The 215,985-nt window shown below is 36.9% G+C and overlaps 1 protein-coding gene across 2 annotated transcripts; it reads left to right on the top strand.

Moving 5' to 3' along the window:
- The first annotated feature begins 27,315 nt into the window (after positions 1-27,315).
- Positions 27,316-199,648, top strand: PREX2 (phosphatidylinositol-3,4,5-trisphosphate dependent Rac exchange factor 2). Of its 2 annotated transcripts, XM_068187119.1 has the most exons (41): positions 27,316-27,334; positions 32,174-32,357; positions 76,291-76,362; positions 76,438-76,560; positions 78,439-78,543; positions 81,256-81,357; positions 83,048-83,209; positions 89,347-89,480; positions 91,486-91,589; positions 98,528-98,677; positions 101,359-101,503; positions 103,026-103,126; positions 106,874-106,977; positions 108,284-108,333; positions 108,885-108,960; positions 109,745-109,817; positions 110,980-111,122; positions 111,272-111,364; positions 112,637-112,785; positions 117,368-117,453; positions 119,686-119,822; positions 124,714-124,831; positions 125,662-125,846; positions 126,717-126,878; positions 130,633-130,855; positions 131,203-131,410; positions 136,251-136,430; positions 139,185-139,279; positions 141,264-141,346; positions 141,682-141,772; positions 143,011-143,139; positions 148,028-148,069; positions 150,726-150,943; positions 153,586-153,688; positions 155,231-155,374; positions 159,384-159,498; positions 172,473-172,539; positions 174,540-174,730; positions 186,470-186,572; positions 195,145-195,212; positions 198,028-199,648. In XM_068187119.1, the coding sequence occupies exons 2-41, from the start codon at positions 32,217-32,219 to the stop codon at positions 198,071-198,073; spliced, it is 4,821 nt and encodes a 1,606-aa protein (XP_068043220.1). In that variant the 5' UTR covers positions 27,316-27,334; positions 32,174-32,216; the 3' UTR covers positions 198,074-199,648. The 2 variants fall into 2 exon arrangements, with proteins under 2 accessions (XP_068043220.1, XP_068043217.1); XM_068187116.1 differs by lacking the exon at positions 27,316-27,334 and having other exon boundaries at positions 32,070-32,357.
- The last annotated feature ends 16,337 nt before the right edge of the window (positions 199,649-215,985 follow it).

The raw sequence follows: 215,985 nt of genomic DNA, 5'->3' as shown, positions 1-215,985 counted from the left end.
TGCTCAATAAAACATACTTTGCTAGCTTCTTCACTGTCTTAGTGGTGTCTTGAGACACTCTGTTGTTGCAGCAGCCTGGATGAAGCTTTTGAAAGGCTTCCACATCAGCTCCTAGCAGAATGGCTTCCTCACTGAAAGACTGGCTTGCCAGAAAGAGAGGGAGGCAGGCAGGAAACTCCTGAAGCACTTCAGTGTGGCCACTGCTTCCTTTTAGTGCATCCTGTTAGAATTTCCCACCCCTCAGTGCATTCATTCACTCTAATTGTCCATTAGTTCTCAGGTCCTCTAGTTATCTATGACTACATGTCTTTATCCTCACTTTCTGCAGTGAGTGAATCCTTTGCAGATTCCTTTCAAGTTCCTCTCTCATTTATCCTAGCTGGCTTATCCAATTGCCTCCTGAACTCTCAACCTCAGGTGATTACATTCCATTCAACAGAGCAATTTCCAATGTCTCAGTGATAAATGGCAATTCAACTGTCTTACTCCTTTTCTTGGAGAGGAGGGGTTTGTTGTTCAGTTTAAGGTTCCATCCAAACCCATTAATGCCTGTGCAAAGAAGTTATTAACTGGGAATGTGTGTGGGGGTGTCAAATGTAAGATTGTAATGGAAAATGATGCAAAGATAATAATATAAGAATGATAATGTTTTCCACTCTTTTCCTTCCCTAGACTTTTTTTTTATTTTAACATTTGTTGATACAGTTGCTAGTGTGATGGGTATTCCTCAGGTCTGGGACCATTTGTGAAAGTAATGCATTAAGTTCAGCAAAGTGAGTAAGATGGAACACCGATGAATTGTATAAGGATTTGTAATTTTAATTGTATAAAAATGTACAGGTTATATTAAGAAAGTTGTTGGGAAAAAAGTTATCTGTCTGAATTATCCCCACTATATTTGTATGTAAAGTTACTGTCTTGCTATCATCTTCTTTTCAAACCTAATGTTTTCAAAACTCCTTATTTCCACTACCAACCCTGGCAGTTACAGGTTTGACCCCAGAGTGTGACTATTACCTGAAAAAGTTTGTTTAAATTACTGGTAGTATGTCTGTGCAGCACTAAAACTACTAAAACTCTAAAACTACTGTATGATCATTGCAGTTGTACCTGTGATAACATGTCCATATCCCTCAGTAAGGAAACTGATTAATGACATGAAATTTAGCAGCAAAAAAATGATGTCCTGATAAGAGCACACAGAGAATACTCAACTAGATTAATCTCCCTTCTCTTACAAGTGTTGGATTTCAGGAGGTTCCTAATCTAACCTTCTGCTCAAAAGAGGCATATATATGACCAGGGCTTTATCCAGTCGTATCTTGGAAACCTTTAAGAACAGATACTGTGCTTCCTCTCTGGGCAACCTCTTTCACTGTCACTGTTCCGAGAGTGAGAAAGATTTAACTTGTATCTTTGAACTTCTCTTGTGTCCATCTGTCTGTTGTTTCTTGTGTTCCCACCATGCACTGCTGTATTAGCCTGTCTCTGTCTTTTCAGTAATCTCCTCATAGTTACTGGCAGGGGATTATTCACTCTCCTCCAAATCTGTCCTTCTCAAGGCTGATGGTCCAGATTTCTCAGTCTCTTCTCATGGGAATGTTCCAGCCCATCAGCATTGTGCTGGCCCTCACTGGATATGCACTTAATTATTGCATAATTTAATTATTTATTAATGATTGCATTTTAATTGCAGTTTAATTATTGCATTTTCTGTATCAGGGCCCTAATACTGGACACAATATTCAAGATAACAAGTGCCAAGGGGAATAATGACTGCACTCAATCTACAACTACATGTCTGTTAACATAGTCCAGGATGTTCCTTCTTTGTGTGCTTACCAAACTCTGGATTGACAGTCCTTTCAAGTTTGTTGCCACTGCTTCACTCTTATTTCAGGTCAGAGAGTCCGAGGTCAAAACATGAAACAATATTGAAGAATATATTTTAATTCCGGGGCAAGGTGATCTGGCATAGTGGTGAGACAAACTCCCATAAAGTTTTGACAGACTCCCATTGACACAGTATTATTGCACTGATGAGCTCCTCTAACCCTAGATCTTTGGATATAATTTACTTCCCTTAAAAATTTATCTCCCTTTGGACTCTACTGGTTTATATGTACAAACAGATATATATCTATATTAAGACTAGGTTGTAACACTTATGCCAGTCATTAGGACTCTTGTGAAGCACATGTCAATGTGCTTTTGTGTCAAGGAGGCTTTGTGGGAAGGAAATTAGAGAATTAATAGAGTCACGAATCTTCCCAACACTTGTGATGGAAGGAACATATAACAGGCAAAGATCACCCACAACTTATTCCTTCCCCTTCAGCAAGAGGAAATTGGAAGAAGTTTGTGTCTAGACTGAGACACAGAGTCTTTTCCAGACTGCAGTTGGACAATGTATTTTACATTCATCTCATTTCTCAAGCCTGTCTAAAGACTGACTAGGAGCAGCACTGAAGAAAAAAACAAAATCACTGCTGAGTGATATTTCTAGCCTGTGACTTTTTAAACCACTCTTTGTTTTCCACTTGTTGCATGGATTTTCTTTGAACTGAGATGCAAAATGGATAAATGTTTGTGTTCAAACTAAATTTCAAAATCACAAAGTGCATTGAAAATGCAGGTAGGATGAGCTCTCCATTAGTACATTCCCTCAGGCTAGAAGCAGTCAGACTAATACCTTTTGCATGTTCTGCCCAACTTGTTTACTTGAACTAAAACTCGCAGTGCCTATTAGTTATGTAAATAATATTTGGCATTCAGAAACAGGATATGCCTCTTGGATTCCATGGAAAAGGCATAGTGAGCTTTTGACAAGGCACCACAGAATCTTTGGTTTATTTCCAAGCACATGCAGATAAACCTATTTCCCTTAAATTAAAATGATGGCAAATGAGAGTACTTAGCACTTCATTTAGCCTAGGTATAAATAAGTCCTTTGTTAATTTTAAGAAGACTGGTTTCAGTACTATATATGTATACATGCAATTTATTTGTGACATTCACATTTTAGCACAGGAGAAATAAGTTGGTAAAAAGTTTTTCTGGAACCTCAATAGCTGTCACTGGCAACCATTTTTTATTCAAGAGTATTTAGAAGTCCTGTGACACTTGAAGGAAAATCCTCAGAACTAAAAGAATCAAAATATCAAAACTGCTTTGGAGACATTATCAGCTGCTGTAGGAACCCAAAATTATGTGCTAAGGAGGGAGCAACGTCATGCTGCTTTTATACCTCACTGATATCTGTGAAATTAATTTTTTATCATCTTAAAATGCTTTGCCAAAGAATGGTTGCATTAATCCCAAATCTTTGGCTTATCTTTTTTATGGGAATTATAATTTATTATAACTAAACAGGCTATTTGGGTTACTTGAGTAAGATTTCTACAGGAATTGTGGGCCTTGAAATTCTAACTTAAGAAATATCAGTGATATTTGAACAGGACCTACCTGATGCTTTTGAAATGGCATAGTGTTTCTCAGAATCACTATAGTCTGTATAATTGGTTGCTTTTTTTTCAGAAGAAATTGCACTAGCACTGAAGTTAAGGCATTTGTAGAGAAATGTAATAGCAGAGAAAGTAGAAATGATAAGAGATTTTTCCGGGGTCACTAATGTGTTGACTCCTTTGTAATCTTATCTTCTTTGATTGAAAGCGATGGAGCAGGTTTCAGCTTTGAACATGATGAAAAATCTGTTTGCTAAGCTGTTTAATCAGTTCGAGGGATCTTAAAAAGAGAACAAGGTAACAAACAGGCAGATCTTATCACATGCTGAAAGCTAGTCAGAAAGAAAAAAAATTAGCAATCAATGTATTAAGAGATCTTAGGAATCCATTTATTGCCTGAATAGTAGAAGTAGGAACCCAAATGAGAAAAATTTGTCAAAGGTGTGCCATTTGCTTTGCATTCTGGTGTGTCTATGGAGAACACTGCAATGGTATTACAGATTCTAAGCATCATGGAAATATTTTAAGGCAATCCCATGAATGTAGGTATTCTTGCAAGTACCTCTGCTATTATCATAAAATCACTCAGACCACATCTAAAAATTCTTACATTCCACGGAGAACTAGTACCCGATGTATACAAATATACACTGCTTACTTTGCAATAAGAGCTATTTTGATTCTCTATCACATCAAATTCCTTCATGGGAAGTGTTTAAGGTACTTTAGGTACTTTAGGTACTTTAGGATGTGAGTGCATGGTTTGGAGCATAAGGATTTGCTAGCATGCCATTTAGGCTTGTGTGGGTCAGCTCCTGTGGATGATATATGTGGGATCAGGAGGTGGTCTGCTATATTTTATCCAATGATTGACCAGATTACTCTGTTTCCATCCAGTTTTGTCACTTATCTATCAGGAGTGCCTGTGTTTCAAAATCAGTATATTTGTTTTGTGTTCTTTAAGCTGCTTAATTTCTTTACCTATAGTCACTTGCAGTAGAAAAATACAGTTTTATAATATTTTAAAAATACTGTAAGGTTTGGAGAATGTATATTGGGTACTTACCATAATGAAAGCATTATGAATAATATGCACCCAATCATAAAATGGCCATGGAGAGGTTTAATGAGCCCATTTCATTTTAGTAGGGTAACGCATTTTATTAAAAATTTTTATAGACCATTCAGTTTCTTTACCATCATGATATCAAGCTGATAATTTCTAAATTATTTTCCTCCTCAAAACATATGGGAATTTCCATGCTATGGCCATGAATAAGTCTAAGAATATTAATTCTGCTGGTAGCATTTTGTTATACTACTTGAGTCAAAATATGGTAAAGACTAAGCTATTGCAGTTTAATAGGGGTTTCACTGTGGCTGTGACAGAGTGGAACGGTGTAAACCAGGAAGCTGCTACAAAGCAAAGGTAGCTGGGAATGAGTTCTGCAACAGGGCATCCCATAACTGTGGGGTTAGTGCATGCAGATAGGTGGTGCTTTTCCTTCCTCCTTTTCTTTGTTTCCCACACTAGACTTAAATTTATCTAGTTATATACCTCATATGCCCAGAACCAGACATCTGACCTTTTTTTTTTTTTTTTCCCTCTTGTGATATTTCTCTGCAGGTGTGTTGAGCTATCAGGCTGAAAAGGCAGCTGTTAGGTCTGGGAAAGTAACAAAATCACAGAGGAAGTCACAGGGACATCATACCCTGAGGTACATCCAATAAAAAATAACAACTTTCCTTACAAGTCTCTGCTATAAGCAATTTGACACTGTTCTTCATTGAGAATTAATCGCATAACTAAAGAATATTTTTGATCAGTCAAAAATAAAGTAAAAAAACAAACAAAAAATATCCCACAAATTCCTGTTATTCTTCTTACTGTACAGAGTGCCTCATAAAGGGTCTTTTGCATCCTGTTAACTTCAGCCTCACAAAACATATAACCCTGGGCTTCCTGTGGGACTTTTCCAGAGGACGATGCAGGGTGACTCAAGGTGGTTTAAGTTTCTGTGCCCAAGAAAACTTTCTTTCACTGCTTAGAAGTGAGGGAGCTTGGAAAGCATAGTCTTCACAGGATAATTTTAGGTTTTAGGCAATCTCTTTGGATTTCTTCCTGCAGTTTGCAAAGTTTTGATTACTTTATGAAATAATTTACCTTCTGATCATCTTGCTAGGAATAAGTTACCAAGTTGTCTTTAAAAAGATGCTAATACATATGCAAATAAACATCATTATGGACATAAAAATCAGTTAATAACACATTCCAGGTTGGATAGATAGTGACCAACAGTTGCCATCTATGTGCTCTTTGGATAACTATGTGAAATGTGGTGGTGATTTTGGTTCAGTTGGCCTGAACCGAGGTCTGAACAGAGCTGCCAGCATTGCAAACCTTTTCCACCAGGGACACTTCTGTCTAAACTGGGTTTGAATGAAGCTCACTCCTGGAAGAGGTCACTGGAGGCCAGGGCTGATGGATCTTGATAAGATATTGCTGGGAGGCTGGCATCAGTTCTGCTCAAGCTGAACACATTTGTGATTTTACAAAAGAATACAGTCACACCAGGGCTGTCATTCACGCACTTTTGTGTAGCTCTAACTTGAAAAAAGACGAAGAGAGAGGAAAAAATCCAACAGATCTGACAGAGTGTCTATGCTCTTGTTTCAAAACCATATGGCAACAAGGTGACTTGTCACAAGGGAGGCTTCTGGCAATGCAGCCAAATCATTGACCTTGTAGACCTAAGTGCCTGGAGTGTACAGTAAAAGGTGGGGTATGTATTGAAGTGCAGTGATCTTTGTAACAAATATTTATTTGTTTTAGGTAAAATCCTATTTTTAATTCACACTGTGTGCTGAGTCACTGGTATCTCTGGTTGTATAGGATCTAAATCCCCCACAGAAATCAGCAAATAGCAAACAGAAAACAGCAAAAATCATGCTGTTTTTAAATTTGAATTTCCTTATCTCACTAGGTTTTACTTGTGCACCCTGCTCAAAATGTTAAAAGAATATAAATATTTGTAATCACAATTTATTCTTTTCTCAACTGAAGCTGAACTACAAAGCTAAATTTTTACATAGTTTTTTTGCACATTCTCTCCCCCTAATTTTGCCAAGATTTATAAATGAATTATCAATACTAGGAAGAAACTTAAAATATTAACTGTCTTATACTCAGCTACCTCAATCATTCTGTGACTTTGTGATATGCATCTGTGGCAGCTGTCTTTAGCAGTAGTCCCTGTGGGGTGCAGACCTGCATGACTGAATTAGGTTTGGATGAATAACGTGCAGCACGGCTGGGCAAATCTGGGGATGAAGGCTGCTTCACAGCTAAGCTGTAGCAGCAGGCAGGGAGACATGGGGCTTTCTTGAGCCAAGAGACAATGGAGGTGTTGGCCTGGGACTGGGGAGGCCTGGTTCCAGTTCTGCACTCCAAAGAAATAGAGAGAGACATGGATGTACTGGAGAGAGTACAGTAAAGGGCCACAAAGAGGATGAAGGGACTGCAGCGTCTTTCCTGTGAGGACAGGCTAGGAGAGCTGGGACTGTTCAGCTTGGAGAAGAGAAGGCTCAGGGGAAAACTCTTCAAAGTATTAAAATACCTGAAGGGAAGGTGCAATGAGGACAGAACCCAGAAGTCAGCGGTGCCCAGTGCCACAACCAGAGGCAATGGACACAAACCAAAACACGAGGAACACTTTCTGAACACCAGGAAACACTTTTTCACTGTGATGGTGACCAAGGGCTGTCAAGTTTGCCCAGGGAGGTTGTGGGCCTTCATCCTTGGACATATTCAAAAGCTTCCTGGACATGGTCCTGGGCACTACATGATGCTGCTTGAGCAGGGAGGTTGGACACGATGCCCTCCAGACATCCTTCCAAAGTCAGCCGTCCTGTGATTCTGTGAACCTGTCAGCAGATGACTTGGATGGTTTACCTGGCTTTCAAAAGCCATCAGTATGATATAAAAATTTAGCAATGCTGCTAAATTACCTTCCAGTTAACATTGCACAGTGAACAGAACTGCCTGTTACATGAAACAGGATCAGCAATGCAGACAGCCTCAGTGAATCTGTTCATCTCGTTTCTCCTTTACTTTTTTTTCCTTTTCTTATAAAATAACTCAGTGAGACTGTTTTCCATATTTTGGTTGTCACTTTGCAAATTGCTTGGAGCTCTCTTCTGTACAAAGCACTCAAGATTTTTGTCACAGCCTGCTTTTCCCAAAACTCCTGGGAACACCACATGCTATTCTCATTAGTATTCCACCACTTCTGTGGAATATCCCCTTTGAACACCTTTCACTTCCCAGATTATCATTTATAGGTACTGATTTACTGGCACTCATGAAGTTATTTTTGCCCTGCCATATTTTCACCTCGGTGGGACTTTGAGTTTCAAAAGGATGAAAAAGACACATTCTTGGTACAGTGCTTGGTTGGCACTCCCTGCTTCCCATCCTTGGCCACCTGAAATTCAAGTCCCTACTTCAAAAACCAAATTGCTAGAATTTCAGCAAAGTAAGATTACAATTTTTTTAAAACATAGGCAAACAAGATTCAACCAATTCTGACTACACAGCTGAAGTATTTTTATCAAAATATGTTCCCTTCTTTCTCTTGTCCCCCTCATCGCCAGATTTCAAGCTGACATGATACTTAGCCTGGAAACAAAATCTAAGGGCAAACTACTGGTACTTGGCAAAACTATAAATAAAAAAAAAATCAACATTTTAGGTGAAAAGTGGTAAACTTGATAATAAGTACTGTTAGTGCCATCTCCCATTGGAACAAAGCAATGCACCACTAAAAAAAATTGAATAAGGCCAATCTTGTTTTCTGCTACTGCCATGGAAATCACTGGAATCCACAAGTCTCTAAGGCTCTTTATGGACTCTTTCTTCTCCTGAATCCTGCTTTTGCTCTGATTTTACTACTGCAAGAGAGATCAAACAAAACCACCAGTATTCTTGAGCCTGGGTCCTCTTGTATTAATAGAATAGTAGAGAACAGGCACAAACCAGAATATCACATCAATGCACGAATAAGAGTCTCAAAGGGAAATAGAAGAACACTTCCCTTTCTAAAGCTGACCTACTCAATTTGATTGGATGACTAGAGAGGGAAAACTTTCCTGTGCTCATTCTGTAGCGTTCCCATTTGGCTCTAAAAGGTGCCCAGATAAAAGAACTGAACACTCAAATAGACTTCTACTGAATTTAAAATTCCCTGAAGTGCATTCCTCTTCTATCCATTCTAAAATCTATAGCTATTTACTTCTAGCTGCTTCAGAAAGTGAGCTGCAGCGTCTGATGCTGGTAAAAGGTATAAAAAAGTTAATGTAAATTAGAAATATTGATATCTGGCAGCTTGTTCCATAAGGAATTACATTGCATAGACATGCAAAATTTGTCATTCTATCCATCTGTCCCCCAACATGCATTTAAAGATGGGTGATTGTCACCCTGATTTCTTAGGATTTTCTAAAGCCTTCTGAATTTACATTCTTGTAGAGAACTTTCTCACGCAACTTTCTGTAAACAACCTATTGTTTTGCATTCTTTCATAGAGGCGGAGAAATTTGATAGACTGGTAGTTTGTCCAGTGTCGTTGGAGAGGTGGCATGTTCACCTTCCAATCCACTGGCACCTTTTGAGAACTATAAATGATTGGAGTCAGAAAAAATAAATTAGTCTCTTCATGGTGACCAAAGCTGTGGTGTGTCATTTTTCCTTGTGTCCTCTGGTGACAGGTGATACCACAGAAACTTAATCCTGAATGAAGCAAGAAAAAAGCACTGCGTATTCTGGTTTCTGGGAGTCAGAAGAAATGAGCACAGACTCAGCTGGGTAGCAGAAGGGCTGTGGTGGAGACTTTTCCATGCTGTTAGCATGGAGAAATTGATATCCTTGATCTGCCCCTACATGCCAGCAATGAATTCAGATTGTGAGCTGAATCTTCAGCTTCACTACAGGATTGAATTTAGAACTGTGCTTTTCCTCATTATGTCTGGAGGTAGTCATGCATTGTAACAGCTAATATCCAATACTTTTATTTCCTGACATAGTTATGGTCCAAGACACCTTGATTTGAGTGATAACAGAGTTGACAACAAGGATTAGAACCCTATATTATCAGGATTTGATTATCCTGTCAAATGTCCATCTGCTTTTTGTGAAAGCATTCTGAAATGCACACTCTTTTGGATACAGAGGAAATAAAGTAAAATTTACCCTGTTCTGAAGTCTTAATTTAAAATATGATGGAAACAATGGATATATTATGTTCCTTGATCAGTGGCAGAGCTTGTTTCATCACGCTGTAGTAAACCATGCCAATTGAAGGCTTCTGATCTTTTTCTCTCAAAATTAGTTGAAATCAATTAGTTGGGGAAGGAGGTGGAAGGGAATGTGGTTTTTTTTGGACTGGGTTGAATGAGGTTATTGACACAGACTTTTAGCTATACACTGTACAGACCAAAGCACCCTTCCTGTGGCATGCCTTTGAATTAATCCAGTTTTGCCATTAAAAAATGAAGCAGACTATCCCACATTCAGAGATAAATTATATACCCAGCTTTGAAGACTAAAAAAATATCCAGGAATTTGTGAATTTCAGGACCGGACTGAATTGCAGAGAAACTCATATTTTCACATAGAGCAAACATCAATGTTGATGCTTTAAAGATTTTTTTTGAGAATACTTGCAGATCTGTCTTGCTCAATGTGCCAGCTGTATGGAAGTGTTTCTCTTTTCTGCAGCTTGCATAAAATGTTCCTTCTGGTAGTCAAAATCTGGGTGTTTTACCAGTCTTGACCTGAAAATATGTGTATCATAAATTTACATGAGTTCTAAACTATTTACATTACTTGTAAATGCCTATTAAAAGTGTTGTAAACTTTGGCTTCATTTAAAAACAATTGACTTGTTTTTCAATTATATTTGATATAAAAAGAAAATTTTGTAGCTAAAACTATCAAATTCCAATCTGTAAGTTATTTTCATATAAAAACCATAAATAATTTTTTTGAAGACATGATGAGCTATAATTTGAAATCAAAATGTTGTTAATATATTTATTCCCTGATTAGACATAAGTTCTGTAAACGCTTATGTATATTTCTGGGTGTGAATTCCTGTGGACCCACTTCTGTGACCAAATTCAGGCATGTACAGAGCCTTTACAGGGCTTGGGAAAACGATCCCCTGGGTCTCTCTATATTCTTAATCTTATTCCTTTTTCTGGGTTTCTTCTCTGATGAATCCACGAGAGGGCAGTGCACAGTAAGAGTAATGCAAACGCATTTTACTGCACCTTTTTGAAAAACAGCACCCAAATAGTCAGATTAAGGAGGTTGGGACCCAGCATCATTCACTTTTGGTATTAAAAAAAATAATTTGTAGTTAATTCGGAAAAATATTATATTTACTGTAATTTTCGGTGAACTTTGTCTTCTGATGTTGAAATCCGTTGTTATATTTGTTTTCTATTTTCACAAGTTCTGTAAAATTATTGAAATACGAAGCAAACTGTATTTAGAAAGAAATCATGATACTAAAGGTGCTGTGTCCATAATGACATAAACCTCAAATAAATACAGTGAATTAAAACCTGTGAAAATTAGTGATAATAAATTATCAAAACCAACCCAACAGCTGCTTCAAGACTTATGATAGAATTAGGCAACTACTGATAAGTGCCTACAGTACAAGCACCTTTGTACTTGGGTAACAGAATTTTTGACATGGATTGTCTCATACTATTAAAAAAGCATGAATACAAAGATCATTGCAGTAACTGGAACAACTGAACTATTTAAATCTGATTATAATTTCTCAGTTAGCTCCAAAGGCTTGCTGTGCTATATTTCTGATTGCAGCATTTCATTAATTAGTGATTAAATCACCTGTGCTTGTGACAATAGTACACTGGCTGTGCAATGCGGTGGTGATGAAAAGGATGCACCTGATGCTGGATAAAAATTCAGCATATCTTTCTGATTGAATTACTTTAATTCTGCGTATTAATTGAAATTTAACTCTCCTAATAAAAGTTGATGTTCTGAATATTACATAGCTAGTGAACTAATGAAACTAAGGATTTAAGCCAAAGTGGCAAGTGGTTGTTTAAGCTTTTCAAAGACGTAGTAGGTATTTTTGTGTGATCCTGTCACTCTTCTTTCCCATGGTAGAAGATGTCACACCTCGTTTGTCACATGTTAGGCTTGAAGTCTACCTTCAGTTAGAACAAGTGTGGAAACATTTCTATAGATGCCTACCAGAGGTTCCTAACATTAGCCTTTGCAACAACATCAGTGTGTGCACTGATCATGATCTGCCCTATGCAGTGGCCAGTTTAACCTGTGTGCTGGGCTCCTGACTGTGAATGCCACACTGGGCATGGTGACGGCATGGCTTGACCCATGTAGAGCAAGCTGCCATGTGGCCCCATGTATATATGTGCTCTGCATAGAGGTGAACAGAGTTTATTTTCTATGTCTACTTCTGGTGCACCAAAATTTGAACATTATTAAAGAAAGGAGTGACTTGTAGAGGCAGGATATCAAATTCATGCTCTCCAGGAATCAAGTACAGGGAGTTCTGGGTGCAGGGCTTTAGCCTTATTTTCAGAGTTTGATTATGCTGTTTGAAGGAATAATTTATCCTTGAATTTGAGCTCTGCTCAGTCCTGAGAGCAGCAGTAATAAAGATCCTCCATGTCACTGCTTGCAGGTAGAGAAAGAACTCTGTTTCTTTCACTATCTGCAGGGATGTGGGTTTGTGTCCCATTGAGCTTGCTTGCATCCTCTTCCACTCCAGGACCCAGCCAAGTGCACGTGTACATGTGCATGCATTTGGGTAAATAAACACCAAAGCACACACAGACAGGTATAGACACACTTACTCACACTCACTCATATGCCCTCGCTCTGTTTTGTCTTGCATATGGAAGGGAAGAGGGATGGGTGCTCAGACTGGGGGCTGTGAGCACATGAAGGGTGTGTGCATGCAAGCCACTGTTTCTTCATGGCTGGGTTGAACAGAAGTGAATGCAAGTAGAACTGTGTGGTAGAAATAAGAAGCATGTTCTCCTTGAGAAAGGAGCAAAAGAAGAGATTAAAAATTAGCAAAAAGTCACAGGAAATGTAAGCATTTAGTGCAATTGAACAAGTACGTGGGGGGAAAATTAGCTGTGTGCTTGTGCAATTAGATTAACTTAATTTTAATTTCTGCATGAGGTATTTAATGGCACACAGTTATGGGAAAGAAGAAGGGATGGTGAAGTAGAATTTTTGGTAGTTGTATGTGAGATTCATAGGGAGACCTGTGCTCTCTCTGCAATAGGACAGCAGTTGTGAGAGTGGGAGCTTTCAGGATGGGTATGTAAATCTTCTGGGGAGAAATGTAAATGCCTTTCAGTGTCCCCCTGTGAAAAATACAGCATTAATTCTAGGGGAAACAGGCTGAAGAATGCTTGTAGTGATCCTGACCAGAAGATTATATTATATCGTTAGTGATCCACAAAAGCCAACCTGAGCTGGGCTGCACATGCAGCTTTGCCCTCAGGCTGGTGCTGTGCTGCCTTTGTCCCTTGGCTTCAGGACAGACTCAGCCCACTCCCTGTGAAAAAAGAGCCTGCAGGCTACTCCCACCACGTACCAGAGATTGTGCCACCTGTGTGGCCTTGCCTTTATCTAAAGGCACAGTGAGAAGTTCTCATGTGAACATCTTTCTGTTTGATGGTAGAAATGATGAATGGAGTTGTTTTCTTGCAATAAAATCCTATAATAGCCCAAGTTACCAGAATTCTGTGGATGTTGTCTGCAGGATGCCTTACATGTGCATCAGGGAATAATTCAATGCTGAACATTCAGAGTTGCCAGCAGAAAACAGGACATAAAATTACCTTTATTTTTCTCTCATTATAGTGTTATCTCTAGTAAGTAGAATTTCAAATGATACCTTACAGAGTCCAAGTGCTTTCTTACTGGGATCATAACAGACCAGCAACTCTTTGATCAAAACAAGGTGTCAGGTGAGAAACTGGCTGTACATTACCTGGGTTTTCTGAGTTAAATCCTTGACCTTCTCAAAATGAGTGCCAAAATTTATTGAGAAAGGCATGATTGGACTCTTTGACAACTCTTTGGAAACTCTTATTATAGAATGATATTGCTCCACAATGCTAGGTTCATTTTTTTCCTTTTTTTTTCCCAAATAGATGATAAATCTCAAGGCATTAATGTTACAGCTTATAGACATCATAAGCAGGGAAGGAAGTGTTTAGCTCCAGCTTGCCCTTTTAGTCATGAGTGGACTGCATAAGGCTTGAGAACACCATAAAACTATATAAATCCTGTGAACTACTCCTGTAATTTATCCTTTAAAATCATCTCCTTTAGTAAGAACAAAATTATCTTAAATCTTTGACACAATTAATTGAAACAGTGAAAAAAATAAATTACCATATTAAAAAAAAAAAAGGAAAAGAAGTTTTCCTTTGATTTTTGGACCAAAAAGATAACAGTAAGTTGTAGATGAGAATTTGACTTCTATAACTTCTTTGAAGATTTCTGTATTAGTAATTCTTGGTAATTTAATATTTTCCTGATGTTCCAAGACTACCGTTTTACTTTGTTTTAATGTGTGTATGAATAATTGAGCAGTAGCTTTTATATAGTGTTAGTCCAGTAGAACATGTGAATGTTCCCCAGCTATTTACATGAAAGATGAACAGTCCTGCCAACAGAAGATGATTAATCAAAAGAAACTGTAAATTATGTATGGCACTTACTTCTTTTCCTTTTTCCTCAATAACTGTTCAAGTTATTGTAAGTGGCATTAAATAAAGAGAAATAAGTTAATATAAGAAGTCCTTATGAAAATCAGATAAAAATAGAAGCAATAGGATATTGTATTGCTTGAGACATGTACTTTAATCTATGAACTGTTGGTAGAAATCATTCTCCTAATCATTATTGGCAGTATAAGTAGAATGGATGGAACATGTTCCAAAAAAACCAAAAACTTGTATAAGTCATTCCTGTTTGAAGTGAGTAAAGAAATTAGTATCTGGGGGTGAATGTGTTGAGGTAACAGTTTTATTTTCATCATGGTTTCTGTATGTGGAAGAGATACATTGAGCAAGAGAAAAGAACAGAAAAATAACCAGAAGAAGCCAAGACCAATCCTGTGTTTGTACAGTTGGGAGCAAGAACAGGAAAGCCTCAGGATGCCATACTCTTAATAACTGTTGTATTCATGACTACCAAGGCTATAATGAAGCAGTGATTGAAGAGAAAGATAATATATTTTATTAGACTCACTGATATTACTGGAAAAAGTGAAAAATCTTTACAGCAGTTATGGGGGAAAGGATGGTTTTGCTTTCTGAACAGAGCCTTTTAAACTACAGAGATATTTGTGTGTGCCTTTCTGGGCATCAGGATTTTTTTTTTGTTGCTGTGTCTGAAAGTGAATAGTGTTTTAAAGCTGCATCACAAATCAATCTCTGCCTGTTTTATTGTGATTTGTGGTGTAAATTTGAACTCCTTTCAGTTGAGCTAAGATATGTTGTACTCAAAGTAGCACTGAAGCCATCGAACAATGTAAGAGCTCATGTAACACAGCATTTTATGCTTACAGGTGCATGTAATGGCTATAAAGTTGCTGAATCTAGTAGTGCTGCTAGGTGCCCAGTCTGGAGTTTTATGACATAGTGGATAAGGTCTGATTATTTTGTTGGTGTAATGGGTAAATGATAGGTATGGGACGAATGAATCCTTGCCTCATAATCATTAAATCATAGAATGGCTTGTGTTGGAAGAGACCTTTGGGATCATGTAGTTCCAACTCCCTACACTTCCACTAGACCATGCTGGTCAATGCCACATCCAGCCTGTCCTCAAACACTTATAGGAAATGGGCATCCATGGCTTCTCTGGGCATCCTGTTCCAGTGCCTCACCACCCTCACAGTGAAAAATTTATTTCTAATATCTAATCTAAACTTGCCCTCTTTTAGCTTAAGACCATTCCCCCTTGTCCTAACACTACATGCCCTAGTGAAAAGTCCCTCTTTAGATATCGTGTAGGTGTCTTTTAGGTACAGATGTGAAGGTAAAAGATGCCTTGATTTGGCTATAAAGAACTTTTTAATAAACACTGTGTTCCCTGCATTCTCCTTCTACTGTTAATGGCTAGCAATCCAGCACATGGGGAAAAACACTACTTGGCTAGATATAAATCTTCATTGTTTCTTAATTTTCCAGGAGATAATTTCAGAATACTAAGGAAACAGTTCAAAGGGAAAAAAAAAACAACAGCCAGTAGAATGCTAGCCTGTTCCGAGAAATGTTGATTTTATTATTCTTGTAAACAGTCTTAAGAGCGAGTAGATTAAATTAAGTGTACAAAAATGAACTGCTCTTTGTGTTCTTTCTCTTTCCTTGGTGTCTTTGAAAAAATGAAAGGTACATGTTGAAAAGGATGATTAAAACTTATTAAATATAGTGGGCACCTACAATTAAAGCTCAGTTTTTTAATAGGTTGTTTGGCTTTCTATGTTTTCAGTGGTTTGTTTCCCTTGGAGTCTTCTCTTTTTCTTGATGTTACTCTACCAAAAGATTACTGTTAGAAAGCATACATTTATAAGACTTATATTACTAATTTTTCTTATTTGAAATATTAATCAGCAATCCCCAAACCTGACTAATCAAATGCTTATAAGAGGTAGGGTAATCAAAAGTACTGGATAATTATACAATTTTCTCCTCTATTAGTGATGGAAAACTGAATACTTGCCAGCCCTCTACCCCCAATTTTTTTAGACTTTTCACATGAGAAACATTATCTTGACTTTTTTCCTATGACTACCCTTCAGTTTTCTTGCTGAGCATGTCATTAGATGGCAAGGAATGCCCTTTTGCCCAGAATATGTTCTCTCCCAACATCTTGCCCACCCCCAGCCTGCTTGCTCCTGGTCAGAGAGAAGAACAGAGAAAGCCTTGACCCTGTGCAAGCACTGCTCAGCAATAGCTAAAATGTTGGTTTGTTAATTTGCTCCATTGCCAGCCTGATCCAGCACACCCTGTAGAATCTGAAAGTAGCCACTGCAGCTCCCATGCATTTTCATGCTTAACAAGGGCTCTATGGCCTAGTTATTTAAAAAGAAAATAAATTAGAGAAAAACATATCATCTCAGATTTAATTTTGCATTTGAGTTGAAAACATGACTGCTATATGTAAGGAAGAGTGTGGACTTAAAAACTTAATTCAATATCACAGTTAAAATTCCATATTCTTTGGTGAATATGCAAATTACATTCATGCAATTTTTATTTCTTATCTGCATGTCTGTCCTTATTTGCTTTTCAAGTCTTGCTGCTATTAATTTGCATCCATTCCCAACTCAGAGATGGCTTTTTTTGGAGAAAATTAAAAAAAAAAAAGATTATTGTTATTTAGGTATTTAAAATGTTTTAGTCATTAGTTTGGAAACATAACCAAAACAAACACATTTTTAAAATAGATGGTTCATTTCCCAGACTAGACAGTACTGGAAGATCTATAAATACACTGCATGTGTCTGTTCCTCTACTGGGAAATCAAATGACATTAAAATACATTTTGAAGAGCTGTGATGATTGATATCTACAATGTGGGTTAATTTCCTACACATGTAAATCAGTCTGGAAGCTAAGAAAAACGTGACCAAACAGCATCTGATACATAACTAATGACCAGAGAGGGGCACCATCACCACTTCACTTGTTTTAAAACTTTAAATGCTCTTAAATGTTATTCTGTCCTAATTACAGTTGCTACAACAATATTACAAGATTGGCAGTGGATCGACTACATTTAAGACATATTTTCCAGTGGCATATCAATGATCTCTTGTTTCTTCAGTTGTGTCCTACAAAATGACTCAACTTGTTCTGTAATTTACTCAAATGTTCCTCATGAACATTTTTGATAGTTCTCATGTATTTTTAGGTTTGTGAACCATGGTGGTGATCATTACAATTTCTGCTTCAAAGCTACTTTTTTATCAGTGTCTGGTGCCATTAGAAGCCCTCACCTTCTGCCTTTTTTTCTAGATTGGTTGGTTTTTTTTTTTTTTTTTTTTTTGCATACAGGGGAGTCATATTCAAGTCTTTCTATAAGCATAAAAATAATTGCACTCTCAGAAGTGCTGTTTGCCAGTTAGCTGATAAATTACAAGGGCAAATAAATAAAAGGATGTTTTGTACCAGAACTGTACCCAGTTACAGAGATAATTCTTCTGCTACTCATCATAGAGAAATCACTGTGAGAGCGACTGAACACTGGCACAGGTTGTGTCCAAGGGGTTTGTGAAATCACCATCTTTGGAGATATTCAAAAGCCATCTGGGTATGGTCTTGGAAAATCAGCCCTGTGTGAGTGGGCATGTTGGATCAGATGACCTCTAGAGTTCTCTTCCCACCTCAGCCATTCTGTGATTCTGTGAAAGAAACTATATTTGCTTCCACACACAACCCAATCAAAAATCCAAATCCAAACCAACCAAAAAGCTCCATCAAATTTAAAATGAGCATATTCAGAATAACTCTGTGAAAATATAGGTCACACTTTTGTAATGCTACTATATAGACCAATTTATTTAGTTTTAAATTGCACAATAAAATTTAATGTTGGAGTTGAATTTTATTTCTCCCCTAGAAATATCTTCAGGATATGTAAATGTGAGTTACGTAGGTAAAATTCATGTCCAAATCTCTGGAACCCTAAGATGGCTACAAAAATTTGTTTTACTAATGCCTAAAACCTCCCTAATTAATAATTCTAATAAATATTCTTCAGTTATTCTCACACAGGTTATGTATTTTCATGTTCTTGTCCTGAAGGAGATGACTGTAAACACTTCAATAAATGCTTAAATTTTAACTCTGGTGATGTTAATTATGCATTCAAGGATAAATTTAATACTTAATGTATTTAGGAAAGCAGTTACACATATGGTGACAGGTGGATGAATGAAATGTGAAGGCTCAGATGTGGCTGTTCAGTGCCATGGCAAGGGGACCGTGCAAAGGCCAGGCTGGGCCATCAATTCATGGTTGGGCCTGGCTCTGGGGAGCCCATGGCCAGGCAGAGCAGGGCTGGGGGAAGCTGGAGACCAGTCCTCCTGCTGCACAACTGGAGCAGGATGAGACGAGCCCTGGGGGATGACGTGGGGTCCTAGCCCAATGGGGAACATGTAGTGAGCCCTGGGGAGTCATGGCACGGCTGGTAAGGCTCATAAAGGACCTGAGAAAACATATGCCTCTGTACTCACTCCTGACATGCCATGTCTACATGTTTTAATACTCTTAACCAGAGGTTTCTGTCTGTGAGTTTTTAAAGATTGAAATGGCAAAGTAGGGTTGGTCACCATTATGAGTTGGTGCAATGGCAATCCCATAGAATCACAGAATGGCTGAAGTGGGAAAGGACTTCTGGATGGCCTTGGGTCCAGAGTGTCTGCCTGGACAGGAAAACCCAGAGCCAGCTGTCCAGGACTCTGTCCAGGCGTCTGATCTCTGGCAGAAGATTCTAGAAAGAAAATGGGATGGATTTTTGTCTTGCCTCAGGTATCCTGAGCTCACTAAAGGAACCAAGTGGGGTGTTTTCAAGCAGTTAGAAAGCACTTTTGTGTTTCAGACATTTTCTTGTTTCAGTCACTCCTATGTAGTCTCCAATTGATTTCTATCAGATTACTGCTTCACTGCTGTATACATAATGGATTTTTTTTTTTTTTGCTGTGAAATAAGTTAGATCTCACATATATTTTTCTTCTTTAGATCCTCAACACAGCTGTTCTTCTGCACATGAATTCCAGGGGAAAACACCAGACATTGTGCTTCATTCTAAAGGCTGATGATTTCTTTCATGGTAAAGTTGCTTCATAAAATGTTCTTTCTCTGGTTGCTTTAGATTGAGGAATTATTCAGTTAGGTGACATACTATTTAATCACTCAGCAGATGTCCTGTTTTCAGTTTTTCATGTACTGTGCCAATACCTGAGCAGAACCTGTAGGTTTTGGCTTGCATAAGTACAGCTGTTTTCATGGCTAAATTCTAGGTTAAAATCAGAGCAGGTATATTTAGCATTTGGTAGTTTGCAGACATTGTCTTATTGATTCTGCTTTCTTTTGTGGGAGGTTGAAAAAACAGGGAGGATCACACAGTGAAGGAGCTGTAATCTGAAGGAATAGCTCTGCGCCAGCTCTACGGAGCTAAATGCAGGACAGGCCACACCAGCTAATATGGCAGCACTGGGGTGAACCAAGACAGAGATAAGAAAGCAACCTTTACCCTCTTGAACAACAATCTGAGAGTAAATTCCAGATGTAAGGATTCTACACGCAAACACTACTGACTAGAGAGACCGGGACGCTTAGATAGTGTTTGATATTGGGGCCACTGCTGACACCATAGATTTGCGGTGGATTCATTACTGTTGGGATGCTGGTGCAGTTTGGTTGCAGATGAAGGAAAGTTTTGAGGACCTGTAAGAAACAGTGTGGTGAGACTCCTACTCTCTAGGGGCAGCTGCTGTGTCTATGTATGCAGGGAGAAATGTCAAGGGCAGGCTTATGGAGTGGTAGGCTATGGCTGTGCGGAGTCAAAGGGCTATTATGAACAGACTCCAGTGGGAGGATTAATTGCCATAAACATTTAATTACTGATTTGGGTATTGAGAAAGAAGACAAGCATTGAAAGACTCAGGCAAAACACCTTTCTTTCCCTTTTCTGAGGCTTAAGTTCACTCCAGATACCATTTCTTCCATCTTCCCTGTCTTCACTCCCCTTGCTGTCACTGAGGGTTACTTGCAGCCCCTTTTGTGAGGTGATGGGTGACAGAAGTAGTTTAGATCAGCAGTTTCCTTCTGCTGCTCCATACTTCTTTTCTTTTGCTGCCTCTTATACTTTTCCATTGCTCTCTGCTGCTCTTATCCATGGAACTACAGCATATTGTTGGCTCATATTAATGATGTCCTGCAGGACCCCGAGGTCCTTCCCTGCAAAACTGCTTTCTATCTTGTTGGCTGCCAGTGCTTGCTGATGCTTCCGTGGTGCGGGACTTCACATTCTCTCTTGTGGGAACTTCATGGGTTCTTTTTTTGTTGAGGTGCCTCTGAATACCAGCACAAGGATCTTATGTATCCACTACTCCTCCTGGTTTAATATCTTATGAAAACTTGCTGAGGATGCACTCTATCCCATAATCCAAATAATTAATGAAGTGGATGAACAGTATTAGATCCAGTACCAGCTCCCATATAGATCCCTATAAACTCACCTCCACCCAGACTTTGTGCCAGTGATCAAAACTCTGTGAGCCTGGCAGTTCAAAGAACCACAGAATGACTGATATGGGAAGGGATCTCTGGAGGTCATGTGTTCCACCCCCCTCAAGGGGGCTCAAGTAGGGCCACCAAGAGCCAGTTTCCCAGGACCACGTTCAGATGACTCTTGAATATCTCTAAGGATGGATATGTCTCTGGGTAGGGTGTGCCGGTGCTAGGTCAAGCTCAAAGTGAAAAAGTGTTTCCTGATGTTCAGAAGCAACCTCCTGTGTTTCTGTCCGTGCCCATCGGGTCTGCTCCTGGCACTGGGTGCCACTGAAAAGAGCCAGCTCTCTCTGCTTTAGAATAGAATTATTTAGGTTGAAAGAGACCTTTAAAATCATGAAGTCCAACCATGAACCCAACACTACCACTGTAACCCCTACACCACTAAACCATCACCCACATTCAGACAGCTCTTGGACATCTCCAGGAATGGTGGTTCCACCACCTCCATAGGGAACCTATTCCAATGCTTGACCACCGGAACAATGAAAAAAAAGTTCTTATATCTCATCTGAATCTCTGCTGTCTCAGCTTAAGGCTGCTTCCTCTGGTCCTCTCACTGCAGGCACAGTAGAAGGGACCAGCCTCTACTTCATCAAAACCTCAGGGAGTTGTCAAGAGTGATGAACCTGAACCTCCTCTTCTTGAGACTATACAAACCCAGCTCCCTCAGATATTCCTCATAAGACACGTTCTCTAGTTCTTTCACAAGCCCTGCCCTTTGCTGGATATGCTTAGCACATTTACTACCTCCCTTCTAGTGTATGTGTATATGGATGAGATCCAACCCTTTCCCTATCCAGAACCTCCTCTTCCCCAGGCTACAGAGCCCCAGTCTAAGCTAAACTGACCCAGATATATATAGTAATGATACCAGATCAAGTTCCTGTATTACAAAATGTGTCATTGTTTTTGTCTTTATCAAATAAAAAGGATATTTTCTACCAAAAGGAATGCAGGCCTTGGGATTTGGAGTTGTACTTCAGAAGTGGCTCAATTTCTTCATCCAAGCAATATGATCATCCAAGGCTTAGTATTCTAAATCTTAGTGCAATAATTCCTTTTATTTGCTTGATAAAACTCAGTTTACTAGTTCTTCCTGGATTTCCAAATCTTGCATCTGGCATTATTTATGGAATTTATTCCATCCATTTCTTTTTTTTTTTTTCACCAGGCATTTATTTATAGAATGAAGTACCAGAACTGTAACATCACTGTCTCACAGGGAAGCCAAACTGCACTAGCAAGTGGTGTGCAAATCTGCAATAACTCACTGGGACAGCAGGTCTTACAGCTGTGTTATGTATTACCTCCTTTGTAATGAAAAAATAAAATATTTTTTTGCAGTAATTTGAAAAGCAACAGAAAAGATAATCATTGGGGCAACATTATTACTGTAACAGAATAAATTCTGTTGTCTGAGAAGGGAAAGCCTATCAGATATTACAAATTACACAGATTAGCAGAGATGTTGCTGTTTAGTCTCCTCTGGTGAAATTCCTGCCAGTGTAGGATTGCTGCCCTTTACTGATAATTCTGATTTACAACAGCAGCAAATTTTGTCTCTTTTCAGTAGGAGGTACTTTTTGGAAACACTGCCAGGTATTTTTGACATTATGTGAGCAAGGAAGTGTGAGTTTTGAAGGCCCACGAAACATAAAAGCTGCCAGGAAAAGAAAAAAGCCTCTATTGATTTACAGGTTAGTGGTAGTCAAGTGTATAAATGGAACTAACAGGTGGTACATACCCAGAAGTGCAAGTTGTGAAATGGCTTAATGGTGCTTGCACAACAAATTAGTGGCAAACTCCAGATTCAGTTATTAGGTTACTGTTTTCTGGCCATGTGTCTTCATCATGTATAGTGAAACATTTTTTAAATTGTGATTTCATATTGTTGACAGAACATGTTTTGTGTGCTTTTTAGCTGCACAAATATTTCTGCAGTTCCTTCCAGTGGTCATGGAGCACCTGTGCAGGAAACTCTCTAGAGTCCAAACAATGTCATAGCAGCTAAGTGGGAATTCTTACTGTGGAAAATAAAAATGCTGCTTCCACAGGAAATTCCTAATCACCTATTCCCATAGCAACCATAATGCAATTATTGCTACATGGCCTTTATAGATGGCCATAAATGGTTGCTGATCCACACCTAACTTGTACTCAAAGTACTGGTTTTTCAGCACTCATAAATCAGTGTGCTGTCGCTGGCAGACATATTTATATCCTGCATCTAGCAAGCTTTTGTCTTAGAGCAGCATTAGAGTGCTGCTGAACATAAGCAGTTCTGTTAGGAACAGAGTGATGCTTAAGTTAGGTAATGACAAAGAAGAGACTAATATTGAGACACTACTTGGCTTCTTCTCAGGTTTCATTGCTTCTTGGCAGAACAAAAGTGTTTCAAAATCAACATAGTTGGCAAGTTGTGTATTCCATTCATAAGGAAAAGTTACTCAGTTATGGATGTCGTACCAGGCTGAGTCTAAGAACCACAGTGCAGCAGGTTGAGGAAGTAATTCTTCCCCTGTGTCTGGCACCTCAGAGACTGCTGCTGGAGCATAATACCCAATTTTGGGCTCCTCAGTACCAGACAAACATTGAAATGCTGGAATGAATCCAAGCCTATAGGTTACAAGAAGTGGCTAAGAGAACCAGAGAGGTTTGTTCAACCTGTAGAAGAACAGGCAGAAGTGGTGCTGCTCTCTGTGACTCAAAATTATGGAGAGATTAAGGCAGAGTCTTCTCAGAGTTATACAGTGGAAAGATGATGGGCAACTGACACAAGTAAGAATATGGAAATTGTTGATGGTACCTGGGGAAAAAACCCATAGGAGTGGTAAAACACTGGAATAGGCTTCCCAGAGTAGTAGATACTACAAACTCAGCTGTGTAGCTTTCTCTCATTATACTTGTTTTGAGCAGGATGTTTAATCCAGGAATGCTAGAGGTCCTTGTCATCCATATAATTTTTTTAAATATATGTTACTGTAATAATTCTTCACTCCCCTACAAACTCCTCTATAGGAGTCAGGAAAAAGTATTTTACAACTACAGATAAACCCACACCGATTAGACAAATCCTGTCTGATTGACTTGCCTGGATTCAGAATTATTATCGGGTCCCACAGTGCAGGGAAAGAAGACAAAGCCTCCAAATCTAGATTTACCTAGGCAAATTTTTTAATCACTTGCATTAGTATTTGTACATGTAAAATAAAGGAACTTTCTCATAGTCTCAAAGGGCTGCAGTCAGCTTGTCCCAAAATTGGGAAATGTTGTTGTCTTGAACAGTTTCTACCTGAAGTGCAAGGACTGTTGCTTTGACTGTCTTCCATTATAAATAGCAATTAGCTAGTAACAAAAATAGCAGTGTATTTTTTAAATCCCAACCTTAGCACTTAACATCATAGGCCTTTTTCATTATAGGAAGGGTAAGATAATAAACATGTACCAGGTCCCAGTTGTGTTGCTTAATGCCTGAATGGTAGTCACTTGTATCATACCACAAAGATAAGGCTATTTTTTAAATTGATATATCAAAGTGATTGTGTTATGGAAACAAAATCCTGGAAGTTAGAGGAGCTGAATGAATAAGTTTGTCTTTAAAAAAAAAAAACTTCCACATCTTTGCTCAATCAGTCTTGTCTGAAAGAAATTTGTACTGCTAGGGTTGACATTTCATAGTTCACTGGGGACAATCTATGTGAATATATTAATAAAGTAATATATGTTATCATGATAGGTAGAAGTGAAAGGGAAAGTTAACAAGAGACTCAGAACAAATTATCATATTTTATTAATAGTATTCTACAAACAGTATTAATGTGTAATTATTGTACAGTTGACAAACTAAGTATATTTATGAAGGAATCTGTGTGGTTTTGTTTAGTTAATAGATTTTTTTGGCAGTGATTTTTTATTTTGTTTTTAATATTTTCTTTCCTTTTTCTACCTTTCTCAGGAAGAAAAATACATTAAAACATGCAGCAAAATGTCTTTTTCTCACACACAGCTAAAATAGATAGGTGATAGTTCAAGTAGGGTTACGCTGTTAGTCCATGTTTCATCTGAGTCTTTAATGGTCAGTGAAGCTAATGGAGTTATGGTGATTTATGTCGGCTGATGATCTAACCCTGTATAGTGTTGTTTTGTGGTTGAAGCACATGGCTTGGCCTGAAGAGCCTTGTTTTGTTCCCTGTTTGGACAAATGAACAAAGAACATCTCAACATACAAATCATAGTTTGTCTGTGAACTATCATACTATAAAATAATAAGTTGCCACTGTGGTAAACCTACCATTCAGATTTTTTTTTTTTTTGTTAAATTCTTATTTTAAAAACAGAAGGTTTTGGTTCTTCATATAAAAATCTAGCAAATCAATACTGGAACACTCTGCTGTACTTGGCCTTCATCTCTGGGAATGTCCACTCTTACTCTGCTTTTCTGCTGATAAGCTCTAAGTTTTTAAAGCCTTCATTTTGGCAGAGGCTTTATCTTCTGACAGCAGCAATACTACCTAGGGAAGAAAAAAATCAGATTTCTCTGTAGTAGTTATCATTCTTTCAGCTCTTTAATAATGAAAATGCATCAACCATAATAAAATCCAAATTAATTTTTCAGCTTAAAGTTGTCTTTTCTTGATTGATAGGTTTTTGCTAGAGCCCTTAGTTTGGAATAGTTTCAAAATATTTCTTTCTCTGGTCTTGTACTCTGAAGGGTTGGAGATGCAAAATATCTGCTTTGGGTATCATCAGCATTAAATCTCTGGAGTATAATAGCAGTTTGTTCTGTACTTTCAACTTTAACCAATGAACTCTGTATCTCAGCTGTTTTTTATTATCTGTGGAAGTTGCTGCATGGCAAAAGGAACTCGGAGAAAAGAGGAGCTTAGCTGTCACGTACCTTATAGCACATCATAACTTGAACACTCTGTATTTACTCTTGGTTTGCCAGAGAGATGGTGCAAGTATTGGTTACTTAAAGGAAAATGGAAATCTTGAGACCAATCAAATGCTTTTTGTTTTGTGCTGGTATCACCAGTGTGACTTGTTTTCTGCCTACATGCATGTCTGGACATCTGCTTTATGTTACCTCTCCTTGCCTGCTCCCCACCTTCTCTCTCAAACACATATTTGGGAGCATAAAAATAATTTCTGACAATGTATGAATTGAGGTGAGTAGGTTTTTTGGGCTTGAGCTTAAAGTTAATTGATATTTGAGGATCCTGTATCACTCAATGCAGCAATTACAGCAAAATACAAATTTTTAAACCAAATTAGAAGCCTTGTTTAGTTAAAGATTTATTTAAGATTTTCAGCAAATATTGACAGTATATTACACTGCACATCCAGTGACTAGAGAGATTACTGATCAATTTTATACTTCAAAAAAAGATGAAAAAATACGTAATTTTTTATACTTCAAAAAAAAGATGAAAAAATACTTAATTTTCCAAGAGTAAGAATATTAAAATACTTGGGAAAAAAATCCCACCTTTTTGAACAACGGAACAAATATTTTTGCTAAATAAAATATTTCATATATTAACCTCTTAATAACTATAGTAAGTTTTTGCACTCTGAGGGCCAAAAGTTCCTCATTAAGATGTGATAAAAATACCTCTTGTATCAAAGGTATTTCAAGCTGAAAGAGAGCCTTCAAGTGGGTCTAGATGTAATGTACTTGCTAAAATATAATGGATGCCTGTAGAAGTCAGATACAGATCTGTCTTATAGCTTGTACCAGCTGATGAAATTAATGTTCTTTCCACCTTCTAAGTCCTTCAAAATAGTTGCACACATTTATAAAACAGTTCAACAACTAGTGTTGGAGTCTTATTGATGATTTACTGCCCTGTGATTAAATATAAGCAAAAAAATGTGCCATGCTCTTTAGAGAACTTTCTGTACATCAGCTAACATTATTTCTGAAAGCTCTTAATTAGTTTCTTCTTATTATAAGATTGTTTTTATTTTTACACTAAAGTAAACTGAATGGAAATTCATTATATTTTTCTTTGTATGATACTTTGTTTATTTGTCACTTAGCTGAAAGCCAAAGAAGTGTTACTGAGTTATTTTTCTGTCATTGTTTCCACATAAATCCCTGTTGCTCAATCACTCTTTGGTTACTCTGCAGAGATCACACGTGCAGATCAAAAAAGGTGTTTTAATTTATCAGCTATGGCTCCTTTCCCATGTAGAATCCATAGTGATATAAAGGTGGATAGCAGCATAAAAGACCTTGAATTTCTTACCAAGATGGATTTTTGACATTATTTGTATAAACAGTACTCTTCTTATTTCAGCTTGCATGGTTTATAATGAATTTTATTTCAACTTCCTTCCAACTTTAAAAAGGTTGTTAAAAAGCTAATGTGAAGAAGCTGTAATCAGATGTCCTCAAATTGAGGTGAAGTAATTGTCTGCAGCTGTTCTTTCTGTTCTTCTGCTTAGACATTACACAAGGTGAGGTTTTAGTTTAAATAGCTTTCATCAGTTTACCTAAGTTTGGGTTGAACCATGTGGAGAGTGTTTTTATTTTGTAATGGTGGCTTCAGGTAAGGGCAATTTCTTCCTGAACTAAGCAGAGATTCTTGAGGAAATGTTGTCATGCATTTTTACACAGTCTTTTAATACCAATTTAAAGACAAAAGATACTTGGACTATTCTGATTCTGTGTTGGGATTCTGTGTGTGTGCTGGCTCATGCTAGATAGCCTTCTGAAGAAAAACCATCTGTAGTGATCACTTGTCGTTTTAGGACTTGGGTGGCTTTTACTGCAGGATTTCTTAAAGGTACAGTTTATCCCAACAAGGAAAATTAAATACATTCATTTAAGTGAAATGCAAATCACCCTTTTTATTAGGAGCTATAATCCCTATATGTAAGTTTAGCTTTATTTTTTTGATAAATCAGGTGTGGATTGTTCATCAGTTATTCTTTCCATGCTAAGTAAAGCTGAATGTTAAGGTTTTGTTTGCTACAGTTGTTTGCTGTGTCCCTTGTGCTGGTGGGAATAAAAGTATTAAAAGTCTTGTGGATAGACACACAATCATAAGAAGCTCTTGGAAAAGCTTTGTGGTGAAGTCCTGTGCAATCATACTTGGGAAACCAATGTTGTAGCAGCTTGGGGTGAAAGAATCTGGTTTTGGGAAGGACATCAGCTTATATTCAGAATACCTGCAGAAAGCTTTTGACTATATGGGCTCACTCATGTTGATGATTATTTTACAGTGAATTTATTTTATTTACAGTTATTTTACATAACTTAATATGCTTTGGACCATTTAAATGCCTTTGTGATTAAAGTACTTCCATCTTTCTTCCAAAATGCCATAAAGGAAGATTATAGAACTGGTTATTTTGCTTCATTCTGTACATATAATGACTTCTCTTTAAAACCTGTGGTTGAAAAGTTGGTTTGGTGTAAATTCTGTGGTGAATGAACAGATTCAAAAGTGAACTTTGCAGTTTATTTCCTCTCCAACACTTACTTCATAACACTTTACAGCCAGTCCCACACATATTAACCTTTTGATTGCACAGTATGGTACTAGACCCACCTGCAAAGAAACTGTTTTTATTCTGGTGCACTTTTTTAGTCTTTCTTATCACTTTTTTTTTTTTTTTTTTGCATGGGACTCTTAGTAATTCTTAAGGAGTTTTTGTTTGTCTTTTTTTTAATATAAAAAATTGTTTCAGCTCTCTCTGAAAAGAAGACAATTTTAAATTCCCAGCTCTACTGAGAAATGCTTTACAGTGCTGTAATACAAGATAATGTGTCCTGCAGGACACTTGACTTCATTCTTATGTGATGCTGAAGCTGTCTTGCATTGATATCCATCATTCAGTGGCAACACAGAAACAAATCCTTGGGGTTTTCCCATAAAGGCCATAAGTGTCATGGCAGATCATTGAAGTTTATTTGCTTTCATCTGTCATGCATAAGATATTTAATAAGGAATCTTCGTCCAGATTATCAGTTAGGACCACAAAGATGACTAAGGAAATGGAGGATCTCAAATACATGGAGAGGCTGAGGGAGTTGGGACTATTCAGCCTGGAAGGAGAAGGTTCATGGGCAATCTTATCCTAGTTTCTAAATGCTTGATGGGACGGAATAATGAAGAGGGAGTCAGATTTTTCTCAGTAGTGCCAGCTGGCTGGCTGAGAAGCAATGGGTACACATTAAAAACCATGAAATTCTGATTGAACATAAGATTTTTTTTTTTTTTTCACTGTAGAATACTAGTCAAATGCTAGCACATGTTTTCCATAGAGACTGTGGAGTTACTCAAAACCTGGCTGGACTACCTGTCCTGTTGCCCTGGGCACTCTGCTGCATGAGGGTTGGACTGGATCTGAAGAGGTCACATCCATCCTCAGTTATGTTTTGATAGGATTCCAAGTAGAAATCCAACCTGGGCCTCAAATACTCTTGGACCAAACCAGTTCTTCTTCCTTTTCAGAACTGTAACATTTCATGGGAACAGTATGATTTTTCCAGTTTCTCCAAATCAGTGTCTTTCCACATAGGGAGGAAGGATTGCTGTCTCCACATGCTAGCATAATCAAGACCCTGTTTTACAGAGTACTACCTGTCTAAAATACAAAAACAAGTTATCTACTAGTCAACTTTCCTGGTACCTCACAGTGTAAAATCAGCTGTTTAGGTGCTTAAAATGTCTTGTTCAGGCTAAATTTTTTTAATCCTTTGTCTCTATATTCTACCTTTCTTATCTTTCATCCTTTTTTTTTTACTCAGTTTTGGTGTAGTGAAAACTACAATTGGAGCAATTTAGCTTTTTCCTGAAACTAGGGGAAAAGAGTAATTTGCCCAATGTCTTTATTACTTCAAGCAGGTTGTCAGGAAAGTTGGCTGAGCCTGTAGTCACGTATGTTTTCCATAGATTGTGTCTGGTACTTAAGAGTGACTTTTCCTATCATTGCACATCTGCTGTGAGTTTTTCTGGGTTCAGTGGCTTTAGATGAGTCATAAAAATTTCTTGTGCATTGTCCCTAATGCTTTTGCTGGCCCAGATAGCTGAGCTGCTTGCTTCAATGAAGGAGCATTGTGTGAGGGCAGCGGGAGTGTAAACTAGGACAAGAATCACTTTGGCTCTAAGGTCTCCTGGCAGTGAGATACAAACATGTAAAAGGAAGGGATTCTTTATTTTTACCTCTATCAATGATAGGAAAGAAAGACTAAGCTGCTGCTCCCGCCTTTTTTAGCTGTCACCTTGGTCTGTGCGTGTGCATGGGGATTGTGACAACCAATGGCACACTGCTGAAGCCAAGAGCACGGGGGAATGTCTGAAACCGAAAAATGTAGAAATGTTTTTTCTGCTTTCCTAAAAGAAAGAGAGGGTGCTTTTTGTGGGAAATTTAACAAGTTTGAGGCGTTAGGCTATGACTAAGGGTAGAGTGCCCCTGAAAAAGGGCACCCACATGCATTTAGGAGTGTGAAACAATAGCGTGTTCTACTCCAGTGGCTTTGGATCTTTTTTTTCTGGTTATCACCTGAGAACTTCACCATGGGGTTTGGTGGGCGATTAGAAGAAGCCTTCTTGATGCTAATGCAAGCAATTGTGAAATACCTAATTTCCTCCATAGGATCAGGGCAGATGCCACAGATCCTCAGCACTTTGGAACAGTGTCTTACTGATGAAGCACAGCAAGAGGGTGAAAAAGTTTTGAGCTAATCATCAGACATGTTGTCTATTTTAAACAGGGTTTCTAAAGAGAGAGGCTTCAGTGAGCTGTGTTTGGCTTTTCATCCCATCAGTCATTTGAACCAAATTTAGCAGGGCCATGAGGTACTAAAAACGCAAAGTTTTGATTTTCATGAAAATTAGTATCTGTTTTTGAAATGGACTAGCCCCACATTGAGGAAGGAGCTATGTTGAGGTCAGCAGGCAAGTTCCAGGCATATCTGCACATGCATAAATGGCTAAGCAGGATACATATGGCAGAATTTCTCTGAGCAACTGCTGCTCCTTGCCTTGGCTTTATGCACAGGAGCTGTTTGTGTTTGGGAAGGGGAGGATGCAAGGAAGTAGGTCACATTCAAAGAAATAGGCTTTTTTTTTTTCTCTGCTCTTTGGGAAATGTCTTGTGGGAAGTGTATCCTCTGTTTCACAAAAGATTTCTGGAGCAGACAGCCTGATGATGGCCAGTTATCAGAACACAAATGTCTTTGCTTATTCTCTCCCGCTAAAGGACTCCTCTCACCACCTCAACTTGTTCTGCAGCTGTAGAAGAGTTTTACTCTCAGGTTTTGATTTTATTCTGTCCCTTTAGGATGTTGCGGGTTTAGAAAGATTGTTGATATGGAATATGTAAGTTTGAAGACCTGTGTTTTCTTTCCAGTCACAAACTGAAGAGCTAGCCAGAGAAAACTTCAGCTTTCATCACGGTCTTAAAATTCACTTGGTAGTGACCTGACATATTTCAGTCTTCAAGAAATCAGTTCCTCTCGTCTAAATTAGCTGTATACTTTTTGCGAGCTGTTTGAAATACCTACTGAATTATTTTTAATGTATCATGGAAATCTGATAGGCAGATGGGAAAACTGTATAACCCGGAGAGTTTATAGCACTTTGTTTCAGTAAACAAACAAACCAGCCTAAACCAACCTAAACCCCCTCACTATCTTCAAAGAACTTCTCCATACCTGCTCAGCACATGCTAAACTGTGTTATGTTTGTTCGGGAGACTATCACAGGCTCATATTTATAATACACATTGTAATATACACGTCGTGGGAAGGCGCGGAAGGGGAAGCTGAAATGGTTGTTTGGTGATGATAAAATCAAAACAAAAACAACTGCCGATTCCCTCGCCAGCCAGCTTGCTGGGACATTTTTATAATTCTTTTACTCTGTTGTTGGAGGACTCCAATTAACCTCAAACTGGAGATCGCAGCTTGTGTGTGAAACAGGCAGCTGCTGGCACGCAATCCTCCCTGAAGTTGTTTCCTTTCCTTTTTCCTGAGATTTAGCGAAGGGGGGGAAGGGGTTGGAGTCACATGGATACAAAGCTTTTGATTAATGTCCAAGTCTCTGCTGCTGCGGAGGCTTTCTAACCTCTCAGCTAGCAGGGCGAGCTGGGAACCAGTGACCGCTCGCTTCCTCCAGGCTGTGTCCCCTTCCTGACGGGAAAGGAGCGCTCTGGGGTGGCTCGTCGCCTCCGGACCTCGGGGCGAGCGGGGGCTGCGGCTGCAGCGCGGCTGGGGACCGGCCGGAGCCCGGCCCCGCTGTGTAGCTTGGCGGGGTCTTTTGTTGTCCTTGTCCGCAGCGCAGCGCCGGAGCGCTCAGGGGAAGGCGCCGGGCTGGGAGCACCGATCCTCCTCGCTGCACCATGACAGAAGAAAGCAAGGGGGAAGGCAGGGGGGAAAGCGGGAAGGACTTGGAGAAGCAGCTTCGCTTACGCGTGTGCGTCCTCAACGAGCTGCTCAAGACGGAGCGGGACTACGTGGGCACGCTGGAGTTCCTGGTGTCGGTGAGCGGCGGGGCTGGGGGCCCGCGGCGCCCGGCGCGGCGGGAGCGCGGCAGCCGCGGGACTCCCGGACGGGAAAGGACTTTACCCCGAGCTTTTGCGTACAAGGGAGGGAGAGTAACAGCTTTGGAGATAGCCGAAGAGGGGTCGTGCGTTCTTCCCTCCCCCGCTCGCCACCCCCAATCCCCCGGCCGCACTTTGGCACTGATGACTTCGCGTCTCCGCGCGTGGAAGCGGATGGGGGTGATGGGTTTGGGTTCCCCCAAACCTAACGGGTGAAGGGGCTTGTGTTCGGGCTTGTGTTCATTTTAGAGTGCCGTAGTGTATTCCACTACTTGGGATAGTCTTGGAAACCCAGCGGTGCAGTGGGGAGGGAGCAGGACGGGGGGGTGCTGGTGTGCAGCAGCTGCTTGACATTAAAGCCACATGTGGCATTCGCTCCTGTCTTGTGATATAGGGTCAGCTGGGAAGGTAGTGCATTCTGCTGAGCTGTGTTGTGACAGTTTGAGCTTCCTTCTACATTTGACTATCACTGTTGATAGGATTATTGGTGCTGGATGATACCCTAGTCAGAAAGGCAGGAGCTCTCACTCAAAAAGCCAAAGGCACAAATTATTGCAGAACAGATGTGGCCAGTGTTTCATTTGTGCCTGATCTTGGTATCATCACTTTAGGGCTCTGATGTGATAAATATGTTCAAATCAGCTGCTTCAGATTGCAAAAGTATTCACAGTAGCCCCATCATACATTTCTCTCCTCCTGTCCCATTGAAGAAGGGAAATCCTTCCAACTGCAAACTTCCTGCTTTGCTGCCTTGAGAATTGTGGACTTTCTGCTTATTACCATGAAAGAGGAAATTCTTAAGTTGGCTGTGACAGGGAGAATAAAAGCACAGACATTGGAGTGAAATAAGATCTACAGAGTAGCTTATTTTCTCCATATGTTTATCCTCAGCAGCACCATGAAAAATGGTAAATGGTCCAATGTGTTGGGGTTGGGTTTTTTTTTTTTAAGTTTAGGATGTATGTTTGAAAAAGAGGCTGTGCAATTATTTTACTTGCTTCCATGTAATGGTCAGGTTTTACCTACTTTAAAAAAAAAAAACTATTCTAAGGCAATGTTCTTCCATATTTTACCTTAACCCACAAATTTGGTGTATGTCAGAGTCTTGGATTTCAGCAAATTTGAAGAATTTGTAATATCTTTAATTTTGAATTCTAAGGTTTTAGACTTAAGATATTTGAGTTCAAGCAGTAAGTGCTCAAATTCTCCCAAGGATCAGAATCTGTACACGTTTCAAGTTCTATCCAGACATTGAATTCAGTAATAAGTCTTTTTGCAGTTTGAATCAAGATGATCTAAATAAATCATGTGGAGAAGGGGAGAAGGCTTGGTGTTAAATACTTGGTTCTACATCAACTTTTCAGATTCATTAACAACTGTGGACAGGGTTCAAGTAACTGTTCAGAGATGTAAATCCTTCACAGAGAAATGTCATGTGTTCTAATTATGCCTCAGTTTTGTTTGAGGAAACAACTTCTGAGCTTTCCTTTGGTCTACCTGCTGGGACTGCTGTTGAGATCAGCTGTGGCGGTAGATTTATGAGGGCCACTGGACTAGGGCCAGTTTGGAGACCATCACATTGATTTTACGTAAGCCATCAAAACCATCATTGAGTGGGGGGTTTGTGTTCCAGTCAAAGCTAACAGTTAGGCTTCCAGGTCATCTCAGTGTCGTCAGTGGAGCTCGTTGTGGTGGAAACCACATTTCCTTTATGACTGAGATGCTGAAGCCAGTTATAGTCTCCCTGAGAGGTTTCTCAGAGTGCCTGTAGTTTTCATGGTCGTTAATAGGAAATAGGATATTCACTTAGATAAATGAAAAAACCTCTGCGCATGGCTAGAGAATGAAGAGGTTATAAGGAGGAAGTGACTTGCTGGTCTGTGTCAACATGGGAAATGCTTTGCTGGTTTCCCTACACTGGAAACATACCTACTATATGCTAGATTTATTGAGGTTCTTTTGTTTATGTTGTAATTAAAGAGTATTGCCCAGAACAGATTTCTGTTTGGTTATTTAAAGTCTGTTTTCCCCGCCTACTCTGATTGCTCATCCTCCACTTATCAGTGGAGTGAGAAGTAGCTTGGCTTGTATGTTCTGTCAAAAGTCTGTAACACTGTAAGGTGCAAACCAGAAGGTCTGATATATTTGTAACTTTATTAGATAGAAGTAACTGCGTAGTTATGCCCATGTGAATTCATTCACCTCATCTTTTTTGGCTTTATGCTGTGTAAATACAGTATATTGTTTTACATCTGCATTCATCACAAAGCAAATCTGAGTGAAAAGGTCAGGTTGTATTAATATTATTCTTTTGTATCTCCTGAATCTTCCAGTAATAAACTGTAGTAGTGTTAAGATTTCAGTGGTACAGAATAATAATAATTTTGGGCCAATTGCAGTGAGATATGTAAACATATGTAAGGTGGACAAAATCAAGTCACCCAGTAGGTGCAGCAATGTTGGAGGGAGGAGGCATGCACAGGAAATTATGAATAAATGCTTATACTTTTCCTTCAGACATTTCATTATAACATTTAGAGTGTCATTGCAATACCAGAGTTTTTGTTCCTTCCAGCATTTCTTAAAAGTAACAAGTAATGGAAGAATTTACTTAAGACACTAAAACTCCTTTTAAGACTATATCTGTAGACAGAGGTTTTTATTTTTACTAAGCTACAATATTTTCTATTATGAATAATTGATACTTTATTGGCTAAATGAGCAATTGGACTTTTTCTGCTTCTGGATGTTCTTGCTGGTGGTCATAGCTTTTCATAAGATTTTCCTGTGGCAAAATCTTTGTTTTCCAATGAAAGAGAAGCTTTACTTGCAAGATTAGAGGAAAATCTTTCTTTCTTATCAAAATGCACTTTCTGGAGGGGACAGAAAGCAACACTTGGTGAATGTTTGCACCATCTAAAATAATTCTATGTCATCCAACAGTGTGACTGAATAATTAATAATTAACTTCTATACTTATGGTAAAGATGCTTTAAAAAAATTGTGACGTTATCAATATGTACCTTATCTCTTTCATTCTTTATAGCAAATGACCAAATGTCTATATTTACTGTGATCTGTGTAAACATAAGGAAAATTTCGTATGTTGCCTTATAAGCACAATTAGCCTGGAGAAGAGGAGACTGAGGGAAAGCTTTATCACTCTTTACAAGTACCTGAAAGGAAGCTGTAGAGAGGTAAGAATCAGTCTTTTTTCCCCAGCTGTCAAGTGCCAGGACAAGAGCAAATGGCCCCAGGCTGCACAATGGGAGGTGTAGACTGGATATTAGGGAAAATTGATTGACTGAATGGGTGTTCAGGCATTGGAATAGGCTGCCCAGGGAAGTGGTGGAATCACCATCCCTGGAGGTGTTCAAAAAACATGCAGATGTGGCACCTGGGGACATGGTTTAGTGGAGAACATGGCAGTGCTGGGTTATGGTTTGAACCTGATGATCTTGGAGGTCTTTTCCAACATTAATGATTCTATTCTATGACTAGCTAACTAGAGCAAAACTGCATAAACTTTTCTAAGATTTATTGGTCTGTGATTTTATGCTGGGGAAGATATGATTTTTAAGGAGAGTTTTTAAAAAAAAGTTGGGTGTTTTTTTTGTAATTTGCTGAACGTTTTCATCAGGGTTTTCATTTACTGTGTAATCAGGGTACTCACTTGAATCCTCAACATAGCAGTAGTAAAGAGACCAGTAAAACTATGGGTAGAAGTTGATGAGACATTAAAAAGTATTTAATAGTAAAGGGTTGCTAAAAAGTGGCTAGCTTAATTTGTCACTTTATTACCTGATGTATGGCTCAGTTTTTATGTTTGTGTTTTATGTTTGTGATTTACACCAATTGACTGGTCATTAAAGGCAAACCAGGCCATAAAGAATTTTAGGATGCATCTACATATATGCATATACACATATAAAATGTACATGTATATTTTTTGGAAAGAAACTTTATTTTGGAATAGAAATTGGAAATGTAATTGATCTGCTACACTTGGTACTTCAGGGGATATCCATGGAAGTAGAGTTTAATTTCCTATGGCAGAGATTGTTTCTCTGGCACAGTTTTGTGTTCTGACAAATTTGACGTTGATGGGAATAGAAGCAGATGTTGGCACTCATGTAAGCCTTCCCCACGGCCTCAGCTGGGGTGGCTAGTTAGATCTTGAAGCAGCTGGGGAAAAAAAAACAAAGCTAGTTTATTATGTAGACTGTAGTATAGTTTACAGAGTCTCAGTGAATATATATGTTTCTGCCAGTTAACTCTCAAGTATCAATTTGATTTTATTACATCCTATTGTACTGTCTTCTGCTTGCACTAAAGTGAAAAAATGGTTAGTTTTCTTTAAATGTGCCCTGTTAAGGGAAGCTGAATTCTTGCTTTTCAATTGGTATAAAGACATATTGTTTATAAGGTTTGTTGTGCAGCCTTTTCAGTGTCTGTGTGACTCCTCAGCTTCTGTGTTCCCCTACTGAACATTCCCTGTCTCTTGGCTCAATACATATTTCTCTGATTGTTGAGCAGACTAATTATTTGGAGAAGTGATTACAGTAATTGAGACTTCAGGTAACCTTTATAGTCAAATTCAGTGTTACTGGGTAGCAATAGAGGATTTATGTCCTGGATGAAAACTCCTCAAATGGTTATGCTATATAATAAAGTTAGATGTTGGGCTTTCCACAAAAAAAGAACAATTTATAAATGATCTTTTATGGCTGTGGTTTGATACAAAACCAGCGTGTCTGTGTGCGTTGTTTTTGTGTGCATGTGTGTATATATCACAGAATACCTTAAGTTGGAAGGGTCCCATAAAGATCATCTAGTCCCACTCACTGAATATGTTATATGTATATCTCAATTACAGAGATGATTAGTGGCTTGATAATGCTTTTCATAATTGCATTTATATTTTTAAAAAGGGATTTAAATGAATGGAAGGGAAGGGTTTTAGCTGGCTGCATTTTTTTGATAAGGTTATGTGATTTCCTTTCTCTTCAGGAAAAGAAAAACAACATTCTATGGCTACTTCATCATAAAAAGTCAAAAGGAAGTGCAAACACAATTACCATAGAAAGTCAATATATTTTCCATTCACTTCCAATTTCTGTTTTTAACTTGCTTAAGTGTTAACGAAAAATGTGAGTGTGGCATTCTATTTTTATTTGACTTTGCTTGTCTGTATCAATGGCACCACCTGTGGTCCCTATCAGAGAAAGGGGTAACTGCTTAAAAGCTGTTTATTTCTTTGTAACACCTGCCCCAAGGTTGAACACTCTGCTTTGTGGAGTGGGTTAGCAAGAAATATTTTTTTTTTCATGTGAGTGTCTTCACTAGTTGAGCACAGATTTCTTGCAATGTAGGACAATGGCAAAAAGCAGAGTATTTTCTGAAGAATTTTCAAGTACATATCTTATCTTGTTTGGAATTGGAGGGATTTATGCTAGACAATGACAAATGTTTCATGGTTTTCAATGTATTTTCTCTTACTGCTCTCAGATGCACTTTGTATTGTAAAGAACTCTTCTTTAGGAAGAAAGGTGGTTTGTTGAGCTGTTGAGTGAAAAGCTTAGAATACTGAAAGGAGAAATCTTTGTTCCATAGCGTTTAAGAAACTTATCTGTTCTAAAGACTTATTGTAGACTAAGACTTAATATTTTGAAGACTGTAATATGCTTAGAAGCATTGTAGAATTTAATGATTTATTTGTATTTATAAATAATATTTGCAGTGTTCCTGTTATTTCTTTGCTCTGCCTTAGCTCAGTCCTAACTCTCCTGACACATGTATTTCACAAATTTGTAGTGTGAGCTGCTAATTTAGAAGAGGCTACTTGGAGGGCACCATCCATCAAAACATCCAGGTTTAAGTTATTCCGTGCAGCCTAATGCTGTTGAATAGTATGTTGTTTGCAGTGATTTCAAATATTTATGGAGACATATTTTTCAACCCCCTTTTGTAGTAATTTTTGTCACCATCTTATAAACACCAAGCTTTAAAACCAGGTATCCCAAGGTTGGTTTGTATTTATTTGGTAAGGTTAGCATGAAGAGCAATTTTGTCAATTAGACAAAGTTGAAGTCATTGTAACAGTATTACAACATGTGAGAAATTGAAAAGTTCTTTACATTGGAAACCAAAGAGAACTGTCTTTTGGCCAACATAAATCCAAACTGGCTGTAGTTGACCTAAGATACTGGTTGGAATAATTTGCTAATCTGTAGAAGGCTATTACCATGTATCTCTAAGTAAAGTAAATGTCCCTGTTTGGAAAGGAAATTGATTACCCTAGAATTTGAAATACAGACTTGAGCAAGGTAACACATTTTATTTAAGACTCTACCTTTTTTATACAAGTGTCTTGAAAAACTTGTACCCACATACTCATGCACAACCTTTTTCAGAAATGTTGTCTAACTGTTTTTGCTTTAGGACTCAACTACATGTGTATTGATTCATGTGTATTTCTGTTTGGGATTGAGAGGGATTATCGCTGTCACTGGTGACCATGTGGATTGGTGTGCGATTGGCTACTCAGGAAGAATGCAAGAATGAAGAGAGTGGAGTCACCACTCCTGGAGATGTTCAAGGTGTTCTGAATCTGATGCTGGGTGAAATGTTTTTGTGGTAGAGTCCTGTTCCTGGGAAGGAATAACCCTGTTCACCTGTATAGGCTGGGGGATAGAAAGCAGCTTTACAGAGGTTATTCTGGGAATACTTCTGGACAAGACCTGGAATATCAGTCAGCACTGCACCCTTGAAGTGCAGAAAAGAATCAGCATCCTGGGACTGTTCTAGCAAGGGTGTTGCCAGTAGATGAAGGGAGGTGATTCTTTACCCTCTGCTCTACATCTGTGAGGTTTCTGAGAGTCAAAATTTTGGCTCCCTAATTGAGGAAATGGTTTTACCTACTGACACAAGTCTGGTGCTGGGGCCGACCAGCAAGGTGAGGAGGGGCCAGGAGCATATTGCTGCAAAGAGGTTGAGAGAGAAAGGTTTCTTTGGCCTTGAGAAGGCTAGGTGGAATTTTTATCATTGTCCACAGCTCCCCAATGGATAGATGTGGCTGCAAGATGCAGCCACATTCCTCTCAGAGATGCACAGTGGAAGGAGGAGAGGCCTTGGAAGATGGGAACTCCAGCACAGTGTGAAGGAAAAAAATATTGCTTACAATAAAACTGGTCTAAAATTGGTATAAAATGGGTATAAATGGGTCAAAAATGGGTATAAGTTGCTCAGAGGCTTTTTAAATTTTTTGCGTAAAGGTCATCTAGGCAAGACTGGACTACCCATTCTAGTTGACACTGCTCTGTTCAAGCAATTGGACTAGAGGACCTCCTTTCCAATCTCCATGACTCACCAGTTTGCAATTTATTGCTATGACAGAAAAAAAAGGCTGACTGCCTTGAAGTTTCAGCCAGTTTCAGGAGAACAGAGTTTTCAGGGTTACATCTCTACTTTGTTTCCTTTATACTCTGAAATTGCAGTGCAAATGGCCAGGCTGTACTGTTCAGCAAGCAGTTATTCAAAATTTAAGAGAAAACTCAGGTACATAGTTTTGGGGTTTTTAAAAAAAAATCAGCTGTATTATTTTTGCTCAGGAAACAGATCATCTGGCACTTTTGTACTGTTTTCTATTCAGAGATGTCTCAGTGCATTGCTTTCATTAATAAATCAAACTTGTGTAGTTCTACAAATGGGGAACTTAGATCTTGATTTTTATCTCCCTGTGGAAGTTTGTGCCAGAACCAGAAATATAATCTGATGTCTTGATTCCCAGTTCAGTACTCTGATAGCAAAGCAACCCTTTCCCTTCATATATAATTGATGCTAAAAGAGTGGTTGTCTACTTAACATGTCTGAGAAGCTGCAAGGACAACTTTTCAAAGCCAGCTTCATTTTGTGCAAACTTGATTGCTCCAGGGATTGTCTCATAGGCTGCTCACAGTTGAATTTATCCTGTTGTAGGGACAGAACTGAGAAATTAGGCGTTGACACTTATTTTACATCCCATGAGACCTCCAGATTGTCCTTTGTGTTTTTGGCAGTCTGGCTGCCAAGTCATCTGGCATCCCTGATGAGCTTTCAAGTTCAAGGCTGAAGAACACGAAGGGAATGTGAAGGAGAAACAGATAGAACTGAAGTGAGTATTGGAAAAAACATTAATACATTGTAGTAAGGTGGCTTTCTTTATTTCAGTGTAATTTGTATGATGCAGGCCCCTTGACAAATTGATAATATCTTCATGAGTGAAGCAGAATAAATAATCTAATCCTTGACCTTCCTAAGCAAGTTTTATATGAATTCTCACTTCAAAATGACATTTGTCTGTGGCTGCTGATACTTGTGCCCAAATTTTAAATACTTTATATGTATTGGCATGTTTACTTTCTAGATATATTTTTGCCTATTATAATAACTAGAGCAAGTGACCAGTATCAATTCATATGATGGTGAATTTACATTAAAACCATATTTCATAATTTGACCCCTGAAATAAATTTTTAATTTTATAAGGCTGTTTAAAAGGAGTCATTCCTAGAGTGAGGAATGAATGTGTTCCTACGTGTTGACTTAACAATCCCAGTCTCTTTATGTCTAAATCAAATATGTTGAGACAGAGTGATTGATGTCTGGGATGCTATGAATTTGTGCAATAAGGCTAGAAAACTGCTTCATTTTATTTCTTAGTATGTGCTAAGTTACACCATATCCTTAAATTCTTTGGGTAAGGTATCTGGATTCCGAGAAGAAATAGCATGCAATTGCATGCTTTGAGACAACATCCTCTGATTGTAGTGTGAGTGTAGTCTTTGCTCTAAGTGTCACAGAGGCATTTGAGACTTAAATCAGATGTGGCAGCACCTGAAACTCTGTAGCGTATAAGCACCACTTTCATTAAAAAGATACAGCCTGACAAGGTAGACGGAAGAAAAAGTGGCACACACCTGTAGAGTTAGTGTTGTGTTGTGTGTCACTTGTAAAATGTTTGTGGCTGAATAGTTTGTATTTATCTTTTTGTTGTCTGGGAGGGAGAGCTATTTTGCAGAAGCCATAGGAAGCAGGAAGGCAATAAGTAAGTCCCAATTCATAGAATGCCTTTGTAAAAATGGCCACCCTACTTTTATAATGAGAGCTGCTTCCTTCCTTCTAATGTCTGTTGTTTTTTTGTTAATGAAAAGCATGATAAAATACTACTTAAAAATGAACTTGAATAATATGATAAAGACCTAAAATTAGACGTGCTGGAAGGAACCTGTGAATTGCTGTGACAGATTTAAGAAAAGGTCTATCCCACTGCCATGATTCTGGCCAGGACAGGGTTAATTTTTCCAGCATACAGGAGGGGGCATGGCTAGGACATGGAGATTATTCTGTAGCATCTCAAATCATCAGTGGGAGCTGGGGAAAGGGAATCTCTTGGGGAGAAAGGGGTCCATTCTGGTCAGGGTAGCGTGGTCAGGTACTGCTGTTTCCATCTGAATCATTCACCTCTTTCTTGCCCTCTGCCATTAGCAATGTTGCTTTTACTGTTAATTTTCTTATCTCATTGTTGTTTCCAGTAAATTCTTCTTATCTCAACCTGTGATCTTTACCTTTTGTGTCTCAAATTTTCCTCTCCAGCCCACCAAAAGCGGAGGGGGGAGCAGGGCCTGAGTGAGTCAACGATGTGTGGTTTCAGTGGGAGCACTAAACTGGGGAATACCATCACTGAACTACAACACACAGTAGTTTTTTTTTTTTTTTAATAGTAAGTAGTAGCATTAATTAGGGAGTCTGTGCTTCATGACTGGGGGCTGTCTCTTCTGAAAAGTGTAGGTGTAGTACCTTGTTGCAAACTAAGTGATTTCTGAGTTTGATTACTTTATTTTTGTATTTGCGTACTTCTTTTGGCATCTGTAACTTCTGAATGTGTGTCCCATGAAAGAATTCCTTTTATGTATTTTAAGTATTGTGTCTAAAAATGTGCTAAGTACTTACATCACTATTTTTCTTGTTGGAAATCTAATTATTCTTTTTATGAAACCCTTTTCATACTTTCAATCTTCTTTCAAATTCCTTTTTGATGAATTCTTCTGGTGTCAGTATCCTTGATCTTCTGCCTAGTTTCATTCTAAGTCTCTTGCAGTTTTCAGAAGGCAAAAACTAACATCCCCAAGTGTGCGTAATAGATGTTTGAGGTACTGAATGATGACTTTTCTTGTCATAATTCAGTACCTCATACTTGTCATAATAACATCTTTCTTGACTGAAAGATGTTAGAATTCTGTTTATCCTTCTGCAATGTGTAGTTAGCACCTTACTTAGGTCCTTTTTTTACCTCTTTACTTACCTTTAAATATCAAAATTGGTATTTTTAGAGATTGGGCTGGATTCTTGAAGTATGACTTGTATCTGCCATTTGTTTTTTCTTACAATTCTGTTTTGCTGTGTGAATGGGGAAAAGATCTAGAAAGAGGTCTCAGTGAAGAATTAAGTAGCCAACCAGGAGTAAATAGGAACAGTAAGAGTTATGAGATTACATTTCTGTGCTCTGAAAATAGGAAGGAGAAAATATAAAGGAAAAATACACTAGCAAGGTTGAAAAGGAGGAGGAAAGAGTTACTAAAATTAGTTCTAAAAATAAAAATTCATACAAAAATCCTCTTTGAAACATGGCAAGTATGTGATGAGATTTCTTCCCACTGTAGTTTGTGTGTTAATAAGGCAGGCATCACTGGCTTTTGCAGTGTTGAATTAGATGCTGCTCATGGTCCCAGAAGTTAACTATGTTATTGCATGTCTCCTGTGAGTGTGGAACAGTACAAGTGCAGTGTTTCTTAGACATCTTCAAATACAGTCAGCTTGAAGTGTGAAAATACCATTATCTTTGAATTTGGTTATTGTGTGCTACTTTGCTTTTATGATAAAATATGAAATTTCAATAATTATCAAGAGATAATTGAGAATATTTTATTGGCGAGAGCAGCATGTGAGCTGTCTTCAGTTAATCTCTGTTATCAGTAAAATAAACCTCCAAGTTTTCAGAAAGGTGTGACTGATTGAACATTTCCTAAGTGCTAAGATGTAGGTTGCTTCCATAACATTGGAAATATTTTTGGCAGAGTTGAGATCTCTCTGTGGCTTAACGTTACAATGGAGACATATTAAGTACAAGGATTGTGTCTGTTGTTTTCCCTAAGTGGAAAGGTTAATTTTCTATTAAGATGTTTATTCTGTAGTTCAGTTACACAGAACAACACATAAACACCATTAATAATAATACTGAAAATAATGAATAGAAATTACCAAATTAATTGGTTGTAGACCACATTTAAATATCTTGTAATATACCTGGAAGGATTCTTTATGTAGGCAGGGGCAGAAGAGTGAAGAGCTGATAGCAATAACTTTTCGTTTACTTAAGTGTTCATTTATCTCTTTGACACTGCATGAGATCCTGTTTATTAAGAATAATGCCTGGAAGTTGGCAGTTATATTCTGTATGAGTGTGTTAATTTCTTCCCATATGCTACGAGGTTGTCCTCACGGGAAATAAAGGGACTTTTTCCCATGTTTAGTTGTACTGAATTGTTACAATAGTCAGACCCGACAGAAACAATGGGAAGGAAAGTTTCCTGTTTTCTGCAGATATTGAAGTGGTCTTCGACCCTTACCAGGGAAGATCTTCAGTCCCACTGTGGCTGCACAGAGAACTGATTGTCATGACTGTATGAAGATGCTGTCATCTCTCTTGAAACACAATGCTTCACTCTTAAATGTTTTAAGGAAATTCACTGTCCAGTCTATCCGTCTCAATTATATCTCAGTATTTGCACTTAGAAATAGCAAATTGACAGCAGGGAATGCTTCTAGTTGCCTCTTTATAAACACTCAGATATATTATGCTGTGTTTAGAATAATTTTAGATAGGTAATGAAATAAAACTTGGGCCTGTCTGATATCCTCAAAAGGAAAGCAGAGCAGAATACAAATATAGTAGACTTGGAAGCTTTTCATAATAGTAAGGATTTGAACTGCAAAAAGGAAATGTGCTTTGTTTTTAGTCTACTGTCCCAGGACAAAATTGGGGAAGGCTGGTAAATCAGTGTCTTGGCAAACACTCTGATGAAATTTTCATGTGAAGCTGAGGATAAATTATGCTGATACTGCTACAATATAAGCTGTGGTTTTCCATAGGTAGGGAAAGACAGACACTCTGACTGGCCCTCCAAAAATACTGTGAAAATCTTTTTAGTCAATATTCAGCCTGTAAGTTCCAAAGAGATTGCTCGTCTTTAAATTTCATATACTTGTGTTATAGAACATTCCCATGAGTTGGGGGAGATGACCATCAGCCATGATTAAAGATTATTTTAATTGCAATACATGAAGATATATTTGAACAGGAGATGTACTACTGTAGAATTGCTTCAAAATTTCATTCAGTAGACCAACTTCCAAGTTAAAAAATGTTTTTTTAAAAAGTAAAATTTGACTTGATAGTTACACTAGTTTATCATCTGTTATACTCTCAATTTTTAAGTAATTAAGTTGACTAGTTACAACTCAATCTCATTAAGTCCTTAAATTTGATTTAGTAATGTGCTTTTCAACACATACAATCCAGTAAAACATAGGTTTTCCAAATTAATTTGCAGGGTACTTCTTCACTGAGAAATATTTTTGATTCCTTCACACACTTTTATGAGTCTAAGTAAAAATTTTCAGCTGAATTGGTTAACAAAGATTCTCTTGTTTGTCTGTCAAATTTATTTGGTATGCAAATGCCACTTTAAAGTTGTTATCAATGCAGTATTACATAAATTATTCAGCTGTCCTGATATTTAAACAGATTTTATGTAGATTATTTTACAGTATTTGTGAGAAAGTGATGCTGGCAGTTGCTGTATCATGAAAAATGAAGGACCAATTGAAGTTTATTTGGGCATCCTGTAAGAAATGTGTACTGGAAATACACTGGATTAATTAGTTTTCTTCTCTATTACAGCAGCATCCAGCACAGAAAGTAACTATTTTTGCACTTGTAGATTTTGCTAATAAAAAAGCTTGGTGTTTGGACCAAATGAGGTATTCTTATTATAATAAGAAAAAATAAAATATTAATATATGACCACCATGACAACCATTATGCATTTGCATATTGAATATTTTGTAATGAAAAATTTCCCATATTTACTTGCCAAGTGCAATTTGGCTTTTGACTGCGAGAACTGTTAGATGTAAAACAGGGCTTTGGCAAAATGTTATTTTGTGTCTAAAATGTTTGTTCTTTATATACTGTTGTCTTTCTTAATGTACCATGGCAGTAAAGGCTGTAATGGTTATTCCAGTCCTTTTCCTGTTGTTTTCCAACCACCAAACAGCTCTGAGATAATACAATGCTCTGACTTTCCTATTTATTTCTAAAGCTTGAAATTTCACTTTTTATTAAAAAAATTTAAATTAAAAAACCTTTTAATTAGTTTTTAATAGCAGTAAGTGTTTCTCATATTCTGACTAATGATAACAAATAAAGCATTTACTGCAGTTTTGCCACAGAATTCCAAAAGGAATTTGCCAATATATCACAGCAATTCTGGTTGCTGACCCTTTATTCTTCCATTTCTGCAAATTTATTTTCTTGGTTTTGTCTTGCAGGAGATGGTGGATGGTTATTATAGATAACTGGACTTGAGATACGTGCAGCATTCATTGTCAATAGGTCAGTGCACTATTGACACTACAGATGGGAAGCAAATACTGGCATATTAAATATCCTTATTGTGGTATAAAGTCTTGTACAGTGAAAGATTTCAGGTTTTTTTTCTGGTTAATGAAAAATGTACATGAACTGCAAATTTTCCACATGCAACCAAATTCCACTTCTAAGGTTTTAAGAGAAAATGAAGCATCTTAAAATAATATTTTTGGCCTTTTGAAAGCTTCTGCTACTACAATAAACCCCAATATTTTAGTGAACTATTGTTTTCACAAATTTTCACATTTAGGAAAAGTGGCTACATCAGGTGCTGTCAAATATTGCCTTTCTATGTAAAGACTTTTCCCATCACTTTATAAATTAGTTTCTTCTTCAGCAGATTGTCATATGCAGATATATATAGGCCTCTGTTCCTAGTGTATCTTTGATTCTGATTTACATGCATACACGAAGTGTTACATGGATTTAAAGCCATGATGAGTTATGAACAGACCTAAGATGTGGACATGGTTAACATAAATTATGGGGTAGCCTGATTCTGTGCCCAGGCTAACACAAAGACCTGAGGAACCAGACTGCTGGTTATATTTCAGATTCTCCCCAGATCTCCAGTGCTTCTTGTGAAGAGTGAAAACAGTTCAGGTCCCAGTACTCTCCTACCCTACCCCCCACCCCCATTCATGTGGGGACAGGACTTAGGCAAGGCACTTCATTGCATGCACTTTGACTTCATACCTTTTTTACTGCTCTTTTAATAACTAGTATTCAGGACTTTGCCACCTGGCCTTGGGGAATTAGATACTGCTGCTCCTGCCCAACAGAGGCTTTGATTTTTTTTAATTAAAAAGTCTATATCTGCTCTTTCCCTTAGTGAGAGGGAATGTCTTCAGTAATAAGTACTTTGATAAATGAAGAATGAAAATACATTGAGATTGTTCCAGATTTTCTCTAAACAAACTTTTGCACAACAGACTTCTAAATTTGTATGCTCATACTTACCTATGTAAGTCCATTTAAATGGAAATTTTAGGAAAAAAAAAAAACTTTCCTTAGATTTTAGGGCAAGGAAGGGAATGGGCTGCTGATGACATTCTTATACCAATTTTCTTTTCAGGTTTGTTTTAGAGGCAAAAAAAGCTGTGCTAAATATGAATAATAATGTAATTATGGCTGTGCAATATATATATATATATATATATATATATATATATATATATATATATATATATATACACATATACATATATATATAAGAAAGTGGTTGGGGGTCAGTCCTAACCTGCAGCATTTACTAGAGATGCCTGTGTCAGGAGTTGTTATCTAGCTAGTTAATGGATGGAGATAAACTTGGGTAGGAGGCAATGTCTCTTTTCTTTTTTGCTCAGTTACTGAATTAAGTTAAATGCCCTTCCTAAAAGCTGACTAATAGATTTGTCCCTTGTTTCTTTATTGGTGTTCTCATAGAATGGTTTGGATTGGAAGTAATATTAAAAGTAATCTATCTCTACCTGCCCTGCCATGGGCAGGGAACCTTTCACTAGGTCAGGTTGCTCGAAGCCTCATTTAGTCTGCCTTCAGTGGGTGGAGTCCACAACCTCTCTGGGCAACCTGTTCCAGTGTGAAGTTTGTTAGATCTTCTCAAACCCAGTCTCCTACAGTGTGTAGTTCTTCACTCTCCCAGTTCCTGCTTTCACCTTTTGCAGCTTGGGTAATGTGGCTGGGATGCTTGCTGGTGAAGACAGAGGTAAAAAATGGCTTTGAGTGCCTCAGCTTTCTCCATGTCCTGGTAACCAGGTTACCAGTATCATTCCTGGGTGGACCCACATTTTCCCTAGTCTTCTGTTGCTGATGTACCTAAGGAAGCTCATTTTGTTACCCTTGATGTCCTTGGCCAGATTTACTTCTGCCACTACTTTAACTTTCCTAACCATCTCCCTGACTCTTTGGATAATTTCTCTGTATTCTTCTTGGGCTACCTTTCCCTGCTTCCACCCTTTTTAAGCTACCTGTTCATGTTTAAGTTTGTCCAAGTGCTACTTTTTCATCCATGCAGGCCTCCTGGCATTCGTTCCTGATTTCCTGTTACTTCAGAAGATTTCCATTGGATTTATCTATAAATTTTCCGCTTTAAATTTCCATTGAATACTGTTCCTTATGCTGTGAGGAATTCCTTTATTCATATTAATTTTTTTTCCTTTCAGTCTTTTCTGCCTGCTTCTATTATGAATAAAAGATGACAGCTTTTGTCACCTCTCGTTGGTAACCAAAAAATGAATTCATTAAGTGACCATGAATAAAATATTTTTTTCAGAAGCATACTTAATGTTTGTGCTTGTAAAGGCTTTTACTGGAGCTACTGTATATGCTCAAAAAACCAAAAAGAAGTTAACATTATCCTGGAACTCTAGTGTCATAATGGAAGTGCTTTGTCTTAGTTTAAATAAATATTTACTTTGAATGTCCAAATTTACATTGGCTAAGAAAACTCTTAATGTGTATTTTAGATTGTGTATTCTGATAATAGTGCTGGATAACACATAATGGATAAGCATTCTCAAAATGCCAGTTTATTCTGAGATTTGCCTGTTGTTTATGGTGCATTCAGACTTCCATTATTTGGGACAACTGGAACTCAGTCCATACTGTTCCTGTCAGAGGTGCTACTTGCTGTGAGGTGGGTATTCTGACAATTGGCATCTGGAGTCAAAGGTGGGAGGGAGAAGAGACAGGCATTGAGGAATGCCACAAAAACTCCTAGCCCTGCCACTAGCAAATTGCAAAATAGGAGACTTGAGTGTCTAGAACTTTATTTTCTTGGCCCAAGCATTTTAAAAATTATGGGTAACAAGGTTTGAGTGTGTACTTACAAATGCTGGAGGCATTCCATGGGTGTCCTAGATTTGCTTAGGGAAATAGCATGAGGGGTAAATTTAGTCGTCTCTTAGTGACATGTCTGAACTTCTAGCTAGTTCTTTCTAACATAGATTGGGCTGCCATAGTGCAAGAAAACATGATATAAAAGGCTGCTCCACCATTCAGTTGAGCAGGATCAGTGGTATTGAAAGTAGCTAGCAGCATTGGTGGGGAGGAAAAAGAACCAGCTTTGAAGACCTGGAGGAGATAATTGTTTTTTGAAACAGGTGAAGGAGAGGTCTGGTTAATTTTAAGATAGTACAGGGAAAACATAACTATGTGACATGAGAAAGCCCAGTGCTTCAGGTGTTAACAATATTTTAAATATAAACTGGTGCCTTTCAGAGATATGCATGTGCTCTATGTTAGTGAGGGCCACCTAGATAGTGCATAATTGATTTAATTTATAAAAATCCCATTTGATCTCATGGTGTAGCATTTAAAGTTTTTAAGGCTAAAAGTGATTTTTAAAGTTCTAAATTTTAATAATTTCATAATATTGAGAAAACACAATAATGCAGATTTTGTTCAGCGCACCAGGTGTTAACATTGTCCTGCGTGTATTTAAGCACTTAGCACAAATGAAATGCTTATCTTCACTCTTTTATGGCCAAGTCAGTAAAGCACAGTACATTTGCTTTTAACAAACAGATGCAATACAAGAATAGAGTTTTCTGTGTGTTTGTTCAGGAAACAGGCCCCTTCATATTTAATAGAATTTCATTAAACATGAGGGAGAGGCAAAGTGGAGGATGCAGTGGGGCTGTTTTCCTAATGTCAGGCTTTTGCTCTTGTGTGCGAATCCAGTCAGCTCAACCAAGTGAAAAGCTCGGAAGCACTCAGTGGAGGCTAATTAGAAGCCTCCACCATCACTGCTCACAGAATCTGTTTGCACTCAGTATTCTGGCATCCTGCACACCGCTGAACTGATTTCACTCTTCATCTGCTACAGCTGCTGTGCCTGTTCCAGTCCAGAACCACTGGCTTGAGCAGGATTTTCCAAGCAGTTGTATCTCTGATAGTTTGCACCCTTTCAGTACCAAACCTTAAAGTTGGATTGGGAAAGAATTGGACTCTTTTCCCACATAATGAATATGTTCATAAATGGAGGATCAGGGAAAAAGGGTATAATAGCATAAAGCAACAGAATTATGAGCTGGGAGTGGATGATAGCAGTGTAAATGGCGACGAAGCGAGAACAGGCAAAAAAAAAAAGCCAATGAATTGTAAGCAGAAAGCAATAAAAACACTTGAGTGCACTCTGCATAGAAAGTTTGCACTGAAATTTTGGGTTTCTAGGTCATCTTTGTTCCTGGTTATTTAGAAGTAGTCATGAAATACTAGGAAAGTGAAATTCCTTGCTCTGGTAAACTCCAAGATTTACTTAATCTATTACTACTACCAGCTGGTCTGAAGCAGTAGAGACTTCTGCTTTGAATGTAAAGGCTGATGACTTATGCAGAGGTGAGTATCAATTTACAACTCAGAATGTATGTTTTTCAGCTTAAACACAATTACTGGAGTTGTACGTCACTGCCCATGTTAGAGCAGTTCTGTTGGACAGAGAAGAGCAGGGAAAGCTTAGTCTTCATTGCAGTGCCAGGGACTGGTATCTGTTGAACTTCTGCTAACTCTGTTACTCCTCTTGGGTGATTTCATTGTCATCATATGTACAGATTTTTTTCACTGTAGACTATCTACTCAGTGTTGTAGATAAAGACATAATTTGTGCAACAGTGTTATGGGATCAGAACAACGTGGCCAGTCCCTGTTCTTTCAGTTAACCAATATACTAATCCTCACTCTGCTTCCTTCCATGGTTGTCTGTGCTTGACCAGCCCCATTTTTTTTGCAACAGCCAGGGAATATGTTTTACTGATGATCTGTCACGTGATGTGGAATGGGAGTGATCACACTAGAAGTCCATTGCTTTTCCAATGTAACCTCTCTCAGCTTCTGGCAAAGCATTTCACACTTCATCTGTAGTTTTGCTGTCTAATGCATCTTTGACTATGGGACAAAGAGATGCCATGTGTGTTTGTTTGGAGAGAGATGATGAGGGAAGCTGCTTCTGGAGTCCTACTGGTCCCCTGCTTGGGAAAGGTTCCTTGTATGAAGTAGAGATCAGTAACCTTCCTCTTGCTCCAAGTCAGAAGCATCCTTCACAGTTTGGGATTGATCTGTTCAGGTCTTCATGTAGCTGTAGGTTACTTGAGATGCACTACTGTATATTTTGTTTAATAAAGTAAAATGCTTTAGAAAGTATGTTAGCAAAAGAGAAATATTCATTAATGAGAAATGTAAAAGCCCAGGGGTTTAATTATATTTACAGTTTGAATGAAAACATATCTGGATAAATTCTTTGGATAGTCATATTCAAAGAACAGTTCTGGAGTGGGAACAGTTCATGGATATTATATAGAGAAGTTTCTGAAAACTGAAGTGATAAGCTTGAATTTTGTGCTAGGCGCCTTAGGATATTAATATTTTAAATGGAAGAAAACCATTAATATAGTAAGAGAAGTTTCTGAAAACTGAAGTGATAAGCTTGAATTTTGTGCTAGGCGCCTTAGGATATTAATATTTTAAATGGAAGAAAACCATTAATATAGTATTCCACAGAAAAAGATGTTATTTTGCAGTTCTACTGTCTTAAATACATATTTAAAACTGTTTTGAGAGGTGCATTATTGAAGTCAATCTAAGTGCTATTTGAACATAGTTAAAGACTGTAGAAAAGAACTAAACAAATACACATCTGAAACAGACATTGTGACTGTTCTTTGAAATTTTTAATAGCATGTATTCCAAGTCTGACTCAGCTCTGAAGGTAATTAAATTAATTACTTAATAGCGGTAGTGGTTAATATGCAAAATATAGTGTGTTATGAACTTTTTTTGTTAAGTAGGACATCTATTACTAATTTTGAAGAAAATGTGAAATTTTATTTACCTAATAGATTTTGTATTGTTTTGTATGTCCTGAAAACTCACTGAATGTAGTACTTTAATCAAAAGCATATGGTAGTCCTTATGAGTGAATAGAAGAATAGGGATTTTGCTCCTAGAGGGCTAAGAGTAATTGTATGGGATTTTGCTGTTAGAGTAATTGTATGGTAATAAAGTCATGGGTTTGTTTTTTCTTCTTGATCAGTATGTCCTGACACAAACCCAAAGTGAAACCTTTAAGGACAGTGGGCTGCAGAGCCTCTGGGGTCAGCAGTAACTTTGGAAAAGTATGCAGGGAGGTCAGAGATCAGTTTAGGGGCCCATTTATCAAGGGAATGAGCACGGGGGGCTCCCTCACCGTTAGTTCATGAGTTGATTTAGAAACCAGGAGTGAAAGCGGCAGGATGGAAAGCGCAGCTGAGATCTCTCAAGCAGTGCATTGATGGCACTGAATGCCTTTCTGGGTCATGGTCGTTTCACCAGTGAAGGGCTGGTTCCCCAGTCCCCCCAGCAAAGAGAAGGGCGAAGGCCCCAGCTGGGGGGGAGGAGGAGCAGGGCATGTGGCTCACGCCGCTTCATTCACAAGCACAAGGATGGCAGAGGGCCCAGACTTTTCATAGAAGTCCTGCACAGCAGCTTTCAGTCTAAATTCATGCCACTGATTAGATGCAAAGTTTCTTTTCATTCATAGCAGCCAATTCGTTCCAGCGAGCAGAGAAACATAACATAAAGTATAGAAAACACAGCCAGCGGTTGCCAATTTCTAGGCAGACTAAAACCTATTTGCTGTAGCTGAAGTATGCTTATCATGTAGATTTCCCTCATCATGACTTGTTTTCAAAGCTAAACACAATAGCAGAGTGGGCTCTAGTAAGCATTTGGTATGCTTTGAAACTTTGCTGCCTAGCTAATTAATGTGATTTCAGTTTGAAGTATGGGCTGTATGGCTGTTGTTTCTGTAAAGGAAAAACTGTGCAAGGTTTAGAATAAAGCTGTAATGATCAGCGTGACTGTAATCAGCTTTTTGTCAAGGTTTTTTTAACCTTGAAAACTATCCATACCTGTTTCCACATGTAACGTTTTTGTGTCCATCTCTAATTAGAACTGTGAAATTTTTAATTTGTGGGCTGGCTGTTTTCTCCCACTCTGAATTATGTTAATTACTGAAAACTTAATTGGAAGACAGCTATTTCCAGTAAGGAAAGAGTTCTGTGGGTAGTTGAAAATATTACAGAAGGCCTTCCCACTTCCTAGCTATTAATGCTCCAAAGATGAAAGTAGTGTGTATGACTTGGAAAATGAAATTTGCTTACTAGCTCTTTATATATGTGGAGCAAATAATCCTCTCCTGTACTCTCATTGCCTTGCTGGGATTGAATTGGTTTTGTAGAGGTAGGAAAGTGAGCAGATTTTTTTTCTCTACTTAGACGTGTAAGTAACAGTCTCTTTTGAAATGCTGCTGTTCTCTAGTATTGTGGCTTGTTTTGCATGATCACAGTGATGTATACAGTCAAATGCTGGGTTAATGTAGGTCTCAGTCGTTTTGTAAAATGAAATTAAAGCTACAAAAGATTCATTTTTGTCTTCTGAGCCTGACATCCCACTGGCTGGTAGGTAAAGGGTCCCAAAACTTCTTCCAAACTGCAGCTGGAAACATTCAAGGGGTGACATAGTTATGGGTTCAGTGCATGAGAAAAAAATTAAGTATTTCAAGGAATTAAAGATGATGATGAATTGGAAGAAAAGATCTTAGTGATCTAAATTCATAGGATGAGCTAAGTACTGTCGTGCCCAATCGTTACGTGGTCTGACCAGAATAAAAGGGTGTTTGTTTATTATTGCTGTCTGAGGACATTCTTCTTCCCCTCTGTTGCACTAAGCTGTCTGCAGTTTCTTATGATGCTTAAAAATGGAAACAAGCCTTCATAAATGAAATACTTGTGTAGCTCTTCTTTTTAATCCTTGAATACACTCAACTGTACTAAAGCACAATTGAGAGGTGGTATTTAAATTATTTGCAACCAATAGAAAAGATACTTAGGAAAAAGGACCCCAAAAAGTGTATGAAAACAAAGCAGTGCTTACGACAGTGTGCTGAGCGATGATGATTAGAGTATTATTTTTTGCGGTTTTTCAAGTGGTAAGACGTGTTCTTATTGTTAGTGGAACCTAATTAAAAATAATTATGCTCTGGCATTTTCCTTTCTGATACAATTTGGGCTGTAGTGGTTCTCCATTCTCTCCGTAAAGTTGAGGAGGGTTTTTTTGGAGTTTAGGGGGGGGGTTTTTTATTAGGTTTGTTTTTTTTTTTTTTTTCCAGATGTGGTGTATTAAAGTTGTCTCAAACATATTAATGAAATGCAATGTTTTGCACCTCATATGCCATGAGTGTTGAATTGAACAACAGAGATTTTTGGAACCATGTACATTAATTTATGAAGCTCAGTGTGATAGTAAAATTGCCTGAATTTTTTATTCCCACAAAATCCAACAGCAGTTACAGAATTTCACCTTTTTTTTTTCATTTTCAAAAAATTAGGCTCTGTATATCCAGAATTGTTCGGCGATCTTTTTTCTGTTTCTTCATGGCACTTGAAAAATTATTTATTTTCTTTGTTTCATTGCTATATGATTTGATAGTTATAAAAGTAAAGACAAATTCTGATGCAACATTTTTTTTTTCCTCTTGATACTTCAAAAAGTTGTAACTCCTTGCAGTACTACATGGACTACCTAGTTTTGTACCTATAGGTTTGGGAACAAAATTTTCTAGTTTCATATTTTTGGAATTTTCAACCTCTTAAACTCTTTTTCAATGTACCACCCAAGATTTGAGAGAAATAATATATTGCTTATTATTGATGATGACACAATTTCATTAAAGGAATATTTTAATTCCCCAAACTTAGTTTCATTGCTTTTGAATGAAGCCTTGGGTTTTTTAAGATGGTCCAGAAAATCTGAAGACTGTCTTTAAAATTCAATGTGATTTAGAGATAAGATGTAGAGATAATGTGTCAGGCATTGCCAACAGACAGACTTTCGGATGTATGTATCTTATCCAAAGAAAGCTGTTAACAAATGCCTCCAGCACAGAATTCCTGTGCTCTACAGGTAATGAGGAATGCTGTCTATTCTTGATCATCATGGTCTTCACAAGCACCAAAGCTTAGAGGGCTGGCATACAGTTCATGTTACAGTAGAGGAAGGAAGTTTAAATTTATGCTTAAACTTCATGTCTTTGAAATTCAGTCCATAGGCAGATTATTAGCATTTTAAGTATGTGTTTCCTCTCCTAATATTTCTGTAATTTCTCTTAGTCTTGTTGACTAAAAGCACACTTAAATATGTTGCTGAGTGGGTAAAATGCCTCCACATAGTTCATTAAATTGAGTGATTTGATTACTGATAGAATCTGTTTCTAGGAATGCAATACATTTCTAACTCTGAAATATCTGGTTTGTATGTGCTTACTAATTAAAAATGAACTGTAGGTATTGCAGATGATGGTGACCTTAGGATTTAAGGTGTTTACGTAATAGATATTGATAAAAATGCTCTTTGAACAAATCTGCTACAAATTCTCTTGGTTGTGAGGTAGTAATAATTTATAATGATTTTTCTTCTTTAGCTTGCAAGGGAGCATAAAAACAATTTTTTTATAAGGAAAATAATGGCAATTTCTCTTACTGATCTTATAAGCAAGCAACAGTAATATATCTTCACCTCCTTCATTTGCTATACCAATCCCCCTTCACACACACAAAATTACATACATATATATATATATGCATATGTATCTCTTGGCAGGACTATCTTCCTGTGCCAACCTGTGAGTTCTCCTGCAAAGGAGACTTTGTGAGATAATAACATCTAGCAAGAGATCCTATTATTATCAGAAGGAAGTAGGAACTATTAGTACTTGAGAATATATTAATAAATGGTATAAAAAGTCAAAGATAGGCATTTCTTGAGAAAACAAACACAGCTTCAGATTTGAGAGATCATCTGTTGAAGGGATCATCTGTTGAAAGGATTGGTGTACGCAGGTCAGAAGTCTTCTGTGAAGCAGATTGAGAGAATTATCAAATACTGGCTCTTTATAGGACAGATGAGGATTGTAGTTATCATTTGACATTGCTCTTAGAAATACAGCTCTGTACTGGTTGAGAAGGTCATAGAAAGCAAGTTCTTACTTTTGAAGAAATCTCATTTCATGCATACTGACGTTTTAAAAGTGAAATAAAAAAAGAAAATACAAGCAGTAATACTCCACTGTAGAATTCCCCTTATTTTTATATAAATCATGTGTCTTAACTGATGCTCCCTGGATGTGATCATAGAGCTGCTGTGAGTGGTCATTTCAAGCCTAAACTAAATTTTTTCTCATTTCTCTATTGTAGAAGAAGGCAAATGGTGAATCTTCCCATTGCAAAGGCAGGTCTTTCCTGTATGTTCTGACCTGGGGAGGTGTTTGTAGGATGAATAGATGTACTTTGTTCTGGATTTTTAACTGTCTTGAAGAAAACCTTCATATCAATTTCATTTGCTTTTGCAATAGATGATATTTTTCCTGGGTTCAGAAGTACTCTCAAAATGGCTTCTCACAATTATTATCACCAAAAAGTTGTATTTCACAGCCTTATTGATCCTTAATTCTTGAGACTGGGAATGCATGGAGAAAAACAGAAGGACATTACATATCTTGTTAGATCAATGTGCTTTTTCAGGAAGAATTTCTTCAATAAAGGGGTGGTTAAGCATGGAAATGGCTTGCCCAGGTAAATGCTGGAGTCGCCATTCCTGGAAGTGTTCAAGAGACAGCTGGATGTGGCAGTTAATGGTGTGGTTAGTTGACATGGTGGTGTTTGCTCAAAGGTTGACTCGATGACCTGGGAGATCTTTTCCAAACTTTATGATTCTATGAGCCTGTGTTGTAACTGGGAGAAAATTATTACCATGGTTATTTTTTTTAGATTTACAGAGCATCTCTTTCTGCTATGTGATATGCTAAACGTAACCCAGAATTGTCTGATTGTGATCTGTAAATTTAGGAATGGCTTACCATTCTAGCCAGGGCTCCCACTGTTCTGTGGAAGCAGTTAATTGGTACTGTGATACAGGTTCATGAGTCTGACCTATTTTTTATTGTAAATTCTTAGTAGTTATTAAAGAAAAAAAAGGAAACACATGATATTTCCAAGTTAATGACATAAGACTTGCCATATGCCAAAACCTTGCTTAATGATCTCTTAATTTCTAAAGCAAAAGCTTCATATAAAATTCTCATCAAAACTTCACAGAAGTATCTATGAGAAATGTGTGATACTTTTATCTTTTGTGTATTTCATGCAATTTCAAGGAAGAAAATTACATTTGGTAAGAAGTAGACTGGCAAGTTCTGTAGTTCAGACTTGCTGCAAATTTTGTAAAAGAAAATACATACAAGTAACTTAATCCTGATGCACGAATTAACTGATTTCCAAAATGGGCTTTTTTCTGCACCAAATGCAGGCACACTGAAACAGAGGTGTAAAAAGAAGGTTTCTGAGTTGTATGCTTCTGAAAAACTTGGACACTAATGGAAATTCAATTGTGCATGGGTTTGCTAAAAATTACTCATCTAGGATAGCAAGAGTGCTGTCAAGTTTCTAGCCCCAAGTAAATTCTTGCATTATGGACGTTATGGTGATTTTCTTCCATTTACATAAGTGATAATACTGACAGTTGTCATATGGTTATTGCTTTTTCATTTTTCCTGCAGGAGGGGAAACCATATGCAGTTGATGTTTTCTTCAGGAAGGCTTTGGGTTTTTTTCCCTTTTTTGTTTGTTTATTTTGTTTTGTTGTTTTGTTTAAATAATCTTTTTGCTTTGTTTTTTTAAGGCATGACAAAATTAAAGAATGGGTTCTGCACTTGAGGCGGAAGGTAGCCGAGACAGCAATGTGCCTCATTTCCTGCAAGAACATCAGGAAATGCTTCTTGTGCAACCACTGACTGTGCACTAATATTTTTTGTTTGTTTGTTATGTTTTGGCTTTTTTAAAAAATAAAAATTTTTAAGATCATTACTTGCAGAGAGCTGTGTGGAGCTTAGGGAGCAGGAATGTTCAATGTAACCATTGCACTGAAGTTTAACAATCTGTTACATCATCAAGGCCCTGTCAGTGCGAAGCTATATGAAATTCTGTAGAGAAGGTGAATACATGTGATGCTTCCAGTTTATTTTGCTGCAAATCTGTGTCTGTGTTCTGCACAGTCTGGAATTATTAGGCACCAAGGGCTTCATACCAGTGTATATTTACCTTTTTGTGAGTCTGTTACAGGAATATGGGCCTTGATAAGTATTCCAGATGAACGTAAGTCCACATAAGTGGATTTGATGATTTTGTGGCTTTAGTCATCTCAGTTTTGATTCCCCTTCATGGAAAATTAAGCGTTTTAATTGTGTCTTTGCAGAACCCACTTTTCTTTGCAAAGAAAGCCAGTTGATTTTACATACACAGTTGTGCCTTTTTCACAAATGTGTGGAAGCACCCTCTTTTCGCTTCTAGCTTCTACAGATACAATATGTAGAAAAAGTTACTGAATGTTGCAAATAAGTTGTGGAAGCTCATTGTGTTGTTACTAATGTGCTTCAAATAGACCTGGATGAGAGGCATATTTATTGATCTGCAGTTATTCAGAAGCTGATGGTTTTTGCACTAGTACTGCCAATAAACCCAAAAAAAGCAAATCCCAAAACAAACAAAAACCATATTTCCCCCCCCTCCCTTTCCCAACAACCAAAAAAAGGAGGGGCAAGCAGAAACCAGGGAAAGCACCATCTAAGGTTTAGCCCTCTGGGGCTTTCCTCATGCTTCTAAAACCGTGGCTTGAAAGCCTTAAATGATTTAAGGATTGTTTTTTCTTTAAGGAAAGGATTGTATTTTCTTTTTCCCATGACTTGTTATTTTACTTTTAAGATGTAACCTGGAAAATCTATAACATTTAATCTGGAACTTTACATTGTTTTCCAACTGCAAATGTAATTGACTAATGTGTAAAAGGGGATAGAAATACAACTTCCCCAACATTGTGTCACAAACATTGGGTGTGCTCTAGTGTGTCCTTGACATTGTTTCAGCCAGGAGTGTTAACTACCAGGCTCTTGCTTTTGAGGTCTCTGACCTAAAGCCTCTTTGAGAGGAGTGTTCTTGTTCTTCTAACATGGAAAAAAGAGGTTGAGTTCCTGCTTGCATTAGCACATCCTTATTGTTCTGGCTGCTTTCTCCAGGCCTTTCTTTTTTTTTTTTTTTTTTTTTTTTTTTTTTTAAACCTGTGAGTAAAATTGAGTGGAACATTCGTCAGGGTTTTGCTTTTATACAGTGTAGAAGAAAGTGTTGGACATTGAAAGTTTATACAGTCTAATTGTTTTGATGGGGGGGAAAAGGTAGGAACATGCTAGTTAGATTAATATACTCTACTGAGGGTTACTATATCTCCAGAATACTACATTAAATTATATGGAAAAAGCAGTGTTTTGTGCATCCCAAATATCTAATTAATCAGAAATTTTATGAGCTTTGGAGACTCAAATCTGATATCTTTAGCATACAGTCCTATGGATAAGGAAAAAGAGTAAAATATTGATGCTGGATTTTGCCTTGCAAACTTGGCTGACAGTTCACATTTGAAGAATATATTTTAGTAAGAGAGTCTATCCTTTATAGAAGTGAATGACCAGTATACCAAATTATCAAAGCATCTTCATGAAGTTCAAACCCAGTAAGAACCCAGTCAGGTACTTCAAATCATGTAAAGAAAATTTAAAATATGTTCTAAAATTATCATAGCCATCTAAACCAAATTCCAAAGAAGCATTACTGTTCAGTTCATTTGTGACAGAGTGTCAATATTCTAACAAAATCTAGCACTGACACTTTTTGTTTACAATAGTCTGGTATAACATCATACAGATACATACTTTGGCTAACATGACATTTTTTGAAAATATGTGGCTGAATTCTGTTATTTTCACTTGAGGTTCATCTGACAGCACAAGATCTACAGGAGTGTAGGACTGAACCATGCAGATGGAATATGTAATTTGTTAGGAAGTCCAAATAAGGGCACAAACCTTTATATACAATGGTGACAGTACTAGAAAATCAAAAACCGGGAACAAAATACCCTCCTAGCTATGCATCAGTTAAATCACAGCCTTTCTAGTTTTTCCTATAGGGCCTCCTCATTTGAAACAGTGCATTTGTAATCCATATAATCTGACAATCTAGCCTCCATGAAGGTTAGATTTGACCAGTGAGAAAATATTCCACTTTGCATATTTTGGTATTTTGGGTTTTGTAAGAGAGGGTATTATACTAATGTCCCATCCATAGGCATTTTTACTGCCTCCTTGTACTATTTACTTCTTTGGAAGGCTTATTCAAACTGATTGATGAAGAAGTCTTTGTGTTATATAAGGGAATTCTAAAGAAAGTGTTTAATTATTATTTCTTAGACTTAAATATCTGACTAGGTAGGAAGTCTGCTCTGGGCTTCTGAAGTCTTTGTTGTTGTTACCCAGGTATTTGTCTTTCTTGGAAGTTCCAGGTCACTTTTAAATTGCTAGAAGTCCTGTTGTTATTTTGTATTTAAAGAGTGTTGATTTTATTTAACATGGTAGTGGATCTGATAACAGTCAATGTATTTGACTCTTTATTGGCTCCTGTGAGTGTGCAGACTGCTGACAGAGCTCTTTACAGTGGTAATCTTGTATGCATACACACAGTGAAAAGTCAACATCTGATTTGATTTATTCATAAAGTGGTCAATAAACAAAATTTGAAAAGACCAAACAATAAGACCAAATAAACAAACATTGAAAAGACCATTATCAGTTTGCAAAGTCAATTTTTTGCCAAAATCAGTGACTAGGCATGCAGTTTCTTGCGGAGAGCAGGACTTGCTTCGTGGAAGTAAGGCAAAAGCAGACATGTAGGTCCTCCTGCCTATCAAAGCTGTTGCAGCCCTCGCTCCAAACAGACACAAACAGTAAAGCTGCGGATGTTTTCCTGTGGTCAGAAATTAATCCATTGGCGTTCATGGGGATTGAAAAGCACATACATAGTCTAAACATAGGAGCTGGAAGGATTGTGTCTACTTGGCTTGTCTCTAGTGCTCAGGAATCTCAAAAACTAGCCACATCAAACCTTTGGGCAGATTTTACAGCACTGGAAATTTTGAGATTGAATAACCTAAAGGAACTGCTGATAAGTTTTTTTTCTGGAGATCACAGGACTTTTCACAAGAACATTGAACCCACTGGTTCAGTACTGCGGGTCAAGCTCATTCAGACTCAGTTTATCAGAATTACAAAATTCTACTGCCTAATCTAAAAAAGTTTTAAATAGCCCATAGCTCAGCAAGCTCACAGACTATGAATTACCAGGAGCAGCCTTATGTAATGACTTCCCACTGGGTACAGAAGAGGTTTTGGACCTTAGGAAGACAAATCTGCCTGTCCTGTACTATATTGTATCATCCCATGGAAAAACAGCAGTCTGGTTTGTTCCTAAAAAGGAGGCTGTGGGACACAAGATGTGAACTTTGAGTTAGATCTAGATCATGGAATTCTCGCTCTTTCAGACATAAGAGCAAAACTTTACCTCAGTTCCTACATGAGCAAGGAAAGGAACAGAACAGGGCAAATGCAAGAAGCAATCAGGTCTTTTATTTTTCTCCTTTGCTGTGAGGGGAAAGAAAGCACACATTTAATTCCAATGAATGCTGAACACTTCAGGAAGAAGAGAGATTTGTTTTATTATTTGTTCTTATATAATTCTCTGGTATGATAGTCTGGGGTGACCATGTAAGAATCTGATTGGGAAGGAGCAGGAGGTTCATGTCTGTTGACAATTTTGCTTGTTCCTTGGTCTGAGAAGTTTCCAGATCTTTGCATACTGCTTAAATGAAGAATGTCAAGTAGCTTTGGAATAGCTGCCAGACTGACAACACTGCATTGAGACTTGTGAAAGGTACATTCAGAAACCCTTCTGTTTTCATAGTCTGCTGTAATCCAGAATTTTGCTGTGGGAATTTTTCATATGCAGAAGAAATGTGACAAAAAGAGACACTGTGCAGTTTATAATATACTTATACATTTGCTGAAAGGGAGCATGTTATGAAATCTTTTCAAATTCATGTCCAGTTTGGGAAGTGAAAATAAAAATATAGACTATTGTTGGGTATTTAGAGAATGACTTAGTCCTGCTTCCTTGAACATATTTTGTTGCACAGGTAGGTATTTTTATAAAGCCATGCCATTCACTTTCAGCCATTTACATGCAGGCTATTGTGACAGGGTGTGTATTTCTAGTTGACTTCTCAGTCTGATCTTGCTGCTGATCTGATCCTTTTCATGCCTTAGCTTCTGAAAACAGCCTATGGCTAAGACCCCTTTCTGTTTAAATATACACCAAAACTTTATAATACAGCATGACCAGGAAAACCTCTTTGGCCATTAAATCCTCCAAATACTCCTTACACTGGCCTTGCAAAGTGTGTTGATGTATTGATCTCCTAAGGCATAGCTTAGCTAAGAGTAGCTCTGTCTTCGCTGGGGATTTGGCTTCAGTTTGGCCCACCTTTTCTGCCCATGGAGACTTCTTTTTTTTTAAATTTTCTTTTAAAATTTTCTGTCAGGCTTATTTATTTGAGCATGATCTGGTTGCTCTAAATCTTGCCTACTTCCATGCACTTACTCTTGTCCAGAAAGACACAGTCGTGTTGAGGCCTCCACCCACCTTTGTTCCTTAGGTGAACTCTGATTTTTAAAAATAGACAGGAAATTGTGCTCTTTTCCTTTGGTTTATTTCTTTGAATGACAGTGAAAAAGAAATGTCCTTGCTGTCTGAAAGGATAGTTGAAAAACAATATCTGGATGTCAGCCATCCTTTTGGAAAGTGAGACGAGCTTTATGATTCTTTCAGAAGGGATCCTGTGAACTGTGTTCCTCCTTGGAACTTTTTCCATCTGGAAGTTTCCACCCTCAGGTGGGACAGTTCTTTGCTCTAAGGCCTTGTCATAATGTCTTTAACACTGACTGAAGGCACCTCCAGAAGGCTCTTGTGTTGCAATGGTTGTTGTATTTCTGTTTTATATGGATACCTGTGCACTCAGGGATCGAAAGGGTTCTGTGCAATATTTTCATGTTATCAAACTTCTTTTCAGTCATATTAGTCCTGGATGCTGAGTTTCATTACACAGAGATAAAATGTGAAGTGTGCTTACTGTGCTTTGTAGATAATGACAGAGACTGCAAAGGAGACGAGGAAATGTTCCCTAATACCAAATCAGTTTTTGTCTCATGCTAATGTTTGAACTCATGTTGTTCAGCTGATTTATCTATTAGAAAAGGGAGTGCAATTTTCTTTGATGACTATTGTATTTCAAAAGTTGTTACTTTGACATGGTCATCAAGAGAGGGCTTATAAAATCATGGGTAAGATTTAAGTTTTTCTGTTGTTTTTTGTGATAGATATAACCCCACTATTCCAGACTTAAAGCAGATTTATAAAAACAACACTTAAGTTACTGGAAAATATCAGTTATATAGTGAGCAGTATCCCATGTTGGTCATCAATGAGTTATTATTGTCCCAGAAATGATAGTGACAATATTAGTGCTGACACTGTATTTTGGATTTATGCTCTTCTACACATTTGCTGCTGGCAATTCTGGTGAAGTAGAGTATTAATGGAAAGGAAATTCCATAAAAATGATGCTAAAAATAGGATTAAAATATATCATAACATCCGACAAATGGTGGTCTTCTTGTAAACATTAAATCTTCTTGTTTGTTGGGCCCACAGTGATTTTCTCTTTAAATGAAAATGTATCAAACTAACATCCTGTTACCTAAATGTTTGCACTGGCTTTGGTCGGTAAATGCCCAGTATGTTTAGGATACTTTTTGACATATGTTTTTGTTACCCCTCTCTAGCCAAATGAGCCACAGCTTTCCTCTTTCCCTCAGATTTGATGGAAGGTAGGGAGCTCTTTCTGCCCTATAACATAAAATATATGGGCTGGCTAAGTGTTTGGAGTATAGGCAGTGAGGTTCCAGTGCTTTCGCCTGATTTGGAGGACATGAGTGGAAGGAACAGGAACATGGTATCCAAACAAAACAAGCCAAATTATAGTCAGCCAACAGGATGATAAACTTCCTGGAAGCTTTTAGTTTATTGCTTAAGTTGATGTAATGATAAGTCAGTTTGTGCATTTTTTCGAGCTCTTCTTTTTAACAAGAGCAATGAATTCAAGAGTGCATAGTTCTGCTTCACCATTTAGTTGCTGGAATATATTTTCTGGCAAACATAGCTGTTTGTTTTAGTTGTATATTTTATTCTTTTAGTTAGTTGCAGTCTGTAGCAAACTTGAGAAGTCAAGACTAGAACTTAGTTCCATAATTCAGTCAAAGATATTTTAAGGATGTGGGCTGCTGCTGCTATGTAATTGGCCATACTATTTTAGGACAGAAGGTTAAGGTCAAATCTCTTGTGAATGATGGTTTTGTTTATCTATAGAGATAGCATCCATTCTGTAAATTATTGCACTGCAGTCTTCACAGTAGAAGAGGCTAGAAAAATATTTTGAAATGAAACTCTGTTTTTTCTAAAAAAAAAAAATCTTGTGGAAAGTTTCTAACTGTGGATTTGGCAACCTCCCTCTGTTCTTATCCAGTTTCTTTCACATGCTGCTGGAAAAAAAAAATGTTTAGCAATTAGTAATTTTTAACAGGCAGTTTGGAGAAAATGAGATAAAGCCTGAAAGACTAAGCAAACTGCTTTTCTTTTGTCTTCCTTCTGTCAGAATTAGTTAGTGTAGTGTCTGCTTCATTTGCATGTGTGAAGTATTACTTACTCTTCTGGGCTTGCATTTCATAATTTAAAGTGAACCCATCTTCCTGCAATTTTTTCTTCCTTAATTTTTGATATAATTGTGAAAACTGAACACCTGGAATTGTGTTAGTAGAGAGAGCATCTTGCCTGGACCACACTGCTTGCTTGCCTCCCTCTCATTCCTACATGCAGGATCTAAGGGAAGAAGGAAGGTGAAGGTGTTTCTGTCAGGATGATGTAGAGACTGAAGACTTTCAGTCTTAGTCTTGATGTCGGGTCTCTTCTTAAAGCTATTCCATAGCTGTGGATCTACTCCTGAAGCTATTTTACCTTCAGTCCCAAGCCATTTCTACCAATACATTCAGGTAGTCCCATGGCTTGGATGAGTTTTGCTGTCCATAACCTGTGCCACCCATAACCTGTTCCTTAAAAGGATAAGTCAGGCTTCTGAGTGGAGAAGCAACACCTTGTAGTCCAGAAATGAGACTGTGATCACAGTAGCTTTTATTATTGCCCAACAAATGAGCCTCTGCATGGCTCACTGTCTGCAAGTGCAATGCCTTTGGCTGGCCCCTGTTTGGCAAATTATTGTAGTCTATTATCGAAACAAGGAAAACCTGCAGAGGCGTCATTTCCTCATCCAGAGGAAGCATGGACTGCAGGATCCAGAACTATTGAAGATGCTGGAAAACAATATTTGATATTTATTTATGGCCTCTTGATTTCCTGGCCCCACTAACACCATTGTTCCCTTGTGTTGTTCTTAGAAATCTGGTATCTGGAGCTTTGAATGGTTTAGACAATTCTTTTTTTTTACTTTGGAGAATGGGAACTGAAAGGATGTTGCTCACAGCAAATTAATGCATGAAGTAAAAAATACGAATTAAAAAATGTTCCATTTCCTTATGTAACCTTATGTAGAAAGACTTAGTGCGACTTCCGTCTGTGGAATCAACGTGGGTGTTTTGGTAAGCAGCAGTGTGTCCTGGTATGCGTAGTATTCAGTGCTGTCAAACTCTGGTTGAGTATTTACAGATTGCGTCTGCCACCAGTGTGTTCTGTTTGTGCTTGTCTGCAGTGATGGTGCAAGTGGTCTGGTGAGGAGGGTGGTTTGCATGATGCTGTGACTACTGAATATTCTCATTTTAATTTAAATAGTGGCCCTTCAGACTGTTCCCATGGACTGACTGGGTGTGACGGTTTCCTTGTACTATTTTCACAGGTTCAGTATCTAAAAAATAATCCCTACTTCTCTCTGCTTCAACCTGAGGATGGTTTAAAGCTTTTGATTACAGCCTAAAAGAATGATGCTCTTATTTCAGGAAAAGTTAATAATAAACTGTGTCATCTTAGGGTCCCAACATTCAAACAAAAATTTCATTAAGAATGTAAAGCAAATGATATTGCAATCGGGTTTTGTTTTCTGTTTCCCTATAGAAATGAATGAAGAGGGCAAGAACAGCCATGTAGTCTGTGTTCCTGAGGAACACATGCTTCACAGACAGGGCACCGTGTTGTGCAATTATGCTGGGAACCCATCAAAGCCAAAGACAGGCCATAAACCTACATAAGACAAAAAACGAGCTTGTGCTTGAATAGCAAAAGGGGAAAAGAAAGGACTAGTGAGAGAAGGATAATCTGTGAATGAGCGAGGGATTATTTCTCCCTAGCATGCCTGTAGAATCCTGGTCCATATTTCTTGAAATTAGGAATTTATTTGACAGTAAGACAATCCAGCTAATGTGGATAAATTCAAATGGTGTGGCTTTACACCTACAGCTCTATTTTGGATGTTAAGGTGCTCCATTTAGCTTTCTAAAATCATATACTCAGTGATCATTGTATCCTTCAAGATATGGAACCTCTTTAATGGATGTAAATGGTGATTAGCATGTAAATATCCTGTGATATAATGTGCAGCAGATGTGTAGGTATTTCCGTTATGTATAGTATAAAGAGAGCTATTTTTTTAATCATCTACTCTTTTTAATAGTTATCAAACCAATAAAGAAATAAAATATGAACTATTATTAGAATTTGCATAGTTGAAATATCCCGTGAATCAAATACAGTCTAAAAATTAATTATTGCTTTTTCATGGAAATTGGTTCAAAACCATATTGGCAGATGGAAATTCATGAGACCAGCTCAGGGTAGGGAATAGAGATCTATAACAATCTTTTGTTTGTATGAAGCTGTGTGTAAAATAATGAAAATTTTTACATTATTGTATTATTTTTTAATGGAGTTAAGACAACTAACATTGGCTTCTAATTTTCAGAAGCCAGTAGTTTTCTCCTTTATTTATTTTATTATTTGTATAATAAATAAAAGTTCTGGTTCAAATTGAAAAACATTAAATACTTATAACATACTGCAGTGTTAATTAAATGATGGCTGCATGAACTGAGGCATTGTTGCATATGAGTCTGTGCAAATGTGGACCTGTTTAAATGGCAAGTAATAGGAATTATCCAAGACATGTTGTGGGGAAGTGTTCTGATAACTACTGATTGGGAAAGAACTTAAATGAGATGTTTCAGGTTTTTTCTGTGATCATGAGTGAGTACTTTCTAGAAGTTCTGTACTCACTACAGCTTCCCTGCAGGCTTTGCAAAGAATTGAAATTGGGGAAGAAAACTGCTGTTTCATATTCTTCCTTCCTTTGTGTTTTTCTTGGCACGTGTGTGCAAATGCAAATGGCAGCCAGAATTGGCAATGAACAGCGTTTGGGAGTATATTTTATTTATACAACTCTGAAAATAAAAAAAATTTAGCTCTCTCAAGCATTCTAATTTCTAATTAGCATCTAGCCATATTAAAAATTAAATAACTTCATAATTAAGGACTGTGCATTCCAATATTAGAAAAAAAGTGTTGCGTTGAAAACTGAGCATGTAAAACGGGGTTGGTGGGCTTCCATTATGATTGCCTGAGGTATTTTCAAGTTTTCTCAGTTTATAGGTAAAAATGTTTATTTGTTTGTTTTTTTTAATAAGCTGCATTAATCATGAAGGACTAAATGTTTTCATTGGTGCTGAGTCAATTTTCTCCCCTTATTCAGGTGCAATCAAAATTATACTTAAATTTAAATTCTGAAAGTGGAGATGTCATGTTATTTCAGGTTTCCTTCTCATAATAAATGATAAAGATCATGGCTGTTTTAATTCTCTTGGATATATTTGAGTCAGAAAAGACTCACACTGGTCTTTAAACATGTTACTGGACTTTAGAAGGATATAGGAGATGTACAGAGGATGACTTTCTTGTCATATTTTTGATGTTTCAAACTATTATTTCTCAAATTGAATCAGAAAAATCTAAATAATTCTTTTGTACCGGTCATTTTTGACAAATGTGTTTCTCATCTTGTCCTCTCTTGTATTTCCCATCTTTTACACTTATGGAAATTACTGATTTGCTTAAAGAAATAAAATCTGATATGTAGAATAAAGAGTTGTCCTAAAATATTCTAGGAATGTCGAATTCTTCCTAATTGGTATTCTCCTACTAAAAAAAAAAAATTAGGAAATTCCTAATTTTGCAAGTAAAAATTGAGTAAAAATTCAAGATTTTTTTCCCAAATGGAACAGAATAAGATATGATTGCATAAAAGAAGCAGAAACTGTAGGATGAAGTATAAATGTTTCAAACATATGAAGTCTTTTCTAATTATGGTTGCAATATAACAGGAACATACTGTTACTTCCAGATGTACACTTGCTCTTTGGTTTCCTAGATTCTTGTTTTGGTTTGCTAGTAGTGGACACAGCTGAATTCCCTGAGATTTCCTAACAAGAACCTAGTGTTCTATAAATTCAGGAAACAGCTGACTTTTATAAGAAGTAAGCTGTAATGGTAGATGTGTTTTTTTTTTTCCATTTAAGCTTGAGCAATGCAGGATCAGTTATGAGATTAGCAGTACATTATTCACTTCATGACATACACCAACATGACCATAGGATGCGTTGCCACAGGGAATTCCACATGTATGTGAATGTTTTTTAGTACAGAGTATCTTTTTAGTCAAAAAAATATTCAAAATGTAATTAAGAAGAATGTTGGCATGCTGGAAGCATTTTGTTTATTGATATGGATGCCTCTTGTTTAGTCAGTTTGTTGCAATCCCAACAGACTGTTCAGAAATTCACTGGGGTCAGGCCAATTACTTTTTTTGCCTTCCAGAACCTCCCTTGGTGATTGGAATGTAACCTGTTTGTATTTTTAATGGGATAAAGGCTTGGTTAGCAGCAACCCATGTTACATAAAGCTGCCTTCTGCTTATCTTCTAGGTGGGGGTATATCACATATGCCAGTAAATGGCCTTTTACTAAAGCTCTGGTTAAGCTATGTTTTAATTAAGCAAAAATTTAGGTGATCTTATAGACATTTGCTGTATGTTGCATCAGATCACAGGAGCATGTGTGACCCAGCCAGACATCCAGCCTCTGATTTGGTGAGATTTGGAATGATCTCAGCTGCAAGCGTGCAAGTACCTCCATCGTTACTCATCAACCAAACTTCTGTTGACCAGCAAGAGCTCAGCTAGTCCCCGGAAGAGCAGGTTCCCAAAATGAGGATACTAGATATCCTCATTTTAGTTGCAGAATTCTTTACATCTGGGAAGAAAAGGAACAGATGTCTTCTGAACTGGGCCAGGAAAAGGTTGTACTAAATCTTTTTGAGAATGGCTTCAGTGCAAGGAAGAGGGTGGAGACATCAGACATCCTGCCTGGCTGTGTGGAGCTGGACTTCAACTATAAATCTCTTGCTTTCTTCTGCAATGGAGCTGAAAGGAAGGAAGGGACCAAAAGTGAAAGCTCAGGTGATTTTAGAGGTGGGGGATGTGAGTTTAGGGGACATGAGTTTCCTGTCAAAGAAGGGAACTGACTTAAAAGTCTCACAGGGCATGAAAGAACAATATCTCCAGTAAAAAGTTGAAAAATATCATCAGTAACCACAAAATGTGGAAAAGGTGATTGAGGGTTGAAGAAAGATGAAGTTTTCTGATATGATAGAGGAAAAAAAAAGATACATGATGGAGAATGTGTTGATTATCCCAAAATGTGTCATCATATTAATAATGTATGAGAGTATTATGAAGATACATATTTTTTCAAAGCATGAATTTCTTTATTTTTGTGTGTACTTATTAATTCATATTCACTTTAAGTCAGGGATGCTCTTTCACACAGACTGCTGCCCCTTAGGATCAGATGAATGGAGAAGTGGATTGTTTGGTAGGTTGTGAAAAGAAATTATTGCTAGAACAGAAAACATTGCAGATGTTGCCCATCTATTTCCTCTGTACTTACAGGCATTGGAATATGATGCCAGCTTTGAAAGTAGCTCTAGGTACAGCAGGGAGAAAGAATGTATCTGACCTTGGCTGCTGGTTGTGATTCATCCAGTTCTGCAGGCAAAATGGGGGGAACAGGTGGTGCCTCAGCTGGTGAATCACTGGAGAGAGAAGAAGAGTCTTTTGTTCAGTAGCAGAAGCCAGCCCGAGCAGCTACTACCACTGCTGCTGGCACAGGTTAATGGCAAGAGGAGGGTAGGAACACAGTGTTTGCCACAGCTGCTACTGCTGCTGGAGTCTTCTCTATTGATTTTTGTGTTTTTCCTCCTTGTGGTGAAATCAAACAAAAGTGCTTCAACAAAACTGGCTTGGTGTTCTTCTGGGACTTGGAATCTGATGTGCATTAATTATAGTGTGCAAAACTGCTGTGCTAAATACTACCTCAATGCCTGTGAACTGAATTAGGCTCGTCAGCTATGATAAAAGAGCAGTTTTTTTTTCCCAAGTATAGATCTTCATGTTTTCTCTAGGATCATTTGGAATATTGTGAAAAGGCCAAAATATTTTCCATCATCCAGATCCCTATAGTTGCACTAAGAATGTAAAGAGAGAACACAGAAACTACAAATATTTCATATTTGTGTTTCTAAATTTGTGAAGATGAGGTTATTATCATAGACACAGAAAAGTTGTGTAAAAATAGAAGCATTTCTTTATAGTGGGTCCCTTTACAGGATTTTGTCTTTGACACTGTGCAAAATAAAATTGTATTCAATTTTAATGTCCATAACAGCTAGCTAGCTTTATTCAGAAAGCTTTATGATAGGTTGGGCACTTCACTTGAACTGGTTTTCCTAAATTGAAGATGTGCAGGAAATTACCTTATTAGAAATACATATGTTTTTTGCAGTTCACCTTGGTTTTGTTTGTGGCAGTGTAGATTTAAAGATAGAAACACTGTTAAAAGAATTCTGAGGGGAAAAAATAAGTAACTATTTAATTTTTATTTTTTCAGATAAAACCCAATATTTATTTATAGGCTTAGTCCCAAGTAGGATTATTACTTTCAGAAAGATACAGGGAACATATCTTTTGTGATCCAGGAGCTCTGACATAATTTCTGGACTTTTTATCTGTAAAGAAGGCAAAAACTCTTTGTGCCCTGGGAGTCTTCTGCAGGCAGACTTCTTTGTTTTCCCTGATTTCATTCCAGATGTCAGGGAAGTCATTTGTGCTGTTGGCAGCTCCTTGTGCTATCTGTAGCAGTGGTAGGTTTTTGTTTTGTTTTGTTTTGTTTTTTTCAACAAAACACAGAGTAACCATCAAGAAAAAAACCCACCAAACAACAAACAATGCAACTCTTCTTTTGATAAGACCAGAAGTCAAAATCCCCATAACAGGAACCCAGTGTGTGTTCTCTATAAAAAAATGCTGCCTCACAAAATGGCAGCTGATCAGCAGACAGGCAAAAAAATTAGTGTTTACTCATCATAATGAACAAATTATTTTATAATTCTTTGAATTTGGATTTTCAGCATTTTATGGTTTAATTTTTGTGCCCATTGCTTCCTGTATTGTGTTACTGCAATGCCAGGCAAAGGGTAAAAGAATGGGATGAGGGAATAGTACAGCAAGTATGTAACAGTTTGCAGGTAAGATGAACAAAGTGTGTGATCAGCTTCATTGCTATTATTAGCATTGAATGATCTCCAAATTATTATTTACCACATTTCTCAAAGGTAGAGGGGAATTACTCTTCTCTACACCACCATGGTACAGGGACCTTGAGTCACAGCCAAAAAGAGAGGCATTTTTATGTTCCCATTAGGACATGAATGAGTCAGGGAACTTTAGCACTAAGCTGTTATCTTATATATTTCCTATGTAGTTGCTCCCCTATTCCAAAGGACTTAGTTGGACCCCCATGTTTTGGTCTACAGGTTTGTCAGACTTGTAAAGATCACAAAACTTCTTACCATGTGACTCTCCATACTTGGAATTTTATCAGCATTTTGGGGCATTTCTTCTCCAAAGCAGATATGCACTGATCATACAGATGCCATTTTGTGCTAATGAATTTTTTGGAAGGATGCTTTATAAAGTTTAGGTTTGAATGCCAAGCTTTGTGGAGGCAGGAGTTGTGGCACTCTGAGTGACTCAGGAATATTCCTAGAGTGACACAGTTTTCCATAAACAGTTCTAAAAACTGACAAACAAAACTGGGTATTATTTTTTTAATGTGGGTAACAAGCATCCTCCTTTATATTTGCTTTTCATCTGGTCTTTGAAATTTAGATTGCTCTTTATGGTACCCAGCCAAGCTGCTGCTCTGAAATGTTGTGTGGAGATCTCTTAAAAGAGAAATCACCAATAGTCTGGCTGGCAGAGAGTGCCAGGAATCACTGTTTGCTGTGCTGCAGGGTTGAATCCCTATACTATAGCAAGGTAGATAGAATGCTGGTGGCACAAGGTGAAAATCTAGAGAATTGCATTCCGTTTTATACCATATGTCTTTGCTGTTATTTGAGAAAATTAGGAACTGAAAGGAAGCTAAGGGAAACTCTGGAATCTGCTTGAAAAGCTTTGGGGAAGTTGAGGATCCCTGTCTATGTGACGTTGCTCTGGGATCCTGGAGTACACAGAGATATTTGTTATTCTCTGTATTTGATGTAGTGCTATGAAATTTCTACACTAATGCAGATGAATATTGAAGCAAATGTAACGTATACTCCAGCAAGATGTAACATATACTCCAGTAAACACAGATAAGTCATGATTTACTGACATGTATGTTTGACAAAATTGTATTAGGTTTGAATTGATTTTTCCCTTTGGTGATTTTTGTTGGTTTTTTGCTTTTTTGTAAGCATGGGAATCATGTATGACAATTGATTCCTACAGCTGTTTGGTAAGTCCAGGAACAGGATTGTATTGTTTCCTTGCAATTTGTAGTTGTTTTGCTCCATCATTTAATGTGGTGCTCAGTAATGAGTGTGGACTTGGAGTCTCATACTTGAAGTAATGGTAAAAGTTTTAGAAAGAACTCAGTGCTATTTCAGAGGAGTTCCTGACTTCTTTGGTTTTTTATTTTTTGTTTTTATGTGTCCATTTTTTTAGTGAATTGTAAATTGGCTGAGATGTCCATTCTACTTTTATATTTTTTACAGGTATGTTTTTCCTATGGTTAATTAAAGCTTATGTGGTATGTTTTCAAAAGATTATAAAATTATTTCTTTCCATTAAGTGAAGAACTGACAGCTCCTGAGTAGTTTCTGTCCATCCTTATATATTTTCCTTTTAAAATCTGTAATTTCTGTGCTGGGGTCCTCCTTACAGTTGTGTCTGCAAATTATCTGCTTTTTCTCTGTCTACTAATTTTTACAGAAATGCTTATGGTTGTGCTTGGTTGATGCTTAAATAATTCTGGAGATTTTTTGAGTAGTCAGCCCTCTCTGAGACTTGTGTGTTTATATGAGTTCAGAGACATTTGTCTTTTCATAGTTGCAGTGATGGACTGGGGCTATTTTATGCTTTCAAAAGATCAATTACTTCTCCATCCTCCTGCCTGATGATTGCTGTCCATTCTTAGTGGCAAAGTACTAGTGCAGAGGTGTTATGTGTGTGGAGTCTGTGGTGTCTCTGTGCTTCAGGAAGGGAGTTGATAAGGGGATTTATGTCCTGGAAACCTGGGTTTCATCAATGCTTTGCATTATTCGCTCCACAACGGGTGAAGTCCGCCAGGGATCGGCCTTGGAGGTAGACACATCCATCTCTACCTGTGCTCCCCTGAATTCTCTTAACACTACACTTCTAGGAAATGTGAATTATTCCAACTATTTTGCAATATGTGCAATTTGTAGAACATCATGTAAGTGCTTGACAAATTCAAATAGTCACATGCATTGATTTTTGAGACACAGCATAATGATTTTTTTCAGGAAGCAAATCTGCATCGATAGGGAGAACAATGGAGTGCTGAGCAAACTGGTCTAGTGGAAGGTGTCCCTGCCCAGGGCAGAGGGATTGGGACTAGATGGTTTTTAAGGTCCCTTCCAACTCATAGGCTGTTCTTTGATTCCGTGACACTGTGAACAGGAGGCAAATCTTAGGGAAAAATCGGCCTCATGACTACACTACTCCTGCAGAATGAGTACAGCAAAGGTATTACAGGGGCTTGTAAGAAGTTGCAGGAAGGGACTGAAGTTGTCCCAGGCCTCTTTACCTTAATTAGTGATTTGTGCCTGGGCTCTGCAAAAGTTTGTGTTTTCCTGGATTTATTTTCTGATAACCTCTGCAGATGTGATGTCTGGGACCGTGCTGCTTGGACAACTGTTTATTGCAGCTGATATATTCTCTTCTTGACCTCATGACTCCCATCTAGTGTCTTGAATCACTTGGGAATAAATAATGCCTCAGCTCTCAGTTCCTTCTTAGTTTCACCATCAGCCAACTTAATGTTCACCTTCCTTCACTGTTACAGGAAATGAAGATCTTCTTAGATAACATAAGTGCAGATGAGCAGTATGTTTGGTCTATGGGGAAATAATGTGAACACAGAAAAATTGCAGATAGTAAAAATAGATGTGAGTTTCAAACATAGTTCTTATAATTATTTTTTCCTCTTTGATTTTAAAACATATTTAATGATGTTGCATGATTCAGTGAAAACTTCCTAAATTTAACTGAGAGTCATGCAGGCTTTCACTCTTTGTGGGATTGGTTGTACAGATAATGCATGCAGCAAATTTGCCATAACCCCTGGGGATATTCTTAACAAGGAATGATGTAAAGGGCTGTCGTCCACCATCAGTTAACTGCTGCAAATGAGTTAATGGCATTTTTTTAGCACCAGTAAAACATTAAAAAGAAAGCACAAATAGTCAGGGAAAAGACGGGTTTAATGAACTAGAAAATCTACATCGTTGTACAGAATGATAGGAAACATACAGTGTGCTGGCAGTATTCCAAACTTAATTCAGTTTATGTCCTGGTTAACTAGATTTGACTCTTCAGTAATAAAAATGTGTAATGCCAGTTACATAGTCCTCTTCAGCAGAGAAAGGAGCATTGCTTGGGAATGAAAATGTTTAAGTCCCAGCAGAGGGCTAAAAGGGCTGCAGTGACTGCTATCTTTCCACACAGGGGTTATTTATTGCCTCTTTTATGGAATTTGCACCATGCCAGAATTTAGATGAGCTCATGTACAGTGTACAATGCACAGTGACTTGGAGCTAAATGGTTATGAAAGACATGACATTTGTGCACTCATGGTGCCAGGTTTTAATGACTGAAGAATGTGCATGTCTGTGTGAAGAATTATCAAAATAAGATTTTAGTCTACAGTTTGTAGATACTTTTTAGGACATACCAATATCTTTGTAATGAAATGAATTAATAAAAACTAATTCTGCTCTTTGTACTTGAGATATTTATTTCTTTAGGAATTGCTTACTGTACACATATTCTTTTTGTGTCCAGTTCTTGAATGCAAAATAAAAGAAAACTTACAATTTTAATATTTCATTTGTGGTATTAGTAACTTCTAATTTGATCACTGGGGATTAGGTTCTTGGGGAGGGAAGAAGGAGGAGTTTTCAGTAAGCAAAACCGTGTGCAGCTGACTGTTTTTTAAGCCAATTTACTTTACAATAAGTTTGATTATTAATATGTCTGAAATCTGACTTTTGGTTGCTATGGTAAAATTTACATGTCATAATAATATCTCCTGATTAGTTTAATTTGGAAATTAGCATCTTATTTTGGCTTGTCTTGTGCTCAGTTTGTAAAGCAGTAGAATGAGATTTTGAAAATTAATATATTTTTCTCTTGCTTGATTGCAACATGAGTGCAGGATGGAAGTGGTACTTCAGAGAATGTTCAGTTTCTCAGCTTCATTAATATTTTACTTTTTTTAACACTATGTAGATAGGTCTTTCTATCATGTTAGAATAACAGAACTACTAAATGATTTATAAATAATGAGCTTGTTTTAGATTCTGAATAATGTTTTGATGTGGCTCTATATCCAGTTTGGGAAACAAATTAAAGCATAACATACCAGAAGTTGTTCAAGTCTTCCTGAAATAACCTTTGCCTTATTTGTCTTTTTTCATGCAGGCTTTTCTTCACCGAATGATCCAATGTGCTGCAGCCAAAGTGGATAAAAATGTCACAGAAGAAACAGTTAAGGTTAGTCTCCTAATTGCATTTCTTCTTCTGTTTTGTATCTGATGTTTCACTTATGTATGTTTTATTCTTTTGCAGATGTTGTTTTCAAATATTGAAGATATTCTTGCAGTTCACAAAAACTTCCTGTCCCTTGTGGAGGATTGTTTACAGCCAGAACCTAATGCACAGCATGAAGTTGGAACCTGCTTTCTGAATTATGTATGCTATTTTTTATTTCAGCCTTTTTTTTCATGCCCTTCTTTTATTTTTTGCCTTTATTAATTACTGTCATAATGAAAAGTGTCCATAGTCATGAAGCCTAAATATGACCTGATTGTGTAATGAAGTAATGAAGAGTACTTTGAAGTTTTGAAGTTCATCTCTTGGTTACTGTCATGTCCAAAAAAAAAAAAAAAAAGGAGATGGGAGCACAGTGAAGAAAGAACATATTAAATGACACTTCTGATGTTTCTTCTGATGTTTCATAATTTTTATATTCACCAGATCAGCTCAGGCTGACAAACTGAGCCCTGCAACTTGGGCAAAGCTGTTCCTGTGTGTTAGATGGAGGTACAAGGTTACATGCAGCAAGAGTAGTACTATCTTTTTATTCCCCCTTAGTGCTATGCAAAAATGTGACTATTAATAAAGAATAGTATATACTGGACCAAATGCCTCCATGGTTCTGGATTGTGAAGATATTTTATTTCCATCAACTGTAGTACCTCCACAAGTGTGTTTGTATGTCCTGTTTCTATTGGTTTCTAGGAGTATTATTTTTCCTGTTGCAGCAAAACAAGGATGTTACTGTTACAGAGCTTTGCAAAATGAGGACAAATTAGTTTACTTTCAGTTGTAGACCTAACAAAAAGTCCAGGTTTCATTGTTATCTCTGGTTAGAGACCCATTTGTTTGTTAAGTCTTTAATTATTCATTCTGGCAAGAGAAATTTATTAGTGGTTAGTGGAAACAATTTTACAGAAGTTGAGTAACATCAGTTTTTAGCTCTGCAGAAAAATGGATCATATTTGAAAAGAAGTGTTAGCAGACAAATTGGGTAATAATGTCAACAAATTAGCTACTCATTTTGCATTTTCTACATGTATGTTTTTATCCTGTGTGTTTGTGGTAGTTCAAGCTCTGAAATATTTCAGCAAAACCTTATGAAGTTCATCGAAGACAAATGTAAGGTCTTGCATCTGGGAAAACATAATCTGGGAGTGCAGCACAGGCTGGGATCTACCTAGCTTGGGCTCAGCTCTGTGGAAAAGGACCTCAATGTCCTGGTGGACCACTATCTCAGTATGAGTGAATAGTGTGCTGCTGTGACAAAAAAGTTAAAGGCAAGAGCATGCTGATTGCAACAGCAAGGGCACCACCAGCAGAGATAAAGAAATCATTATCACTGTCTGCTCAGTGCTTGTTAGGCCACAGCTGGAATTCTGTGTTCAGTTGTGGTCCCTGCTGTACAAAAGAGATGTGGACAATCTGGACAGGTTTAAGAGATGAGCCACAAGGATGATCATGGGAAGTGTTCCATGTGGCTGCGTGAGAGAGCTGACTTGAGAAAAGAAGGCTTAAATGAGATTTTATCACTGTTTCAGTATTTAAAAGGTGGCTACAAAAATGGAGACTCCCATTTTACAGAATCACATGGATAATAGGAGGGGTAATGGGTACAAGTTTCTCCTGGGGAAATTCCAGCTGGACACCAGAGAAAAATTTTTCACAGTGAGAACAATCAGCTATTGGAATCATCTCCCCAGGGAAGTGGTGGATTTGTCAATATTGGACACATTTAAGATTCCACTGGACAAGGTTCTGGGCCATCTTGTCTAGACCATGCTCTTGCCAAGAAAGGTTGGACCAGATGATCCTTGAGGTCCCTTTCAACCTTGTTTTCTATGAATCTGTGTTTGAAATTTCCAAGTGGTGCTTCCAGACTGTTTATAAATGTATGAAGAAGAACTGACTTTCTAGAATGAAGGCTATATTAGCTATGCAGCTTTGCAAAGGGTTCATTCTATGTTTTGTTAATTTAAAAAATCAAAATGACAAGTGAAAAACAATGTCTCCTTTTGTTTCTTTTTGTTTCAGAAAGAGAAATTCCGCATCTATGATGAGTATTGTAGTAACCACGAGAAGGCACAGAAAGTTCTTCTTGACCTGAACAAAATAAGAACAGTGCGGACATTTCTTTTGGTAAATAAACCTTGGACTAGTGTTCTAACTTCATATTTTTTGACAGGACAGTGAATCATTAGCACTGTCACCTCCGCCATGTAACAAGTACAAGCACACCTGCAAGTGGTTAGCAGACAGTTTTAGCTGGGGGTGGTGTTTCCAGAGGAATGGGGTGGGTAAATAATATTTTCCCTGCTGTGCTTGGATCTGTGGATAATACAGAATTAGGCAGTGTGCCTTGAACATACCGGCAAGGAGACAAGGGTGTGAATCTCTAGAAAGGACAAAAGATAGGATAAAACAGATGAGGAGAGATAGGCAAAGGAATTATAGAAAGGAGCTGGAGAACTCAGCAGAACTTCTGAGGGGAGGCCCACATTCTGGTACTGTAGCCAGCACTGTTGCAGACAGAAAAATCTTTTGTTATGGATCATGGAGTAGCCATTCTAATCTTAGATGCTGCTTTAATCCAAGTTGAAAGAAACAGCTCCACAAGCAGTCTTTCATTTTATAAGACAAGTAAGGAGGGGTTTGAAAATATTAAGTGTGATAGTCCTCATGGTTTTTCAACAGCAAAACCATTTTCCATGTAAATATTGGGTTTGCTAATAGTTGACTTCAGTTGTTAAAAGCAAGATTCAATATAGAATGATTTTTGTGTTTCCTCCATGGTGTCCTGTGTTAAAAAGGTCAGCTTTGAAATGAGTAGCCTACTATATTGGAACTGAAATACCTGAGCAAGTGTCCATGGATATGCTATCAAATTTTGGAGTGAACAGATTTGATCATTGTATTTTGGAACTGGAGAGCAAATGACCCTATCAGCAGAGCATCACAGATGTGTTTGAGAAAAAAAGATTCTGCCAAAGCTGACAGTATCACAAGTCTTTAATTAATTTTATTAATTATTTTTAGCATGCAGTAGGGTTTCACTACTGCTGTTGACAGAGTCCTTGGTGAAGTCCTATGGCAGCTTACTGATGCTTTGAAAGATACCAGATCTGTCTCCCCAGCTGCATGCACTTACAGCCAAGTTAATAAGCAGTGTAGGAATTTCCTTATTGTGGGAGATACTGTGTGACATGAGGCACCATCTGCCTTTTTGCTAAGAATCTCTTACACAGAAATGGTTATTCACAGTTAAAAACTGCTTCAAAGTTGTCCTATTTTTCCTCAGTGGTTGACACAATATATTTCACTTTGTCCCAGACTGGGGAGCTTCATACAGGGGGTTCTTGTATTGGGAGCAGCATTGCCAATCTCAAGAAGAAAGGGTGAATGCTGACTACAGAGGCAAAAAGCAAAATACTTTGGAGAAAGATTGCAAAGAACTTGTTTTGTGACAAAGGAAGCCAAGTGTGCCATTGTGGCAGTGCATGGTGTGTCGGTTTTAGGTGATCCAGGTCTTTCTCATCTGGTTTGGGTTCCTCATAGATTTAGGGCATGATTTGAAAGCGCAGTCAAAGCCTTCTGGGCACACCAAAGGGTTTGGGTCTTTAGAGTTGTGGTTATCTATAAATTACTGGGAGCTAAAACCAGAACTTTTCAGGCTTTGAGTATAGAGGCAGTTGTTGTAATAACTATAGTCTGCATTGCCGTTATCTTACTTGGTCTTTATCAGTAAAGCTTTTGTGTTCAGAAATGAAATCCTTTAGGCTAAAGCATCCTTTAGGATAAGACAGAAGCTGGTTAAGCATGAGTACAAGAGTGGGTGTGGAGATCCCCTAGCAGCACTGGTTGTAGGATAGGTGTGTGTTGGGTGGCCACCCAGTTGTGCAGCCTCTGTTACATCAACAGTGGGCATCCAGATCCATGGCCTGTGTTGACATCTCATCTGGCTGTCTTAAACTGCTTTTGTTTAGTGTCCTCAGTTTAGACAACTTGTTCTTTGAAGCTGAGATTATCTCATGCCATTGCATCACAATTCCTTCTGATCTCTCCATAAAATAATTGTCATCATTACTTTAGGTCTTTATGTACTTACACTTTAATTCCAGCAGTTCCAAATATTTGCTGTGATGTCCTTTGTGTGTTTTCTTATCCCCAAAAGCCCTTATTCTTTTCTCTCTCTTAGCTGCTTTTATTGGGTACTTCCACCCAATGTTTAATTTACTCTCTGCTTCCATAATCAAATGTCTTGTTGAAACTTTTTAATAGCCTTTTGCCCATGACTTCAGGATATTTTGTTCATTGCACATCAAATTTAAGTATAGAAGAATGAAAACAGAGCTTTTTTTTTTGAGGTGTGTATTAGGATGGCCATGTTCAAACATTCAAACCATCTTTGATACTACTTAATAATGTGAACGCTTTTTAGAAACAATAGCTATAGTGGTCACCCTGAAATATTTTTATTTTTGTTTGTTGAAGTCTGAAAGCATGTTTTGAGCTTTTTTTTAAACTGTCTTTTAGTTTCAAACTTCAAGAAAAAGTCCTCTTCATCAGACTGGAGGAAGAAAGTACTAAGGCGAGAGGCCTGCATTCTGCCTTTTTGACTTCCTTGTCATGTGTGACAGCCTGTGCATGAGTTCAAGCCTGTACTTTTGACAGTCTTGCAAACCTCCCTCCTTTTATATATATATATATATATATATATATATATATATATATATATATACACACAGTTTGTGTATGCTTTAGCCAAACACTGCTGTATGCCTATGCCCTTGTCTTTATTTCTGATTATCTCCTTGGGATTTTTCAATAATTTGTGAACTGTTCCCACTCCAGAACTGCATGCTCCTTGGAGGACGCAAGAACACAGATGTACCCCTGGAGGGATATCTAGTGACACCAATACAGAGAATATGCAAGTATCCCCTTCTTTTGAAGGTACTCACAAGATTTTTATTGAGGACTCTATACTTCCTGTATAAAACTGGTTGCTAAGCATGTTTCCTAACTCCAGGAACAATCTTTCTATGCAATGAATTATCTCTTTATTAAGATATTGGACCCAGCCTTGCTCCCATTAAAGCCGGTGGCCAGTCTTCTGACATTAGTATTAAAAGAACTGAGGAGCTTGGCTGGATCAAGATGATTAGCTCTGTTCTGCTTGTAGTTGTAAGGTTCCCTCTCCATTGTTGGACAGGAGAGCTGTTTGGGAGAGTTTAATGAGACTAATTTCAGCTGGGTTCAATCATGCTCTTGCTTAAAATGCTTGGGATAACAGAGTTTGTTGGTGACATATTTTGATAATGCTAATTTACCATCAACAAACTGAAAATGAAAAATATTAATTAATTTTTTTCACAAGAAAAACTGAAGTAACAGTAAGGTGCTGTAAATAGTTTTATGTACAATTATGTGTTTATTCTTATCATATTGTGACAGCTTAAATCAATGAAAAATGTTAATGTGGTGAAAAACATTAGATAGTCATACCTCTGAATTTATAATTTATCATGTAAGGAAATAAAAAATGAGAAAGTAAATATTTTAAGCAAATCGTTACTTAACAGATCTTGTATTGCTTATAGTTACAAACTCTGAGAGAAAAAACAGAGCAGATTCTACTCTAAAAGCTACCTGAAAAATGACTATTGGACAGTATTTTTCACAATGCATGTGTGAATTTTGATCTGCAAAATTGCCAGTTCTGAGGCATATCACATAAAATATCTAGTAAGAAACAGGTTAGAATAAAAAGCTTTTTAAACAGATTAAAAATATAATCATTACAATGAGGTGTGAGTCATCTGAGATAGCTGTGGCTTTACAGTCCCCTTGGTCTATTTTGAAATTATTTTCTATTCTATTTTTGAAAAGCATACAGATAAAACAGGGGAAAATGACTAATGAATTACTCTAGAGCAATGAAACGAATATATTAAGAAAATTTAAATACAGGGTGTGGTGGCAGTGGGGTTAGGACTTTGCTGAAGGCTGTTCTCAGTCAGCCCAGCTGTAAATGGGGAGTTGGTAGTTTGAGATGGAAGTCTCAAACAAATGCTGTTGACTCCCCTTTTGCTTATCAGCATGGCTGCCAGTGCATCTGAAATCAGTGAGTCACCTAAGCTATTGTTCACTGCTTTGCTGCAGTGCATGAGGTTAAACAATGGTGTGGAGCTAAAGGAATGTGTTTTCTGCCCTGAGTTGCAGGAAAGGCAGGTGTTAATTTTGACATGAGTGAACTACTGTTTTTTAAGCATTGTTATCCTTGCTATTGAACAGTTGTATCCTGCAGAATATAAAAAACAAACAAACAAACCCAAACTCTAAAGCTCAAGATGGAGAAACATTGTTGGAGGAGAAAGTAGCTGAAATACAAACTTCTTCCTAAATCATGATGATTATTCATTGTTAATAATTAGTTACTCTTTGAGTTTTAGTGTCCTACTAGGACCATTTTAGAAGGGTTACTACTTTTTTGCTTAGTAAAAAAGACTGGCTACTTTCTTTTTGTATGCTGGTTTGGTCCTGTAATGGACCTTTAGAGATCAAAGGCTGTTTTCTTTTTTTCCTTTCTTTTATTTTCTTTTATTTTTTTCCTTTTCTTCCCCCTTTTTCTATGTCTAAATAGGAATTACTGAAGCGGACTCCAAGGAAGCACAGTGACTATGCGGCCCTAATGGAAGCTCTCCAGGCCATGAAAGCTGTCTGTTCCAACATAAATGAGGCCAAGAGACAAATGGAAAAATTAGAATTTTTGGAAGAATGGCAGTCTCACGTTGAAGGATGGGAGGTACTGTCATTACTGTCATAAGATTTTTTGCTTTCTAAGTTGAGGAGGGAGTAACAGTTTTCCACAAGTATGTGTTGCACTGTTTTTGTGATCCCGAGGTTCTGTCAAGTCCACAGTTCTGTGAAGTCTCAACTTTTGAGATCTACTCAGTAAATTAAGTTGTCCATGGCTGAGCAATGCTGTAAGAAATAGCAGACTTCAAGGAAGCATGGTTATTTAGCATTTGTATTAACATGTATCTGTACACACAGACACATTTATAAATCCTAATTTAAATGCTGAATTTATTTTACTGCTGTCTATGCTGGCCTAGCAGCACTTTGTCTGGTTGAAAAATAGTTTGTTTATTATTTATTATTGGTTAAACATTGAGCCTTTAAGTTTTTTGTCAGCTTGTTGGTAGTCTCCTAATATTGGGTGAGCTAAAGTAATTTAAACATATTCAATGGAATGAATCTGTGTGAGATTTGTGGGGCTTTTTAATGGTTTGCAAATGGAAGAACTTTAGTGCTCCAACCAAGATTTGTGAAATAACCATAGATCTGGTTCTGAGTTAAAATTCTAAATAGTAACCAGAAGAGCCACCCTTTCCTCAAGAAAACAAGATCAAGTAGTTGTAGCAGCAAAATCTTCCTTTTGAATTATTCTGAGCACTGTGATTAGTTCATATGGAAAGACAGGTGCAAATAAGAGTGTATCTTTAAATTCTCTTGGTTGTTTTGTATTGACGTGTCTGAGCTGACTGCACTGGGATGCAAGGCAAACACAAATGAAGTTTCAATGAAAGAAATATAAAGCAAACAGTGTAACCATATTCAAAACTGATTTTAAAAACCAGGAGGCAGATTTCAACATGGAAGTAGTCCTTTGCTTTTTTTGAATACTTTGCTTGAATATGCTATTACTCTTCCTGAGAAAGCTGCTTAAGAACTGGAGGAAGAGATTTTATCTCTTTGAGCTTTGTGGAAGGCTTGCAGACTGGGAGATGTAGCAAGAAAAATGTTTGTTGCACATTAATCTGGTACTGGAAAATCTCAATCTATATAGTGGGAAATTTCCTTTGTATGGTGCCTAGGAAAGGAAGGGTTAGGGATGCAGATGGGACACAGATGGGACACTGAAGCAAAGAAAGCCTCAAGACAGACCTGTCTGAACTTTTACTGAGAGAGTTCCCCATGAAGTCTGACAAATAACAATTAGAACGTTGGCTAGAACAGACAACTTTGAAGTATATATTTATAGTAATAGGTAAAAAAGCAGAAATAAGAAATAGTTTGTTAGTTTGTGCATGGCTCTGTTCCCTCCCTACACCTCCTGGTTTTACTGGACCTGCTGTTTCTTGAACTTTGCTGTGCCTAAGGATGTGCTCTGGTTCTGCAGTAGTGGATTTAGCTTTCCCCTATCATCCAGAAGGATTCAGCAGAACAAGCCACTGTCTGAAAGAAGCATAGATCTGAACAAAGGCCCCCCCCTGCAAAATACTACTCATGACACCACGTAATTATTTCCTGTATGCTCCATGTGAAATCTCCTGATCAGTGGACTTTTGCAAACCTTTGGTTTGTTGTTAATTGAGCAGTGTAGGAAGATTTGGTTCATTGTAAATGTGGATTAAGTGACTAATTTTACTTTAATCAAAATTCTTCATGTTTCTTCAGTGCATTTTGTGATTTGAAATGTTTCACTTCAGGTATTTTTTCCTTCTGTAGAGGCATTTTCAAGAACTATTTCATTTCTGGCAAATCATCTCATGCTGGAGCTCAGTGCACTGTAATATTTTGGTACAGGATGGTCACGATGAAATACCACTAAAATTCACTGCACATCATGAGAGGGAATTTTAGCAAGTAAAAAAGTGATATAATTGCTGATCCATATTCAGACGAAACTTTCTGCACTTATTTGTAACCCTCTTTCTGAAATAAAATAGCATAATTCAAAACAAATGCCATTGTATTATTTGTAGGATTTTGAAAAAGAGAGGACAAATATAAAGTAAAATTCTCAATGTTCAAACTGAGAGGAAATCTAGTTGCTGTCACTTAACAGCTGTGTCTTTAGACTCAGTGAAAATGTGTTACTTCTTGTAATTAACTTGAAGTTGCTACATCAGCAGTAACTTGGGAAGGTTAGTATATCTGAATATTTAAATGTTTGATAGCCTCATGATAGGAGAAATAGCGAGTTAAGTGCTCAATACTTTATGGCAAGGAAATTTGCTAAATAAACCTTATTGTTGATCACCACTTTATTCCTTCCATTATTTTTAACTTTTCGATTAAATTTTCTACTGCACTACAGTGATTAAAATTCTTCTGCTTGCTTTCAGTGTCTGAGTCATAGATATTTGTCAAATCCTTCTTAATGAACACACTCAAGTATAAAGTTACAGTATTATTAACTCAATGCATTATTAGTCATATAAGTTGGTTAAGAACTTACTGTTCTCAAACCTCTATCCCTGACCAGGGAATCCACTTTCCTGCATTAAGTTTCTTCTGAATTCTAGGTGAAACATCTGGTAGGAAATATGGTTACTTTTGGAAATGTGTTAATGAGCAAAGGTAACAATAAAGAAGGAATGGTAACAATATGAACATAAGCATTTGAAACAGACTTATTCTCCCTGTGCTCAGAATGTATTCTCAACTCTCTAACAAACTAATTTCCTACCAGCCTTGGTGGGTTGTTTTTTCTTTTTTTTTTTGTTTTATTTTTTCTACCTCCCCTCTTCCTAGATTTCATTTTAGGATTTCGCCTGTGCTTGAACTCTGAAAGAGTGCTGTTGTCTTAAAATAGGACAACAGTTTCCAGTATTGTTATGCAGTGTTTATTGTATTTTAGCTGATCAGGTTTGATATTATATGGCAACCACAGGGTGCACAATCTGGCAAAATTGCCTTGCTCTTAAGATGTGCATTTTTTTCAGACATAGTATAAGGTTAGTCCTTGAAATGGTAAGAATTACAGAGCATGTATATGAGCTAAGAGTATTTTGAAGGATTCTCAACAACAACTACAAAAAAAAAGTTCCTGAATGCAATGTTTGAGAATGGATTTAATTAAATAAACATCTGGTTTTCTGCAATGCTGAAAATAAAGAGGCAAACTTGTTGGAGATTTCCTTCCAGAAGGAAATGCTTAGCACGTTGCTTGGCCCCAACTAGAAGGAACGGGGAAAAAAATAAAGACTATTTTTAGAATCTGATCAAAGCATGACTTGAATTCCTATACTTAATTGTCATAAAATGAAGCTTGTGTTTATTATGACAAAAATACAGATCCATGGAAAAAATGGAACATCTGTTTCAAGAGAGATGATTTTGAATATAATGACTTTCTCACTTAATTTCCTAAGTGGTTTAATTTATTGGCCTGAATTCAGAACTCGTGTAGGTGGCTGTCTCAGTTGGAGAATGGCTCAGCAGCTCAAGGAGTCTCTCAGTAAAATTTGCGTGGATGTTTCAGTGAGAGAAGAAAAAACAAAATTGTTGCATTTGTTTTAAGCTGGAAGCTAAACAACCCAATATGAGTCATAGGCCAACTTAGTGACAGTAGCATGGGGTATTCTGTTCCTTTCCATTCCAAATATTATTTGTTGATGTGATTCCATCTCATCGAGAATTATTTTACCTGAGATATAGTCTCTCTCCTTCCAGTGCTTTTATTTTTTATATGGTCATGGTAGCCCACATTTCAGACCTCTCACCTGAGCTGTTTCCTTAGTTAGAATCATAAGTATCTGACTGACAGCCAAAGGTTATCAGAAGCCAGTTATCCCTAAATAGCCTGCAGGCTCCAAGATTTTATGGGCTTTTAATTTCCATACCAGCTATCCTCAAAGGGCACAGAGTATTTGGTTGGGGTGCTACCCACAGAAGAGGATTGCTATACAGTCTTTAGTGACCCAGTAGGACACATGAAGGTAAAATTAGTCTAGATTCAGAGTATAAGCTTGCTTTGCAGGTCATTTTCTCCCCCAATTGAATTATTTATATGATTTGTTGGAAGATGATTAAAATAGGTTTATTTCTACAATACATGGCATTTTCAAATTGATAGATTACAAAAACACTGGTTTCACCAAAAATAGCCCATGAAAGGGTAGTAATGTGGGACAGACAACCCTCACTGCCATACTGTCACATTAAACTTGAATCATGAATGACATGATTGTAAAGAAGTCAGGTAGCTTGAATTATAGATACCTAAAATATGTATTAAATGTGTTATTTTATGACAAGATGCTGGAACAGTAGCAGATATTGTTAGAACTGTTGGGAAAAAGTTGTGTTTTTCTATACTGAAAATTAAATTCTTCAATAAGAAAAGACAAATTTTTTTATAAAATCCTTTCTATGAAAAAAATTCCATCCTTTTTTAAAAATCTAAAACTTGTATAATTTTGAAGCCTTAAGCTGATATATTTTGGCTTCCTTACAAAAAACGACTATTTATCTGCCAAGTTGAAGTTTTGTGTAAAAACAAACCAAGACTCTTTAGAAAGTATCCAACCTTTTAAAATGCAAATTGTTAATAAGTACTATTCCAGCAAATTTGAAACACAGAATAAGGTATTGTTTACTCTTTAATACACAAAAGCTATTAAATGGAATGGAAAAAAGTGACCTGTTTTTCTGTAATTATAGTCAACAACCATTACACACAGCCCTAATTTATGCCTAATTTAAATCACTGAGTGTGCTTTTAAAAAGTTTCAGTGTTTGATTTTGAATAAAACTGTAAAATTAGCATGCTGGTACTGATGCTGTATTAGGAAGGGAAATATGCTGTAATGACTATAGGTGACATTCATCTTCGGCTTGTTTGATCACTTGATCCTGAATGGAAGCAGCAGTGGTTAGTTAATGCAAATCCTGAAGTGGCTTTGCTTAGAGACCTGGATTGTGTTCCAGTGTGGTGGTTGTGCAATCTCACTTATCTCTGTAAACAGACTGCATTCTCCTTAGGACAGTCTGAGCTATTGCTCAATATTCACAGCTGTGACATACAAAGGACGGACAGTAGGATGAAGAACTGTGACAGCAGAATGCATGATCACTTCTTGGCTCTTAATTGAATCCATTTTTCTTTGGACTACAGTGATTAGATCAAGAAGAGGAAGTAACTGCAGCTATCATATGCCTAAACCATTCAGAACATGTGTAGATGACAGGAGGGTCCTGGCTTTTGCAGGTTTTCCAAGCTGGCTTTACTCACTCAGGTCAGGAAACTCTTCAAACTCTGGGTGTATGCTTGATGCAGCCAACACAATAGATAATAAAATTATCAATAGGATTGCATGTCTGGATGGACATGCACATGGACAGCAGCTCTGTCCTACAGGAGTATGATTTTTCAGACTAGCAAAATGCACCTCAGAATTCAAGGTAAGCTTCCTTGAGAGGTAAATTTCTCTTTGCAGGACATAGAAGACCATGAATTTTCCATATAATTGTTTTGAAAATATTTTCCTTTTATAAAGTTGCTTCTCTTTCATTAAATTTTATTAAAATACCTGATGACCTTTTCACATGAATGATCTGTCTTGAAGCAAAAATGAGGCATGGGAAGTTTAATCCCAAACATCTAAACCTTACCAAAATTCTGATGTCTTTGGAGTAGGTTAGGAGGAAGTATACTAGACAGTCCTAGCTGTACATGCCACTCTTAGCTTTGCCCAAGTTTTATATCTTGTAGGTTTTTAATTTTTGTTTCTGTACTTAGCCTAATCTAGTGTAGAAGTGTCCACCCTTAGTGATGTTGAAGTCCCAGGTTGCTTCAGCTTCCAATTACATCATGGCATAGATTATGTCTTGTAAAGCCCAATTTTCAGACATTTCTGAATAAAGTTACTGAGGATAGGAGTGATTGGATAAAGTCGGCCTGATTTTCAGGAGAGGTCTTTGCACAAAAGCAATATAATTTGGAAACTTTTTGTGATTAAACTCTATCTGTTCACAAAGCAAGTGTAAAACATCATTACAGATTATTGCATAATTATAATGCAATAAATTACCATGACTTCTTTCCAGAGAATTGTTATGCTTGTGAGTTTGTATAAGAAACTTTTCCTTAGTTGATGCAAAGTACTTCAGCTCTCACTAAAAGAGTAATCTTTTTCCACTCAATTTTAGGGGTCCAACATCACAGACACGTGCACAGAAATGCTGAGAAGTGGACTACTACTGAAAATTTCAGCAGGAAATATCCAAGAGAGGATATTTTTTCTTTTTGATAATCTTCTGGTCTACTGCAAAAAAAAGCACAGGTAAATGATTACTTTCAAAAATAATGTGTTTTTCTCACAGTAGAGCTAATCATGAGTATGTTGTTCCGTAAGAACCACAGCATAAAAGTTATCATTTTTAGAAGAAACTTATCAATCAAAGAGAATTATTTAATTCAAACAATTGGAAAAAAATATGTGGATGCATAATCCTAGTGGTGAAGTGTGGGGGAAAAGAATCCGTTTTGTCACCCTTTTACAGCAGGTTATATGTAATGGCCTCATTCTCTTCTAGGAAGTGTAAACAGTCTGAATTTTTAGTTCAAACAGATTAGTATTGTAGCTTGTGCAATAAAATAAGTTTCTACAGATTCAAGAGTTTTATGCCTTATATTTGTAATCAGGGAAAACAGCCAGAAAGCTGCTGCTTGCTGCATTCCAAAGAGCAATTCCTTAGTTAAGCAACAAGGTTCTGTAGATAAAGTTGTAAGAAATAAGGGTTCTCCTATGTACATATATCCCTCTTGATGCTCAAATTCTTCTCCTTAATCCAGAAATTGTTTTAGAGTAGCCACTAAATACATGTTACTGCGTAGATATTTGAGATATTCCTGGATACATGATACATCTTTAAAAAATTTGTGATATTTGTTGTAGTTTATGTTCCAGGAATTACAAATGAGTTGCTGGTTACATAGTATCTTTTCAGCTGTCCTCCACTAAGTTGCATATTTTTTGTAGCTATGTTCTCATTAAAATGCACTATTGGATGAAAATCTCAAAATGCATGAGAGGTTTCTTTAGTTTCGAACAATCATGTCCCTGACTGGTACCATGGTGGCATCTCTGCAGGTATAGGATTAACTCAATTTAGAATATAATTTCAAAGTTTAAGATGAAAAATTAATTGATTATTTCCAGCAAGAGACTTTAAATATCGATTTGCAAGTATGTAAAGAGAGAAAATGTATTTTGGTAATTTTACAAAAATTGCCTTGCCTTTATGGTATGAGTTACTTTATGTAATTTTTAACCGTCCTTTTGTGGCAGAGTTGTGTAAACATGGAGTGCTGTATTTGGGTTTACAGTTTTAAAACTCAGTAGAGCTATTGGATTTACTCACTTTGGAAAGAAAAAACGCATAATACTGAAACTTTATGCTGGTTTTGCTTTTATGCTTTTTTTGTATTTTTAGTGTATTATTCAATTTTTATATAATAAATTTAGGTGTAGTAGAGTTACTCATAAGACAGTACTAAAGTAATGATTGAGAGGCAGATAATTTCCTGAAAATTAGTACCGCTTTGGAGTGAATGAAGGTCAAAATTCAGGAGATCCTTAATTCTAGGAGCTGACCTTAGTTTGGTATACAGTATTAATTATAATCATAGGCAAAAATGGATAGACAATTATCCCTGGCTTATCTGAGGTGTGAAAAGCTGTCTAGATCTGGGGTTCTCCAAAGGTATTGGCTTCACTGGGAACAGTTACAGCAGTGCAAAGCGCTTTGGAACATCCTGTAGTGAAACTGCCACAAACTTCAACAGTCCTTAATTGCAATTCTTGGTTAACCCTTACATCAGGAAGGAAAGATGTTGTCTTCATTCCTCCCTACATAAATCCCACTTGTGATGCTAACATACATAGGTCAAGGTTTCTATCCAAAGATGTTCTCATTTAATTATTTTCAGTCACACTACCCCCATGCTGAGTTTCTAGACTCAGGGAGACCACATCAGCTAGGAGGAAAGGCTCTCTGTTGTCTTTGATAGTAGACAACAGCATATAGGTACCAAAGTGTTGGAGCAGAGCTTTTATAGAGTGAGACTTTTCCGATGAGCTCTCATTCAGGCAGGAATTTGCAGCTGATTCTTACCAGCCGTAGCATCTTTGCATTTCCATCAGCAGCATCCCCTTCAGCAGCGGTTTTCACAGCTCAATTGCACAAGTATTAAGGTGGTCTCTAAATGCTGCATGTACAGGTAGCAGTGTAGAAACACAGAAGAAGGGAGTGGATGACGAGTTCGTCAGCTCCTTCTTTTTTCAGGAGATTGAAGAACAGCAAAGCATCTACAGATGGCCACCGTTACCTTTTCCGGGGCAGAATAAACACGGAAGTGATGGAAGTGGAGAACGTAGATGATGGAACAGGTGAGTATATTTGTGTGGCTCATTTCCAGAGCCATCTTTTGAGGTGCTGAAATCAAATGCAGTTCCATGATTTCTTTTAGAATGGAGGATGCTCCTTATATTTAGAAGGAAAGAGGAAGAGGCTGCTTTAAAAGCACTGTCTGTTAATATCAAAATTCTGCTTCTGTGACACATCATTGCTTTCCTCCATTATGAGCTGGGCAGCCATAGATGAGTATTTTATGCTTACATGAACAAAGTAATAAAATAAGGTGACATTTATTGCTCAACTGAAATTACATATTTAACCTCACTTTACAGCATTCCAGCACTCTTAAAGAACTTATCCCTAGGTACATGGTATATTTATAACAGCAAGTGGAAAACCTACCTCTGTTGGGATGAAACACTATAAATGCTGAAATTGTAACATGAGGAAGGATTTTTGAAGACATCTTCAGGGATATAATCCATAAGATTACTTGAAATCTTCCTGACATATATTAGCAAAGTGAAAACCCAAAGTACTCCTAGACATGTCAATTTTTGTTTTAGAAACTTGAGTTTAACCTTTGAGCTTAACGATAATTAATTTTTCTTGCAATTAAAATATTTTGGGCTTTTTTAATGTAAAGCTAAAAAAAGTGATATGTGAAACTTGCAGTGGCATTGCAAATATGTAAGTCTGGCTGGAATTTCTATGAGTTATATATTGCTTCTCCTGATATTTTAAAGGTCCTAAGTTTGTCCTCTACTATGGATTCCAAGCATTTCTCAATGTAATTTTGTTCTAGAATTTAACATTAATAACAATGTATTTACTTCTAAGTAAATTTCATAGGAATTGAATATTTCTTTAAAATTGATTTTTTAATATATTCTTGAGTTCCTTGTGTTCAAAAGAGTTTGCTCACTTCTTGTTTTACAGAGTAGGCAGTAGAATTGACTTGGATGAGCAATTGACTATTGTTCTTATTGCAACGAAATAGTTTATTGGAAGACTGTTGTCTCTTTCCTCCATCTCATATTTTACAGTCTTTCTACTTTTATTCATGTGTTGTGTTTTTATTTTATTATTTCTCATTTTATAATTTTTTTTTATCCTTTGGATTTTGTTTTTCGATCAGTTTGCTTCTGTCTTTTGTCATTCACATTCAATTTTATTAAAAAAAAATACATTAATAAATGCTCAGAATTAATGACTGAAGTATCTAGAGCTGAAATTTTACCAGTGCCAGAATAATTACTGTAATGCTGCAATGCGGGATGTCTGCTACTAATCCCAGGATTGTTTGGCTTTTCTGAGAGCATTATTTTTCAGTCTTCTCATTTATGTTCCAGAATACCAGAGCGGAGTGTTTTGTGCAGTACTGGTGCCTATCCCATTTTATTCTATATTGCATTAATGTCTGAGAGTAGGACTGATAATATCTTTCTTTTCTGTACTGAGTTTTATCCTACCATTTGTACAGTTTGTTAAGTATTCAGAATTCACATCTTGTTCCCCATAGCTCTTGCAATCCTTCTTGACTTGGTTCCATGGACAATGTTACCACTGAACCATTTAAGCTATTGATAAAAATGATGAAAAATGCTGAACATAAGGAAGAGCACTGTGGTGTCACACTTGATTCATTGTCTTTGCTTACCAGACATTTTTTGTAAGAACTCCTTGACATCTGTTTCGGGTTATGTCCTTCACCAGGCCCACTGATTTAGTTAGTGATTTCAAGCTATCTGTGGGTACACTGCAGTGAATTTCTTCAAGCCGCTTTGAGTTGAATATATTTTATTCAATATTTTTTACCTTGCTATTCCCCTTTTCCAGCCTATATCAATGCCCAACTTCTAGCTTTGTTTGTATAAAATCTCAGGTTTTGTTTATGCAAAAAAAAGAATTGATTATTTCAATCTTTCCTGTCATGTACTGTTTGACTTCCTTTAATTTATTTTCTTTCATCTTCCTAAATGTGCTTTAGAAAGAAAAGGCAGTTTTCCTGTTTGCATCATGTCACTTTCTAAGACAGCATCTCTTTGCTTCTAAGTGTCAACATTACTGTGTCCGGAGGATTACACCCACCATCTTCTTCCTGATGAATATTCCAAGAATTCTGTAACTATTCATCTTTAGCTGACTCCTGCCCACATATTGTTATGCATTTAGTGTTGGCTTTAGGAAATGTTTCTTTGATCCTCTGTCTGTCCTACCTTTCTTAATTTACTTGTTCTAGCTATTCAGTCCTTGGTCTTTTTCACACTGTTCGTTTTCCTTCCTGCCTGTTTGTTTTCCTCCTCAATGAATCCTCAATTATAATGTGGCTAAGCGCAAATAGTCTTCCTCTATGCAGACACCAGTTGTCTAATGTCCTTCAGCCCCAGGAAATTTTGCTACTGTCCTCATTTCCTATAGTCTTGTACCCAGTCCTGGAGGGTTCATGTTTCCTTCCCCCTTGCTCTCCTGAGCCATATCAGTTCTTGTCACATTTATATCCACATTCTTTACAGAATCCATACTCCTTTTCACACTTCTGCGTCATCATTAATAGTTTGGTTAGTCTGATTTCTAACTTATTAGAGTTGGTGGATGCTCAATCCCTGGAAGCATTCAAGATTAGGTTGGATGGAGCTCTGAGCAACCTGATCTAGCTGAAAATGTCCCTGCTCACTGCAGGCTATTTCCAGCCCAAACTGTGTTATGATTCTTTTTACCTGCATTTTTTCCCTATCACCACATTTTCTGCTTTTCCCATTTCAGTGTATCCAATATCCTAAGATTTATTTTTCCTTGTAATTACTGCTAATTCATCCCTCCTTTCTGTGGTTCTCTTTGAAATGTGGAAATTTCTATGTTAATTCCCTGGCCTGTGACATATTTCTGCCTTTTTCTTGTCACCCTCCCCTTTTTTTTATTTAACTCTACCTGCTCTTTTCCTTCCTTGTGAGACTTCTGTGTTCTTTCTCTTCACACAGATATTTTTTTTCTTTCACTCAGATGATGATGTCCTTCTATAGTCTTTGTCTGCCCTGCTTTCTTTACTGTTCTCATTTGTTACACCCAGATGTCTTATTTCTCATCCCCTGTAGTCATCTGTGTTTGAGCTGTAACCCAGTACTATTCTGCTATTTTCTTTTTGTCTCACTGCATTCCCAAGAGCAGTAATATCCTAGTGTAACTCAAATTAGCTTTGCATGTGCTTTTTTTGGTATTGCATTATTTTATTCTCTTTAATCATCTATTACCTATCAATTTCTGTAATTCCTAATTTAGAGTGGAAGCTCTTCGTGCAGAGTGCATATATTTTCATATCTGTGCAGGACTCTTTGTCATGCACTCCAGATGGATCTCTTTAAAGACATTAAAGACTTTTGCATCTAGATGGTATTTCCACAGTTCCTTACTGCAGATTTTGGGATCCCCTGCTCACTTTATATAAGGAACCATGGAGCTCCAGGGAACAGGGCAACTGAGAGTGTTTGCTCTCAGCATTGATAGATGTAGGAATGTAATCTTCGTTGTTTGTGGGTAGAAGCATAGAAATAGCAAAACAGATTCCCACTGTGGTTAATTATCATGCTAATGACATGCCTACAGAAATTAACAAAGCTTTTTCTGAGAAGCAATTTTTCTTTGATGAAATTAGGCCTTGGCTGAGCAGTACAGTTGGTGTTAGCTTTCTTTTTTTATTTCAGCACCATGAAGCACTCTGCTTTTCTTGATTGCATTGATTAAAGTGGAATGCATATTACTTATCAGGGCAAACTATTTATGATCTTAAAATAATGTGGCTTCACAACCACTTGCAAGTATTTGAAAGGTGGCTTTATGTTAATAGTATTCTTTTTTCTGGACCTAAGTTTCTAAAATTCACTTTTGAGAGAAAAATACATTTCTAAAGGCATTCATCAGCCATTAAATGAATGGTACTTAGTTTATGAAGAAAAGCACTTGAGACTTAGGAAATACCAGATTTATGTTTGCTTCCAGTATAGTAGTTCTGTCCTCTAGTCTTGAACTGAGGCATGATCTAGAAAAAACACAACATGATAAAAGTAGCTGGAAACTCCATCAAAAAGTACACGTGGAGGGTGGCAGTTGATACTATGCAGCAATTATTTCCATGGTGTTTCTGAATGTTGATGCTCCTAAGAACCTCTAAGAAATGTAAAAGTACTTCAGAACAGAGACTTTTGTTTTTTTTTTAAGGGAAGAAGAAAATTCTTTTGTATATGGCTGCAACAAATTGCTTCTTATGCATCACTCAAAGATATGAATCTTGAATTTTGAACAGTATATTGCAGTTCAAATTACAAATTAAGTCGCATTAAACAATGATGTCATCTTTCATCACCTTTCCTAGTGAAGTTGTAGGTTTAATGATTTGTTGATCCTACTTGTTCAGACTTTGGATGGAGCAAACAGCAGTCTCGTGCTCTTCTTCCTTCTGTAACCATTATGTCAGGTTTGCAGATTATTTGTTTAGCCTGGCTGCCAGCTGTGCTTGCATTGGTGTGAAGAGTGTGCAGATGTGCAGAGCAGCTGGGCAGTCAGGACATGCACACTTCCTCGCTGGCCAGCAGCTCTTGACCAGATTTTGCCCAATAGCCAGGTCAAAGAAGGTAGGAGTTTATATGGGATGACAGTGTAATGCTGAACTGCTCTTGACTATGGACATTGGGTGTGTTGGAGAGAAAAAATCGCTCATGGGAGCCTTGAAGAATTGTAGGAATTGCTCCCCTTTCATGGGAAGCATGAAGAGCAAAGGAAAAAGCAGACGTGTTGCGGTTGGAGACAGAGGCTGAAGTCCAAGTGGGCGTCACAGCAGTGTGTTACTATAGGAAAGCTGGACAACTGCTACACATTTTCATCTACCTGAGTTCAGTGCCCTCTGTATACATTAGGCAGTCATAATGCCTAGCTTGGTGATTGGGCCTTTCCCAGAATTCTGTGAGTTTGTGGTGGAATGAGGTGAGTGTGGTCAAACAGCTGAAGTGCTCCTGCTTCTGCACTTACAAATCCTCAGATGCCAAGTAAGCTGCAAATTTAAAAAATCATCTCTACATTGAGAGATTCAAGTGTCTGGGCACACAATATTTTTTCTGAATTAAGCTACTTAGTTGACATCAAATTTTTGTCCAAAGTGGGGCAATCTGAATCCATTTGTGAGTCTGAGCCCTCATTTTTGATTTTTTTGGCCACTGTTTTAAGTGCTATGGTTCATTGAACCAGTAGTCATTTCCCTACACAATGTTTCTTGTGATGATAGACAAACAGTAACAAAGACCACAGGAAAATTATGACCCTGTATTTTTATATGTATTCACCTCTAACTTAATAAATAAACAAAGGAACCTTAAATTTACTTCCTCCAGTAGTGCTTCTGCCTCTGATCCCCGAGGGTCTGCAGTCTGTCAGTTGAGAGTTTCTGTCTGAGACTTATTTCTTGTCCTTGACTTTTGGGTCTGATTTTGTAAGAGTGTACGAATAGTATGATGGGTAATTTTCAAGAAACAATGTTTTTAAAGAAACAAAAGATACTATGTGTAGGCTATGCAAATAAAAATATGATAAATAGCTGAGTGGAAGAAACATGATGTTGGAAAAATAACTTCATATTTCCCCCGTCATAGACTTGCTTGCACTTTTTTACGTGCTTTGAGTACTAGAAAGTTTTGTTGGTTTAGAAATTATCTATCAGTCTCATGATTTTCTAGTAGTTCCTGACATTTCCCAGCCCAGTACAAAAAGATTGGCTGCTTGCCATCTAATTAAAATGCAAAGTTATTGGAAGGATACTAGCATGTCTGCTGAGATTTATGATAAATCTTAGCAAGCATTTCAGCAAGAGTTTCAGAAAATCTCATCTCATCATAAAAAATAGGACTGAAAAAGTATTTACTAAATGAAAAGCTGTGTAGTTATTGCACTAGTTCAAGGTTGGCCTTAGGACATTTTTGCTGCTTAATGAAAGTTTGTGGTGAGAAAATACTGACCTTTGATTTTTCTTAGTGTTTTGTATTGTAGTTGATAGCTCTATTTTTTAGTCTGTGTTTTATGAAAAAAACATTATTTCTTATCGTAAGGCATTTATCCCTCACAATTTTTTCCACCAGGAAATTAAAGTAATCCTAGTGAGGGATAGTTAGGGGATTAGTTTTGGAATTTCTGAATGAGATTTATGGATTAGCATGGTAAATTTAATTGCTATAGAAGTAAATATAGAGTAATAAATAGTAAATAATTTGATTTCTATATCATAGATACTTTAACATGTTACGTGTCAGAGTTCTAGTTATCTAAGAACATCAGCAACCCTTACCTCTCGTAATGTGTCCATCAAACATGAGGCTGTTAGGAACATATTTCAGGAATTATGCATTTGGTTTTAGATCAGAAACATCTTTATTATATTCCAGATTGTTTAAACTAATAAGAGTAGATATTTGCTTTTTCAGGTAACCAGTAAAGATTCACCAAACATCTGTGCTTTGATTACTTGTGACATTGAAATTGTATTCCCCACCCCCTGCAAATTTAGTCCTTTTTTACACTTAATAGTAAATCAGACAATCAGCACAGCAACTCTGAGCCATTTAAGGGGCAAAAGCACGACGCTGCTTGTTTAAGGAATTATTTATTACAGTTTAACACAAAAGTACTCCAACGTACTGTTATCTTTTAATAGGACTCTGCCTGTTTTAGTGTCAACTTTATACCTTCTTTCATATGCTAAGCAAATTTCTGTTACAGTTTACAAAGAACACTATTTACTAAAATTAAAACTACAGTTTATTCAGTTAAACCGTAGTTCACAGCCACATAGATAACTTTAAATTAATTTTTATTCTTCTGTATTTTCTGGGCTTTTATGTGTGGTGATAAGTTTTTAGTAATTGTGGCAACTATTGCTATTGCTTTTTTTAAGAGTTGGTGCTCTTTAAGCAATTTTATCTATTCCCAGCTGACTACCACAGCAGTGGCCACACTGTTATTAATGGCTGGAAGATCCACAACACAGCAAAGAATAAATGGTTTGTATGCATGGCAAAAACCCCTGAAGAGAAGCAAGAATGGCTGGAAGCTATTTTGAAAGAGCGAGAGAGAAGAAAAGGTAGGTTGATAAAATTCCTTGTGTTGCTCTGCCAGAAAGCCATACTGTATTTTTATGTTGAGATATAAGGCAAAACCAGCTGCTAGGCAAACTTGTCATGTCAGGTTCAGCTGAAGATTTATGGATACCAGCCTGGGAAAAATGAATCAAACTTGTACTGGGAAGGGCATAATGTCTTGAATCATATATGCTGGTAGTAAATCTGTTTGAGGAATGGGGAGATGATTTAATCTGTGATTTTACAGCTTATCCTCAACCAGTATAAATTGTCATAAATTCATTGAGACCTGTGTATTATCGTGGTTTGTGGTATCTGAGGGTCTATCCTAAATGCCGCATGGGATTTGTATGCACTGATTTCCTTTGTGACTGGCCAATGGAGTCACTGAAATGAGCAAGCTTTTGGTGTTGGATCTTAATGCGGATGATCCAAACTGAAATGGTACACAACACATTCACAACTCCATCTTGGATGTATTGCCTCCTACCCAGGAAAGTAATCACCATTTCCAATCACCTTTGGAAAACCACTATCTTTCTGAGTAACTGAATTAAAGGGAAAGAATACTTGGATGAAATATAATCCCGATCTCAAATGTGACCATGAATAACTTAACGTGTACAAGGCGAACCCAGCACAAAGTAGAAGCAGGGAAAGATGATGCATCATCTTTTTCTGGAGCTAATTTCATTTGAAAGCCCAAATATCCTAATTAGTATTGCTATTTCAAGGCTTGATATTGAAAGAAAAGATGACCTTTTATTTAGATCTGTGATTCTTTACCTGATTTTTGTAGATTTCCCATTGCCTGTTGCAGTAACTGTTGGTCTGTGCCTCTGTTGTAAATGGACACTATTTTCTTTGGTCTTTTAAAGTGGAATACTGGATTTTCTAGAATCTGTTTTAGGACCAGAGTTTCAAGTAGGATGTCTCAGCACTGGCTAATCAGTAGTGTCATCAGGAATTTATAGCAGAAGAGCTAAAAAGATGCTTTAGAGGTCTAAACTCTTAACACTTTTAAAATATGAAAAATGTTTAAAACATGAAAAAGCAATGTGGTAGACATGGTGCCAAATGGAAAAAACCCAGGTTTGTCTGCTTCTGTATAAGACCTTGTATGGAACTGACTAAAATGTTTTCAGTAAATCTTACTTCTGTGTTAAGTTTCATGGCTCCATTAGGCTCTTGATGCTTTAGGCAAGAAATACAAAGAGTAAGTAGTAGTATTTTATGATGATGAATTCTTACTATTTCACACTTATCAACTGAGCAGCTGGTAATAGAAATGAGTTGGAGCTAAACTTTGGCAAGCTGGAGGTCTGAGGTAGCCATCCCGAAGCCAGTGCATGTCTTAGGATTTTAGCATCCTATGATTTGTGGAAGATTTAAGGTCCTGATGCTCTCAGTGGGATTGCCACCAAGGAGAAACCCATGAAGCGAGGAGGAGATGAGACACACATAGATTCAGATTGCAACAGAGAATTGTCAAAAACGAAATGAGTTGGAAGACTCAGAGATTCAATAGACTGAGAGAAACTAAACCTCTACTTTTACTTGGAATCCATGTAGCAGAAGCTGAACAAATGCTCTGAATTAAGTGATTTAGCAGAGTTTTCAGCTTTTATAATAAAATTATAAACTAGACCACTTTGTGGAATATTTTTACTTGCTAGAGGAAATCAAGATATATTGGAAACTTCTTGCAGAAATTTTCTGTCAATTTGGCGGCTTTCCTGTAAACCCCTGAGGCATTCAGCATGTTAGAAATTTATTTCAAAGGTGGTCATCTTTAAGATTGATGATGCCATGATGACCTTACTTGAAATGCCAATACACATAACAGCATCAACATCCTATATGCTCCAGAAGTAGTATATTAGTTAAGTTTTCTTTTCCCTGGGGTATTCCAAGTTTTATGTGTTTGTGTGACACCACTGGTATCTGGTTCTTGGATGATGAGAGACAATCCTTGTTCTGTTCCCAGTACCACTGTTGGCTTCTCATGACAGACACATTTCTTCAGGCTGTGTTTTCAGAACTAAAGAAGTGCCAGACCCTTAGTCAGATGGAATATCATAGAATGACTTGGGTTGAAGGGGGTCATAAAGATCTCCTAGTTCCAGCTCCCCTGCCAAGCCTGAATGCTTCTGTGGGAAAGGGGGGAATTCTCTATGTGAAACTATCATATGTATATCTGATAACTTGTTACTACTATTAACTGGAAATTTGGAAAATATTCCTTTCAGTGAAGATCTCTTTATGATAAGTGCAAAACCAAGGCTCCTTATTTTACACTTGTGAACACATGACTACTCCCTTGCAAATGTTCATATACTGGTGTCAGTTATTACTACAAAATAAATGGTGATGTAGATAGTCTAACAAATTAAATTCTCTCTGAGAAAAACATCTTTTAGTTATGCTTTATGAAGATCAGATGTTCATGGTTTAACTTGGATGTGGAAACCCAGGGCAAGGGGGATATCCCCCTGTCTGCCCTGGGTTGCTCTGACTCCCAGGAAAACACTGACTTTGACCATCATTCATGGAGAAAATAATGAAAATTAGTTCTTTAACTTTTTTTCATATGTAAAATACTAGTATTGCTTTTCTGTTTCAGGGAAGATACTGAAATATAATGGCAATATAACTTCATAAAATGTTAATGCATTTTTGGCAGGTTTAAAATTGGGCATGGAACAGGACACTTGGGTGATGATCTCTGAGCAAGGAGAAAGATTGTACAAAATGATGTGCAAACAGGGGAATCTCATCAAAGACAGGAAGAGGAAATTAACTACTTTCCCCAAATGCTTTCTTGGAAGGTATTATATGCATTTGATAGCACGAATTCTTACCATCTAAACCCACATTTTAAATTTGCTTTGGGATTCTGTAGAAACCGCACTTCATTTGTAATGTCTGTTAGGCCTATTTACCTCACAGAATTTAGCCAGAATATAAAATAATCTGCCTGAAATTTATGAATGTGTACTCGTTTTGCAAACTAGCTCAATTAAAGAGACAAGGCTGCAAAGGGCATGATGAAAATATGGAAATGCATCAAGTGAATTAGTTTATCCCAGGAGATAATTCCTGACTTTTAAATTCATTTTGTCTTTGGAATGACTAGTTTGGGGTGCAAAATTTTATTTATTCCACCTAAGTAATCTTTTTTTTTTTTTTAAAACAGCTTCTGTCCTCCTGTTGCTTGAAGGTCAGGAACAGTTAGAAAATAAGGTTTACATGTTTAAATTATCAGGAGGATCTTTATAATGCCTTATTATGCCTATGGCTTGAGAAGACTGAAAAAGAAATAGATGCCCTTAAAATGTGTATATATAAAAAAAATCATTTGGGAGATGGAAGGTTTATCACTTATTTGGCCATAAGATAAGTATGAAAAGTTATGACCATAAGTTAAGTGTAAAAAGCATTTTTATAAAATAGAGTGTTTTGCACAAAAAAGTTGAGAAGATACCACTAGGTTCAAAAGGGGAAATAAAACTTGGTAGAGTCTTATGGGCTGTCAGAAGTGGTACAGTTGAAGAGATTTGAAATCAGGATTCAGATTAATGATTCAGTTATGGCAGAATCATGTTTCCTCAGTAGTGTTGTTGGATGCAGGTGAAGAACACACTCATGGTGAGGAGCCATTTAAATCAACCATCAAATGGCTTCTTTTCAGTGCTATCTTTGGAGTGAACTGTTTTGAAGAATGCTTCTGCTGGTCCCAGGGTCACCAATTAAAACCCATGAATGTGAATGTTGCACTACCTCATTGCACTTTTCTTTTGATTTGTAACATGCACATCTTATGTGCTGTAGATCCAATGTCTCTGAACTATGTCACCTTTGCTTGGTAGAAGCCAGGCAGTTTCTTCACATGAATATATATTTGGTATATATGCTCTGGATGTCAATATGTTTGATACACCTTGGAAGTAACTAGCCTACTGTTTATACTGTGGTTGTGTTCTGCCATCCTGGCATACCTGCCCTGGGCAGGTGCAGTAGGAATGCCTGGGATTGTCTGTCTGATCAAATGCAGCTATGCTAGTTGAGGATATCCCAGAAAACATGGAAAATCATTACTATGTACCAGGTTAACATCATGCATGGAAAAGTTCTGAGCAGAAATGACATCTCATGGGAAACCATATGTGGTTATATCAAAATAATAGAAAAGCTGTAAAGTGTGAGTTTTTTAAAGGTGATATCACATTTTGAGGATCATTAGGCTAAAGAATCATTTACAAGACTAGTAAGAAACTCTAGTAATGGAGAGGGACATGCAGTAGATCTGGTATGAGATGTAAAATTTGTTTTCTGTATCTGTTTTTTCAGTGAATTTGTGTCCTGGCTATTGGAAATCGGAGAGATACACAAATCTGAAGAAGGTGTTCATCTTGGCCAAGCTTTACTAGAGAATGGCATAATTCACCATGGTAAATAGACCTAGTTTTAACTGACTTGTTTTCAAGATAATTGTTGTAACTAGGATGGACTTAATTTTGTTTGACAAAAAGATGGTCTTGTTAACACAAGACAGGTTGTGGAATCTGCATGATAGCCTTCCAGGGGCCTCATGGGGCCATTGTCCATGTCCATAGCAGATTTACTGGGGCAAGGCTCCACTGATTTAATCAGATTTTCTCTATGCTGATGGGATCACAACATCAGGAAAAAGCATCTAGAGAAACACTGCTGTTCTTTTGTAAGGAAAAAGAAATTCTGGGGAAACACAGAATAGTACACTGCTTGTAAGGATTCTAAACTTAATTAAGGCCAGGCATTTTAGGGAAGGTGTTCAATTAAGAATTTTACATGGCAGTGAGTCACATCTGGCTATTTTGATAAATGTGCCTGCTCATCTGTTAGCTGTTACAAGTGGAGCTGATGAATCTGTAACCCAACAGTTTAATCTTTCGAATTTTTAGGCCTTCTCTTCACTACATTGTATAGTCACTAAAATTGATATTTTGATGCTGAAATTTACAATCAACTCTCTGCATTTAGCTTATTGTGGAGAGAAGTATCACTGAAAAGGTTCAATTTTTTAGCCAGTAAGAAGATATGATTTTTGCAGGTAATTTGCTTTGGCAAAATTTTTCTCTTACAAGAGCATGTCCTTATCTCTGCTGTTATTACAAGGTATAGTCTAACAGGATCATATAAGTAAACTGAAGAGACTTCTGGATTTGAAGCCATGTTTTACAGAATATGATAGGTACAGTCACTCAAAATAGAGCTGTCAAGTTAGTTACCATGCCATCATAGATCCAGGGTGGAATCTCTGATAATATACATTTTAATACTTCTGTACTCCAGCCAGCAATTAATTTAATATTTAATTTAAGTTCTTTGCAATTATTTTAGTGTCCTTGAGTGGAAAGAAAGTGGGAGAAACATAGTGCCACTGAGCTGGGTGTGTTTTAAACATATGCGGAGTAGGCGGAAAAATATTAAGGTTATTCATCAGTAGTCATGTAGTCGTCATTTCTTTAATGTCAGTCTACGTGATTTTCTTCCACCATCATTCAAATGTCAGATGCTATTATGTTTACTACACACACTGAACTGTTTTCAATAGAATGATTCTGTTGCCAGAGATTCTTCTCCTGATGTTGTAATTTATATCCTAAATACACCCATAGATTTTTTCAATGCAAAGTTAAATGAATATTGTGTAACTTCATGAGATAAAAGGGTAATTATATTAGAGCATAGAAATGTGAGCCAGACATGCTACTTTGAATAGTGAATCCAGCTGTAATTCACTGAAAATAGCATTCCTAAAATAAAGTTGAATGAACCATCTGTTTTCACAGAGGGAGCAAGGGAGGAAGAACGTTTGGCTGTTATTTACATTGCAAATATTGTAGAGGCCTTTGTTGAGAGCTTGCATATTCAGCAGGCTGGCCATTATTGTCACTGTGCTGGAGTTCATTCTAGCAATGACAGAACCATGTTGTGATGGACATTGTTGTACTTCCTGATGTGTGAACTCTAGTAAGCAGAAAAGTTACAGTTTTTCAGTTTTTTTTCCCCTCTCCTTTTATATAGGGGGGAAAATCTGTTTGTATGCTGCTATTTTAAAGCTACCTGGTGGAATTCTCTGATATTTTAAATGAGTGATACCAGTCATTGGTATGAGGTTCTTTGTCCACTCGCTGCAGCTGATCAGAGATGGAAGCCTTATCTCAATGGATTAAGGAGCTTTGTAGTTACAAAAATAAACTGAATATCCAATAGTTTTAAAATGAATAGGTATTTATGTGACTATGCAGTTTCTTGGACTGATGTAATGATCTGATTTTAAATTACCTTGGCAAAAAAATTAAAAGACCAGTTTAAACCTTGATCAGTTCCCTTTTTGTAGCATATGCCATATAAATACCTATCCCAGCATAAATGTGGGTACAGTGTTGGAAATGACACACAAAACAACTTGGCTTTTCTTATTTTATTGGTAATGCAGCTTTTTGTGAGCTTAAGTGTTTGAAACCCAAAATGTTCCAGCTCTGTGAAGCTACTCCCTTAGTTTCTGGTGCACTGTGGTAAGTTGGGACTGCAGAGACAGACTGGTACGTGTGTTCCTCAGAGGACATAGCCTGCTCTGTCTATCAAGGGCATGCAAGAAAGGAAAGGTCCTTTGTCATCCTGGTTCCCTCCCAGCACAACCCTGTAAGAGTGAGGAATAATTTGGTTTTAGGCAAAATTGTCTTGATGGTGTTTTTTTTTTTATTTTCAGAACTTACTGGTTATAAAGAACTCTTTTTATTCATTAATCTATTGGAATACATTATTTTTCTTCAACAGTAGGAATATTTTTTAATTATAGAGCTAGAAGACATCTTTTTTTTCTTAGTTAAATGGTCACATGCCATTAAAATTCAAGTAGGTACTTAGGTTAGCCATTATATGTGAAAATTTTGTAGTCTGTATCTCAAGTATTTAGAGGCAAGGATATGTGAAAGAACTTAGAAATTATTTTGAATAACCATCAGTTCAATTGGAATAGTGTCCTGGGCTTTAATGTTGGTAGATATATCAGATGCAGGTAGAGATATTATTTTGCTCTTGCATGTGACACTTAATATATGAAGTACAGTTTTTATGCCTATGTATCAGATCATGTGTAGAAATACTAAGGAGCTTGAAAAGGCGTGAAAAACGATGTAGATGGAAGGCACCTCACTATACAAAGTTTATGATGCCTAACTAAATTTTTGGAAGAGAATTATGTATGATGGCTTAATCACTTGCTATAGGAAGGCATGCACAGAATTACCTAGCTCTCTCAGTTGTGTTACTCTGATAAATAAAGATATTACAGCATGCTCCTTTATCAGTTGATGACATGTAAATTGACTTTCAAAATTAAAGCATACAACTGCAAGTAAAGCTGTAATTAATAAAATAGTTATCTTAGGATGGTGATAATTCCTAAGCCTGTCCTCAACCATCAAATGGATCAGCTGTTTTTCAGAAAGATCTGTAGCAGTACAGTTTCCAGGAGAACTTTTGTATCCTATGATATGACCTGTTTTGACAAAACACTTGAAGTTGTGACGTTTGTTGCTGGAAGCTTGTGAAACTCTGGAAGTCCAGCTGTTAAGATCCTTTTTCCCAGGTCCTTGGGGAAATAGATTATCAACATCTTCGTAATAAGGTGGCTGTATATAGAGGGAGACGTTCCTCTCTCCTTTGTTCCCACTGAAAGACTCTTCAAATATGTTATGAAGTGTTTGTAGATTTACTGAATCATCTGAGATTGGCCTTATCAAGAATGAGGACAGAAAATAATGTGGAAGAATAATATGAATAGTTGCAAAATAAGTCTTATTTGACTATTTGCTTGATAAGCTCTGCAAAAGCACTGAAGACTAAAAAGATTTGAGTGCCTAATTTTTCATGCTGTCCCCCCGCCTGTCTTCCTTATCCTTTGCCCTGTGACTTGAAACTGTTTGTTTTCTTCTGTACTACTTAAATGTTGTAAGAAATATTGTCACCAGAGGCATAAAGGAGCTTAGGGCAGATGATCTAATTGGACTTCCTGGCCTCCCTGTTTGAAATCTACCTATTGCTGTGTTTAGGGCTCGTCTTAGAAAAAATGATGCTGGCCTTCTTCTCTCTCCTTGGTTTCTCCAGAAAGTCATCTAACAATGCCTTTTTTTTTTTTTTTAATTTAGTTACAGATAAGCACCAATTCAAACCCGAACACATGCTGTACAGATTCCGATATGATGATGGAACATACTATCCCAGAAATGAGATGCAGGATGTGATCTCCAAGGTACAGAATAAAATAGTTGCTGTTATTAGCAAGAACACATCAGAAACTGAGATTCTGCTTGAAAAGTAATGTAAGATTTACTGGAATAAACAACAGTCCCTCACAGTTACCACTCTATATTTATGTGAATCAAATTCAGTTTTCCATTTCTAAGCTTTTGGTTAATTTTTACACATTTTAAATACAAAATGATAGTTTGCTATTATATAGTTATAGTTGCTATTCAGTGGTTTTATATGCAGGATGCACTGCTTTGTTTCTGGGTAATCCTGAAGCTGAGGTTCAGTCTATTGTATTTTTAGTCCCTTCTCATAGATATGAAGATATATGTAGGAAACTGCTTTCAAATTTCTCTAAAATCTGAGTGTCCTTTATTAGTGTCCTATCTAGGCAGTAAATCTATAGTCACATAGCTGTTTAGACATAATAGGTTATACTACCCACCTATGTTACTGACAACAATAAAAAAATTGATCAAAGTTTCCTTTAAACACATTAATATTCAGATTTGTCATGATTTGGAGTCAGTAGAAAATGTCTGCATTTGGGTATTACACTGCAGTATAATTTAATTTTTGCTCCACTTGTCAATATAAAATGCATCTAGAGGAATCTACAATACTGAACTCCCAGGCAGAGCAAAGTAGGATGGAATCTAGTCTGACACAAGTTTTAGTCATTATACTTGCATATTGCAAATATAATTGCTTTTTGATAGTTTCCTAAGTAATACTAATGTGTTTTTCTTTTTTTTTTTAATACAGTTTTCTGATGGTAGTTTCTTAAACTACTGCAGATGTAGAATTTATTTGCTTTTAATAGAAAACATTTTTAATCTTTGAATCTTTTTGCATTTTTAAAATTGATTATTTATAATTCTAATTTGTAAGAAAAGTATTGATGCATATAATGAAATGCAGTGGTTTTTACTTTAATTACTCAGTTGTGAGTAGAATAGCAACCAGTGTTTGGGACAACCTTAATGCATGGAAACATTGATTTATTTTTTTATTTCTAAGTATTTCAAACCTTCAGAATTTTTTAATGCTACCTTAAAGTTAATCTGTTTTGCATGTGTCTCACTAAACTTAGGTTAGCTTGGAAATGTTTTTGTTCTCATAATTTATTCATCAATATTGTTATCGGAAACATTGTTTTGGCCCATGAAAATACATAGAAATTTGAACAGATCTTTTTACTATGTAAATGAAATCCATTGGCAGCATTCAGGCTTCCTTACTATGTCCCTGCCTCTTGTCTTTGATGTGAATGTGTGGTTAACTCACCACCTCTTTCTCTTTAACAGGGTGTACGACTGTACTGTCGCCTTCACAGTCTATTTACCCCAGTAATTAGGTGAGTCCAATTGGAAAATCCTGAGGGAGTCATTTGGAAGATGTACATGATCTGAAGATACTGTGTTTGAATGTAGGAACCTAACCCATCCTTTCAAGATTGGTCTTTTGAGAGTAATCAGATAAAATTGAAATGCTGTCAAGACAAAAAGCATAACTGAACCACTAAATGGCTGCCAACTCTGTTCAATATGACTTTTTAAATGGACTTCAAGAGCCTCCTAGGTCCTGATGGATATGCTTCTATGCTTACTGTATATATTAGTGCACTCCTTTACTAATACAACATTACCTCATTTGAATAGTCCCAGAACAACACATCTGCCTTTATACTCCAATGACAATATCGCTCAAATAAGTTGTGATCAGCCTCCTCCTTCTGTCTACAAGGAAGACTTAATTTGCTATTTTTTTCTCCAGAGAAAACTTCTCAACCATTATTAAGTGTTCAGTTCATGCTTGCACTAACTTGCTTATAAACTACAATTATTTTTCTCTTTCTTCTGAGTTTTTGTTTGATTTTGAAAAATTGTTTTGTGTTATTTTGGACAGGGATAAAGACTATCACTTGAGAACCTACAAATCTGTGGTTATGGCTAACAAATTCATAGACTGGTTGATTGCCCAGGCAAGTAGACACCTTTGGATTTATGTATATTTTGCACTTAAATTCTGATTTGAAAGCTAATGATATATGAAGAACAACATACAAACACTTTGTGTAGTGTAATCCTCTTAAACCAGTAAAGTAACAGAAATCAGCTGTCATCAGCTATGCTTTTCATCCCTATTGTGCTTCTCTTCCTTATCTGAAATGGAATTGAAATGTTTTGACGACACTTAGCTTTGTGATTCAGCATATAACACTGCCTATAGCTTAAAATGAAATGAAAAGAGAACCTCTAAATTACTAACTAGATGTGCAATAGTCAGTAGCAATTTGCTGCCATCAATTCTGTTTCATTTTAAACAAATGAGAAAAAACAACATGGTATCCTGTTCACTTTGTCAACATGCACTAGTTCCATAAAATAAGTTTAAAACTTCGATGCTTATAGGATCTGTTATGTTCATTTTTTATGGAGAATGGAGCCTTACTTATTTTCCTATTTATTTGTAATTGTAGAGCATTATGGCATATAAAGGTCCCTTTCAACCCAAACTGCTATCTGATGCTATGATAAATATGTATATACTTGTTATATATATATATATATATATATATATATATATACAAACACACACACACACATATATATATATATATATATGCTAGAAATGTATACATAAAGGTGATGGTGGCAAATGTAATCTGCAGCAACTGCCATCCCTGTGAGATTATGCCATTGTGCACAGTTTCCATTTTGTTAATATTTTTAAATACATTTTAAAAATGTACTGTGTTTTCTCAGGGGGATTGCCGGACAAGGGAGGAAGCTATGATATTTGGTGTAGCTCTTTGTGATAATGGGTTTATGCACCATGGTAAGTAAATACATTCTGTACAAGCTACACTTACTTTCTGTTTAATGTTATCTGCACAATTGGAAGGAAATGCAGAGGCTGATAAAGATATTACAGAACAGATGGAAAGTTCTTCTATTGTATCACTAAAGAGATTGATGCTACAGTCTTCAAGGAAAAAAGTATTGTGTACTCTGCAAATTATATCAAATTTTATAGCAAGTGCTGAGGAATTAATCCTCTAAAGGATTTAGTGGGGGCAGTTTTATTCATCACTTTGCAAGAAATGTCTTAAGAAAGTAATGCATGGTTGGCAGTGATGAGACAATAAAAATAACGTAGGAAGGAAATGTGAGATTTTGGGGGGAATTAATAATGTATGAAGGAGCAGGACTTCAAAAAAGTGGTGACAGTGGGAGAAAGTGGATTGGGAAAAAATGAGAAAATCATAAGGATAGCAGAGAACAAAGAAAGGAGAGGAGACCAGAGATATGTGCAGCACCAAAATTAAGGTGAACAAGGACTCATTTAAGACCATCAGAGGGAAGTTTTCAGTGAAAGGGTTGAAGTAGTACGTCATTTACTGAAATGAAAAGAGGAAGAAACATTTTTTATCAGTTTGTTTAGACAAGGGGTTGAGAACATACTCTCTGGTATTGTTCATTCTTTTTCCTTTGACTTTTGAACACACAAACTGCATCCATTGTCTGTTTTGCTTGCTTCCACATCCCCAGTAAACCTGTTTCTAATTCTAAACCCAGCATGCTTCACCATCTGGAGAGTGCCACAACTTGGTGGTGAGCATCTTCAGCAGCTGTCCAGCAGAACTTTTCAAAATCATGTTTTAAAATCCCTTTTAGGAAGAAACCTTGTGCTTAGTACTTTCACTAAAACTATTTCAGGCTAATGCATCTTTCTCAGCTTGGTGGAATCCAGATATTGTAGTTGAAAAAATGAGCTTAGTGATACCTATCTCTCTGTAATGAATTTGTAATTCGGTAATGAATCCAAATAACAATAGTTGTCTATGTTAAAAGATTTCCCTAGATTCACACACACAAAAATATTTTGCTAGCATTCAATATGTGTATGCATGTTCAGTATTTAATGTCTCATGAAAGACACGATATTCAAAAGTTGAAAAGAAAATAAAGATTAATATGTGTGGGTTTCTGTCATACAGTGTTAGAGAAAAGTGAATTTAAAGATGAACCACTGCTGTTCCGTTTTTATGCGGATGAAGAAATGGAAGGATCAAATATGAAGCACAGACTCATGAAACATGATCTGAAAGTAGTGGAAAATGTCATAGCCAAGTCATTACTGGTGAGTGAAACACCATCACTGTGTGTGTTGATGAATAAAAAAATTGGTCATAGTGAAAATGTATTAGGACAGTTTATTCTTATTTAATGAAGACATAATTCAGTTTGTATCAATGCCTTTCTGAACAATATTTAATTTTTTTTTTACAGATTAAATCTAATGAAGGAACCTATGGTTTTGGTTTAGAAGATAAAAATAAGGTGCCAATTATAAAAGTGGTGGAGAAAGGATCAAATGCTGAGGTATGGAATATTATAAATTATCTTTCCTGTTGTATTTACTTTATCACAAATGTATGTTTTGTACCTAATGTAGGAAAGTCTATAGTAGTAGAAGGCGACAGTGAACACTTACCAAGAAAGCTATGCCTATGAATCTTATTTCCTTTTCCCCTTTTTTTGTTGTTGTTTTTGGTTTGTTTGTTTGTTTTCTTTTTAGTTTTTTGTTTTGTTTAAAATATTGTTTTGACCACAGTTTTGACACTTATTTTCTGCTCAGCTAAATTGTCATATTGATTGATGATATAAAAGTTGTAATTATATTTTTATGCATTTTATAATATTCCAGTGATAACATTAATCATAATTGGAATAAACATTATTGGTAGAATATGAAATGGGTATAGAGCTAGTTTGTGAGTTGCAGTTGATATATTTCATAGTAAAGGATGTATGAAGCTTTAGATAAAATCTAAAATCTATTCTGAATGAATAAATTACAGCCTTCCTGTTTGGCAGCATTGCTTTAGATTCTCTTTGGGTTAATTAATATTCTACTGAGCAGCATGGGAGTCTGTACATATAAAGATAAAGTATGATGCTCTTTCATGAGAGAAAAACTTGGACTTAGATTTCAAGGCTTTCCAAATCTCATGGCAGAGTACAAATTTAAATTATAAATAGACTGAGCAAATGAATAATGTAATTCAGCCACAGAGCTAAATGAGGTGATTTCTAGCAGTCAGGTTCTGCCATGTTCTCAGATGGCACTAGGGCTTTGCCCATACCCTGAGCCACTCTTTGTACTCCTGTAGTTCTACTGTAATGGTGCTTTTCTTGTTAGAAAAAGTTTAAAAACTCTTTGTTTTGGAACTTAGCAAATATTCACTTACTAAAATATTAATTGGGTCTTTCTTTATGAAAAGAAGCTTTAGTTCCTTTGGAAAATGGTGGATGAAAAATTAAGTACTGTCATCAAATAAGTGGCTCAATCAAAGCTGTTGTGTTAATTACTAAAAATTAATTGATACTGTAATACTGTCACAAAATCTTGCTTAATACTAGGTCTTGTATTTAGCTCTCTTCAGAATGGGTGTTTACCCTTCACATGAATTTAACCAGTTTTAGAAACATTTTGTGGTGTAAGTCCCCTGTGCATGGTATGTCAAGGAGCCATAAAGAATGTAAAGAAAATGTGAATATAATTTTTTCTATTGGTCTGCATGCCAGCAGAAGAAAACATAGTGTTAGTGGTTATAAAAAGCAAACATGTACACAACTGTTGTTGTTTTCTAGATGGCAGGCTTGGAAGCTGGGAAGAAAATCTTTGCCATTAATGGTGACCTGGTTTTTCTGCGACCCTTCAGTGAAGTGGATTGCTTCCTGAAAGCCTGTTTAAACAGCAGAAAGCCCCTGCGGGTTCTTGTGAGCACCAAACCTCGAGAGTAAGTTACCATTCCTCTGGGAAGTTTTACAAACAACAATTGAAGTGAATTTTCAGAGTAGTGGAACTTCAGAGAGCACTACTGTAAATGGTTTTTAAATGCTGTATCTGATCTGACTTTGCGAAATCAAGCAATTTGATTTGCTTTGATTTTGTTTTATCCTATTTGTGAGTCAGCAGGAGAATCACATGAGTACTTTAGATCTTCAGCTCTGCCACTTTAAATACATGCAGGTACTGCAAATTTAAATGAAATTTCATTGACTATATGGACAGTTTTGATCACTTATTTCTCGCTGTGTGTATTAAACAAATTCCTGTGTCTGGGGATTAGTTACTGGTTTGGCATTGTCAGACTGTGGTCTCATGGACCCCTTCAGCTTGTGTGTTGGTTGTGTAAACAGCAGGAGGAAATAAACAGCTCCTCATCTTTATGTAACATATGCATTTCTGTACACAGTTTTGCCCATTCCTACCTGAACACAAGTTTTGTTATGTAAAAGAAATACAGAGTGAGCCTATATAGGTAGGTTCAGTAAATATGTAAATGAGCATATTAGTATTAGTATATAAAGTTAATGCAGTTTTTTTCTAGGTTATACATAACAAAGAAGAAGACTAAGAAAAATTTGTCAGGAGTAATTTTTTTATTTGAAATTTGCAGAATAAAGAGGTGCTATCCTCTGTTACCACACAGCATACAGAGTGCCTTGCTCAGGAACAGCTCTGGTTAAGTGGCAGATCGAAGATCTATTTCTCCTCTTAACAAGCAAAGGTGTCTTGAGAAGTAAAATGGCACCCAGAACAGGAAAAACGAGCTAAGAAAAATAAATAAGGCATAAAGATGCTTATCTGGACTGATACTACAACATGTGTTCCCAACCCCCCAAATAAAAAAAAAAAAAGAAAATCCCCTAGACCATGTGATTGTAGAAAGCATAAAAGGCATATCTTAACCTTTCTTTAATACAAATGTTGGTTTAATTTCTGACTCAACTTGTGGGTGAATTTCAAGGTTGAGAGAGATGGTCTAGTCAATATAGAGTTCACAGAAGTCAAATTTGTTTTTCACTGTTCCCTGCTTTTTGTCAGCAGATGCTGCTAGCACAGCTGAGTTCACAGAAGACAGTTCTCTCTTGAATTCTTAGCCTAAACTGCCAGTGATGGTCTTTCATGGTTATTAGCATATTCTCAAAGCAGTTTCAGAACGCAATCAAATAGATGATATCAATAATTAATATATGAGTATATTAAATGATGTTATACTTACAAAATGTTTCAAGTGAAAATTTAATAATCTCTATATATTATTATATTTTTAAAATATAGACTTCAATGAAGTTTGGATCTCACCTTTGATGATAATCATCTCCAAATGCCTAACATTATGTATACTAGAAAAAAAAAAAGAAGTGCAAGAAATGATGCAATTGTCTTATTGAAAACTGCCTGTAAAGCAAGTTTGCTACAGTCCAAATGTATTTTAAAATCACTTTTCAGCATTGATTTGAATTTGTTTGCTTTTGCAATGGGAAATGGAGCTTGGGGCAAAGATCTCTGAAATAATAACAGAGCTGGCTCTAGATGGGAAGGCTGCAAAGTTAGATCAGTGCACTGTTATGCATGACCTAACTAGGTCTGATAAGGGCTAATGCAGCTGTGTTGCTTTTTGTAGACCCTGAGCTGATATCATGAGGGTATGCTAGCTTACTTTGGGTGAACTCAGGGCTTTATTTAAAGGAGTAGATGTGAATATTGATTCTCAGAATTGTGTTTTTGTTGGTAGGATTATTGCTCTTGTTCTTAGGCCAAGCAGGATCGCAGCACGGTGTGCTTACAAGTCATACAAACAGCACTGGATAATTCTTACTTTACAAAACTCAGTACTTTCTGTAGCTGCTCAGAAAAACTGCAATGAAACATTATTTCAAGAAAACTCAGCAAGGAGAGGCACCAGCTGCTGGGAGTGCCTGATGCCTCTGTGAGGCTGGGGACTACAAAGAGTTATTTTGGAGAAAGTGTGCTGTGTTTGAGGAGCTGTTTTGCAGGTGGAGCTACAGGAAGAAGTCAAGTGGCTATGCAGTGTTTGAGTGAACAAACAAAAGAGAGATCAATTTTTTTCAGCAGTGCTACAGACTCAGACTCCCAGGAGTCTTGAACCTCCATAATGGTGAAGAAGCAGATAGACCCAGAACCCTGCGGGGGAATTAGTCAAAGGACTGTTAAATTAGCCAGGGGTCTGTTAAAGATGAAGGCTGGAGGCACATCACAGCACGTACCAGTAAGAAGGTTCCTCTTTCTCTGAATGTGGCAAGTAGGACTGGTACCTTTTACAGCAGGTATGGGGCTCTGGATCTAGAAGGCCGAATAACTGGTGAGGTATGCGAAGATCCTTCTGGGATGGTGGGGCCTCCTGAAATGACACCACCAGCACCCTGCATCAGGACCTCCTCCATTAACAGGAAAAGAAGGATAGTTGTGATAGGAGACTCCCTTCTAAGGGGAATGGAGGGGCTGATAGGCAGACCTGACCCAACTCACACGGAAGTCTGCTGTCTCCCAGGGGCTCGGATAAGGGACATTACTGGAAAATTCTCCAGTCTATCAGGGCCCTCTGATTACTATCCACTATTGGTTGTTCAAACTGGCAATAAAATAAAACAGGGAAGTCTGAGGGCAATCAAAACAGACTTCAGTGCCCTGGAATGATTGGTAGAGGGATCAGGAGCACGGTAGTTGATTTCATTGATTCTTCCAGTAACAAGGAATAATATCAGTAAGATTAGGCAGATGCATCAGGTCAATGCATGGCTCCAAGGTTGGTGTCAGCAGAAAAATTTTGGGTTTGTTGACCATGGGATGATCTACTCAACACCTTGTCTACTGACACCTGATGGGATTCATTATTTCAGAGTGAAAATGTCTTTGCAGTTGTCGGGGTCCATTAGTACTGGTTACTTTTTAAACATCACCTCCTAAGGGCACAGGAGCAGGAAATTCCCAAATGTTGCAAGTCAAGTAGGTCAGGCAGAAGATCTGCTTTGTTGAACTGGGATCTTCTCTGTAAATAAAGCTAAAAAGGGAAGCATATGCCCAATGGAAGCAAGGTCAAGTGACGTTGGAAGAATACAGAGACTCTGCTCACCACTGCTGGGAGAAAATTCATGTGGCCAAAGGACAACTGGAGGTGAAGCTGGCCAGAAATATGGGGGACAATAAAGAATTTTTCAAATATATTAATGACAATAGGTAATGTAAAAATAACATTGACCTGTTACGGGATGGTCACCTCACAGATGGGGACAGGGACAATGCAGAGGTGTCTAATTTATTCTTCACCTCCTTCTTTGACATGGGTGGTGGTCCAAAGGGGGTCTCAGTGCCCTGAGCTGGAGGACCATGACTGTGAGAGCAATCAACTCTCAGCCAACCCTGAAATACTGTGAGATCTGATGCTTCAGTTGGAACTCTACAAATCTATGGGGCCTCATGAGCCTAAGAATCCTCAGAGGGCTAGCTGATGTCATTGTAAAGCCTCTCTTGATGATTTTTGAGTTGTCTTGGGAATCTGAAGAGTGCTAGCTGACTGAAAGCTGGCAAACATTGTCCCAGTTTTCAAGAAGGGCAAGAAAGAGGATCTGAGAAACTCCAGGCTTGTCAGTCTCACTTCTGTGTCTGGTAAAGTTATGGAGAAGATTATTCTGGGAGGTATTGAAAAACACCTGAGAGAAAACACAGTCATTGGTCAGCACGGCTTCATGAGCGGAAAATCCTGCTTATCAAACAAAATTTCCTTTTATGACAGGATACCTCACTGCAGCCTGCAACTTCCTTGGGAGCAGAAAAAGAGGAGTAGACACTGACCTTTTCTCTGTGGTGACCAGTGACAGGACCTGAGAGAAAGGCCTGTAATTCTGTCAGGGGAGGTTTAGGTTGGATATTATAAAAAAGCTCTTCACCCAGAGGGTGGTTGGGCACTGGAACAGGCTCCCCAGAAAAGTGGTCACAGCATCAGCCTGACAGAGTTCAAGAAGTGTTTGGACAGTGCTCTTGGGCACATGATGTGACTCTTGGGGTGTCTGTGCAAGGCCAGGAGTTGGACTTTGATGATCCTTGTGGGTCCCTTCCAGCTCAGCACATTCTGTATTTCTGTTAAAATGTAATATGGATCTGAGTTCTGCAGTCTTCTGCAGCTTCTCTGATCAGACCTGCTGTGATCTCTGGTCCCCAGGCTCTGTCCTCTTGACTGGGAGAGACTGCCTGCCTTCCCATGGCTTTTAGTGTTTCTGTGCTACAGCAACTTACCTAAAGATCAGTCCATTTGGGAGGATTTTTAAAGCTATGTCAGTGTTTTGATTATAATCAACATATTGAATTTCCCTGTGAAATAGATTGTTTGTGCTATTTCAGCTTGCTCTTATTTCTGATGCCAGTGGTGCGCGGTATTTGGAATAAGAATGCTACAAAACCTGAAAACTGATGTCAGTAAAAGTGTGGAGTTTTTTACCCTTGTAACCTACATGCTGCTGAATAACAAAATGCTACCTTTTGCTACTTTCATGTTAAATCTTTGTTTGTATCAGGACAGTGAAGATTCCTGACTCTGCAGATGGACTTGGATTCCAAATCCGGGGTTTTGGCCCATCTGTTGTCCATGCTGTTGGGAGAGGTAAGCCATAAGAGCTGTCAACGGTACTGGTAAATATGCATTTAATATCTAAATGACTTGGTTGAGATAAGTCAAAATTAGGTCCAGTAATCCATCTTAGATTTTTTATTTTTCCCAAAGTAACTAACTGTATTAAATAAACTCAAATATATAAGTTTTGTGTACTTATACTCTGTAAGCATGGATACATCTTCCAACTCTTTTTTTTAAATGTAGTCATACCAAAGTAGGAAAGTTAAGTTAAAGCTGTGCATTCTTTACAGATTAAGGAGTAGCTGAAGGATGCAATACAACTTTGTCCAATGAATGGCTGTTGGGAACCTGTGTGTTAATTTGTTAGGTGGCTGTGTGGTTCTGCAATGTTCTGGAAACGTTTTGCAAAGAAATGTGCTTTTTACAAATCTTTTCAAGAGTGTTAGTGGCTTTGTCTTAGTAATTGCAGATGGTTCATGTGAATACTATTTTGGGATGTGATTTTCAGATGCTTTCTATCCTAACTTGATGTTTTTGAGCAGTGCACTTGCGCTAAAAGAAGCTGAAGCATTATTTCTTGCTGCCTCATGTTGGTTATGGTGGAGCAAACTAACTGTATTTTCAGTTATTGTGGGACAGTTGTGTCTCTTTCCCCCTTCCTGCCTTTGTAATGAAGTGATCTGCAATACAGCGAGATTTAAACAGAGTTTGATGACATTTTGTTCTAGACTGTGGAGCCAGAAATTAGATTTTCAAAGGAAAGACTAATAAACTTAATAGCTGATGTCGTAATTATTTCTGCACCTGGATCTCAATTCAACTGCCTATCATTATTTATTAAGCACATACTTTATTCTGATTAGCCTCAACAATATGCAAGTGCTTGCTTGTGTGATTTGCTAAACCTGGAAAATGTTAAGCATGCGCTTACTTTGCTGAATTGGGACCTTAGGGTTTTCTGAAGAGAGATTTGGGATTTTTTTTTTGAGAGATACTAAATAGGATCTATTTATATGTTTATTTTTACGTCTTTTTGGGGGGAGGGGAGATTGCGATAGCTGGTAATAATGTAATTTCCAATGAATTTATTTTATATTAGATTTTAAATACAGCTTTAACCTAATAGTGATAATTCCTAAAATGAGAGAAGCTCATGTATATTCTGCAAGTTATTTCCTTGTCAAATATGCTCAACTGGCCAGTCATGAAGTCATGACAAGCTTTCTATTAGTCAGCCCTGCAAATTCAGTCTAGCCTTTTCTTTCACAGCCCCTAGCTTCTGCAACCCAGTCTGGCAGTCTCTAGGCTGTAGATTTTTGACTTCCTTGGCACCTCTGTGGCAGTATCAAGAGACATTTGGAGTCAAATATTCAGGTAGCTGGAACTAAGATCATACTCCAGCAGGCTGTCTTTCAGGAGTGAGTTTGAATTGCACTGAAAAGGCCTGGGGACAACAGCTCTTTTTGTAGTGCCTATTCAGTCACTAGATTTTCCCAACGTGGTTATTCAATTGTGAAAATAAGTCACTAAACCAAATATTTTATATTGCTTAAAGACAATGGGTTTTTTTTTGGTGTCATGTTGTGTGTATCCCCCTGTCCCACCCTCTGATAATTTAATTGGAGATACTCTACTTAATTATCTTTGAGATTTTGATTTAAAGCTCTAAGGCCCTCTGCTATAATTGTGTTGGTAGGGAAGATGAAAAAAAGAGCAATATCTTTGGAAATGTCTTTGGAATTTAGATATTTCACTTCATGATTAACATGATACTCTAGTATCTTATACTAGAGTCTTACACTTATACTAGAGTCTTATCTTATACTTTATGTATTGCCAGAAAACTTCTGTTTTCTATGTAAAATTGCAACACCTGAATTAAACAAGAAGCTCATAAGCTTGGGTCATATGAAAGTAGGCTAAGTTGTAATTAGTGACTTTCAAGCTAGAGCCATTTTATCCTTTTGAAGTCCCTTTCTTTGAGGTGAATTCTATGTTTTCATATTGCTAGTCAATGTTTGTTGTTTTATAAAGCAACCTTTAGGAAATTGTCTGGTCTCTTTTATGGAAACATCTGCTGGCAAACTCGAATTTCTTGGCATCCAACTGGTCTACGGAAGTACTCTGTGGTCAAGGGAAGTATGTAAGGATCAGTCAGACCAGGTTCTGATTTTTAAAAAAAGATTTTTTTGGACTGTAATCTTGAAAGGAGATGTTTAGAAAAAGAAGTCTGCTAACTATGTGGGTTTTTAATAATAGGAACAGTGGCAGCTGCGGCGGGTCTCCACCCTGGCCAGTGCATAATCAAAGTGAATGGAATTAATGTCAGCAAAGAGACTCATGCAAGTGTTATTGCTCATGTCACAGCCTGCAGGAAGTACAGGAGGCCAATGCAGGTATGTCTCATTCGCTGCCCTTGCACATTTTCTCCTAGATTTCTGTTTTTGGTCAAAGTAAACAATGTAGTGTTAATCTCTATGCACATATCTGCTGTGTTTGAGTGGGGTGAGAGGAAAGATGTGGCGAATAAAAGTGAAGAGAAGCCAATTGAGGTATAAAAGCTGAAGATTGCTCAATGGTGACGTTCAAAATCTGCTTAGTTTCTGCATTGAGATAAATATTATAGACAATTTTTATTATCTATTTCAAGCATTTCTGCAGTCCTATGCAGAAAGAATTTTGAGGTGTATTCTCATCTTGATGGAGAAGAAGTCACACAGCTTTCTGCCTGCTCAGCAGCAGGAGGATGAAATGCATAAAACTGATCTTCCAGAATTTTGTTGCACTTCAGTACACAGAGAGCAGAGTGCAGTTCCATCCACAAAAGTCAGAGTTCCCATTGCATTCCAGTCTTAAGAATAAGTATATATTCAAGGCCTCAAAATTTCCTTTCTTTAAATGCATTCAAATTTTGTTATCTTTGTCATGTTAGTTAAGGAGGAAATCTCAGGCTTCCAAGATAAAAATTTAGGAAGAAAACCAAACCAAGCTGGATTTTATAATGTAATTTTCCAATTCTCTGCAAGCTTTTAGTAAACTGGAACCAATATTATTAATTAACTTCACAAACAAACTCTTCAAGTATGTGTTTACTGAGGAGGAAAATCCAATTAAAATCAAGAGTTGAATCCTTCTCCCACACCTACAGCATAGTTATAAGAATTATATAGTTAGAACTGGGTCAGTCTTTATGAAAATGTTCTTGGGATGTTTGTGTTTAAATGGTAATACAGAATTGAAATTGTTACATGGCATATCAAGATCAAACTCACCTATGCTTTGAAGGAAGATGCACTCTACTAAAAAGAAAATGTCCTGTTCACTAGTAGCAAAACTGGCTAGAATAAAATATATACTTCTCAGGAACTATTTAAGGGAGCTGTTAAGGCATGTAGAAAAAAAATTAGGGAGGCCAAAGTTCAGTTTGAACTTAACTTGGCAACTTCTGTTAAAAATAATAAAAAAAAGTTTTTACAAATATATTAATAGTAGAAGGAAGGGTATAACCAACCTCTGTTCCTTATTGGTTGAGGCAAGCAACCTAGTAACTAAAGATGAGGAAAAGGCGGAAATGCTTAATGCCTTCTTCGCCTCAGTCTTTAGTGGTAAGACAGCTTGTCCTCAAGACAACTGTCCTCAGGGGCTGGTAGGTGGTGCCAGGGAGCAGAATGATCCTCTTGTTATCCAAGAAGAGGCAGCCAGAGAACTGCTGGGACATTTGCATATTTATAAATCAATGGGACCAGATGGGATCCACCCTAGGGTGATGAGGGAGCTGGCAGACGAGCTTGCGAAGCCGCTCTCCATCATTTATCAAGAGTCGTGGCTCACTGGCGAGGATCCAGATGACTGGAAGCTGGCCAATGTGACACCTGTTTACAAAAAAGATAGGAAGGAGGATCCTGTAATTACAGGCCAGTTAGCCTGACCTCAGTACCAGGTAAGATAATGGAACAGTTCATACGGAGTGCTATCACACAGCACTTACAGGATGGCCAGGGTATCAGACCCAATCAGCATGGGTTTACGAAGGCTAGGTCATGTCTGACCAACCTGGTCTCCTTCTATGACCAGGTGACCCGTCTGGTGGATACAAGAAAGGCTGTGGATGTTGTCTGTTTAGACTTCAGCAAGGCCTTTGACGCTGTCTCCCACAGCACACTCCTGGAGAAGCTGACAGCCCACGGCTTGGACAGGAGCACTCTTCGCTGGGTTAGGAACTGGCTGGATGGCCGGGCCCAGAGAGTGGTGGTGAACTGTGCTGCATCCAGCTGGGGACAGTCACCAGTGGTGTCTCTCAGGGCTTTGTACTGGGACCAGTTCTATTTAATATTTTTATAGATGACATGGATGAGGGCATTGAGTCCTTCATTAGTAAATGTGCAGATGACACTAAGCTGGGAGCTTGTGTTGATCTATTGGAAGGAAGGAGGGCTCTGCAGAGAGACTTAGATCGGTTGGATGGATGGGCAGAGTCCAACAGCATGAACTTTAATAAGTCTAAGTGCCGAGTCTACATTTTGGCCACAAAAATCCCCTACTACATTACAAATTGGGGACAGTGTGGCTGGACAGTGTTCAGGCGGAACGGGACCTGGGGGTGCTGGTCAACAGCTGGTCGAATATGAGCCAGCAGAGTGCCTCGGTGGCCAAGAAGGCCAGCGGCATCCTGGCCTGCATTAGGAGTTGTGTGGCCAGCAGGGGCAGGGAGGTCATTCTTCCCCTGTACTTGGCACTGGTGAGGCCACACCTTGAGTGCTGTGTCCAGTTCTGGGCCCTCAGTTCAGGAAGGACGTTGAGATGCTTGAGCGTGTCCAGATGGCAGTGAGGCTGGTGAGAGGCTTGGAACACAAGCCCTATGAGCAACATTTGAAGGAACTGGGGTTGTTTAGCCTGGAGAAGAGGAGGCTTAGAGGTGACCTTATTGCTCTCTACAACTTCCTGAAGGGAGGTTGTAGACAGGTGGGGGTCAGTCTCTTTCACCAGGCAGTAACTGACAGAACAAGAGGACACCGTCTCAAGCTACGTCAGGGAACGGATAGGTTGAATATTAGGAAAAAAAATTTCACCAAAAGAGTAATAAATTACTGGAATTGTCTTCCCAGGGAGGTGGTTGAATGACCATCTCTGGATGTGTTATATGTCTTTTTATAAAGACTGGACGTGGCACTTGGTGCTATAGTCTAGTTGAGGTGTTAGGGCATAGGTTGGACTTGATGATCTTAGAGGTCTCTTCCAATCTCATTATTCTGTGATTCTGTGAAAAGATAAATTGAATTCATTACTGCAGTTTTGTTCTCTCTGTGTATAAGTGTAGACTTTCTATGGATATTAGTGACATCCAAAGACCATTTATTAATCTTGGCTGGTGTGAATGCCTTGACATTAATAAATTACTTTGGGTTTTTTAATCAACTTGTATAATGACTTGAAGTTTTTACCTATACATAGTATTTATTTCAGTTTTAAAAAGTAACTGATCATAATTCATCAAATCACAGATAACTGAAGTTCCTCAGACAAGAGAAACTTCCTTTAGGATGCAGTATTATCAAAAACTTTGGGAGAATTGTCTAAACTGAAGTAAATGCTAGTATTTCCACTGGTGAAAAGACAGCTAAAATTTAACTCCTTATTCAGAAATTTGGTGGGTTTTTAAAATTATTTTTTGGAAGATGACTAGGGATTTCTTCTATTTTGTAAGTACAGTGCACACAGCCTATCACTTAATTACCCAGAATATTGCAGTCTCTCCTGTGGGGGAGAGAATCTTTTTCTCTTTCTTATATCTTTTACTTTTCAGGGTAAGAAGTCTTCCTGATTGCCTGGAGCATGAAGCTTCATTTCAGATTCCTTTGGTCAATAACTGCATCATTTCTTTTGGACAGTGTTTATCTTCTGTCTTGTCTGAATAAAGAAAATTGAGATCAGATTTTGCTTCTTGGGATTACAGTTTCTTTGCAGTGATACTAATCATGATTTATGCTTAGTTGGTTCTCCTGTAATGATTCTGAAGAACATTGCTCTGAGTCATAAGTAGTTAGTATTTCCTATTAGATATTGGCATGGCGGTATCAATGCTGCCAAGCGTGTCTGTAAGAATCCATAACTAAGCACCAAGCTTTGAGGTGAAGTGTGGATTTCAGAAGCATTCTTCTTGATCAGCTTCTGCACAAGTGTCTTCCAACAATCAACATAGAGCTCTGAAAGTTAAGCTTATTAAAATATTTTATGCTGTTGAGTGAAAAGCGAGACATAGATGAATCTAGGAAACCTAGAGAAACCGTACCAATGGGATAAAGATAGAAGCTGATTGTTGCATTTTAGCAAAGGATAACTGGATGTATTTGGCACTTTGCATGAAGATTTTAGCAGCCTAAATGTTTGCTGTCCTTTCTTAACTTCAAATTCTTCTGTGAACTTATTTTTGAATTCAGATTTGTCATAATCATGTCATTTTTTTCTGCTGTAGCTGTTGCAGAAGGAGTGATTAACTAACTTGTCAAGCTTGTTTTGAAGTGTAAGGAACAAAGAGTAATCTGGGGATGCCATGCTTGGTAGGACCTTTCACAAGGGTATGATGGACCTGTGGCTGAGTTACAGACTGGGTAGAAGATGTAAGACATACATGTGTCTTCTTCAAAGGTCATATGACACGTGTATGCCACCACTGTGACACTGTGCTCGTGTGTCACTTAGCTACAGAAGATGGTGGACATTTGGAGCCTCTGGTTCTTTTCTTTGGGGGGCTGCAGGGGGTGCTAATCTGTGGGAAAAAATAAAAAAAATATATTACTACACTAGTAAAATACTTGTAATACAGGCAAATGTAAGTAATGAAGGCTGTAGTATAGGTTCTTTGTGCCAGTGACACAAGGTGATGGGTTAACTGGACATTCTCTGTCTTTGGTTGATATTCCATAACTTTTGCCACCAGATTTGTGGATGCACAGCAGACTTAGCAAAGCAAAAATGTTTTTTTTTCCCCATAATTTCTTGGGGAAAAATATTTTTCAGTCTGCAATTTGATTTGAAATGTCTTACATTATTTTTGGCAATGACATAAAAATGATAGATGTCATGCTGTCACAGACTTCATACTGTCTCATGACAATATATGCTGAAATAAAAAATAACTTGCCAAAATTCTTTGGATGGTTTTATACAATGCCAAAATTCTCTGGATTTTTTTTTTTTTTTACTTAGGCCTTAAAAATAGTGAAATAGTTGTTACCAGTTACACTTGCAAAGCTTTTTCTAGCTGTTTATTTTTTGTTGTTTTTCTAGCAAGATTCTATACAGTGGGTTTACAACAGCATTGAAAGTGCACAGGAAGATCTTCAGAAAACAAACACCAAACCCTCTGGAGATGATGGAGGCGACGCCTTTGACTGTAAAGTGGAAGGTATTGATGCTTGTTGGATCTTGTTGTTGCTGAGAATGCTATTATAATACAAGGAAAATGTAGGCAGTGGGTTTATTTGCAGAGAGGAAGTTTTGAGCAGACCATAAGATGTGATTTACATAGGGATTTGTTCTCTTATATATTCTACACATATAAATTTAACATGCTATTCTTTGAAAACTAGCATCTTTCCCATTTAGAGAAAATACTTCCGTGAACACTTTGGGGAAAATCTTTTTATTTTCATTTGTAAGAAACATCAACCTAGGCATTACCTGATTTATTTTCACCACTAGTAATCATTATGGCAAACTAGATACATTAGTCATTACTACATGGGAAATAAAAACACAACTATCCTTCAGATTATTTTCAGACAATTAATGTTTAGATGAAACTGCATTCATCTGCAACTTGTAATTAAAGAGGCAGTTAACACTTGAACTGTGCATTCATAAATGCAGTTGTTGTGGTTTCATTTCTGAATGTTGACAGTTTTCATAGTGATTTTCTTCTACTTTATTTAGAATACTCAGATTTCCCTTTTTTGAGTCTTTCTTAATGTCTCTGGATTATAAATGAAATGGAATTAGCCCCCTTCAAAACCTGTTTGTAAAGAAAGAGTACTGCCTGTTTTGCAGTCCAGTGTTTTAACATCTATAAATCTACTGGTGTTCTGATATTTATATTGTTCAGCCAGGTTTTTTAATTAATGTTTTTAAATAGAATGGTCAGAACATACCTCTTTCTAGAATGTTTGCCTATGTCCTTTATAGTTAATTTAATGGCCAGGACTTGTCAACTGATTTGTGTTACTTTATTTATTCTAGAGGTAATTGACAAATTTAACACTATGGCAATAATCGATGGGAAGAAAGATCATGTGAGTCTGACTGTTGACAATGTTCATCTGGAGTATGGAGTGGTTTATGAGTACGACAGCACAGCTGGAATAAAGTGCCATGTCTTGGAAAAAATGATTGAACCAAAGGGATTTTTCAGTTTGACTGCAAAGGTATGAAGCATTTTTTGCATATTGATGCTTATTGTGTTTAATACCAATGGAGAAACTTGTATCTTTTTTAACTCTTATGATTATATGTCTTTCATTTGATGCCTTATAATTGGTCACCTTTATCTCTCTGATGTTTTGGAGGATGATTGTGTTCTCAGGAGGCAAAAAGAGTTATGTTGTCATTATAAATTGAGACTTTAAATCTAAAAAAAAAATGTTAAAAGATCTTCAAAGTCTTCATTCCCTTATTTCTAAATTATCAAATAAAACTTGAAAGTCCAAGATCCACTGAAATATCTATAAATGCTAAATAATACCCTCATCTCTTCAAAATGCCTTTTAATTAGTTTTCTCTCACCATTATTGCAAGGCTTCGGTCTTTGCTGAGCAGTACAGCTTATTCTGTGCCCTATTTCGTGGCCTTTTTATGCAGAATATACAAGAGGATACCACTCAGTTTTCTTTTATGCTTTTTCAATGTGTTAGTATTCTTCCAAACTAAAGGTTTTCTAGAAGTAATGAATTAATTAATTCAGCAGATCTGCATAATATGTGCTGATCAAGTAAATACAGCAGATAATGTATTTCAGAGAAGCCATAGTGGTTACATTAGTAGGAAATTAGTAGTAAATCCATTGTCAGACATTGTCATGAGAAGCCAAGCAAAAATACTGATGAGTCTAACTTAGCAGGGAATAGATTTAAGAAAACCTCTTTGCATCCCAAACTTTATTAATTGTTGTTTTGCACCATTTTCTGTAATGTTATCAGGCTTTTCAGCTTTAGTTATAATATTTAATTATGATTAGTAAGGGGATATTTTAGTCAATTTAATCTCATAACATACTTTTCTTGTTTTTATTATCTTAGATTCTTGAAGCACTGGCAAAAAGCGATGAAAATTTTGTGCAGAATTGCAACAGCCTCAATTCCTTAAATGACGTGATCCCCACTGAACTTCAAAGTAAATTCAGTGTCATTTGCAGTGAGAAAATTGAGCATATCTACAGGAGAATCTCTAGCTATAAAAAGGTACGACCTGCATGTCCTAAGCTTGATTGTATTTGTCTTTTAAGAAAGAAATGGGGGAATATGGTACAGTTTGAATAACTCTTCAGAGTCTCTATGGCAGTGACAAAAATGTGGCTGAAAGTTTAGCTATTTTGAAGCCTGAATGCTTTAAGTGAGTAATTGCATCAATTGTTTTCAAGCCATTCTCTTTCTTATTCCTTTTTTAGACTTTGGGTAGTTTGTATTCTTTCTTGTTTGCTGTGTTCAGTTGTAGAGACAATCAACTGCATTTTTCCCAAAAGAGCCGTCATTCTTGTAAATGCCTTAAACCAATACTCTAGTGAATTTGCAGATGTTAACCAAAAATGTAGCAATAACAACAGAGTTGTTTTTTTTCTTTCTAGTGCAACTCAAAAACCAAATTGTAACCCTTTTATTCAACTTTTAGGCCCTAGCATATCTGTTAATAGTACCATCTCTGTAAATTATTAGCGTCACTTGGTTTAATAAAACACAATAGCATGGAAAAATGGAGAAGGTACTGACTTTCATATGCTTGAGATCTAAATTAATGGTATGTGAATGAATAAATAGCCCAAGCTATGACCTCTAGCTGCTGTCAGTGCATTTTTCTATAGTTGTTTAACTAAGCAGGGTGTAAATGCATCAACCATTTGCCATTTTTTTAATGCAAAATCATTTTCTCATCCAGACTCCCAGTTCCTCTCTCATGGAACCTAATTGTGGGGAGGTGAATTACTTTAAAGTTGGCTCAAAATGGCTGCAAAAAAGTGGGTCTGCCCTGTCTTACCTCATTTGGGGATCTGAGTTGTGGCATTTAGAAACTGGTCTGTTCTGGGAATTTAGGCATAAAAATTTGAAAAGAAAAAAAAAAAAGCAAAGGAAAAGGAAAGTGAATACAGAAGCTTCACACATTTGCAGAAGCTGCATATAAAAGACTAGGTAATGATTTTTCAGTTTTCAAAGGAAAGTAGGGAGAACTGTTAGGAATACCTGCAGCTCAGTAGTCAGTAGGATGAAGGTCCAAAAGGATTTTGTCAGACTTCTCCAGGTGCTCTCTAAAAAGCACTGGAATAAACTGAGTTGTGTCAATGGAGACATCAAAAGAATCCTGATACTGCTTTAGCAAAAATCTGACCTCTTCATAGTTTGCCTGAATTACAAACCTCCATATTTCTAATTTGGCTAAAATTCAAAATATAATTTTTTTTAACAAAAACGAATTATTTTTCATGTTAATTACAGTTCAAGTAACATGCAGGTGATTTATATGTCTTCTGTAGCTGAAAAATTTGACTGTGATATATAGCCTCTACAGCGGAGGCCAGGACAGTAAATCAAAATTTGTTGTGCTAGCTGGATGTGAAACAAACAGCCTCAGGGAAGTTTTCATGATTCTTACACTGTCTAGAAGCAGATATTCCTGATACAGACTGCACTTTAAATCTCATCTGCTCAAAAATCAGTCGTTTCACAGTTAATAGCTTTTAATGACAATTAGTAATGCAGTGGATTTCAGGAATAGATGTGTCACTTTCTTGGCAAGGTAAAGGTAACCATAGTTACAGGAGACTTTTGGAGTGCATGAGCCCAGCTTGCTTCTGGTTTTACTGTGAAAGTTCGAAATCTATAAATAAAAATCTTGTGGATTTCTGCAGTTCCTACTATTATTATTATCAGAATGTTTTGCTCCTGATAGACCTCAATTCCAGTGCCATGGGTCCCAGATGTTTCTCAACACATATATGAAAAGAATTTTGGTCCTGACTTTTGACCTGATTAAATCATAGCCAGTATTTGGTCTCTCTGGAGCAGGATGTGTGGGAGATTGAGATGTGAAATATGTACTGCTTGCAGAAACATTTTCATCATTGAATGTCCTTAGTATCCTTCTTAACAATTTGTACATTCTTCAGCCTTTGAACAACTCCATAATTGGATTTCTTGTAACCCTCCACATCTTCTTGTGATCTAAAGATTTAAGTGTAATTATACCAAAAAGCATTCATCAGACTGAAGTAATATGACACCAAAATAAACAGACATTTAAGTCCCTGTACAGAAACATCTTACTTTGCAGAAGGAATGTGTCTTAATTCAACTGAAGTGTTAGTAAAAAGTTGACTGATTCAAATTTTTACTGACATTTATTAGTGAAGAAGTTTTGCAAGTTAACTTTGAAAATATTCTTATGCATGAGCTGCGGTTCATAGCTGAAGTAGGTCTCTGTGATATTTTGACTGGAGAGGTATTGTGATTAAAACACTGATTTCATCTTTCCAGGAAAAAAACTCTTCTCTGACCACAAACTGCACTGGAAATGACACATATTGACAAAAATCCTACAAATCTCTTTTCCGATTGAAGAGCTTGATCTCATGACTTGATTCTGACATAGATGTAGTTGCTGAGTGTTCAGTTCAGTCCTCACCGTTTTGGGTTGACATCTTCTCATCATAAAAACCAAATGACTCGAAGCCTATTCAAGACACTGCCCAAAATTTAAGATCAAGGACATGTGGCTAAGCACTGTATTAGAATTAGACCATAAAAAGCATTCCTCATTGCTGAACTGATATATAGGGGGGAGAAGGGGTGCTGAGCTAGGAAAGTCTGTAAAATGGAGTGTTTGCAGTTTTTATCTATTAGTGCTCATCAGCTTCCTAATGTCGCTCAAAATAGAAGAATGGTTGAGGTTGGAATGTACTTCTGCAGGTCTTGTCCAGCCAACTCTGCTTAAGCTGGGCCACCTAGAGATGGCTGCCCAGGATCATCTTTGAGGAGGGATGTCCCTGCAACAGAGGGAGATCTAACCTCTCTTCCCTGAACCTTGCTGAGCAACTTGTGCCAGTGCTCAATCACCCTTACAGTGCAAAAGTGTTTCCTGACATTCAGAGGAAACTCCTGTGCTTAGGTTTGGGCCCATTGCCTCTGGTCCTGGCACTGGACAGCACTGCAAAGAGCCTGGCTTTGTCCTCTTTGCACCATTCCTTTGGGTATTCGTATACATTGATGTGTTAACCCCTGAGCTTTCTCTTCTCCAGGCTGAAGGGTCCCAGCTTGCTCAGCCTTTCCTCACAGGAGAGATGCTCCAGTCCCTGAATGATCTCAGAAGGCTCACCTCCACTGGGCTCTCTCCAGTATGCTCATGTCTATTTTTGTGAAGCCCAGACTTGGGCCCAGGACTTGAGGGAGGCCTCACTGGTGCTGAGGAGAACAGGATCACCTCCCTCCAACCCCTGGCAATGCTTCTCCTAATGCAGGAGGAGAAGATATAATTAAAGAGGACCTCCTCCTTCTTGATCAGGAAATCCAGAATTCATACTTTCTGATTTTGTCTTCATTATAACTTCAGACAAAAATTTCATGAGTTTTTGAAAAATACTGGCTTGAAAATATCGGCAGGTGTTTATAAATGTCATGAGCGGTACCGCAGTTTCAGACTTGCTCCCCATAAAGACACTTAATTTTTTATTATGTTCCATGGGAAATAAGTTCTGTCTCTCTGTTACAAAGCTATTTACTTCTTAAAATTTAATTTGCTTCAAAAATCCCCCTTAAAAATGTAAAATGAAAAATATTTTTCTTTCCCTTTTAGAGAAAGATGCAAATTGCAAAGTCAAGACACCTTAAGTCAAGGATGATTGAAATATTTTAAGCTTTTATTTTCTAGTTAGGTACACAAGAATTGTTAGCTATGTGCAGACAAAAGAAGAGCTCATAATTAAAATTTGGTTTTCTTTCTTACTTCTAGTTTTCAAGAGTATTAAAAAACAGAGCTTGGCCTACCTTCAAACAAGCTAAGTCAAAGATTTCACCACTTCACAGCAGTGATTTCTGTCCCACCAATTGCCATATCAATGTGATGGAAGTGTCTTATCCTAAGACCTCAACTTCCCTTGGTAGTGCCTTTGGTGTTCAGTTAGACAGCAGAAAACATTCTTCTCATGAAAAGGAAAATAAAAACACTGACCAAGGTAAGTCAACTGAGCTTGAAAGAGCTACTTCCAGTGCTTCTGATATAGAGTCTTAAAAGGTAATCAGTTTAGGTTTATAGCCCAAATATTAAAATTGAGGACAAGTCTTTCTGAAATCACCCTTCTTTTGATTTTTAGTTTTATTTCACAGCATAATAACGGTTAGTCATAATTTCACAATAACTTTCTCCTAAATAGCTTGACTTTGAAATGCAAATAAAATGCAAAATTAAATAAGTACATGAATTTTAAACAGAAAAGTATTTCAGTGTCTGTTAGGTATTTTACTAACTTCAAAATGTATGTTAAAAATAGATAATGATGAAATCCTTTTGAATTATTCCCAGGTAAACTGAATCCCATGATTTATGTCCAACATACCATTACTACTATGGCTGCCCCTTCAGGACAATCTCTTGGCCAGCAAGAGGGCCATGGTCTGAGGTACCTCTTAAAAGAAGAAGACTTAGAAACACAAGATGTCTATCAAAAATTGCTGTTCAAATTACAAGCTGCACTGAAAGAGGTGGAAACATGTGTCTGCCAAATAGATGAGTAAGTAAATGTTACCATCTGGACTTGCTTTTAATTTTTCCGTAGAAGATAATGATAAATCTGGGCAATGCTTTTGTATAGCATTGGATTCAATGCTGACTTCAGACAGAATCGAAGTAAAGTAAAAAATTTAAGTGCAGGTAATGTTGTATTTTGATCTCTTTTGCAGCATGCCTCACTTTTTTCCCCACAGTTTGTGGGTTTTTTCCAGTTTGTAGATTTTCTTTAGAATGTGGCAAAGTTAATTTGAAGTGAGGAAAATATGAGGCACACAATGTAACCTACAATTTCACTAGGAATGGAAACAAAGGGCAGAGGTATAAAAATGGCCTTTATTGAACTCTTCCGGTATTGCTGAATAGTCTCACAGGTGAATTTTTGGTTAAGACATTACTCACCTACAGGGAGAGCATTAATTTGTTAGAAATTTTTCAAAACAAAATTGACCTTAAGGAAGAGCTATGGATTTAGGGAGAGCCATCCTTGAGTGATTAGGATATTTGGCTTGAATGTGGGAGACTCAGAGTCTCATCACAGTTAGTCCTCATTCAGGACAAGGATTTATTACTTGCCTTTTCTTTTGCAAAGCAAGTGAGTTGACTCCTGGGCTATTTACTTGGGATAAGGATGAAGAAGGGTAAGAAGTATTTAAGTTTTGAAAGATCCCATATGTAATGCAAAAGTCAGAAATTAATTGTGAAAACAAAAACAGCAAATTTTTTGAGTTTAAAAGACAATCTATCATGATCTCCAATTTAGATAAGACATGTGCCATTGTTTCTCATGTTATCTTGAAGACTGTAGTGTGGTTTGTCCTTTCACCTTTGTAAGGTGGGATTTCTTTTTTTTTTTTTTTTACTGTTCTCTAATTGTAATAGGTATGTAAGTAATTGTAATTATTATAAGTAATTGTAATGTATCACATACTGAACTGGGAATGAAAGCAAGAGTTGACTCAGTATTTTTAAGAAAATGTTGTTTCCTGTGCCTTTACATAGTACTGCTAATTACCACACTGAAGATGAAGTTAATTAAATTCATGATAATTTCAGTGCTTGGGTGCTCTTAGAAATGACTATCTGTAAAGCCTGTATTGTCTCTCTTCCTCATGGAAGTCAGAAAATTATATATGGAATTTTAGTCAATATTTCAGGAAGTTCCAGTTGCCAGTATGCCACACCTTTCCTTTCCACTCCCTTGAGCTTGTGATGCAAAAGCACAGGAAATTCTGAGCCTTTCTTTTGTATAAATGTATATATAAATACACACACTCTCAGAATAATTGTGTACAAACACAAGGGTTCACTTTTTTTTTCATTCCTATATTTTCTGTACACTGACTTTGTAGCTGATCTTGTATAAGGTACACAGATGTATTTAGCAAATTTTACCTTTGGCTGATTGGAAGACTGAGACTTTTCATGCTTTATTCCTCAAGGACATTGAGTGGACTGCCAGTGAGTAATTACTGTAGAGGAAAGCAGTTCTACAGAGGAAACAGGATAGCTAAGAGACCTGTTTAAAAGTGCTGAACAGGGAAGAGTGAGCAGTTCAGAGGTACATGGTATGTTAGAACATGGTTACAGATGCTAATTAACTCTTGAGATTTAGAACTGAAGAAACAAAAGATAGAGTGACACAACAGATAATTCAACAGCCATGCTTTAATTAGAAATTTTCATACTTAAACACCTGGGAGGAAATGCTTGGTTTTGTGCTTTTTATAAAGACAGTAGAATTTATTTTTTCTGTTGTGGCATAGTAACAATAAAATTGATGTCTTTTTTAATTGAATTGATTATTATCCTAAGCAATCCTCATTATTTTAATATTCTCAGGATGGATAATATGAACATGGTATCTATCACAATTTTTAATTTATGTTGATATTGTGTGACAGAAAAATTGGACTACTGAATGACTGGTACTCTTTATACTTACTGTTGGAAAACTTGCTCATGCATGTTACTAGAGGTCTCTGCTCTGTGTTGAGGTCAGGACTGGTCTGTGTTTCAGCTCACAAAATCTTGGAGCAGTGTTATCTGCTCAGCCTCTCCTGTCTGTTAGTGAATTGAAAAATGAGTGTTTCATCTGAAAAGCAGGTCTGTGAGAGCCCATGGATTATGGCAAGGGAACATTTAAGAGAAGATTTTGTACTCCTAATATTGTCTGCATAAGAGATTATGAGACTGTTTGCTGATGAGTTTTGGTTGGATGAGTGATGTATTACTGACAGAGAGAGAGAAATAGAGAATATGTGTGTATTTCCTTTCCACAGCCTCTTAAGGCTCCACTGTGCTCACATGGAAATAGTTTAATGGTATCTCAATAGTTCTTTAGTGATGCTGCAGATACCCCATGTTGCTGCTAGGTGTTACACAGAAATAAGTCCTTTTTCAAATTGTTTTCTATATGGTGACTCTGCTGAGTTCTTGGTTCTCATGCACTCAGTGCTCTCCTACCATCCCAGCTCTTTTTTTGGAAAGATGTCTTTTGGGACCATACTCTGTGGAGTGAGAAAAAGGCAGAGAAGGTTTTTGTTACTGCCATTTTTAATTCTTTGACTAACCATAGCAGGTTTTGTTTGCCTGGTTTGTGTTGACTTGGGTTGCACATAAGAGTAATTCCACAGGTGAGGATTTCTTTTTTTAAGTTACAAATGTCTTTGTGTCATTGAAATATTCTTCCTAGAGACTCTCCAGCTGTTAGTTACTATTCACGTGTGCGTTTCTCCTTTGAGAGCTAGATCTCTAAGGTAATCTTGTTTGGGGTAGGCCCATCTCTGGAGAAAATGTATTGTGCATGTGTCATATTTAAGACGAAAAACAAAAGTATATTTAAGCATGATTATTGGGGAGGGAATGTATCCAGATTTTTATTTTCAACTCCCTGGACTGAGTTTTTAAGAGCACATCAGTGACTTCAGTAACTGCTTGCTCCAGAACTTGGTAATCCAAAGTTCCATCTTTCATTCATGGTAGTTCAGCAAAAAAAATTTCCTTAGAAAAGAGCCTGCCTGAAGAGAGAAATGGAAAAGCCCCCTTAGGATAAGATCCAGCTACCTTAATCAGTCTTTTACTGAGCTCTTGGCAGCAGTGACTAAACAGTCACATAAAAGAAGGGGATATAATAGTCTGTCTGTGTCTTGACAAATAATTACTCAGGGGAAGATATTTTCTGGAGCTGAAATTGCAGTTCATTATGCTTGTTTCTTACTCTTGATTATTTTCTTGCAACAACAAAATCCCCAAGAAATTACTAGAATGAACTTTTATTTTTAAGTGGATGAGAGTGGGAACACAAGAAAAAGAAAAAGTATAGATTTATCTTTGTCCTTATCTCATATTTCAGCAGGCAGAACTAGATGGTCTTTTCAGAACGGACCTTTTGGTTTAAGAGCAGTGTTAGAATGTTCTGCCATGAATTTGTCTATTCTTTTTTTGAGCCACTCAGATATTTCTTACTACGAAAATAAGTTTTACAGGTATGAAGAACTGATTTCCTAGGGTTTCTGCTTCCATAACACATTCATTTTAGGACAAGTTCAAAAACCACATATGCTCTAGCATGAGATCGACACTGAACACTGATGTAAAATATGGGTCCCATCTCTCTTCCTGTACTCATGGAATTATGCTTGCCAGTGACTGGAAATAACTGAGTTGTGATTTCCTACTGATACGAAGTGTTAAGGTGTAATGTAGCCTGAAAGATATCAGTCTAGTGGAGGGGTGAGTTTAAATTCTAGTGAAATTATACCTTTATTATAATTTTTCTGTATTCTAGTTGCAGTTCAGGTCAGTATCTTTAACTATATGTGAGATAAAATCTTGTCTATTCCCATCAGTAGCAAGAATTTCATGTAAGATCTAACCTAATTTTGAATCCTACCATGTACTTGGTAGAAAGTTTGCCAGCTGACCATCCTGACAGCTCCTTCAATAAAACCCTGCTACTATTACTAAGTAATTCAAGGGGAGAAAAAAAGTTCAGTTCAGTGTCCTCTGATTTCAGGTAGTTGGAAAGTAATTTTTGCAAGAAAAATGCTGCTTTTGAAATCCAAATATTAATTAGAAAGTGTGATTTTAATGGAGTGTTTGAGCAATAGGAATTAAAGGACAATTGCCCATTATTGCTGTTCTGATCTTGAAAGTAAATTAGAGCATCTCAGTATGAATTAATCATCCAAGAATATGAATTTTTCACTGCCAGTATTTCTGCATGTTCTAAAAGTAGCAGTCTGCACTGTTCTCTCTTCTTGGCTGGATGTCACTTTTGTGCTTGTCACAGACGCTTGTGTATTAATCATCAGTTTTACTAGTGGTAATGGCTTAGACACTTTGAATGTCACGAAGTACACAGAGATGTTAATAAAGATCTTTAAAATACCCTAGTAGAATAGTTTGTGGTGCACACTGGTAGGTCTTGTACGGTAGTAATTGGGAAAATACATGCTTTTCACAGACATACAGTTACTTTCATTTGTTTTCTTGATTTATTGACTTGCTAAGAAGTGCAGAATTCATATTTAAAAATAGTTATGTTAATATGCAGATTGACCCCAAGAGTCCAAGAATGTGCTGTATTTCTTCTCCAGCTGTAATCATTGCTTTCATGCACGATTAAGTATTTGGTAAGGTTAATGGGTTTCACTGTTAGACTTTTTGACAACTGAATGTGTCACTTCCTTTCCTTGTTTCAAATTGATATTGACTGAATTAAAATATTCCCTTCACATATTATAGAATAATAACTGGGGGATGGTGATGAGAAATGTTATCCTGTTGCTAGCTCACTTTTGAAAAACATGAATTTGCCTTTATTTTTGTGTGTTTCACAGCCTTCTTTCTTCAATAACATATTCTCCCAAATCAGAACGTAAAACGCCTGAGCCTTTAATACCAGCAGACAGTGATAATGAAAAGGGTGAAAGGAATGGGAAGAAAGTCTGTTTCAGTGTAACAGGTGATGAACAAGAAGATTCTGGTCATGATACCATCAGTAACAGGGATTCTTACAGGTAAATTTATTAATAATATTTTTATTTTTCAACTGAATCAAATATGGAAGTTTGTAAAATATCAAATGGTTATGGAGACTATTAGAATATGATTCTGACATTACTATTGGAGGAGTAACTACCTTCAGGATGTGTGAAATAAAGTCTTATGAGTACAGATTAGTTATTATATCTTGGTCACTCAAATCTGGATAGGATATCACAACCAAAGATGTAAAATTTTACTTTAGATTACCTGTCTTACAAAAACTAGAAATAACTGGTTATTATGTCTCCAAGAACAAACCAAATATCTGCCATGGAAAGCAAGGTGATAGAACCACCATTCTTCTGGATCTAAAGAAAAATATACTGTTTATCAACACGTATTTCTCACCTTCTTTCACTCTAAATACTGTAGCATCAACTCATCTCTAGAATTTGTAATGCATACTGTGAATGAGAATACAAAGAATTTTGAAAAGGAAGGAGTAATTATAGCAAGTATAGTTATTATATAGGTTATACTCTCTTGCTTAGAGAAAGTTGGCTAACTACATGATATAAAAACTAAATTTAAATTTTAGCTGCAAGTAAAATGAGGGTTCATTATTTTTTCAGTATCATAGTTCATCATCATGCTCAGAAATTAGGATCTCAGTAGGTTCATCATTTTTCTACAGAACTCTATTTTGCTGAGATGTCTTTCCTAAGCTGTGTTTGATTACTGCAGCCTGGTTGATATGAAATCTTCATCATAGTAGAAAGAGTTCATATCAAAACTATCTCTGTGTTTACACAGATGTAAACAGATTAAGTTCATTTTGGTCTTACCATGATGAACACACAGGCAAAGTTCTTGGTCCAGCATAAGCACTTTTAGAGTTTCCTGCATGTTCATGATGTGTCCAGTGACTGTTCATGAGCTGCTCCAGTGATGTGTGCTTGCTCCTGTCGTGAGGTTTCCCAGCTGGCACAGGATTTGTATGTGGAGAAAGAAGGTGTGACCCAGGACATCAGCGTCTCTTTGTTCAAAACATTTTCTTTATTCTGATTCCTGTCCTTTATAGCCCATTCTGGCTGTGTAGGAATAATAAAACCTAGGGTTCCATATGCAGAATAATCATAAAATCTGTGCATTAAGGACAAGTGTTGGAGTGAGATTAGAATGTTTTTTTTTTTTTTTGCTTAAATAATTGTATTAGTCAATACTTAAAATCTCTAGCTCTCATAATGCCACTGTGGTTATTATTGGAACTGTTTGGCTAATTTTAACCATTATAATGCTCTCATTTTGTGTAGGGTCTCCTTCTAAACCTTACAATACAACACAAAAATCATGCAGAATGATACAGCAAATGCATCTAATCTGTTTCTCATTTTCCTGTGTTTTATTTTCTCATGCTTTGCACAACCCAGTTTTAATTAACCTTCATCTCCCCTTTGGAGACTTTAATAAGTGAATAGAGTTAGATAGAAAACATTTCTTAATATCCAGCCAGAAATTTTTAATACTCCTTGGGACTGTTCATCCACTATTAGGAACATGCTGTTACTGATGTCTTTTCATCTACTTAATGGTTATGATTGTAATTACATCATATTGCTTCATTTAAAAGTTTAACTCATTCACATACCTTGTTGACGACAGGTCCAAAACACATACGTTAGCCAGGAAATATAATTTACTCTCCCTATATTAGTGAAAAGTCACTTCTGTATCTACACAAATAAAGAAAACAAATAGGGAGCACATGTATAACTGCAGTGTTATTTTACAAATGAATATGTTATTCTTGGTGAATGGGTACACCCAAATCATTAAACAAGACCCATATCATTATGTGTAAGCCTCCCTTAGGTACACTTTTACATTATCTTACATTCACTTGGGTTTTTGAAGACTCCCTCTGCTGGATAATTACTTAAGCATTTCCCGCATTGAAACTAAATGATTTTCATATGGCTAAACAACTCTGAAGACTTTCAATTCAAATACATATTCATAGGATTTTTAGTACAAAAGTCTATGTTTTACTCTGGTTTTGCTGCAGGAGTAGGTGTATCTCCATGTATTTTCTGTAGGGAACAAATTGTTTTTGAGAGAAAAGAGCAGAAAGAAATGTACAAATTTAAATCCCAAAATCTCCCTATTAGACCAATGTGGGTGAAATTTCGTATGCATTGACGTTTTGACTGAAGCCACAGATGTAAATGTCTATGCATCTCTAAAAAAAGGAACAGCTGGAAGAGATGGGATCATGAACTGCTTTGGCTGACAAGGAAAATAGTTTGTCATTTCAGTTTTGGTGCTATTCAAATGAATCAAATCTCTTGTAAACCTACAGTGAGACTCTGTTATGCAAGTTGTAAAGACTCAATGTTTGTATTAGCTGTGGACCAGGAGAAAATGTGAAGTAACCAAAACATTTGAGGCCACAGATTCAAAAACTACCACTCATGCAAGAAAAGTTGCTTGTTTTGCATTCAAAGTCTGTATTACTGTTCTGCAAGTACTTGTTCACAGGTAAGGGGAAGGGAGATAATTAAAGCATCTATTCTGGGAATCCAGTCTTCTGAGTCTTACCAGGACTGCAAATTAAATGAAAGCCTAAGCACAGGGAACTTTATTGTGTATAAAGAATCACACAGACCATCTCATCATTAAATTTAGGGTGGAAAAAGGGAAAGAATTTCCATAACTTTTTTTTAACAGAGCCTGTGTTACAGGACATAGCTTTATTTCTTTTTTGTGTTTTGTGTTTTGTTTTCAAGTGACTGCAACAGCAATAGGAACTCCATTGCCTCTTTCACCAGCATTTGTAGCAGTCAATGCAGTTCTTATTTTCACAGTGATGAAATGGATTCAGGTATGTTTAGAAAAGTCATCTATGAATCTGTGTTCTGTTCCTTTTTTTAAATTTTATTATTTTCATTTGCCTGGCCGTTTTATTGCTTTATTTTAAAAATTGCATCCTCCTTAGTAATAGAAGTTCATAATTTTGCTTCTGCCTAGCTAGTGCTGCACTTAGGAATCCTTCTGTAAAAGAGAGCCAACATTCCATTATCTCTGTGAATAGAGCTCCTGGAGTCAGTGCTTTTCATGTCTTTCATGTCTTGATAGTGCATTGTGTTGCACAGAGTGAGGAGCATTTTAGGTGAGTGTGGAACACCCTCCTAACCAGTGTCAGCACCTAGACAGCAGGATATGGCTGTGTGTGTTTATAGGAAGGAATATGAGACCACATAGAAGCACATTCTTGTTTATGCCATGACAAATTGGATTTAAGTAATTGCAGCTGCTAATAGAAATGGGATGGAATTTAACTGCATGGAGAAGGAGGTCATATACTCAGGGACTAATAATAAAAAATATTTGCTCTAAGCTGGGAGTTTATTATTTGGGAATGATTTAGGAAAAGAAAAAAACTGAGCATATTAGTTGAATATGACCCACCAGTGAGGCCTGGCCATAACTTTTATTGTTCATTGTACCAGGAAAGATATTTTCAGTTGCAACAGGAAAGTATTAAGACATTATGTAAGGTATCTGAGATACCTTGTGAATTATGCAGAGTAATGTGGATAAGACAGAATTTCATTTCCAGAAATGATGCATACTTACACAGCTAAGCTAATACAGAGTAAAGGACGAAGGACATAATGAATTAATAAAAGAGGAGACCCAGGGCCTGTATCTTCAACTCAAGATAAGAATGAGCTGATATACTCTTGTGCAGCATCAAGCTGAAGTACCAGCTCAGGTGCCTAAAAGAACATGTCTTTGCTAGCCAAGCACAGATACAGTGCTTTTGATCACAAATACTGCTACTCAGGGAAACTCACACTCTCTGCTGGCATAATTTTCAGCTGGTTCCAAAGTTAACCTGGCTAACTCCAGATCAGGGGTCTTGGGCACTGTGCTCTGTTGCAATTGAAATCCTGTGAAAAGGTATAATTGTTGTAAGGACTAAAGGAGCTAAAAAAAATCAAGGACAGAAAAGTGCTGTTAAAGTGTTTCGCTGACATAAGAAAAATGAGTCTAGATTAACCTTGAATAAATTTGGATCATAAATTATCAAGTAGCTAATTCTTGTTTGTAACCAACATCAAGGAGAAAAACCAGTTTTAAGCTCAATATTTCAACATTTTTTGAAAGAGTTCAAGGTATATCACCTGTTGTCTGAAAGAGCAAGTGACAGGACAGTGACCTAAAAGAGTCCTTCTCCTTTGCACTTTCTTAGAAAATGATGTGGTATGTGCTGCTAAAAGCTTCATATAAAATAATTCGGGTACTGCATTTTTGCTGAATTACTAAAATCTCAGAACTATTCAGTTAGTAAGAGCATTAGGACTATGAATTCTGTACAGTCCTTATAAAAACTTCAAACGGAATACATTTCAGTGACTTTGTCGTCTGCTATGTTGGGTTCACACTACTTGGCTATTTAGTCTGGAGTTCTAGTTCTAGTATGTTCTCCAGAAGAGAAGAATTGCATGTTCTTGTCACAGAACAGTTGAGGTTTCAAGGGACCTTTTGGCATGATCTGGTCTAGTCTCCCCCTCAAGCAGGCTCATCTAGAGCAAGTCTTCAAGAACCACGACCAGTTGGGTTTTGAATATGGTCCTTTCTTTAAGAGCTATTTCTGTATTATTGAGTAACTAATAAATGCAAAATATGTAGGGAGAACATAGTCTCCCTACATAGGAGAGAACATAGTCTCCCTACATAGTTACTATAGTCCTGACAACATGAGCATCAATCTGTGTGCAAAGCACATTATCTAAGCTGCAAAGGTTTTGGAAAACATGCTGAAGCTTCTAAACAGTTTCTCATTTTAAAATATTTTTCAGGTGATGAGCTTCCCATAAGTGTTCGAATCTCCCATGATAAACAGGACAAGCTCCATAGTTGCTTGGAGCATCTTTTTGGTCAAGTATGACATTATTTTTCTTGGCTTTGATACTGATGTCTGTGCTTGAGCTAAGATGTCTTTAGAAAATACTTCTTCTTTTTAATTTTGCTTCCCACTGTTTACTGAGATGGTATGTATTTATTCATTTTTCCTCAGTTTTTCTGTAAATAGTCCAAAATTGCAAATTAAACAGGCCCTTAAATTTAGTCTAACATGCTTCAGTTTGTTACTTTAACTAGAGCCATTAGGTAAGAAAAAATCCAAAGTTGCTTGTCAGTAGTCCACATTTCTTACAGAAAGAATTTCAAATTGTTGCTGTAAAAAACATCTTTCTCACAGAACCTTGATCCCAACAGGTCGATTCAATTGTCAGTCTTTTGAAAGGACCAGCTGTGATGAGGGCCTTTGAGCAGACAAAGTACTTTACACCAGGTCGAGGCCTCCAAGGTAACATTTAATTCTAACTATGAGAATAAAAAGATAACTTGAATACATGGCAATGGCTGTCCACTCCTTGAGCTGGTGTTAAAGGACTGATTTTGCTTAATCTTGGTATATTCTGCAATAACTGATTGTTGAAGTTAATTTTAAATAGATATTAATTCTTAGTTGAAAAATGACTCTTTATGTTTTATTGCATAATGTAGAAAAAAATTTCAAATTCAACTGAATTTTAGACTCTGAACTGACTGTCATATTGCTGAGGTTTTTGGAGCAAGAAGGAGTGTTATTATATTGCAGGTGTTTTTAATACATTTTTGTCACAACTACTGAAGCCATTCCTGATCTACTTTATTACTAATGCCATATTATTTTTGTAGTTATATTATGTTTGAAGTTGATTTATAAATAATTTGCGATTTATAGTCACAGCAATATTTATGCCAAATATATACTTATATAAGTATTACTGATTGTTTAAAAAGAAATATCCTGTATGTAAATTCAGACACTCTACTACCACTTGTATGGTTGCTTAAGTCTAAAGGTATAAATAAGCATCTGGTGGTGGTCATAAGTGATGAAAAATATAAAAATAGAAAAGTAAAGAAAAATAGAAACTTCTTTCAGTAGACTGAGTTTAAAAAAAAAGAAAAGTTCAGTGGGAAAATGATTGTTTTATTAATATGAGTAGTAAGGTGTATTGACCCTACACATGTCTTTTAGCAAAGAATACTGGGTTTAGTGACCAGAGGGTGTTTTTTTACCCCAATTATGAGGTTTTACAAAGCCTGAGCTACTACTTGCTAAAAGAATTTCCATGAAAGAACACATAACTTCCTTTTTTTCTCTTTTCCTTTCTTTTTTGGTGTTTTTTGTTTGTTTGTTTGTTTGAGGTTTTTTGGGGGGGATTTTTTTTTGGCTTTTTTTAAATAAGTAATTTTAATTTGAATTTAATTTTCTAATTGAAACAGTTTTGCCTCTAGAAGTTCCAGGGTCCCACTTACTATGCACCTTGTTATGTACCTGCTTCAGAAAGAATCGTGTCTGGGGATGCTGCTCACTCTCTCCTTTGACTTAAGCAGGGAGCTTGGATGACTGTTAGATCTGTCACCATAGCTTTAACTAGAGTTAAATAGGTTGCCAACTCCTTGAGCAGTGAAAACATTTGGGGGAAAAAAAAATCTTGCTGTGACTTTCCCAAGAGGCTTAAACAGAAAAATACTGTTTTTGTCCTTGCTTAGAGTTTCAGCAAGAAATGGAACCAAAGCTCAGCTGTCCAAAGAGGCTACGACTCCACATCAAGCAAGACCCTTGGAACCTCCCCAGCAGTGTCCGGGGCCTTGCCCAGAATATCAGAAAATTTGTTGAAGGTTAGTAAGAACAACCTGATTATAAATAAGCCCTTCATTAATGATACAGAGGGAAAGGAAGGGGAGAGGTACAGCTGCTTCCTGCAGCTTCTAGGCAAGATTTGTGGAACACAGTGTAGCCTATAGATAGGTTGTACTCTCAATAACAAGGCTAGTGCAGTTTATGTCAGCTGTCTTGTACTTACCCTGTTGGCTTTAAATGCTGAAGAGAAAATAGTCTTCTGAAGAGAAAGTAGTCTTCTGGCAAATGAGAACAAAGGAACCATATGTTGGATGTGGTAGGTTTTTCAGTTGCTACTGAAGTCCAGTGGGCTTGACTGATTTGTCACAGAACTTCATGCGACTGATACACCAAAATGAGGCTTTTAAAATTAAACTTTTTTTTTCCACTGTTTTAACTGGAGAGATAAAGTCTCTGCAGCTTTTGTCCTGTACCTTGGTGTTCTCTGTGCTTTTCTGGAGCCATTATCACTCCTTCTGCTATAAAGCCATAGTTTTCATTTAATCCATCCCAACTGATGGATGGACTCCTCCTCTGCCTCCCTTCCACCACTGTATAGAAGTTACCAAGTACTCCACTCCTCTTCACCACCGAGTGACAGTGAGCTGAGGTTTAGGCTTTCTTCCCTGTCTTCATAAGAAAGTAACTGGCCTTTTCCTTCCAGAGTCTCTTGCCTTTAATTCCTGCTTTATTTCCTGTACTGCTTGATAAAGAAACAGAAATAAAGAGTAAGATTATGTTTATAAAAATACCTATGCTAAGATTCTGTGTGGGAACAAAAACTCAGGACTAGCTTTAAATTATTTGTGTATGTGTGTTTATCTTCTTCTGTTTATGGGCTAGTTGCTACAGTGTCCCTTAAAGAAACTGTTAAATATCAGACCAATGGGAAAGAACTTTGTGATAAGTTTTATTATTATACACTTTCAAAAAACAACCAGCCAAACCAAACAAACTCTTGCCTCTCTGACTTGGCATTTCTGATTTGAGATACATCATATTTTCAGACACTGGGTTAGAAAATTATAAAAACAGCAACATAAATGTCTATTTTTTGAAGTCAATCACAGTGAGTTGACGCTCCAATACTAAGGATACTCCTTTTAGTTTAATGGTGGCTGTCATTGAGTGAAAAATTAATAAATAGTTTTGAATGCCCTTTTTTTTCTGCGGGTCCTTCTTCAGCTTAAAACAAATTATTTTCAAGTATTAATCATTCTTTCAAAGTCGAGGAGGAATGGAAATGTGTCATGAACCTTCCTTACCCCTTTCAGAAGCTAAGATTACCAGACCATTTTCACATAACTTGTTTGCCCATGAATAGAATTAGTAGACCTAAGCCATTTTAACAGGGGTCATATACCCTCAATATTGAGCTGAGATTATTCAAAATTTTTTGGGAGAGTTCATCAAAGTCCAAATGATTTAGTGCCCCTTTGTAATATAAAAATTATTTTTTACTATACTCAGTACTGAGAAACAACCAGCAGCTGGATTTAACTAAAATCAGATGAACAAGAAGCGGAGTTAATAATGTTTTTAACAGCTAAATTTTCCCTTTGTGTCTTCGTTTTTTGATTTCTTCCTTCCTGTCTTGCCATCTTGCATTGTGTTCACAGCTGGTCTGGATACCCAGGAGAACCACCAGTACTGCCCTGAGCTATTTACGGCTGAAAACCTAACACATGGCACATTTCCCCTCTTATTCACTTGATTTAGGAAAAAACCCAAAAGGTGCCACCTAATATGACTGTTTAGTTGGGCTTGTGAGAACAAGTTGAACAGTGTCTTGGGATTTTAGAAGAATCTTCCTGTTTGTTCTTGAATGAAAGACAATATTTCAGTAATTGAGGGAAGCAGATACTAAGAGGAAGTAGTCAAAGGGGACCATGGATACAACTTCACTCATGGTGGAAAAAAAAAATTTAATTAAAACTTCCATTTGTTATAAACATACTTAACCATTATTGCTCAATGCTAAAGTAAGGATGAATACAATAAATTCATCTCCTTATTGAAAATTGACTAATTTTTCTTTTTATAAAATTATCATAGAATATATTAGTTTTTTTGTTCATTGTTCTGTTGCATTGCCAAATCTCTTAGATTGATTAGTGCATTAAATCAGGAGACATGGGAGCCTCACAAAGATGAAATGTTTTATGTCCTAGATACTAAAATTCCTTTTATTTACTTTGTTTAATAAATAGGATGAAATAGGAAAACTCAGAATGCCTTGGGGATGATTGTTCTGGTCTGTCAGTTTTCTGTTTATTAGTGTTAGGATTGGGAGAACTATTAAAAAAATCCATGGAGGTTTGCACAGATTGAAAAAAAAACCAAAAAAAACAGAAAAATACCCAACCAAACCTTCCTTAACAGTAAAATTAAAATATAGCTGGACATTTCTTTGTCTCATTTCATTTGCCTTATCATATCATTAGAGAAAGAAAAAATTTCAATGGTTACAGTAAAAGGCCAGCCTAGAAGGCTAATCTAGTTGCTAACATTGAAGAGTTCTCTGAAGTATTGTGCAGATTCTAGGAGGATTTATCTGGAGATAAGTAACTAAAGAAAAGAATGAAATTATTTCTTGGATTGACTGGGCCTAATAAATTATTAAACCAATAAAGCTGAAGATAAGTTGTTAGCACAGGCAGATCTTTGAAGGTGAAGTACTTGATTTTGGTGGAGAGGGCAGTAGTCAGGGCAGGAATTGGACAGACACCAAATAGAGAAAGAATAATGTAGATACTTGATTGTGAATCAGTGTGAGATATGTAACGCAAGAATTGGAAAGCACAGGAGGAAAAGACTGGAGTAGGAGCCAGGAAAATGAGTAAGATGGATGGAAAGAAAGGGACTCAACAACAGAACGGTGTAAACAAAATAAAGAGAAGGAAACATTTCTGTAGTTGCTTTTTTTTTGCAGAAAAAATAGGCAAGATTTTTGATCAAAAGAAGAGGTGTTCTGGAGCAAGCCAGAATTCTCGCCAGCTAGTCATTAACTACATGAAGAAGTGCAGTTATTTTTCTAGCACCGTAATTTTAAGTTTAAACAGGAAATATGATGCAATTGAGAAAGTTCTCATCTATTTTAAATTAGGAGTGAGGTGTGACAGAGCCTTTTGGTTATTGAAGGTATAAAAAATGTATTTCAATTCAAATAATAAACTATGCAGTGTAAAATCTGTCTTTTTGAAATATTTTCAGGTGTGAAGAAAAATAAAGCTAAAATCTAGCCTTTCCTAGCAAAGATCAGAATAGCAGAATAATGTGGGGTTTTTTTCAAATAAAGTAGAAAAAAATATTTAAAAATAAAAGAAACTGAAGTCATCTTGCATTACAAATCAGAATCTAAGAGAAACTGCTAGGGAGTTATTCCTTTCCATACAACATTTAGCAAGAAGGAGTGAGAACTTTTACAGCATTTGGTATTTGTTGAGAAGCAAATGATTGACATCCAAGGTTCACTTCTAACCTCAGGTAAGTAGACGAATGATCTAAAAATACTCTCTTGCCCATGGGAATATTTTGAAGCACAGAAGACTTATAGCAATGGTAAAAGAGAGTTGCAGTGTGCTGTGATTTCCCCATAAGCAGGAAATCATTATTTATAGATACCTCAAATTCTTTTGAATTCAAAGAATTCAACAAATCTTATCTAAAACAAGCTGCAAGTAATAGCCTCAATGTATCTAAGTTATTCAGATAAAAGCTGCATTTCCCTACACTCTCTTTCCAGGTACTAAGTTATGTTCAGACTCCAAGATGTCAGGTTGTTAATCTCTGTAAGGGGTTGTGTTTTCTTTTTTGAAAGACAGAAGGCTAAGGAAACAACCTAGAACCAGGAATTTTTAGGAATAGCTAGTGATTTTTAATGTTTGGGTGTTTGTATTTGAGATACTGTGGCAGTAACAGTGTAGGGGAAACAAATTACTAAATTCTATTATTGTTCATATAGCCAGTGTCAGCCCTGCTTGTGCACTAAAGAGGGCTTTGAATGGGACTGCAGAGAAACTTGGGTGTGGGAAAGAAGGCTTGGAAAGATGTGAAAGCATGTGAAGTAGTGTTGTGTTCCTCCAAGTAGTAGCTGTAGGACAACTGATGTGCTGAAAGTTTGGCACTCTCTAAGGTTATGGCAGATTTTAACCTTCCTGTATCTTGCAGCACTGGTTACCACATTTAAATTTGTGCTCTAGTACATAAAGTGCACTTCCTTTAGCCTGCCTGTAGCCTTTGAAAAGCAGCTTCCTCCAAGGAAAACATAAAAGTGTGTAGGGGGGGAAGTGTAAAGAGAGACAAACCTGTGCATTTTTGCCTGTGTAAATTAAGATTTTTTAAAAATTTGTACTTTTTTATTTCATAGATTGTTTAGTGAAAAGACATTTTTGAAGCAAAATAAAATCTGAAGGCTGGAAGTAAAGTGAAAATGCTGTATTTTTCCTAAATGCTTTGGTACACTTTAAAATAGGGATAATTTGAGATTTTTGGGTGTGAACAAAAGAGTACAAGAAAAGGAGAAGAAAGAATTAAGATAATGTGGTAATCAGTGAAAACTGGTCTTGTTTTTTGAAGTTTTGGGACTGGAATTCCTAATGTATGGACTTGTTCTGGCCAGCTGCTATGCATGTGCTCTGAGATAGCAGCTGCCTTTTCATCTGTCTTTCTCAGTGATGGTGCTTTTGATTATTATCCATTTTTATCAAGCCATATGTACAACTAAGTGAAGTTGAGACTCATTACTGTTTTGTAGGTATGAATCAGCATTGCCTAAAAAGAAGTTGGAGTTAAGCTGGTATGAAATGAGAAACTGTAAATGCAATATTATGTTGAGGAAAACACTTTTAACCACTGCCTCAAAATATTTTCTTCTTTTTCTTTAAGAGGTGAAGGCACGAATACTCTTGGCACTTCTAGAATATACAGGTAATTTTGCTTGCTTTAGGAGGGAGGGAAGTGAATGTGGATGGTTTGTGATAATTTTTACTTTTGAACAGAAGTACTGTGTTTACATTAAGGGGGGAAAATCTCAGATATGATAAAACCTGATAATCAGCAACTTAATCCCACTGTTTAGAGTAAGGATTCCTGAAGAACACAGTTTCAGAGCTTTTTAACAAACACTGCACATTCTTTTTTTAAATTTTTTTTCCCTTTCAGTGCAAAATACCTTATCTGGTCATTTACTCTAGATCTTGGCAGATAAAATAAGAACTAAACACCCAGCTTTTGCATAGTGTCTCAGCTGTCTTTCTTTGGGCGTTTTCTTATTTGCTGTTTTTCTTTTCATTCCCATCTGTTTCCAGATTTATATTTCTATTTAACCCATGCCCTTCCTTTTATCTATTTTTAGAGAATATTTAAGAACCACCTTTCTGAAAGGACTCTGATTTTTCTCTGTATTAATTCTACTATCATGCCATACAGCATACAGCTTAAAATACACAAAATAGAGTTGTATGTCTGCAAAATTAATGTCACTGAATTGGTATTAAAAAAATAATAATATCTATGGCACAAGTTTCCCTACAGTTTTTAGGTGCCTACATGTTCAAGTAGGTAGTCCAATTTAACTGTAAAAGTCCATTCTTTTGACCATCCTACAGCACTAAAAGAATGCATGATTTAATTATTTTTGTTATGACACACAAGAACAATTTTATAAAGGGGATTATAATCTTTTTTTATTGTCAGATTTCTTCAAAATATTAGAAAAGTTTTTAGTAATTCCTCATTTATCCTAAAATAAGAAGTGAGTTGAGAAAATGTCCTAGACTTGATTTTTAAAAAGTATTTTTCCCTATTTATGTTGTTTTATAAGTTGGTAAACTCTCTAGTTTATTTAGTATAAAACTATTTTTGTAAAAGGACCCCAAAGTGCTTTTGTATTCCGTATCTGATGTTCAAGTAGTATTTAATGAGATTCAGAAATGTGTTTGAGACATAGGAGGGCTGCTTCAGAAGCAGGAAATACAGAGGAAGCCAGCTGCTGTTAGAAAGAAAGAGATAAAATTCAGCAAAGTGAGGAAACAATGTCTGTTGGGCTCAAACCCTGAGCTCCATTGGAACTTTGGAAAGTTTTTGACTGTGGAGAAACCAGTGGGATTTTTGAAGCTGGAGATGTGTGTATTTTTTAAAGATAAAAATTCTTTCTGTTCTGGATTTGCACAACTTGAGAGAGACAGAGAGGTTGATTTGAAGAATCAAAAAAAAAAAAAAACCCACCAAAAAAAAAACCAAAAAAAACCCAAAAAAACCCAAAACAACTAAATCAAACATTGAGTCACTGTGCATAAACATTAGTGATTTGGCCATTTATGGAAAATATTCCCAAGGTTCTGAGAAGCTGTCAAATAGAATAGAAATTATAGCAAAAGACTGTTCACTAATATCAATAGCTGAGGAAAAGACTGAAGAAGATCTCAGAAGAAAACAGACAGAATGAGGTTACTTTGAGAAATATTTGGAGTCCAAAAAGCACATTTTTAAATTTGGTAGTAACTTTGTGATTACCGAATAATTTCTGCTGACTTATCCAGTCATCAGAATTCTTGTCAGCTCCACACAAAGTTGGAAAAAGACCTAAGCTTCTCAGAGGCAGAGCAATCTAGTAGCAAAGACAAATATTTTAGGCTTCGGAAAGACCTCTGTATCACCTGATCTGCTTCTCTTGCTCTGAGAAAGATTAAGTCTACCTGTACCATTGTGATTGATGTTTGCCTAACAGCTTATAATGATAAAATTAGTTGAAGACCTTCAGAAAAGAGGACAAGAAAGAAGCACTGAATATTTATCATCACAGTTTTGTTCTTTATTGAAGATATGTTTCCCTTTCTAGTTCTTTTGACTTTTAGCTAATCTAATACCTATGCCCTTCAGAATAAATTAGTAGGTTAGCTGGTCCCTAATTTAAATCACCTGCTAATGTTCCATAGCTATCTAACTACAGACCTTTTCTGGACTTTCTTGGCACCATAAATCTCTGCTGTTTCCTGGCTATGTGGTGCTGTTTTGTACTTATTTTATAGATTCACATCCATATAAATTTTATTTGGATAGATCATGTTCTGGTAGCAATACTGTGCTTTCCAGCAGACAGCCTTCATCTGCCCTCCCCAGCTGGTAGCTGTGGAGTGGGCCAGATGATGCAGTCATGTTAAGAGCTTCTCACTGTCCTTGCTTTCTGGTGGAAAGTACATGTTTGTGGGCCCAGCTTGCTCTCATATTGCAGCAAAGAGATCTGACTTGCCTCTGTTGTCCTGTGACATTAAAAGTACGTAGAATTTATGGCATTTACATTAAAATCTATGAGAGAAACATACATTGTTTATAAAGAAATACTTTAAATTCCAGATTTTAAATACACTCGTATGCAATTTTAGAATTATAACATAATATTTTAATGAGGAAAATGGAAAATTGGTTCACGGAGTACTATTAACTAGAGATAACATTAGGCTGTAAACTTGTAAATTGCTTGACATAAAAATGATGTGTTTTTTAGATAAGGAATTCCAGCCTAGTTTCTTTGCTGTTAACTAATCTCCTGTTTAATTTTGCTTTTGGCTTTTACACCTCGCAGATAGCGAGATACAACTGAGGCGAGACATGGTCTTCTGTCAGAGCCTGGTGGCCACCGTCTGTGCGTTTTCGGAGCAACTGATGGTGGCCTTAAATCAGATGTTTGACAACAACAAAGAGTATGAAATGGAGACTCTGGAGGCCAGCAGAAGGTGGTTGGAACAGATAGCCAATGCGGGTCTTCTCCTTCATTTCCAGTCCCTGCTCTCTCCAAACCTGGTAAGACTCCTCATGTCTCCTGCTTGGTCAGAGCCCCTTTTCATTCCCTGAACCAGGGACATGGTTAAATAGTCTCAGATGTAAATCTGATTTTCTGTGTCCTTTTTGCTAATCTTGGTACTTAGCTGCTATTTGGGAAAGTTACAATTCTGATAATTACAGATTTGGGATCTGATACAGATAATTACAGCTTGGTTATGATATGGGAAATAAGTTTTCCACAAAGACAGTATTCTGTTTGCTTTGAGTTAGCAGATAGTGAGTTTACCCTTGACTCCCCACTGCTCTTGTAGCTGTTCCCTGGGATTGGATGCAGTATTAGTGATAAGTAGAACTTCATTTTGCAATAAGCAACAATACAAGATAAATAAAATACCTGGTTTAGGTAATTTTATCACCCTTTGCCCTAAAAAACTATAGGTGTATAGTAATTGAAGGAGTAAACATGCTGGTCTGTTTGCTCCTGTCATATGGAAAATCCTTGTAGCCTGTCAGAGTAATTGGAAATTGACTGTTTCTTCACAAAGGCTGGCAAAGAGCCATAGCTTAAGAAACAATTAAAAATGGGACACGGCTTTGTAGTCCCTTAATCCTCAGTTATCCAAAGTGCTTCTTTAGCTATTTAGGATGCTTCTCACAGTTGACTGGTTCCTGCTAACCAGAGGAACTGAAATAGTCTGCATAGACTACTCCATGACAGTCTTCTCTACCTCTGGAATTGCACAGTAAAAATAAAACTCCATTTTTGATCAAAAATGTTCTTAGATGATGTTCTTTGTATCAAAGATGTTCTTTCCTCTCCTTGTCTGTCTTGGCAGCAAATTGCTGACCAGTTGACATAAGAAACTTTAGAAGCAGAAGAAACCAATACAAATAAAGGTATTTCTAAATCACAGTCACAACGACTCAGTCCATGCTATTGTTGGAGAGCCAGTGTGACCAACTACCTCACAAGCAGCTGTAGTACATGGGTTTGCATGTGTGTGTGCAGCTTGCAAACAGATATAATCAGGGCCTCAGAGAAACAGGGGAACTCTTTATGCACATGAGGAACACTGTCTGGGAAGCTTGGACTCATGTCTTGAATCCTGGATGCTTTTTGACAACGTGTAGCACCAAGAGGTGGTGTAATACTTAGAGTTCAAGAGTAAATTCCATCGGTGCCTGTCTAATGTTTTTCCATGTGCTTTGTTGTTGTGTTATGACAAAGCAACTCCTGTCTTTACAGCTCTGAATAGTGATATTTTTTCTTTCAAGATTGCAGTGATTTCCTTTGTAGTGAAAATGTGTGCTACTCAACTATTTTCACATTATCAGATATCTGCAGTATGCATTGTCCAATTGAAAATAAAGTTCAATCTTTTCTGCCTAACAGTTCTTAACCAAGGGAATTGTATTTAAAGGCAGCTTTTTCAATACCTTCTCAGCACTATTTGGCTTACAAATGATCTGTGTTATTTTAAACAAGGGTATTTGAAGGAAATTACACTCATTATGGCCAGAGTTCAGTAAAGAATGAGCAGTTGTTTAAGACTTTCCCACGCTGCTGTATGGTATTCCGACTATTCTGCTGACAAAATCACTCTGTCCATAGACTTCATAAATTGAACCAGAAGACAAGATATTTCTAGCAGATTTGCTTTTTCCTAAGTACAAGGGGGTATGCTATTTCACTATATAGATCAGGGAAAAGAATGGGGTTTTTCTCCTGGCATTTGCTTTACATTCTGTAAACTATAATTTATTGTCAATTTGTGGACAGCTAGTTATTTTTCTTTGCCATCCTACTGTATCAGTTCTTCGAGGGGGAAAAATGCCTGATTCTGATTCCTTTTAGTTCTTGCTAATCTAAAGAGCCAGGGGAGGGCTGTACAAGGAATAGAATTATTTTAAGTGATGTTGATTTAAGTTATAATTGGTCTGCATAGTTAACTCAAGATAAACATAATTGTAGATTACTATTTTCTTTTATAAAGTTTCAGTTAAATGTCTTGAGAAATCTTGGATCTCTTTAACTGTCTTTTTAGCTCAGGGGTACACAGAGTGAACTATAGGTGCAAATCAGAATATTGGCACATCTATGTATTTGATTTATGCCTAGAGTTTTGTAGGTGAAGTGCAAGTCACCCTGAACTGTAAATTCTCTGATCTTCTGGTTCAAATATTGGTGCTTAGAGTGGACACAGTAAGCTCTTATATGTTGTTCATAAGTGAAATCCTAAAGTTATGGAAATTTTAGAAGAAAATTGCTAAAAAAATGATCGTTTTCACATTTACCTTCTATTGCTTTACAAGATAGACCTGGTGGCAAGACAAGGTGCTAAAATCTGGTGTCTTACAGAATAATGACAGAATGACTTGATTAAAAGACATAAGAAATAATGGTAGCTATAAATTACCTGTTAATTTACTGTATGATGTGGTAAAACTAATTTTAATAACCCTGAACTAGTAGCAAAAGGGAAAATGCCAACAGAAACAAAGATATTTACCTCATCTAGGAGTTAAATAGGTTATACACTGCAGCAGTGAAATGTTGTGCAACACTGTAGTCAATTTTATGTCTTGCTCTCTTATATATTTCTGGTAGGGAAAACACCTGGCTGAGATGACCTTTCCAATTTTTATTTTGCCTTTTTTAGGCTGATGAACAAGCTATGCTAGAAGACACATTGGTTGCATTGTTTGACTTGGAAAAAGTTACTTTCTACTTCAGACAATCAGAGCCAGAACCACTAGTTGCAAGTGAGTAATTAATATCTGGGTTTTACTGGTTTTGTAACATTTTTGGTTCCTAGAACATCACCTCCCATAGGGAATCTTATACAACTTGGAATTATGGAGAATAAGTAGATGTATAGCTCTCCTGATACTTCTAAATATACTGAAATACAGCTATCATCAGTGACACTGCAGAATCATTATCTGGCAATGTCAGTAACCCTGGGGGAAAAATTGTTTGCTTAGCTGAATTTTGGGAGTATGAACATTGGGAGTATGTGACTGCATCAGGAAAGTCCCTGGAAGACCCAGCTGTTGTTGAAGAAATGTGTAAAAATAGCTTGAAGGTCTTGGTAAGGAAAAGCAACTGATATGAGATGAAGAAGCATAAACCACATTTCATTTTTTGTGTGAAAAATAAGTGACTCTTTGAAGAGTTCCTTGAGAGGACAGGACAGGCACTATTAGGATCACTTTAAATTGGGCAAGAAGATTTCTGTGAGACCTTCTGCTGCAGATGATCAGGGTCCAGAACCCTTCCTCACAAAAGTTGCCCAACTCAGCAGGAAAGGAGAGTCTTTGCAGTCTGCTGTTCATACACTTTGCTCATTTTCAGCCATTCCTTTATTAATATATGTTCAGCCAGTAGATATTGTCCTACAGTGAACTTTGTTTAGTGAGCAAAAAGGCCTCATTTTTTTCCTGTCTCGTAAGTCCCCTGGGAAGGGAGGAAAGCATGTCTGCTTCACATCAAGCCCTTCTGAAACAATTCCTTTGCTGGATTAAGACCACACTGGAGAGAACTTCTGCAATAACCAAAACCAGAAGACATAAAGCTACTCCACAAAGCTGTCTCTTCTTGGGAGAATTCAGTAGCACAGGGCTGATAGTCAGATAGGATTTAGCCTGTGTAAGACCACAGTTATTTTGGTTTGATGGAAGTTCGGCGCCTGCTCAGAGTGTTTTCTAAAGAAGCCCTGCTTAATCCAGTAACAACATGGAAATGCAGTTCCAGGAGGGCCTCCTAATGTGGAGTTAATGCTGTACCTATGTCATGAACTGTTCATCTTGCAGGATCTTTCAGCTGAGGTGTCTGTGCTAATAAACAGGAACGCCACATGTTCAAGGATTGTAATGAATTCTGTTTTTTCTTTTGGTTTAAATGCTGCTACCACAGTCACTCTATGTTTACAGTAACCCTAGAACTGGCAAAATTTTCTTTATTTCAGTTATGATTCTGCATAATCAATAAGAGAAAATAAGTATTTTCTTATTAACATAAGTAGTGAAAATGTTCCTTTGGAATCTTTAGCATTTAGGTATAATGTGATTTATGCTCACAGTAAAAAAACTCTATGTAATAATACTAATGCAAGTCATTATGTTTGTTACTGTTTTCAACTTGGAGACTTATCTATGGAAACAATGTACAGTGAAAAATACTGAATGTTGTGTCTGCAGTGATTTTTTTTTTTTATCTAACTGCATGAATTTTGTGTGCAGCAGTTTCTGGAAAAGAATGTGTCATTGCTTACAACCAAATTGTAACACTGACTGTATTTTTAGATGTACCAATCACATACCAAGCAGAAGGAAGCAGGCAAACACTGAAGGTTTATTTCTACCTTGATGGTTACCATTTTGAACAGCTTCCACAAAGGCTGAAGAATGGAGGAGGATTTAAAATCCACCCAGTACTTTTTTCACAAGGTAACTTGAGGTTAAATTCACCCTGCCCTGATTTTTTTCATGTAATAACTAACTGTCTTTAAACTCCCACTTATTTACTCTGATTTGAATCCTCTGTAGTCATAAGGGTACAATGCTTATATTTAGATGTTGTTTAATGTGGGCGTTTATTGAGGACTTGGAATTAAAATATAAATTGAAGAAATTCTGATGTCTGTAATAAAAAATAGAGGCATAGTTATAAATTTCTAAGTTTATACCAGTTACATGATTTCAACCACAAAGAGTGAATCTTCATTTATCAATATTGTTTTGTTCTTTTTTGCCATTAATGGACAATAGTCAGACCATGAAACTTGCCCTTAGAAGTATTTTGCTTTTCAAATGCTATCGTAATCTTTTCCCATTACTTCATATTTGAGGACTAAATTGTTATCCCCCTGAGAATTCTGTCTCCTGAAAATGTTATGAAGAGTTAAATAGCATTTTCAGACTTATGTAGTTATTGCTGTGCAAACATTACAAAGTGAGGAATGGTGGCGCTGATGCTCAGACTGTTCATAAATTCCAGGCAGCCTGCATTAGCTGCAGTGTCATTACAGTCATCAGGAGTGTGAAGTTTGCTGCACTGAAATGGTGAATGTGAGCTGCTGATTGCCTTGAGCCGCCTTTGATTTCTCAGGGAGCTGGAAATACTCCGCACCTTGTGAAAGGCTTCCTGGGTCTGTGTGGAATAGGCAGAAGTCAGGCATACAAATGAAGTTTTAGAGGGGAGCTTTGTCTCTGATAGACAAGGAGGATGTAAAAGGAAATAGTGCACTGAAACATAAATAGCTGAACTTAGTACAAAGTTAAAACACACAATTAAAAAAAAAAAGATCCCTGGATTTGGATTTTTAAACAAATTAATGAAGACTTCAGTGGTTTTCTTATGAATAGATTGATTTCAGTCATAGGGAGAAATTAGAACACTGAGCAGGAGGCAAATTTCAGTAGAGCAGACAAAAAAAGCACTTGAGAGAGAACAGAAAATACCTTGGTTCAGCTGAATTCCTGGAAATACTGGGTTTTTTTAGACTGGGATGGGGATTTGATGTGCTTTGGGATTTATTTAGCAAAATTTTTTCCACTTCTGTTTCCAATAGCCAAAAAAGTTTTGATTCTTAGGATAAGCATATCTGTATTCAGCTAAATGAAAAGGATATGGATCCATTCAAGTATTTACATCTGCTTAATATTTTTCAGTAGAATGGAAAGTTTCTTCTTTCTTTATCATATCAAATTTCTTTAATTTTCAATGATCATCCACTAAAATAGTTCATTGGACTCCAAGAATAAGAAGTCCTGGATAAGTCTTTAAATCCTAGTGTAAAAACCATTATTTTTAGATTTTTTTACCTCATTAATGGTAGAATTGGGATTCTATTTTTCACTTCTTTCCTATGAGGTTTGCCTGACCAGCCATCAAATTAACTCAGTAGATTCCCATCTGTAACTGAAATTTGTTAGCTACTAATGTAGAAATCTTATTTAAGTTTCTTTGTGAATTTTTGCTCCCCCAATCTAAACATAGGTAAGTTGTTTCCTGCCTAAAATACAATGGTTGATGTTATTTTCAAATGGAACATTTAGAAAATCATGTTTTTGGAATACTTTGTCAAAGGCACAGGTCAGTGCACATCAGACTGTTTATCTCTGTGTTTCTCTATTCTGAGTGTCATAGCTCCATGCCTAAAATTACAAGTCAGCATATTTACATGATTGGCACTATAATATTTTTTGAAGTTTTTTGTTGTTTATCCAGGGTGTATTGCCTATCTCTCCATTTCTAAAAAACAGTTTTGATAAACCACATACTCAAGTGTGTACACGTTCAAAAGTGTCCTGGTTTGCAGGACCGTGGCTGGGGCTGCTGAGATATTGCTATTGGCATTTAGATTTCTCTATTTCCTACATTAGACTTAAGATCTTGGCAGTAAAATTAAAGACACTATTTAAAATTAAAATTCTGTTTCTTTAAAATTGTTACATAGTGTCTTAATTATGTATAGTTTTAAATTTATTTTTAGTTCTTCATGGAGTGTTAGAATAATTCAGACTGGGAAGGACCTCGGGAGACCTCTATTCCAACCTCCCACTCGTAAGAGCAGCAGCTGTGGCTTGAGTGTCTAACAAGTAGTTTAAAGGCTGATACAACAAAATAGGATCTTGCAAGCACTCAGGGACAGAAACTGTACAACCTCTTGGGCAGCCTGTTACTCTGCTTGACTGCCCTAGTGGTGAAAAAGTTTTTTCCTTCTATTGAGTTGAAACGTCTCTTACTTCAATTTGTGTGGATTTTCAGCTTGTACCATTGTGAAGAGCCTGGCTCTTTATGTGGCCCTGCACTTGGGTGCAATCCACTGCTTGTCCTAGTTTGGCATCAGCTGCAAACTTGTCTTGCTTCGTCCATGTCGGTGATAAAGACACTGTACAACAGAGATCCCTGTGATGTTCTGCTTGTAGTGGGCCCCTGGGGAGACCATGTCCCATTAGCTATTACCCATTGATTCCAGCCATTCTTCCAAGTTGCTTTCTCAATCACTTATTCTATGCCTTCTATGCCATAATATCCTATCTTGGATGGAAGAATACCATAGAAGACCTTTTTGTTAGGAAAGCTTCCTTGCAAAAGAACTTTCTGATATACTGGGTAGAAGAAAGTTGAACCATTCAGAGAGGGCAGGGACAAAGCACACAGCATGAGAGTCCCTGCCTGCACCTGTGAGCATGGCTCCAGAGAGGCAGAACTCTGTGCTCCTGACAGTCCTCACAGATGATTGAGTTTCCTGGTTGGATAATCTAATTGAATAATACCAACTTCCTACCAGTAAAATAAGCAGTAGGGATTATCAATTCTGTTTGTGTTAACATGCTGTTAAAAATGGATCAGTGGATATTTTTGTTTGAGCTTTCTGGTGTGACTTAGAACCAAAGAAGAATCAAGTCTGACTGTAGGAACTTAATATTTTTTGCACAGAAGTAGAATTACAAACTGTGAAAGCACAGAAGGGGAGTGCAATTTGCATGTTCTTTCACAATGAATGAATTATTTATTAACTGGTCATATTAAGCAATACAAGCAGAATTAATATTCCGTGTGCAGCTGAAGCTGTAAGGCAGCAGCATGTTTCCATGAAATATCTGCTTATGGCTTGCATTTTCTGATAGGGTGATGAGTTCTTAGAATATGTGTGGATTACTAAAGTGGCAGTGTTCCTAATTGTAAAGCCTTTAATGCTTCTCCACAAAAAAAAAATCATATTTCACTAAGAGTTGGGGTTTATGTTATGATGTGGTTGGCCTGTTAATATGAAGATCTTAATACTTCCAGTCCAAATTTTAATGAGAATCCTTTGACTGAAGTTTCTGTTTAGCTCCTGAGTTTTTGTAGCAATATTCGTCCTTGGTTTGGTGTGACTTCACTTGCCTTGAAAAGGAACTTCTAGGCCATTTTCAGAGATACAGCAAAATTTGCTTTACAGATCTAGAAGAAAGTATTCACATTATCAATGGGTATAACTAGAGGAACCTCTAGGTAATGAGCTCCACATCTCTGAGGTGCTCCACATCTCCCAAAATGGGGCTTCAAAAGAAGTTATTAGGTCTCCCTCTGTGAAAGTTACATTGATCTTTTATTTCCTCTATCCCAGCTCATTCTACTGTTTTCTTCCAGGATATATCAGATTTAAACCCCACATTTGCATTCAAAAGGCAGGAATACTTTAATTAGAGCAAAAGAACTCAAATTAATGCTCTCCTTTATATTTTCCACAGGACAAGAGATTTAATTTTTCTTGTAAATGAAATTTTTAAGAGAGATCTGTATGAATTAGATGACATATGGAAACAGCTCAGCAATTCACAGTAGGGTCACAGCCTCAGGGTTAAAAAGTAATTCACTTGTGTGTGAGCAAAACTACAAAGAAGGCAATTATTAAATATTTAATACTCATCTTTCTCTTTTCCACTCTCCTTTCTCTTTTCACAGCTTTGGAGAGCATGGAAGGATACTATTACAGAGACAGTGTCTCAGTGGAAGAATTTCAGTCCCAGATTAATGCTGCCTCACTAGAAAAAGTCAAGCAGTATAACCAGAAGCTACGGTGGGTAATAAACCAACATTCCTGGAATTAGCTCACAGAGTTCTGTTTTTCGATTCAGTTTCTGTGACACAGCTTTAAACTGAAATGTGTTGTATGGTAGTAGGCTTTTGGTTCATGATTGAGTAAGATCCAAGATTCATGATTCTGACCTTTTTGATTTCTGCACTGTTTAGTTACTTTTACAAGAATTGTTTTCTCCTGAAAGTTTTAGCTGTAATTGCCTCCAGGTTGTTGTAATAATGCATATAGAAAAGGAAAGGTCTACTTGATCACAAGTGGACTATCAGACTTGCTACACATTATGATCTGATTTTATAGACCATATTTACCTAATTTCTACAGAATAGGACTTGAAAACCAATGTTCTTTTCCTGCTCTTTCTCCCCGCACCCCACCATACTAATGGGAATACAGACATATTTGGATACCTGCATCAGCAATGGCTATGGATTACAGAGTGCATACTTGCCAGTATATGTAGAAATTATGTAGATTTGTATTTTGGTACATATTTTATTAAGGAGTTGCACATAAAGACAGAATTTCTATTACACAAAATAATCTGTTAGTTATCAAGTAAAGTAAGGAAAATGGGTACATAGATGACTCTTGTGTCTCACTGTGTCTGAACACACAAAACACCTGTTTGGGTATTCTTACTTGCCACATGATTTGAAGAGTGCAAAGGACTGTGGTAAAACCACATCTATTCGACTTCTAAAATTCTTGAATTGGATAGAAATGTCATTTCACCAGGAAAATTAGGCAGTTTATTAAAGCAGCAGAGAACAGGAGTTAAAAAAAGCTCAAGGACAATGGAGAAGGGAGAAGAAGATAAATGAGGATCACTTTGCAATTCCTTTACCTGTTGGTTCTCTCTGGAAGGTTTTCTTCACAGATCTTGCAAAATTATTTATCTTATTTGTTATTAAAGGAATTTCAAGATTCTATTTTGATCTAAGTACTGCTATAGCAAAAGTGATTTTAAAGCCAATTACATTCAATAAGTATGGTATATTTGATTTTTTTCTGTGTGACATCTCTGTCTGCATTTGTATGTCAATGACGAATGTATTCATTTAGTCTGGTTTTCATCTTATTGTATTTGCACTTCCTATTTGGGAAAAGAAGTGCCTCCTGAGTATTTATGTCACAAGGCTTATGTTATAAATCAGTTTTACAGAGAATTTTGGTCATGCCAGTATTTGGCCTAGATGAAATCAGCTAGTGTTGGAAAGAGATTCTGTCAGTTAGACAAGGCAAGACTTTTTGTGTTGTTTTTTTTTTTCTATTAATAGGACCAATTTAACCTCCCATGTAAATCCTTAAAATAAATTCTTCCTGACTCTATACTCTAGTGTTCCTTGACCTTGCTTACCTCATGAGTTAGATCCTCCATTCATACTGTGGCTATAATAAGGTACATTCCTCTTTACAGTGTTGTGACTCAGCTCTGATGAGTTGCTGAGCTTCAAGGCCTACATTTATAAGAAGTTACTATGAAAACTTATAATTAACAAAGATTACCATTTTTGCCATTACCCATACCATGGGTATTTCTGCCCAGTCAGAAGAACAGGAAAAGAATTTGTTTTTTTCAGTTCTCTAATGTTTGACTAGAACATTCAGTAATTGATTTTTTTGCTTTCTGGTGAACTGTACCCATTTCTTAAGTGTAGCACAAACAGCTTCAGGAAATAACTGACAAAATGAGAAGATGAAAAACAGAGAAGCAGATGCTTCATTCTTGTTCTGCTATTTGCTAGCCTGTGTAGGTGTTTGGCCAGGAGAATCTAATGAAGTAACTACAGCAGCAAAAGATTTTAACATTTGGGTAATTGCTCTAAAGAAAAACAAAAACATGAAATTAAATATTCCCTGGAAACATACTCAAGTGCAATAATACTTCACATGGAAGAAATCCTCCATGCAGCACCTCTTAATCAGTAATAAGTCATCCAAGATACAATCCATAAGCTATTCTTTCTCTGTAGAAAAGGAATGTGCTGCTTGCTTTTCGATGACCATCTGATGACCATTTTATAATCCTTCCATCACTACAGCAGCCAAAAGCAAGTGGGAGCAATGGCAATGGAAAAAGTAGTGGGAGGAAAAGCATGAGGACTAGAGGGAAAGAAAGCAATGTTTGGCAGTGACACTGCAGCCAAGGCATCCATTAATGAGAACTCAGGAAATAATTTCAACTTCTCTTATTCCTGATGCATTGAGTTAATAATGCTCCAGTAATATTGTGAAATAAGAGACCCCTTGGTTGTGTATGGTCCCAGTTGCAAACAGAGATGTTGGCCTAGCTTGGTATGTACCCAAGCAGGAGAGTAAATTAGGAAATGAGTAGTATCTATCTACCTCTTAATTTCATGTAGTAAAGTCTTATTAAAGTTTTAGTGCATAGAATATGTTTGTGTGATGGATCTCATAGCAATGTGTGCTTTAAATGGATGAATATACAGATCATTTATTTGAATTAATCAAAAGATATATTAGGGAATTTTTAGTGGATTTCAGGAAGGATAGCCATTAAGTCAAGAGGCTGAACCTTTGCTTTTATTGCAGAGGTCATTCATAACTCTGGAACTCTGTATGAGAAATGATGCAATAAATCCAGGTGCAAAATTGTCTTCCTTGACACTGGTTTGAGCATCATAAAGACTTCTGTCTTTCATGGTTCTTGCTTTGGGGCTTTTGCAAATACTACCTCAGCTATGAAATGGTCATTGATAAGATCATAATTTTTATGAGAATGCATGAAACACAGTTGAAAATTGGTTATAGAATTTCATGCTTATGTGGAATGGAGGAAATGTCCCTCCATCTTCTGTATTGGAATTAACCCTAGATATTTGAATCTTATTAGTAAAATAAGGGAACTTTTGTTCTAAGACCAGCTCAAGTTGAGTTCTTCAATTCCTGAGGCAACATCCTCTACGCCAGCAGTATGTAGTAAGTGCTTTATTGAAATAAAAATGTTATTTAAAGAAAATCAACAAAACAACCAATACCTAGTTTATAAGATTTCAGTCTGCTGAGAAATTTTCAGCATCGAACCCACAATTATTCTTAATCATGCTGGATTTTTTTTTCAAATTGCACTTATATTTATAGTTCACCAGTTCTGTTTCTGTGACACTGATAAGGAAAATAAAGTTATGTTCAAATTCTGTTTGAGAACTGAGCTGATGCTAGTAGTTGCCAGCAATGTAAATTAAACCTGATCAAATTGTTTACTAATCAGGAACATTCAGTACATCCAAGTGAAAGTAATTAGGTCAGCAGAGATTTTCAAGATCTTTATTACTATGTGTTCGATAGCTCAGCAGCTGTCTTCTAATCTAGCAGTGGACTAAAAAGAACCTGTGTGTCTGACCACTATGGAGGTCAATGTTAAGTGAGAGCTTTCTGTATTCTCCTTCCTCCTCCCATTTGTCCCCATCTTCCTCCTTTGGTACTCCTTGACTTTCAAACAGGCTTTTTTTCATCCTGATCAATCCTTTTGTTGTTAAGATACCAGACATTATTGTGCTTCAACAGCGCAGGACACAATGGTGTTCAAATCCATAACTACTACAAATGCTGGTAGGAATAACAAAACCTCACAAATGCACTATATTTACTCACACTACTTGGTTGATTTAAATATTGTCTTGCAAGTCTTGAGTCATGTAATTGTAAAAGCGTGAGGGTAAACTTAAAGCAGTAATGCTTCAAAATTACAGTTTAAGCATTATTTGTTTAAAATACATCCTGGCCTTTGAATATGGTCTTCATAAATGGTAAAGGTCTATTTCCTGCACTAAGGTTCAGTATGCTAGCTCTAACTGCATTGAATGGAAAGAAATCTTATGGTCCATGCTGTGATTGTCAGATTGGTTGTGATGCAAGCCTGTTGGAAGCTGGGACAGACCCTGGCAGACAGCTTAGCTTCATGGCCATAGCTCAGCCAGTCTTTGGACTGAACAATGATTCCCGAGTAAAACATTTAGTTGGATATGAGAATAGTTTTTATCCTTAGAGAAATAGGGTTTGGGGATAGCTTCCTGAAAAAAGTAAGCCATTTTTGAAAATGGCCTTTCAGAGTCAGAATGAAAACTTCTGTAATGTTTGTCTAAGTTATCATAGGTTTGGACTTGCTGGCCCAGGATGGGAATCTGAGTATGCAGCAGGAAGCTTGCTCTTTCAGTTTTCCTATCTCTGTATTTGACATTTTATCAGATTAATCTTTTTTTTTTTTTTTTTTTTTTTTTTTTTTTTTTTTGCTGGTGGTGATGGTTTTTTTTAGGTTTTTTTGTAGTGTGAGTTCTCATTCTGGGTAAAAGGTGTCCCTCCTATGGCATTCTATTAAAATGCAGTTTTCTACAGGTGCTTCTGGTTAGCTGCTTAATCAGAAAAGTCCAAGCACATCTATGCTTTAAGAGGTTTTTGCCTGGATAAGTCTGTGCACATAAGGGATGTATCACAAAGTCAGAGAGGATGTTCAGGTCACAGGTCATTCAGCAGGGTGCAGGGCTGTGGCTGTACCAAGCCTACTTCCAGCTTCTGTGTCTCTGCAGTGTGCTTCACTTTCATTGCTGACTGCAAGAGCAAACTACGGTGGTCTATAGGTGCTGAAAACAGCACATCAATATACATGCTTGGATTCCAATACTGTCTATGCAGATAATTTTTAGCTAATGTGAAATTAGAGAAATTAATGACTTTTGTATAGATGAACAATTTTAATGCTTCTTCAGAAACGTCTGCTCGCATTTAGATATATAAGCCCCCTCAAAATTTGTTTTCTGATGTTATGTTGTCTAGGATTGGGAATGTACAGAGGAAATGAGAAAAATAATAGATGAAGGTGAGGTCAAGAGAGTTCTGCTTTTCCATTAATTTTCTCTTAGCCTCAGCATGGCACTTTCTTGTGACAGCCCTGATTATATGATGACCCAGTTCTTTACTCCAAAGATAGGATCATGCTGTGGGAAAGACACCTGAGGGTAACTGTACATCCCCACCACTGGTGTGGGTGTTAATTACCACTGTATAGTAATTAACTGTCCTGTGCATCAATAGAGAAAGAAAGTCTATAAAAAATGTTCCTTCCTTCCTGCCTACCATTCTGTGTGATTTGGAGCTATTCTTTGAAGTCAGCTGTGTCCAGGGTTATTGGCAGCTACTTCTGTAGTCTGTTGTACAGCCATAATAGAAGAAAAATTAAAGCAAGCAGTAAAGAGGAAAAAAAATGTGGATTTTGTTTGAGTTTTCTTGTTTTTTTGTTGGGTTTTTCTCCCTATGTTGCTGCTTTCTTGACTATCATTTTGGGAGGTAAATGCAAGTCTGTTATGCTAAGGAAGCAATTATAATCAGTGAATCTAACGACAAATGATTTAGCTAACTACTCTCATTACATTGAACATCTGATTACACTGAATGTAATATCTGTCATTTTAAAGAGTTTCATTTACAATGTAACTTCAAACAATTTTTTCTGTCTGAAGCCTCCTGTATTTATATTATGTCATAAGTAATCCTCCACAGAGCAATGGCAAATTTGATTGAATTCTTTATTCAGGGATGTTACAATTCAGGAGGTTTTCATGTTGTTTGGGTTTCTTGTTTCTTTTGACTTTCAGAAAGATAAGAAAAGGAAACCATTTCTGCCCCTAGAATATCTGCAAACATGGAACAAAATATGAGGAATGTAACATCTTTTTTATTTATACACACACGTATACATGCACAACAGCCTCTCAAGCTTCTTGGCAGGACAATGTTTTCTGTATCCTGTATAATTTAGTCAAGGCAGAAAATAGATGTGATGGCACTCATTGCTACAGCCTGAACTAAAATTCTCTAATAGTTGCTTTGCTATAAATGAGTTACAATGACATAAAGGATGTATCCACTTAAAGGTACTTAATTACTGTGAAAGAAAGAACTTTTCTCTGAAACAAAATTATGACGCCTCAAGGCAATACCTGCATTATCAAAGAGGCTAGATCATATATCAATTCCTGTAGTAAATGCATTAAAATCTACCTTAAGGCTGACAGACTCCTTGCCCCACTGTTTCCAGTGGAAAGCTTTTCCAAAGCAAATGCTCAAGTGGTCAAGAAGCTTATCTTGCTTGTCCTTGTGCTACTCTTGTCCTGTGGTGGGTGTTTCCTTCATGTCTGTTCAGGTCAGTGAGTGACATGTTAATGAACAACTAACAGTTTCTGTCATTGCCATCAAATTTAGAAGAGTGATGTGAGGAGACTTAGGGTTTCAGAGAGTGATTCTGTGATATTTTCTGTTTGTTACAGTGAGATGTTTCTAAATCACATAGAAAAACTGCTTCCTGTTATTCAATACTAACTATTTGATACACAGCTTTGTGTTCAAAACAGCAGCAGCAAAGCTGGACTGCAATACTATATAGACAAATTTATTATGAATTTCCTATGACTATAAACATTGGAAATTTAATGACTCTTAGATTTTTAATATGTGGTTATAAATGTCTAGAAATTTGTGATGTAACACTCTCTAAATTCAGTCTTTAATTGAAAATTAAGCATTCACTCTGAAGGATATAACAAAGGAATAATAGCTAAGTTTGTCTTCTGATGAACTTAGTGAGAAGTACTTTAGATAGGACAGAAATTAAGATTCATTGCATCTAAGTGAAGCAAGACCAGAGAAAGAATAGAGAGATCCTGGGAAAAGTAAATTAAATTTGTCTAGCTGGTCTAAAAGATATTGCCAGATGGTTTGAATTTAACTTTGGGATTTTTTTTTTTTCCTTTTTCCATGCTGTGCTCATTCTGTGAACGTAAATTAATTGTTTCTTTAGACTTTTGACAGAATAGGATCAGTATTTATTATCGGTAGTTTTTTCCTTTGTTTACAGAACACAGTAGTATTCTGTAATTGAAAGTTATGAGTCTTGGTAGATTATATGTACTGACTCTTTGCTCACTGAGGCGGACATCAGGTTCATCCTGCTTTCTTTATCTGCTGCAAGCACAGAGAATGTGTATCTGCGGTGATCAGAGGTAGAGCCTTTTCTTTCACTCCTGGTCACTGATAGGAATCCAGCCCAAGCCTGCAGTACTTGAAACTCTAATCGCATGATGAATATTTGGCATGTCGTCTCTTTATACAGTGTATTCCCTGTCTGGAATATCCAGAGCTAAAAAGGTGACATCCATTGTCTGAAACAGAAATGTGGAAGCAATTACTTGGCATTATTTGGTTCAGTGTGGATTTGGCTGTTTTGACAGTGATGGGAGAAGCAGGAGGCCACCTGTAACTAGTCTGTGGTTGAAGAACTTCCCTTTCTTATCAAAATAGGATGGTTTTAAGTGCTCTTGGATGTAGTTAGAGATGCTGGGGACTAAATTCTGGAAAACAGGTGAAAAGTGGGCAGTGTTGCATAGAGCAAACTGGACTTTTTTCCCTTTTTTATTTTTGTCATCCATGACTTTCTGTCTTCAGATTTCTATGCTCACATTTATGTAATCCTCTGCTCTTGTGTTTACAAAGGTTTAAGAGTAGGGCTGTGAAAGGCCTGCTTCAATAGCAGGACTGTTACTTTGGAAGCATCCACCTCTGTTTCTACCTCAGACACTTGTGCTCAATCTAGTGCCAATTGCTCAATATACCTTACTCATAGGCTGAAGATAATTTAAATTGGTGGGAGACCAGTAGTTTAGCAAGATGCTGCAGTCTTGCAAGAAAATGAGGGGCATTATTAAGATTCCTGCCCTTAGTTTAAGATTCTAGTTTCTTGGGAATTTGGTTTTCAAGAGTTGAGAGTTTGTATCCCTGCTATACTCCCAGTCTAGTCCACTAAAGCAGGCAGTTGCCAAGAAAGTCATTAAGTTTAATTTCTTGAAATTTTCTTCATACCCCTGCCCACTTGTAAGTATTTAAATGCATTATTAAACCTGATTAATTTTTCTCTTCTTTATATTTTTTTCTTGTCTCACCATACAGTCACATCCCCTTCACCAAAGCCTGCACTATTTCCCACAGTAGAGGAAAATAATAGTTGTCCTGTTCCCAGCCAGGACAGGGTTAATTTCTGCAGCAGCCAGGAGGGACATGGCTAGGACCTGGAGATTGTTCTATACCACCTTACATCATTTCCAGGGGCAGGGGAAAGGAGTCCCTTCCAAGGAGAACAGATTCCTTCTGGTGGAGTAAATGTGGTGCTGGTCCTGAGCCACAGGGAGCATGGAGCTGCATGGCTGTGGTTGGGTTGTGGGCTCCACAGAGAGCCCTTTTGTGTGGGAATCACTCTCTCTTTTGTACACTTTTGTCATTAATATTTTTGATCTTACTTTTTGTTTTCTTGCCCCACTGCTGTTTCTAGTAAATTGTTCTTATCTCAACCTGTGATCTTTACCTTTTGTGACTCTAATTCTCCTCTCCAGCCCCCTGCAGGGGAAGGGGGAGTGAATAATAGTGCATGGCTTGGGAGTGGTTTCAGAGGAAATACTAAATTGGAGAATACCATTCCTAAACCATGACATCAGTAGGGACTGACAAAAGCCAGTTTGCCAGGAATCATAGAATTATTTAGGTTTGGAAAAGACCTTTGAGTCCAACTGTTAACCCAGCACTGCCAAGTCCACCACTAAACCACGTCCTTTAGTGCCATATCTACACATCTTTTGAATACCTCCAAGGATAGTGACTCAACTATGTCCCTGGGAAATCTGTCCCAGCGCTTGACAACCCTTTCAGTGAAGAAATTTTTCCTAATAACCAATCTAATCCTCCCCTGGCACAAATTGAGGCCATTTCCTCTTGTTCTATCACTTGCTATGTGGGAGAAGAGGCCAACCCCCACCTCATTACAAGAAGAACAATAAGGTCTCTCCTGAGCCTCCTTTTCTTCAGGCTAAACAACCTCAGCTCCCTCAGTTGCTCCTTCTAAGACTTGTGCTCCAGGCTTTTCTCCATCTTCATTGACCTTCTCTGGACACAGTCCAGCAGCTCAAGGTCTTCCTGGTAGTGAGGGCCCCAAAACTGAACACAGGATTGGAGGTGTGGCCTCACCAGTGCCAAGTACAGGGGTGTAAGGACCTTACCAAGGGGTAGGGCTTACTGAGTTGCTTACTCATGAAATACAAGTTACACCTGATTAGAGCCATATGGTACTAAAGTTTTCCATTCTGCGCTTCAGTTTTCACAACAGTTGTGAGAGGTCAAAATATTACTGTATATGTTCTTTGACAATTTAAAATCATAGCACAGTCATGAAGTTTTTCAGTTGTTAAAATTAAACCTTTCTGTAACTACGAAGGATGCTGGTGATGCTGTACATAGGATTGTATTGCTGACAGGTGCTAGGAGACATTATTTAAAATTGCTGAGTCTTAGCATGGGTTGATAAGGTAATTCTACTTGGTAATTTATCATTTATTGAGATTTGCCATTTAGTGGAAAGAATACGTGAAACAATTTGCTGTAACAGAAAATGGATACATTTACTACAGAAAAAATGTACTTTTTACATATATATTATATGTATATAAATGTATTTACAAATGTATATGTATAAATATATCTATACACACATATATATACAATAAGTGTGTTATACACACTCTCACCTGTGTAGTTAAAAACTAGATGGCAGAACATAGAATTGTTATTAAAGAAATACAAAAGTATGTGTGCACATAGATGCAAAAATACAGAGATACTGTTTATCTGTGTCATGAGTATGTGCTTTCTAATTTGAGCTGAAGAAAATAATTCGGGACTCCCACACTTCCCTACTCCACACCTCTGCTCTGATGTGTCCTTTCTCAGATTGCTGACTGTGCTTTTCTAGATGGTTTTGAATATCTTGTGACTGAGGGATAAAAAATCTAGTAGAATTGAGATCCATTTCCATGCTTCTGTTGAGGACAGTAGGAATTAATTTATACGTTTACCACAGTGGTGTGGAAATAAAATGCTAAATCCTTCTATGCTATAACAGCAAAGCAAAACCTTTCTAGAGCAGAACCATCAACTTGGTGGTATTTAATGCCATAGCCCAGTTATCTTCCCCTCTCCAATTATTTCTTTACTATCCTTGTATTTCAAAAAAATTATTAGCAATACCTAGGATAACCCTGTGGGCTTACTGGCTCAAGAAATTGAGAATAAGTCTAAACACTTGGATTTGCTTGAATTATCTTTCTGTTCCAAGTTACTCAGGAATGTGTGTCTCAAACTTTCTTAGGCTTCCATTTGCAAAATTTCAATTTTCAGAACTTTATACATGTCTGTGTCAGTTTCGGAGGATACCCTGTAAAATGCTTCACTAAGTAAACATCAATACTTCTGCATTTCCTTTGTACTCAGGTTCTGGGAAGACATCTTGGGAAAGCCTTTGTCTTGTGAGAGATTTTGCTTTTTTCGTTACCTTATCCCAGTGTTAGTTTTCCCTGAGAGACTTGTCCCTATTATTTGACATTGCTGCGTAGGGGATATCTTACAAAAGTCGAACACAGCAATAATCCCCAGTAGATTTATTGTGTATTGGATTATCTACCTTTTCTTTTTTTTAAAGGAAGGATTTCTGCTGGGTCTTAGAGAAATTGCACGGCTTTAAAAGCTAAACTAACATCACACTTGGAGACAAAGAACTATGATTTCATTCTGCTTCATTTCAAATAGATTAGAAAATATTGTCCAAATTGGGCACCATGCCAAGATTGCCATTAACTTTTCCCATAAAATATGATTAAGTACCTTAACAAGCATTTAGTAATTAAGCAAAGTGCTTTGGAAATTTATATGCTGTCCACAGGTTGTCATGTTCTATAAAATACTGAAGACAGTTTTTATGAAAAGCAATAAAAATAAAGCACTTGAGAAACATCTGGGAGTGTTATCTGATGGGGAACGAATAGTTTCACTTATAACAGGATATTTTTATATTTAAAATGAATGTTGTGTATAGTTAATTTTTTTGTTTGGGTTTCTTTAGGTTATTATAATTGCCTGAATTATGGAGTAATTCCTGTAACCATATATCCCATTTCAGTATCAGTGTTACTTCATTTTATACCCTGAGTTAATTATTTCCCATGTACTCCATTAATTAGTGTACTGTTGCATATTTAGTTTCTGGTTTCATTTAATGCAGATGAATTTGCTGGAATAACAATCCAAAGAGATGGGATTGCTGAACAGTCTCTGAATGAAGCAGATTTCCCTATTGTATGGCAGGAAAAAGCAGTATAGGCTTTCAGTCTGATAATGTTCAGTGGACAGCAGTGTGAGGCTTTGTTTTGTAGCATTGCTAACAAAGAAAAAAGGTTGGTCTGCTGCTGCTGAGGTAGCTTTTATGTGCTGTGGCCACTCAAAGTGATTTATGAGTAATTTTCTCTACAAACCTCTTTTCCTTTTAATAGTGTCCAGCTTCATCTTTCCTATTGTGGGTCATGCAACAGGCTTAATGGAATAACAGAACTAGATTATTTTTGCTGTGCTTTCTGAGGGAATTAATTGAAACCTTAGATTTGGGAGAGCTTGTTTTTCAAAACTATAAACCACAAATAAATAAAAGGTGGATGGATTTTTTTATCAACTCAATTATTCCAGATTATTGAAGAGTAACAGGCATTGAGATCTGGAGTCTGCACCCCTGCCCAGCAAGTGTGCAACAATGTAACTTCTCCCCTAGATAAAAAAATAAAATAAGAGAGGGAGCAATTTTTACCCTTGTATACTACATGAATCAGTGCTTTAATGACTGGGGGATCCAGCTGATCTTCTTGTTTGAGAGCTAGGATGCAAGAAGACAATTTTTTTTTTCATATTACAGAGCAACTGAAATTTGGTTGCCAAACTTCTTAGTTCCACCCTGGGTTGTGGCTCACTTGTGACCTTGAATGGGGTCTGTGCCTTGAGCACACACTGTGGAGCTAGATCACAGTGATACCTTGAGGTTGTCGCTGGAAAATCTCTTTTTTTTTGTCCTATGTGTTCCACCATTCAGTTGGGTTTCTCTTGTTCTGTTTCATTTAAATGTTGCCCAGAGCATTAGTAGCTGTTGCCTGGTTCTCACTGATAGGTAGGGAGGCCCACAAAATATTTCTATTTTCAGCTGCCACAGGAGATTTTAGGAGCTTTACAACCAGCAGAATGAGTTTTGGGATCAGAGAAACATGGAATGGTTTGGGTTTGACAACCTTTAAAGATGATCTGGTCCAACTTCCCTGCTGTGGCAGTGACAGACTTATTTAAGTGTTTCTGCAGAGGCAATAAAACCTGTGATCTTATGACAAAGATATGTGTGGTATTTACCTATGAGATGCTTAATGATCGCTCCTCTGTGGTGAGCAATTAATGTGCTTATAAGTTGGAAAGTTAAAACAAAAATTCCTCTAGGGTTCCTGAATTGAAGAAGACATGCATAATGCATATTTGTCCTCTGTAGGGTTTCTGCTTTTTTGTTTCTTTTTATATTATGAACATATATGTTTCCTCTGTCAGTACTGTGTTTCATGCTGGGGATTCTGCTTTTATGTTACTGCACTTATATATAGCAAATATAAAAAAGCTTGTAGAATGCGAAGCTCAGGCACTGTTTCTATGCCAGTTTTCCCCAAGTCACTCTTAAAATCCATACAGTTGCCACAGACCTTTATTTTCATGGGTAGCTTTGTTGAAAATCACTTTCAGATCCCTTTTTTTTTTTCTGATAACTAGATGTTAAAATTTTGCACTGTACTGTCAAAGGGCAGAGGGACAGTTTTTTGTCTCCAGAACAAAAAATTTTCTTTATTTTATTAGTTTTTATTTAATTACTTTAAAAGAAGGAGTGATAGTGCCTGTTGATTATTACTTCTTGACCCTCTCTTACCATAAGGTAAAAAGCCCTCTAGCCTTAGGATGGTGTCTAAGAATAGTCCCTTGTAGAAATTTTGTTCTGGACTTGAAACAATTAGTTTTTGCCTTACTCTATCTGTTTGTTCTTTCAGAGCATTCTACCTGGACAAGTCAAACTTGCCTCCAAATTCAACATCTAAAGCAGCTTATATAGATAAGGTAAATAAAGATGTTAAGTGCCTAATTAAACTCTGCATGTTACACATTGTGTTACTGAGACTTTATTCCATCAAAAATTGAATTGTTTAAAGCTGGGGGGAGAGGGGCAGGGAAAGGAGGAGCTCTCTTGCAGCTTTTTGTCCCACCTGTGTTTTTTGGGGTAGGTGGTGCCATGTGGTTCTGTATTAAAAGGTATGGCAGGAGGGTATCTGTGTTTGAGAAGAGGAATCATTACCTTCCTTTTTCATTGTGCTTTCAGAGCAATGCTACCGCCCTAGGAGCATGTGGGGTAGGATGGGGGACGACAGGTGCAGGCACAAATTCTTTGTTCTGAAAGCTGGAAGTGCTTTTCCAAATTAAATACTCCTTCAGCATCCTGCTCAGAAGACTTTCTTCTGAATCTTCTTATTTAGGCTTTCTTCAAATGCTTTCATCTGTCTTTAAACCTCTGTGTCTGAGAGATCCCAGGGGCTATAAAAATTCATTTAGTGCTCTCTTCTCTCATTGAAGAATTAATTCCTGTATTGCACCCCAGTAGGGGGAATAAAGAAATTCCTGGGGTCTTGCCTATGAAAGTGATTGAGCTACTATAGCTTGAGAAATAACAGCGCTCATCAGCTGAGCCCTATGACAGACTAAAATTTTATGTCAGTATCAGGCCTGGTTTTAACAGACTGGTGGTTTCTCTTTCTTGGACCCATGCAGGGCTACACACAGGGGAAGAAGGACATTTGCCACTCCTTCCCTGGGGAGTCAGCAGCTTGCCTAGCAGTCACAGGTGCAGCAGGGGATGTTTAGCGGTGAGGGAAGTGCTTGTCACCCCTAAACTTGTTGCCTACCTATTTCAGCAAAAAGTTTAAGGGCAAGAGAGAAGCATCTCGTAATCCACATCTGACCAAGAGATGATAGCATGAATTTATTTTGAAACTGGAGCAAGCCAAGTACATGATCCAGTTTTAGCTGTGCCTTTCACTTCACTGTCTGTAGCTCTGCATTAGTAGACGACAACAGCTAAAATCAATTTAGACTGACGCAAGTTAATCCAGTAGGACCTAAATAAAGTTAAATCTGTTTGCACCCAGGTTAAAATATGCTATTTTTTCCAGAAGATTTTCTTGACATCTATGCTTTTCAATGAAGTAACTGTCATAGGACCAAGTGAGGCTGCTGTTTCTCTAACTAGTTAAAACTGTCTTTAGGGAATTAATCTGTCTTTCAAAAGATTAATTCTTTGAGTAGCATTGGGATTTGTTGGAATCTTTAGGTGTTTCTGGAATAAAGAGAAGTGGGAATTTGGAATTAGGTGGTCTGAAAATCTGTGTTCTGAACATGTCATATACACAAAGCACCATGAGATACTGGTTTTCATTGCTAGACCATTTTTGAAGGCTTCTCTTCTGGCACAAGCTTTGCATTTGAAAGCTGCCTTCTTTACTTCATTCATTCTTAGAACAGTAATGCTGGGATTATTTTAAGTCTTACTACAAAGCTAACTGTTTTTGCTTTGTAGTATGTTTTTGTCACATCTGTTAATTTTTATTTTTTGATGTTGTTAGTCAGAATTAGAAACTAGACATTTGATAAATAAAGGACAGTGTTGTCATAAATGCAAGCTGATTTTCTCAGCAAGTCAAATAAAAAATCTTGGTATCTTCCTGTATATGTGTACAGTTGTAGGTTGCTTCTTTATGTTTTCCCTTTTTTTTTCCCAGTCCATTAATGGATACAGCACTCATGGGACAATCAATCTATTGAAGTGAAAAACACTTCCATAGACAGGGCTGGGAAGGAAACAGTCAGTGATGGGAAGAACTGAAAAGCTTTAGAAAGTTGTCATATGTCATGCATCAGAAGACTCCATGTTTTGTATTTATGTCATGGAATTTGGCTTTCTCAGCCAGACCTGGTGTTCTACCTGCATCTCTGATGACCTACTCAGTTAGGGCATTTCATGTGCTCTCAAGAGCAAATACTGAAATATCTCTTTTTCTCTCTTGCAGCTGATGAGGCCTCTCAATTGCCTGGATGAGCTGTACCGGCTCATAGGGTCCTTTATCCGATCCAAGCGCACGGCTGCCTGCGCATACACCGCGTGCAGCGCTTCCGGCGTCGGATTGCTCTCGGTGTCGTCTGAGCTCTGCAGCAGGCTGGGAGCTTGTCACATCATTATGTGCAACAGCGGTGTTCACCGGTAGGACAGTTGGCTTTTTCCTCCTTTTTTTGCAGTCAGTCACTCCGTCATTGCAGGTTGGAGACTGCTGCTCTTTTTAGAGATGGATCTTGCACAAATATCTCATATCTTGCATAAAATAGTAAGTGCACTTGAAAGATTTGTGGAAATTCTAGAACTGTGTTTGCAGTGATTGACAGAAATGGGCAGTACAATTTTTTTTTGTTTGTGCAGTTGTAATGAGATTGTACTTCATTCAAGTCAGTAAAAGGCAGAAATCTTAATTGCTAAAGTAGAAAGTGGAATGTTACCTAGATGAATAATATGTATGATATTGAACTCTTAATGCAGGCAAGAAATGCTGATATTTTTATTTATGGTAGGGAGAATAATAGTAGAGCTTGATTCAAGGAAACAGGATGAAACAAAGACATTCATTTTTGCAGGCACACCTCAGGTTCAGCCTGAAGGACAGGTGATGTATTTAATACATTACCAAAAAATAGACTGACCTACAGTCAACTGAACTTTGTCATCAACCCTAAGAGATTTTAATAAACAAATATATATGATAATATGATATAATTTGGTTTAATAAACAAATATATATATGATAATAGTATCACCAGAGAGCTCTCTAGTACTTAATTGTATTTGTCACAGACAGCAATACATTTATGCTCCAGCTGGGCAGATTACAATTTTTTTGGGACAGTGTACCAAAAAAGCAAAGACTAAAATTGGAGAGGGGGAAAAACCCAAGCAAACAAAAGAATTAACATATAATCTGATACCAAAAATATGTTTTTTTCATAAGAATTCCAAACTGTAGATCAGGGGTAGCAGTATGTTTAAAATGCTGCTTAGTTTCTGATCTACGCAAGTCCTTATTTTAGCAGACAAGGTTACCAATACCTTGTGTTAGAATGAGCATTACTTTCTCCTCATTTTAAGTAAAATCCTTTCTTCCAAAGAGTTTTGAGGAGGGGAAAAGGAAACAGGCAATTGACACATAAGCAATGCAGATTATCAGGCATGAAAAAAAGGAAAAGCTCCATATACAGCCAAAAAATTTAAGTTGTATAAAGACAGTGTTTGCCATTTGAGAGTTGGTAACAGAGTATTTGTATTACTCTCTGTCAATGATAAAAGTGTACATAACATACTGTATACTGTACTTAATTTTAGGGAATAGCGTGAAAAAGCTGTGTTATATAATACTAGTCTCTATATCAGATGAAGATGCAAATGCTGTGGAGCTTGGGCTGTCATGACACTGTTGTTTCAGAAGACCATGAGGCTGTACAGCTTTTCTCTTTGTCTTGCTTTCAGTTTCATGTCTCATGTGATCAGAAAAGGCGTCGGGCATAATTCTGACGGGTTTTTTTAAGCTGAAAAAGACTGCCTCTGGGTTTGATCACCATTTCATGAATTTATTGGTACATTTGTGCCAAAAATTCTGGTAGTTTAAGATTGAAGTCAGAACTACCCAAATAAACTATTACCCTGTAGTGTGTGGGTCACAAATTATTCAAAATAACTTGCTGATTGAATAAGATATGGTTTGTTTAAATCTGAACATGAGCTATTCTCAGATGAAAATGAATTCATCATCAAATTTCTGCTCAAAACTAGGGCTAATTCAAAGGTAAAGACTCCTGAAATGTCTATAAAAGTGTATTTTAAAACCACAAAAAATTAGAAAACCAACATATTGGTTTTAAAGACTGTATTATGAGCATGGGAATGGGATTTAAAAGTGTTATGTGTGGGTTTCTGTCTAGATGTTAAAGGATTCATCATCATCTATTTACATAAAGTAAAGGTGCAAGATGCTTTTCTCTAAAGCATGACTAGTTCTACTTTACAGCGAGTCCATTTGAGTTTTGGTACAAAATAATTCTACTTCATTTGTGCATTAATACTGCCTTTGTGACTACCATCTGTTCAGAGAAAGAAACATCAACTCTTGGCATTATCGGTGATACTTTAAGATAGGCCCTCCAGGAAAAACGAATGGGCTAGTTGAGAAATTGTATAGGCACTCAGGGGTTTGTACCTGGAAGTTCAGAAGAAAACTTGTGTATTTCGATAGAAGAAGGGATTCATTCACTCTTCTAAGGGAAATAAGTCCCTTTAAGTGGTTAAAGCTAAGAAAGTTTTTTAATAACAATTACCTGAAATTACTGTTGCGGATGCAAACTGGACGGATGAAGAAGTTTTTCCTTAGCATTTGGAGTCATATAAAGTCATTTCATGTACTGTTTTCTCTTTCTGGTCTCCCTTGGCCACATCTCTACAGTCAAGTACTAAGTGGGCTTTGGTTTTAGACCTTCTGAAATTGCTTTTGCCCAGATAGAAAGCTTGCTTTGTTTCCAGTTTGTAGGTTTGCTCAGTGAATTTTGTGCTCGGCATTTCTAGTGCTAAATTCTGCAGTGTTTTTATGGACCTACTCCCCTTTCTGCTCTCAGAGTGAAACAGTCTTGCAGCAACACAAAATCCTGTGAGGAAGACACAAGAGGAAAGAGTAAGATGCTGGATGTGATCAAGTCCCATAGACAGAGGATTTTGCTTTATGCCTGCAATCTCAAAGGCTAAATTCTTCTGTTTGTTGGAGTAGTATTTAATCAGGGCAGATAATGTTGCAAAATAGTGCTCCTTAGCTTGTTAGCTAGTTCCTTAGAGTTCCAGCTACAGATTTGCAGTTAGAGGGGATATTTATCTCTGGCTGTATTCAGCAGTGTATCTGGCATTCTGTGCTCTTAGAAACTAAGTACTGGGAAGTCCATGATTGTGACCAGTTGCAGAACTTCATGTTTTGTAGGCTCCAGGTCAATGACTCATGACTGTTTTTTAACACTAGGCCACCTATACTAAATGAGTTGAAATCTGTATTATCTACAGATGCTACTGGATAAACAGATGGGGAAAAGATGTCAATTTTTCTTGCAGATTAAATTTTGAAAATCTACTCATTTGTCAGTCCTGCCAGCTTAAAAATGAAGTTCAACTTGGAGCAAGGCTCCCCCATACTTTCTTTTTAAAGGCCCTCATTTTAACTGAGTTTCTATTATTGGTCTTTAAGGGAGTGAAAGTCTGAGAGTGTCTGGAAGAGTACAGGATGATCTACTCATCAACATCTTTCTTTTGTTCATGGGGAGTGGAAACTGAGCAAGACATTAATCTGTCAAAGTTTAAATACATTTAATAGAATTTTAAATACATACATACATATATATATACACATATATACACATATATACATATATATATATATATATATACATACATACACACACACACACACACACACATATATATATATATACACACACACACACACACACACACACACTTTCCCTCACTCAATTTATTCATCTCTTACTGAACTGATTGCAGAGCCCTTTCTGTGTTCTCTGAATTTAGGTGTCATGGATTGACAAGGGGGCAGGGGGAGGTTCCGCCACTGCTCCTACTAACCAGAAGCAAGTCCCAGATAGCTTGTGAGGGAGGCACTGGGTGACAGTCCAATGCAGAAGAGGCCAAGAACTATGAAACAGCAGCTTTGTCTGCTTTGACAGTGATTGCTGATCTCTGGATCAGCAGTGTCTTGGTTTCTGACTTCTCTGTGATCCATATTAAATTGCTTTTTACGCTGCACTAGGCTAAAACAGCTTGACAGAGTTCATACTTTCATCCCTATATCCAAGATAATGCTGGGGATTTTGAATTGCTGGTGATTGCTTTTCTTTGATTTTTATTATGACAATATGTTTACCAATTTACATTAAAGCCTGCAATCCTATATCTATTTCAGACAGCAGTTCTTTCCAAATACATTTTGAGCATCAGAAAACCAAGGATGGGGGAAAATAAATCCCTTTAACCTTCACTGTCCTAAGCGATGTGTGGGTGCCACAAACCTCCCCTTGGATTATCATAAGCGAACATGCCTTGTTGATCAACAAGAGGAACGGGGCTCTGAATTAGTTTGAGAAATCAATACTTTGCATTTTTATTTTACCTTTTTTATCTTCCATAATTATATTTCTGCCTGCCAGCCAGCTGTCACCCTGTAAACAATGTTCTGCTTTCTTTGCTTGTGTTCATTCTGTTTGAAGCTGCTGTCAATCTGTACAAATGCAGGTGATGAAAGGCACTTTTAAATTTTATTGAATCATTATTCTAGCTCCTGCTTGAGGGAGAAGAGCAAGACTGCACTGCACAGACGTGTCCTAGCCTCTTTCTGTGCCAAAATGAAATTAGGTGCAGCAGCTGCAGAAGTCTGTTCAGGGACCATAGGCCTTACAGGCTCAAAGGAATAATTTAAAGCATCCAAGTGAAACAAATCCCAAGTTTATTTAAATTTTTGCATTTCCTGGAGGATCAAGGGAAAAATCTTTTATAATCTTGATGAAACCCAAAAAAATCAGAGTCTTATTTTCTTTTCTGAATTTTAATTTCCCCTGCAGAAATTCTCTCTCTCCTTAGTGTTACCATTCTTCAAGCAGTGGGGTTCTGGCTGGCAGACACTTGGCTGAAGAATGAGGCAGGTTTTGCCAAGTGTTGATTATGCTGTCTCCTGTAGCTGGCAGTGGTCCTGCAATCCAGCTAAACATGCTTCATCTTCCACATTGTAAAGCAGAGTAGCACCATAAGCTGTCCATCATGGCCAGCTGCCTTTCTGCGAATCAAATGAAACAAGGTGAAAAATAGGTACTCCAAATCTGTATTTTTGACATTCTATCATAAGAATTCTTCCTTTTAGATTCAGAAATTTTCCTCTAGGAATTTAGTTCTGAGCTCAATGAGTGCATGCTACAAAGAAAATCCTTGGAGTTTTGCAGCTGTATTTAGGCTATCAGCTCCCCAGTAAGAAAACTTTCAGGGATCGATGGGACTGCTTTCAGGAGACAGGTTAGCACAGACTGAAAAACTAATCCATAGCCTTCTCCAGCCATCTGGTCTCAGCTGGGCTTTTAGTCCTGTTACCGTCCTATTTAGTCAAGATTCTCTTCTATTTTTTAAATGGTAGTTCTGTTATATCTGTCTGCAATTTGTATATTTTTATGATACCATACCCACTGAGGCATAAACAAACTCCTCTTTGTGTAAAATAATTTAGGATAATAGAGTATTACATTCTGTGCTGGTTACTACCTAAAACCAGCTAAATAATCTTGAAATATGAGAATTTGTCTTAAAATAAAATAAGCAAGACATTTAGCACAAATAGTGCTATATTGTTCCTACAGCAGTAATTGTTTTATTTTGCTCTATATTTGTCTTTCATAGGCAATCTGGTACATTTTTGCTTTGTCACCTCTAGTGTATCTAATACATATACTAGATGGATTATAGTCTTACTGTTCTCTTGAACTGTTAAATTCTGAGACACTATTTTGTTTAAAATGCAATCTGAAAATGCAGAGAAGTGCATTAAATGCAATGAGACAGAAAAGATGGATCAAAGTCGTTACTAGTATGGATTTCAAGGCATGTTTTTTTTTTTCTATTTGGTCTTCTTTTAACATTATGGATGTTTAGTAGCAGGGTTGACACACAATGATATTAGTGTGCTCTGTAGAATCATCCTTTCATACTTCAGTTCCTGCATGATTGCCTTATCTGAGGTCCATGTCTTTGAAACTGGTGGTTTTCATGCAAAATCTTCTACTTTACAATAAAAATTAAATAGGACCTCTCGAACAATCTGAAACGAAAGATGTAACCAGATCTGCTTTAATTTTTGGCATAAAGAGAGGTAAGTGAATAGTTTGAATTATTACAAGATGAGAAGTAAATTGCAATTTTTTACTCGATTTACTTGCCAGTTTAGAAAGGAAGAAACCTTTAATGGAAAGACTTTTTGCACAGAATGAGAGATAATGGCCAAAGCTGGGGTTTCAGATGCCTTTAGATTGTGTTTGTTTATTTTTGCAATTATGATGGAAAATGAGCAAATAAAAGGCATGGAATACCTCAAATATTTGGAAATGTTGTTCGCTTATCAAGCAAAGGATATTTAATAGTGCAGTTGCTTCCTTGCAACATTTCCAGCTGACTAGAGGTGCTAAGATTGTACAGGAAAAATGATTGTGAAAAGATGCTCCCTGCAGTTTTTTAACATTGACAGATGATGTGCAGTAAAAAGAAGTACCTTTTTTTTTCCTTCCTAATTTTTCTTTGAAAATCTCTCTGTTTTAAAGAGGTAGAATACTTACATTTATTTCTGGAAGTAGATTGTATAACAATAATCTTTAAATCTACAGAAAAAAATTAACATTACCTCCTTTGTGTTTCATACTGCATTATTAAAAATTACTAATATTGAACCAAATACCTCTGATAAAAATATTTTTGGAACCTACAAAAAAATTCATTAACCACGGGTAGGTTTGATATATGACTAAGAGATACTTACCTCCCAAGACTGATTCTCTGGCTTGATAAGTTTGTGCCATCTACTTCAGTAAGTCAGAAACCTGTTGGTAGTTTGCGTCTGAAAATATCTGGTAGAGCTGGGTTTGATTATCCTTTTGTAGGATGGTGGCCTGATAAGGGAGTTGGGATACCTTTATTCTGAGGTCTGCACAACTGTGTAACCACAGTGGTGCCTTTTGTGAATGAAACTCCTGCATGCTGATGCTTAATAGATAAAAGACAGAAAATCCTTTTAATGCAGGCTGCACATGACCATTCTGTGTGGTGATGGTGTGTGTTCCACAGACAGTTACTTTTTGAAGTGTTGTTTTTGATTCAGAGTGGAATTAATACACTTCATGTGAATAATAATGGCTTTCTATATGTTAGACTGGCCTTCAGTGGACGGGTTCCATCCAACGCTGATTTTATAGTGCCCTATCCACACTGGCAACATCTCAGCTTCACAAAGATTCATAAAGGGGCTAAAACTAGGTCCTGAGCTCCAGCAGAGTTTACTGTAATTGTGAAACAGGGTATTGTAGTTTAGTGTATGATCTTCATGCTCATTTTCTCTCTAATACCTAATGGCTGGCCATATTTACCTCTGTTGAAAAGCAATGCTGTTCAGCAAAGTTTCAGTATATGGGCACAGAGAATGCAAGCTTCAGTTTTACTTGCATGGAGACATATTTCCACAATGAGAACATCTTAGAGCTTGTGGAAGAATCTTGAATTAGGCCTGCCTATACTTTGTACACCCATTTTTTATAGTTCTGAGAAACATTTGTATTCCTTTTTAGTTTTATTTTATCTATTTTCTTCACCAGATTGTTCATCAGAATCAATACATATTACTCAGCCATCACTATTAATTATAGACAAATGCTCCAAAACATGTTTACTCCAGATTGATTTACTTTAACACTATGTTTTTAATTACTTTATGCACTGATTTAAATAATATTCTTTCTATACATATTAATTTAAATGACAGCAGAAAAAATAAAAGATTGCTTGTCGTGTAGTTGATGTAAAAAGTGGTCAAACGTAGGAATGATTAGCTTATTATGTACAGGAAGAAAAGTAATTAAAATAATAATAATAATGGCATTAAATTACATCTTTAATAGAAGCTTTAGCTTTTAATTAGACTAAGCATACATACACCCTTTTCATATTTTTTTTGCTATTCACATAGAACATAATTAATTTTGACATCTCTGACTGTGGTAACTGCTAAACCAATTTGTTTCACCTCACCTTTTCTACTCAGAGCATTTTTCTAAGGGATGTTTTGGTGCATTTTTGGATGCACAATGACTGAAAGCCTAATTGAAACCTAAGAATGAACTGGATGATTTAGATCCTTTTTAGTCTGGTAACCTTTTTACTCTGGTAACCATGCACTTTGCTGCATGGCACCTCTGTAGGTAGTGATCACAAACTCAAATTATTTTTCCTTGCAAGGGACATTAGACAAGCTGTTGTGAAATAATCAATTTCTCGGAAAATTTCAGTCTGTATTTGTATTTTACAACTCCATTTTTCAGGATTGATGTGCATCGGTCCAGCCGATTTTCTGCCCTTTAGTGAAAATCACATCCAGTCAGAAACAAATGGACTATTGGTGATAGAAAATCATTTAGTCTTACTTTTTCAGGCAAGTTCAGAATGGTTTGATCCAGAAGTTGTTTTAAAGTTTGTATTTAATCTTCACATCAATACTGTCATGGCTGATGGGAGACTGGGGATAGAAGGCAGGAGCTTGGAGCAGCTGCAGACCCTTCTGTTTCTTGGAAACCAAATAGATGAAATGAGGAATTCTCAGCCCTGTTGTCCTGGGAAATCCAAATGTCTCTGCCTTGCTGTTGTAATCTGTCAAGGCAGGGAATTTGTCATTCTAACTGACATAAATTCTGACATGATGAATTTGGGTCTTTTGTTTTTTTCACATTAAAAAAAAAGGGTGAGAGGAAAATAGAAGGAGTCAGAACAGATTTTGATCTGTTTACACTGTTAAATCTATGGATTTGGGCTTTATGCTTCCCATAACAGAATGTTATGAGGGTTTTTCCCCAAATATTTTCCATGTTTGGCTTGTCTGGGCTGATTGCATCCAAATGACCAGATACTTTCAGAGGTCAGAACTGCTTCCAGATTGCTTTGTAAACTTTAATACCATCAGTTTATCAGCTCTCAAAATGTGGGAGAAAAGTGGATTACTACTTACTGCACATATTAGCTGACAATTCTTGATATTGAACTTTGCTCAGGCCAGCAGAAGAATTTTACAAGATGGAGAATAACCAGATTTAATATTGTTTAATAAAATTTTAGAAGTTACGTTGGTTTAAATTTGCATTTGCTTGCCATGCTTGGCAGCCCTATTATTGAGGTACTTCCAGTTATGACTTTTCCATATTACCATCTGATGTTCTGTGTGTGCATTTTTTCTTTCACAGCAGGTGTCTAGGGCAGTTTGATTTGTGAAAAGGGATATGTACGAATTAAAAAAACTATTTGAAGAGCTGGGAGAAAGTACCAGTATATAGATAAATGAGTGACTTCAGCATAGTCTCATGGATGGTTGATATGATCAGTTTTGTTAGAAGATGCCATCTCACTGATCTGGTGTTCAACTAAAATAACGCTATTTGAGTGTTGTCGGTTTTTTATTTAGAAAGTAGTAACCTTATTTCTTAATCACAGGACAAAAGCCATAATCCATCGTTTATATTTAACTCTGCCATTCATCAGAACTTTTACATGCCATAGGAGGAACACAAAATCTGGTGATATTAAATTGCACTTCTAAGGAAACAGTATATTCAAATGCAATCATGTGTCTGATACTATTTTAATGATTTTTAACATCTATTAATGAATAAGGTTTTTTAAAAGAGAAAATGAATGTATCTAACCAGCATTACTCTAGGATTTCACCTCAAATGAAAAATGTTCTATTGAAGAGGTGTGATAATAATTAACATCATCACTGCTGTCATCGTGAGTGTCTTTGCTACTGATTTTGTAGGATATGTTAAAAATACTATCCTAAGAATTCCTATTCTTATTTGCTGTGGAGCAAAATCTTCAATTTTAGCATATGTGTTTCAGAATTGTACTGTAGTTGTTGCTTACCTCCATAGCAGCCTCTAAAAGAAATCTTTATTATGCTGTTTTGCTCTCTCTCTGCTTTTCCCACTCTGGTTATGTCTTTATCTACACACTTGGCAGCCTTATTTCTGAATCACGGTTGGCATTGTCCGAATATAGAGTCCTTGCAATGTCCATGATCATCAGCCATTTCATCAGGTTTGGATAGGGAGCAGCTTGGCAGTCTTTTTTCAATCACAAAATTGCACTTAATTCTTCAAGATGACCTTCATTTAGTAGGTTCTTTTGTTAGTTTTGATTCACGCATGCAGAGTATAATTTTTTTGATTCTTTCAGTCTTAAGGGTTCCAGGAAGATAGGATTTTTGGGAAACTCAGCTCAGGAACTGCTTACTTGAGAGTTGTACTTTGAGTCCATTAATACGTATTATACCTTCTGAGAAACTTTTTGCCCTTTTGGTCTGGTTTAGATTATACCTGTCAAACTACATTTCAGATACTTTTGCTTTTTTCCTCTGTCAGTAGAATAAAGCCTCCTTTGCAATCTGGTCTTGAAAGTTGTATGTTTAAATTTTGGTGCTGGCAAATATTATGAACATGTATTTTGTGCAACATTTCACTTTTCAAAGACAAGTTGAAAATGGTGTTTAGAATTTCTAATCTAACATTTAGCTTTCTTACACCTTAATCAAACACATAACAGAAAAGATCAATACACTTTTGCTTCAAGTCAACTCTAAGGCTAGTGTACACAAAAAACTAGGGAATGAAAATTATCTCATTACTAAGGAAAATCACTTAGTTTATAAATTTTTTATGAAAGACCATTAATAAAGCTACAGATCAAATTCAGTATCCTCTATGCTCACTTCTGTGAAATTTCTTGCAGTCCAGAAATTATCTTAAGGAGTTTTAAAAATGTGTCATTTGGGGTTTGGGGTTTTTTTCAGTAAGAAAATAAGTACAGACACATTTTTTCCTCCTACAGATCTTCTGCTCAGCAAGATAAGTGTTTGATTGAAACATATTGTCTGTTCTGTGTGCATGTTATAAACTATGCAGAACACTTTGGTCAGGATTTTGCCAAACGGGTGCTCAAAATTATATATTAATAATGTGTCTTAGTTTTATTATTTGAACTTGAAAATTACAGCTTTTGTCAGGTTCTGCTGAGGTAGAATAATTTTGTGTACAACCCATCTTTCTGGTTCAAGAGATTTGATTATTACAGTACTTTGGTTGTGAAGAGAAAAATAATTGATCAATTTACTGGTGCAGAGTAGAGCCATCCTCACCTCTTGGGTTAAAGCAGCCCTCAAAACATGTTCTTTCTAAAAACACCTGTTTCTGCTCAGGTGTTTTGTCTTGTTCCATGAGTTTTCTAGGGCTGTAGTCTTGGTTGCATGAGAAACCAACCATTTTTTCTTGTCCTCATGATGACAATGAAAATCAGATGGCATGTCCACAATGACTTTTCCTACTACTTCTTGCCTGGTGTGCTGGCAGGTTGTCTGTCCTGCTGTTCTGAAACTTTTCTGGTTGCTCTGATACAACAGTGACAGCCTTTCTGTTAGATGAGGTATCGCAATCAGATTTAGTCCTCAAGGGTTTTTTGAAAAAGATTGGCAAAGCGGCACAGGACGGATCATTTGAAGGAATGCAGTTTTCATCTATTTTCCTTTTTGAAAATGGTAACTGTCTCTTAATTTTGCACTGCACTGATGTGCCAAGAGAAAAATGAAGCTAAAATAATTGTATGAGATTGGGATCCTGGACTGGTCTGCTTTAAGAGTGGAGAGTGAAATGTAACATGCAGAAACCACCTGAAAAGGGATTTATACAGTTGCAAAAATATTTTTTTTCTTGTATTGTTACTCTCCAAGTTGTGCACTTGCCAAGCCATAGTTTTTAGTGTGGGTTTTTGTGTGTTGTTTTGGTTATTTGGGGGAGTTGTGTTTGTTTGTTTGGGGTTTTTTCCTTGAGAGCAAAACAAAACAAATGCATTTGATTGCAAGTCAGCTGGAACACTTGTTACACTCAAAATCTTAGAAACATTATACTCATAAAGCTGATACCTGCATGGGTGAGGGAGGCATAGGAGGCGTGTTTACTACGTAATCTTTTTATATATAGTTTTGGTTTTTTTTTTAAGAGTATTGATTTAAAAGCAGTTATTTTGAGGAGTTACCAGATAGTTGACCTCTTTCCCCCATTGCAGCTGCACTCTGAGCGTCACCCTGGAGCAGGCGATCACGCTGGCCCGGAGCCATGGGCTGCCCCCTCGCTACATCATGCAGGCGACGGACGTCATGCGCAAACAGGTGAGGTGCTTGCTGTGCAGGAGGGTGGGCACACAGTTTGTGTGATTGGGACGGGGCTGCGGCTCAGCCTCGTCCCCAGTGGGTACAGCTGTGAGAAGCAGGAGAACAGCATTGACAGCAATGAGCCATGGAGTGCCCAGGTGCACTGACCAATGGCCAAAGGAAACAGAGGGCACACAGGTGCACTGCATGAACATGGTGGGTATAAAAGGTCGGGGTAAAGAACAAGAAGGACAGATGCTTGGAGCCTGTTGAGGTGGTATGATGTTATTCTGCATGGGCAGATACCTGGTCCCTTCTGATGAGGTATGGTGTTACTCTGTACGGGTTGAAGCTTTCTGACATTGTATGGTGATGCTCTGCGTATTGTGGCTGTCTCAACTGCAGTGTATGCTGCAACGGGAGACCTGTGTGCTTCCAAACAACACACATAGTCAGCAAACAGGAATGACTCAACCAAGTATTTCTTAGCCTCCATCCTAATGTTGTGCAGTGTCTGAGTCCTCTTAGTTTGGGTCCTTTGTTGTTTGTGTTTTGGACTTTTTTTTTTTTAATTTTCTTCCTTTATTGTTGAAGGTGGGTTTTTTATTTTTTTAATACGGAAACAAGCTGTCTTTAACCAGCTGTTTGCTTTCTCTTATGATTTTACTAGGTGATTTTTGTATAGTAACTGCCTTAAGGGTGTCACCTTACATTAGAATAATTTGTTGAGTAAGACAACTTTTAATATATATGATTGATAAAAAGAACTTAAGATTGTTAAGTGTTGCCAGTAAAAAGTGACTCATGTGCTGAATGAAGGGAAGGAGAGAAAGAAATACCATTGTTTTTAACTTTCCAGGCAAGATTCCTGAGGAAGATGTCCTTATTACAAAACCATGTTTTTCACTCTGGTCATCATAGGATATTAGTATTTAGAGGCTTTTGTGGATAGATAACCACCTCAGCATGAACTCTTAGTGTGAAGGTATGCCAAAAATACTGGATTAAACAGTAATATCAACTGAAAATGGGGGATACACTCTACTGTATTAGCACAACATTTTCTAGAGTATCTTGTTATCAGAAAATACTTTCAAAAGGATGTATCTCGGAAGGAATTTAAGGGAGGAACATGAATAGTCCAGAGGTTGTTAGGCAAAATTCATAAACTGAAGATTAAAGAGCTCAACCTGTTCAATTGATGAAAGAGAGGTTGAGCGGGGACTTAATTACTCTGCATGCATATGGAACATATAGCCTAGCCTGTGGTAGCTTTCAACATTACAACAAAATCATAAGCAGAATACAGGATGCACTCAATCTTAAAGTCAAAAAACCATAATTAAATATTGTAACAATTAATCACAGATAAGACAAGGTTCATAATTTCTGGGTTCTAGATGGCACCTAATTTATTATGTTCATTAACTTTACTACATATATTGTGCAGCAATCACAGTTATGAAAATGATTAACAAGCTGTACTTCTAACTTGCTATAGAGAAGCATATGCTAGGTGTGACTTTTAGTCTGTTAAAGCAATTTTGTGGATAGTTTCAAACCATTGATTCGCATCAGTTGCATGTAAGCATTGTTGCTGAGCATGGGTACCTCAGAGTGTTTAGTCTCATTCCTTTTTGTATTGGGCTTTCACTTATTTTGGTGCATAAATTAAGTTTCTGTGGTGAATAATCACCCTTGAGGTTCTTGAATCAGGTCATGTACATCTGCTCAGGAATTACAGCTTTAACTTGACTTGAAAAGAAGGCTACTGCTTTATATGGATAAACTTGCATGTATAGGTTGATATGTCTGCTACTGAAGATATAAACAAAAGACAGATCTGAGTAATTCGCAATCAAAAAATGTTTGTAGGGGTTTGCATAAATATACTTGTAGGATGTAGTCTGTCAAATTGTACATTTTCAACATACAGATCTAGGTCATTTAAAAATGCTGATTCATTTTTGTAGCTTTTGCAATTTATTTAATGAAAATGAAAGAAACTGACATGGTTTTGAGCAGCTGTAGCTGTACTTGCTCAAATACAGATGGAAAAAAGGCCTTTTGATGAGGCTACATTCTTTGAAGTAATACAGCAGGTGGTCAATAGCTGTTAAAGATTCCAATATCTCAATATCACACACAGATACTGTGACAATGTATGCTAGTATAGCTAGACTTTTTTCACACATCCTTTCTCTTGCAGGAAACCACTATGGCATTTAATAGAGTAATAAACTTTTGTTGTAATTTTCAATCAGTCTTGGAGTTCCGTAGTAGAAATATAACCCTCCATTAAATTCTAAATGTTTTGGAGTAATTTCAACAACATACTATGGTGTTTCAAGAAACCTGTTTGGATTTAATGTTTAAATTATCTGTAGGATTTAACTGTCAGGATCATAATGCAGGCAATAAAACTTGGAGGAAAAAAAGGAATAAAAAGACTTCTTGGGGCTTAATGCAGAACATTTAGTTAAGAGCAATACATGTGCCTTTTCCACATAAAGCAAACAAAAAAAAATTATCATCCCATTTACACACTAAAACTTTTGTGGAATAAAGATATTAGCCACAGGGAGGTGCAAGTCAAAGGACATATATTCCATCTGTTACTCAGCAGCATTAACTCCTGTCAGTATCACCTTCCACAAGAGGAAATTATCTCTACTCAAAGTTGATGCGTTTTCCAATTTGATGCACCAGTACTGAATAACCAGAGACACCTGATTGAATGGATAACCTCAGGAATGATTTTATTTTTTAGTTGAATGAGGTCAAGATCATGTTGAACAAGACTAATAATAGCTGAAACTGTACTGCTGGAACAATGTTCAAAGTAATTGTCTTTCTGTTATAATAAGATACCAAGCACCTGGTCTGTGAAAACTAAAGGAAAGAGATAAACTTGAGAGAGTGGGTATGAACTTGGGTCTGTGGAATGGCTTTACTTAAGTGGTTTTGATTTATTTATAAAATACAGAAAAAATTGTGAAAACATCCCAACTGTCTTTTGGTAAATTTTTAACTTACGTATATACTCATGTAAACATCTCCACACACAAAATACTATGTAAAACATCCTGACAGCAGTGTGACTTCAGGATGCAGCAGAGTAGAGAGGACAGAGGCCTAGGAAATGAGCTGCAGGAGGGCAGAGAGCTCTGAGGAAAAAAAGTAACTAAAAGGCTGATAAACAGAGAAGTCCAGAAGAGAATTTATGTTGTCTTTTAAGTGACTAATCATGTTTTCATGCCTTTTTTAAAATATAAAAACAACACTATATCTTGAGCCCACCAGGCAAGGGACTATGTTAGAACCTATTGTTTGCAAATAGAGATGGGCTGGTGGGAGAGGTGGTGGTTTGAGGCTGCTTGGGGCAGAGTGATCATGAAATTATTATAGAGTTCTCAATATTTGGTGGAATCAGGAGGATCATCAATGAGACTTTCACAGCGGACTTGTGGAGGGCAGACTTTGACCTGTTTAGGAGACTTATTTAGAGAGTTCCTTGGGAAGCAGCCCTTAAAAACAAAGGAGTCCAGGAAAGGTGGGCGTGCTTCAAAACAGAGATCTCGAGGGCACAGGAACGGACTGTCCCTGTGTGCCAAAAGATGAGTCGATGAGGCAAATGTCCATCATGGATGGGCAATGAGGTTTTGCAGGAACTCGGGAATAAAATCAGGAAGTATCATCTATGGTAGGAGAGTCAGGTCTCTCAGGAAGTATTTAAAGGGGTTGCTAGGGCATGTAGCAAAAAATTAGAGAGACCAAGCTCAGTTCAAACTTGGTAACTTTTGTGTAGGATAATAAAAAATATAGGAGGGCTCTGCAGAGAGACTTGGAATGATTGGATGGATGGGCAGAGTCCAATAAGATGTTTAATAAGTCCAAGTGCTGGGTCCTGCATTTTGGCCACAATAACTCCCTATAATATTATAGCCTGGGGATAGTGTGGCTGGACAGTGCCCAGGTGGAAAAAGACCTGGGGGTTGACAGCAGGCTGAACATGAGCCAGCAGTGTGCCCTGGTGGCCAAGAAGACCAATGGCATCCTGGCCTGTACCGGGAGCAGTGTGGCCAGCAGGAGCAGGGAGGTCATTCTCCCCCCTGTACTCGGCACTGGTGAGGCTGCACCTTGAGTGCTGTGTCCAGTTCTGGGCCCTCAGTTTAAGAAGGACATTGAGGCACTTGAGCACGTCCAGAGGAGGGCAACAAGGCTGGCGAGGGGCTTGGAACACAAGTCCTGTGAGGAACGGCTGAGGGAGCTGGGGGTGTTCAACCTGGAGGAAAGGACACTCAGGGGTGACCTTATCACTCTCTAGAACTCCCTGAAAGGTGGTTGTAGTCAGGTGGGGTTGGTCTCTTTCTCCAGGCAACAGCTGACAGAACAAGAGGACACAGTCTTAAGCTGCATCAAGGGAAATAAACCCTGGATATTAGGAGAAAGTTTTTTACGGAAAGAGTGATGAAGTTCTGGAATGGTCTGCCCGGGGAGGTGGTGGAGTCACTATCCCTGGATGTGCTTTAAAAAAGACTGGATGTGGCACTCAGTACCACGGTTTAGTTGAGATATTGGATATGAGTTGGACTTGATGATCTTTAAGGTCTCTTCCAACCTAGTAATTCTGTGAATAATTCTCATAAGTATTGTACTGATTTAGAGCTTTTAGAATGTTTTCTCTATGTGACTGGTTTTTGCTACCCTTAAATTACTGTGTAGCTTGAAAATAAACCTAATATTTTTTAAACATGGCAATGAGAATACTAGTTCATATAGAAGAGTCCAGATTGATGGTGTCTCAGAACTGCCATCATCTTTCACCAGTGCTCTGGCAGTACTGGTATGCAGAGGGTAGCAGTCTAGAGTCATGTAACACAGCTCTCCCTTATGCCCATGTGAGACAGTGTCGATTAAGAATAGAATTGGAGAAGTATAAATTAGCAGTATATTGAAATAGAAATGGTATAATGATGCTCAGTAGTGACAAAAAGATGTCACGTAGCAAGATGCTAGTAATTCTTGGGGGCTTTTCCTCAAAAGAAATAAGAATTTGGTGGTTTTAATTAAAGGTCTAATTTGTGCCTCAGCTAAACAATAAACTACATGATTATATAAAGCTAGGCTCCTTTTTAAATCAATGCATTTGATTTATTATGTGAGCAAGAGACTAAAATTAGTTTGTCTGGTGAGTGATGCAAGTAAAAATAGTCTGGTTTTGTTCTCAGAGGTAGTCATAACACTGACATCCAGAATCAGCATGTGATTAATTTAGATAGTTTTTGCAAATATATGTATATTCTGGCTCTCAGTGCTGTTAATCACGTGCCAGTCTCAGCAGTCTGTCATGGTGAGGTTTCTTTATTATCAAAAATTTTAGAAAATGTCACTGAGAAAAGGCCACTGGAGGTGCAGAAGGTCTGTACTCAAAATATCTAACTGCAACCAACATCTATCCTTATGTCATTCCTGACAGACATCTTTTGTATCTGTTCTTAAACCTCCAGTAGTGGGGACTCCTGTGCACTGCTTCTCATGTGGTCTGTTCCAGAGTTTTCCTAACCTTTTCATTACAATGCTTTACTTTGTGCCTCATTTAAGTGGCTTTTGTCTTCTATTTTCCCCCCTTCAATTCCTGTTTTCTGTCCAGTATACCATAAACTTAGTGACCAGATTTTCTGCCCTGTTTAGCAGTAGACTTTTAGCATTTTGATGGTTTCCAGAAATGGGGCATCTAGCATACTCAGGCCAACCTGTTACTGTGTTACCAACCTCATCATAAGATATTTCTTCCATTTAATCATAACATATATTCTGACTATACCTTTGTTCCATTTAAAACCATTACCTGTTTTCCTATTGCTACAGCTCCTGCTACAAAGTCTGTCCCAAATTTGATGATCATTTCCCTGATAAGCCATCACTTGCTTAGATAGAAGAAATCAATTCATCTGACCTGTCATTTTTCAGTTGAATTTTCTTAAGTAATCATTCTTCCTATTCTCCACTGAACTATTTTCAACTCTTTTATTAAAGATGAGCAATAACTCTGAAGAATTATAAATAATCTTGCAGGAGTTTGTGATTGAGCAATAATATAGTAGATGCAAATCAGCATAGATTACTCCTAAGTGAAGGACACTGGGGAAAAAACAAACCCGAAGTTCACATTCAAAATAATTGACTGTGAGCTTGCCATTCCATTTCATGTTCAAGACCTCAGGATATGAGGAGAAAACATCAGCTCAATTTGCAGCAGTTATCAGTAAAGCAGACGCTATAATGGTTTAGGAGGGATAGAGGACAAAGTAGGAATCATGCTGTCATGGCCCTGCATTTGGAACTATCTGATGTTCTTATCCCTTTCCATAAGGATATAGCATAATTGAAAAGATTCAGAGAAAGTTAGAAAAAACAGCTTCATGAAGGGGGATAAAAGATTTCTAAAGAACATGCATCACAGGTAGGGACTGACCATTGTCCTCACCAGTGCAGAATTAAACACATCAAATGAAACTGTCAGATTTAAACCAAATTAAAAGAGTGGAAAGCTGGAGAGGGACTTTTACAAGGACATGTAGTGAAAGGGAAGGGGTAATGGCTTCAAAGTGACAGTGGGCTTAGATTGAGTCTTTATTTTAGAATAAATTTTAGACATTAGGTTAAGAAAAAATCTTTACTGTGAGGGTGGCGAGGTACTGGAACATATTGCCCTGAGAAGCCATAGATGCTCCATCCTGAAAATATTTGGGGACAGGATGAATGGGGCTTTGAGCGTTCTGGTCTAGTGCAAGGTGTCCTTGCCCACGGTGGGAAGTTGAGACTAGATGATATTTTAAAAACTTTAGCAATGCAAACCATTCTCTCATTCTTGATGTAGCAAGCTAAGATTGTACCAAAGAAGTGAATCTTTCATAAGGTTAGTGATGTGTTTTTTTATCTGAGTACAAGATGAGATGGGAAAGAAGAGAATTGCTAAAGTTGATTAAAGACATACTTGTAGATGAAGAGAGGAAGTATTGAATGACTAATGACTGAATTCTGGAGGAGTTTCTGGGGAAAGACATGTTTGTCATGGTCTATAGTTACGTGCCTTTGCAATTGTTGGAGACAATCTTGCTGAGATAGATAGTACTACTGATATGTATATATACTGATATATATATATATATATATACTGAAATTATTTTACTACTGATATAGTAAAATAATTTTATATTCTGCCTTAATTTTTATATGTAGTCTAGTTATTTTTTTCTATCTTTATCACCCTTTTTTGCCTTAAAGAAATGTAAGGACACAGTATGTTTCTGTGACATATGTTGATTTACATACAGTCTGGGAGCCTGTGTGTAAACATCTAGTCTTTTTCATATACTGTTGCAGCCCATGACAGTAAATAAATACCATGTCAATTACCTGTGTACCTGATTTCAGTCAAGTGAAAGGTGTAGTCTAACTCTATGACTGGAACCAATCATTATGCCTATTTTACATCATGTGTACCTGGCACTGCAGCTCTGTTAGAAATATAAATTATCTTTGATACTTCATATCGATGTAAGATTACACAATAAGAATTATGAGGTTATACATTTTTATTCCCTATTATTTTTTCCTGAATTTACATAGTACAGGAGAAATAAATGGAGAGTCAGTATATTTATTATTAACAGAACAAGTATTTTCCATTGCCTTTAAAATGATAGAAAACATAGTAAGCCTAACAGGTATTTCTTTATTATGACTACTTTACATTAATAAAACTGCAATTTAAGAGCTAGACCTCATAATTCAAAAAGGAATTTTACTAAGTTCTTTGACATGTATAAGCTGGTATGTTTGCAGAAGAGGGTGTTTTTCACACAATAGGTCATGGTATATTTATATATTGTGCATGTTTTATCTATGTCCTCCTTTCTAGATAAGTCAGTGAGACAAAAGTACTTTCTTTATTGTTTTTGAAAGGATCAGTTGAGGTAGAGGGAGACCAATTTTTCTTTTGTCCCTGCTTTAAGTAGGGATTTTAGACTAAACAATCTGAGGAGGTTCCTGCCTATTTGTTTGGGGGTTGTTTTTGAGATTCTGTGATTATAAAGGAAGATCAGGACCTGCATTTTTCTAATCCTTATTTAGTGCCTGAGTTTAGGCCGTTCTTTGTTAGTTTCATTTAGTGTTTTCATAGAAAATAATCTGTATTATTTGTTTGTTCAAAAGTTCATAGGAAATAATTGTCATGTCAGAAAAGAACTTTATCTATGACTTCTACACAGAATAGTGACAAAAATCAAACAAATTGAAAGGAGATGTGTTTGGATCATTTCAAATGTTAAATGTTAATTTTTTATGATTCTCTTTTAAGTTAGCAAGATCTATATGTGTGCATTTACTTGGTGACAAGTGGCAAGATTTTTGTTTCTTTATTGCTTTAACTTGTTCCTCACCTTAGAAGATACTAGTTTTTATGGGAGATAAAGCATATGTGTTAATTAATTATAATCAATAGTTATGTTCATCTACAAAGCTCAGAAAATTTCCTAATTTATTTTGGGATAAATGAAATAAAATTGTCATTCTTCTTCCACAGGGTGCGAGAGTACAAAACACAGCCAAGAATTTAGGAGTGAGGGATCGAACGCCACAGTCTGTGCCAAGGTAATTGATTCTTTGTGTCCTAGACCATGGTTTTGTCTACTTTGTGCCAAGTTCAGTCCTAGCTGCTCAAAAGCTAACAGTAAACATTGACTATATTATGCTCTAGCTGGTAAGATTTGACTCTTAATGTACATAAAATCAGTTGCAGTCTTAGCCATACAATTTTTCAAATGATTAGTTGCAGAAGTCTGGGCTATGTAGCACTTCAAAGCATGCCCATTTTTGAAAAATTAATCCTAGTTCATGTTAATTATGAAAACACTGGAGTAAGTCCTTCATCACTTGCAATATTTAGTGGGTTTGGGTAAATACTCTTAACTAGATCCATTATCCCACTTTAATGCAATACTGTACTGCAGTATCTCAGCAGAATAATGTACTAGTTGCATTTGGGGATGATGTAGTCTGTCTCTTTCTGGAACATGCATTACAATGAAAAATGGGTTGTTCTATATTTGTCCAACTTTTTAATGTTGTGATGGATTGCAGGTACTGGAAATGTTTCCTTAAAAGCACAATATTTGTAAATAAAAATAACCAAACAATTCTTAATTTGATCTTAAAATGGCACTAGTAATCCAGAACTAATTTAAAGTGGGTTTTACTGATTTAAACATGTTTTTGTTGACTAATGAGAACATACTGAATGAGCTAGACATACCAGTAAAATACATAACAGATCCACTGTGGTGTTTCAGTAAGGAAACAGGGAACTAGTAAAACCTGATAGAGATGACCATGTGAATTTGATTTGCTTAGAGGCAGTCCAGGACCAAAGATCCCTGAGCAGCTGTTTTGCCTTGAGGGAATCCATGGCAATAAAGTAGCATTTTGTTATGTTAAAAGGAATTAAAGCATTAGTAGGAGAAGACTTTTCACATTTTGAACAGTATGATTTGAGACTTAAATGAACTCCTTCATGACATAATTCTGGAGACAGCCAAAGAATTCTTGCAACCCAAACTTTTCCCATGCCAGCATGACAATGTTTATCTAGATTCAAGGTTTTTGTAATAAAGGAAAAATCTAAGTTCTCAAAAATTGAAACTTAGCAATAAGATTTTCTAGCATTGCATTTGTGGAAAAAAAGACTGCCTCTTCCCAGCTGGAATTCCCACAATGGAGCACTGAAATGCTGAAGAAGAATGATGAGAACATAGAATAGACACACGTACCTGGCATGCTTGCCCATGAGCAGCAATAGCAATGTCACAGAAATATTTCAGACCTCTGTGGTTGGGGGGCATACAACTCAGAATGGTCATCAGCAGGATGCTTTTGATGTATAGCTAAACAATATTATGGCTTCTCAGTTCTCTGCTTTGAAAACAATTTTATATTTGGTTTCAATTAACATCACTTGACAGGGTTCTCTTGTTGTATGCAACTGCCACTGTTTTTCTCGGCTGATGTTTGTGCCATCTCAAATAGTTGTTCCATATATATTGACCCAGAACAAGCTACTTCTGCTTTATAGCATCTTCAGCAACTTCAGATCCTTAGGGATGCGTGCAGCCTTATTGTTAGCTTCACAGTTCCTTTATATTACTTGCCCTGAAGACAATCTTAGTGATTACTGTTATAACCTGAAGAATACACCGACCTTAGTACTTTGGGGCTGAGGTTTTCTGCACTTCACTCCATAAAAATTAAACATTGCTAAAACATCATCAAGTATTAACCCCACTGCAATTACTCTAGATGAGATTCTAACTGTAATTTTCTGTCTTCTGCCAGCTCTGAATATTACTGCTTTATTATGCCAGCAGAATCAAATAATTCAACCCCTGTTTGTTCTTCTCTGCATCCTTGTCTGTATAAAGATCAGACCTTATCCTCTCATCAGTATAAAAATGACATATATGTGTATTGCCTTCTATATAGCTCCTAATAGATGCTTTGGTGTCTGCACAATGTGACCTTAAATGATCGTGATTCTGAATCTGCCACACGACTATGTGGAAAAGCCCAGTGATCTTCAGAACACATTATGGTGGAGATTTCTCTTTGTTATTCCTTCACTGATGCATTTTCCCAGAGGAATATGTGTAATCTCCAAATGAGATCATGTCTATGGTGGTTCTAATTGCTGTGGTTTCAGAGGAGATACTGTATGCTGGACAGAAGTACAGAACAAGGGTGTGAGGTCAGACTGATTGCCTTTAATTTTCAGTATTTCTATTGTTAGGGTAAAGTTTCAAACACCAGTTAATAACCAAGTCCTTTCAAAAGGGGTTAATAGAAGTCCAAACCCCTTTATAAAAGCAGTGGATATTTCAATCTGTACTGAAGTAATAATTTGAACCAAATCTTACTGCTGTTGACTTCATCCATGAAGAAGCAGAGGGAGAGAGAATTTAAAATCTGTGTACTAGTGTCACACGTCTGACACCTGTCTTAAGTGCTTCAAACAGCACCAGTTCTTCAGGAAATTTTTTTTAGAGAGGTTTGACTGGGCCAAGACAAAACAGAATTGGAGGCAATTGCATTCACCAAGCAGATTTCCAATTGAGAAATCCAGGGCAACAACTGATAATAGGCTTAATGAAGGCATCTTCAGGGCAGAAATATGAAAATTTTCTGTATTGAAATGTGTTTATAAGACTGCTTAATGATATGTGTTTTAATGATTCCACTTTCAATATAAACAAAGATGATTTTATTAGTTTTCTATTGATGGTATTAAACTGAATTAATACCTTTTGTTTTGCAGTGCAGAAAGATGTAACTTTAGTTTGTGTTCCTTAAATTTACTCATCTAAATAATGACCAAGTTCTAAGAATAATAATTGCTTTGTTTGTTTTTCATTGTCAGATTATACAAGCTGTGCCAGCCACCACCACCTGTTGGAGAAGAATGAGATCTGCTCCAGAAAACAACCCAGTAATGGGCTTTAGGATACTGGGATTATATGACAAAAATCCAAATGCACTATAGCAGTATGTCCCTGCAGCTTTGATAAATCAGAAAAAAAATCTTTTACTCAGGACAAAGGAAGAAATACTTTAAATATTACCTACTGGCATTGAAAGATGTCTTCCCAAAAGCATTTCTGAAATCTGTGCACTCCAGCCTTACACTCATAGGACAGTACTCTTCCTTGGTAATTTAACACTGGGATCAGATTAATTTGATGTGTCTTGTTCAGCCACATGATAGGGATAGCCAGCAGCTTGAAAAGAAGTCTTGGTCAGAGGGAATGTCTTAATTTGTACACTATGCACAATATGATCTTGTGGAAGCCTAGATAAACTAGGTTTGATAATGAGCATGCACTTCATATGGGGCCCTTTGCACTTGAGAAAGCTTTTTTCCTGCCACCGTCTTAATGTCTGGAATGTTAACTTTATTGTTTCAAGAATATAATGTGAGGTTTAAAGACGGAACGCTCATTTCAGTGTTGTGTTTAATGGCTGCAGGAGTGAGTGCTTGTAATCGGTAAACTCAGCCATGTCTGAAGCAGTGCTTGTCACACTGCTTTGGAAGGAGGACCTACATGGCATTAGGAGTGCCTCATGGTATGGCATCTAAGGTAATGTTCTGCCCTTTTGCAGCTGCCATTATAATGAAGGAGAAGGATGAGTCTGATCTTCATCCATTGTTAGGCTGAGTTTCAGTCTCTAATAGATGTTTTACATTATTACATCTCTGCGCTTCAGAGTTTTCCTGAGTTGTGTATTTTCTTCTATAGCACTACACTAACAAATCTGCATAAGGCAGACATGAGTCAGTATTGTTAAACTGGAAATGACTGGTTGAAGTTCAAGCATAGTTTGGGGTTTTGATGTTTTATGCCACCATTTTCCACATTTTGTCAGAATTGTTTTGTATAGCATCTTGGTTCTTTGGAGTGGTAATTGTTAAAGATTTATTCTGAAATTGTACTAACTATTTAGAGAGCCCAGGGAGAATTTATCTGCATTTGGCTGTTCTTTTGGCCAAAGAATTTTCATTTTCAAATGCCCCCAAATGAGGATTTATATATGAGCACATTAAAACAAAAACCATAAAACTGAAAGAGTTCTACTTGCAGCAGTAGCTATGTATTCCATTAGAGCAAGACACATACTGTCTGAATAAAATTTATTTTTTGTACAACAGTGGACTGTAGTTATGCTGTAGCAATCAAACCTCACAACATAATTTTTGTGTATGATCTAAATATTTATGAATCTATCAATCTACAATGAAATAAGTGAGAATTAAAAAGGAATTGTACTCTTGAAAAGAGTGGGTCTTTTTAGAGGATATTTAGGGAACTTGTTACTTTTCTCCAAAGGAGGAATTAGAGCTCCTACCTTTTTCAGTATTCTAAATGTTTTTACACAGACCTTAATTTTGCTAAGAAAATAAATATTTTTATATATTCACAGATATACATGTCTGTGCATGTATGTACATTTCAACATGTATATATTTATGTAGACATATCTATTACTGGTCCTACCATAAAAAGAAAATGTTTGCCTTAAACTATGACAAAGGCATGCAGAAATGAACACTCCAGTAACAACTTCCCCTTTGTGCTTTAAGGTTTATTCTCTTTCATAGTTACTGGAAACTATTGAACCATGATCTTTTTGATTAAAAAACTTAAATACACAGAAGCAAAATCAAAAAACAACAAAAACATTACTTTTAAAGGCTTTTGTCTAGCATGACCTAATGCTTACACATAAGAAAGAGTTATGTTTTCTATAATTGCTGTTTTAGTCAGGGTCTCATACTTTCAGATGTGTTTCATTCAGAGCAGCAGTATTGACTACAGTAATTCCTGCTCCAGGCAAAAGCACCAGTAATTTCAGTTTCTGCTTGTTCAGACATCAGAAGTACAGAGAAGCCATAAGCACCTCAAGCCAACGGCTCTGAGCTCACATCTTCCTGTGAGGTTTCCCCACATGAGGTTTGGTTTACTATGAGGGAAGTCACCTGTTGGCTGCATGGAGCTGCTGAGCCTGTGCACAATAAAATAACCTAGAGGACAAAATCTGTTGCATGTACATACATTATTGTAACTAGCAATTGCTTTTTTCCTATATAGCATTGAAAATGGTAGGAGTGCAAATACTCCAAAATAGTCTCCCTGTATGATAATTCCCTATTTCATTTTGTTGTTGAGATCATGGAATAATAGATATTTGTAAGGGACAAATAGTTATAAGCCAATCACTGAACAAAATTCTTTAGCTGTTGTTTCATGAGTGTGCATCAGAAATCTTGACCTTTTATTTTGGTATCTAAATTTTAGTCCTTTATTCTTTTTTGCCCCCTCTAGAGACAGTTTTCAAAAACCTATTAAGCATTATAAGCGTTATTGGTGACCCATACTGAAAGTAAAGTGTCTATTTAGCCTGGTATCAAAGTAGCTGAGAAACTTAAGACCTGGTTTTCTGGGATTACAGGTAACACATAAAAATATGATTCCACAGTAACACACAGACTCAATTAGGTTAGAAAAGATCTCTGGGATCCTTGACTCTAACTTATAGATCGAGTCCAACCTATTTTCAGAGGAAATGGGGCATAAATGGCCCACTTACTGTCTATTAAAAAGTGGGGACCTGATTTCCCAAAATGATCTTCAATGGCCTGTCTGAAACATTGTGTAGAATTCAGATTGCTTTTCTTGTCCCTCTGCTTTTAGAGCGCACTGCACATTCTGACACCATTCTGTTGCCTTCTAATAACATTAAATGTACTTTAATAAGTCCGTTCTTAAAATATAAATTTACATATTTTCATCATTAAAGTTGTTTATCTTGTTTGGTATATATATAGACATATTTATTCCTTATACAAGATGCACTTGCAGAGTAAAAAAATATCCATTCTTATCACAGTATGTTTATTCTCTTATAAATTTTTAAACTCACAGGTGACAAGGAGAGATGATCAAGGGTGATTTACAAGAATTGTATCACCTATAGCTTCTTAAATCTTTGCTTTGACAGAATTGGGCCATGTAGCCTTTTTTTACAACAGTGTGTTGTACTGGTTTAGCGAAAGCATTTTCTGTATGTAATTTTTACTTTTTCACCCAAGGAAAGTGTAATTCTTCTGGGAATAAATTCAAGGATATAGAGGCATACGTTACCAAGTACTACCATGATTCAATGCTTGCCTGGAAAGAGAGGGTTACAGACCCAGGAACAGCTGAGTTGCCATAGCATCCATGCTTGGAGACAACATAGATTTCAAATAGAGCTGAGGATGTTTGGCCTATCTTTGTAACCATCCTCTATGAATAATAGGATGTTAAACAGTCTTTAGTCTATGAAATGGCCATTGATTCAGTCTAGTTCCCCATATTAGTTATTTTTAATAGCTATTTTCCTTGTAGATTGTAAATGTAAATAAATATAAATATGTATATAGTCCAGTTTTTCCATGTCAGACTTTGTGTTTAGAGATCCATTTTAAAGTAAATATTCCTGCTGTCAGCTGAAGCAACCAACCAATTTCATGTCTACTGAGACAGTTGGAATCTTTAGTGGCTTTTTGGGTAGATTTCACTGGGTTTTAGCAAATGCATCAGGTTTTTGGATGGTTTGTATTTGTTTATTTTAATGCAGTCAGTAGTGATCAGAACTGCTCTTCTACTAGTTTAGAGCCAAGACAATTAAACTTTAGTCAACAAGGATTTACAGTAGTCATACCTAATTTCATTTGTTAGAATCCTTTAATGGAAAAAAATTAACCACTTTTATTGATCTGGTTTTAGCCAGAGAAATTCACAAGCAAACGTGTTTTATTAATTCATTGATTCATTGTCAGATGTAGTGTGTGTGTATATATATATATACATATATATATATATTTTTATATATATATATATATATATATATATATGTATTTAAGACAATTGCCTGAATGTGAGTATACACATCATGGTTAAGCATGATGCTCAAAAAAGGAAAGTGTCGTTCATTTCATTTAAATGAGAAAATCAGTAACTGTAGTATATATCTACATATTGTTCCATACTCTTTACAGTTCCTTCATGGATATGTCTTCCAGCATTTTACGCATATTTTGTGCCATTTGTGTTTAACAGTATGAAAAGATAATGCATTGCCTTATGTATTTTATCTCTGTATTTGATAAATGCAGGTAGTGCTTTTTTAATTGTACTCCAACAGTACTCTGGCATTGGTAAATTAGATGTGCAGTACATATCTGACTCAGGATACCTGGATTTTTCATCATTAGGTTTTGAAGTATAAAAAGATATTGAACTCATATTTTGTATGCTGACAATTGTGTAGGATTTTTCTATATACTGTATACATCAACCAAGTTTTCCTGAAGAAACTTTATTATTATGAATGTTTCCCTTTTCCTGCCAGAAGGTGTGGGTTTATGCTTTCTTGTTATGTATGTATAAATGAATATACAGCACGCACAGTCATGCAGATGTTAACGCTGGTGAGAATTTCAGATTGTCCAGAGGCTAATCAAGCTTTTTTTTTCTTATGTTCTTCTCTAAAAATCTATATCTCCATATTAGAAATCTGCTTTAGAAATAACTTCTACTTCATTTTGAAAGTCCAATAGAGTGCTCAAAGTAGCTGGGATATTTCTGCAAGTACTCAGATTTGGACTTCCATGGGAATACCTACAACATCTTCTGTGTGTATGTGTGTCCTATCTGCAGTATCATATGCCAGATTTAAAAATCTAAGCAGCCTTATTAACTTCTTTATGCCCTGTATATAGTGTATGTATTTGGTTATATTTGTGTTACACTTTAAAAATTAAATTTAATTCCTGCATTGAGTATTGCACACATTTTTCAGATTATGAATATATTTTTTAACATCTCATTAAGCACAAGAGACCATTTGAAATGTTATGAGAAAGAGACTGCTTTGAAATATGTGTAAGTACAGCCATACACAGAATGCCTCAGTCAACTTTTGTTTTAAAACAATCAAACTAGCAGTTCTGTAAGTAGTTGAGTTTGTTGGAAGTAACCTTTGGAATTAAAATCCTTGGAACATGGATTTAAATTACTTTTTCCTTTATTTTGTAAAGTGCCTCTGTAGCATACTTTGAATCAGTTACTATATTGATTATGGGTAAAACTAACACTGTGTACTTTTAGATCCATGTTTTATTTTTTTTAGTTTCATAGTAAAGTCTGGAATGGTAACAATGTATTACAAAGTGTCAGAGAGCAATAAAACCATTCATAATATGGCACTGCAAACCTCTTTATTTGTAAGTAAGAAGTTGCGAGGGAGGGGGTTGAGACTCTTTAGCCCTTTCAGTGTGCCTGCTTAGGAATTCTGCAGAAAGAGAACAAAAATTGAACTAGAAATAAACCTTTATAATAAGAATCTCCTCTGAAAACCCAGGCCCAGTCTAGGTTCATTGCTGGTAATTGAAATACATCTTTATATCCATTGGAAAACTGAACTATGCATAAGCAGTAGCCCCTGGCTTTTGGCAGCTCTACTTTGTGAAGGCTGGAAGAGACACAGGCATGAAAATTGCTTTCTGGCCCTGTGGTGCCACCACTGTTCCACGAAGCTCTGGAATATCCACCATTTCTGCACTTCTTTGTCTGAGGACTTTCTGCTTACTGCTGTGCACAAGGGGTAATCTGACAAACATAGTGTGAAGTGTTCTGCTCCTTGTACTAAAAAAACACCAATAAATGACTGATCTTTCAGAGGGATCTTTTGGGATGCCAGGGGGTTGAGGAGTTGCACTTGCACTGTTTCTTTTGTAGGACTGAAAGCTGATGAACTATTAGACCTTGCAGAGTAGTTGTCTCTATATGAAATGAGTTCTGATTTCTACATGGTTGTGATCAACAGATGTTCAGGACTGAAAGAAACAGTGGAGACTGGACCAAAAGCAACTACAATTACTTTGTAAAATCCCTTTTGTTTTCCATCTTATGCAAGCAAGAAGTAGGATGTAAGTATTTCTGGATAACTAGACTTGAAAGATAGCTTTTTTTTCTTGTGTCTATGTATTTGTTTCTCTAATTTTGTGAAGAAAGGCAGCATGGCATGTTAAAGTATTCAGCAGCAGAAGTGACCACAGGATTTCAAATACAGTCTGCTTTTCTACAAGTGAGGTTTCTTTTTTTCAGTGCTCCTCATTTCTGTGGTCTTGCTGCCATGAATACCTCAGAAATAAGTGCAAAGAATTCTTTTCTTGAGCAGCATACACAATGGGAATAAATAGTGCTTTGAAATAACTGTTGAGAAAGATAATCAATTACACCATGGTAGCACTTGGGTGTCTAGTAATTTTGCATCTTTCATGAGAAAGTGTTGTATCATCATGATTTGAAAGTCAAAAAGTCTGCAAAGGCACTTGATACACTTACATGTCAAATGAGCACGGTGTGAGTTCATGATTCAAAAAAGTTAATGTATCTTTGCCTCCCATCAAAATATGTATCTGCTAAGCTTTGACAGTGAAGACACATCCTTTTGAATGTTACTCATAAACTTACTTTTAGTATGCATTTGATTGCTTTGGAGGCTTTTTTAATAGCTCATTATGTCATGCAGAAACAGGATAGATGAAGCTTATACTAATGAAGTGGAATTGCTAACAGTTACTTCATTCTTGCTTGTAGAATCTTAATTCTCTGAAACTGCTTTCCCAGATAGTACTTGATTCCCTGCTCCCCCTTCCTTATTTCCATATTAATTTTGCTCTGTGGAGCTGCCAGTGTTCTGAGGACACTAAAATGCCCTAACTGCCCAAAACGCATTCTGGGCAGCTCCTGTCAGCAGCCTCATATCCTAGGTGAACCTTGAAACCTGGGCTATGGTTAGCTTTGCCTGTAGTCCCACCTTCTGCTGTTTGTGATAGGACTTTCTGGATGGACCCTGAACCTGCTTCAATATTTTGCCATGTCTGATCATCCCTGGACTGTCAGCAGAGCCTTTTGTTTTCCTGGTCCTTTCAGTGGGAGGCCACTGCACTGTGTTCACCTACAAGTCCCGGCTTGTCCTCCTTCAGGGAGTGGACCAGCTCTTGCTGCTTCCCAGGAGGAATATCCAGTGCTGGTACAGGTGTGTCCATGTGTAACATACTCCTGGCTTGTGTTGTCTTGAAGCAGACCAATGACTTAGACTAATGGGGAGGGGAAGGGGAAGTGCCCATTTCCAGTCACAAGGTAGATGGTAGGCTTCTTCCATTGATTTTAATCTTGGGAATAAGGGTAGTGTACAAAGGGATATAGTGTCTATATCCCTAATTTGGCAAAATGATCTGAAAATGGATCTCCAGAATGTAATCAGGATTGGAGAGGTGGAAAAAGACACAGGGTACTTAGGAGGAGTGTAAGATAAGGCAAATGCTGAGCAGTGTAAACACAGCACTGGAAGGTCCTAAAGATCTGGCTTTAGTTTTTCCAAGTATTTAACACAGTTCATGTTTTATAAACAGCTGCATGCTTTATAGAAGACTCAATATAAATTGTTAGAATTTTAATTTATATCTAGATTTTTTCCAAGCTCTAGGTTTTAGCTAGTCATTAATTATTTAGAGTTCTTTATCAGGGCAGGAGGGATTTTAGCATCTGGAATAAATAATCAGTATCTTTCCCTGTGAAGTATAACAGCCTCTAAAAGTAGGAGGAAATTGTACTGGATATATTCTGGGAGCATAATCAAATGAAAGGAACACCAATAGGTTTTGATTCTGCTTTCATTTAAATGAATAACCAAATTTTCATTGACTGCAGAGAATGAATCCATAATACCAGCACTATTGTGCCAGACCCAGACTAGCTTGAATGGTTGTCAACGTGTTTAGTTCACCTAATTAATGAAACTATTCATGTCTCAAGACAGAAAGCTTGACTGGAAATGAGAAGCAGACCACATGTAATCAATGAGGTTTTGTCATCAACCATCCATAGAGTAGGTCTAATCAAACCAATACAGGACATGACTGCAAGCAAATGAACATCAGCACTGTATTATCTACAGCCAGTGCATCATCATAAAACTTAATGACAAAGTATCACCCAGATTAAGACAGAAATAATGTCTGATGCTAATCAGTGCTACTTGCTCATATTGTAATACATTTCAAAATATGTTGAGTGGCAGCTGAATTCAAAGTCAAGACAAAGTGAAGCTTGATTGAATGCTTAGCAATATATTAGATGCTGTTCCAAAATAGGAAAATACATAAAGCTTTTATACGTTAAGAAGTTGAGTAGGTGTTTGGAATTTTGACAGCACACCCTGGAAAATTAGTAGCTTGGGAAACAGGGAAATAATTACAGTCATGTGCCAATTTTAAAGGACATTTGTGGGCCTGATACAGACAGAACAGACAGGAGGCTTTAATTTCTGGACTACTTCCCATGATTTTGACAGAAGGCATTAATACTTGAAACTGTAGCATAGGACTAAATTGCATTATCTGGGTATTCACAACACAGCAGTCATGAAATTTCAAGAGAAATTTCAGTCATGAAAATTCAAGAGAGTTTCATTTAGTCTTAGGCCTTATATTTAAATAAACACAAAACCCCTACCTAACTCCTATTTTAGATAGAAAAATTAGATAATAACTCTTAAAAAAAAATTTAAATAACTCCTATTTTTATATCTAATGTGAAAGACAATCAATGTCTCTCCACTTTCTTCAGTAACAAAACAATATATTAAATGAAATCTTAAGAAATTTTCCTAATTTATTTTCATTTAATAAACTCATTTATTCAGCCAGGTGAGATGCCTTTCAGAGGAGCAGTAGAAGCTAGTATTCCAGTCACACTGATCGTATTGGCTTATTGTGCCTTCAGCACGTCTCTTGATGGCCACAGTATGTTTGGCGTTCCCTGCATGAGCACTTTTCCTAGTGGTGAGGAGTCAGGCAAAGAGAGGACTGTGAAGATGGAGGTGTGACTGAAATGCTTTCTGCTTCTCAGCAGCTGTGGTAAAAATGCACCCTGTGCACAATAATGTTCTAAGTTCTATGATCTAAATGACCTTATAAAAAAAAAAATCAGTTCAGTGTCATGAAAGTAGAATATGAGCCTTCCTGATGGTCTTTCGTTTATCTGCATGCCAGAAGAACAGGAAACAGATATTCTATTATTCTATACCAGCTACAATACAAGTGAGACAACTCTCTGTATTGTGTTTTAGAATGAGAAGGGCACAAAACCGGTGGAAATTCCTACTTTCTCCTTAGGTATTCTCAACAATATTTGCCTTAGGCCACATTAGATCAAAATAAATGGGGACATATCCCTCATGATAGTCAGGATTTCAGTAAATTTCAAAGCAGTTCAAAATTTTCTTCAAAGAAGTAGAAAATTTGATATAAAGTGAGGAACTCCTTCTGCTGTTCTTCTACTGAGTTCTATTTCCATGTTTCAAAATGCTAATAATCCCTGTGAACCTTCCTTAAAACAGACTCAGTGGGGAGGACAAAGAATAAACCAGCATGGAAAATGGACTCTGCTCATGTTCAAAGGAAAGAAAATCACAGACACTGAGGGCATTTCGAATGTGCTGAACCACAACCATTTTCTGTTTCATTCAGAATTGGTTTGAAGTGTGTCATGGAGCAGGGCTGTTAGTGCAGTGTGGAAATACAAAGCTCTGGCAGGTTTTTTGAAGTTGTGATACATGAAAGCAGGTCTGCTTTGAACACAATGGGGTGAAATGGAAGAAATCTGCTTCTCTTTTGCCCTTCCTGTGAAATTTGCTGTTTGCCTCCCATACAGGACTGTTTAACTGTGCTTCTATGGGAAATGAGACTTTTTCTCAACCTAGATTTTAACAATCTGTCTGCTGAAAAATAATTTGCTTATGCATCCTGCAGTGGCAGCTATGTAGTGTTTCAGCTACTGCAGAATAGTATGGAGGTGTGATAGGACAGAGCAGAGGAGCTGTTGAGGTGGTTCTGTCTTAAGCTCTTGCTAGTCCAGTGCTGTATATCTGTATATATTCTGTACAGCTACAGCAGAAGAGATAAAAAATTGCTCCTTTTCTAGAGCACAGTCAGGCCACTGGGGTGCAGTCTTGGGATAAGCACATTCACAGGAGTGTATGTTGTTAGTTTGGACTATAAACTCCCAGTTGCCAGGTCAAAAACTCTAAGATTTTTATATCCTCATTTGTATTAGATGTTAGAAATGTATGTACTTGGGATCAGGCCTTCTTTGTTTCAGATTCCAGAAGCACTTAGATGAGAGTTAGACTGCAACCTATTTGCCTACCAGCTCACTAGGTGTACCTGGAGAAGAGCTACAGTCACTCAGAATTTTTTTTCAGTCAGAAGGGAGGCATCTGGAGAATATAGAGAGACTCACAAGCCATTATGAGCAATGTTGACATTAAGGTACAGGTACTGAAATTGTAGTTATCTAAAAGTAAAATCAGAAATTGTGTCATGTTTTTCAGAGGTGACTTGGGGCTGGGTTATCTGAGTATATACATATATATCCAACTGGTGTTAAGATATGGATAAAATCTTTGAACTTGGATTCTGATGTGCAACCTGTCTTTTCCTCATTTAGGTACTGGTGTCAACAAATGCTAAGTGTCCAGATATATCTGTCACACTGAGAACAAAGCTAATTCTCCTGTCCATTAGCAAACTCCAATAATTTTACAGTGAACACCTAAGTTCTTCGAGTTTATTGCAAGAAATGTCTTGAATCCTTTTTATGAGGCATTTGTATTTGGTTACCAATAATAATAAGCACAATAAATAATAATAAACACAATAATAATAATAAACACAAACACTTGTTAAAATTTCTGAAGCCTAATCCAAAATATTTCCATGGTATTTAGGCATCAGAATACTTTTTAAAATCCCACTAGGCTATCTGCAGTGGTTCTAAAGGAGTAGCTTTAAGAATTTCATCTAGATGACTAAAAAATGAAAGATGAATGAGGTAATATTCATGATGTCATTAGTTACCTTCAGAATAGAAGTGAAATACCAATTCTTATAAACAAGCTTGATGTTTCACTTATTGATCTTTCATGTACATTTATTATGTATGCACATTTTTCATACTCATGAAACTCCAGTATTTAACTCAATTCACTATGTATTTGTCTAATTTGGCTTCAGTCATTGTTGAGAGACCTTTCCCCTTAGCTGCCAATCCCAGGGTAAAGCAAGTTATATTTAAATGCTTACTGGCAAAATCATCAGTTATTCAAAGATTCTGGTTTATATTCAGAACTGCCTCTTGTGTTTCTTTTAAAATGTCCTTGAATATATGAATGTCTCAGCTAAACACCTAATGACAGGCTCTCTGACCAGCTCCCACTCACTGTGAACCTTATTATTCATGCTGCATTTGCACTACCAGAAACATCAAGTATCCAAAGATTTTTAAAAATTGTGCATAATCTGGAAGATCAGAACTCAAATAGGTCAGTTATTTGTTGAAACATTAGAGATAGAACAAATCCCCGACTAGTTTTCCTTAAGGATAATGAAATGCACCATAATAATTTGAAAGCATTTCTAGACAGTTGTCATATTTATGTTAGGTACTACATCATTCTCAGTTCCACCTGGAAATATCACATATATTTTCTTTATCCTATTGCAGGGTTGTAACCAAGTTAGGAAAGGAGTATAGTTCATTACTTTAAAGGAATTAAGAAGCCTTTTCAGACCTAACATCCACTTATGTATTTACTTAGGGTAAATCCCTAATTCATGGAATATGTTCTGCTTCAACATCTGTAAAACATAAATAATACTTTTCCTTTGACCTTTAAGGTTTTCTCTTTCCTCTGCATAAAAGCATTCAAATGCAGCTTCCAAGCATCTCTATCCATGTTTTTGATGCTCTTCATGCCAACCAACATATGAATTCCTGATATTTGCACCAATGAACTTCTGTAGTCAACTGCCTGCTTGCCAGCTTTGGGGCATGCCCAAAATTATGCAAGTCTCAACTGCAATCTAGTAATCTATTTAACTTCTTTAAAAGCACAAAGTAGACATTCTCCTGCATATTTCATTAGCAGGAACTTTGTCAGAATACAAATGTCAGATCAGAGCTCACACACAAGCTTGAGATTGAGGTATTACAACTAGGTCATTCTCCAGGGAATTCAGCCCACATGTGTGTATTGATTTCACTATGAGTAAAGCACTACATACACTTCCATGAACATGGAAGAGGAAGATCTGTGTCCTCTGGACTTTCTGGAGAATCAATAACTTTTCAGATGCACCAGCTGAGAGAGGGGCTGCAGTAATGAATCCCTCAGTTTTTTTGGCAGAGGCTTCTAGGAACAGCTGAGCCCCAATTATTTCATGACATAACTATAGATTATTCCTATAATAAGGGCTTTCATAGACCAGAACTGCCAAGTCAGGCACTTGTCAATACTCTTCAGGCTACTAGGTTAGTATTTATTCTGAAGCTATCAAAGGAGAAGCTATGCAATTTGCTGAGTCTATAATTCTGCTGGTGATAATTAGCTCTGCTTTGCCCTAAATGTTCTAACAAATGCGTGAGGTGCAAAAAAAAGGGAAAAAAAAAAGGTTCAGCAATATTTCTGTATTCTGTCTACAGAGTGAGTAACAGAAGTAAAGTTTTACATCAGCGTACTAATTATTTAGCATGGTCTCATCTCTAAGCATACAGAATATTTTTTTTTCCTCAAGTACCTCTAAATTAAATTAGTTAGGACTTGGCAAGGAAAAAGAGAACAGCTGAGGAGGAGGGGGAGGGACAGGTAAGTAAGGTAAGATGAGTAATATCTTTAGACAGAGGACATGCTCAAAACTCAGATCCAATGGCAAGACCTCTTTTGGCTTCAGGTGCTTCTAAATGAGCCTCCATTTGAATGAGAATATGGGAGAAAGCTCTCAATCTGACAAATGAAACTACAAGAATGATCAGAATGGCAGTATAAAATATTTCCAAGTACATTTCTTGCATTTCATGGGGATTGGAACCTAAGCAAGTATACAGAGCATTGTATATTCAGGAAAAATTTGATTTGAATAGGGTCTGTATTGAATTCAGGATGACTTTTTTTCTCAACAAATTTGCTCAGATAATAGCTCTGTAGTCTTACTATGATTTGGGCTGAGAAAATTTTATGAACTGTAATTTTGTAATTCTGCAAACACAGCCAAAACTTAAGTAGAAATTTCAGTATGGTTGGATTACAAATGCAAAAGCAAGTGATGGAACAAAAAATGTGAAGAACAGGGAGTTTTGTGTACTAAATAAAAGTTTAAATCCAGTTCCAGTTATGTTTCCTTTCTGTTTTTTTCCCCAGTAGAATTTGTGTAACATCAAGTAACTTTACCTGCTGGAAACTAAATCCAGCAACTTTGCTTTCTGTGATAAACAAGATACCGAGAATCTCCTTTGAGACAAGGACTATTGACTACTGAAAAATTTGAATTACTAAATATCTGGGATTGAAATTATGAAGACTGTACATAGGACTGGCATTGTTCATTTGAAGTGCATTCCTATATTTTTAGGAAATATTTTTGAAATATTAAGGGTCATCCCTTCTAGAAAAAAAACATAAATATACCTTTTCATTGTTGCACAGTATTTTCAAAATCCTTAGATATGTCTGCTCCTACAGATTCTACTTCCTGCATGAAGTTTCCTGGCTCAGACCTCAAGACTAAATTAAAATAAACACATGAATAAAAATCTTCTTCTTACAGGTTGGTTTTTTTATTATTATTTCAATGGTTGCAAAAGGAACTAATATGGATGGAAGCAGTTGAGCTGTCACATCTTGTTATCCCTAGAAGAATTTGCAGGGATCTATATTCAAGTAAGTTGTATTAGTTTAAGTTTCTTGCTACCTATCTCAGAAAAAAATTCAGGGCTGGCATCTTAGAAGCTGTGAACAGGTTGAAAAATCCTTGTTACTTGTCATTTGAGCAGACTTGCTAAGCATTTAAATTAAGCTGTAAGATGGAAACTGCATCAATCCTTTCAGTTTTTCAGACTCTATTTGGGAATGACTCCTAGAGCTGAACATTGGCTAATGAATACCAGAGCTCTGTTCTCTAGAAACAGCCACACGCATCTGAATTAGATTGGTGTAATCGCCTCTGGAAAGGAAAGAGCCTCAATAGATTAGGGAGTTAGCTATTCCAGTGGTTCCAGAGGCAAACACACCATCCTTCTATGCAGTTTGTGCAGTATAAGTGTTAGCAAAGCTACTTCTACTTGGCTCTACTGAAGCAGCAGAGAAAGGGGTAGTTAGCTTAAAGAGTAGGTGTACTTGGCTCTGACTCATTAATGTCCCAAGTAATTCCAGTTTTATTACACCTTGTTGAAATACTAGTCATGGCACTTATTCAGAATGTCAAGATGCTTGTTTTGGATGGAATTTATAACACAGAATTGAATCTGGATTTCAGCATGGTCCATGGCCTCTTACTGGATGCAGTAGTACTTTGCAGGTCTTTGCATATCTAAATGGAGAACTCAACCAAAAGCTGCTTAAGCCTTGAGTAAAAAGGAATAAGATTTAGGCTCCTGAATGCTTTTATTCCTGAAAACAGACCATATCAGCTGAATTCGTGAGTCTGTGCAGGGCTGCGTTTTAAAGACTCTAGAGTATTTCATCATATGCTTTCATATTTAGGTCTGTAGCAAAAAAGATTCTTGAGGAAAGGCTTTTTGCAGCATGATGGCTATGAACATAAAACCAAGCTTCAACTATGTCTGCCAGGTTTTTCTGGTAAAATGAGTCACTGTCAATATCACATCTTGCATCTGTGTTCTGCTATGTATGAAGTAACAACACTTTGAATGCTCTTACTGTAAAGGTTTTTTTGCCAGACAGAAGGTAGGATTTTCTTTGATACTCTATTAATTTGTTAGCTTTGTCACATTGAGAAGGTGGTTTATATTTTGTATTAAAAAAAAAAACAAAACTTCATTTTCTAGAACATATACATAGTAATAGAAAAAAAAAAAAACTTATGCAGGTTTTCTATGGGTGATACTCTTATATAAAACAGCTCCATATACTGTAGACGTCTTACCAGACAGCAGCATATGCTCATTATGATCAAATTTTGAGGAGTACTGATAAAGAGAATTTCTACTGATTTCATCAATATCCCTACAGCATACAGTTCCATCTTGGTGTAAAACTGAACATGAAGATATAAGGCATATTATCTTACTGAGAGACCTCCAAATTCAATAGGTACAAGAATTAATGTAATTAAACAGTTTAAAATATAAAGAAGTGCAAGAGAAGAATAAACTCAAATAATAAAGTTTGCGATCAAGCAATCACAGAAATGCATCCTCTCCTCCAAAATAAGATTTTTCTAGACCAAGCCTCATTAGGTTGTTATGTATTGATTTCTGTAAAGGACAGTTCTATAAAGAACAGCTCATTGTGCAAAATATTAGTCCTAATATTTTTTTTATATATATTACCAAACTGAGACCAAAGCCTTTCATTAAGAAAGCTGCCACCAAATGTTGACATTTGAGGTCAACAACGGGACAGTATCAAACTAGGATGAAACTTGTTTCTGCCAAACTTCAAAATAATTAAAGTAGTATTGTAATGTGTTTTGCTTTACTTGGGATTTTATTTTAAAATATTTTAGTATTTTCAACCTTTGCCTGACTTCATATCATAGTAAAGCGATGGGAGTCAAGACATGTCTACAAACTGTAGAGTACAGCAGAGGAAGAAAGGGCTGGAGCACATGTCAGACAAGGTGAGGTTGAAGGACTGCCACTTACTCAGCCATGTGAGGAGGGGGCTGCAGAAGAAAAGCCAGATTCTTCAGATAAGTTTAGAGCTGAAGCACAATATGTGATGGGCACAAGATAAAATATGAGAAATGCAGTATGATTAGTGTTACAGGAAAAAACATGCATCACCTTAACCCCTGGCACATTCTGCCTCAAACAGGCTGTAAAATCCTGGAGATTTTCAACACTCAGCTGGAAAACCATAAGCAATTTGATCTACCTTTGAAGGCAGCATGGCTTTTGTGTTCCCTCTGACCTGTATTACTCTGGCTGCTGAATCAATTGGCACTAGATGAAGCCCTCAGCCACCTGCATGTTCCTTCCAGTCACGCTGACCCCACACTGCTGGCCAGCTGATCAGTACAAGCTGTGGGTTGAAGACTCCACAGGCCTCCTGCAGGTGCTAGATGTCATGAGCCACAGTCTCAAATATGTCTGCCTCTGAAAACTCTTGCTAGGAGTGTTGCATCAGGAGTATTCAACAAGTGGCACTCCTCCTCTGGATTCAAACTTTGTGATGGGGAAGCCTGGCTAGAATGGTGTCAAACTGCTCAGTGGTTGGATAACTGGGTTTGAAAGACTAGCTGTTGCAGAAAGTTTCCTGTCTACATAGCAATGGCTCATCCTCTGCAGTGGTGGAGACTCAGAAAGACAGACTTCAAATGGCATGAACTCCTGAGCAGGAGGAGGAATAAGGGCAGGAGCAGGCATTAGTTACTTCTGTACTTCAGCTGGCAGCTGTGGATACCTCTGGCTGTGCTGCTTCCCTGATGCTTTACAGGTGCCACATGAGCAGCCTCTGTGCAGGCATGGAGAGATGCAAGGTAAGAGGTGTGCCAGCTGCACTGCAGCTGCTTGGCAGAGTGGGTGAAGCCAGGCTGCTCAACAAAGATCTAGTCTTTAACTTGACCGTCCCGTAAGTAGTTGGGCTCTTTGCCCTTTTATGGATCTCAGAGATAATGGAGACACATATTTATGGTTCTTTCCATGCCAAGAATGTGAATACATGCCACTTATCCAATTATTACTATTGACTTCAAATGTGTGGTGAATGTGTCAGCAATTTCATTTAACTGTCAGATGAAAGGCAAAAAAAAAAAAAAAAAAAAGAAAGAATATAATAGTTTCTGGATAAAACTATTAGATGACAAAGTAGAAAGGTGAATGCCATTTTGAAACCAATACCACATTTTCAGGGCTTCTCAAATATTCCTGACATCTACATGGGAGCTGAGAGATTTAATTTTCTGTAGTAAATACACTTAGAAAAAGCATAACAAAGAGCAAAAGTAGGAGGAACAGGGCATTCCAGACTATTAACTCTAGTCAAGGACCATCAAATAGTTCCCTACAGTAGCTACTTGAACAATGAATATAGCATGACTTTTGATTAAGAAGTCAGAATATCATTACTATAATAAAAAGTTTCAATTCAAGAGCATACAAAAAAAAGAGCTGTAACAAATCGTCTGAATTTTAGGTCTGGATGAGAGATGTAAAACAGAATCCCAAACCAGAGTTTTAAAAGAAGATAAGGTATGCATATAAATATAAAAAGTATTTGAAAACTTTGTGTTCTTTGCTGCTAATAAAAATAGTTAACAGGATTCCTCAAGGGAATCCAGAGATGGAAATCTGGCTAATATATAGCCTCCTTGTGAGGACTGGAAGACTCTGCTTCCTGCCTTTTTGGAAGGGTCTTTGTATTCCATTATTAATTTTTCAATAGGTGACTGAGATACTGATGATAAAGTATACATGTTTTCATCCAAACAGTGTAACAACCAGTGACAGCACAATGATTCAATGAAATTTAGAGAGCCAAGAATAAGTATTGTTTTTTTAACTAACTAGTGTAAAGGAAAATTTACTTTTTAAAAAAAAAAAAAATTGGTTTACTCTAAGTACACTTTTCTGCAAAATCTTTTTTTCAACCAGAACCCAAGCAATTTTTATTTTGTTTGCATGTTTGCATGTTTGTTTGATTTTTTTTTTTGTGCAGTCTTTCACACTGCAAATCATAAGGAATATAT

This window comes from Anomalospiza imberbis, chromosome 1 (genome assembly GCF_031753505.1).
Source record: "Anomalospiza imberbis isolate Cuckoo-Finch-1a 21T00152 chromosome 1, ASM3175350v1, whole genome shotgun sequence".
Lineage (NCBI taxonomy): Eukaryota > Metazoa > Chordata > Aves > Passeriformes > Viduidae > Anomalospiza > Anomalospiza imberbis.
Note: the sequence above shows the minus strand (reverse complement) of the source record. Positions and strands in the feature narration are given on the sequence as shown.

Coding starts and splice junctions, on each gene's coding strand:
- PREX2 (XM_068187119.1), top strand. CDS start 32,217: ATGACAGAAGAAAGCAAGGGGGAAGGCAGGGGGGAAAGCGGGAAGGAC. Junction 125,847..126,716: donor TTTTCAGTTTGACTGCAAAG/GTATGAAGCATT, acceptor TTATTATCTTAG/ATTCTTGAAGCACTGGCAAA. Junction 148,070..150,725: donor GGCACTTCTAGAATATACAG/GTAATTTTGCTT, acceptor TACACCTCGCAG/ATAGCGAGATACAACTGAGG.